At 41.9% G+C, this 288,358-nt stretch overlaps 5 protein-coding genes across 8 annotated transcripts; 2 read left to right on the top strand and 3 right to left on the bottom strand.

Annotated features, from left to right (window-relative positions):
* Nucleotides 1-54,701: 54,701 nt before the first annotated feature.
* miip (migration and invasion inhibitory protein) lies at nt 54,702-70,560 on the bottom strand. Of its 2 annotated transcripts, none has more exons than XM_060852077.1 (10): nt 70,339-70,560; nt 69,445-69,673; nt 68,095-68,826; nt 67,158-67,260; nt 66,879-66,990; nt 66,606-66,673; nt 64,949-65,075; nt 60,012-60,108; nt 56,791-56,916; nt 54,702-56,109 (listed from the first exon to the last, which is right to left on the bottom strand). In XM_060852077.1, the coding sequence occupies exons 2-10, from the start codon at nt 69,646-69,648 to the stop codon at nt 55,987-55,989; spliced, it is 1,692 nt and encodes a 563-aa protein (XP_060708060.1). In that variant the 5' UTR covers nt 69,649-69,673; nt 70,339-70,560; the 3' UTR covers nt 54,702-55,986. The 2 variants fall into 2 exon arrangements, with proteins under 2 accessions (XP_060708060.1, XP_060708061.1); XM_060852078.1 differs by having other exon boundaries at nt 70,416-70,560.
* A 455-nt stretch (nt 70,561-71,015) lies between these two features.
* On the bottom strand, nt 71,016-89,227 carry mfn2 (mitofusin 2). Of its 2 annotated transcripts, none has more exons than XM_060851865.1 (18): nt 89,128-89,227; nt 88,272-88,450; nt 87,595-87,730; nt 86,940-87,102; nt 86,596-86,720; nt 86,304-86,412; nt 86,021-86,128; nt 85,027-85,180; nt 83,746-83,813; nt 79,081-79,202; nt 78,686-78,812; nt 78,414-78,518; nt 77,023-77,125; nt 76,021-76,241; nt 75,483-75,638; nt 74,134-74,330; nt 73,485-73,619; nt 71,016-73,096 (listed from the first exon to the last, which is right to left on the bottom strand). In XM_060851865.1, the coding sequence occupies exons 2-18, from the start codon at nt 88,444-88,446 to the stop codon at nt 73,027-73,029; spliced, it is 2,274 nt and encodes a 757-aa protein (XP_060707848.1). In that variant the 5' UTR covers nt 88,447-88,450; nt 89,128-89,227; the 3' UTR covers nt 71,016-73,026. The 2 variants fall into 2 exon arrangements, with proteins under 2 accessions (XP_060707848.1, XP_060707849.1); XM_060851866.1 differs by having other exon boundaries at nt 89,156-89,217.
* Nucleotides 89,228-92,906: 3,679 nt separating this feature from the next.
* Nucleotides 92,907-124,934, bottom strand: plod1a (procollagen-lysine, 2-oxoglutarate 5-dioxygenase 1a). Of its 2 annotated transcripts, XM_060852430.1 has the most exons (20): nt 124,706-124,934; nt 118,302-118,393; nt 117,180-117,316; nt 116,663-116,826; nt 115,953-116,065; nt 113,620-113,683; nt 112,247-112,344; nt 108,531-108,632; nt 108,095-108,226; nt 107,730-107,851; nt 105,949-106,053; nt 104,110-104,235; nt 102,618-102,759; nt 102,357-102,470; nt 101,802-101,867; nt 100,797-100,901; nt 100,565-100,711; nt 98,447-98,572; nt 98,059-98,184; nt 92,907-95,512 (listed from the first exon to the last, which is right to left on the bottom strand). In XM_060852430.1, the coding sequence occupies exons 1-20, from the start codon at nt 124,827-124,829 to the stop codon at nt 95,357-95,359; spliced, it is 2,361 nt and encodes a 786-aa protein (XP_060708413.1). In that variant the 5' UTR covers nt 124,830-124,934; the 3' UTR covers nt 92,907-95,356. The 2 variants fall into 2 exon arrangements, with proteins under 2 accessions (XP_060708413.1, XP_060708414.1); XM_060852431.1 differs by lacking the exon at nt 98,059-98,184 and having other exon boundaries at nt 124,706-124,933.
* A 1,412-nt stretch (nt 124,935-126,346) lies between these two features.
* kiaa2013 (KIAA2013 ortholog) lies at nt 126,347-137,945 on the top strand. Its single transcript, XM_060852157.1, has 3 exons — nt 126,347-128,058; nt 133,664-134,517; nt 137,381-137,945. The coding sequence occupies exons 1-3, from the start codon at nt 127,089-127,091 to the stop codon at nt 137,399-137,401; spliced, it is 1,845 nt and encodes a 614-aa protein (XP_060708140.1). The 5' UTR covers nt 126,347-127,088; the 3' UTR covers nt 137,402-137,945.
* Nucleotides 137,946-144,644: 6,699 nt separating this feature from the next.
* Nucleotides 144,645-173,237, top strand: LOC132833580 (uncharacterized). Its single transcript, XM_060851948.1, has 8 exons — nt 144,645-144,730; nt 147,959-149,069; nt 156,447-156,581; nt 163,386-163,560; nt 167,447-167,545; nt 167,892-167,983; nt 168,528-168,665; nt 171,905-173,237. Exons 1-8 carry the CDS (start codon nt 144,645-144,647, stop codon nt 172,244-172,246), a joined length of 2,178 nt encoding a protein of 725 aa, XP_060707931.1. The 3' UTR covers nt 172,247-173,237.
* The last annotated feature ends 115,121 nt before the right edge of the window (nt 173,238-288,358 follow it).

The raw sequence follows: 288,358 nt of genomic DNA, 5'->3' as shown, positions 1-288,358 counted from the left end.
TTTTGTATCCAAATGGTAAGCTCTCTCTGAATTCCATGTGACCTAACTTTACTAATCAGGCTACCATGTGGAACTTTGTCAAAAATGTTATTAAAGTTCATGTGGACAATATCTACCACTTGCCCTCATCTATCTTTTTCGTTAATTCCTCAAAACACTTGATCAAATTTGTAATACAGGATTTCCCATGCACAAAGCCATGCTAAATAATCAGTCCTTGCCTCTCCAAATGTGCGTAAATCCTAGCTCTCAGAATCCCCTCCTTCAATTTACCCACCACTGTTATTTCATTCAGTTCCCAAGTTTCTCCTTATAGCCTTATTTAATGAAGACACAACATTATCCACCCTCCAGTCTTCCAGCTGTATTTGATACACACATCTTTGCTAGGCCACCACAATTTCTTCTCTAGCTTTCCACAATGTCCTGGAATATAAATTATCAAGTCCCAAAAATATATCAACCTTCATGTTTTTTTAAGACCTCCAGCACCTCCGTTTCTGTAATTTGGACTGTTTTCAAGTTATTGATATTTATTTCCTTGAGTTCTCTAGCCTCCATATCTTTCTCCACAGTGAAAATTGAAATGAAAGATTCATTTAGTATCTGTCCCATCTCCTGTGGTTCCACACACAGATGGCCTCAATGATCTTTAGTGGCTCTATTCTCTCCCTCGTTGCTCTGTTGCATTTATCGTACTTGTAGAACCTCTTTTGATTAACCTTATCTGCCAAGGCTATCTCATATCCCTTTTTGGACCTCCTGATTTCCTTCTTAAGAATGCCCTACACCTTTTATACTCTTCTAGAGATTCACTTGATCCCAGTTGTCTATACCTAATGTATGCTTCCTTTTTATTCTTGACCAGATTCTCCCTACCTTTATTCATCCAATGTTCCCTACTCCTACCACCCTTACCCTTTACTCTTACTGGAACATACTGCCTGTGAGCTCTTGTTATCTCACTGTTGAAAGCCTCCCATTTGCCAATCATCCCTTTACCTGTGAACAGTCTACTCCAATCAACTTTCGAAAGTCCTTATCTCATACCATCAAAGTTTACCTTACTCTAATTAAAAACTTTGACTTTTATACAAAGTCTATCCTTTTCCATAACTATTTTAAAACTAATAGAATTATGATCATTAGTCCCAGAGTGCTCCCCAATTAACACTTCAGTCACTTGCCCTGCCTTATTTCCCAAGAGAAGGTCAAATTTTGCTCCTTCTTTAGTAGGTACATCTACATATTGATAAAGAAAATTTTCATGAATACATTTCACAAATTCCTTTCCATCCAAGCTCTTAACACCATGGCAGTTCTGTGTTCGCAAAGTTGAAATCTCCTACAATGAAAACTTTAATTCTACATGTTTGCTCCTCAATTTCCTGCTAATTATTTGACAACCCATAGTACAATGCCATCAAGGTGGTCATCCCCTTTGTATTTCTCAGTTCCATCCATATTGTTTCACTGGATGATCCTTCAGGAATATTCTAAGTACAGAAGTAATGTTTTCCCTAATCAACAATGCCACTCCCCCTTCTCTCTTGCCCCTCCTTCTATCCTTCCTATTGCATCTAAACCCCAAAATATTGAGCTACCAAACCTGTCCCTCCCTTAGCCATGTTTTCATTGTAGATATTTCCACTCCCATGTTACCAAATATGCCCTGAGGTGTTTATCTGCCTTACCGATCAGAATCATTGCATTTAAATAAATGTAATTTAATTCTTTAGAGTTACCTTATTCTCTGACCTGCTCTTGCCTGCTTTATCTAATTGACTTGCTCCCTTTAACTTCAAAAGCATCCTCATCTGTCTTTCTATTCTCACTGCTCCTGAGGATCACCCCACCTCCCCTCCCTACCATTTAAAGGCTCCCAACCTCATTGACAAAACTTCTCAGACACTCAGCAAGTGGTCAAAAAAGCATCAGGAGATGGAGAGCAATAGGCAATGATGTAAGAGCAGTAGCTTTAGACTTCATAAAAAGAAAATACTTCATTAAATACTTCACATTGTTTTCTTTCTTTAACAGCTAAACATCATCTCTCCCCTGAGCAGCAGCTTGATCTGAGTTAGAGTTAGGGTCAGCAGGGACAGTTTGAGCTGCTGGATGAGAGGGTTGTTCATCATAGAATCCCCACAGAATGGGCTAATTGACCTGGTGATTTTTAATCCAGCTTTAACAAACAGATAAATAGAATAGCTCCATTTTTGTAAAAGTCACAAAACTAGGCAGGACAGGTAGCCATGAGGAGATGCAGAGATGCTTCAGTGTGTTGAACAAGTCAAATGAGAAGGCTGATAAAATATAATGTTGATAAATGTGAGATTTCCCAGTTTCGTAGCAAACCAGAAGGTGGATTGTTAATGATATTATTTCGATAAATTAGGAAAGGAGGAGATACAAGAGACCTGGGTGTCCTTGTAAAGTAATCGTTGAACATAAGCACGAAGGTGGAGTAGGCAGTGAAGAAGGCAAATGATGTGTTGGCCTTTGTAGAAAGACAATTTGAATACATAAACAGAGATGTATTCCTGCAATTTTACAGCACTTTGTAGAAACTACTTCTGGAAAATTGTGTGTAGTTTTGGTCTCCTTATCTGAGGAAGGGTGTTCTGGTTATGGAGGAAGTGCAAGAAAGATTTCCCAGATTGGTTTGTGGGATGGCAGAACTGAAGCATGAGGAAAGATTGGATTGGTTGGGACTATATCCATTGGAATTTTGAAGAATTTAGGGAGGAAGCTTGTAGAAACCTATAAATGCTAAAAGGATTAGACTGAATAAATGCAAAAAGTGATGACCCAGGATCACAGATGAAGGATACTGGGTAGGCCATTTAGGACTGAGATGAGGCAGTTCTTTCAACTGAACCTGTGACACACTCTACCACAGAAAGCAGTTGAGGCTGAAACAGGGAGTGTTTTCAAGAAGGAGTTAAGTATAGTTCTTAGGGCTAAAGGGACCAAAGGGAATGCATAGAAAGTAGGAACAAGGTAGTAAGTTGGATGATCAACCACGATCTTACTGAATGTCACAACAGGCTCAAAGGGTTGAACAGTCTTCTGCTGCTCCTATTCTGCTGTGCTTCTATGAGCCTAACACCCTCTTTCAGTCCCCACCCTCTGGCCAACACCCAGAACGCCATATGAGGCAGTTCAGTCTCCATCCTTTTCCACCACCTCTACCCACACTTCCTCATTAAGTCCTACTATAGGAGGATTCCTTGCTTCACGTAAATTAGGCACTCTAAAATCAATGACATTTCTACATTAACAGACCCAGATCCAATGTTGTCATTGTGGCTCATAACTTTGTGTCAGCAAATAGTAAATTGGCTTAATTCCCAAAACAGCCACTTTGTGGTTTTAAAATTCACTCCACATTGATTCATGACTGCGTTATTGAGGGAAAACTGCTCTGTTGAAGGGCTAGTGCTGAGAGAATGCTGCAGTGTGGGAAGGCGAGTGCTGAGTGAATGCTGCACTGTCGGAGGGACAGCAGAGTAGGCAAGGGAGCATGGTATATTTACTCTGCCAGGGCACTGAGTAGTGAAGGCTATGGGTGTGAAAACCCCCTCATTTTAACAGGGTGCAGCATCTCCAGGTTTTAATCTTTCCCCTGTGAATTGCTGCCCAGATGCTGCCCACAGTTGCGCAGCTAGCTGGATAGGGAGGAGAACTCAGTCATGCGTGCATTGTTTTCTCATTCTGTGAATCTGAGATGAATGTGAAAAAGAAACCTGAGGTCACTGACTGAACATGTGGCCTGTCCGAGCTGACAATTTTTGGCATGTTATCGGAAACAAGGATCTAGACATAGGGCAGGAATGAAGCAGCACATTGAGTGATCAGATCTGATGCACAATGTCAGGGACTATGCATTCCGAAGACCATGAATGTCACACAATTGTTCTCCTGTTCCCAAACTGAGGGATGGTGCCAAGTGGCTGTTGCATGTTTCCCCAGAAATGTCCAGTTGTGAAGCAGCTATCTGTCAGCCAGCTAAGCTCCTGCTGACAGACAATGAAGTGGACTTGGGGACTTGTTTGATATACTTTAAACAGGCTGTTCGTCTGGTGATGGCAAAACCAGTCTTTTCAAAAATGTATTACTTTCAAATCATCACTGCTGTCCCATGTAGGGATCAATTAACCCTCAATATCCCAGTTCCAGTGTTCTAGACAAATTGGTTAAATAGAGAGCACATCATATAGTTCTGTTCAAGAGGGCAAATCATCAGTCACAGTATCCTCAGCAAAGGGGCAGTTAATGCCAGTAAAACTTCAGAGCTAAGCAATTTTAAAGATTTGGCTTCAGAGTTTCGAGTCTTGAAAGAACTATGTAAATAGGCTGGATTGAACATGCAAATCACTGATATCTTGTTGTATTTGACTATTCATGGTGATGATGACTTGTATAAAGACAATCAGTTTGGTATGGTAATTAAATTTACTTAAGGTTTAAACAAAAAAAACTGCAGGTTGGCCAAATAAAGACAAATTGCTTTGATCATTGGAAAAATCTCAGCAGGTCTGGCAGCATCTATGGAGAGAAAATAGAGTTAACTTCAGATACTACTTTCTTCAGGTGCTGCCTGATCTGCTGAGTCATAGAAATGTACAGCATGGTAACAGACCCTTCAGTCCAACTCGTCCATGCCGACCACATATCCTAACCTAATCTAGTCCCATTTGCCAGCACTTGGCCCATATCCTTCTCAACCCTTCTTATTCATACACCCATTCAGATGCCTTTTCAATATTGTAATTGTGCTAGCCTCCACCACTTCCTCTGGCAGCTCATTCTATACCATCAGCGTTAAAAAGTTGTCTCTTAGGTCCCTTTTATATCTTTCCCCTTTCACCCTAAACCTATGCCCTCTAAGTCTGGACTCCCCCCAACCCAAGGAAAAGACTTTGTCTGTTTATCCCATCTATGCCCCTCATGATTTTATAAACCTCTATGAGGTTATCCCCCAGCCTTTGACGCTCCAGGGAAAAGAAGTTCCAGTATATTTTTCCCAGCAATATCTGTTTTTGTTTCAGCTTTCCAGCATTCTCAGTTCTTTGCTTCATCATGGCTGTCCCGGCTCCTCATCAGGTCACTGGGGCAACACCACGAGGTTACTCAGACAGGGAGAAAGGACCGGACCAGTCTCTGCTCGACAGTAGGTACAGTTTCCCTAGCTGTTTGCGTGCTCTGTAAACCAGCCTGCACCGACCCATCCCTTCAATAGACACCTACATCGTGGTGCCCTTGCCAAGGGGAGACTGTTAACCGGGCCCTTGCTGTGTAATGTCAGTGCACTGGGCCTTCATATAAGCAGGGACTCCTAACTGAAATCGGAGTGGGAGTGGGCTGCTGGACGCAACCGGGAATAGGAGCCGAAAACAAATTGTTTCGAACTTCCCAAGATTTGAGTTCAGAGGATTTAGAGAGTTCAGTTCAGGGGATTGGGATGTGTAACAAATGGGAGAGATGTAAATGGTGTGGCAGAACTGTAGATTCATGGCTTTACAGGTGAAACAAAACAAAAATCAGAAATAGCTGGAGAAACTCAGCAGGTCTGGCAGCAGAGAAAAACGAAACAAATATCGCGATACCAGTTTAAGTCACCAAGGGATAGTGACTTTACCAAAACCCGTTAGGGACACTTGGCGGTCTGAGCCCTAATAACGTTAGTTTTATTTTTAATTCCTCCAGTATCTGATGAGAATGTGCTCATCGAACAGTTGGGGATGTTGAGTCCACTGCCTTTTCCCCGACACACATCTGATTTTCAGAAAAAGTGACTTATGCAAGTTCAGAGAAGTCACTCAGTCTGAAAATCGACCTGGAAGCTTTTTGAGTTGTTTGATCTTTGCATGTAAACCACATGAATCACATCGCTCTACAGTTAATGACTTGGCTGTTCCAGGAACAATGAAACAGCAAAACCAGCAACATCCATGAAACTAAACCAACTTAATGGGAATCAGTGCATATCAGGAAGCACCTTCAAAATATCTCGCCCATCGGATACAGCTCCGAGGGCGGACTCTATCTCGGGATATCTGCGTCTTCCACCTCGCCAGTTTCTGACTTTGTTTTATATTTATATAAAGATGGCAAGGGCAACATTTGCAGCTCATCTCCAGTTGTCCTTGGAATCAGTGGCTTGCTCGGCCGTTCAGAGGGCAGTTAAGAATAAGCTACATATGAGTCTAGAATCACATGCGGCCTCGAGAACTAGATATGGTTTAGTTTTGTGAAGGTCACGATTACTGAGACTAGCTTTCAATTCCTGAAACACTTGAACTGAATTGAAGTTCCACTCATAGTTCCCGGAGCAGTGAGTGAGCCTCAGGATTGCTAGTTCAGTGATATCCCCTCTCTATGTCACAGACCCTTACACCCCCTGTTACTCCCCACCAATAGCCGGGTTTATATTCCTCAATGTGGGGAATATGGGATAGACTCGGAGATGGGTGAAGACTATCCAGAGGCAATAGCAATGTCTCCGTTACCTGTGCCTTTCTTCAGTCAATAACATTTTTTTTCTCCTTGATGTTTTGAAATTTTGTTCTGTGCGCCCTCAGAGTCATTTCTAGTTCAGTTCCTGGGAAACAAATCAACCGCACTTCCCTGAAGATAAGTCTATGGGTTTGTAACAATCCGAAAACTGCCCTAACGAGGCGGGGGGAGGAGGAAACCTTTTCCAAGTCATTCCACCCAAACTCTTCAGGTCATTTTTAAACTCTCTTTGGAACCAATTTTCCAGTACAAAGCGGTACCCATAGCTCAATGTTTTCCCTCATAGATAGTTTCTCATAACTTGTTTGGTCAGTTCACAATGAGATACCACACAGAGATGAGATAGCAGCGCTCTGAAAGCTAGTGCTTCCAAATAAACTTGTTGGACTATAACCTGGTGTTGTGTGATTTTTAACTTTGTACACTCCAGTCCAACACTGGCATCTCCGGATCACAGAGAGAGAGAGAGAGCTCCCTGGATTTCTGGTGGGTACAAGTTGCACCTTCGCTCTAACAGCGTTCAGCCAAACCCGGGCTCCCGCTGGGATCAATGACCAGGGACGAGCAGCGTTTCATCAATGTTGGTTGGCCCCAGCGCAGACGTTCCGAGACCAGGACAGATCACTGAGCGACTGCTCCACGCTGAGGAGGCGGGGCAATGTTGCAGCCTCCCCAGGGATTGTACCCGCGAACCGAGACCCCCACCCCTATCCCCAAACCGCATCTAAACCCTTTGGCAAACTCCACATTCAAATCCTGCCCTAAATCTTGGAGATTAAAGTTAAAGAATTGGCTGCACTGACGCGTCCCCTCAATCATGCTCACATTCATTTGAATTAGTACCTCTCTTGCCGCCACTGCAGTCCATAGGCAGACCCAGAGAAGAGTCGCCGCTCTCCGGGGACGAACCGTTCCTGGTGGGAACATGTCAGTCAGGATGCTGAACAAGCTCAGCTCTGCACACTCAACAGCACAGAGCCAGTTTTAATCCGACTGCAGGACCACGAGCACGTGTTGTGTTGAATTGGGTGGGAGGAGCTAGGCGCAATATCGATATACGTTCGAGCAGAATCATAGAAAAGGTTTGCAGGACAGAAGGAGCAGCCATTCGGCCCATTGTGTCCGTGTTGACTGTCGTGGAGCAATCTAACTGGTGCCACTCTCTTGTTTTTGCCCGCTGCCCCGCAAGTCTTTTCCTCTTCGTTAATTATCCAGTCCCCCTTTGAATGTCTCAGTTAAACCACTATCTCAAGCAATGCACTCCAGATCATAACTACTGGCCACGCCACAGTTTTCCTCATGTTGGCTCTGGTACTTTTGTCAATCATGTCAGGGAGTGACCTCTTGTTCTCCATTCTCCCACCAATGGGAATAATTTCTCTCAATTTACTGTGACCAAACCCCATGATTTTGAACACGTCCATTACATCTCTTAAAGCCTCTTGAAGGGAAACTATGACAAGTTCAGCGATTTTTCCTTGATTCCTGGAGCATGTTGGCACCTCCTTCCTAAAGTTGTGTCCAAAATTTGATACAACATCATATTTGAAGTTGACTCAGTGTTTTATGGAAGTTCAGCGTAATTTTTATGTTTTTCTACTGTCTACATCGATAAAGCTCAGGATCTCATAAGAGGTATTCATTGCTTTCTCAACCAGCTGTTACCATCAACAATTTATTTAAAATATCTCCAGATCGCTGTGCTCCTGCACCCCCTTTAGAATAATATTCTCTATTTTGAGTTGTTTTTCCTCATTCCTTCAGCCAAAATGTATTACTTCACGGGTATCTGCCTATTCCAGTGATCTATCTATCCACTCCTGAAGTCTATCACCATCCTCCTCAGTTCACAACACTTCTGTATTTTGTACCATCTGCAGATTTTGAAATTGTGCCCCACACATACACAATCCTAAAAACAGATTTTTAAAATGGACCCACAGCAGAGTGCCAGTATCAAGATCAATAACCAGAAAGGGCATTTGATATAAAAACAGACAATGCTGGAAGTCATTGGTCAAACAGCATTTACAGAGAGAGAGAGAAACAGATTTAATGTTTAAGTTAATTATGGCTCAAAATGGAAAATTATAAACTACAGTACCATTTCTAACCTGCCCTACCTCTCTAACTTCCTTGAACAAGGTGCTGTCTTCCAAATCCATACTCATCTTTCTCAGAACTTCATGCTGCAATCTTTTCCACCAGGTCTCTGACTCTTCATCAGTACCAATACAGCCCTTGTAAAATTCACAAATTATATGCTATATAATATTAGAAGTAAAGTTGCCCTTCTCAACCTGAGTGCAGCCTTTGACATGTTTAACGTCCTCATTACCATCATCTGCACCAACCAGTTTCATTTTTAATTATTCAAACATAGTCAGGGAATCACCAGCAATGGTTTCCCTCAACATTATCTCTAATATCAAAGGAAGATGGCTCCCTAGCTCCCTAGAATTTGCATCCACTTTCTGCATGTGGCTACATCATCCAAAAATGTTATTTTCTGTGACTATGCTGGTGATATCCAGTGTACCTCATCACCATTTTTTTGACCATCTCTAAACTATTTGTCCAAAACCCTGCACTGGCTGATCAGGTATTCCCTCCAAGGTTAGGAGGTTGAAGCCATTGCCATCAGTCCCCACAAAAAAAACTCCCTGCTCAAGCTATGACACCTTGCTGTCCATGGTATTTGCCCGAGCCAAACCAGCTGTCCATGGTATTTGCCTGAGCCAAACTAGACTATTCACAACTTTATAATATTATTTTTATATCATGTCCAACTGTGCCCTGTCCTTAGCATATCTGCTGCTAGAACTCTTTTCCATTTTTCTTCACCTCTGGCTTGACTTTCCTACCCACTCCTAGCTGGCCTCCCACATTCCTCCTCCCATAAACTGAAAACCATCTAAAACTCAAGTCACCTAAGTCCCAAGTCACACCAAGTCCTGTTTAACTCTCATCTCTATTCTTGTTGACCTGCAAGGTTAAGGAACACTTCAATTTTAAAATTCCCAATCTTGTTTTCAAATCCTTCCATAGCCTCATTCATTTCTACCTCTGTACTATTCCCCAACTCTACAATTTGCCAACATTCTGTACTCCAAATTTTGTCTCTTCTTGAGCATCCCTAATTTTAATCATGTCACTTTTGCCACTGCACCTTCAGCTACTTCGCAATTCACTAGCTAAGTCTGTCTGCCTATCTAACCTCTCTTTAGGTGTTCCTTAAAACTTACATTTTGATCATGCTTTTGGTAACCTTTCCCTATATCTCCTTATGTAGCTTAGTGTACAATTTTGTTTCATAATCTTCCTGCAATGAAACAAAATGCCACAGGATGTTTTGTTACATTAAAGATGCTGTATAAATATAAGTTGTTGTTGTCAGACCTATAACATGTTTCAAGCAAGTGCAGAAGCAGGGAAAGGGAGGAGGTTAAGCAAGAATGAAAGAGATGATCTATTCTAGGATAGGAACCAGGACTAACTGAATGACAAGAAGAATGATGGTGCAAAGCAGAGTGGTTGTGAGACATGTAAAGGAACAATATATGGTTAGGAGGAGCTACAAAAGCAGTAATATTTCCAATTCTACTGAAAGATCATAATGTTCAGTGTTAAAGCTCTCATTGTCAAGAGATGCTACTTGACCAGTTGATTTTTTTTTGTAATTCTGTGTTTCTTTTGGTTTTTTCTATTTGCAGCATCATCAATCATTTTTGCTTTCACAGTATCAGCACTTCTAGTCTGAAAATAAAATATCAGCTATGATTTGATATTGTTAACGTCAATAGAAAAGTAAAATATCCCAACAACTCTCTGCTGACTACAATATCTCCCTGAATGACTAAGTCTAGCACTTAAACATTTTCCCTTGAACTCTTTTATATAGCTGTCCTTAGTCACTGTGTTACAATCCCTGCATGAAACTCATTTGCTGAAACCAGGTTTGATTCTGGTTCCCAAATCCAGATTTACAACAACTAACTGTTCCCTTTGGTTTTATTTTGTGGTCTTTGTGACTACACCAGGTTTACAGCAAAACAGTCAGTCATAAAACCTTCCCCCAGAAATTAAATGCAAATTTGCAAATGTTACTGTTTAGTGGCCCAGAAAAACAACAGAATTTCTTCTGAGTTGCTTCATGTCACAATTTGATCCAGGCTGCCTGTGAGCAATCATCACGGAGAATCAATTAGGTTTACTAAAGCTGAGAGAGCCATTTGACTACTTAATCACTATATAAATAAAAGTTTTACACTGTTGTATTATTGAAGCTAAATATCATTAGATTTTACTGTAATTACATATTAATTACACCCAGCTGATAGGCTTTAATTGGGGATTCACTTGTACCCCTCCCCCATAAATCAACAGATTTACACTCATGGATGGATGGGGAGGTATATGTTTATAATAAGCATTACTATAAATTAATGCTTATAAAATTATGCAAAGATTAATCCCATTCGAACCTTTGCCACATGCCTTTCTGGATAATAACATAACCTAACTTGCAAATTTAAAAATAAAGACATCCCTTTACTTTGTGTACAATCTGTTTTCTCTGTATCGATTTAGTATTATACAGCACAGTAATAGTAACACAGCCTAACCTAATTTCTCTTCACCTGGTTTGAGTTTGATAAGCCCCATTGGTGTACCCATGATTGCTCTGAAGCAGAATTGGATTGTAGTATGACTCCCACTGGCTGGTTTTCAACACTAGCTGCCTGTCACTGCACATACATGGAAGCAGAAGTAGAACATGACTTGGAAGCATGAACAGTGCACCCTTTCAGCTCCCATTACCTTCACCTTACCCTCTGTTCTTTATCCTACTCAATTGTCATGTATGTACATTCTGCGACTTCCCAATGCATTCTCACTGGTAATCCCTCCATAGATTCATTTGGTATCATATCCAGAACTACTCTGGTCCAAAGTCCTCAGGCTGAAGCATACATATTAGGAAGAGATCTGATTTTCTCCTTGGTCTGTGCTAAGTTAGCTCATCTCAGTCACAGTTGTTCAATACTAAGGTCACAAGGTCACAAGGGTTATGGTCAAAGAGAGTCTGCCGAGGTTACTACTCTGATCCTCTTGATCTTTAGGAATGTAGCAGGTGTGTGAATGCATGGTGAAGAGCTATTGAACTCAGTTCTGATGAACACCATGCTAAATAGATTAACACATGCAATGTAGTCAATTTTACGAGTGACTTTCTGAATACCCTGAGGAATGTTTGTGACTCTGATGCAAAGTCACGGCCTTAATAAAAAGATGTGACCTTGATGAAAGGTCACAATCCTGATGAAAGTGGCTTGTGTTGTAACACTTCTGTCAAGACAATCCACATTTCCCTTCAACCAATCAGCTGCTACCTTCTCACTCAAACAGAAAGTCTCATATACCAGAATTAGAGAGAAATGTACAGCACTAAAACAGGCCAAACAGCCAAAAGAATCTATGCTTGTGTTGTTTCATTTTAGGTAAAAGCAAGGACTGCAGATGCTGGAAACCAGAGTCTAGATTCGAGTGGTGCTGGAAAAGCACAGCAGGTCAGGCAGCATTGTATTCCCAATTCCTCTGCCTCTGCCATATCTGCTCCCAGGAGGACCAGTTCCACCACAGAACACACCAGATGGCCTCCTTCTTTAGAGAGCGCAATTTCCCTTCCCATGTGGTTAAAGATGCCCTCCAATGCATCTCGTCCATATCTTGCCCCTCCGCCCTCCACTGTAACAAGAACAGAACCCCCTTAGTGCTCACCTTCCACCCTACCAACCTTCACATCATCCAATGACATTTCTGCCACCTCCAAACGGACCCCACCACCAGGGATATATTTCCCTCCCCACCCATTTCCACTTTCCGCAAAGACCGTTCCCTCCGTAACTACCTGGTCAGGCCCATGTCCCCAACAATCCACCCTCCCATCCTGGCACCATCCCCTGCCATTGCAGGAATTGCAAAACATGCGCCCATACCTCCTCCCTCATCTCCATCCAAGGCCCCAAAGGAGCCTTCCACATCCAAAGTTTTACCTGCACATTCACCAATATCATTTATTGTATCTGTTGCAGTCTCCTCTATATTGGGGAGACTGGACGACTCCTAGCAGAGCCCTTTAGGGAACATCTCTGGAACACCCGCACCAATCAACCCCACCGCCCTGTGGCCCAACATTTCAACTCCCCCTCCCAATCTGCCAAGAACATGCAGGTCTGGGCCTCCTCCACCGCTGCTCCCTCACCACCTGACGCCTGGAGGAAGAACGCCTCATCTTCCGCCTCGGAACACTTCAACCCCAGGGCATCAATGTGGATTTCATCAGTTTCCTCATTTCCCCTTCCCCCATTTCACCCCAGCTCCAACCTTCCAGGTCAGCACCGCCCTCATGACCTGTCCTACTTGCCTATCTTCCTTTCCACCTATTCACTCCACCCTCCTCTCTGACCTATCACCTTCATTCCCACCCCTATTCACCCATTGTACTCTTTGCTACCTTCCCCCCACCTCCTCTCTGACCTATCACCTCCATCCCCACCCCCATTCACCTATTGTACTCTATGCTACTTTCTCCCCACCCCCACCCCCTCTCATTTATCTCTCCACTCTGCAGGCACCCTGCCTCTATTCTTGATGAAGGGCTTTTGCCCGAAACGTCAATTTTCCTGCTCCTCAGATACTGCTTGACCTGCTGTGCTTTTCCAGCACCAATCTAATCTAGACAGTTGTTTCACTTTAGCCTCCTCCCATCCCTCCTAATCCAGTATCATTCTGTCAATATAATCCTCTACTCTCTCTTCCTCATTTGCTTATGTAGTTTCTTCTCAGATGTATCAATACTATTCACCTCAATTACTCCCCCTGGTTATCAGTTTCATATTCTCATCACTGAATGACAAATATTCTTCTAAATTGTCTATTTGATTTCTTGGTGACTATGCTTCTAGTTTTGTTCTTTCCACAATGCAGAAATACATTGTCTGTATTTGCACTGCAAAAATTCTATCAAGAATTAACCACCAGCTTCAAACCTCAATTAGAAACTCACCTAAGTGTTTTACTACAAAACCTCTAACAATTTTCTGAAGTTTGTCATCCTAGCTTTTATTTTCAGATACTTTTATTGAGATGACGAAGCAGAGTTTCAGTTCTGCAGCAGAAGAAAATGGTCCAATAATTAATTGATTTTAGTTAGCAATTCCCAGTAAAACCAAGATTCAAAAAGTTCTATTATTACCTAACAAAAGTTGTTGAGCAGCTGACACCCTCCCCCCGCTGCACCTTCTGAGTCCTTGTTCAAGGGACTCAGTGACTGACCAAGCAGAACTGCACTGAACTCTTTTGGTGCTGTCCTGGATTTGATACTCCCCATATCTCTCTCCACTCTCCAGCTTGCTGTACTCCTAACCATCAACCTTAGCATCTCATGGTATTTGTGGATTGTTTAGTTCCAGGGTGTACAGGTTATAAAGAGGATGCTGAAAAGACTGAATTTTAAAACTTAAAATTCATTGTTCAACGTTTAATATTAAAAAGTTTTTAGTTTAATGAAGTTCTTCATAATCCAGAACGTCCAGAAACACTTTGCAGCCAATTAATTCCTTTTGATGCGAAGTCACTGTTGCAATTTAGAGAAACATGGAACACAACTGGTGGACAGCAAACTCCCAGCCATTCCTTTATAAATGACTAGATAATCTGGTTTATTGCTCTTGTTGAAAAACTTGACCCTGAGCTGAGCTTCTGAACCTAATCTTGTTTCATCACCATAACCATGACCAACTCTAAAAGTGATGCCCAACTTTGTCCTTTCCTCAACTAAGCCTTCCTTATCTCTAGATTTGATTATTATGACATTTTCCAAACTTCACAAATGCGATCTTATCAAAACTTCTTCTGCTCATATCTCAACTTGCATTAAATCCCATTTACCTATCAACATCTGTAGTCAATGTCCCTCCCACTAGCTCTTGGTTTGTAAAAATCGTCATCCACATTTCAAATAGATCCATGGTCACATCCATCTCTATATCTGTAACCTCCTCCAACCCTGCAGTCTTCCCAGGACTATGCTTTCATCCATTTCTGGCTTCTTGAGCTTCACCAACTCTTGTCACTCTGTAATTGGAAGCCATACATTTTGAAGTTCTAAGTTATTGAAGTCTTAAGCCCTGAAATGTACTACGAAAACCTCTTTCTCCTCCTTTAAAACGCCTCTTAATAAGCTTCTTTGAGCAAGCTTTTAGTCACCTGCTCTAATATCTCAAGTAACTTGGGTCAAATGTAATGATTGTTCGACGTTTCGAGCATAAGCCCTTCATCAGGGCTTATGCTCGAAACGTCGAATTCTCTATTCCTGAGATGCTGCCTAACCTGCTGTGCTTTGACCAGCAACACATTTGCAGCTGTGATCTCCAGCATCTGCAGACCTCATTTTTTACTCAAATGTAATGATTATCATTTATGAAACACCTTAAAATGTTTTATTACAATAAGATCAGTACAATTTGTTCATAGAGTTTAGCCAGGACAACTGAGCATCTTCCCCTGCAGTACTATGTCTCCAGGGACGTGTGTGTGTGTGTGTGTGTGTGTGTGTGTGTGTGTGTGTGTGTGTGAGAGAGAGAGAGTCATGTTGTTAATCTGGAGAGAGATGGGAACACAGGAGTCAGGATTGGCATTACTGCTCTTTTTGATATATATTAATGACCTAGATGAGCCATAATTTCAAAGTGTCCAGAAGACACAAAACTAAGATTGAGATTTAATATTAATTTTCAAAAAGAAATTGGATAAATACTTAGGAGGAGGCAGTAATGGGGTTTTGTGCAAATAACAGAGCTGTAAGAATAACTGGATAACACCACCAAGGAACAAGTACAGGCAATCTGGGCTGAATGGCTTTCTTCTCTATCATTTCTACGAACATAAAGGAGAGAGTTTATCTTGGCCCAGTTTAGAAATTTTAATTCAATGATCACAGGTTCATCCAGACATTTAAAAGGTTATTGGATGAGCACTTGAAGTATCATAACATTCAAGGCTGGGCCTTGAGCTGGAAAGTGGAACTAGTATAGAAGTATATTTTTGGCTGTACCGACTCTATGGGCTAAAAGACAGTTTCCGTATTGTATGATTCTGATTTTCACAGTAACAGAACCTATTTGAGATAAAGACATTGACTACTGAATTCGGAGCCAATCCAAGCCAGACAACAAATATTTTGATCAATAAATTCTATTTATCCAAGATCCCAGCGGTGAGATATATAGAAGAGTTTGGTTCTCTGCAAACATATATCCAGAAGCAACAACTTACTCACCAACACTCAACACTCTCCATATCTCTAGCTTCTGAACATGTTTCAATAGTCATCTCCTTCCCACATCCACTCATCTGTAAACTGCAGACAGGAAAGCTGATTGGATGTCAGTTAAAATAATGCAGTGACTTACATGAGTTTAATGATGCAGCACTCTTTCCCAGGCTGGCTCAAGACAACCGCAGTAAATATTAATATAACGAAATACCTAACAAACAAGTGTTTTCTCATTAAACGTGCACAGATTAAGGGTGATACGATGGAAGACAGGATAAATAGAAGCAGTCTATTACCAGTCATGGAACAGTCAGCCAATGGAACCATTAACACAAGGTTAAATGCAAGAAATTTCAAAGAGTGAAGTCTTTACAAACAAAAGCTGAGAGGATGTGGAATGCCAGCTAAGGTGGAAGAGATATCAATACTCAGGATTTGATTGAATAGGTGGATGAAGGTCAAGGGACAGAATGAGGAAAGGTGATTGGAACATGTGCATCTATGGAGGATAAAGGAGCACATGTCTGCTTTCGGCCAAATGGTCTGCTTTCTGTGTTGCAAATTGTGTGTTATACTGTGCATAGTCCACGTGTAACACACAGGAACAACTAAACCGGAGTTTGAATATTTCCGTTGCAGTGATCAGTTCACAGGAGAGAGGGGCCTTCTCACTCATAGTGAGAATAATGAGTGAGTGTTAAATGGAGACATGAATCTCAGAGCCAGTTGCACGAGCTGCAAGCAGGCTAGCAGGCCACTGAAGCACACAAACTCTCCGTCAGCTGATTTATCTCTCAAAAATAGTCAAACGACGTGAAGCTGACTGCTCCCCATGGGCTGAGGCTTCACAGCAAAGGAGGCACATCCTATCCCACATCATCGATGACTGGCAGGCTGTCATAGGAATTTGCTTGTTCAGGTTTGGCAGCGGGAATCCGCAGGGAGCCTGCAGCAGGACGAGGGGGCCGGCGGCTGAATCGGGATGAGGCCATAGTCTCTCCAACCTCCGGAATTGAGCACTCGGTGGTCTGGCAAAATTCACAGTCGACAAGGGCACATGGCTTGACCTGCCAGAATTCTTCCAGGTCCACATTTCTCTTTGCCGTCTCTGAGGACACCACAAAGTAACGGACACGGCCCTGTTTGCCAATGTCACACATACACACCCATGGCTGCCACTGTTCCCACTGGAAAGCTGGGTCACCTAGAAAACAGGAGGCACACACAGTCATGTATAAACCTCAAGGCATCAAAACTCAAGGTCTCCTTCAAAAAACTGGCAGCTAAGTCTCCAACATAGATCTAATCTACAGAGAGTGGTTTAATCTAATTAAAGATAATCCTTATACTTAAGACAATAAAATATCTGGCAAACACTTCAAACAGGATACTTCACCCAGCAAATAAACTTTCTTTTATTCATGATGTGGAGGGGCTGATGTTGGACTGGGGTGGACAAAGTTAAAAATCACACAACACCAGGTTATAATCCAACAGGTTACTTGGAAGAACTAGCTTTCAGAGCTCTGCTCCTTCATCAGGTGGCTCAGGAGCAGGACCATAGACACAGAATTTATAGCAAAACGTTAGTGTCATGCAACTGAAACAATATCTTGAACAAACCTAGATCGCTGTTAAGTCTTAGGTTTCTAGTTTGTTCAATATATCATTTCAGTTGCATGACACTGTAATCTTTTGCTATAAATTCTGTGCCTTATGGTCCTGCTCCACAGCTATCTGATTAAGGAACAGTGCTCCGAAAGCTAGTGCTTCTAAATAAACTTGTTGGACTATAACCTGGTGATGCGTGATTTTTAACTTTTTTTTTGTTTAATCATTCCTAAACTAAGACATTTCTATCTGCAGTCCCCAATTCTACAGTTAGCCATTTGGAAACTATGAGATAAACACATTTTCAGATATTACGGGTAGGAACATCAGAAAAGGTTACAGTTCACAAATGGGCAATGCAGCCTTCAGGTTCTTCTGGCCATGAGATAACTGGTTTAAACTCACAGTCAATTCTAGTCTAGAACTGTTTAACATTCTTCTACTTCAAAAAAATCTACCTTGCTTTCTACTAAGATCATTTATAAATTTAGCTTTCACTTTGATCTCTGACAGAGATTACAACAGAGATATGTCAATTTTGCAGCAATTACTTCAGCACTGAATGACACAGAGGAGAGAGAGAAAAAGAGAAATCATTCAACTTATTGTGCTTCTGTAAGCTATCTTTGAACAAACAAATCAGAAGCAGAAGTAGGCCATTCAGGCTTCAAACCTGCTCTACCACTCGGTAAGATCATGGCTGATCAGTTGCGTTCTGAATTGCATGTTCCCATCTATGTCCAATAATCCTCGATTCCCTTGCTTAAAAATATAGCCAACTCCACCTTAAAAATATACAATGGCCTGCCTCTGCTGCCTTCTGAGGCAGACTGTTCCAAAGTCACTCAACACTTGGACAAAAAAAGACTCCCATCTCTGTCCTAAAACAGCAACAACTAATTTTAAAGCAGTGCCCCTTGGCCTCCCCCATAGAAGGAAACATTTTCTCCACATCCACCTTGTCAAGGCTATTTAGGATGTTCAAAATTCAATAAAATCACCCTCACTCTTCAAAACTCCAGTAAAAACAAGCCAAGCCTGTCCAACCTTTCATCATAAGACAACCTGCCAACTCCAGACATCAATCTAGTAATCCTCCTTTGAACAACCTTCAATACATTGACACCCTTCCCCAAATAAAGAGACCAAAACTGCAGAGAATATTCAAGATGTGGTCTCACCAACGTGCTGTATAACTGAGGTATAACATCCTTACTTTTATGTTCAATTCTCTCTGAATAAAGGATAGCATTCTATTAGTTTCTTAGTCATTTTCCGCATCTCCAACATTTTATGACTCATGCACTGGAACAAAGGGATCCCTCCCCCTACACCTTGGAAAAATAAATTATTTTCTAATCAATCTGTCCAGTGATGTTACTACACATGTCTGAAACAGGTGGGACTTGAATCCAGGTCTCCTGGTACCACAGCAGCGCAAGAATGCTGTTTAAATAATTCTCTGCTTTATATTCATCTTACCAAAATGAACAATTCACATTTTTCCCCACATTACACTCCATTTGCAAGATTTTTGCCCACTCACATTTTTATATTAGTCTGCATCCTTGTTATTTCATCTTCACCTATCTTTGTAACATCTACAACTTCAGACACCATATCTTCGATTCCCTCAACTTAAATAAGATGGTGCCGACACTGTGCGATTCCTTCTGATCTCCCTACAGCAAAACCAACTCTAACATTCCTTATAACCAGTCTACACTTTTAACTTAAATTCTTTTCACCCTATGATCTGTATGTCCTTTCCTACAATGATCTGTCTGTACTGCTCATGAACAAAACATTTCACTGCACTGAGGACCCAGCACAAATCCCTGCAGGAACTTACTTGTCACATCTAGCAAATTTATGCATACTAATTTCCAACAGCTAATCTTCTACCCATGCTAATACATTATTCTCTGTGCCACAGACTCTCACTTTGCACAATGATATGTTGTGTGGAAGCCTGTCACTCTCTGGAAATCCAAGTTCAGTACATCAACAGACCCTCCTTCATACATTGCACATGTTACTACTTCAAAGAATTCCAATAAATTGGTTAAACATGATTTCCCTTTCTGAGAAATATGCTCACTCTTCCTGATTGCCTTGAGTTTTTCCAAGTGCCCAGTTATTATCTTCTAAATTCTTACACCATTCCTATTATAGTTATCAAGCTAACTGCCTCATCCAATTTATCTCAAATCTTTTTCTGTAACCTACTATTTTCCCCTTCAATACTTATCCAATTCCCTTCTGAAAATTATTAGTCAGTTGGGTTCTACCACTTTTTCAGACTGTGGCTTCCAGATCCTAAATGACATTGTAAAAGAAGTTTTCTTCAGTTACTTAGATTAGATTAGATTACTTACAGTGTGGAAACAGGCCCTTCGGCCCAACAAGTCCACACCGACCTGCTGAAGCGCAACCCACCCATACCCCCACACTTACCCCTTACCTAACACTACGGGCAATTTAGCATGGCCAATTCACCTGACCTGCACATCTTTGGACTGTGGGAGGAAACCGGAGCACCCGGAGGAAACCCACGCAGACACGGGGAGAATGTGCAAACTCCACACAGTCAGTCGCCTGAGTGGGGAAATGAACCCGGGTCTCAGGCGCTGTGAGGCAGCAGTGCTAACCACTGTGCCACCGTGCCGCCCAGTTCTGGTTCTTTCCCCAGTTCCGTGAAATTGGTATTCATTGGTTATCAACCCTTCTACTATTGGAAATAGTTTCTCTTTTTGGCCTCTATCAACATCCTTCAAAATTTCATATTCTTCTTAAGCGTTGTAGAGTGACAGAGTCCTTTGAGAATGAGGATGATTATTTCCTTCCACTTCAGTGTTGGTGATCCAGAGTTGAGTAAACAAGCTAATGCCAGATGTGAACATCCTGCTAGATTTGGAACAGGTAGTATTTGAAGAAATACGTGAGATTTTTAATTTTCGCACCCTTCTGCTGTTTACAGGCCTTCACCTGGGCCTATCAGAGATGCTCAGGATGGTTGGTATCTGTGCAGATGCTTCTGCTCCAGTTTGGGCAAGAGAGTCTCATGTGTCAGAGAGATATTGCATTTTTTCAGTGAGACTTTGGAGACACATTTGAAATATTGTCTCTGCCCTCCTGGTAACCACTTGCTATGACGGGCTTCTGAGTAAAGAGTTACTTTTGGAAGTCTTATGCCAAGCGTGAAAATGGTGTGGTCTACCTAAAGCAGATAATTGACAGTAACTAATTCCTAAAGCTAGGGATATTGACCTGAGTGGGAACATTGACATTTGAGCATCTACCCTACCACTGGATTTGCAGGATTTTAGGGAGTCATTGCTGGTAATTTTTCCTAAAGATTTGAGATGTCTGAACATTTTTCAATGTCTGTGCTGCATACAGAGTGGCAGGTAACCTTATTGCACTATAGACCATGAATTGGGAGTTGAGTTTGAAGTCTTTGACATCAAATACTCCGTTCCTTACATGGCCAAAAGCTGCACTGGCAATGATGTTGAATGTCATTGTTGATGTCTGGCCTTGATAGCAAGATAGCAAGAAGCAATATAGGTCAGAATGCAAAGAAGTAGAGTTGAGGGACATCAAAGGAAAAATGACCTTGATGGGAGCTGTGCACAAGCTTCCTAACAGTAGTCAGGATGCAGAGCAGAAAGTAAATCAGGAGATCTAAAAGGCGTGTAAGAAAGGCACTATCACAATAATCATGGGGTCTTCAATATACATTGACAACTGAAAAAAACAGGTTGGCAGCAGATCCCAAGAAAAGGAATGAATGGAATCATCTAAGAGATTTATTTTGGAGCAGCTTGTAGTAGACCCCACTGGGGAACAGACAGTTCTGGATTTGGTGATGTATAATGAGGCAGACTTGATTAGGGAGCTTAAGGTGGAGAAACTCCTTGGAGGCAGCGACCACAAGATGATAGAATTCACTGCAGCTTGAGAAGGGAGAACTGGAATCAAATGTAAAGTATTAAAATTGAATAAAGGTAACAAAAAGATGTAGGGGAAGAACTGGCCAGTGTTGATTGGTAAGGGAGTCTACGAGGGAAGATGGTGGAGAAGCAATGGCAGGGGCTTATGGAGGTAATTTGGGATTCACAGCAGAAATTAATCCCAAGAAAGAAGAAACATACTAAGGGAAGATTTAGGCAATTGTTGCTGATGAAGGAAGTCAAAGACTTCTTAAGCAAAAAGCAAAAGCAAAGACAATGTGATGAAGATTAGTAGAAAGTCAAAGGATTGGGAAGCCTTTAAAAATTAGCAGAGGACAACTTAAAAAAGCAATAAGGGGGAGAAGATGAAATCTGGGGGTAAGCTAGCTAGGAATATAAAAGAAGATTGCAAGAGTTTTTTTAGATATAAAGAAGACAAGAGAGAGACAAGAGTGGACATTGAAGCACGGGAAATGAGACTGAAGAAGTAATAATGGGGAACAAACAAATGCCGGAGGAACTGAATAGGGACTTTGCATCAGTCTTCACACAGTGGAAGATATCAGTAGCATCCTGGAACCTGGAGTGAGTCAGAGGGCACAGGTAAATGTAGTGGCCATTACTGAGGAGAAGGTGTTGGGAAGCTGAAAGGTCTGAAGGTGGATAAATCACCCAGACCAGATGGATTAGATATCAGAGTTCTGAAGGAGATAACTGAGGAGATTATGGAGGTATTGGTGGTGATCTTTCAGGAATCATTGGAATTAGGGACAATTCCTAAGGATTGGAAAATAGGTAATGTATCATTAATATAGGAGAGTGGACAAAGCCATGGCAGATGGAATGCAATGGAGGAAAGTGTGAGGTTATGCACTTTAATGGGAAGAATAGAAGTGTAGACTATTTTCTAAATGGGGAAAGGCTTCAGAAATCAGAAACACAAAGGGAATTAGGAGCCCTAGTTCAGTATTCTCTTAAGGTTAACATTCAGGTTCAGTTGGCAGTTAGGAAGGTAAATGCATGTTAGCATTCATTTTGAAAGGGCTAGAGTACAAGAGCCGGGATTTATTGCTGAGGCTGTATAAGGCTCTGGGGTCCTGGTCGGACCACATTTAGAATATCGTGAGCAGTTTTGAGCCCCATATGGCCTTAGAGTTGACCAGAGGATACTCACAAGAATGATTCCAAGATTGAAGAGCTTGTCATACGAGGTGCAGTTGAGGGCTCTGAGTCTGTACTCATGGAGTTTAGAAGAATGAGGAGGGATCACATTGAAATTTACAGAGTACTGAGAGGCCTGAATGGAGTGGATATGGAGAAAATGTTTCCACTACAAGACCTCAAGGGCACAGCCTGAGAGTGAAGGAATAACCTTTAATGAGGAGGAGGATTTTTGTGAGTCAGAGAGACGTGAATCTGTAGAACTACTCTTTGTCCTTTACATAAATGATTTGGATGCGAGCATAAGAGGTACAGTTAGTAAGTTTGCAGATGACACCAACATTGGAGGTGTGGTGGATAGCGAAGAAGGTTACCTCAGATTACAACAGGATCTTGACCAGATGGACCAATGGGTTGAGAAGTGGCAGATCGAGTTTAATTCAGATAAATGTGAGGTACTGCATTTTGGGAAAGCAAATTTTAGCAATACTTATACACTTAATTAGATTACTTACAGTGTGGAAACAGGCCCTTTGGCCCAATAAGTCCACACTGACCCTCCAAAGAGCAACCCACTCAGACCCATTCCCCACATTTACCCCTTCACCTAACACTACGGGCAATTTAGCATGACCAATTCACCTAACCTGTACATTTTTGTGGGAGGAAACCAGAGTACCCAGAGGAAACCCACGCAGACACAGGGAGAATGTGCAAACTCCACACAGACAGTTGCCTGAGATGGGAATTGAACCCGGGTCTCTGGCGCTGTGAGGCAGCAGTGCTCACCACCATGCCACTGTGCCGCCCATAATGGTAAGGTCTTAGGGAGTGTTGCTGAACAAAGAGAGCTTGAAGTGCATGTTCATAGCTCCTTGAAAGTGGAACTGCAGGTAGATAGGATAGTGAAGAAAGTGTTTGGTATGCTTTCTTTTATCAGTCAGAATATTGAGTACAGGAGTTGGGAGGTCATGTTGCGGCTGTACAGGACATTGGTTAAGCCACTATTGGAATATTGCGTGCAATTCTGATCTCCTTCCTATCGGAAAGTTGTGAAACTTGAAAGGGTTCAGAAAAGATTTACAAGGGTGTTGCCAGGGTTGGAGGATTTGAGCTACAGCGACAGGCTGAACAGGTTGGGGCTGGGGGGTGACCTTATAAAGGTTTACTAGGGATATATTTTCCTCCCCACCCCTTTCTGCCTTCCGCAAAGACCGTTCGCTCCGTGACTACCTGGTCAGGTCCACGCCCCCGTACAACCCATCCTCCCATCCTGGTACCTTCCCCTGCCACCACAGGAACTGCAAAACCTGCGCCCACACCTCCTCCCTCACCTCCATCCAAGGCCATAAAGGAGCCTTCCACATCCATCAAAGTTTTGCCTGCACATCCACTAATATCATTTATTGCATCTGTTGCTCCCGATGCAGTCTCCTCTACATTGGGGAGTCTGGACACCTCCTAGCAGAGCACTTTAGGGAACATCTCTGGGACACCTGCACCAATCAACCACACCGCCCTGTGGCCCAACATTTCAACTCCCCTCCCACTCTGCCGAGGACATGGAGGTCCTGGGCCTCCTTCACCACCGCTCCCTCACTACCTGACGCCTGTAGGAAGAACGCCTCATCTTCCACCTCGGAACACTTCAACCCCAGGGCATCAATGTGGACTTCAACAGTTTCCTCATTTCCCCTTTCCCCACCTCACTCTAGTTCCAAACTTCCAGCTCAGCACTGTCCCCATGACTTGTCCTACCTGCCTATCTTCTTTTCCACCTATCTACTCCACTCTCCTCCCTGACCTATCACCTTCATCCCCTCCCCACTCACCTATTGTACTCCATGCTACTTTCTCCCCACCCCCACCCTCCTCTAGTTTATCTCTCCACGCTTCAGGCTCTCTGCCTTTATTCCTGATGAAGGGTGTTTGCCCGAAACATCGATTTTGCTGATCCTCGGATGCTGCCTGAACTGCCGTGCTCTTCCAGCACCACTAATCCAAAATCTGGTTTCCAGCATTTGCAGTCATTGTTTTTACCTACCCTTTTAAATCTTTCCCCACTCATCTTAAACCTATGACCTCTGGTGTTAGACTCGCCAATCCAGGGAAAAGGACTCGGCTTTTCATCCTACCTATGCTCTTCATGGCTTTAGAAACCTTGCCCCTCAGCCTCCGATGCTCCAGGGAAAATAGCCCCAGTCTATTCAGCCTCCCCTTAGCTCAAACCCTCTAACCTGGCAACATCCTCGTAAATCTTTTCTGAACCTTTTCAAGTTTCACATCATCCTTCCTATAGCAGGGAGACCAGAAATGCATGCAGAATTCCAAATGTGGCCTAACCAATGTCCTGTACATCCACAACTCCTGTACTCAATGCTCTGAAAAATAAAGGAAAGCAAACCAAACACCTTCCTCACTATCCTGTCTACCTGGGAATCCACTTTCTAGGAGCTATGAACTTGCACTCCAAGGTCTCTTTGTTCAGCAGCACTACCCAGGATTTTACCATTAAGTGTATACATCCTGCTCCAGAACAGCTCTAGCAAATTTCTGCACCAGTATATTAGTCTCCACCATATGTTAGTATATATGTCATTCTTAAACAGGTCACTTCTACCCCAAAAGACATTTCAATGATACAAAAACACAGATCTTTCATCCCTGCACCAGCTCCTCAGCCATATATTCCTCTGATCTATCTTTCTATTCCTATCCTCACTAACTTGTGGTACCAGAAGTAATCCAGATATTACTATCCTCAAGGACCTCCTTTTTAAATTCCTGCCTAACTTGCTATATTTACTCCTCAGACTCTCAATCTTTTCTCTTTCTATGTAGTTATTTCCAATGTGTACAATGACTTCCTGCTGGTCCCTCTCTGAGAATATTCTGCACCCTCTCCGAGATATCCTTGATCCTGTCACCAGGGAAGGAACATATTATTCTGATATTTCATTGTCGGTCGCAGAGACATCTGTCTGTGCTTCTGACTAGAGTCCCCTAACACAATCGATTGTTTGAAATCTGATGTACCCCTCATTGCATTAGAACCAGTCTTGGTACCAGAAACCTGGCTGTCAGTGCTACATTCCCCTGAGAGTGCATTGTCCCCTACATTTTCCAAAACAGCATACTTGTTTGAGAAGGGGAGACTCCTGCATGTCCTGTGTTCCTCTCCTACCTTTCCTGGAGTTAACCTATATACCTGTCTATATCTGTAGTTTTTCTCTTTTCCTGAAACTGCCATCCATCACACCCCCAGCTCCTGGAAATTTTTCTTTGCCTGCTCCAACCGATCCATACAATGCAATAGGATTCATAGCCAAACACACTTCTTGCAGACAAAATCATCAATAACATGGAAACTCTCCCTTATCTCCCACATCTGACAATAAGGGCAAATCCCTCTACTAAATGCCATCTTTGCACCTTAATAATCTGCAGACCCAGAAAATAGCCCAGTCTTACTGCTCTAAAAACACTGCTCCAGGCGAACTTGGTACCTATGTTTTATATTTTTAAAGTTTAATCAGGAGACAGATCTCAATAAAAACATATAATCAAAAATGAACCAGTCTACTCACTTTTGTAGATTTGCAAATGAAAAAGTAAATTTACATTTTAAAACTATCCATGTAACTGGTCCCCTGCTGTGACGTCCCCCATCACAGGTTTCTCCAATGTCAGCTGTGAACTTCACTGTTTATTTTTCTTAGACCAACTATAAATTCTGGGTAACCCAAGATGGAGGATGGAAAAAGATTGTGGCTGTAAGAGCTGCTCATTATTTTTGAGGTATTCTCAGTGTTGAAGTTGATTTTCCTGAATTCTAGGAGCAGTAATTACTGTTTTATAAGCTGTTGCATTATTTTGGAACTTTTGGGGAAAAACATGTTCAAAACAACGGCACTTTAAAAGGGAGGAAAACAGACAAAGGTAGTGACGACATGAGAAGTGTTTCAAACGGGGAAAGAAACTTATACTGCTGTCTGACTCAAAAGTGAATCAGAACAGCTACTGTCTCTGCTGTTGATTTTCAAGGATCTCTGGACATCAGAGTTCATCTAACAAAAGTTAACAAACAGTGAAACTCACAGCTAACTTTGGAGAAAGCTGTGTGGGAGATCTCACAGCACGGGAGCAACTAAATGGCTTTTTAAAGTGTAACCTTCCTTTATTGGTCAGTGCATCAAGTATAGGAGTTGGGAGGTCATATTGCAGCTGTACAGGACTTTGGTTAGACCACTTTTGGAATACTGTATGCAATCATGGTCTCCCTGGATGTTGTGAACTTGAAAGGACTCAGAAAAGATTTACAAGGATGCTGCCAGGGTCGGCGGGTTTAAGCTATAGGGAGAGGCTGAATAGGCTCGGGCTATTTTCTCTGGAGCATCAGAGGCTGAGGGGTGACCTTATAGAGGTTTGTAAAATCATGAGGGGTATTCAAAGTTTGGGAGAAGATTTGTAGCTCGGGTGCTCGTTGTTGTGGTTCTGTTCACCGAGCTAGGAGTTTTTGTTGCAAACGTTTCGTCCCCTTTCTAGGTGATATCCACAGTGTTTGGGAGCCTCTTGTGAAGCGCTTCCGTGATGTTTCCTCCGGCATTTATAGTGGCTAGTCTCTGCCGCTTCCGGTTGTCAGTTGCTGTCCGCTGCAGTGGCCGGTATATTGGGTCCAGGTCGATGTGTTTGTTGATTAATCTGTGGATGAGTACCATGCCTCTAGGAATTCCCTGGCTGTTCTCTGTTTGGCTTGCCCTATAATGGTAGTGTTGTCCCAGTCAAATTCATGAGTGTGGCTACTAAGGATAGCTGGTCATGTCGTTTCGTGGCTAGTTGGTGTTCATGGATGCGGGTTGTTAGCTGTCTTCCTGTTTGTCCTATGTAGTGTTTTGTGCAGTCCTTGCATGGGATTTTGTACACTACGTTGGTTTTGCGGGGTATGGATAGGGTAAATAGACAAGATCTTTTCCCTGGGCTGCGGGAACCAAAATTAGGTTTAAGATGAGAGGGGAAAGATTTAAAAGAGACTTAAAGGGCAACTTTTTCATACAGAGGGTGGTGCGTGTATGAAATTAACTGCCAGAGGAAGTGGTGGAGGCTGGTACAATTACAACATTTAAAAGGCAGCTGGATGGGTATATGAATAGGAGGGTTGAGAGGAATATGGGCCAAATGTTGGCAAATGGGACTAGATTAATTTCAGATATTTGATCAACATGGACAAGTTGGACTGAAGGATGTGTTTCCATGCTGTATATCTCTATGATTCTATGACTTGATGTTCATGGATACTTGAAATCAAATAGCAGAGGCAGTCAGCTGTGCAGGTTCACTGCTGGGTCATACAGCTGTATAGGTTTAGTGTTCCTTAGTTTCACTTCTCACAAGATCACTGCTTTCTCTCTCTCTCTTCCTTCTTTTAAAGTGCCATTGTTATATCTTATGATCTTGCTGGAGGGAGACTCCCAAGGTTTGTGGAATGATCCACATTAGCTAGTGGCTCACCACGGATCTTGATCATCAGGAGACTATGTTACACCACAGGATCAGGCTGATAGAGAATCTTTTCCTTCTGGACATTTAGCCTAAGGCACATTATCTCATACTCCTGTGGGAATGTGTACTGATGTTTTGGAGAACAGTCTGTAATGTGCATACGCACACACACAAACGCATCATCTGCAGACTGCAGCACAATAACAGAGGTTGGGTTGGTCTTGCTCATAGAATGGAGACAGCATGGGTTGGATAGCTTTCCATTCATCCTGTAAAGAAGCTGTACTTCACCGGGAAAATTCATGGATATGGGGTCAAGTGATGTAACACAAAACATGGGGAAATGTGTTCCCGTGATGATGCAGCCTTGCTTTAGCCTAGTTGCAGTATACTGGGCCAAGGATGGATCCATTGGTGGTGATCAATTTCTGCGGGCAGTCAAATTTGATAAAGATGCTCCATAATCCCTCACAGTTGACAGAGTTGAAGGCCTTTGTGAAGTTGAAAGCCAGGGACAAAAAGTTGCTGCTGCTCTCTGCAATTTTCTTGGACCTATTTTACTGTGAACATCATGTCTGCTGTGCTATTGTTGAATGGAATCCACACTGTGTCACCAGTAGGAGCTTTTCAGCTACGGGGAGATGATTGACTGATTTTTGCAATGGCCTTCCCTGAGATGGGCAATAGGAAGACCCCTTCTCTCTCTCTTCAATCAACCTTCATACATTTCTAGGTGGTCACAATTCAAGCCAACAGTGTTTTTCCACTATATTTCTGTGGAGATTCTATCTGTGCTGGAGACTTTGTTAGTTCTCAGCTTTTAACCTCATGTCCAGTTGAGGGTTGTGCTGAGGTGGTAGCAGGTAGCATGCTGAAGGAGATGGTCGACAGCACCCATGTTGAGGATTAAGTCACAGTTGAGGAGGTTCATGAAGAGCTAACTGCCTCTCTGTCCTTGACGAATGCCATTCTGTTCTCAGTTCTCTGTTAAAGTAGCTGGGAAGTAGACAGCACCTTCAGGGTAGGATGGGCGATGCAGCCAGAGCCTCAAATGTGACACGGGAGAATATCTGATTGGTCATTTGTGAAGCAGGTGATCTGCTGCCATTCCAAAATGGGTCATGGCCAGTCTCATAGGTTGACTTGGAATGTCCTCTCCAGTCTGATGCTCTCCCAATGCTGTACAACAAGTGTGATAGTGTGAATGTGTATTAGTTAGTTCTGATCTGTGCAGTGGAGCCTGATTGTTTTGGCTATCCCTGCCAGTGGACAAAAATCTTACTCTGCCAGGACCATGCGGCATTCGGCATGCAGTAGCAACCTAACATTTAAAGAATTTACAGAAATTTTCCATCCCATCAAAATGTTTTCAAAATTAAGTTCAGAAACTGGAACATTAGGACCATCTTGGACAGCTCCAGCAGTGATTACCTTGGCCATTACATTACTATCATAGTCTGGGAACTCCAATATTATGACACTGACATCATTGTCCTCAGTGAGGCATAATGAACAAGGTGGCAAAGATACTTTAATTTACAAGGGTAAAACTCTGATTCCACAGATTTAATTTCTGCATAAAAACAAATTGATTGGCCACGTGGGATAAAATAATGCCTTGCAACTCCTCGGCTTACCCCAACCCAAAAGCAACACATCACAGTCAAGAGAAAATGTGCCCCATTGTAAAAGGAACAGATGAGGTCAAAGAAGAATTCTACTGCTGACTTCATTAATTGTTGTCCTGGGTCCCAACAGCAGAGAAGCCGATTCACCTGGTGATTTCAATGCCAGAGTTGGGAGGGACATAAACGTCTTAAAACGTGCCTTTGGCAAATAGAGTCCTCTGCCTGCCAAGAGCATGGTCCCGGTCATAACAAACACTTTACTTCATTAAATGAGACAAATATGAGTCTTCATAACAACATTCTTTCCCCAACATTAGCACCTGTTGGACTGTGTCAGCATCCAAATGAGGGACTGCAAATGTTTGCATCACCTGCACCATGACAGGAGCTGACAGTCACTGCACTGACCATCACCTAATTCAATCTCTCATCTCAATCAGCCCATTTAAAAATGGTAGCAGGGAATCCATAAAATTCAATGCTGATACTAAAGTACTCTGCAAAGAAAGACCTACTCAGCCTGTGCCTCACAGCAATCTGGTGATGCTCAAAGAACAGGATCCACAGAATGGCCACAGAATCTGGTCTGCCCTTAAATAGTAGTTGAGGGAAGATTCTAGGTTTATCTTCTCGGAAATATCCAGCCTGATTTGACAAAAATCCAGAAGGTCCAGAATCTACTAATTCGCAAATGCGAGGATTTGCTTTACCAGAGGCAGCATCGAAATTTGAAGAAACCAATGCTGGCCTACGGCTAAAGACTGAGGTCCAAAAGAAAAAATCTGAGACCAAGAAAGCAGATGAGTGGAAAAAGCATAAGAAATCCAGGAATTCGCTGACAGTCATGACATGAATGGATTCTTCAGCACAACCATGGCCATCTACACCATCTGCTCTATAATTTTGTACATACAATCAAATTTCGTCTCAACCTTCTTCATTCTTAGAACAACCCTAGTTTCTTTAGTCTTTTGTCTTTCCTCGAGTATCTTATCGCTAGTACCATTCTAGTAAATCTTGTTTGCACACTCAGTGAAGCCTTGATATCCTCCTGAAATGTGGTGTTCATAATTGAACAGAATAGGTCAGCTGTGCTGATATCAGTGATTGACAAAGTTTGTTATACTTTTTTGCTTTTGTGTTCTATTTCACAATTAATAAAGCCAAGGATCTCAGATGTTTTGGAAACTTAGAGATGTACAGCATGGAAACAGATCCTTCAGTCCAACTCGTCCATGCCGACCAGATATCCTAACCTAATTTAGTCCCATTTGCCAGCACCGGGCCCATATCCCTTCTAAACCCTTCCTGTTCACATATCCATCCAGATCCCTTTTAATGCTGTAATTATACTAGCCTCCACACTTCCTCTGGCAGTCATTCCATACATGCACCACCCTCTTCGTGAAAAAGTTGCCCCTTAGGTCCCTTTTATATCTTTCCCCCTCACCCTAAACCTATGTCCTCTAGCTCTGGAGTCTCCCATCCCACGGAAAAGACCTTGTCTCTTTATCCTATCCATGCCCCTCATGATTTTATAAACCTCTATAAGGTCAACATTCAGTCTCCGACGCTCCAGAGAAAACAGCCCCTCTCCCTATAGCTCAAATCCTCCAACCCTGGCAACATCCTTGTAAGTGTTTTATTAACGTTCTTGTCTACTCACTCTGACAGTTTCAAGGGTTTTAAAAGTACTTTCACAGGTCTCTCTATTCCTGGACCCATGCTTAAAACTTTCAATTTAAACTCTCTTGTCACTCCTAAACAAGCTGTACAAATCACATCAGCTGTATCTTTGCATATTTCACCTGTCTATGACCTGTTGAGGTCTGTTACTATCTTGATAATTTTAATGATATTTCTGAGTTTTGCATAAGCTGCAAACTTTAAGACTGTGTCTCATGTACCCCGGTTTCAGTTACCCATGGTTTACTGCGGCCTGAACATATTATGGGGAACATTCCAGAACCAGGGACCAGGAGGCTGCTGAGAAGATACATTTCCCATTTAAATGAATGGGTGCACTCCTATCCGCGGTAGATCTTGGAACGTATCCCCAAGGGTCCAGCTGGACTATTATACTTCTCTCCAGTCTGAAAAACAAATTGTTCACACTACCCTCTGCACCTGTCCTTTAGCCAATTTTGCATCCCTGCTATTACCATTACTTCGTAATTTGGGAGATTTATAACATATTGTTTCATAACCATGAGCTTGAATAAAAAGCTTGAATCTCTTGTAGAGATGAACAATTCATACTTTCTCAATTTACTTATTTAAGTCCGTTATAGGGATTAGTTTCATTAATACTGAGGCAAATTTGAGAAGCTTCTGTCCTTGCAACTCTACTCTTGCATTCCTCAGGGGAATCTCAACTCTCTGCCTCCATACCATCTCATGGTCGATTTGGCTGTGGTCTCAACCCTGCTTTCCTGTCTGTCCCACATAGCCTGGACTGCTTATGTAAATTGAACTACCCAGTCTCCAATATTTTCTGGTTAAGTCACCATTGTGCTGCTCTCTCATTAGAGGAAGGGATAACTGGTGATGGCCTAATCTAAGGATCACCATGCCTGAGGTGAGGACAGAGGTTGTAAAGGAGAGTCCTTCATGGTAACCTCAGCCAGTGTACGTTTTGAACCCACACTGTGGCATCACTGCGTCACAAACCAGCTTTCCAGCCAACTGAGTTTGACAGATTCACCACATCACCTGTGAGGACAGATGCACCATCATCAGCACCTTTGAAGCAGCCAATACCACTAGCAACAAAGCAATGATCATCTGAAATCAACTGCACTAGGCCGGCCACACGCTTAGGATACCTGGGTTCCAACTACCAAGCAAATCATCTTCACTCAGCTCAAGGAAGGCACTTGAACAAGAAGAGGACAAAGGAAGCTGTTCAAAACTCCCTGAAGGCTTCCCTCAAGAAATACAGCATACATGTCAACACTTGGGATAACTTTGTTCAGAAGAAACAGAGGTGGAGGAATCTAATGTATGAAGGAGCATAATTCTTTGAGAACACTAAGCAGCAACAGGAATTACAAGAAAGAAACTGGAGAAAGTAATCCTAATGGTCTCAAGGCCAAGAACCAACACCACCATCCAGAAACACCTGACAAATGTGTAGTTGGAAATGGATCAGGTTCATCATCAACAGAAAGACCTGAAGATCCCATGACCATTGACATGAAATTTCCTTGGCGGACAATCATACTCGTTAGTGACTGATTGTCGATGATGATTCAATTCCCGGACTGGCTGAGGTTACCATGAAGGACTCTCCTCCTCAACCTCTCCCCTCACCTGTGGTGTGGTGACTCTCAGGTTAAACATCACCAGTTGTCTCTCTCTGATCACAGAATAGCCCTACCATCCGGTCAGACTATGGCAACTTTACCTTTACAATTTTCTGGGAAAGAGAACTTCAACTGACAATAAGAACTAGGAGCAGGAGTAGGCTGCTTAGTCCCTCACAGCCTGCTCCATTTGATATGACCATGACTAATCTCATCTTCGTCTCAACTCCATTTTCCTACCTGATCTCCATAACATTTCAACCCATTACTAATTAAAAATGTCTATCCTTAAATTTACTCAATGTCCTGACATCAACCACACTCCAGGGTAATGAATTCCACAGATTCACAACCCTTTGAGAGAAGAAATTCCTCATCTCTGGTTTAAATCTAATATGCTTAGGGAGGCTCAGTGGCTCAGAGATTAGCACTGCTGCCTCACAGTGCCAGGGACCAGAGTTTGATTCCAGCCTCAGGCAACTGTCTGTGGAATTTGCACATTCTCCTGGTTCTCCAGTTTCCTCCCATAATTCAAAGACGTGCAATTTAGGTAAATCGGCCACGGTGTTCAGGGATGCTTAGATTAGGTAATTAGTCAGGGGTAAATATAGGGTAGGGGAATGGGTCTGGGTGGGTTACCCTTCAGAGAGTTGGTGTGGACTTGTTGGGCCAAAGGGCCTGTTTCCACACTGTAGGGATTCTAATTCTTATTCTAAACCCATTGCCTCTCATTCTAGATTGCATTACGTCAGGAAATGTTCTTCCTATGTCTACTTTGTCCATCTCCTTTAGTAATTATAAACTTCAATTAGATCTCTTCTCATTCTTCTAAATGCCAGAGTTTATAGGCAAAAACGGCTGAATCTCACTTCATAAGACGAAACTCTCACTTCTGGAATCAATCCAGTGAACCTCTTCTGAACTGTCTCCAGCACAACTCTTCATTTAAGGGGACCAAAATTGTATGTAATATTCCAGGTCTGGTCTCACTAATGCCTTGTACAGTAACAGCCAGACTTCCCTAATTTTATACTTAATTTATTTAACAATTCTATTTGCCTTCTTTATTATCTGCTATACCAGCATACTAGTTTTCTGTGAGAGGACACTTCGGTCCTTCTGCACAGAGCATGCTGAAGTTTCTTTTCCATGTTAAACTGCATTGGCCTGTTCACCTAACCTATATACATATATTTGTAAGTTTCTTGTTTCTTCTTTGCAACTCACTTTCCTACAATCTTAGTGTCTCTGCAGATTTGACTACAGTACTTTGAATCCCCACATCCAATATAGTTTGTAAGAGCTCCCTAGACCGTGTTACGTCTTGGTAGCCAGATAAAGATTGTTTTCCGTTGGCTAGTTAATCCTCTGCCCAATATAATGAATTACCCCATCCCATGTGATTTGATCTTGTAAATTAACTTTTGTGCTGCACTTTATCAAATGCCTTCAAACAGAGAGAAAAAAAATTCCCAACATCCTAGCTTTATTCCTAAACCGTACCTCTTAGTTCCAGTATCCCCCACAAGAGGAAATTCCCTCCCAACTCCACTCTGAAAAGTCCCCTTAGGTTCTTTAGTGATTTCATTGCTCTAAACCCTATTTGCTCCATTTTCACGATCCCAGAATTCACGTAATTACATCAAAATACTGCGATTGCTGGAAATTTGAAACAAATAGACAGAATGCTGAAGAAACTGAGCAGCACGTTCTCCTGAAGAAAAGTCCCTGAACTGGAAACGTTGACTCTGTTCCTCTGCACAGATGCTGCAGAGTTTCTCCAGAACTAAAGCGCCCGCCATTCCCGGCCCCTCACACCCTCAGGCCGCAGCCGCCTCAAGGCAGACTGTTCTCAATACCGCCCTTCCACCTTCCCCCAACCCGGAGCCGGGCTATCGACTGCTCGAGTTGCACCATCACTCGATCCACCTCCTTGGTCGGAACCAGGCCCCGTCTCCTCTTGCCGACCGGTCCCGCCCACCGCCGCCGCCGCCGCCGCCGCCGCCGCCGCCAATAGGAGCAGCCGCAAGCGCGCCGCCATCTTTAAAGCACAGGACGCTGTTACCCCGCAACCAGGGACAGTGCGCATGCGTGTAGCCAACCCAGAGAGCTGTCAATCACCCAGCAGCCGACAGAGCTCAGGCCAATGCCGAGGTTCAGGCCAGTGTGGTGCTGGAAAAGCACAGCAGGTCAGGCAGCATCCGAGGAGCAGCAACATCGACGTTTCCTGATGCAGTTGAAAATCACACAGCACCAGGTTATAGTCCAACAGGTTTAATTGGAAGTAACACTCCGGCGTCAGCTGAACAAGTTGAATCGGCGCCTACAATTATTGGAACAGGAAAGTCGGGACCATACTCGAAAGGAATTTGTACTCTATTCCATCATCATAGCAGCTTGTTTTGTCAACAGTTGGCTCTGGTTGAGAAAGTAGATTCATTCTGACTGCATTTGTAGAGTTGGAGAAGAGTGCTACAAACTGACAGACAGGCCATCTTCTGAAGGCAGCAAGATGGAATATTGGTTTCACTTGTGAAGCAATCTGTACTATCACTGAAATACAAAGATGACTTTCAAACAGTTTGCTGACATTTTCTCAATAGCATTGCGATGTAGGTTTGGGCAAGTCGTACTGCAAGTGTTACAATGTAATGCATTCAAAACCTAATTGATTAGTTTAAAATTAACTAACAACTTCAAGGTGAAAGGAAAGGCTGGTAGGTATAGGGAATGCTGGATGCCGAAAGAAATTGAGGGTTTGCTTAAGAAAAAGAAGGAAGCATATGTAAAGTATAGACAGGATAGATCGAGTCAATCCTTAGAAGAGTAAAAAGGAAGTAGGAGTATGCTTAAGAGGGAAATCAGGAGGGAGTAAAGGGGACATGAGATAGCTTTGGCAAATAGAATTAAGGAGAATCCAAAGTGTTTTTACAAATACATTAAGGACAAAAGGGTAACTAGGGAGAGAATATGGCCCCTCCAAGATCAGCAAGGCGGCCTTTGTGTGGAACTGCAGAAAATGGGGGAGATACTAAATGAGTATTTTGCATCAGTATTTACTGCAGAAAAGGACATGGAAGATATAGAATGTAGGGAAATTGATGGTGACATCTTGCAAAATGTCCAGATTACAAAGGAGGAAGGGCTGGATGTCTTGAAATAGGTAAAGGTGGATAAATCCCCAGGACCTGATCAGGTGTACCCAAGAACTCTGTGGGAAGCTAGAGAAGTGACCACTGGGACTCTTGCTGAGATATTTCTATCATCAATAGTCACAGGTGAGGTGCCAGAAGATTGGAGGCTGGCTAATGTGGTACCACTGTTTAAGAAGGGCAGTAAAGACAAGCCAGGGAACTATAGACCTTCACATCGGTGGTGGGCAAGTTGTTGGAGGGAATCCTGAGGGACAGGATGTACATGTATTTGGAAAGGCCATGTCTGATTAGGGATAGTCAACATGACTTTGTGCATGGGAAATCATGTCTCGTAAACTTGATTGAACTTTCTGAGAAAGTAACAAAGAGGATTGATGAGGGCAGAGCGGTAGATGTGATCCATATGGACTTCAGTAAGGCGTTCGACAAGGTTCCCCATGGGAGACTGATTAGCAAGGTTAGATATCATGGAATACAGGGAGAACTAGCCACTTGGATACAGAACTGTTTCAAAGGTAGAAGACCGAGGGTGGTAATGAAGGGTTGTTTTTTCAGACTGGAGGCCTGTGACCAGTGGAATGCCACAAGGATCGGTGCTGGGTCCTCTACTTTTTGTCATTTACATCAATGATTTAGAGGTGTAAGTTTGCAGATGACACCAAAATTGGAGGTGTAGTGGACAGCGAAGAGGATTACCTCAGATTACAACAGGATCTTGACTAGATGGGCCAATGGGCTAAGAAGTGGCAGATGGAGTTTAATTCAGATAAATGCGAGGTGCTGCATTTTGGGAAAGCAAATCTTAGCAGGACTTATACACTTAATGGTAAGGTCCTAGGGAATGTTGCTCAACAAAGAGACCTTGGAATGCTGGTTCATAGCTCCTTGAAAGTGGAGTCGCAGGTAGATAGGATAGTGAAGAGGGCATTTGGTATGCTTTCTTTTATTGGTCAGAGTATTGAGTACAGGAGTAGCTGTACAGGACATTGGTTAGGCCACTGTTGGAATATTGCATGCAATTCTGGTCTCGTTCCTATCGGAAAGATGTTGTGAAACTTGAAAGGGTTCAGAAAAGATTTACAAGGATGTTGCCAGGGTTGGAGGATTTGAGCTATAGGGAGAGGCTGAACAGGCTGGAGTTGTTTTCCCTGGAATGTCAGAGGCTGAGGAGTGACCTTATAGAGGTTTACAAAATTATGAGGGGCGTGGATAGGGTAAATAAGCAAAGTCTTTTCCTTGGGGTGGGGAGTCCACTACTAGAGGGCATAGGTTTAGGGTGAGAGGGGAAAGATGTAAAAGAGACCTGAGGGGCAACTTTTTCACATAGAGGGTGGTACGAGTATGGAATGAGCTGCCAGAGGAAGTGGTGGAGGTTGGTACAATTGCAACATTTAAGAGGGTATATGAATTGGTATATGAATAGGAAGGGTTTGGAGGGAAGTGGGCTGGGTGCTGGCAGGTGGGACTAGATTGGGTTGGAATATCTGGTCGGCATGGACGGGTTGGACTGAAGGGTCTGTTTCCATGCTGTACATCTCTGTGACTCTGTGACACTAGCGTTCGGAGTGACGCTCTTTCATCAGGTGTTAGTGAAGGGTTCAATCCTAACAAAGAATTTATAGCAAAAATTTACAGTGTGATGTAACTGAAATAATACATTGAAAAATTGTCTGTTAAGCCTTTCATCTGTTAGAATACAGTGATAGTTTCACTTCTTTTATGTGTAAATCACAAAACCCTTTTTTTAAGTTGCATTCTCAGGTTAGCTGTTAACAATGGTGATAGCTAGACAATATGTTGAAGGTGTTGGCCCCCTGTGTTCTCTGTTTATGACATGATGCTTAGATTGATCCTAATCTAAAAAGTGAGAGAACATAAATTCATGCAGTTTTTGAGCTCAGAGTTCTACATGAATGCATGCAGTTTTTGAGCAATGTACATTGTAATCTTGCAAGTACAAATTATATGTGTGCATGTGGGTCTTTGTTTATATGTGTGTGTCTGTGTGGGTTGGGGGTTGTGAGTGTGAGAAAGTGTGTGTGTGTGTGTAGTGAGTGCAGAATGTCTTAAGTCTGTGAGGGGGTGCATGTGTGAGTGTGGGAGTGTGTGTCTGTAAGGGTGTGTGTGGGTATCTGCGCGTCTGTGTGTATGTGTGTATAGGAGTGCCTGTGTGTGTGTATATTGCAATGATGGTCATCTGTAATGTGACATGAACCCAAAGATCTTGTTCATGTCATATTACAGGTGTCCACCATTGCATTATACACACACACAGATACTCCTACACACACACACTCTCACACACACACAGGCACTCCTATACACACATAAACACGGACACACATACACACAGATGCGCACACAGGTACCCACACACACCCTTACAGACACACACTCCCACACTCACACATGCACCCCCTCACAGACTTAGGACACTCTGCACTCACTACACTCACACACTTTCTCACAGTCACAACCCCCAACTCAGACAGACACACACACACACACACACACACAGAGACAAAGACCCACATGCACACATATATTTTGTGGAATGAATTTGTACTTGCAAGGTTACATTGTACTTTTCTTAAAAACTGCATGTATTCATGTAGAACTCGAAGCTCAAAAACTGCATGAATTTATGTAAAACTCAGTTATCCCACTTTTTAGATTAGAATCAATTTAAACATCATGGCATAGACAGAGAACACAGGAGGCCAACACCTTCAACATATTGTCTAGCTATCACCATTGTTAACAGCTAACCTGAGAATACAACTTTTATATAAAAAAGTTTTGTGATTTACACATGAAAGAAGTGAAACTATTATCGTATTCTAACAGATGAAAGGCTTAACAGACAATCAGTTTTTCAATGTATCATTTCAGTTACATCACACTGTAACTTTTTGCTATAAATTCTGTGTTAGGATTGAGCCCTCCCCTATCACCTGATGAAGGAGCGTTGCTCCAAAAGCTAGTGTGCTTCCAATTAAACCTGTTGGACTATAACCTGGTGTTATATGATTTTGAACTTTATACACCCCAGTCCAACACCGGCATCACCAAATCATTTCCTGATGAAGGGCTTTGGCTCGAAACGTCAATTCTCCTGCTCCTCGGATGCTGCCTGACTTGCTGTGCTATCCCAGGACCAATCTGATCTAAACTCTGGTTTCCAGCATCTGCAGTCCTCACTTTTGCCAAGGTTCAGGCGCCCACTGGAGAGGGAAGGTTTGCAAACAAGCAGCTTGCGTCCAGCTACCCCATCAAGCCTGCATCCTAACTGGACATGCAAACTGCAGTCTGTTCAATTCGTGGGAAAAGGATTTAAAGCATCATGCCAGCTGGAGAAGAACAAGGATGACACAAGGCCGAATGCTTGAACGTCCTGGAATATGACAAACGCTTCAATCAATCTTAAAGCTCATGATAGCAAAAAGTCATAAACCTGCTCAGATATTGAAAGCGATTCTGCATTGTCCAACCTACTGAAACACCAATGGATTCACACAGGAGAGAAACCAATAATCAGCTTCATGCATAGGAGGAGATTCACTTTTCAATCTAACTTGAGGGCACACCTTCAAACCTGAGGCCAAATAGAATGCCTCTTCATTGATTACTGAGTTTTCCATATTCTTACATGTCCTTCCATGGGAATTTTAAGTGTCATTCAGTATCTCTTTACAATATCTGGGCAGTACCACATTTGAAGAATATCCAGCTATTCTTTGTGTCCAAGTCTGCAGGAATGTCACCACTGCCTCATCAAAACATAAATTTTAACATCATGATGTTCTGGAACACCTTCAGTATTACCTTCAATGTGGGGTGATTATGTTAACTGCTTAGATCTGTACTTCTTTTATGGGCTTCAATTAAAGAAAAAATACCAAACTTTTTTTTAGTAATATCTATTGCCAAACAATGCTTTGGCTACTGTAACATCTACAGATGATATTACTTTGACCATAAGGCCATAATTCATAGGGGCAGAAATTAGGCCATTCAGTCCATCGAGTCTGCCCTGCCACTCAATTGTGGTTGATACGTTTCTCAACCTCATTCCCCCAATTTCTCCCCATAATCCTTGATCCCCTTGACAATCAGGAACATATTATGCTATCTTAAATTTACTCAATGACCTAGCCTCCACAGCCTTCTGTGGCAGTGAATTCCATGGATTTGTCATTATCTCACTGAAGAAGTTTCTCTTTCTCTCCATTCTAAAAGGGCTTCTCTTTAATCTAAGGATGTGCCTTTGGGTCTTAGTCTCTCCTACCAATGGAAACATCTTCCCAACATCCACTCCACCCAGGCCATTCAGTATACTGTAAGCTTCAATTAGCTCCTTCCTCATCCTTCTAAACACCATTGAGTATAGACCCAGAGTCTTTAAATGTTCTTCATATGTTAAGCTTTTCATTCCTGGGATCATTCTCGTGAACCTCCTCTGAACACACTCCAGGGCCAGTACATTCTTCCTGAGATATCGGGTCTAACACTGCATACAATGCTCTAATTGTGGTTTGACCAGAGCCTATAGAGCCTCAGAAGTACATCCCTACTTTTGTATTCAAATCCTCTCAAAGTAAATCCCAACATTGCAAATGCCTTCCTAACTACTGACTGTTGGGGAGAATCTGCTATCGGGGTACCTACATTGGGGCTAGGGAGGGGAGCACCATTATTAAAGCAGACACTGTCAGATACCAGCTAAAACACAGCCATGTAAAGTAAACCCAGCCACTGCAGGACTGTCTGCCTGGGGCCACATTCCTGGGGGATTAGAACATGTCCATCAGTTTCAGATCATCCTGTTACACTCTCATTGTTAATAAAGGAAACCGGTAACTATCGGATAGTGTAAATCGCACCGATACTACACTTGATTGATAAAGTACTTGCTAATGCCTCCGCTGACGTCAAACTCATTCGGGTCCTGTGTTAAATGATAATATCTGTATATTCAACTATGGAGAACTATTGTGAACGCCCAGACAGCCAGGCGCATAGCAATGAGGAAACCCTTCCAACAATAAACTTTTAATTTACAAGATCGGAAACTGCCGAACCCAGGATGTCTACCCATTGTTCGGCACAGCAGGAGTGGGACAGGTATCTCGGGGCAGCCAATAGAGACACTAATCCCTTCACAGACAGGTGAACCGACCAATGAAAGAGCCGAACAAGGGGAACCTGACCGGGAACTCGAGGAAGCGCGAAGTATAACTGCACCAGACCCGAAGGGAGAGACAGAACGCCTTCTCCAACGAATTTGCTTGCTTTTGAATTCGTTGTATAGTGTGCCAGTTTTGATTCTGTAATAAACGGTGTTTTTGCTCCAAACTCTAGCCGGTTTGATCTCTCCTTCCAACGAACACGTAGAGACGAGACCATTCGGTTTCAGTCTCAACAGATGGTGAGCCTGAACGTGGGAAGGGAAAGAGACGACCGCAAGTTGGCCACGTTGGCGGACCGGAGGGCAGACAAACTTTCGGCCGAACTTTTAAAAGGTGAGGAAGCGCCTGTTAAAGCAAAGACTTCCAGTAGGTAAAATTTTTTAGTTAGTCAGTCTTTGTCTGCTCCCTGATCCTCACCAACACAAACAGTATTTTTAATTCAGTTTGGCAGCAACGTTGCAGAGTCCATACTGGTAAGCTATTTTTCTCACTTCTTTACTAATACCTGCCTGTTTTCGCGGTACTGAAGTGACTAATTGATCCATGGCTAGCCTTAAGTTAATGCGCAGTTTTTGAGTTAAGTTAATGCGTGGATTTCGGATCCTGGACGCAGCTTTTTAAGTTTGAGTTTTACGCGTGGATTTCGGATCCTGGACGCGGTTTTTGAGTTAAGTTAATGCGTGGATTTCGGATCCTGGACGCAGTTTTTTGAGTTGAGTTTTACGCGTGGATTTCGGATCCTGGACGCGGTTTTTGAGTTGAGTTAATGCGTGGATTTCGGATCCTGGACGCGGTTTTTGAGTTTTTTAAAGTGTGTTTTTCCCGGAGGTAACAAGTGATTCCGGCAGCCCAATTTTCAGAGGTGACAAAGTGCTCTGACGGCCAATTTTCGAAGGTAACAAGGTGCCCTGATGGACTGTCTTCAGAGGTAACGAAGGCTCTGACACGCGAGACGTCCAGTACTGCAGTAATTTTCTCCTGAATGGGGAATTTTGTCGGGCCCGACGCGCTAGTGGGAAAAAAAACTCTGGGTCTGAGTTAAGGTACAGCGTGGCTTACGGAGCCTGGAAGCTTTTTGAAATTAATTAATACAGCGCTGACCGCACTTGACTGATTGGATCCTTTCTTTTTTTAATAAGCACTTTAGCTCTGACAACTATCGATAGACACACTCGCTGCTAGCATCCTAAGGGGACAGAGGGCGGATCTCATCTCCTGGATAGGGTTTGCCTGCACAGGCGTTTGCCTTAGACCGGTTGTTAAGAGCAGAAATCTGCCACGCGAAGGTCAGGCTTTTGAAAAACGCACTGGTTTTAAAGCGGTACCCACCAGGTGAGATCCGTCATGGGGGACTTGAACTTTGGTCCACCAAAAATGACCCACTTTCGACCATTACGCCCCGGAGTGCCCTGGTGGCACCTCACGGTTGGCACAGACGTAACTTGGCATGCTCTTTTATTACTGGACAGTGTACCAGTGCACAAGACAGCACTGGATCAAGTGTTTAACCAAGCGCCCGCCCAAAAAAAGACCTGATATTGACCAGACTAAAAGAGACCCTCACAAATACGGCGCTAATGAACAAAATTTTACACGGTCTCCTACTCTCGCCGCAATATTCAGTGCGGCAAACAATAGCCCTAGGAAAACCCCCTACTGATTGGGCACCACTGACCGCTGATAAATCCCTGGGGTGGAAGACGAAACTGTTAGTCACATTCAACCCGCAGTGGCAAGGGGGCCACTGTACCTCCACCACAGCCCCAGTCATTTCGGACGCCCCTGCCAAACATGTCACTAAAACTGGGGACAGGGGACTGCGACAGGCTGAGACGAGAGTACGAACACACCGACAGTATGCGTGGGTTGGCATGTATGTGGATGAAAACCAGTGTGGGGCCGGCCCAGTGAGAGAGGGAGTGAGTGAGTGAGTGCAGTGATTTTAACAGACGCGGCAAACGGAGGTGTCGCAGCAAATGTTTCATCCCAGGTCTCGGTGTACAGTGGACCGGCGCCGACAGCCTGAGTGACGGAGAGGGACCGTGGGAAGCCGCCCAGCAGCCGAAAGCAGTTTTACTGCTGTCGGAGCACGTGAGTGTTGTTCCCTACACTTAGCGTTTTGGGATTGATCACTTAATGGTCTGGGATTTTTCTCCATAGTCTCGTCTTGATTTTTATGATTAAATACCGCTTGTTCCCCCACTATCACTTTTAATTACTCTTATACTTGGGAAGGAATACCGGGATGTAGGGAGGGGGCGCAGGAAGGGATGGTGGAGCTTTTTATTTTAATAACACTACGGATGTGGAATCCTAAGACGGAAAATCCCGGGGTGTCCCGTGCTCACCCTAGTTTTGGCGGGTCACCCTTCTCTGGGCGGGTCACCCTAGTTCTTGGCGGGCTTTCTTGCTTTTGGCGCGAAGGCTCAGGTTGGGCGGGACCAGCTGACTTTTGGCGCGAACGCTCAGTTGGGGCGGTACCCGTTCGCTTTTGGCGCGAATGCTCACTCTTGGCAGGATCGCACAGTCTAGAAGGGGCTGCTCGCCTGCGGACGTTCCGCCACCCCATTACCTCAACTACCGCGCCACCACTACACCGATGGGTCTCTCAAGCGTCATTGCCCTACTCCAGGGGATTGCTCGATGAACAGGTCCTCTTCAGTTACTGGGATGTCGATATGAATCATGCCTCTAACCACATCTTCTCTGACAGGTTGTACCTTTCTAACTCTAACGTCCCGACCAACAACATGCGCACTGCCGTCTCGCCATATTGTGTGTTTTCATTTACAACGTTTTGTATGTCCAGTGGTTGGCCGTCCCACTGCCCAAATATCCCCCAGCCCACTTATTTTGTCTCTCTCTTTTTCCCCCGCTGATCACAGGCCTCAGGCCTCCAACTAGGACGTGCTACTCAGCACACAGCAGGGTGCTTGGCCCATCTCTCTTCCTCGCGGCCGCTCACTCATCTTTTTGTCCGCCGACATGGGTGTTTAGGCCATCCCTTTTCCCCTCGTGTTCACAAAGTGCCAAGAACGAGGGGGGGCCCACCTACTCCTTCTTCTGTCTATGCCCTCCAAGTTTTAATGCCCCTTCTCACGCACCCATTTTTATCTCTTCTCCCGAGTCCACAGATTTTTTCTTTCGCTAAAGCATGATGGACGCTCATTTAACGCAAGTTCCTCCTGCTACTCGTTCCGCCCCACCTCAACTTTGCGGCTAGGGAGGGTTGAGCAACTGCTGCCACAGACGCTGCCATTTCTAGTCCCTAAAGCGGGTATTGGCAACCATGCGGGGTGAAGATGCCAGCCAGTCTACCTGTCTGAGGCTACACTCTCCAATGCTTTGAACATGCAACCTGTAACTGCCAGTCAGTACCAAACCTTCCCATTGAAATCTCGTACAGACTCCTCTTGCCAATTGTACTGCCCTATCCTACAACCCCGCTCCCCATTCCCCACGCCATAGTCACGCCCCTTCATCGTTTTCTCCCAAACCCACACACTTTATGTTCACCGCCGGATCTGAGGTCGTCTTAGTTCTGTCTTTCATTCAGCTTGCATGAATTCAACTGGGTCTTGCTGAATAGAAGATCCGCGGATCCCTACGCTCCATCTCTTTTTAAGGTTTTAAGCTCCCTGAGGTTTTCTACCAGGACACAGTAACTCATCTTCTGGCCTCATCTCTCCATTAGGGCATTTCACTCACTATGCTTCCACTGCCGTGCTCTGCGCCCCATCTTCTTTCCAAAGTCTTATGCTCCCTGAGGTTTGCTACCAGGATTCGTCACATCATCTCCAAATAATAAATGGTGCCACTGCCACTGTAAACTTACAGGTTCCCGACCCCTCTGTTACACTGTGGGCGCTCACACCTGCCTTTCACTTTTCTGTTACACTCCTGGCCAACGCTCTCTTTTGTCCTCCACCGCACCTACAGTATCGGCACCACTTTGCCGTCGCCTTTTGCTTGAAGGCATTATACATACAATCGCCTCCCACAGGGATCAATACTCAGCTCCTGCCCAACTCCTTCAGTCTCTTCAACTGCGAGTAGTCCTCTCCAACTCATCTGTTCGTATCTTTTGCAAGGCGCTGGTTCGCGCTGAGAACAGCAGGATCACCAGGTTCCTTTGTGATTCTTTTCCCGGGGTATCTTTTAAAAGCTGTTACTTCCCTCAAACTGCCCGCAGTACCTGCGCATTCTCTTTTGTCTATGCCACACGGCCCTTCACACACACAGATTCTTGCATACACAAGGATTATACTTACACCTCTTGTTCTGTATCTCGTTTGGGGGGACAAGTCCCCTCAGGCAAACAGTCCAATTTCGTCCCACCGCAAATCTCCTAATTGCCCAGAGTTTTACATTGTCCCCCTCTCCACAATCATCATCATCATTTCTTATACTGAGCTGGCTGGAAACACATAGGCCACCGCACGCACCATTTCTCTCATTGCTCCAGGTCAGCGCAACCTAATATATCACTAAAGTCACTCGATGAGACGGGACCTGACGGGGAGGTGCAGAAAGAGAGGGGATCATGCAACCCCACCTTGGCATGGTTTCTACGTAGAGTTTGGGTTGCTGCCCTTCTACACCGACATGGCTCTGTTTCACTGATATCTTTGGTCTTCTGGTACTTTATTCTGCTGTCTAAACTCTTCATTGGGCCTTCTCTTGGGAGGTCCACCTGGTTTATCATAGACTCCGCTTCGAGCGGGCAAATAGCCGCCAGGATAAGTTTGTGCCCTTCAGCTGGTGACTCAACCCCTTTTTATCTACATTGGTCTTTCTCCATTGTATAGGCGCCTTTCTCGATGTTACCAATACTGTCTGTCTCACAGTCGCGGTTCGCTCCAATATCATACCCAAGTGTCTGGGGGCGAAAATCCCCGCCCTGCCTGCTAGATGGGGTCCCGGCCGCCTTGAGGCTTACGCGGCACGCCCTGAGAGGTTAGGGGGATCTCCTGCACTGTGTCTTCCCTAACCACACGGTGGAAATTTACCTGCTCTATTGTCCTGTTGCCACAGAGTTGATGGGGATCCTCATCATTTCCACATTAATGACCTTTATCCTAAACGGTCTCCATGGGTGACTCATCAAACGATTGTCCTACGACAACCCCATTGGTTGTGCGCCCCGAGCACGGGCAGTTCCCCGGGGTGCAAATCGAGATTCCTTGCGCCCCTTACCGCGCAGTATCAAGGCGTACCGTAGGCCTTCCCCTATGCAGTCTATTGTAGTTCCCTTTCACTGTTACCAATCCCACTTCCCTCTCGAGGGACTTACTCTATTTTTTCGACACAACTCCTGGACGAATGTTTTTACACTTCAAACATTGCGTTTTAAAACATACAGGCGCCTGCGCTCTTGCAGCTGCTAGTATACATTCCTACCGAGTCAGAACTGCCACTCGTACTATCTTGCATTTATATCAGTGTCCCGACTTTCATCTACCCCGTGTAGTGCTGCTGCTCAAATGGACACGGATTATCCTACTAATTGTCTTCCACACTATGCGCACACTTGATTTTAACTTTGTCAGAATATTGCGACTTGACACCGTTTGCGTGACTGCTCCCCGCAATTACCTCACCGACACCGGACCAGTGTCATGATTACGTTTTTTACATTTTTCCTCTGCCTCTTCGTAATTCGACGAACATTAAAACACCTACAGTATAATCTGGCTACCCCTGCCTCGACTGCCTTTTTGTGGCAGCCCGTGCTGGGGAGCCTTTTTTCTCTGATTTGAGATCACGAATCCCTCTGACTACCTTTGTGTAAAGTTGTACCCTTTCCCTTACATGAAACCACTCCTTCTACCTCACACAGAGTTCTCTCTATTTTGATGTGACTCCTTTTTGTGGAATACTGCCACATACAGGTCCGCGACTCATAAGAATAGTTAAGGCTTTCACACTACCGTCATTATTTTCACCATGGTCTTTATATCTGCCCCCCATTCCTCTTACACAAATGGTTGAGTACACTCTTCCTGGTTGCATTTGACAGTCCACATGACCACAGACCTTAAGTTCAGGAGTACTGACTGGAGACTTTGGGGACTGCCTCCCGTCCATTCCGGTCTCCCAGATATGCCACCCCAAAGACCCCTTACAACACAACACTTTATATCCCATAGTAGTCACATAGCTCCTGACTGACCCCGCCATATATCACCCTGGTGATGCGGGGACTCCTTTTTACTGCATTCCCACAGCCCCATCTCACTGATTTAAAGGTGATAAGGTATCATTACTTTTCAACCGGACCCCCATACGTTGAGCTCCACCAGGAGACGCCGCTGCCACCAACTCCGACAACACGACAGCCTGTGTGTCATCTCCTAAAAACGGACAGGGACATATGCAATACATGCTGTAACGTGATTTCCATTCATGAGCCGTGGAACCGGTTTTTCTTGCGGCCGGTTGCGTTAAGGGCGGGCGAGTGGGGACCTGACAATTATTCTCTCCATCGGTGTACTACCGCCTTTGCATTGGCTAGGGGTTCGGGCGTACTAAATGCTATCTCTCTGGTGCATGTCAGCTGTCTCAATGGCTTTCTTTCGACTTCATCTGATCCTGTCCTCCACGGTGCTGCGTGATGTTTCTGCTCTTGATACTACTCATTACTAACTTTGCTTCTTCATGAACACTGAATATGGCCTGGTTGTCCAAAGAGCCCATACTTATTTATTATGCCCGTTTAAATTGGGGATATGTGAATTGATCCTTCCATAACAGCGGGTGGGTGAGATGTACTGGGTGCCTTAGCAATTGAGACACTGCTGTTCTCGCAAGCAGCCTTTGCGGACTGTCCAGTATTCCTGACTGGCCTCAGCCACCCTCGGAGGCCACTGACCATGCTACTGAGCTGCCCACGCCTGTCCTTGGGGTGGTGAAACGGATGTCGGCGTCGATTACTCAATGCAGCACGACTGGTTAGCCAATGACGGGTACGATCCCTCGGGCGAGGGACAACCTAAGACAGGCACAGTCGCGCATTGACATTGGAACGCGTGGCCTCCGTTCGTCTCCATTTGATGCGATTTCTGCCTGCGTGCATCCGTGTCGGACGGTTGGACAATACTGCTGCTCTCTGGAGCATACTGATCTACGGGACCACCGGGGCACAGTACAGTTTCACACTGGGTTTCACATCTCTAGCGGGTACCTAGCTGCTGGTACCAGGCTGTTCCTACTCCCTTTCCAAACTTACAACACCTACTTACATTTGCCGGCTCTTTGGACTACAGACTTCCGTTTACTAAATGGCTTACTCATTCTAACGCACTCGCGTACATTTCGCCAGCTCTGAATGACTTATTGCAATGCTTGTCTAATCCTGTGCTTTTCGTTATTTCTGCAGACACTGCCTCAATTACTTCAACTATTAGTTTAGCTTAGCATGCAGCTGTGACCATCTATTGCTTAATTGTGTAGCGGTGCGGTTTTCAGGGCACCCTTCATCCCCACATGACTGTCTCCTTAGAACCGGTGAGTCTGGTCGATGCAACACCGGACACCGGTCGCCTCGTGGGGTTGCGTTCCTTACGGGATAAGGGGGTGTGGCCTCTTTCGAGGCCAAGGGAGGGAATGTTGGGGAGAATCTGCTATCGGGGTACCTACATTGGGGCTAGGGAGGGGAGCACCATTATTAAAGCAGACACTGTCAGATACCAGCTAAAACACAGCCATGTAAAGTAAACCCAGCCACTGCAGGACTGTCTGCCTGGGGCCACATTCCTGGGGGATTAGAACATGTCCGTCAGTTTCAGATCATCCTGTTACACTCTCATTGTTAATAAAGGAAACCGGTAACTATCGGATAGTGTAAATCGCACCGATACTACACTTGATTGATAAAGTACTTGCTAATGCCTCCGCTGACGTCAAACTCATTCGGGTCCTATGTTAAATGATAATATCTGTATATTCAACTATGGAGAACTATTGTGAACGCCCATACAGCCAGGCGCATAGCAATGAGGAAACCCTTCCAACAATAAACTTTTAATTTACAAGATCGGAAACTGCCGAACCCAGGATGTCTACCCATTGTTCGGCACAGCATGAGTGGGACAGGTATCTCGGGGCAGCCAATAGAGACACTAATCCCTTCACAGACAGGTGAACCGACCAATGAAAGAGCCGAACAAGGGGAACCTGACCGGGAACTCGAGGAAGCGCGAAGTATAACTGCACCAGATCCGAAGGGAGAGACAGAACGCCTTCTCCAACGAATTTGCATGCTTTTGAATTCGTTGTATAGTGTGCCAGTTTTGATTCTGTAATAAACGGTGTTTTTGCTCCAAACTCTAGCCGGTTTGATCTCTCCTTCCAACGAACACGTAGAGACGAGACCATTCGGTTTCCGTCTCAACATGACTCAACCTGCAAATTTACCTTAAGAGAATCCTGGTCTAGAACTCCCAAGTCCCTTTGCACTTCAGACTTCTGAATTTTCTCATTTAGAAAATAGTCCATGCTTCTATTCTTCTTACCATGACCTTAACTTTACCACATTGTACTCCATCTGCCACTTCTTTGCCCACTCTCGTCACCTGTCCAAATCCTTCTGCAGCCTCTCCACCTCCTCAATACTACTCAGCCCTCCATCTGTTTTTGTATTGTCTGCAAACTTCGCCAGAATGCCCTCAGCTCCTTCATCAAGATTGTTAATGTATAAAGTGAAAAGTTGCAGTCGCAACACTGACCTTTGCGGAACAGCACCTGTCATCAGCTGCCATTCTGAGAAAGACACTTTTATTCCCACTCTCTGCTTTCTGCCAGGCAGCCAATCTTCTATCCAAACTAGCACCTTGCCTCTGACACCATGTGCCCTTATCTTACTCAGTAGTCTACTGTGCAGCACCTTGTCAAAGATCTTCTTGAAGTCCAGGTGGATAACATCCATTGGCTCTCCTCGGTCTAATATGCTCATTACTTCCCCAAAGAATTTTAGCAGATTTGTCAGGCATGACCTCCCCTTTTTGAAACTATGTTGACTTTGCCCTATTTTACCACACGCTTCCAAGAATTCAGAAACCTCATCCTTCACAATGGACTCCAAAATTTTACCCATGACTAACCAGGCTAATCGGCCTTAAATTTTCCATCTTTTGCTACTCCCCTTTTAAACCGGGGTATCATGTTAGCGATTTTCCAGTCCTCTGGGACTCTCCCTGACTCTAGCAATTCCTGAAAGACCCTTCACTATCTCTTCAGCTATCTCCTTTGGAACTCTGAGGCTTAGTCCATCTGGTCCAGGTGATTTATCTACCTTCGCACCATTCCAGTTTTCTAGGACCTTCTCCCTGATGATGGCCTTTGTTTGGCCATTGCTCTGGTTACACACATTAGAAAAATACCTGGAACCTGTTCCTGAAGCTGTTGTCTCTATGGCCCTATTTGAACTTCCTTTGATTAAAGGTTAAGCTATCATTTTAACACCTGGCAAATTATTAAGTGGCAAGTCGAATTCGTTTTTGCTGCACACAAATTGGTAGCCATATTTCCTACCCTGCAACAGTAGCTACTTCATGAAAATAGCAATTGGCTTTACAGACTATATACCTATAATGTGAAAGAAATCTCAAGACTACAATTAAATAATTGCAAAAAGCAATTGGAAATTTCTTTGGAATTTCAATTGGAAATCTAGCCTTCCCATAAGGCAAGGTACTAGGTGGCACATAAAGTAAGCAGACATTGTAATTATGTTTATTGAAGTAGCTTCACAGATTCTGATTAAGTCATCTGATTATATGGACATACATGAATCATAGAAGTCTACAGCACAGATAGTGAGGGAGGGGGAGAGAGAGGGAGAGAGGGTGGGCAGGGGAGAGGGTAAAGGGAAGGGAGTGGTGGGTGGAGTGGGTGAAGGGAGGGGAAAGAGGGTGAAGAGAGGGGAGTGGGGAGAGAGGGTGAATGGGAGAGGGTAAAGGGAGGGGAGCGGGAGGGGGAGAGGGTGAAGGGGAGAGGGTAAAGGGAGGGAATGATGAGAGACAAAAGTGATTGAGGCTGACAGAGTGTACCTTCTCCCATTGTGGTAGTCACAAATTAGAATGATCATGGAGTTATTGACAATTCCCAGTGATCAGTCTTTATCACCAAGTCTACAACAGATGTAGATTTAAAGTGAGAACCCCACACTCCCAGTAGATTTTTAACCATTTTACCAAATCAAAATGCAAAATGGTCAGTGAAGAAGTTTACCTCAGATTACAACAGGATCTTGACCAGATGGGCCAATGGGCTGAGAAGTGGCAGATGGAGTTTAATTCAGATAAATGCGAGGTGCTGCATTTTGGGAAATCAAATCTTAGCAGGACTTTTACACTTAATGGTAAGGTCCTAGGGAGTGTTGCTGAACAAAGAGACCTTGGAGTGCAGGTTCATAGCTCCTTGAAAGTGGAGTCACAGATAGAAAGGACAGTGAAGAAAGCGTTTGGTATGCTTTCTTTTATTGGTCAGAGTATTGAGTACAGGAGTTGGGAGATCATGTTGCGGCTGTACAGGACATTGGTTAGGCCACTGTTGGAAAGATGTGGTGAAACCTGACAGGGTTCAGAAAAGATTTACAAGGATGTTGCCAAGGTTGGAGGATTTGAGCTATGGGGAGAGGCTGAACAGGCTGGGGCTGTTTTCCCTGGAGCATCGGAGGTTGAAGGGTGACCTTATAGAGGTTTATAAAATCACAAGGGGACATGGATAGGATGAATAGACAAGGTCTTTTCCCCTTGGGGTGGGGGAGTCCAGAACTGGAGATAATGGGTTTGGGTGAGAGGAGAAGGATGTGGAAGGGATCTAAGGGGCAACGTTTTGGCGCGGGGGTGGTGCGTGTGTGGAGTGAGCTGCCAGACGATGTGGTGGAGGCTGGTGCAATTGGATGGGTATATGAATAGGAAGGATTTGGAGGGATATGGGCCAGGTGCTGGCAGTTGGGGCTAGATCGGGTTGGGATATCTGGTCGGCATGGGCAGGTTGGACGAAGGGTCTGTTTCCATGCTGTACATCTCTATAGACCCTTTAGCTGGTCAGAAGCAACCACCTATTTATTATAATCTCATTTTGCAGCACTTAACCAATAGTCTTGTATGCCTTGGCATTACAAGTGCATATCTAAATATTCATTACATGTAAACAGGTTTTCTGCCTCTGCCCATCCTAAAAGGCAGTGAGCTCCAGATTCCTATCATCCTCAGAGTGAAGGGTTTTCTTCATATCCCCTCTAAACCACCTGATCCTTTCCTTATTGATCCCTCCACCAAGAGGTGAAGTCCTTCCTAACTTCATATATCTTAATCACATTCCCTTTTGGTCTCTTCTGCTCCAAGGAAAATAATCCCAGTCTATCCAATCTCTTCATAACTGGCATCATTCTGGTAAATCTCCTCTGCATTCTATCCAGTGCAATCACATGTAATGTGGATTCCCCCCTATTACATGGATTCCAGAACTGCACACAAGGTCAATTGGAAAGTTGGGTGGAGAAATGGCAGATAGAGTTTAATCCAGCCAAGTGTGAGATAATGCATTTTGGAAAGTCAAATGCAAGAGGTAATATACCATAAATGACAGGAACCTTAGAACACTGACATACTGAGGGATCTTGGGGTGCAAGTCCATAGCTCCCTGAAAGTGGCAGCACAAATGGATAAGGTGGTACAGAACCATGCTATTCTTCATTAATCCCTGCCTCTCCCAGTACAGACTAATTCTACAACCGAGAGAATTGCTTCCAATAGTTTCCGCACCAGTGATTAGTCTGATTGGTCTGTAGTTTCCAGGTTTATCCCTTCTTCAATAATGGTACCACATTAGCTTGCCTCCATTCTCTGTCACCTCTCCTGTGGCCAGAAAAGAACTGTTTTCTCTTGCCTCACTAGACAGCCTGGGATAGATTTAATTTTAGGCTTTTAAACTTGTCAGACCACTCAAAAATTCACCTTATGCTAATTTCTTTAAGTACATCACAATCCTTTTCCCTGATTTTCATACCCACATCATCCCACTCACTAGTGAACATTGACATTCATTTACAGCCCTCCCTGCTTCATATGTTACCAGAACAGTACAGCACAGGATTGACCCCTCTGCTCACTATGACTGTGCTGAGCATGATGCCATTCTAAACTAATTCCAGCTGCCTGAATATGGTCCATATCCCTTGATTCCCTGTTTTTTAATGTTTGTGTTCAAATGCCTGTTAAATTGTTGTTATTGTATCTGGTTCTACAACCTCCCTGGCTGCATATTCCAGGCTCCTATCACCCCTCTGAGCAAAACACTTTCTTCATGCATCTTTTAACTTTCCCCCTCTCACCTTAAACCTATGGATCCTAGTACTGGACATCTTTCACACAAATTACCACTGTGACCCTTAATGGATCCTACTCATTCCCTAGCTCTTTCATTTCATCTTTAATGTATAGTGAAACATTTTCGGATTTTCCTTTATTTTACCTGTGGTTATCACCTTATGCACATTTTCTACTCTGCTTATTTCCTTTTTAATTGCCACCCCTGAACATTCTGTACCCCTGTAGGGTTTCTGCTGTTTTGGCAAAACTTTGTACTGAGCAAAGTTCTCTCTCAAATATACCATTCAGAGCACACAATTCCAACAATTGTTAGGTAGCAATATTCAATTATGGCAGAGCCTTCTGCAAAGTTTCCAATAGATCACTCAGGAAAATAGAGGTTACTAAAAATGAATTTCAAGAATACAGTGAATTGGAGGAGGGTAAATTGGGTACAGCTGCTATTAACTGTGCTGCTCAAGGAAGTTGAACTACTCAGGTTTTGTGCAGTGAGAACTCAGAATTCTACAGAAATTGAGTAGTTTTAATCATTGAGGCAGTTCATGACAGAGCAGCATTCGAGAGGGAGTATCAAGTCCAGCTGAGCCAAAGTGAAAAATTGCAATCCCTTGAGAAATTTGAGAACTCACCATGTCATTAATGGGCAAATAATTACTGCGAAATCTGTGATCATATCAACTATTTGATACATGCTGTGAGATTCTACGTTATATTTACCATGTGTTAATTTTGGATATTAATAATAAGTTGCAAACATATTGTAGATTGTATCATTGTTCTAACTTGTAAAATGTTGTTGTTTGCTCAAGACTGGAATTTTGAGGCTTTCTTCTCTTTGTAAGTGCCCAGGGTCATACCTTTTGTTATTCTTTAAAAATTAAACGTTACACGTCCTGAATGAGATCATAACATAACTTGGTGCTCTCATCCGAGATCATAACAAATATAGAATAATTTATTGAGGGAGTTTCAAAGTGAAAAATTGATTACAGCAAAGGCTTCAAAAGATTAAACGCTGTAAAAGATAACGTCAGCTATCAGTAAGAACATTGCACAGTGATTAATGATTAAAACATGCAGCATTCAGGTTACAATTTCAGACAAAGACAGGAAGCTACAGGCTAAACTAACACATCAGATGAGATACTAGCAATCAAACCTGCTCACAGCCGGTTAATCTTTTTTTTCCACAGCAAGTCACAACTGAGCAAACCCCTAGTTAAGATGATAAGAGTCAGTCCCATCCTCTCAGATGGGAACCTGGGATTAAACAGAAGACACTGACACTCTCCCACTGTTGCTGACAACATGATTGTTGAAATCACTCTAATCAGAAGAGCAACCTCATACTTCAGCAATTTTCCATTTTTTTTGTCATAAGCTGGTAGATTCCTCAATGGTACAGCCCAATCAGGGCATATGCGCAGGGTTTCTTATTGCTCACTTGATGCTGGCACACTGCATTCTCAATCATACTACTCACCAGTAATCACCTTTTTTTGCATTCCATTTCTATTTATTCAACCAGTGATTTCTCATTGTTTTAATGTTTGGTGTCAATATTTTAAAAAATTAAAAATAACTCTTTTCTTCAGCTGAAATTTGTTGCTTGCTTACTGCAAATGGCAGGTGTTTGCAGCACAGAAGGTTTAATATGTCATACTCTGTTAAAGTGGATACACAGACAGAGTGTGCGATTGCACTCTCAAACAAATACAAGCCATGCTCAGTGTACAGACAAACAAGAACACAATCAATTTCACTTCATGAAATTTTCTATTCCAGCTGTCTTCTCTGTTCAAGAAAGCCTTGGCGCAATTAGCAATATGAAGAAATCCTTGGAGTTCATTCAACAAAACACTACCTTTACTGGATACCACAATTAAATATGTAAACAGGGTTTTTATCATTCTGAAATGGCTGACTGAAATGAATACAGCTGACAACAGAACGTGCAATTAACTCTAATTCATGGACAGGCTGAATTTTAACACCTCTCACAATCGACTGGCTTGCTGTGTAGCACAATTGTTCCAATTCCTCTCCAAAATTTGCATTTCTTTTTGCTTTGAAATGGACTGATTTGTACAGCTAGGATCTGATATGCTAGTAACACACTATTCGTCATTCCCCCACCCCTTCTTTCTTGGACTTTCAAAGGTGACTACACACACTCATCCCCAAACCAGACTTTACTGATAAAAACAGATTAGAAATCCTTTGGGGTCCAACAAAGGTCAGGCACTGAATGGAAGTATGTATATGTCCAGGGACATTAGGTGTTAGTAGAATGTTGAGTAAGGACTGTCCAGTCTTAATCTCTGAAACTGGTAGGCTGTCAAACGTGAATGGTTTAGCAGTTCATCAGATCTGGTACCTCCAGCCACTCGAGATGCAGCAGGACTCTGGAACATAAGCATAAAACACAAGTGTTACTGGTTCAACCACTTCTTTTCAGAAAATACAAAACAACAGTATTTGCCAGTACAAGAAATGCTTTGTATTCCTATTTCCCTGTTCACTATGTTTCCTAATTACATTCACTCAATTCCCTTCTAAATTAATTAAAAGACTTAGTTTCAATCAACTTCAGGAATACAATTCTACTCTCTGTGTGACGAATTAAGTAAAAGGTGTTGTTCTGCACTTAAAGATAAATGTATTTGGAGTTTTAAAGATTAAGAAGAGAGTTGAGAAAGTTAATCTGAGCAAATAGTTCATTGAAAGGATTTAAATGTGAAGGCACACAACTTAGAGGGACAGCCAGGAAAAGATTACTCACTTTCACATAAAGGGCATTTGAATTGTGAATCAATGGAAAGTCATTAAAAGAGGCAGATCAAGGAGTTCAAAAAGGTACGGCACAGAGATAGTTATGCAGAATAGAGATCCTTTAAGCAGGAGCAATGCCTGTCGTATCCACCCAGCCGAGTTAAATAGAGGCAAAACCCTGAGGAGATCGTTCTGCACAAAAGCTGAATAATATGTGATGTCTTCCAACATCCTTTGTTTCCTGTCATTATTCAGTCACAGATCACCAGTGCTAAGCACTACCAGGAATAGATGTCAGTTTTACAGGATCTTACCAGGTTGGACAGGTTTGGGCCCAGTGGAGGGGAAATCTTTTTGGCCTCCACTGTGCTGCGTAGGTCCAGGGTGTTTGCAATAGGAGTGGTGGAGGGCAAGGTATTCCTCCAGCCCAAAAGGCAGTGCTATAAAAGTCAAGACAGTCAAAGATTAGATTCTCAACAAAATAATCATCTATATGCTGACAATGTACATGGGGCTACCAGATTGATCCTGCCAGCACAATCACAAAGTGGCTAAGTCTTCTCTTCTGAATTCTGATCAGTGTAGCTCCATACTGCTAATTGTACATATTCTTGATACAAGATACCATTTTTGAGTTAACAGTTCTTTATGCTTATTTCATGGTAAACATCAAATATTTTTATTGAATTAAACTGCTTGCATTCACAAGTTAAACACTAAATAATATATGTTAAAAAAACCCCACACTAATAGTGCGAATAAAGCTGTGTGGAAAACTGGATTTCCAAACAAGACTCACATGGAATCTGCATTCAGCACACTCCAGACTCACAGCCTAAGTAGTCATGATTTAGAGATGCTGGTGTTGGACTGGGGTGTACAAAGTTAAAAATCACACAACACCAGATTATAGTCCAACAGGTTTAATTGGAAGCACGTGCTCCAAAAGTTAATGTGCTTCCAATTAAACCTGTTGGACTATAACCTGGTATTGTGTGATTTTTAACTTTGTACAGCCTAAGTGTGTTTGATATCTCTCCAGGCTAGAACAGTGCTGTTAGGAATGCTAATAATTATAATGTTACTGGAATTGCTGGATTATCTAAGGGAGACATGTGAATAAGTTATGAAAAGCATATGGATGGACAAGTTCTGCGATGTTTATTTTCCTTTATTTCCTCTTCCACCTTTGCTCCAGTTTAGGCATCTTGCACTACCCATTTTGTTCTTTCAAATTTCCACTCCTGTTTCTCTTTCTCTTCCTTCACAAGGTTTTCCCATAATCTCTTTCCTTCTGATCCCTCTCTGCAGTTTTCTTTTCCAGCACTTGTCTTTTATGCCTGCAGGACTAATGCTGTTGAATAGTGACTATGCAAGGCTGGGAACAAATAATCAAGGAATGAAGGCCATTTTTATAATGAAAATACAGTTGCAGCAAACCAATCACTTTGGTGGATTCCTGAGGTGTGGTTTGACAAGGATGTCAACCAGGAGGCAGCTCAGCTCCTGACTTCATTACAGCAAAAAAGTGCAAACATGGACAAAAGCGCTGAATTCCAGAGGTGAGGTGAGAGCGACTACCACCAACATCAAGGCAACAACTGACTGAGTGCGGCATTAAGAAGCCCTGGCAAAAGGGAAGTCAAAGAAAATCTAGGGTAATCTCTCCACTGACAACAGTCATACCTAGCACAAAGAAAGATTATTATGGTTATTGGAAGCCAATCATTTCAGCCTCAGGACATTGCAGTAGAAGTTTCCCAGGGCAATATCCTTGGTCCAACCACCTTTCAACTGCTCCATCAATGACCTTCCTTCCATCATTAGACTGATTGGCACTTCACCCACCACCTCAACATTCACTTCCCTCAACACTGAGGGAGGTACAGTGGTAGCAGTGTGCACCACTTATGAGAGACACTGTGGTAACTCATCAAAGCTTCCAAAAGCACTGTCCAAAAACATAACCTCTACCAACTGGATAAGGGCAGCAAATGCATGGGAAGACCACAACTTGAAAACTCCCCTCCAAGCCACACATCATCCTGATTTGGAACTATACTGGGTCAATACATTCAGACTCAAATGTTGGGTCCACTGCTGTTCTTCATTTTTATAAATGACCTGGATGAGGGCTTAGAAGGGTGGGTTAGTAAATTTGCGGATGACACTAAGGTCAATGGAGTTGTGGATAGTGACGAAGGATGTAGTAGGTTGCAGAGAGACATAGATAGGATGCAGAGCTGGGCTGAGAGGTGGCAAATGGAGTTTAATGTGGACAAGTGTGAGGTGATACACTTTGGCCGGAGTAATCAGAATGCGAAGTACTGGGGCTAATGGTAGGATTCTTGGGAGCGCAGATGAGCAGAGAGATCACGGTGTCCATGTACACAGATCCCTGCAAGTTGCCACCCAGATTGACAGGGTTGTTAAGAAGGCATACAGTGTTTTGGCCTTTATTAATAGAGGGATTGAGTTCCCGAACCAGGAGGTTATGCTGCAGCTGTACAAAACTCTGGTATGGTCATACTTGGAGTACTGTGTACAGTTCTGGTCACTGCATTACAAGAAGGATGTGGAAGCTTTGGAAAGGGTGCAGAGAAGACTTACTAGGATGTTGCCTGGTGTGGAAGGAATGTTTTACGAGGAAAGGCTGAGGGCCTTGAGGCTGTCTTTGTTAGAGAGAAGGTGGTTGAGAGGTGACTTAATAAAGACATACAAGACAATCAGAGGGTTAGATAGGGTGGACAGGGAGGCCTTTTTCCAAGTATGGGAACGGCAAATACAAGGGGACACAACTTTAAAGTGAGGGAAGATAGGTCTAAGACAGATTCAGAGGTAGTTTCTTTACTCAGAGAGTAGTAAGGGCATGGAATGCTTTGCCTGCAGCGGTAGTAGATTCGCCAAGTTTAAGTGCATTTATGTCGTAATTGGACAGGCAAATGGATGTACATGGAATAGTGTAGGTGGAATGGGCTTCAGATTAGTATGACAGGGCGGTGCAACATCGAGGGCCGAAGGGCCTGTACTGCGCTGTAATGTTTTATGTTCTAACAGCACTATGGTTCAAGAAGGCAAATCACCACAACATTCTCAAGGATAAATAAAGATGGTCTATAAATGCTGGCCTAGCCAATGATACCCACATCCCACGAATACATTTTTTAAAACGTGGGGACATTTGCTGATGATTGCACAATGTTCAGAACCATTCACATTTCCTCAGATACTGAAGCAATCCATATTCATACGCAACAAGATCTGGACAAAATTCAGGCTTGGGCTGATAAGTAACAAATGACATTTGCGCCATACAAGTGTCAGGTTATGACCACCTCCAAACAGAGAATCTAAAAATTTCCCCATGACATTAATTGGCATGATAATCACTGATATCCCCATTATCAACATCATAATGGTTATTGGATGGAAACGGAATTAAACCAAAACTATTGGGCTGAGATTTCAGAGGTATCTCTCAAAACAGTACTGATATTTGCTTGAACTTTGTGTGTTGAAACTGTGAAAGACTTACTGAAGGTAATGACAGACTGTCTGTGGGATCAAAGCTCTTCCTACGGTGTGGCTTGTATTTGTGTGGAGGAAGCAAGGTTGATCTAGGAATGCTGACTCTGAAATAAACAAACACAGAAATAAGAACTTACAGATGCTGGTCATAAAATGACACCTGTAAATTCTACTTTGCAGTACAGAGAGCAACTATCAGAGTCACGAATAAAATTTGTAACACATGCCACATGTGCCAAGACATCATAATGACGGGCTTCAGAACATCATCTACTGTTTCCTATTGTCTTCAAGAAGAAACATTAGCCAACAGTGAATTTTTTTCCTGAAAATCAATGTGCAGAAAAAATCATTTCATTATCTGTTTTGCTAAAGAAAGAGAAAGTGTGTGTGGTGTTTTGTAGATATTTAGAGGGATTAGCATTTATACTTTTATATTACTGATTGTGTATGCTAACCAATTATTGCATCAGCAAATACATTTTGCTTTGATAATAATTCAGTAAACGAGTTCACTAAGAAACCTGCTTGATAGATTTTGTTTTACTTACAACTGATAAGGATAAGGTATTTAATCGGTTAACTCCATAAGTTAAAAAAAAAAATTTTTAGTTTCTGTTGTGACCCTTGGAATAGTGGGACTGCAGCAACAGTGTGCTCCTCCAGCCTTAGCCATCACATTAACACAATAATTAGGATATATTAAGTACAAAGTACTCACAGGCTAATATATTATCAGCAAGGTCTGAACTACAATGTATATAGTAGCCCTTAGCCTACTCTTGCTCTTAGGTCTTATGTTCCCGATCCCTTTCTGAATTATTGATGTATCATTTATCAACAACCATGTTTTTAATTTTCATTTTACTCTCGAGAGACTTGGTCATCCAGTCACATGGCTTTGCAAGATTTTCCTTTCCACATCCTGTCAAGTCTGAACTTTGACATGTTCTCAATGAAAGTCTCCTATTGCTCAATTTCCTGTTTTATCTGTCAATCATAATTTCCAATCTATCTGGACCAGATCCCTTTTCAACTCACAGAAATTTATTTCATTAAAGTATCTTCATCTTAAGCATTCCTTGCTCTTTTCTATAACTATACTTAAGACATTAATAAACAGATAATAGATTTACACTAAAACTCCACCATAAAGCAACAGAGAACTCTGCACACTGCAGATCCACCTGCATTATTGTCACAACCTCTTCCCGTTTATTAACATGGCCATTCACTTGTAAACAAAAGAGAAATTAAAACATCATAGAATCCCTACAGTGTGGATCAGGCTATTCAGCCCATCAAGTCCACACCGACTGTCTGAACAGTATCCAACCCAGACCTACCCTCCTACGCTACCCCTGTAACCTTGCATTTCCCAGGACTAATCCATCTCGCCTGCACACCCCTGGACACTATGGGCAATTCAGCATAGCGAATCCACCTAACCTGCACATCTTTGGACTGTGGAAAGAAACTAGAGCACCCAGAGGAAACCCACACAGACACAGGGAGAATGTGGAAACTCCACACAGACAGCTGTCCCAGGGTGGAATCAAACCCAGGTCCCTGGCAATCAGTGCTCATCACTGAGCCATCGTACTGCACTAAAATGCTTTACTCTGTCATAAAACTGCAGCACATCCACACCATCCCACAACATTCTGTAGAAGATTCCTTTGTTGACCTACCAACCATTGATGAACTTAAGTGGACCTTCCAACACATGAAAAGCAACAAAGCTTGTGGACCAGATCATATATCACCTGAGGTCTACTGTGCTGTAGTTCTTGACTGACATCCTGACTCTAACAGTCCATGGGATTTATGGGATGGACGGAACATGTCCAGGGATTTCAAGAATGTGACCATTGTGACTAATCATAAAAAAAGGAGGGATAAATCCAATTGTGGAAACTATGTACACGATAGAAATCCCTCTATTCCCCTGAACCATATTTATCCTTTCAGAGGACTTCTTCCCTGAAGACCCAACGTGGCTCCTGACAACCTTGGTACTGCTGATATGTTTGTTTGCAGTTAGCCATATCCAGTAAAAATGTTGGGAGCAAAATCTACAATTTGCTTTCCAACTCCTCAGTCCAGACAGTGGGAGAATCCATACAAGTCAACCTACACCCCAAAACAAAAACTGCACACCAACCTGCCACCTCTTAGCAGCAAGTAGCACTCAAAGAGTGAATATTCATGGATGTAGGTTTGCTCGCTGAGCTCAAAGCTTCATGTTCAGATGTTTCATCACTATACTAGGTAACATCTTCAGTTAGCCTCCGGACGAAGCATTGCTGATGATTCCTGTTTTCTATTTATATGTTTGGGTTTCTTTGCATTGGTGATGTCATTTCCTGTTCTTTTTCTTGGGTGGTAAATTGGGTCCAAGACAATGTATTTGTTGATAAAGTTCCGGTTGGAATGCCATGCTTCTAGAATTTTCGTGTCCATCTCTGTTTGGCTTGTTCTAGGATGGATGTATTGTCCCAGTTGAAGTAGTGTCCTGCCTCATCTGTATGTAAGGATATTAGTGAGAGAGGGTCAAGTCGTTTTGTGGCTAGTTGATGTTCATGTATTCTGGTGGCTAGTTTTCTGCCTGAATGTTCAATGTAGTGTTTGTTACAGTCCTTGCACGATATTTTGTAAGTGACATTAGTTTTGATTGTTGTCTGTATAGGGTCTTTCAAGTTCATTAGCTGCTGTTTTTGTGTGTTGGTGGCTTTACAGGCTACCATGGTGACAAGGGGACTGAGTAGCCTGGCAGTTATTTCTGAGATGTCTGATGTAGGGGAGAATGGCTAGGGTTTCTGGACGGTGTTCTGTCTGCTTGTTTGGGTTTGTTGCTGAGAAATCTGTGGACTGTGTTCATTGGGTACCCATTCTTTCTGAATACACTGTATAGGTGATTTTCCTCTGCTCTGCATAGTTCTTCTGTGCTGCAGTGTATGGTAGCATGTTGGAATAACGTTCTGATATAGCTTCGTTTGTGGATGTTGAAATGACTGCTTCTGTAGTTCAATATATGGTCTGTATATGTTGCTTTCCTGTAGATGCTGGTTTGAAGTTCCCCATTGGCTGTTCGCTAAACTGCGGAATGGACAGTTTGTTGTTGTTTTCCTCCTCTTTAGTGAATTTTATGCCAGTAAGGGTATTACTGTTGGTCTTGAAGGTTTCCTCTAATTTGTTTTGCTTAGTAACGACAAAGGTGTCATCCACGTAGTGGACCCAAAGTTGGGTTGGATGGTTGAGTTTCTGCATTACTGTCTCTTCTAAGAACCCCAAGAAATGACATCACCCACTGGAAACACACAGGAAATGACATCACCAACTCAAAGGAACCCAAACATATAAAAAATCAGGAATCATCAGCAATGCTTTGACCGGAGGCTCACTGAAGGTGTTACCTAGTATGGTGACGAAACGTTTGAACATGCTCAGCGAGCAAACCTACATCCCGAACCTCAACCTGAGCTACAGATCTTCTCAAAACCCGCTAAGTGAATATTCATGTCAAAAAATTTAATTATACTGAAGCAGCACTTCAAGTTTCTGGTGGTCACTTTTTACAATAGTCTCCTGTTAAGAATTGTGCTGATTTCTATATCTCTTCGTGCTTTTGTAAGCTTGAAACAGAAACATTTCCAAAATTTCATTTTTGGTAAAGTTGTTGTGTTTAATGTGAATAAATAATCATTTTTGTGTCTTCAAACTAAGTTCATGTTGATAAAATTAACAAAGAAAAATGCACTATGTTCCATTCTTTTCTAATTCTGTGGTTTTACTTTTTTATGTATATGCATACAAACAGTAGAACGGTTCTCAGAATATTTGTGAACAATTTTCGAAGTAAAATTGGCAAAGATGTGGAGTAAATTCCCAAATCATACATATTTTGTGGTAATTGGGTACACGAATCCAACTTTTCTCCCTAGAAAGGTACTCGAGGAGTTCAGATGGAGATATAGATCCAACCTGTACTTTATTAATCATGAATTTAAGATATGAAATCGACAGACTGCAATGAAAATATTACTACTGCTAGTGTTGCAACAGTCCTTAACTAACCTACATGTTCAGAGGATGTGTCCACCTCATTATTGCTGAGCATTGGTTCAATACTTACGTCAGGCTTTGAACCACTGACAGAACAGCTGTCAATCTCTGACGTCACTGTCTGAATACGCTCAATATACATCAATACAGTGCATATTAGCCTGTGTGTACTTTGTACTTAATGCATCCTAAATATTTAATTAATATTAAAGTTCTTATATTATACCATTTTGGAGTGCAAAGGCTGCAAATTGTATGGATGTATACAAAATCTTTGCCAAGGCATTGGTGAAGTCTAGTCTGTGCACTGGGCAACTGCAATCAAAAAACACAATCTTGCTTATAATGTGGTTTCAAGATATGGACTGCATTACAGTAGGGGTCTCGATGTAAATCTTTCATCTGCACACAATTCCTATCAACCTTTGCTATTGTAAATTCTTATAGTTACATTTACTGTCTATGGATGTATGTTGCTCTGTAATTACATGGCACACCGATTGGGTGGCCTTTGGTACCATATTCAATTATAACCAGACAAACAAATCATATGAACAGAAAAATAAGAAGAGATATATATGTTTACAATGGGACCCGAATTATATCTATAACATGATCTAATTGTCTCTGGCTTCTAACATCACTTCATCTGAAAAACGCCAGAGCCTAAAAATTACTGAGCAAAAACATAAACCTGGAGTCTCACTAGAATCAGACTCCATTGTCTTCTGAAATTTTCTAAACTGTGCACACCTACATTAGTTTGTGCCTCAGACATTTGTCTGCTGCTTTATAAAAAACTTTATGTTTAAAATTTAAATTCACGCAGTGAAAGTTTAAACAGAAATTTGATGCATGCAGCAATGAAAAGAATATTACCTGATATAAGCTGGTTCCTCCAGAGTGTGCGGCTGCTTAGCCTTAGGAGTTTTACAAACAGGACAAGGTGCTGCTGGTTCCAGTGGGACAGCAAATAGACGTTTATTCACACGGTAAGAGTGAGTGCCTGAAACAATCACAGTCATGCGTTCGAGCATACATTATCTTGAACCAATGCATTATTGATAATTGGCAAATTCATTGCAACAGATCAGTATGCATTATGGACAATGTACAGAGTTGCTGAGCAGTTTTACCAACAGCCTTGTTATAAAGATTTACCTGCAAGTGGGATCAACAGTCACTATCAGACATTACAGCTTCCGTGGCATCACATTCAGTTTCTGAAATTTGTTCATGTGATTTGAGAAACATTGGCAATTTAATGCCTGTCTCCAGACAGCCTGAGAGGTTGAGGAGTCCTACCTCCTCTTCTCTTGAAAGTACTGACTCTTTCTTGGGTTCACTGCCCCTTTTCCTCTGAAGGTGCTGCCTCTCACTTGGGTTCAGTTCCTCTTTGTTCCAAAAGGCACATACTTCCAATGACATTCACTTCCCCTCTAACCAGAAGATGAAGTTAGAAAGCAAAATAAAAATTGCATTTTTATAGCATCTTTCACAGCCATTGGACATCTCAAAGCAGTTTACAGCCAATGAAGTATCACTGAACTGCAGTCACTTTTGGAACAAAAACTAAAATATTCTAATTTAGTATTAGTTCCACAAATACCAGACATTAGCCAACCACCACTACTTACCAAAATAGGCTACCTTCAAGTGCCATGAGTTAATATCAGCAATGTGTCAGCACACAATTTAATAATAGCAGCAAACTTGATACACAGCCTCCACTCCCGGCACCTTCCCCTGCAACCGCAAGAAATGCAAAACACGTGCCCACACCTCCCCCTTCACTTCCCTCCAAGGCCCCAAGGGATCCTCCCATATCCGTCACAAATTCACCTACACCTCCACACACATCATTTACTACATCCGCTGCACCCGATGCGGCCTCCTCTACATTGGGGAGACAGGCCGCCTACTTGCAGAAAGTTTCAGAGAACACCTCTGGGATACCTGCACCAACCAACCCAACCGCCCCGTGGTGGAACACTTTAACTCCCCCTCTCACTCTGCCAAGGACATGCAGGTCCTTGGCCTCCTCCATCGCCAGACCATGGCAACACGACGCTTGGAGGAAGAGCATCTCATCTTCCGCCCAGGAACCGTCCAACCACAAGAGATGAATGCAGATTTCTCCAGCTTCCTCATTTCCCCTACCCCCACCTTATCTCAGTCCCAACCCTCGGACTCAGCACCGCCTTCTTGACCTGGCCAATGTTCTTCCCAACCTCTCCGCCCCCACCCCCTCTCTGGCCTATCACCCTCACCTTAACCTCCTTCCACCTATCGCATTCCAACATCCCTCCCCCAAGTCCTTCCTCCCTACCTTTTATCTTAGCCTGTTTGGCACACCTTCCTCATTCCTGATTATTAGTTGTAGCTCTTATAACACAGGCAATGAACTGTAGGTAAAGAATAACATTCTTGATTCCACAACACATAGCTCATTTATCCACTGAGTTCTCAGTAGACCAAACTGCTACAACCATTACAATATATTTTAAACATAATCTCCATCAGAGTGATAACTTACACTGATGAACATGATGGTCGATATCAAGCTTCTCCTGGCCTGTGGACTGAAAATCAAGATCCTCTGCTCTGAAAAAAGTGAAAGAGTAAGATTAATATCCAATCACTATTGCAAGTGGTTCACCAGATTGTAAGGTTTCTTTGTGCATAATCTCTGGCAAAACAAAAACAGAGTTCTGCTGAATCTCTCCACAGGTGATACTCAGACAGTTTCAGTTTAGACTGACTTCCTCCAGCATACACAATTTCTTCAATAGCACCATCTCACACTTACTCCATGTATTCCTGGTGCACACATTCATCCTTGTTCACCCGTCTGAAGTCCTGCAGGTCCAAAAAGTACTGCTCTGATTTTTCTGACATTGGCGAGTTAATGTCCATCAGACCTGCGAGCATATACCAATCAAATGTCAATGCTCTGGTACACTGGAGGACTGATCAGCATGCCAGGAGAAATGAAAAGTGAAACAGATAGGGCAAAAGAAGATCACTTGAAAAACAAAGGCCTGCTTCTCAGCCCAAGTGGGCAGTTAAGCCAATTACAGCACTTTACCTGCTATCCAATCATAACCCAGAAAGGGCTGCACTGCCTGAACCTGTGCCCTAAGGCTGGACTCCTCTTTCGGAGACAGGAATGTGACATGACCCATATCCACCTAAAAATTAAACAGAAAATTCTAACAGTCTGAAATGTATTTACCAATAGCAAGTAGACATTAAACATCAGAGTCAAAACGTGTGATGCTAGAAAAGCACAGCAGGTCAGGCAGTGTCCGAGGAGCAGGAGAAACTACATTTCGGACATAAGCCCTTCATCAGGAATCAACACCACATTCCTGATGAAGGGCTTATGGCCAAAATGTCAAGTCTCCTGCTCCTTTTATACTGCCTGACCTGTTGTGCTTTTCCAACTCCACACTTTTCCATTCTGATCTGCAGTCCTCACTTCCTTCTAGGCATTAAATATCAGCTCACATCCCCTCTGCCAGCAATCGCTGGTGCAGACATCAGCATACGCCATGTAACTAACATGGGTAGGTTTAGAGAATAGAAAGACAGCAATTTTTGGAAACAAATCAGAATACCAGACAAGACAATACACAGATACTTGTTTAAGAAGCACATCAGCCCTACCCTAGTCCTGTAATGGGTTCTGTACCACATCCACTCTGGCTCTGTCACTGTTCCTGTTTATGAACCACCCTTCTCTGGCTCTGTTACTGTTCCTGCACCTGGACAAGATCACTCCATCTCTCTCACTGCACCCCATCACTCTAGTTCTCGCTGTTCCTGGAACCCTGCCATTCTGGCTCTGTCAATGTTCCTGTACCATGTCACTTTGCCAGAATGCAGTTGATTACCAACAACCCAGTATAACTCCAATTATAGACAAAAGAAACCAACTCAACAGATGTTCTTGGTGTTAAAATGCCAAACATGGAAAACCTCAAGCAACAGAATATCAGTTGTAAATCAGGGAAGCCTCCTACCTTTGCCACCTTATCATGAGATTCTAAAAGGATTGGTTTTGGCTTCTGAATGTCTCTGATAAATCGCTCTCTCTGTCGATCATTACCCTCATCCAACAGTTGTTCTACATAAAGTGGTGGCTCCAGCTTGGACCTTGGCTTTGGGTCTTCACTGAAGTTCTGTAGGAAATGAGAATGATGCCTGGGTCTGCTTCCCTTAAAGTTGGTTTCATCCCTACAAAGCTGTCCTGAAGCAGGATACACAGACTCTCTCATTAACCTTGGTGCAGTGGGGGGCTTGGTAAAAGGAGTTGAGCATTTAAAATCTTTTGACACATAGCAATCAGTCAGCAACTTGCAAGGGGTGCTTCTGGGTCTAGCCTCTGGCTTCAGATTATTCCATTCACAGTCTAGTGTCTCCACTGCATTGAGGTGACCTTTAGGTGACACACCAATTGATAAAGGACAGTTCTGTTCCATGTTAGGAATCACCCGGGCTTCACTCCCAAGTAGCCAGTCTGACTGCTCCATGCCTGCTCCATCTCCAGCACCAATGGTCCAGCCTTGCTTTCTGCCTCTGTGTGCCAATGGAATGGATAGTGCAGCTCGAGATGCTTCCCTTCTCTTTTGGGACTCAGTCAGAACCATCTCATTGGGCTGCTGTGATTCATCTTCACTCATGTCTGGACCTGGCAGTTCTGAATGAGCCTGGTCCTTCAGATTGGGATTCTTCAGGGAATTTCCACGTTCTTGCTGAAAAAGATCAAAATATTGATATTGATCAGAATAGGGGCCATTGAGAACAAAAGGCTAGAACCAACCTTGAACATTGTACTCATAGCTTGCATTCAAATCCGGCTCTCAGGTAGAGTGGCAGAACCACAAATGCAAACTGAAAAACGTAATTCAAATTAAGCAGCTCTACATTCAATTATTTGACAGCCTGGTAAAGAACCTGAAAGGTAGCTAATAAGAAATCAAAGAACATCATAACAATATCCTTTCGGGTTAAAGCATGTTGTTAGGCTAATTCATTTAACATTTGCAGGGAGCCAAATATGTGGAATTCGTTTTCACTGAGGGCTGTAGGGGTTGAATCATTACATATAGTCAAAACTGAGATAGATAAGTTTTTATTCAATAAGGGAATCCTTATTGGAGTTATGTGGAAAATGCAGGAAAGTGGAGATAAGGATTAGTCATGATCTCACTGTGGACTCAATAGGCCAAATAGCCTACTTAATGTACATTTATAAAGTGTCTTTAGCATTGCAAAACATCCCAACGGACTTCAGAGATATTAGTAAACAATATATGATATTGAGTGACACAAGGACAGATGTCTAAGTCCAATCTGCACTGAATATCTACCTCTGTACTTTTGTTATTGCAGTCCCCTTGGTAATCTGTAGAAGCTCTGCTCTGCATTGACTTGATGGCAGTTCGACAGGGTCCATCACAACTCTCAAGGGGCACAAGCACATTCCATGGAATCTTTAACTGCTTTAGCTTCAGCTTCTGCAGCAGATATTTGTTCTGATCTCGAAGAGACTGCAGATAGTCAGAGTGTGACATCTCCCAATAGTTAACTCAACAGTTGCTGCAAATAAGGACAGAAAAACCTTCAATTTATATAGCTACCTTCATGAGGTTTGATAGTGCTTTACAGCCAGCAAAATCTTTGAAGTTATTACTGTTGTAATGTTGAAAACTTGGAAGCCAATTTGTGCACAACATCTGATAGATAGTAATGTGATAACGTCCGAGAAATTTGCTTTTTCGGATGTTGACTGCAGATTAAATATTTTTTTGGGACACCAAGAAATAAGACCCTCACGTTTGAGAGACAATGGTCACTGGATCCAAAATATTCACTTTTTTTCTCCACAGCTGCTACCAGACCCAGCAATTTCTGTTTTGTGAGTCAGAAGTGGAGTTCTGGTTTAAAGTCTCTGCACCCCTGACAGCGTAGCCTTCCCTCAGCACCACACTGGAAGTTTCAGCCTGAACTTTAAGACTTTAGGCTGTTTTTTTCCAAAAGATATTTTCTGATCAACTTATTCAGAGATGTCATTGCACAGCTCTGTAGCAGGTGGGAATTAAAAATTCCTGGTTCAGAAGTGAGGACACTAGGACGGTGCCAGAACACTGCACTGGGATTTCAACTCAGCTTTCTAACTCAGAAAGTAGGTTGCTGTTGGACATAGGATAGGGATAGAACATCAAAGAACAAGTGCATAAAGTCCCAGTGCGAGAGTAAAGTACCGAGTGCTCGGAATAGGGAATGTGGAAAATTGCCCCAGGAACGATAGTGAAAGGACAGCAAAAGATAGAAATGTCACATGGATAAAGAGTAGCCGGTGCTGAGCCCTCAGTGCCTGCCGCAGAGTCGAAGATTCTCTGGTATCATCATTTCAGACCCTCTGGCCGCACTCAGCCCGAAGTCTCCCTCAAAGCATGGGGCGCCGCCATTCTACGAACCGTTTTTTTTCCCGCTGTTGGCCCCTCGCCGAGAGCGGCCGCTGATTGGTCGGATGCCCCGGCGGTTGGGATCCGACGTTCCCGCTGATAGGTCAGCCTATCTGTCTGTCACCGAGCTCCAACTTCCTATTGGTTTGTTCACAAAATGGGGCCGTTCCTATTCATGAGTGACATATAGATAGGAACAGGTTAGGTCCAAGCAGGAGAGGTGTGGTCACCTATGTGTAACATTGGGAATGTGCAATCTGAATGCACGCCCAGACCTAGCCAATGCAGCACAGGCTGGTTACTCTCACAGGCATAATTTCTCCGTAGGGTTTTTAAAAAAAATGAAAACACAGAGTAGGTGTCAGTGTCCAGAATTGTGTGCCCTATCCATATTCCAACCTCTTCCTTTAATGCTCCTCTAACTAAAGTTATAAGAACACTTGTCGTTCATCAAGGTGCAAGTGACACAAAGGAACTTTTTCAAACAAATTTATTTTGCCAATTATTTTAAACAAATCCAGCCCCAGATTATGACAAGAACAGTACACAGTGGAAGCTTGGCAACCATGAGCAGCAGAAACATAAAGTGCATTTTAAATGTTATTAAAACTAAAACCAACTGCATATGAATGATCAAAAGTATTAAGATTTAAACTAATTCTGTTGCTTTGTTGTGTAGTAGCATCAATGTTGAACTCTAATCATCCATGCCTCGTGTTGCCACTCTGTGCAACTACTCAAATTTCAGCTGGAACAAACCTCAGCCTGGATCCCTCACATCATTCTTCAGTGAAGAACATAAATAAACAGCAACTTGACTTGCATCTGAAAGATAAGTAGCTTAATATTTCAAACATTAACTCATCTTCTCTCCAAGATACTAACAAAGTGTAGTTCCAGAATTTTCAGTTCAAAGTAATGGCTGAACACAAAACAGCTAATTCAACAATATTAAATACTTGTGTTTCTGTCCATATAACCAGAAGGCAGATTTACTTTTACAGCCTGGGTACATGGTCAAAATTCAAACTGGTTATTCATGATGTATTTATAAAGCATTTGTTATCAGTGAAAATTGACAGGTTCAGAGTGAACCCAGTTCTTAATGCTCCCAGTATATTGCAAAATTTTAAACACAGAATTTACCAATATTTAGGGTAAAGAGTTTCCTCCATCACTAAAATAGGGGTGCATCAAGATCATGAAAACAACACAGCAGAGATCTAGAGGTTTGAATGTTCATCCTCCCTTTGGGACAGTGTTTCAAGTCAACGTAAGAAATATCGCCATCACATCAACAAAAATACTTCACATTGCATTACACAGACAATCCACACACACAAAATCTGCAGTGTTCAACACTCCTTGTTTTTACATGTACAGGCAAATGTCCCACTTTTCATAAGTGTGACGCATAAAATGCAAACGCTTCCCGTATTTAAATATTGCTTACTCTTCATTCCAATTAGATACTCCAACTTGGATTGGAGATCTGATACAAGAACGAGGAAAAACTATTCTTTTTATACAATGAAACCCCATTATTAGCAGTAAATCAGAATTAATTATACTCTCGTTACTAATATCCAAACAGGCACAATGCAATTCCCCTTTACCACTTGCCAATATTGAGATAATTTAAATTACAGGCAATTATTTTCCCATACAGTGAGAATCTTTTCCCCATTTATGTACAAGCTCAGTACCCAAGTCCATTCAGATTTGAATTTCAGTTGTCCTTTTCTTACTGGCTTGCTTTGCTGCACAGCTGATTTACAGACTGAGAACATTACATCCTGGGTCTACATTCAGCTCAGGCTTACCGCCGACTCTCTATCCAAACATAACTCACTAACAATTTATTTTAGGGTACAAATAAGTTAAACAACCTAGAATAAGAGGTACTCAGAATAAGCTGGAATCTAATCAAGAGAACTCATAATTACAGGCTGGAACCTTACCAAGAAGTTTGTGACAACATAGACTGTGAATTTGGGTAAGGATTGGGGAACGGGATCAGGAGGATTTTTTCATTCCTCAGGAACTCATTTAATCTCCAGTCAAAATACAAATGTTTCATTATCTTTCAGCTATACATAAGCCCAATATTTTACTGTAGTTAAAAAGTGGTCTGTGAATCGTAAGTGGAGTATCACCCTAGATCATGGACCTCAAGACTACAAAAGATAAGGGAGCAAGTTCCGTGTGGCAAGTGAAAGTCAATAAGCCTGAACTGATTCATGAAAAGGGAGGTGGTCTCCTTCTGACTGTTGTGATGCATCATTGTAAAAAGTCAAACACTGATCATTGAGTCAATACTATTAGTTCAGTCCCAGTTTTAAATCAATTCTCAAGTGTGTATAAATTATTCTGGGCAAAACAAATTCCAACATTGTCCCCACCCTCTCTCAGCATAGTAGTTAGTGTTGGATCTGCGTTTCAGATGGAGGAATCATCTCTTAATCTTGCACAAATCAGTTGCTCTCATCTGCTCTGCTCCAGGTACTGGTGAGTGAACATGTTCAGCTCACTGTCCAGCCAACCAGCCTTATTCCTGCAAAGAATAACAGTCGGTTACAACAAGTTGACATCAAGGAATTGGTGTATTGACACCAGGAACACAATACTACGAATATGAGATTTTATTCCTTAAACAAAGTTGAACACCTGACAACTTCCATGTACTCTGCAATTCTACCTTCATTCAGTTATAGCATGCAGAAGGTATGGGTTCTGGAGCTCGTTCTCTCTCCATTTGGAGGAGGTTTCACACATACTGCCTGAGTGAGAGAGCTACCAAATAATACATAATACCTGATCACTTGACTCTAAACTCCAAGAAAGCAGGCCTCATGGAATAGCAAAAAGCTTCAGTAATCATGTTGTGTGCTCAAAGCTAAAAATAGTTGCCAGTGATATTTTCAATACTAGTGGATACTCACCTGAGCAGCTTCGCTTTGCTCTGTAATGAATCCAGCAGTTCAATCTTCTTATTTAGATCTTTAATTTCCTCATCTAGGTTCTGCCGTGTTACATCCACCTGCTGACACAACTGGGCAAATGTTCCCGTCAGCTCCCTGCAGAGGAGAGCAAATAACAGAAGTGCTATGGAAGGAAGGTACAGGCACACAAAAGCTAAGCATTTACTGTATTATTAAAATAACTGAAGAGCCTGGGGAAATTACATGAATTAGTCATGGTCCTGCTGCTGATCAATACCCACTGCTGCCTGTTTAGAGCTACAAGTGGGAATGACAAGTGAAATCAGATCAGGCTTCAATGTAACGTTATTTGTAATGGAATTCCCACCAGAATTTATTAGTTAATGCTATATGAGAAGAACAATTGTCAGTGTGGGGAACTGATGTGCATTAACATTGGGTTAATGGGACAAGAGGTAGGTGGTACTAGGCAAGTGTTGATAGCTTCAGGGCCTGTGGGGGAACTGAATTAGAAAATCAGAGAGGGAGAATTTTTGAGATTGAAAGCAGCAGCCCAGATCTGCAAGTAGAAGAATGTGTTTAGGAAAGCAGTGGAAGATGGGATCTACCTCCATACTGACTCCAACACTTGTCCTATTCCCTCACTTACTGTTGCACCTGATGGCTGCAGTTGGATCCAGTGTAACCAACAATGAGCTGTAGTTTCTCAGCAGCGTAATCCACAAGCTGACGTTTGAAAGCTCTTTCTTTGGCTCTGGTCGTCCACGTCAGACGCTCGTACACGTACAAAAGGCCATACATTCCCACGCTCAATGCAATCAGCCGCCAACCCACTGCTTTCCACACCTGACATACAATCAGACAAGAGGCTCACATTTCTCCAAATCACTTCCATAATGTATCATTTTATAAAAGGCTGGTTTATTTGATTTGCTGCAACATTCCAATCCCAGTTTCTTAAGGGCAGCTGTAAGATTTTCTGTTCATTTATATATTACAAAGGCAATCTGAACAAGCAGCTAAGCAAGTAATGAATGGATGGTAATACAGTAACATCAACGAGAGGCAGGAATGAGAAATCAGACAGCCCTTAGGTGTATACACAGTGCCCACTGTTTCATCAACAAGAGATCATGGACAAACACCAGTCAGTGACTTAAATCCTACTCTCACCTCATAATTATCAACATTTCTCAATTCCAAGCAACTGTCACATTCTCTTTGAAATGGGTCAACTAACTATTTTCATTCCAAGAGATAACTTGAATTTTGGATCCTTATCCTGATGAGTGAAACCAAAATATATCTGTTTATATTTACCTTAAAACTGTTCACATTAAAAACCTATATCAGGTCATCAGGTGACCTCAGTTCTAACCAAGCGCCGGAGAAATGGACAGTGAGGAAGACCTTGCTGGTGACCTTTAAGCCATGAAATATCTCTACCAGCATGGTAATTCACGTGGGTAGTTTCAAGGTATCAACGAAGCCTCATGGTAGAAGTCTCATCTCTCCAGTCAGAAAGCGATGGCCCCAAGCCTTTGGACAGCTACATGTTCCCAACCAACAGACAATGAAGAGCTATTGCCCTGTTTATTTGGGCAGGAAAATTCCATGATATGTTTCTCATTTTATTTAATATGAGCAAAACATATTAAATGGTTTCACTTCAGCTGCTGTCTATTGGATGATGCTGTACTATGTGCATACAGGCTCTGGTGTTTTTAGAGAAATTACTGCACTTCAAAAAGGAATTAATTGACTTTGATGAGATTTGGAATGTCTTTAGGTTCCAAAACCTGTTCCTCTTCGTCCTTTTCACAATGTCAGCAATGCCACTCTGTCCTGCCCGATGTATCAGTATTGGTTATCATAGGTTTAGTGTTCGTCTAACCATATCAGTTATACAGAGAAACTGCCACTGTCCAGCTTAGAACGTCATTACTCCTCCACCCGCTCCTGACTTTGCAATTTGGCAGGGATCATCCCATCACTTACCACACCCCCAACCACGATTATTCCCATAGATGTCCGCGAAGTTAAAGAAGCCAATCCTGTTATCATGGAAACCATGAGTTCTTCTTGAGTCATGGACCCCTGGGGTAAGGGTGGTAAACTGGTGCTGACTGGCGTAATAGGTAGTTGCCGTGGCACCTGGAGACACAAGAATCAGTGGAAATCAAGAAGCCTACAACCAATACAAATCTCTAAAATCACCTCATGCGTTAGGAAAGCAGCAGAGGAACCAATCTCACTATTAGCAATCAACAATGGTTCAGTGATAGTGTTCTTGCCTCTGGTCAGAGATTCGAGGGTTGATGCCCAATTCTAGGCGTACTAAGAGAATGTTGCACTGTTGGAAGTGCCTTCATTTAGATGAGATTAGAAACTGAGAACCCCTATCCCACAGAATCATTTAAAGGAAAAACAAAGTTCACCTCTTTGCCTTGACCAACATTTATCCTGCAACCTTGATTAAAAGCCAACAACCAGAAATATGCTAACAACTAGATAAAAGGCTTTTCCTTTGCTTTACCTGGTCATTGTATCCTGTTAGTGCTCTGCGACTGCTCTTTGGGCCAAGGAAGCGATTGATGAGCATTGTCCACCCAAGTGAGAAGTGGAAATCAATGTCCTCCTGGAAATCAGCACAGAGCCGATCACAGTTTAGGTCATAGCTGAGAGTGAAACGCTGACGAGGTACCAACACATCTACCTGACCTCTCTCTGTAGGTGGCAGTAGTGGCCGCAGACTCTCTGGGTAAGGAAAAGAGAAAAATCTTTACATCATCATCCACTGGAAAGAGGCTTCAGCAGGTCTCCATCACTACCTAACACAAGGCCCCACTAACACAATCCCTACCCCTGCACCCCATCCCTGCCCTCACAGCCCTGCCTTCACACCCTGCATTCAATCCCCGCCCTCACACCCCTGCACCCCATCCCTGCCCTCACACCCCTGCACCCCATCCCTGCCCTCACACCCCTGCACCCCATCCCTGCCCTCATACCCTGCACCCCATCCTTGCCCTCACACCCCTGCACCCTATCCCTGCCCTCACACCCCTGCACCCCATCCCTGCCCTCACACCCCTGCACCCCATCCCTGCCCTCACACCCCTGCACCCCATCCCTGCCCTCACACCCCTGCACCTTATCCCTGCCCTCGCACCCCTTCCCTGTCCTCACACCCCTGCACCCTATCCCTGCCCTCGCACCCCTTCCCTGCCCTCACAGCTCATTCCTACAGACACCAACTTCTCACTTCTTTTTATCATTTAAAAACCCAGTTGGTGTGCTACATGTTCCCTACTGTCTCAATGAATCAGCAACCCTGAGCAGTTAAATGAACATAAACTGCAACTAAAGGACAAAATGTATGGTTAGTATCAAGTACCCTGGAGAAAACTAAAATAAATAATCCCAATACTGCAGACTGTAGCAGGGTTCAATGCTACTCACTCATTGACACATAGCTGAAACTTGTTATATTTCTCACAAATGTTACACTTGAAAAGACCAAACATCCAACACTGACCAATCATTTCCTGTTGTGTTTTTTGCAGACTGGCTGTAATGGTGACAGAGCAACGCTCAGACATGTTGCGCCCAAGTCCTTCCTCAATATGTTTGTGAAGCTCCTGTAAGAAGGGAGAAACAAAGATAAGGTGGCTTAGAATATGGTGGAACATACTGAGAGTAAGATCAGCTTTGACTCCAGGGGCCATAAAACTCAGATCTGTCCCCAGGTTTTTCTTTAAAATTCTTTCATAGCAAGTGAGTGACACTGGCAAAGTCAACATTTATTGCACTTCCCCAACAGCAACTTGAACTGAGTCAGAGGGCACTTGAGTCAACCACATTGCCGTTGATCCAGAGTCCATGCAGGTCAAACCAGGTGAAAGTGGCAGATTTCCCTTTCCTCAAGGACACTCGTGAACTACAAGGGATTTCTTTTTAATGACAACTGACAAATGCTTTTCATGGCTCCCATTAGACTAACTTTTAATTTCAGATTTGTTAAATGAATTCAAATTTCCCTTCCAGAAAGGGACTCAAATCCGTGACCTCACAGCATTAAATCGGATTATCCACGGCCTTGAGATTGCTAGTCTAGTAATAACACCACTACGCCATTACCTCTCCTCAAAGTCCAGTCTTATTTCCTTTGCAGTGCAGTTTTTTTTTCCTCTGTTCTTTGCTATCTGTTTATTGGAGTTGCTTCTCCTAAAGGATCTGGTTCTGACACTGCTTTCTGAATTGATCCTATTAAGATTAGTAATTCCCTGAAAGTTCCTCTAAGATTGCATATCCTATACACAGACTTCTCCTTCCTGCACCCTCATTAACTCGGATCCAAGATTCATTCATTTCCAGCTCAAACTCATTCTTTCCTTGGATCTTGCTCTTACTACCTCCAAGCTTTTACAACTCGACCTTGGCATCAACCAACACAGACTCCCAACGGTCAGTCCCACTTCCTATTTCTTCACCCTCAGCTCTTTAGCAAGTTTCCACAAAAGAAATTCTACTGACTGATTTGTCACATGAATTGTGACTGGAAAGCAGACTGAGGGGCTGGTCTAACAAGCTGACTTAGACACCTACAATACTTTAGAACACCAGCCAAAAAGTACTGTTCTTCCAGCAATCTTAAACCCAATAAACTCATCTTCCACCAATTTCTCAAGTTCGAAGGTGTGTGGGAGGGAGAGTTGAGCATAAGGAGGGACTGTTTACGATGGAACTGGTGCACAGCTATCTTTCAATGAGTTCCAGCCTCTCATGGTACACATTTTTCACATCAACTGACTGTGTGCAGACTAATCAACACTTTTAGTGGAAAGTTCACCCAAGAGACAGGGTGATTCTAATGTGAGAAGATTCAGCCCAGGGATCAATCCACTCACTCTGACACCAAATACTCACACTCTTGTAGACTCTGAGCACCACAACAGAGGGGTGAAATTCCATCTGAAAATCATCCACCAATGTGGCAAGGTGGCGGATTTCTTCTGCCATTGCATTCGAGACCTGAAACGCAGGAAATGGCATTAAACCACAGTCAGGCCAGACCTTGTGGCAAGTCCAAAATCTTGCAGAGGAAATACCCCAGAGAACTTTACATCACACTTACCTGCACACCTCACACCCCAAAAAAAACAAAAGTGCTAAGCTAGCCCTCCATTATTCAATCTCACCTGCCGCTCCACCTCCTCAGTGATCTGTTTGATTTTAGCTTTACAGTCCTGGGTCAATAAATCCAATTGATTGTCTATAAACTCCAGTCGATCCATTCGTTCCTCTCTCTGTTTCAGGCAATGTACCCTGCAATGAGATTAAAGGTCAGTCCCAACTTTAGCTAAACCCAATTCCTCAGCGTAAGGGTCTTAAGGACAGTGGTATTATTCCATTGTACAAGATCATTGCCATTTTATTTTTTGATTCCTTATATTGTTAGTGTCCCCTTATTCTCCGCAATGAATGAAACATCCCAATCAGAAATTGAGTCGGGTGTGTTGTTTTACATAATGGACAACCTGTTGATGCATTAACAAACTTCAAATAACATTGGTCCTCTGTTTTCTGTATGCACCTCTGTTCTGTGGCAGCAACATGCACGGAATCCATGATTCGCCGAAGGGCCTCAGAGATTTGCTTGGCACGAACTGTGTGTTGCTCAAACTTAGTCTTCACTGCTGACTGCGAGATACATTCCTGCAGACATTATTCAGAAAACAGGAAGACAGGTTATGCAGCAATCAGCTTAAACCTTTAAACCCTATAGCAAGAACAACTCAGAGGAAACAAACAAATTCAGGGTAATTTAAGATTTTTTGATGATATTTTAGTTGTTGGAGGTGATTTCCTTGAATTCCAGGAGCAGCAATTACTGTTTTATATGCTGTTGCATTGTTTTGGAACTTTGGAAAAAAATGTCAAAACAACGGCAATTTTAAAAGGGAGAACAAAGGCAGCACAAGGTCAGGTCAGAGAGAGAGAGAGAGAGAGAGAGAGAGAGAGAGAGAGAGAGAGAGAGAGAGAGAGAAACACACACTGCTAACTGGCACAGCAGTGAACCTGTGCAGTTACTGCCTTTGCTGTTGAATTCATGTATCGTTGGGCTTCGGAGTGCATCTAGGAAAATTAACGAACAGTGAAATTCACAACTGATCTTGGAGGAAGCTATCTGGGAGAGCTCACAGCACAAAAACAGATAAGTGAATAGTTTTAAGTGTAAGTCTGCAGTAGTGAGTAGAGTGGGTTCTTTCTTGATTATATGCTTTAATGATGTATGTCTCTTGATTAAACTTAAAAATATAAGCAATAAGTATTAAGTTAGCCTGGATCTGTGTTTTGTAGAGGAATAAGACAGTGCTATTTTCTGGGTCTGTAGATTAGAAGAAGCAAAAATGGCCCTTAGTAGAGTGGCATGCTCATCTTGTCAGATGAGAGTGTTTAGGGAGAGTATGTGAGTTACTGCGGATTATATTTGCATTAAATGCCATTGGTGGCGAACCCTATCAGGTCAAATGGATCAGTTGCAGCGACACTTAGAGGCAATGAGCAATTTACAAGAGCAAGGGGGTGTGATGGATGGCAGTTATAAGAAGGGAAAAATGTCACAGATACAGTCACATAGATCATTTAATGCCAGGAAAGGTAGGAGAGATAGGCAGGTAGTGCTTTTGTGGCTATTTCCATTTCAAACAAATATGCTGTTTTGGAAAATGTAGGAGGTGGAAGGATTCTCAGGGGAATGTAGCATGAACAACCAAGTTTCTGGTATTGAGACTGGCTCAAATGCAATGAGGGGTTCCAAGTGATCGATTGTGTTAGGGGGTCTCTCTCGTCCAAGGCACAGACAGATGTTTCTGTGGCCAGCAGCAAAAAAATCAGAATGGTGTGTTGCCTCCCTGGTGCCAGGATCAAGGATGTCTCAGGGAGGGTGCAGAATGTTCTCAAGGGGGAGAGGGCCCAGCAGGAGGTCATTGTACACATTGGAACCAGAAAGGCAACAGTACGAGATTCCGAAGGGAGAATATAGAGAGTTCGGCAGGAATTTAAAAAGGAGGTTCTTGAGCGTAGTAATATCTGGATTACTCCTGGTGCAACAAGCTACTGTGGGTAGAAATTGGAGGATAGAGCAGATGAATGCATGGCTGAGGAGCTGGTGTATGACAGAAGGATTCACCTTTTTGGATGTTTCGAAACTCTCTGGGGTAGAAGTGACCTGAACAAGAAAGAGGGTTTGCACCTGAATTGGAAGGGGACTAATATACTGGCAGGTAGATTTGCTAGACCTGCTCGGGATGGGGTGTATGTGTGTGTGTGTGTGTGTGTGGAGAGAGAGAGACCCAGGGAGATAGTGAGGAAAGTGATCAATCTGAGACTGGTACAGTTGGGAAAAGAAGTGAGTCAAACAGTCAGAACAGGCAGGGACAAAGCAGAGAACAAGGTAGGACCCATTAATTATTATTTCAATGCAAGAGGCCTAACAGGGATGGCAGATGAACTCACGGCATGGTTAGGAACATGGGACTGGGATATCATAACAATTACAGAAACATGGCTCAGGGATGGATAGGCTGCTTAATGTTCCAGGATACAAATGCTACAGGAAGGACAGAAAGGGAAACAAGAGAGGAGGGGGAGTGGCGTTTTTGATAAGGGATAGCATTACAGCTGTACTGAGGGAGGATATTCCCGGAAATCCACCCAAATAACTTTCCTGGATGTAAGTGAGAAATAAGAAAGGGATGATCACCTTATTGGGATGATATTATAGACCCCCTAATACTCAGCAGAAAATTGAGAAACAAATTTGTAATCAGATCGTAGTTATCTGTAAGAATAATAGGGTGGTTATGGTAGGGGATTTCAACTTTCCAAACATCGACTGGGACTGCCATAATGTTCAGGGTTTAGATGGAGAGGAATTTGTTAAGTGTATAGAAGAAAGTTTTCTGATTCAGTATGTGGATGTACTTGCTAGAGAAGGTGCAAAACATGACCTACTCTTGGGAAATAAGGCAAGGCAGGTGGCTGAGATATCAGTGGGAGAGCACATCAGGGCCAGCAACCATAATTCTATTAGTTTTAAAATATTGATGGAAAACGGATAGACCAAATCTAAAAATTAAAGTTCTAAATTGGAGAAAGGCTAATTTTGACGGTATTAGGCAAGAACTTGCAAAAGCTGACTGGGGGCAGATGCTCACAGGTAAAGGGACAGCTGGAAAATGGGAACACCTCAGAAATAAGATAACAAGAGTCCAGAGAAAGTGTATTCCCGTTAGGGTGAAAAGAAAGGCTGGTAGGTATAGGGAATGCTGAATGACGAAAGAAATTGAGGGTTTGGTTAAGAAAAGAAGGAAGCATATGTCAGGTATAGACAGCACAGATCGAGTGAATCTTTAGAAGTGTACAAAGACAGTAGGAGTACACTTAAGAGGGAAATCAGGAGGGCAAAAAGGGGGCATGAAATAGCTTTGGCAAATATAATTAAGGAGAATCCAAAGGGCTTTTACAAATACATTAGGGACAAAAGGGAAACTTGGGAGAGAATAGGGCCTCTCAAAGATCAGCAAGGCAGCCTTTGTGTGGAGCTGCAGGAGGTGTACCCTAGAGCTCTGTGGGAAGCTAGGGAAGTGATTGCTGGGCCTCTTGCTGAGATATTTCTATCATCAATAGTCACAGGTGAGGGCCGGAAGACTGGAGATTGGCTATCGTGGTGCCACTATTTAAGAAAGTTGGTAAGGGCAAGCCAGGGAACTATAGACCAGTGAGCCTGACGTTGGTGGTGGGCAAGTTGTTGGAGGGAATCTTGAGGAACAGGATGTACATGTATTTGGAAAGGCAAGAACTGCTTAGGGATAGTCAACATGGTTTTGAGCGTTGAAATCATGTCTCACAAACTTGATTGAGGTTTTTGAAGAAGTAACAAAGAAGATTGATGAGGACAGAGCATTATATATGATCTATATGGACTTCAGTAAGGCATTCGACAAGGCTGATTAGCAAGGTTAGATCTCATGGAATACAGGGAGAACTAGCCATTTGGATACAGAACTGGCTCAAAGGTAGAAAACAGAGGGTGGTGGTGGTGGTGGGTTGTTTTTCAGACTGGAGGCCTGTGACCAGTGGAGTGCCACAAGGATCGCTGCTGGGTCCTCTACTTTTTGTCATTTACATAAATTATTTGGATGCGAGCATAAGAGGTACAGTTAGTAAGTTTGCAGAGGACACCAAAATTGGAGGTGTAGTGGACTGCGAAAAGGGTTACCTCAGATTACAATGGGATATTGATCAGATGGGCCAATGGGCTGAGAAGTGGCAGATGGAGATCAATTTAGATGAATGCAAGGTCCTGCACTTTGGGAAAGCAAATCATAGCAGGACTTATACACTTAATGATAAGGTCCTAGGGAGTGTTGCTGAGCAGAGACCTTGGAGTGCAGGTTCATTGCTCCTTGAAAGTAGAGTCGCAGGTAGATAGGATAGTGAAGGCGGCGTTTGGTATGCTTTCCTTTATTGGTCAGAGTATTGAGTACAGGAGTTGGGAGGTCATGTTGCAGCTGTGCAAGACATGGGTTAGGCCAAATTTGGAAGATTACGTGCAAATCTGGTCTCCTTCCTATCGGAAAGGTGTTGTGAAACTTGAAAGGGTTCAGAAAAGATTTACAAGGATGTTGCCAGGGTTGGAGGATTTGAGTTAAAGGGAGAGGTTGACGCTGTTTTCCCAGGAGCATCGGAGGCTGAGGGGTGACCTTACAGAGGTTTATAAAATCATGAGGGGCTTGGATAGGATAAATAGACAAAGATTTTTTCCTGGGTGATGGAGTCCAGAACCGGAGGGCATAGGTTTGGGGTGAGTGGGGAAAGATATAAAAGAGATTTAAGGGGCAACCTTTTCACGCAGAGAGTGGTACGTGTATGGAATGAGCTGTCAGACGAAGTGGTGGAGGCTAGTTCAATTGCAACATTTAAAAGGCATCTGGATGGGTACATGAATAGGAAAAGTTTGGAGGGATATGGGCCAGGTGCTGACAGATGGGACTAGATTGGGTTGGGATATCTGGTCGGCATGGACGGGTTGGATCAAAAGGCCTGTTTCCATGCTGTACATCTCTATGACACTAACACAAAATAAAAGACCTCATTTATTTGACCAAACGAAATAAAGACCAGGTGGATTTATGGAACACAAAGGCTTTCAGTGAAAACACTGAATCAGTCCTATCATTCAGCATAGACTCACCTCAAACCGTCGCTCGAAGTTCTGGAATTCGAACATTCTTGCCTGGAAGCCTTCAGCCAGTGCTCCACCTGTTCAAAACACACAAGCAGCATTAACCACATCACTTCTCGGAGACATGCAGCAACTCAGGCATCACAAATTAAGCCCGCAGATGAGGGCTCAAACATAAGTGCCGCCACAGTGGGCAGCACGTTGACACAGTGGTTAGCACTGCTGCCTTACAGCGCCAGAGACCAGGATTCAATTCCCACCTCAGGCGACTCTCTGTGTGGAGTTTGCACATTCTCCCCGTGTCTGCGTGGGTTTTCTCCGGCTTTCTCCCACAATCCAAAAAATGTGCGGGTTAGGTGAATTGGCCGTGCTAAATTGCCCGTAGTGTTAGGTGAAGGGGTAAATGTAGGGGAATGGGTCTGGGTGGGTTGCGCTTTGGAGGGTCGGTGTGGACTTGTTGGGCCGAAGGGCCTGTTTCCACACTAAGTAATCTAACCTAAATCACAACAATAGAGATGCGGGGTCAAAGTCAAACAGCTGCTTTGAAATAGAATCATTTCAGTCTAATGAACGACATTAGCTCTGCCCAGTCTGGGCCAAGTTAGCAATTGGTCACAGTGTCTCTAGGTTTGGGAAGGAAATGTCCAACTCTTGATTGTTATTCAGTAAATTCTGGTGAAGATTGTGCTTGTGTATTCGGAAAGGAATAAACAACCTGAATTGTTACCCTCTTCAGCGCAATAGCCAGCCAGCATGCTCAATGTTCAGCAGTCCATGAGGCTTTTCTCACAAGACTGCATTCAGATCTCAAAATCATGCACCAGGTATGGTGACCACTGTTCAGTTTTACTCTATTATATAATCTTAAAGGGCAATTCACCTAGATTATGTCAAAGGATACTTCCTGTGGAATAATCAGTCACTTACAAATGTGGGTGAATTTTAAGTAAATCAAGGACGCAAAGCACTGCGCATAATGGAGACCTGAAATTTAAAAAATTAAGTACTGGAGAAACTCAGCTGGTCTGGCAACATCTGTGAAGAGAAACAAACAAAGTTTTTGTCAAGTCTGATATGACTCATTTTCAGAATGGAATAAATGTCAGATAAAGATTTGCCAAGCAATGGGGAAAGAGGAGAGTAAAACTAACTGCATGGATCTTTCCAAGAGACAGACACGATGGACTAAGTGGCCTCCTTATGTGCTGTGGGATTCTATAGGTCAGGAATATTGCTTCTTCAACCAGGGTTAGCATAAACATGTAGCAATCTTGTTTGCTTCCTTCATACCTCCTTCTGGCATCCCCTGTGCTTTCTGGATGCGAGCATTCAAAACCTCTTTGGCTGACACAAAGAATATGCGATCTGTGGCCTGAGCCCGATCCACCACTCCCAACTCGTCCACCAGGAAACTGGTGCAACGATCCATATGCTGGCGGCGCACCTGTTATCGTGGAAAGAAGTGCTGCATGATTAATATTACACTCAAACAATGCCCAGTCACAGAGTGAGAAAAACATATACATGAGTCAGCATTGAATAATGCCCTAATTATCACTATAATCATTAAAGTTTCATTGCAGATTGTGCATATTGTCCAGTGTTAATCACTCACACAGAGTGACAACAGCACAGTCATCCACATTGCTTGAAACATCAGCCTCCTCCATCTTTCTCTTAGCAGACCGTCAGTCATGCCTGCCGATTGCTGTGGGAAGGAGCTCACGGCTCAACACTGTTAGCCAGGGCAATCACTTCAGAGAAGACAGGGTTATTCCCGTTGGAGTAGAAGAGTTTAAGAGTAATTTTGATACAGGTTGAGAATCATGAGGGTTTTGACAAAAAGGAGGAGAAACTGTTTCAGTGGCAGAAGGTTGATAATTATGAAATTGGCAAAAGAACCAGATGCAAAAAACATGGATTTTTTTTAAAAGAAACTAATTTGAGAGATCTTAAATGCACAACTTTGATGGGTGATGTAAGAAAATTCAATAGTAACTTTCAAATCAAAATTGGATAAATACTGAGAAAGGTCAAATTTGAAGAACTATGGGAGGGGAGCAGCAGGAAAATGAGACTAACTTGATAACTTTTCAAACAGGGGCTCGAGATACAATGGTCTGAGTGGAAGATTCTATGATTCAGTAGCCAATTTCACAATGCAGCAGACGAAGACCTGTCTCCAACCTGTCTTCCCTACACCCACCAGTGCCACAGCCTCCTGGTGTGCTCAGAGCCTCACACAGAGTTGCTTGATATAGAGTTTCTGGTCCACACTGCTTACCTCCTCCATGTACTCAGGTTCTGATGCAGATGCATCCCAGCGGTTATTGAGGATAAAAATGTTGGGTTGTGACAATCGTTCATTTACTTTGTGAAAGAACTGCTTCTCCTGAAAAAGAAAACAAGGAGATAAGTTTTATCTTTGAACTTGACCAGTTATTGATGCCTGCCTGCACGTCAGTGCCTTGCTCATTGAGCACCGACAGTAGACAACCGAGTCTTGCAGTGTCACTTATAAAACAAAATCTTCCTTACTCTTGCCTGATGGTGTCTTGTTCACTCACCGTCTGCATTAACGTTGACTCTGAGTTTGCCACCAACACAAAAACATCAGCATCTAGACAAAATTTATCAATCCAGCTGTCCAGCTCTGTGGTTACATCAATCCCAGGACTGGAAGAAATAGAGAGAAAGTGTATCCATTAATATTGAGGGACAGAAAGAGGTGCCAGTACTCACACAGGGATCCCAGTGACTACAGGGAAGGTCTCAGCGACTACAGGTGTCCTAGTGACTACAGGAAGATTAAATTGAGGGACACCCCTCCCCCTCCCCCTCCCCGTACACCTTTCATACCTGTCCATTAGCACCAGGTCATCTCGCAATAAAGCACATTTCATCTTTGGCCACATGACAGACACGAGACTACCCGCAGTGAGTTGTTGATCCTGGTGAAGCGCATGAGCCAGATGATTCACAGTCTATAAAAGACACAACAGACAATTTAACAAAAACTTAAAGAACTAAATTAATTCCATAGACCTGTTGTTCTTCCTATCTCCATAATATTCTGTAGTGCAAGCTCCAACTGACACTATTTTGATGCTCCTTGGCATTTGCTGCTGTTACAGGGACTACTAATGACACACCCATTTCTCTGTCCTGTATGATCATACTATGGGAGTCAACTAATGTCTTACCTTGATGTTTCGTTTCTCCTCAGATCCATCTGTGAGCAGATAGGCCTCATTCCCATCTGAGCCTTCAACACGTAGGAAGCAGTTGGTAGTGTGGCCAATTCCAGAAGGCAAAACTTTGTCCCACAGCATAGCGTTTATCACACTACTTTTCCCATTGCTCGTCCTGTAAACAAAATGCAATTAACTCAGAACAAACTAACAGAGTAGACACCTCACCATAGAATTGCCAGGAGTTTGGAATTTCCAAAACAAATCATTCATGACTTTATTGAACATTGGAGTAGGGTTGATGGGCCAAATTGCCTATTCCTGTTCCTATTTCTTACAATCATAGAGTCATACAACCTGGACGAAAGTGAGGACTGGAGATGCTGGAGATCAGAGTCAAGAGTGAGGTGCTGGAAAAGCACAGTAGGCCAGGCAGCATCCAAACAGCAGGAAAATTGACGTTTTGGGCAAAAGTCCTCCATCATGAATTTTGCTCGAAATGTCAATTTTCCTGCTCCTCGGATGGTGCCTGACCTGCTGTGCTTTTCCAGCACCACAGTTTTGACTCATACAACCTGGAAACAGGCTCATGATTTTAAGTCTAGGACAGCAAAAACAGTGATAATACCTACAATACAATTAGCACAGTGTATTGTTGATGACCTACCTGCCAAAAAATGCTACTTTCATGTGACGCCGTGCCAGTACTTCACTGATGCCTCCAACTTTTGAGAGATAACCCGTCACCTCTAGCACCTGCTCCTCTGTGGTGATGGGATCCAGCTCTCCATTCTGATATGTCTCTGTGGAATTGCAAACAAGAACAAGAGATTTAGCTGTGGCATCTAGTTTCTGGAATTCTGTAAAGCAGCCCAGATTCCACTCAGTGCTCATGTTTGGAAATGGAGGCAGTTGTTGTGACAATCAGAGGAACAAGTGGATGTGCTTGAAAGGATGCACTTGAGGAATGAGGGGGTGTGGCACAGAGAGCTGCACCATCCCCAGTCACTGAGACATTGAAGTGTGATTCAGGATGTTCTGTGTGATTGCACTGCTATCCACCACCATGCAATCCAGACAACCTAGGCATAACATTTATCTAGAGTCATAATTTACAAACTATCCAAAGCAGAAGCTAATGGGAAATCATCATCAGTACAGGCCCTGAGGAGGGAGGTTCTGACTGTGCTGTCTCCCTGAAGTAACAGACAGATACAAGTGAATCAAAGTCCAGAACGTAACTGCCATATTCCCATGTGCAGAGATCACATTGTACTCATATCCTGGACCAGACAGGTATTTATGAGCACACTGCCCTCCCCATTCAGCAAAACCACTACCTACCTTTGAGGAATGCAGCACTCTCCTTGATGTACGCTGTTAGCTGCTCAAAGATTCCATTGATTTTCTTTTTAGCTGTAACAAAGTGCTTGAGTGGAGAAGCATTAACCTCAGCCATCAGACGCTTATCTTTCTTACCAACTGCAACTGGGTGTGAGCGGGAGAACATCAGGGACATGGCACTGAAGTAATGAGAGAGAGAGAGAGGAACATCAAACTCACTCAGAATCCATAGATAGATACATAGGGTTGGGGGGAGCAAGCAGGGAACAGAGTCCAAGAAGGACAGAGACAGAGAAAATGGATTAGTGGTGCTGGAAGAGCACAGCAGTTCAGGCAGCAACCAAAGTGCAGCGAAATCGACGTTTCGGGCAAAAGCCCATTCCTGATGATTTCGCTGAAGTTTGGATGCTGCCTGAACTGCTGTGCTCTTCCAGCATCACTGATCCAGAATCTGGTTTCCAGCATCTGCAGTCAATGTTTTTACCCCAGTGTAGAGAGTTGGGGGAGGGGGGAACAGGCGCTAGGAATGAGGCTGGACTGACCGGGGTTAATATCCTAAGGACAGGACAAGGACGGGGTTGGGTTGGGGTGGGGGTGGTGACACGGACAAGGCGGGCGGTGAGATACGCGACAGGGCGCAGGGAAAGGACTCCTGCACACAGCACTGGGCTCCGGGACTCTCTCCGCTGAGGCCGGGGCCTCGGGAATAAGCCGTACCCGGGGCTGAGTTCCTGCTCCGGGCGGCGGAGGGCAGTGACCTTGCGACACTGATTGCTCCTCCGACTCGATCGCGCACTTTTTTTTCCCCCCCGATGCCGGCCTCCGCCTGAATCGTTTGATCGAAGACCAGGCTTACATTTGAACCGCTGTCGCCGGGTCCTTGCCTGATCCACGGCCGCTGCAATCGGTCTGCAGCCGCCACTGCCGCTGCTCCCCAACCGACCGACAGCCTGCGTCATCGACCTGCGACAGCTCTTCGTCATGAGTCCGCGACAACATCTTTCCGTTACTAGGGCAACAGGATTCTGTTGGGATGTACGAAGTAATCACACAACATCCGGTTATAGTCCAATAGGTTTAATTGAACCACTAGCTTTCGAAGCGCTGCTCCTTCATTAGGTGGGATGGTATTGTGGAAAGTTGTGACCCGCAATGGCAGAAAGGCAAAATACTGGGGAAATTGGAAATTTAAAATAAAAACAGAAATGTTTAGCCCATCTTGTTTAGTAAGAAATCAGTTCTGAGGACCGACCACCAATCTAAAACTTCATCTGTTTCTCTCACCAGACCAGCTGATTATTTCCAAACTTTTTGTTTCCATTGCGTTTCCACACCATTTTTATAGCCACCACGTTCCAAATCATTTCATACTCCAGTGTCCAGTGCTGATCGGAGGTGGCAGAGATTCAACTCCAATGCTGTCTGGAATCGGCTGCCACCACCGTTACAGACTTTATCAGTGTGTGGAGGACTGCATATGGAGGAAGTCAATCCAGGTGATCCCCAACAGGAAGCCCTGGTTGAATCAGGACATACAAAACTTGCTAACAACCAGGCGTGAAGCCTTTAGATCAGGAGACCCACTCAAATATAAGGAATTCAAGTATGACTTTCGCAGAGCCATTAACACAGCCAAGGACCAATACCGATCTAAACTAGAAACCCAGGTAGACACCCAGCATGTATGGCAAGGACCGAATGACATCACAGGTTCTAAAGAGAAACAATGCAAGATAGCAGACGATGACACATCCCTCCCAGATCATCTCAACATCTGCTATGCTTGCTTTGAGCAGAATTTCAGCAGAAAGGTAGCACCTATTCCGACAAGTTCTGACGAACCTACCTCAACAGTCACTGCATCAGAGGTCAGATCAATTTTCCTTCGTGTGAATCCAAGGTAAGCAATGGGACCAGACAGAGTATCAGGCTGTGCACTCAGAGCATGCGCACAACTGGCAGAGGTCTTCTCGGACATCTTCAACCTTTCCCTCCAGCAGGCCACTGTTTCAAGAGGACCACCATCATCCCTGTGTCTAAGAAGGCTCATGCCGCATGTCTCAATGACTATTGCATAGTGGCCCTAAATTCAATGGTCATGAAGTGCTTTGAAAGGCTGGTCGTGGCATTAATCAACTCCAGCCTCCCCACTACTCAACCCATTCCAATTTGCCTATCGGACCAACAGATCCACATCAGATGCCATATCACTTGCCCTTCATTCCTCCCTAGACCACCTTGGCACCAAGAACAGCTACTTAAGAATCCTACTCATTGACTACAGTTCAGCCTTCAACACTATTATCCCCTCAAGACTGATTAGAAAACTTAGTGATCTCAGACTGAGCCCCATTCTGCAACTAGATCCTCAGTTTCCCGACCCTCAGGCCACAATCAGTGAAGAATGGGGACAATATTTCATCCTTACTAACACTCAACACTGGACCCGCCCCCCCCCCGGGTGTGTACTCAGCCTCCTACTGTACTCACCATATACCATCGACTGCCTCACCAAATAGCAGACTAATGCCATTTACAAGTTAGCTGATGACGCCACCATAGTCGGTCGAAGCTGAGATGGCAACAAAACAGACTACAGACCGAAGGTGGAAGACCTGGAAAAATGGTGCCCTGAGAACAACCTAGGTTTCAATGCCAGCAAAACCAAGGAACTCATTATTGACTTTCGGTGGGATGTTACTCATGCTCCCCCTACACATTAACCGCACAAAGGTGGAACGAGTGGAATGTCTAGCTCCTGGGAGTAGTCATTTGCAACAAGCTTTCTTGGACTCTTCAGGTGGATGCACTGGATACAAAAGCCCAACAACATATCTTCTTCCTTAGGCAGCTGAGGAAATTTGGCATGATGGCGAATACCTTTGCCACCTTTTACAGGTGTGCCATCGAGACCATTCTATCTGGATGTAACACTACCTGGTATGGCAACTGTAACTTTCAAGATTGGAGACAGCTACAGAGAGTGGTGAACTCAGCCCAGACAATCACAAAGGCCAACCTCCCATCTATAGAATCCATCTACCAGACCTGCTGTCAAGGAAAGGCTGCCAGCATTCTCAAAGATCCATCCCACCCTGGTCTTTCCCAGCATCGAAGATCCTGAGAGCAGAAGACCACTGATTGGTTAACAGGTTTCATTGACTGGCTTTGCTACCAAGAAAGCGTAGGTGCTACCAGTACTACACCCACTGGTGGAGTAGGATGTCAATGCACACTGAGGTACACTAAGATGGTGGGAAGGGAGAAAGCACCTCGCGGTTTGAGTTTAACCATAAGGGTAGGAGGGGATTGGCTCCCGACAAGCCCCCAACCTTCCCCCTGTTGCATCCCTCCATTATGCACTCCCACCTCCTGCGAAGTCTGTAAAGGATCCTAATAGCATTTGGTTTTTGGGCCTTCGGCATGCTGAGTCTCAGTCCATCATTGGGTACTTACTAGTTTCAGCAGCATGAGGCCTTTAGGTAAGCCATTTAAAAACTTCATTTGGCAGCAGGGCATGAAATCCATTTACATATGCCTTCCCACCATGGATTAATTGGACAAAAACGGAAAGGCAGCTAGGTTCCCACCTACCACTTTTCTGTTGATTAAGTGTTTCCCTCATCCCTGCCCCCAAACCCACCCAATGCCTGGAGCCAATTAGATTGGTGTCTGTGAAGGATGCAAGGTGAATCATCTACTTGGCACTTCTAGCTAAAGTGGGTTGCAGGTGCTTCAGTCTGTCTTTCGTACTCTTGTGCCATGCTCTACAATCAGGAAGAATGGGAATGTTTATGGAGCCACCCAGTCCTGTTAGTTAATTGTCCACCACCATTAATAACTGAGTAGCTGGACAACAGAACTTTGATCTGATCCAGTAGGTGTGGGATAAAATATTAGAAACAGGAGAAGTTGATCATTCAACCTCGAGAGCCTTCATTGGCAGTCGATAAGATTGTGGCTGATCCACATCCTGACTTTCCTACTAACCTCGATTTGATTTCCTACACAAACATTTACTCAGCTCAATTCTGACCGATCAAACCCTTGATATTTTTGCTTATTTCCATCATCCACAGTTTTTTTGGTTAACCCTTTATATATTTAGGTAAACGGTCTCTCAGTATTTACTCTGTCAACCTCACTTATATTCTACTCAGTCTTCCCTCACATACTCTCACATTTCACTCCAGTAACCCATGGACCTAATTGAGTAGAGATGGGGAACCTGGTGGCTTGGTGGTTAGCATTGCTACCTCACAGTACTCCCAATTCCAGAAATGGGTGAATGTCTGTGTGGAATTTTCATGTTCTCCCCACGTGCGTGTGGGTTTCCACTGGATGCTCTGGTTTTCTCCCACAGTCCAAAGGTGAGCAGGTTAAATGGTTTGGTCATACTAAATTGTCCATAGTGTCCAGGGATGTGCAAGCTAGATGGGTTAGCCATGGCAAATGCAAGGATGTGAGAACATGGCTGGGTTGGGTGTGATCTTCTTCAGAGGGTTGGTGGAGACTTGATGGCCAAATGGTCTCTTTCCGTACTGTAGGGATTCTATGATACTCACTGCAATTGAAAGTGACCAGTACCCTATTACAACTTACATGAAGCATTATACCAGCATAAAACACAGAAAATGTTTGAAGATAATTTATTTTATTTTACTTTGAATCAAAGGGTTAGAGATTCCATATGCTCTCAAATCTTACTTTCTACATTTTCCTTCTGTATATCTTCCGGTTAAGACCCTTCTGGTTCTGATTGATCTTTATTGGATCTCTATGAGCTGCTAAGTGTCCAACGTGCAAATTTCAGTATATAGACAGTTTCTGATACTTATTGTGGATACACAGACCAAGCCTCCAGCAGAACTAGTAACAAGATGCAAAGTTTATCAAGTTACCTATGTTTTTCAGCCCTTCTCCAGATCTGGACTGAGAAGCTATGCCCCGTGAAAGCCAAATAAAACACGATAGGACATGAAGAATAATCTTTAAAAGGCAAAAACAAAGCTGCTGAAAATTAGCCACCAGAGTTGGGAGAGCGAGAGAAGTGTCTTAAACATTACTGATCCTTAGAGACTTGACAGTGTCCCTATGAATCCCAAGAGTAAGCCCTTGTCTGTCACCATTGCTCCATTAAATCCAATCTTATAACCCTGAACATGTTAGGATATTATTAAATTGGATGGATTCAGAAAAAAATTACCAGGGTTTTGCTGGGCCTCGAGGCTTTGAGTTAGAAGGACAGGCTGGGATTTGTTTTACTGGAGCATAGTAGGTTGAGAGGTGACCATGTTGAGTTTTATAAAATCATGAGGGGCGTAGATAAGGTGAATAGCAAAGGTATTTTCCTTAGGATGGATTAGCTCAAAACTAGAGGGCATTTTTTAAGGTGAGAAGAGAAAGATTTAAGAGAGACCTGAGGGGCAACTTCATCGCACAGAGGATGGTTCATGTGTTGAATGAACTGCCAGAGGAAAGGTAGATGCAGGTACAGTTATAACTTGTAAAAAAACATTTGGATAGGTACATGAATAGGAACGGTTTACAGGGATATGGAACAAACACAGGCAAGTGGGACTAGTTTAGTTTGGAAAACTGGTCGGCATGGACAAGTTGGAATGAAGGGTGTTTCTGTACTGTATGACTCTGGAGGGAATTTGCAGTATTGCTAATACTATTCAGTCACACTGTGGGTTCAGTGCATGAAATTCAAGCTGTAAGCACAGCAGAGAGATGTGTGTATTTTTTAGGACATGGTGAGTCAACTTTATTCTTGACATATGTTCAAAGACAAAAAAAAATTGGCCTTTATAATGAGAAATGTCAGGGACAAAATACCAAAACAGGAAGTGACACTTTGAGAGTCTCCAATTGCAATAAATGCCACCTAGGCTGGAGATCCACCAGTAAAGTTAAAGTGAAATCTGTAGCCGGATCTATGAATGCTCAATTTAATCTCAACCTTTATTAATACTGAGACACACTCCTCAGGTTTGTTCTCCAAGAGGTGAATACTTAAAGGTTCTAGTGAGACAGTACAACTAGCAGGGGTTAGGACACCTCTTAAAGGTAGCAGCAGCCCTTTCTTCTAGCCCTTCTAAACTTAATTTCTCCAGTAAATTTCTCCTTTTTAAACTCTTTCAGTGGCTCTAAGGGGCTGTGATATACCTGTACTATATTTTCAGACCCTCTGAAGAAATTTCACCTCAATTCTTTGACTACCAACTTAGGTCCACATTTGAAATCCCTACAACCCATCAGTCAGTTTGGGAGTCAGTGTGATTCACAACTAGATCTCCTTTCTATCCCTTCCTATAAAGCTTATTGATTGAACTTTATTGTGTGCTTTTCCATCGTTAACTTGCCTCTTTTGCAAAGGGCACTGATATTTCTGTCCCACATGCGACAGTCTTGGCAGATAATTAAACTAATACAAAATTATCCTGCCCCAAACTACAGAACATGCATGCACATATCCAGTGGGTTTAACCTAATGCAGAGCACAGAAGCACTCAAAGTAACCTCTTTGTCATTCTGGCTGTGAAAGAGGTAGGAGTACTTTGAACTCCAGGATACAAAAAAAACAGAGTCTGATTTACCTGTGAATTACTGTATCCAGCCAATTCAAATTAAAATGGAATTGAATAGCCAAGTACCTCCAGGGTCTTGGTTTCAGAGGGTCTGAATATTATGCAGTGGGGTAACACTGTGTCTCTAGAATCCTTGGCTTACATATAGTCAGCTTATTATGGGAGGGGTAACCTGTGTCTTTAAAATCTGTAGGTTATATATCATCTGGTTATTAAAGGGAGGGAGCTATGCTTCATCTTTAGAACCTACAAGTTAGATATATTTTATTTTGGACTTGACTAAATCTCAGTCTAACCTCACAACTGACACAAGTGCACCTCGTGTGATTATCTCTTCATACTAAGCACTTTGGGAATTCTATAAATGATTATATACAAAATAGGAACACGGGCCATCCTTGCTGCAATATTCTGAGAAAGGTCAAATTGCAATATGTCACAAACAGTCTGTAACAGTTTCCATGGCATGCACTCAGATAGTAAACACTTTAATTAAGGGTCAACAAAAGAGACAGCGATGTATCTTGTGCCACTGGTGGTTGGAAGACCCTCGTGGTAATGGGTTAGTCGCCCTGGGTGCATGAGGGCCCAGCCCTTCCGAGGAGCCTGGATGGAACAATTATATCTGATGAACCTGCAGCCACCTCCCTGTAAGAGACATGACAGTATCAGTAAAACAGCAGTGGTTTGCTGCATCAGTGTAAAGGCTAAACATACAATGACCAAATCACAAAGAGACTCAGAGCCCTTTTGTTCAAAGCACACTTTTATAAACAGGATAATGAAACATTGTAAGGATATCTACTGGTTGTATATAGTCCATGTAGGGCATACACAGTCTGTCCTGTTATACATATAGTCAGTGTTGGGCCACTCAATCCTGTTACACATAAAACCCTGTGTCAACTAGCCATACAAACCCAACTTAAAACTGAACCTTGTGTTTGTCTCTAGCATACTGACTAGATAAAGTTTCAACTATCATAGGAGACTGAGGAAAAGGTATATTTCAGAACCACAAACTATGCAATTTCACAATAAAAGCTTGGAAGATAAACACTTAACATTAATCGTGAACGAAGACCAGACAGTAAAGGTGGTTCTGATATATTATCCACAGAAAAGCTGGACATTGATAACAGCTGGGAATTAGCATTGGTTGTAAGGCATGGGGAGTTGGACTCATGAGCTGGGTGCTGAGGCCTGGCTACAGGACTGAGTTATTTCCAATGATACTGCCTTTAACTAGAGACACTGATTCAATCTAGTGGAGAATTACTGTTCCACCTAAAGGTGTCAGAGAATGGGGGCTAGATCTGTTTGATAGCAACCTCTAACTCCATTTCCTGTGGTGAAGACAAACATTGCAGGAGTTTAAACAGACTCAAAGTGTGGAATTTTTCTATAACTACCCCAAACTCAAGCCCAAAATCATAAACTCAAATCATTCCCTCCTCTTCAGTGAGATATCAGCAAATATTAATAGCATAAATTATTCTCCTTGAGAGGCCACTTCGATTGAGAAAACTCCCAGTGTGAGAAATGATAAAGCATGCCAGTTTCTGGTATTACTTTCCTTCAAAAATTCTTTGTATTTATAGTTCAAATATTGCACCCTTATTGTAAAGTGAAACAATTCTGACAATTTTTTTTGGCCCTCAATCTCAATCTTCAGTTCCTGATTTAGGGCTGATAGAGTAAACAGAAAAACAGGGAGAGACACAGATCGGCAGAGAGAGACACAGACTGGTGACACAGAAATTATCTCTGACAGAGATAGTCTAACAGAGATAACGGACAAAGATGGGCGGAGGTGTTTTGTGATCTTATCTGGAAAGTTAAATTGGATCTTTAACAATCCAGAGTTATAATTAGTTATTATATTGAAATATATGCTTCATTTTTTTACATTCCTCAGAATGCAGCTTGTCTTGTCAACAACTGTGCTATCTTGGCAACTAACTGGCATAAGTCAAGCAGGTCAGGCAGCATCCAAGGAGCAGGAAAATCAATCAGGAATGGTGATGAAGGGGTCCTGCCTGAAATATCGATTTTCCTGCTCCTCGACGCTGCCTGACCTGCTGTGCTTTTCCAGCACCACTCTAAATTTTGACTCTGATCTCCAGCATCTGCAGTGGGCAGCACAGTGGCACAGTGGTTAGCACTGCTGCCTCACAGCGCCTGAGACCCGGGTTCAATTCCCGACTCAGGTGACTGACTGTGTGGAGTTTGCACGTTCTCCCCGTGTCTGCGTGGGTTTCCTCCGGGTGCTCCGGTTTCCTCCCACAGTCCAAAGATGTGCGGGTCTGGTGAATTGGCCATGCTAAATTGCCCGTAGTGTTAGGTAAGGGGTAAATGTAGGGGTATGGGTGGGTTGCGCTTCGGCGGGTCGGTGTGAACTTGTTGGGCTGAAGGGCCTGTTTCCACACTGTAAGTCTAATCTAATCCTTACTTTCACCTAACTAACTGACATAAGTCTGTCTGGACCCTTGCTGTGAATGGTGAATGAGGCAACCACATGAATGGGTGAAAAGTGCAGAGTTGGGTGGATAAGGAGTTTTGTTTTTAGAATGATGGAAATTTTTCAACTAAATCAAATGTTTCAGGTAAACCAGTCACATACATTGGGAACAATAACATTATCTATGGTCAAGACAATTGGAGATCAACTTAACTTGACACTAAAAATCAAAACTGGTTTCAGGAGTTCTGGTTCAGACCGTTAGCAAAGTGAGAATCTCGAATCTTATTGTAAGTAAATATATAAACATCCAGCAAAAACCTATTGTTAACAACACATCATAACTAACAAATTATTGGAAGAAATCTCATGGATGACTCTAGACACATCCTTACCTTCCCCACAAGTTTAAAGACCACCATTAGTTGAACTATCTGACCTCAATTTACACTTGCAGTTAATAATTAGAATGATCATGCATCCAATGAGTTTGAAACATTCCACAGCTCAAACGTATGTTTAGAAACATGCAAGATCAGAATAAAAAGGAAGGATTGATTTACCAAATCCTGAGAACTTTGGGGGAGTCCGCTCAGCAAATGGCGGTTTGTATATCAGAGCCATGTGTTGATTCAGTACAAGTTCCAGTGGAATAGGCCGTGAAACCCACTCTGTACTGGAGTGCTGAGTAAACTTGATAGGCTCGTTCCCAAACACCAGACGTACAACTTACCTGATAGTCAGCTCCAACCTTGTTGAGTGCAATGTTTACAGTAAAAGTAGAAGCATCGTGATGTGGCATTAAAGATGGCTGTTCATCAGGTTTATATCTAACTACAAAGGCCAGGTCAAAGAGAGCCTGTAAGAAAGAAAAGGGGTGTGAAGCAGTATCATGCAGCATCCATTACAGAGCAGACACTGAGGAGAGAGCACCAAATCCCATCTTATGAAGTCCTGTTGTCCCCAGGCATTGATTTCATCTAGGCCTCGAGCTACCTCCATTGTCATGACAACCTAGGTCTGGTACCTTTCCTGCATACAGCAGCAGCAAGGCCTCAGACTTCTCCTTCATTGCAGGCAAATCCTCCTGCTGCATTCCAGCGAGACTGAATCAGTTTTACCTCATAATCAACTCCTGCCCTGTTTAGAGCTACGTTAATAGTGAAGGTTGAGGCATCATGGTGGGGTTCAAGCGAGGGCTGCTCCTCAGGTTTGTATCTCACTACAAAGTTCAGAAACGAGAACGCCTGGGAGGCAGAAATTTAACATGGAAGAAACAAAACCAGCATTAGTAACCATGGCGACAAAAGTAATCAATTATTACAGTCTTTAATCATTTTAGACATTCATTTTAGTCCCTGTTCCTATTGTTTATTTTATCCCTAATTTATTAAAGTAAAAGTTTGTTATTTAATGAAATAATTTGTCAATTAGTTTTTTTTTTCTCTGTTACTTTTATTGTTCCTTTCTAGATAATATTACTGCCTCTTGTGTGGAGTCCCATTGATACTGCTGCCTCTGCTACAACACCAAAGATGTCATACTTCAGCCCGAGAGGATGTTATGAAGTTATTCAGTGATGGTAGCATAAGAGCAAAGTCCAATCTGACCTCAACTGATTCATACACTAACACTTTCTATAGGATGTAACAGAGGAGGGATCAAAAACAGAAGCTTCAATCTCTTGTGGGCATACAGTGTTTTGTGAACATTGGATTTCTGGTTACTGTCTGGGTGACAGGGTATACTAAAGAAAATTTCCTGATCTGCTGTGAGAAAAATCATAGCATTTAAATAAAAGTATTAAAAGATATTGAAAACAGCAAACTGCTGTTTAACTGGTTGGAACCGTTGGACTCTGATGGCCAGTATGATAAAACGTTCAGGAATACATCCAAACAGTGTTGGCAACATTGACTGTGGAAAGGTTTGCTGCAAAGAGTTTTATTTCATGTTTGAACCTCATGTTTCAAACGCCAGGTCTTGATCAGATCTTAATATCCACATTGCCTGATGGGGAAAATGTTAAACTGAAGCATTTCCATCGCTGCTGCTCGATTAGCACAATTTTAAGAAACTATAGAACAGGTTAGAAATTACTTTGAAAGTACTCAACACCAGGTATCTTTGTTTCCAACTCATTTTCTCAGTTACGAGACCTCTAGGCATAATGAACAGGCACTTAAATTCTGGTCTTGCAGGAATAAATTTAACATATTATTTATTCAAAGTTACATACACGATATTTAAAAGGTTCAGCCTCTTCAGTGCACCAGTGAAGACACATCGATGCTCCATCACATCAACTGGAAACTTGCTTTGCAAAATGTAATTTACCTAGCCTTGGTCTGCTCATTGTTCTCAACGTGATGCTGCTCCTTGACAAAAGCATATCAGTTCTCACATGTATACTGATCACACCCATCTTTACTTCACCATCACCCCTTCCAATTCCCACAATACCTCCAATTGTACACATCCTTTGTTGACATACCATACAGGATGAGTAGAAATTATCTGCAACTAAATATTAGACCAAATAAATTTTTAGTTCCTGCCACAAACAACAGTTCCCTAGGAACGTCATCCACTTCTTTTCCTAGTTACTTTGCAAGGGGGAGAGCTGGTCGTTTTGCAACCTTAGCTTTCTGTCTGACTCTGAGCAGAGCTTCTGAATCTACATCCATTTTGTGACCAAAACTGCCTGTTCTATGTATGTAACATCACCCATCTCTGCTTTTATTCCCTCTCGACTTGACTATTTCAATATTCTTCTGACCAGCTTCTCATCTTTCCTCTGTCATAAACTTAAGCACATCTAAAACTCTGCTACCCTCATCAAACCAGGACAAAGTTTAGCTATCACCTCTATTCTCATGACTCTCAAATGACTTAAGTTTAAGAAATATATTTATGTTACAATTCCAATTTTTTTTTAAAGATTCCTCATCCTTCTGTAACACTGTAATCCCCTTGGAGATCTCTGTGCTCCTCCAACTCTGGTCTGTTGGTCATTCCCTATTTTAAAAGGTTGAGCAACCATCAATTCCATCTCAACCTACTGACTGTTATTTCTGCAACATTGCCAGTATCAGGGTATGATTAAAAGTGACCCATTTTCCTGGTATCACTGGGTTTAAGTAGGTATTAATGCTGATGTTATTCCAGTGCAGCAAGAGGAAACCACTAACTAATCACAGAATGGACTGGAGCATGCAGCACCTGACAGCAGGACTGACCTTGGTGTAGTAGCCTGGGTAGACCTCCTCTGTTAAAGGTGCAATGTATTCTCTTAAAAACCTCTGCCATTCTTTCTCATATCCGATCTGATTCATGTGAATATCAATTGTTGGCACATTTTCATATCCACCCTGAATACGTTTATCCTGAGGTAGGAATGGACAAATTGTTCAGAAACTGTGATCAGATACACTGAAATAATACTTGATTTTTGATCTTTGGCATACTTACCTTATTGTCTCCAGTTGACCACTTTCCATAATGTTCCATCTCCTCAACAATATCATCACAGGCTTTTTCAGTGAAAATAGGGAACCAGTATACATCTGGACAAGGCTGCAAAATAACACCAACAAATATCAAATATATGATTTAAACTCTACCATATGGCCCAACTGCCTGTTCAATAGGCAATTATTGTGTATTGGACCATATCAATCAACCAATATTCATGAAACTGGATTACCTCAAATTGATAATGTTATGCCTAATCTACAAACCAATATGAAATTTTATAGCTCTGCAGGACTTCTAGATGTCGTGAGCTCATCTCACAGTGAACCCTATCAGATTTCACTACTGGAAAGTAAGCACCATGTTTATCATCATATATGGTGGCTATACATTACTGTGTTGACATTATTGTCACAGCTGAGCATTGCACATGACAATTACATTCAATTTTAAAAACGGCAAGACCTTCTAGAAACATAAAAAATAGAACCATTTGATAGGTTATTATGATTCAATGTGATCATGGCTGATCTTTTAACTCGGTACCCTGTTCCTCCTTTGTCTGCACACCCTTTGATCCCTTTAGCCCCAATAATTATATTTAACTGATTGATGAAAACATTTCATTTTTTGGCCTCAACTGCTTTCTGTGGCAGAGAAACAACAGGCTCACCAGGTGAAGAAATTTCCCATTTCAGTCCTAAATAGCCTGTCTCGTATCCTTAAACTATGACCCCCAATTCTAGGCTCCTCAGTAATCAAGAACTTCCTGTGTTTGTTCTGTTGATTGTGAATTTCCAACTTGATTTGCTGATCTCAGTGCAGCGAGCAGAAGAAAGCTGGGAATGAAAATGGACCTCAATGCACACATTTTTCCCAAAGACACATTGCATTGTGGCAATGTCAATTGTCAGCTTCTAGCATGGACAGGATCAGGATGAATACGTAAGTTGTCAGATATCCTGCAGTACCCATGCACTCATTCATATAGCAGATCCTTACCTGTAGAAGGATCTTGTTTTCGATTATTGAGCTATAGTTTTCATGAATGTACTTGTCTTCCCAATCCTGTAATGGAACATAATGGAAAATGGATGAAATGCCATTCGTACCTTTGGTGCTATTCTCCTCAGACTTTCACTCTCTTTAGTCAATATGTCACAGTGAGTAACTTGGACTCTCAATACAGCTATTCTCAGTAATGAGTCAGGGATCAATCAAATAAATGGAGGGAATATTACTTTTTGATTAGACTTATTGTTATTTTAAAAGGAAAGTACACAAGCATTTCAGTAATTGTAGACACAAATATTTGAATAACAAATTGGAATATTGCTTCTTTCTTTTGCTCCTTCTCTTCCAGGTGCCTTGAGTCACACCATTCCTGGTTCCACACTCAACATTGAATCAGACTGGAACTCTGGGATCCTAAAACTTTTGGTTCAGTCCCACACTACACGGTGCACCACACAAAACAAATTAGTTCTGTCCCATTACTCTATCTCAGGTTTAAAGGCCTGATTCCCACCTCCTCCACTATTTGCCTTGTTGATGTACCTGTGGGTTTTCAGAGATCTGCCAAAGGTCATTATGTAGGTGATCAGTATGATAATTTGCCACGGAGAGAATGCGTCCAAATTCATGCCTGTTGGTGATGTACATGAAAATTCCCTACAGCAAAAAAAAGCACAGATTAATCTTGATATTCGGGGGGGATCAAAGCTTCTAATTTCTGCCAAGAAGCTCCACTTCCAATGCATAATCTTGGAAGAAGATATTCTGGCAAGCTGCTCACTTCCTGGGAAACAATACACTCACCTGTTCCCTGATATTATGACAGAAAGCCATGTCTGTATCCAGGCTGCCAGCATGGTAGAGATCTTTCTCAGTCAGGACTGATTGAAGCAAAGTGCCGTGGATCAGGTATACACTGGAGATGTATGGAACATTCCAGAGACCACTGCACAGAAATAGAGCACATTAGTATCAGTAAACAATTTAAATATTTGGCAAATTATTCAGATCACTGTCCTTTCTGGGAACTATGAATGTCAATTTCCAATGACAGCAGCTATTGGCTGCCCTTCAGCCTACTTGGAGCCTCTTTCACAGATAATTGTGCTGCAAATTGTATCCACATTGTCCCACTGGGAAACATTTCCATTTCCTCACTGCCAAGTATCAGAGAAACCATCATCTGCAGGTCAGTCCATTTTATAATTCATGATCTGTGGCTTACACTCACAAGGCCAATATTTATTAAGAGAAAGCAATGGCGAACCACGTTCTTAAACTGCTGCACTCATGTGCTGTTAGTATACCCATAGTATTGTGAGGGAAGGAGTTTCAAGGTTTTATCTTGGTGATGAAATCCAATGATTATCTGAAACATGGATTTAAATCCAGTCCAGAATCACAGAAAGAGAATCTTTCACCATCAGCCTAATGACTCAATGAGAAGCAAATTTAAAATGAATCTAAATCCAGCTGGTATAATCCAGTGAGAATGAGCCAGTGGATCCAATCCTGTTATGAAGATCTAAATGGGAGTGAATTTGGATTTCATCTAAATTCAGCTAGCGTGATCCAATGTGGAGTGAATCCTGAGCAGAACCAACCTATCCATAGTGGTCCAAAGGAAAGGGAGTTTGTAATGGTTCCACAAGCAAGTTGCCCACTGATCTAGAAGTAATCAGCAACACACCAACAATTTTGTTCACAACAAGCTCCAAAGAAAACTCATGCTGGAATTCTTCTACACTTGCAGCGAGTTTGCAAAACGCATTTGTTCAGCTTGTCGTGTCAGAGTTTGTGTGGCAACATGTGCAATTGATCATAGCCCTTGCCGTTTTTCAACTCAGTGAGAGTAAAATGCTACTCAAAAATATAATTACTCTAAGCATCTAGTCACTGTTGCAATGATTAGATTAACTACAGTAGGGAAACAGGCCCTTCGATCCAACACGTCCACACTGACCTTCCCCCTACATTTACCCTAAACACAATGGACAATTTAGCATGGCCAATTCACCTGACCTGCACATCTTTGGATTGTGGGAGGAAACCCATGCAGACATGGGGAGAATGTGCAAACAGACAGTCACCTGAGGTGAGAATCGAACCCGGTCCCTGGCACTGTGAGGCAGCAGTGAGCCACCGTGCCACCCTCAGTTGGATGGACAATGACTCATTTAGAGATTTGATACAGAGCTTCTCAATACATTTAGGTATTTTTGCCTATTTGGGAGTTAATTGACAATATCATAACACGAAAATGAAAGTTCAAGAGATTTTTAAAGTTGATACTCACACTCTGCGTTGCTGAACAATATCCACATAATCCTCTGATCGGGCGTAATATCCATCAACATCAAGTGCCCCCCAGAAGTTAGACCACAGCTTCTTGTGGCGACTGACCAGTGGTGCCAGTATTGGTCTACAAAGATCAAGGTAATTGATGACATTTATTATAAGACTAGAGCCATTTCTAAAGTCAAGGAATTACAATCTTCAATGCTCTTATAAGTAAGCTTCCATGTCCAAAGGAATGTGGCTCTGAGTTCCAATTCTACAGTTAAATCAAATTCTTACCTTTTTTATCTGGTTTATCATAGCCTAGGTTTTAGCAATTAACGTCAACCCCTGATGCAATGTGACACAATAGAACACTTACCATTAATATTATTTTTAAAGGTTTCTCATCAGTGCCCTTTCTCTGGAATAATTAAAATTAATCAACAAGGTTGTTCACAAGAGTTTGGGATTTGATAATACTCAAATGAAAATCTTTATGAAATAACAACTGTTCAGTATTAATTAATCCAATTAACAGATAGAGCGCCCATCACATTTTTGTCTAATAGAGTAGCTAACTCCTGAATGTCTGCAAGCTCAAGTGACTTCACATTCATTTCTAAAGAATTAATTACCTCAAGTTTCCTGACTCTCAATTCACTGAGTATTCCTTTGCTGAAAGATTTTAAAACTGCTCTTTCCCCAGTGCAGCTCCTTTCCACTTTTAGTCCTTGGCTGCCCTTTGTAGCCCCTGTCCCCATTTATAGCTTCACTCACCACTCCCCTGCCTCAAGACCTTCACTCTCACCAGCCTCTTTTCCCCTTTCACTTAGTTCAGAGGCTGCAGCCTCACTAGCCTCTCTGACCCAAACTTATGCCAGATAAATGGGGAAGAACATTTAAATATTGCAATAAGGCAAACTCTTCTTCATTCAATTATGGTTGGTCTAGTTGATAAATTTGGTGTTGATATGATCATGTACAAGGGACCAAAGATATCATGAGCTGAGGGTTTATTTTGCTTTATATTTCCTGTTTTGAGTATGATAAATTGGAGTTTTGGTGATTTGCCACAGGCCTTTCTTAGTTCCATTAAATGGTGGAGCATGAACCAGGCTGTTCAATCTGCCCACCTAATGTTCTTGTTTTATGTAATTTAACACATTGTGTGTGTGCTGCCAAGCTCTGAAATTGCTGGCAAAGATAGCTGGCATTACCTGCACTGATGACGTCATACTGTAATGACAATGCTTTCTCTGCGAGGATGCATTTGCAAATAATGATGTCATCTGTGCACATGCAGATAAATAAAACTCTGTTGCTGATTTGCGAATGTGTCATGAAAACTGTGGATGAACAACAGCCTAAGGTTCACTAGTGTGTGGTTCTGAACGCATTTTTTGAAGAAATATGAACACTCTCCTCCCATTTCGTCCTTACTGGAGAATTCCTAACCTCATTCTGCTTTGTCTGATTTCATTTGATTACACTTCTTCCTACTATAATCCTCTACTTACAATAGAACTCTGGGGATTTTCCATCCTGCCATACTGAAATGATTCCACCTAGTTGATATGCTAATGTCAGAAAGCTGACATTTAGGAGTTTAGCGACATTCTACAGTGCATTTAAGTAGCCAACATTATCTTTGTTCCTGGCAGCTGCTTTTCCCTTCCTTTGCAGTGACATAACATTGCAAAGATGTGTTTCTGTGCATGCACCATTGCTGCCTCACCTTATGGGGTGTTGACAGTAAACATAGCCTCAAATCTCCTCTCTCGTCTTTCCTGCCCAACCAGACATCAACAGAAAAGCAACAGATAAAGAGGTGGGTGTGTCAGGTATTTTTTCTGACCTGTTCTGTTCAATGAGGAGTTTCAGGATGTCACGATTCTGCAGCACAACTTCAATGTCAACACTGAAGTAATAGTCACATGTCACATCTTGTCGGCACAGGTCACTGTGGTCAGAAGATCACACTGAATTAAACTGCAAACTTTGGAAACAGCAATCTCATTCATACAGTCAGAACAACATATAGATACACCAGAACATACTCCTGCTCCTAAATCCTATGTCTTATGATCCTATCAATAAAAACAATTTATATTTATACACCACCTTTAATGTATAAAAAATTCCATGATAATTCACAGGAGCATAATCAGATTAAATCTGGCATTGCGCCAAACGAGGAGATATTAGGACAGGTGACAAAAGGCTTATAAAATGAAGAGTTTTAAGGAGCATTTTAAAAAGGAGAGGTAGAAAGATTTCTGGAGATAATTCCATGGTTTAGAACTTAAATACCTGAAAGGATGGACTCAAATTGTGGAGAAAAGGGTGTGAAGAATGCATGAGATATCACAGTTGAGCACATAGGTATAAAAATGTACAGACACATTAACGTATATCTGCAAGGGCACACACATACAACATGAAAGAGTAATACATTTACTTGCATGTGCACAAACCATTAACATATAATGCAAGGAGATTGGTAATAGAGACAATTAAAACTTCAATTAAAGGTTCACATTCTCACTTCCCTATACAGAGTTGAGCAAAATCTTTTTCACAAAGACTTGCACATCTCAGCACTTTTCATTATTTCAAGATAGTACAAAACACTTTTCAATCAATTAAGTGCTTTTAGATACGTAATCATTTTTCTAATGTAGGAAACAGCAGCCAATTTGTACATGGCATGGTCTCAGAAACAGCAATGTAATAACGGTCAACTTATGTGTTTAAGTGACCTTGAGCATAATTTTCCCTGTTCTGAAGATGGTAAAAGAGATTATGTGAAAAGGAAATAATGGGGCAACTTGACCTAGATAGAAACTCAATACCACTCAGCAATTAAGTGTTGGGTAAGACGGTCAAATGAGGACAGCAATTACAATCCTAAGGTCATTGATTAATAGCCTTGACCTGTCATGTCCCTGATTGCCTGCCTCCCTGACAGGCAAAAGAAAGGCTTAATTTCCTGACAGAGACGCTATCGTGACCCATCCAACAGATTGCTGTGGGGGCCTCTAAATGCTTCAATCTGAAGGCGATCAGAGGCATGAATGGTGAGGACAAGAAGTAGCCTTTGAAAGCCATACCCATGCCCTTGCCTCTAACCTCTCTGAACCCACCTGACCCTGTGAACCCCACCACATGACCAGGAATTAAAAGTGACAACTTCCTCACCTTTGAATCTCCTAAGGTCTCGACTGGCAAGGTCTGACAGCTCTCGTGACCCAGGTTGCCATGAGCTGAATGGGTTGAGTTATCGCAATCTTGATGATGGTATGTTAGTTGCTACTCAACACACCAGTCCCAATATGGGAAAATTCTGCCAACTAGGTAAGGGATAAATATTGGCACAGTCTACTGGAGAAGTTCTTTGATCTTCAAAGCAGCATTGTAGGATCTTTTATGTTTCCTTGCGAGGGTTGATAGGAACTCATTGTGTCTTCACAGCATTCCCGGAGTGCACTTGGGAGTGTCAAAATGGATTATGTGGTGAAGTCTCAGAAATGTAGTTTGAATCCCAAACAAAGGAAAAGTGCAATCTACAGCAGTCATGATGCAATATCAGTGGACAACATGAGATTTCATTTCTAATTAATGCCCTTTGTTACTCACATCCCCATGTTGCGAGCATCTGCATTGGCAATCTCCTCATCAGGTCCAACTACTTTCACAGTCTGGTACGTGTCCCCATGTTGCTCTACAAACTGCCACACATGCTGCTCATGATGGGTTTGCTGTTAACATAGAGAAAGAAGGAATCTCTAAGTATAACTTTACCAAATCACTTCCATTTCATCCTCTGTACTGAACTTCCTTTAGCACTGGCACTAATCTGATAACATATCAATCAATATATCAAGAGTTCTTTTTAGGAACCATTGACTAAACAAAGGAATAATTTAGAATTTTCCCAACTGTTCAGCAAGGCAATGGTTCTAACAGCAAAGTAAATAATAGATAGCAGAATTGATACTCACTGTGTTGTGGATGAATATTCGGAGTTGCTTCTTTGGATAATTCAAATTCATGAAACGCTCAAAGAAGTTCTCGACAAATGGTGTTGGCTGCTCAATGAAGATTCCAATGAACACTGTAGGTAATTCACTGTCCTAAATATGAGAGAAACAAAATCACTCCCTAGTTTGCAAAGTGATCAATGAATCACAACTTCAGATTTAAGAATGCAATTCATTCTCGGATATATCTCATAGCTGGGGTATGTGGGGAGATCTCAAGTTTATCAGCTCAAGTCACCAGGTCTAGGAACATTGATACTACAAGTCATATTGCACCTGTAAACATCAGTACTATAAGGCTCAGGCTCAAGTATAACATATGGGAAGAAGGACACACTGCCTGTCCCAGCTTTTTAAACTGGTATCAAACAAAGAAAAAGGGACCAGAGTCACTCACCGTCTTTTCTGCCAAACTTATTGTGTCTTTATCACATTCTGTGCAGCCAGTTTCAAAGGTCCAGACCTTTGGAATGTAGTTCCCCATATAATTAAGCTGCAACTTTAAAGTGAAGAAGTCAAATAGTTAGAATAATTTGATAGAAACAGGAAATGTATCCTCTGGTTGAGAGTCTAGAAACAGGTGGCACAATTTAAAAATAAGGGATATGACACTGAGGCACAAGATGAAGTTTTTCTTTATTGTGAACCTTTGGAATTCTCTATCCTAGAGGGCTGTGGAGGTTCAGTCTTTGTGTATGTTAAAGTTGTAATTTTAAGGTTCGTGATTACAAGTGGCACAAGGAGTTAAGAGTCATAGAGTCATAGAGATGTACAGCATGGAAACAGACCCTTTGGTCCAACCTGTCCATCCCGACCAGATATCCCAACCCAATCCAGTCCCACCTCCCAGCACCCGGCCCTAATCCCTCCAAACTCTTCCTATTAATATACCCATCCAAATGCCTCTTAAATGTTGCAATTGTACCAGCATCCACCACATCCTCTGCCAGCTCATTCCATACATGTACCACCCTCTGTGTGAAAACATTGCCCTTTGGTCTCTTTTATATCTTTCCCCTATCACCCTAAACCTATGCCCTCTAGTTCTGGACTCCCCGACCCCAGGGAAAAGACTTTGTCTATTTATCCTATCCATGCCCCTCATAATTTTGTAAACCTCTATAAGGTCACCCCTCAGCCTCCGACGCTCCAGGGAAAACAGCCCCAGCCTGTTCAGCCTCTCCCTGTAGCTCAGATCCTCCAACCCTGGCAACATCCTTGTAAATCTTCTCTGAACCCTTTCAAGTTTCACAACATCCTTCCGATATGAAGGAGACCAGAATTGCACGCAATACTCCAACAGTGACCTAACAAACGTCCTGTACAGTCACAACATGCTCTCCCAACTCCTGTACTTAATACTCTGACCAATAAAGGAAAATATACCAAACACCTTCTTCACTATCCTATCTACCTGCGATTTCACTTTCAAGGAGCTATGAACCTTCAGCAACACTCCCTATGACCTTACCATTAAGTGTATAAGTCCTGCTAGGATTTTCTTTCCCAAAATGCAGCACCTCGCATTTATCTGAATTAAACTTCTCAGCCCATTGGCCCATCTGGTTCAGATCCTATTGTAATCTGAGGTAACCCTCTTTGCTGTCCACTACACCTCCAATTTTGGTGTCATCTGCAAACTTACTGACTGTACCTCACATCCAAATCATTTATGTAAGAGACAAGAAGTAGAGGGCCCAACATCAATCCTTGTGGCACTCCACTGGTCACAGGCCTCCAGTCTGAAAAACAACCCTCCACCACCACCCTCTGTCTTCTACCTTTGAGCCAGTCCTGTATCCAAATGGCTAGTTCTCCCTGTATTCCATGAGATCTAACCTTGTCAATCAGGGTCCGATGGGGAACCTTGTCAAATGCCTTACTAAAGTCCATATAGATCACATCTACTGCTCTGTCCTCATCAATCTTCTTTGTTACTTCTTCAAAAAACTCAATCAAGTTTGTGGGACATGATTTCCCACTCACAAAGCCACGTTGACTATCCCGAATCAGTCCTTGCCTTTCCAAGTGTACATCCTGTCCCTCAGGATTCCCTCCAACAACTTGCCCACCACCGAGGTCAGGCTCACTGGTCTATAGTTCCCTGGTTTGTCTTTATTTGTGGAAATAGGATAAGTAAAAGGCATTGGAGTGTTCAGCTGTGATTGTTTTGGATGGTGGGGCAGGCTTGATAAGCTGAATGGCATATTCTTTTTCCTACATGTGCCAGTGAGCGGGAGGAAGAAGTAGAGGAAGCATGTTTAAGAGAGAGGGACTAGAATCAGAATCAATGAAAGTGAGACAAGTAGAGACAGATTTTGTGAATGAACAAGAGAATGAAAATGTGACATAGAGCACGTGAGCAAGAAAACAAGGACAGGGAATACATAATTATATTTAAGGATTATGTGGAACTGGAATATGAAACTGTTGGACTCTGGTTTGAAAAGATTTTGAAGAAACATGTAATTTCTGAGTGTTGTGTTCAGCAGTAATTACTGAGTCAAATTTTAGTGTTTGCTATTAGCCACCTGCTGTTTTATTGGAAGTCAAGTGTCGGGAAAGAAGACAAGCAAAGCTTTGAAGAGAGTTAAGGGATCAGTTTAATTTCTGGACAATCTTGGTTTGGAAGGGATAGGGGCAAAGTGCTGAAGGCTGCCTAGTTCATCATTTGAACTAAAGTTACTGCTTTAGTGCAGAGGTTGGAGCGACAGTTGAAATGACAAACCTCCAAAAGGTTGGCAGCAAAAAAAACTCTCCTTCACCTGAAAAAGGGAGAAACCTTACAGCAGGATAACTGCGTAAACCTCTCTCAGTGAAATATCTTATAGGAACCTGATAAATTTCCAGAAACAAATATGCTTAACCTCCTCTTAAACTCTGAAACTGAATTGTCATTTCCCTTAAAAGTCCTAAGTCTAAGACTATTCTCATCAAAGTGAAGTTGAAATTTGTTTATAATAAACAGTTATTTTTCAGTTTATTGAAGAAACCTGTTGACAGTCTTTTTTTTATGCTGGATAACAGTAAGGAAGAGAAAAACATTCATCATTTTGGTGACCGAGTGAAACATTAACACTTCTATTATTTCTAGTGGAGATGTTTTTCTTTCATTCATTCATAGGATATGGGTGACTCTGTGTAGGCCAGCTTTATTGCCCACCCCTATTATCCAGAGGGCAGCTAACCATATTGCTGTGGGTCTGGAGTCACATGGCAGATAGGACTAATTTAGTTTGGGATAATGGGCAGCGTGGACTGGTTGGACGAAAGAGCCTGCTCCTATGCTAATGATTCTATACAGGCAAGACCAAGGAAGGACAGCAGTTTCCTTCCCTCAAGGACATCAGTGAACCAGATGGATTTTCCTGACAATCGACAATGGTTTCATGGTCATCATCAGACTCTTAATTCCAGATTTCTATTGAATTCCAAATCCATCATCTGCCAATGCTGGATTTAAACTCTGGTCCCCAGAACATTACCTGGGTCACTGGATTATTAATCTAGTCATAGTATCACTCGGCTTGATTACCAAAGCACTGAAGGTAAATTGAGGCAGTGACCAAGAAAGAGTGTGGAGAACTGGCATGACAGAAAATTAATGAAAGAGTGAATGACTGGCAGAGGAAATGACAGAAATAATGACAGATAAGTAACTAAGAGTTAGAGAGAAATTGCCACAGCAGGAAAGGGACATTTTGAATGAATATGACAGCAATGATAAACAGGCAAATTAAAGGTAATATCACATACAGAATTATATATACATGCATGCAGGAGGCCATTCGTGCTTCTACTGGGTTTTTGAAAAATGAATCAATTTACTGCCACATCCCTGCTTAACATCTTTATAAGATGTCTAACTAAAACAGAAAATGCTGAAAATGCTCTGAAACATATGTAGAGAGAGAAGTAAAATTAATATTTCACATCAAATACCTTTCATTGAGCCAAAATGTTAACTTTATCCCCATCTTAAATGGCATGAGATATTAGATGTAAGAAACAATCGCATATCACAATGTAGGATGTTAGAATCTCACTAGATGATCTGAATGAGATTCCTGCCCTGTAATAAACTTGGGATCATGACTATAGAGACACACCTACCTTTGTGGGACCATTTCCATGGATGATGACAGGCAATGAATTATACTCCATGTTTCGTGCTCTTACTCGTTTATCTTCAAACTTCAGAACCACTTCATCTGGCAATCAGAGAGAGAGAGACCAGCGAATGACAGATTGTGTTAGCACTATTAAATCTCAATACTGACAGTTATTATAAAAGGAACTTTCACTATTAATTCTATATTCCCTTGAAGTTAGTTTATCAATGTAAGTTTAAGACAAAAATACTAGATTGTACATGCAACATATCTAACATAAAACAAAGTTCTGGAAACATTCAGAAATTTGTGTCTGTGGAGAGAGATTTCCCACTATACATTTCCAATGTTTTCTGCTTTTAGCTCTCTGTACACTGTCAGGAAAGAACATGGAATATTCATTGTTCAGTGATGGTTGCGATCTCAGCATTCAGCATTCAGTTTCCAATTTCCATTGTCTGCTTCAGCTAGAATTCAGTTGGTAGCCAGCACCAGGACAGCTCTGCCTAGGTTCATAACTTCACTGACAACATTTGCCTTTACTCTAGCATCTTGAACAACTACAACTGGTGGGAGGTTATGCCCCAAGTACACACTCCTGATGATCTTTATGAACCAAAGGTCACTGCTATGAAACTGGTTTTGAATTTTAGGTGAATTGACAATTGTATAATTATGTTATTTTCTTCTTTATTCTTTCCTAGGATGTGGACATGTCTGGCAAGACAGTATTTGTTACCCATCTTTAAATGGGCTGTTTGAACTTTAATGGAGTGACTTGCTAGGTGGTTTCAGAGAGTCAACCACATTGCTCTGCAGTCACACATTGGCCAGACCAGGTAAGGATGGCACATTCCCTTTTCTAAAGACACTAGTGAACCTGGTGGATTTTTACAACAATTAATGTTGACAGTCATCATCAACATCACTAAGATTAGCATTAACTTCCAATTTCCACTGTAATAGAATTTAATTGAACTAATTGATCAAAGCTTGTGAGAAGATTTGTAGCTTGGGTGCTCATTGTTATGGTTCTGTTCGCCGAGCTGGGAGTTTTTGTTGCAAACGTTTCGTCCCCTTTCTAGGTGACATCTTCAGTGCTTGGGAGCCTCCTGTGAAGTGCTTCTGTGAACTAATTTAATTTAAATTGTACCAGCTGACAGAGGGGAGATTTTAAATCATGTTCCCAAAGCATTTGCCTGGGCTTCTGGATTACTCATCAGCTGACATTACCACTATTCCACGATTGGCTTCTATTTTCATATCTGCTTTATGCTTGAATTCTTGATTGAATGCTTTGTGACATGACTCCTGACTGTGATTCAGAAAAGTGGGAAACACAGAGACCTATACAGGATCCCAACCCGAACATACCAAGTGCTCCGTTCAAATTCTGGAATATCCGACATTTGTGGTCCAAAGTAATGTTCAAACTTGCCTGGAAAAAAAAATGGAAAGAAGGCAAATGTGAACAGGAAGATAATAAACAGAATAAATAGAACTTTGTTGGTCACAATGAACAGAAGCTTGTGCTGCTCCGAGAAGTGGGGAGTGTGGACCATGGTGGGAGGTGGGAGGTGGGGGGGGGTGGGGTGGAGGGGGGGGGGGGGGGTGCGAAATCTTAATTCTGCAGGATGCCAAAATTCAGAATTTCAATGGACGGGGTATCTTTTGCAATTAAGTTTGCAGAATTTTAGAGGTGGGTTGAGCTTCACAACAGCAAAGGTCTGGAAGCCTTTTTGCATGTATTTGCATCTCATGTACGCCTACTAAAATACTAGCTTGCCAGAGGCTACCTCTGCCAATTAATTTCTCTATCAGCAAGCAATATTTGACTTCCAGATTTCTATTGTATAACAGGTGTGCACTAGTCAAATGCATCATCTCAAGGATATTGGAGTAACTAGCCATGGTTTTGTCCTTTTTGGGGAGTGTTTGTCTACTCCGTGTCTTGACTGAGATTGGGTGATGGTACCCCAGTTTGTACAGGCCGTGGAAGATGACCATGGAGTGTAACAGACAAGGGGTAAGGAGCCTGGCCAAATTGAGGAATTATGTCTGTTGCAATGTAGTAGGGTATTCACCACCAGGGAAGGGTTATAGTGAATGTGAATGGTGCAGCTACAGTTTGGAGTGGTTTCTTAGGCAGGGCTGGTGGTTGACTGAAGGTACTGTGTCTACAGGCTACTATCAGTTGTGTCAATGTTGGGGTCATGGTGATTAAGTTGAAGATATTGGGAAGTGGCTGGGACAGTGTCAGAGATAGGGCGAAGTGGGGCTTTGAGAGTTCCCAGTTCATAGAAAAGAGGCAGATGGTCACATGAGGGAGGTCTTTAAAGGTAAAGCAGTAGGTAGTTCCATGGATGGGCATGGTGAAGATGATGGCTATGCTCTCAGGGAGAGGTTGGGAGGGAGAGGAAGGAGGAAGAGGAAGGAGGGAAGGAGGGAAGATGAAATGAAGGAAAGTGTAGTGGAACTTTGGAAATGAAAGTGATGCAGACCATTTTGCTTTTCTCTAGATCAGGGCAGAGTTTCTCATCAATAATGCATAGTCAAATAGAAAGCAGGGATTTGCAGATGGGAGGAGTTACTGTAGAGTTCCTGGGGTTAACTAAAGGCAAATTCTTGTAGCAATGAGCCAACAGCATGAGAACCAGGCTCAAGTGTACTCTCCTCTCTATGTGAAGTGCCCATAGGGCAACACGTTCACTCCATGACTCAGGAGCCTCATGACATTGAAATGTCAGCAAGGTCAGGAACTACAATAAAATTTGAGATGAAAGGCATTTTGTATGGTCAAAAGCAGGAAAAAAATGAGAACAGCAAAGGAAATAGTGAACAGATTGATCCCTGCCATTTATTCTATCACTTCATGCATAAATGAGGATGGGACATGTGAATCCTGCACTTCTACTAGCTATGGTGCAGTGAGGCATCCCTGAACATGGGATCATGTTCTGTTGTGCCTGTGATATTGCTGGGTAACAGTTTTGGATGATGGGGTGCTACAAAGGCAGAACTGATGTTCCTGGTGGATAGCTGTCCAGGTGCTCTTTAAACAAGGCAGTAGATCCTTCAACTCTGAGGGGTAACTCAGCATCAAAGATTCCTTTCTGCTTTGAAATCATAAATTCCCTACAGTGTGAAAAAGGGTCATTTGGCTCAACAAGCCCACACCGACTCTCCAAAGAGTATCCCATTCCCCTCCCTATTACTCTACATTTCCCTTGACCAATGCACCTAACCTACACATCCATGAACACTATGGGCAATTCAGCATGGCCAATTCACCCAACCTACACATCTTTCATATGTGGGAGGAAACCAGAGCACCTGGAGGAAACTCACACAAATAAGGAGAGAATGTGCAAACTCCCCACAGACAGTCCCCAGGCTGGAATTGAACCCAGATCCCTGGCGCTGTAAGACAGTAGTACTAACCACTGAGCTACCGTGCCACCAAACACTGAGCCACTGTGCTTTATCACAAGATTCACCAAGCTACTTATACATTCATCTGTAATAAACTGAGATTGGTGTAATCACCTGAGAGGTGCTGAAATGCTAACTGGAAATGATGTTCACTTCTCACCTGACACCAAGCTTAGACAACATAACATCCTATGTTGCTGAATAATACCTTACCATAGTGTTCCACTATTGTCCACCAAAGTCTATACTCTTCAATGCTCTCTCCAGTTCCTTACCCTCTTCTTTGGATCCAGGTATGTTTTTGTGTAAAAGAGTTGATCATCATGTTTGTCCTGCAGATCCCAGGGTTCCACAAGTTCATAAATATTTGGAGCAAAGCCAATAAATCCTGAAATTTCCCAAAAGGATTATGAATTTGTATCATATCCAGGCACTGTAATCCTGATCCTTTTTTTTAGCAAATATTACAAGGTATTGGAGTTTACTAGCACAGAACTAAATTAAAGATGTACATAAACAACCACATGAACACCTACTTGAAGACAGATATATATGCATGGAGGCACCCGTACAAATATAAACACAAATTTATTCACACATAGACATGTTCATGTGCACGCTTCCATACAACCACAAGTTATTTACTGGAAACATAGTATTATACACAAGCTGCTTTACATAGAAATAAAAGCAAAGCACTATGAAAGCTGCAGATTTGAAATAAAAACAGAAATTGCTGGAGGAACTCAGCAGATCTGCCAGCATCTGTGGAGAGAAAAAGTGGGTTAATGTTTTAAGTCCAATTTGACTTTTATTTGTAAGAACAGTCACGTGTGACTTAATGTTAACTCTATTTCTGTCTCTTTAAATGTTACTGAGTTTCTCTAATACTTTCTGTTTTACACACAGATATAAATCCAAGCATTCACTGTGCCTGTAATACTCAAAAAGGTGAACTTTGGGCAACGCAAATGTGGAAACTCACCTCCGGAATTGAGGAATCGCTTGCCTTCCCTTACATGAGGGTACTGGACTTCAAGATGGTGATTGGGCCAAATAAAGCCCTCAGCAGCAAAGACCACATTATGCTTTGCCTGATGAAACTTCTTCAGTAATTCGTCAGGCCCTGAAGCAAATATTACATCATAGCTGCAAAACATTACAAGATTAGGTGGTGACAGAAAGGAGGAATTGAATTTAAATAGCACCTCACTATCTCAGGATGTTTCCAATAGGTTTTGAAGCACATGCACTGTTGTAATTTAAGAATGCTGGCAGCCAAGTTGCATGCAACAAGCTCCTTCTAACAGCAAAGTGATATAGAAGAGTTAATGTTGTTGAGGGATAAATATTGTTTAAGTCATTGTGAGAAATTCTTCCATTCTTCTTCAGAATAGTACTCTGTGATCTCCTGCACTCAGCTGAGAAATCAGATAGGTCAAATCTAGGAGAAACTCACAACCCCACCCCATGCAGGGAGGTCTCATACAGCTGGGGTGTACCTGTCCACAAACAGAATGATCAGTTCTTTCTCTGTGGCATATGATTTCAAGGCTTGCTTCAGAATCCGTACTTTCTGCCCGCCTCCTGAGGATTTTGTCACATCTCCACCTGTCCACTCCTCACCCAGACCCAACACCTACAAAATACAAAAAGGGACAGTTTTCACTATTAAACACCCTTGAGATCGAGCAATGCTAAACTGCCCTTGAATACTCAATTGGGAATGATCTATTCTACTTATTAGGAGCAAGCAAACATCAGTTAAAGTGTTCTGACATTGTGTTATAGAGTTATAGAGATGTACAGCATGGAAACAGACCCTTCGGTCCAACCTGTCCATGCTGGCCAACTATCCCAACTTAATCTAGTCCCACCTGCCGGCACCTAGCCCATATCCCTCCAAGCCCTTCCTATTCATATACCCATCCAAATGCCTTTTAAATGTTGCAATTGTACCAGCCTCCACCACTTCCTCTGGCAGCTCGTTCCATACACGTACCACCCTCTGCGTTGGATTTGTTACAAATCATTAGTCAAGGAGGTGGGATGTCTGAGATTTTAATTTATATTCATAACCTCAGTTAAAGAAAGAGGATCCAATGATTGATTTTTGTAATATCATACATTGACATTACCCATAACCAACACACAAGATGACAAATCAGCCAACTATTCCTCTTAGGGTGCCTGTATATTTTCAGTCACCTGACTGATTTAGTTATTAGGTAAAATATGTTCAACAAGTTTCCTGATAATTAAACATTGCACCCAGCAGTTTGCACTGCCCTCAAACTTGCTGAATCTACAATGATGTGGACCATCCCATACACATCCTTTTCCCACCCTCAAATCTCAGAATGATCCAACGGACTGAACCAACTAATCGAAAACTTAAAAACTGAGTAATTAGCTGGGTTGACAGCATCATTTGGTTGTGAGAATGTTAACTGCAATTGGAAACTTTATAAAAACCTTATTGTTTTAGTCCAGTCAATCAGGAGTTAATTTGACAGAAGCATTTTGCATTAGAGAGCAACTTCATTAGTCTCTGATATCAGTTGCTGATCTGTTCTCATTGATATTGTGTTAGTTTATGTATAATTTTCTCCAACTTCTATCACCTTAACCGTGTAATTGAAGAAATTTGCAGATCTCATGAATCGCTTGAAGCCATCTGTTTCTTTTGTGGCGACAGTGAATACCAAGAGATTTTCTGCAAGAAACAACAAAAAGCAGAGTTTGTGGCTGAAGCACATCAATTTACAATTTACAGTCACAGACTCACAGAATATACATACCCTCCTGTAACTCTCAGGCACCAGCTCAATACAATGGGGAAGAGTTTTTTTTGTATTTTTGGTTGTGAGAAAACAATTGTTTTAAAAGTCATGGATTATTGAAGGATTGCTGCATTTTTTAAAAAAATGTACCTGTCACTTATTGTAAGTACTGTTTGCACAGCTGCTTGGAGTCAATGGGGTGCGCATGAAAGTAGCTTTGCCTGGCAACAAGTACCTGATTGGTCTGTGGACTAGTAGCCAATTATCAATGATGAAGGTTTTCTGCTTGCCAACAACTATGTGATCTACTCCCAGATATCTAACCTGTGATTTAACTGATAAATTAAAGACCTGTCTAAAAGGGAACCGGCCACTCTGTGCCTCCTGCAAACAGGTGGGAGTATCTGGAGAAGGATGATAAAGAAGCAGTCCTCTGATCAGGCCAAGAATCATCCCAGCAAACCCTGTGGACAGGGGCCACTGAACTGCTACTCCACTCTTTAATTCCACCTATATTTTGTTTTCCACATGTTATTCAAGTGTGTTTAGAGACAGGGCATTTATAAGGGGAGTTACAGTTTTAACTCTAGCAGAGTTATCAATTGATGGTTCATAATTGTTTGTTTGTCATTAGAATTTATTTATTTGAAATAGTCATTCTTGTTAAGTACAGAAACATAGTCTATGTTTTCTATCAACCTGGGCCCGAAAGAAGATAAATTGAGGAATTCTGTATACTTTTGAAAATCTTTAACTTTGAGGACACCTCTGAGAATAGGAAGGCTTGATTTCCAGCATGCTACATAATTAATATCCTACAGCAACTCTCTTAAAATTATTATTTTGTTAAATGCAATTTCCACAATCACCTTATGAAGGAGCAGCGCTCCGAAAGCTAGTGCTTCCAAATATAACCTGGTGTTTAATGATTTTTAATTAAATGCAATTGTTTCTGAAATGATCTGAACAAGACAGACTCACTAGGTCCATCATCCTGCAATGATCATGCAAACTCTCCTACAGTCACTCTGAGACACGTGTCAACAGCATTACTGAATAATTCTTTCAAGAGATGAAAAACACTTTACACCACTCTGAGCAAGATTGACTTGCCATTCATGCTACAGAAATGGACTTGGCAACAAGCATGGAAATCTCTGAGATATAGAATGTGGGGAAATAGATAGTGACATCTTGAAAAATGTCCATATTACAGAGGAGGAAGTGCTGGATGTCTTAAAATGCATAAAAGTGGATAAATCCCCAGGACCTGATCAGGTGTAGCCTAGAACTCTGTGGGAAGCTAGAGAAGTGACTGTTGGGTCTCTTACTGAGATATTTGTATCATTGATAGTCACAGGTGAGGTGCCAGAATTCTGGAGGTTGGCTTATGTGGTACCATTATTTAAGAAAGGTGGTAAGGACAAGCCAAGGAATATAGACCGGTGAGCCTGACGGTGGTGAACAAGTTATTGGAGGGAATCCTGAGGGACAGGATTTACACGTATTTGGAAAGGCAAGGACTGATTAGGGATAGTCAACATGGCTTTGTGTGTGGCAAATCATGTCTCACAAACTTGAAAAAGTAACAAAGAGGATAGATGAGGGCAGAGTGGTGGATGTGATCTATATGAACTTCAGTAAGGTGTTCGGCAATGTTCCTCGTGGGAGACTTGTTAGCAAGGTTATATATCATAGAATAGAGGGAGAACTTAGCCATTTGGACACAGAACTGCCTCAAGAAGACAAAGAGTGGTGGTGGAGGGTTGTTTTTCAGAATGGAGGCCTGTGACCAGTGGGGTGCCACAAGGATCAGTGCTGGGCCCACTACTTTTTGTCATTTATATAAATATGTATGTTCATATATATATATATGAACATACGAGATATAATTAGTAAGTTTGCAATGACACCATAAATTGGAGGTGTAGTGAACAGTGAAGGAGGTTACCTCAAATTACAACAGGATCTTGATCAGATGGGGCAATGGGCTGAGGAGTGGCAGATGGAAATTAATTTAGATAAATGTGAGGTGCAGCATTTTGGGAAAGCAAATCTTAGCAGGACTTACACACTTAATGGTAAGATCCTAGAGAGTGTTGCTGAACAAAGAGGCCTTGAAAGTAGAATTGCATGTAGATAGAATAGTGAAGAAGGTGTTTGGTACACTTTCCGTTATTGGTCAGAGAATTCAGTATAGGAGTTGGGAGGTCATGTTGCAGCTGTACAGGACATTGGTTAGGTCACTTTTGGAATACTGCATTCAATTCAGGTTTCCCTACTATCAGAAGGATGTTGTGAAACTTGAAAGGGTTCAGAAAAGATTTTCAAGGATGTTGCTAGGGTTAGAGGATTAGAGCTATAGGGAGAAGTTGTATAGGCTGGTTCCGGTTTCACTGGAGTGTTGGAGGCTGAGGAGTGATCTTATAGAGGTTTATAAAATCATGAGGGGCATGGATAGGATAAATAGACAAAGTCTTTTCCCTGGGGTGGGGGAGTCCAGACTAGAGGGCAAAGATATAAAGAGACCTAAGCGTCAACTTTTTCATGCAGAGGTTCATACATGTTTGGAATGAGCTGCTAGAGGAAGTGGTGGAGGCTGGTAAAACTGCAACATTTAAAAGGCATCTGGATGGGTACATGGGTACATGGCTTTAGAGAGAAATGGGCCACGTGCTGGCAAATAGGACTAGATTGAGTTGGGATATCTGGTAGGCACGGACAAGTTGGACCAAATGTTCTGTTTCTGTGCTGTACATATCTATGACTCATTGATTGTGATCCCAATCTTTCATCAAATTAAAAGAAAATAAATTATGTAATAATTAACAGTCACTTATTAATCAGAAGCCATTCCACCCCACCCTCAACAGCCTATTAAAATATTGACCCCCATCTGTCAATTTTTGTTCTCAAGGCACAGAAATACAAGAGCAAGGAGTTACACAAGAATGTATAAAATGCTGGTTTGGCGACAACTAGAGTATTGCATGGAGTATTTCAGGTCAACACGTTATAGGATGGATATAATTGAGGGTGCATAGGAGATTCACCATGAAGCTTCCTGAGCTGTGAGGAAGATAGTCTGAAGTTGATTTCCAAGGAGCAGCAAAGGTTTAGAGGGGACCTGATAGAGGTGTATAAAATGATGAGGGGCAGAAAAAGGATAGGACGGCACATTTTCTACTAAGGGATCAATAACTCAAGGGTGTAGATTTCAGAGGTAGAAGGTCAAAGGGAGAATCGAGATGGTTTTTATTCACTGGGAGGGTGATGAGAGTCTAGAACTACTTGAAAGAGTGGTTGAGTTAGATATTCACAAAAACAAGTAAAAGAACAACGAGGATTGATGATGGCAGAGTGGTAGATGTGATCTATATGGACTTCAGTAAGGCATTTGACAAGATTTCCCATGGGAGATTGGTTAGCAAGGTTAGATCACATGGAATACAAGGAGAACTAACCAGTTGGATACAGAGGTGGCTGTACAGGACATCGGTTAGGCCACTTTTGGAATATTGCACGCAGACCTGGTCTCCCTCCTATCGGAAAGATGTTGTGAAACTTGAAAAGGTTGAGAAAAGATTTACAAAGATGTTGTCAGGGTTGGTCCGTTTGAGCTATAGGAAGAGGTTGAATAGGCTAGAGCTGTTTTCCCTGAAGCGTGGGAGGCTGAGGGGTGACATTACAGAGGTTTATAAAATCATGAGGGGCATAGATAGGATAAATAGACAAGGTGTTTTCCCTGGAGTGGGGGAATTCAGAACTAGAGGGCAGTGGTTTAGGGTGAGAGGGGAAAGATAATAAAAGAGGCCTAAGAGGCAATGTTTTCACGCAGAGGGTGGTGCGAGTGTAGAATGGGCTGCCAGAGGAAGTGGTGGAGGCTGGTACAATTGCAACATTTAAAAGGTATTTGGATGGATATATGAATAGGTAGAGTTTGGAGGGATATGGGCTGGGCGCTGGCAGGTGGAACTAGATTGGGTTGGGATATCTGGTCAGCATGGTCGAGTTGGACTAAAGGGTCTGTTTCCGTGCTGTACTTCTCTATAACTGAAAAACAAATTGCTGGAGAAGCTCAGCAGGTCTGCCAATGTATATGGAGAGAAAGCAGGGTTAACTTTTCGAGTCCAGTTACTCTTCCTCAGAACTGAGTGACCCTGGCGGTTCTGAAGAAGAGTCACAGGACTGGAAACGTTACCTCTGCTTTCTCTCCACAGTTCCTCCCAGACCTGCCGAGCTTCTCCAGCACTTTCTGTTTTGCTTTAAACATTCATTAGGGTTGCCATCACCTAAGGCTATGAGCCACAAGCTGGGATCCTAGCAGCGTTTTTTTTCCCCAGCAAGCAGATCTTTCTGGATCGGTGCAGGGTCGTTTCTCTCTATTGCAAAGAAATATTCTAAAAATGTAGTCTAAACTAAGATGATGTGTGGGGTAGGGGGTAGCAAGCGACCTTCAAGTCTCAGATTAATCAACTGTTGGGGAAAACATGCCAATTATTTTACTAAGTGCAGAGCTCACCAAACCGTGCAATATCAAATCGAAAACTCAATCTATGAGACTGGAGTAAAAATTGGACTAGGAGCGAGAGGAATATTCCAGAAATATCCAGCGGCTGCAGGGATATCGGGGGTTTAAGATCTTGGCAAGTGCATTGGAAATGGGTGGAAGGCAGGCGGAGTATATTCCAGAGCCTGGGCGCAGAGTCAACACAGACAGTGAGCCGCTGACTCTACAACTCAGTCCCTCCCGAACCGCTCTCCCCTCCCCCATCTTTTTCCACGTCAGCACCTCCACCCATCCCCGAAAATAAATGACCCCAAACAGCAAATATAATAAAGATTCAGGAGAGGGTAGACACAGATTTCAGCCCTGATTCCCCCCACCCCACAGAATGTCGCTCGGACGCTACAAACTCCACATTGTTTTCTGAAGAACCGGATCACTTTTGTTTGAACACCCTGTCTCTTTATGCACCCACTCCTCTGACATTTAATCCATGCGGGCCGCTAAGACGCTCCCCAATTCCAACTCATAGGATTCTCCCAATCATTTAGCTTTTAGTAACCGCATCCTTCTCTCCTTCAAACTCGATTTCATAATCACCCTGCCCCCCCCCCCCAATTCTCCCACTGACCCCATTCCCCCACACCCAACCAAGTGGCTTCACTGTATCCCAAAAAGCGACGTGTCTCCCTTCCTTGCATTGGCCTTCCACAGCACCCTTCCCTCCCTATCTCTCTCCATTCCATTTCTCCTATTCCCCCTTCAAAACCCCTCTCTTTATTTCCCCAATCTTTCATTAGCCCTCATCTGCTCTGTTCCCTGTCCCATCTCACCCTCCTCCCTCATAACACTTCGGCCCATATTTTTTCTCCCCATTCCTCTTTCCATATCCTCCCCTACTCCACTTGTCCCACTTCATTCCACTGCCCCTCCCCATTCCATCTCCCCCCCCCAATTCCCACTCCCCATCTCCCATTCCCCCTTCCTGCATTCCACACCTCGCTCCCCATCTCCCCACCCCCTCCACCACCACTCCCAAACCTCTCACCCCACCTCCATCTTCCCCAAACCCCACCGCTCCCAATCCCCCCATCTCCCCTAAGCCTCACGACCCTCATTCCCACCTGACCACCCCATCCCTACCCCGTCCTAACCCCAGCACCCCCATTCCCACCTCCCCAAACCCACATCCCCATCACAATTCCCACCTCCCCAATCCCCACCTCACCCCATTCCCACCCCATCCCCACCCACTGACCCCATTCACACCCTAACCCCAATTCCCACATACCCCACCACCATCTCTTCCATCCCACCCTCTCCATTCCCACCCCACCCCCTCGCCTCCACCTCCCCCATCCCAACATGCCCCACCTCCCCAACCCAACACTCCCAACTCGCCAACCTCCCCCATCCCCACCACCTCCCCAATCCCTACCCCCGTCCCACCCCATCTCCCCAAACCCAACTCCATCTCCTCCCGCCATCCCCACCTCACCTCCCCCTCCCCCACCTCCCCCTCCCCATCCCAACACCCCACCTCTCTCCAACCCCACCTCTCTCCATTCCCACCCCCACCTCTCTCTATTCCCACCCCTCCCACTCATCTTTGTCTCCGTCATCTGCTCTTTGTTACATCCGACCTCTCTCTCCTCTGTCCCTGTACCTCAATCTCCAGAACCTCTTATTTCTCCTCAGAGAATTCCCTCTCCCACTCTTCCCGCAATCTTGGAGATACCTTTCGGAACCGGATTTTCCTGAGTTTCGCTTTTACAAACGAGAAATTGGGAGATTAAAATCAGGACCGGTAGGATCAGAAACACTAAGCAAACTCTTCGAATACGATTCATTGCAGCCTCCATGCTTGTTTTTGTATTCTGTCCTTCAATCCTTTCCTCTCGACTTTCCTTCTCAGAGCTTAAACGGGGCCCAGGGCTACAACATCGCCTTCTATAGAACAGCGCGTCACTTTAAACAGGACAGCCCCTCTTCCCATGCTGCCAGCCCCTCTTCCTAGGCTGTTTCGCTACTGCCCCTGACTCTACACACAGACCGTGCACAGGCTTAATATACTCGAAACGCACACAATAAATGAAGCCATTTATTAGGTCGAATTTTCTGCTCAATCACTGTTGCTGTTCTCCATCACTATCCAAGAATCTTTAAATCAACTTTTCCCGATCACTGATCAGTGATTCCTGGTGTAGAGAGGATGTCAGCTAGCTTCTCATTGCTCTGCAGTGATACATAGGTTAGAGAGGGGAAATCATTCCTGCTTCTGACCATCCAATGATGCCTGGCTTCCCAACTCTCAACACTTGTCAGAAATTCCACAGCCACCTGATGAGAGAGCAGCGCTCTGAAAGCTAGTACTTCCAAATAAACTTGTTGGACTATAACCTGGCGATTTTTAACTTTGTCCACCCCAGTCCAACACCGGCACCTCCACATCATAGTAATTCTTAGGTTAGGGCAACAGTACATAACCTGAGGGCTACTGCACCAGATACGTGGGTTTGAAAACGAAAGAATATCAACCGAGGTACCTGGTCGAGATCACTGCCTTTGATCGCTTTGATCAGAGGGAGGGAAAATCGAACGAGGTTCCTTCCCCTTATCACTGCGTCCCCTCATTTGCAAAATACGGCCCTCTTTAATCAAAATGAGACTCTAACTAAAAGTCATCTACGAATTCTGCCCCGAGCATTGACTCTCTCGGACCAAGACATTGTTGTAGGAAATCAACCTAGGTTCGTGTTCCTGATCATGACCAGTGAGTAGGTAGAAGGAATGTATAGGAATATACACAAGAGTCAGCAAAATTCAGGGAGAACACTGGCGAAAGTAGCAGTGTCAATGTGGCTCTTGTGATTTTCAGCTGTGTCCGACATCATCCACTCCTTTCAGACCTGAGCAGTCCTTGTTCCGGATTGCTAAGGTGCGCGTCCAAATCCGCACGGCTCACAGAAGGTGGATTCGCTGGGACGGAGTCCTGAGAGGGCGTGGTCTGAAATGTGGGCGGGATCAGAGCGCGGAGTCGTGAGGGACGTGATCTGCATTGAGGGCGAGGTCGCGAGGGGGGGCGTGGTCAGCATCGGTGGAGGGTGGAGGGCGGAGCACTGAAGGGGCGTGGCCAGCCCTGGAGAGAAGTCAAGTTGCGAAGGGGTGGAGACAGGCTGCGGCAGTGTTTGTTTGGGGGCGGGGTCAGCACGTTGTAGCGTCATGAGGAGGCGTGGCCTGGATGGGCGTGGCCTGTGCGAGGATGAGGCGCGGCCTCTGCGCTCGGCCGTTCCTGATTTCCTTTTTGCGGCTGCAGGTCCCCCCAAGCTGTCGCAAAATAAACTGGAAATATAACGATGTTTCCTGGTAAATCTCACTGATGGCAGAAAATCCGACAGACGGCAATGTCCTGTGAGGGTGACAGGAACGTCGAGAATCAGAGTAGGATTAGACGTTGGCTGAGAGAGGACTGGATTTCAGACTGAAGCCGTAGCAAGCACCGGGAACCAGAGCCGAGAAAGAAAATTCGGACATTAGAGTAGTGAGAGATGAGAAAGATCGAGAATAGATCAAGGGAGAAATGCTGGAGAAACAGATAAAAAGTGAAACATTGATGCTAATGGAGATGGAAATGAACTGAGTTGGAGATAAAGGGGGGAGTAAGGGAAGGAAGGAAGGACAGAGAGAGAGAGAAAAAAAAGGAGAAGGAGGATGAGAGTGAGAGGGAGACTGCAATGAATTGGGAAAAGAGCGATAGACCAGGACTCAAAATTACTTGGTGTGGCTGTCAGGGAGCTTGTTTTCTCGTACCAGCCCAGAGAAGAGTTAGGTTGATGTAACTGGATTAAAAGAGGATAATAATAAGAAAATCGTACTGAAGCTAAAATTGTAGGGTTGACCTTCTTAGTACAATCAGCATATTGTGGAGAGGTTTTACAATTGAAATTTAAGATAGCAAGACAAAGTTTTTTGTGATTTATTTTTCTACTGTGCTCTTGTCCTCTCCTGAGACCTGATAGAAAGAGGAATTATTAGAAACAGAGAGACTCTGCAGGATAAATCAACACTTCAAATAGAAGCTGGAAGACAAAGGACGAAGGGAAGGTGCTAGTGGCCAAAGGATGTGGTTGCAGCAGCGTTTGAAGGGGTTACCAATGCTGCTTTCAAGCAGCTGGGCCAGACGAATGCTGGGAGGCCTAGGTATCCTGTTGATCTTTTACTGGTACCTTGCATCAGAAGGTGGGTTCAGGTTGTTCTCTGGCTCTGAGGACCCCAGGACAGTGACAGACAATTGTCTTCAGGTAGAGACCCAACAATGGAAGGCAGCTGTAGAGAACAGCAATGGCCTGATGAGTGTTATTGGTGCAGACAATAGAGGACAATTATCTGGCCCAGCTGTGGTTGGCAATGGTCATCTAGTTGTGGATGCTCTTTCCAATCAGCTTTGGGTAGCATCAGCTCCTGCCTCAGGTCTTGCTGCCATTCACCTGACAGATTATGTGCCATTGGTAGTTTTGAAATCACTCAGTGTTCGTTCAGTATCCAGAGCTGCACTCATCCACTTTCAGGAGGGACTGGTTCGATTGTTCCAGTGTATACAGATCGGACTGTCCCACAAATATAGGGAGTGTATCACCCTTCGTGAGGATGTGATTGTGCATCGGAGCAGGCCCCATCTTATACTGCAAAAGATTCACATTTCCAACCCCAGTGATAGGGCTACAGTCTTTGAAGTCAATAACAAGCCATCCATCGTTGGAAACAAATTTTCCTCTAGTGTGGAGAAGCACAACGACCAGGAGTTTCTACTATTATCGGGAAGAGTTCTGACAGAGGAAAGAGAGACCATTCTAGTGGTGGTGGCCACAGAGAAAATGGCCAACAGGCTGCAGTTAGCAGCAAAGTCTGAATTCACTGAACATGTGGTGTCAGTGGTTTATACGCTTCAGTTAGTTGACTTAACAAAATTGGAAGAATCATTCAATAAACTGAGAGATGCAGCAAAAGTGGAAATGTCTGAGCTGCTGAGAATGGGAGCAGAAGAACTGTATCGTGAACATCAGAAGATGTGGGGTGATTTAATAATCTCAGGTAAACTACTGTGTGTAGTCTTGATTGATCTTCACTGTGACCACTGTAATAGTTCAATACTATATTGATATGTACTGTCTAGACTCTCCCAGAGCAGCTGTTGTGTTCCTGGAAAAGAGGGATAATGCTCATGAGAAAAAGGCCATGAGCCCATAAACTGACCTGACTGGAAATACCAGTATCTCACATCAGCTTCCCCTCCTGGAATCTTATTTATTTATGTTTATTTTCTGCAGAAACCTATTTTATTTAGGTATCCAATAGCATGGATCTGAAGCGTTAACACTTTTTTTTGTTTCTACAGATGCTGACTTGCTGAGCATTTTCAGCATTTGTTTTATTAAAGTTTTGCATCTTTTAATTTCTGCAATATTTTGCTTTTGTTTCATTTGGCAATTAATCAGTCTCACTGTCAGTTTTTTAAATTGTTTTATTCTTGCATGGGATGTGGGTTTTGTTGCCAAGGCTGGCGACTGTTACCCATCCCTGGTTCCATTGAAGTAATTAGCTCTGCAGGGCATTTCGGAGCAATTAAAAGTCAGCGATATTACTGAGAGCCTGGAATCTCATGTAGACTAGACCAGGTAAGAAAGGAGATTTTCTTCCTTAAAGGATATCAGCAAACCTGATTGACAATGGTCGCCATTAAACTAGCTTTTAAAGCCAAATTGCATTGAATTCAAATATTACCCTGTATCATAGTGGGAATTTAACCCATCTCCCTAGAACATTAACTTGGGTCTTTGGATTACTGCTCTAGTGATGATGTAGTTCTGATTAAGACAAGTTGGAGTTGGGTTTTACCCCCTTTTAAGTCTATTTAAGGCTAATGTACATAAATTAGTGATTGACAAGTGAACTGAGGCTTATGGGATTCAGATGCAAATGTGGAACTGAGTCTACTGAGACTGGCTAGAGTCCATAGCCAATAGGTGCAGGAGTAGGCCATTCTGCCCTTTGAGTCTGCACCACCATTCAATATGATCATGGCTGATCAGCCTTAATCAGTATCCTGTTCCTGCCTTATCTCCATAACCCTTGATTCCACAATCCTCGAGAGCTCTATCCAACTCTTTCTGAAATGAATCCAGAGACTGGGCCTCCACTGCTCTCTGGAGCAGAGCATTCCAATAGCCACCACTCTCTGGGTGAAGAGGTTTCTCCTCATCTCTATCCTAAATGATCTACCCCTTATTTTTAAGCTGTGTCCTCTGGTTCGGCACTCACCCATCAGCGGAAACATGTTTCCTGCCTCCGGAGTGTCCAAACCTTTAATAATCTTATATGTCTCAATCAGATCCCCTCTCAAGTCTTCTAAACTCAAGGGCATACAAGCCCAGTCGCTCCAGTCTTTCAGTGTAAGGTAATCCCGCCATTCCAGGAATTGGCCTCGTGAACCCAAGCTGCACTCCCTCAATAGCCAGAATGTCTTTCCTCAAATTTGGAGACCAAAACTGCACACCATACTCTAGGTGTGGTCTCACCAGGGCCCTGTACAGCTGCAGAAGAACCTCTTTGCTTCTATACTCAATCCCTCTTGGTAGGAAGGCCAGCATGATATTAGCCTTCTTCACTACCTGCTGTACTTGCATGCTTACCTTCATTGACTGGTGTACAAGAACACCCAGATCTCTCTGTACTGCCCCTTTACCTAAATTGATTCCATTTAGGTAGTAATCTGCCTTCCTGTTCTTGCCACCAAAGTGGATAACCATACATTTATCTGCATTAAACTGCATCTGCCATGCATCTGACCACTTACCTAACTTGTCCAGGTCACCCTGTAATCTCCTAACATCGTCATCACATTTCACCCTGCCACCCAGCTTAGTATCATCAGCAAATTTGCTAATGTTATTACTAATACCATCTTCTATATCACTAACATATATAGTAAAAAGCTACGGTCCCAGTACTGATCCCTGCGGTACCCCACTGGTCACTGCCTGCCATTCCAAAATGGAGCCGTTTATCACAACTCTTTGTTTGCTATCAGTCAGGAGAAAGTGAGGATTGCAGATGCTGGAGATCAGAGCTGGAAATGTGCTGCTTGAAAAACGCAGCAGGTCAGGCAGCATCCAAGGAGCAGGAGAGTCGACTTTTAGGGCATGAGCCCTTCTTCAGGAAAAAGGGCTCATACCTGAAACATCGACTCTCCTGCTCCTTGGATGCTGCCTGACCTGCGCTTTTCCAGCAACACATTTTCAGCTTGCTATCAGCCAACCAACTTTCAATCCAAGTTAGTACTTTGCCCCCAATACCATGCGCCCTAACTTTGCTCATTAACCTCCTATATAGGACTTTATCAAAAGCTTTCTGAAAGTCCAGGTACACTACATTTACTGGATCTCCCTCATCCATCTTCAGAGTTACATCCTCAAAAAATTCCAGAAGATTAGTCAAGCATGATTTCCCCTTCATAAATCCATGCTGACTCTAACCTATCCTGTTACTACTATCCAGATGTGTCATAATTTCATCCTTTATAATAGACTCCAGCATCTTTCCCACCACTGAGGTCAGACTATCTGGTCTATAATTTCCTGCTTTCTCTCTCCCACCTTTCTTAAAAAGTGGTACAACATTAGCCACCCTCCAATCTGCAGGAACTGATCCCGAATCTATCGAACCCTGGAAAATAATCACCAACACATCCACGATTTCTCGAACCACCTCCTTCAGTACCCTGGGATGTAGACCATCAGGCCCCGGGGACTTATCAACCTTCAGACCTAACAGTCTCTCCAATACCAATTCCTGGCAAATATAAATTCCCTTCAGTTCAGGTCCTTCAGCCACTGTTACCTCAGGGAGATTCCTTGTGTCTTCCCCAGTGAACACACAGATCTGAAGTACCAATTCAGTTCTTCTGCCATTTCTTTGTTCCCCGTAATGTATTCCCCTGTTTCTGTCTTCAAGGGCCCAATTTTAGTCTTAACCATTTTTTTGCCTTTCTCATATCAAAAAGACTTTTCCTATCCTCCTTTATATTATTGGCTGGTTTACCTTCGTACCTCATTTTTTCTCTGCATATTTCCTTCTTAGTAATCCTCCGTTGTTCTTTAAAAGCTTTCCAGTCCTCCGTTTTCCCACTTATCTTTGCTATGTTATGCTTTTTCTCTTTTAACTTTATATGTTTCTTAGCTTCCCTCGTCAGCCACGGCCACCCATGCCTCCTCCTAGGATCTTTCTTCCTTTTTGGAATGAACTGATCCTGCAACTTCTGCATTATATACAGAAATATTCGCCATTGTTCCTCCACTGTCATCCCTGCTAAGGTATTGCACCATTGAACTTTGGCCAGCTCCTCGCTCATAGTTCCATAATTCCCTTTATTCAACAGAAATATTGTCACTTCCGATTGTACCCTCTCCCTCTCAAATTGCAGATTGAAGCTTATTGTATGATGGTCACTACTTCCCAATGGCTCCTTCACTTCAAGGTCCCTGACCAATTCTGGTTCGTTGCACAATTCCAGATCCAGAATTGCCTTCTCTCTGGTCGGCTCCAGCACCAGCTGCTCTAAGAATCCATCTCTGAGGCACTCCACAAAGTCTCTTTCTTGAGGTCCAATATCCTTCTGATTCTCCCAGTCTACCTGCATGTTGAAATCCCCCATAACAACTGTAGTAACATATTTGCGACAGGCCAATTTCATCTCCTGTTTTATCTTACATCCGACATCCAGACTACTGTTTGGGGGCCTGTAGGTAACTCCCAAGAGGGTATTTTTACCCTTAGTATTTCTCAGCTCTATCCACACTGACTCTAAATCCCCTGATTCTAGGTCCCCCTGCGCAAGGGACTGAATATCATCCCTTACCAACATGGCCACCCCACCCCCTCTGCCCGTCAGTCTGTCCTTACGATAGTTCGTGTAGCCTTGAATATTCATTTCCCAGGCCCTGTCCACTTGAAGCCACGTCTGTTATCCCCACAATATCGTATCTGCCAATTTCCAAAAGAGCCTCAAGCTTATCCATCTTATTTCTAATGCTTCGTGCATTCATGTATAATATTTTTAATTTGTTACTGCCCTCACCCTTCCCATCAACTCCTATTTCACTCAACCTTACAGCATGATGCCTTTGAGTTTTCTGCCTCATTGATACAGTTTCTTTCTTGACTTCCCTGGTTCAAACTTTCCCTCCAATTTCCTTTTAAACATCCAGTTTGTCCCCCCTCCCGCTACTTAGTTTAAACGTAGCTGTGTTGCAGTAGCAAACCTGCCGGCCAGAATGCTGGTCCCTAACCTATTAAGGTGCAAACCGTCTCTCTTGTAGAATTTATGCTTACCACAAAACATACCCCAGTGATCCAAGAATTTAATTCCTTGCTTCCTGCACCAGTTCCCCAGCCACATGTTCAAGTCCATTATTTCCCTGTTTCTGGCCTCACCAGCCCGAGGAACTGCAAGCAATTTGATTCGATTTGAATGGTGAAGCAAATTGAAATAGCCTACTCCTGCCCACAAGTTCTCTGTTCCTGTGTTCAAGACAGTGTTGTATACATCCTTCAGAAACAAATTAGATTGAACTATTGACACTGATCCAAACAGCCAAGCTCCTAATGGTGTGATCAGCTTTTTACCAAAGCAGGGTGAAACAGTGACATTTTATAGTGAAAAGTGAGGTCTGCAGATGCTGGAGATCAGAGCTGAAAAATGTGTTGCTAGTTAAAGCACAGCAGGTCAGGCAGCATCCAAGGAACAGGAAATTCGACGTTTCGGGTTAGAGCCCTTCATCAGGAATGAGGAGAGTGTGCCAGGCAGGCTAAGATAAAAGGTAGGGAGGAGGGACTTGGGGGAGGGGGCGATGGAGTGAGTCAACACAATGAAGCTTGGGCTGAAAACAATCAAGTCAGCCTTTGGCATGGTTGGTGCAGAGCCTTGGTGCTGGTCAGTGAGTTTGCTTCTGATACTCTGGAAATATGAGTTACTCTCTTTCCCCCGGACCACTTAGACCAGTTCTACATCACCTGCAGCCTGCTCGCTCCCTGAGGTGCTTTTGTTGGTTTCAAGTCATTTGACCTCTTTGACCCATTGCCATTTGTTGGGAAAATTCATCTTTCCTAAGTGAGTTAGTGCCACTTTAGTGCATTCATATTCCAAGCGGTCTTGGAGATTCACTTCTTAGTCTGCATTGACGCAAGTTCTCAGCTATTATTCAGAGTGTATGATAATCCCACTGTCTGTGCATTTCAGTGTCATTGTGACAACTTTGCATAGATTTAACACCTTGTGGGTGGCAGGGAGGGCTGGTGGGACAGGAACTGATGTAAAAGCTGCCTGATGCCATGTCGTGGTTGGAACCATGATTGTGGCTAAGTCTGCACTGTTACATTCCTCTCACCATGCCTCCCTCTCATCCTGCTCACCTCTCACCCTTACTTCCCTCGTCCATCCATCCACTTCTACTGTATTCGTTGCAATCACGTTAGTCTTACCTTCCTCACCTTTTCTCACTACATCCCCTTCACACCTTGGTCTGGGCCATGCTGACTAGAGGTACTAGATTCTCCTGTGGATATCGGTGTGCCCTGAGGCTGAGGGGATGAGAGTGAATCTTGCTAAGTGTTCACAATGATCTGCCTTTTTCTGTTCCAGGCGTGGAAATGAAGAAGATCACTGATTTGCACACCCCTTCCAGTGTGACTGTGAACAGAACCCTCTTCTATGTTCTTTCCATGTCAGCAGCTCCTCTCCTGGATGTGCGGAGTGGGGCTGAAGAACGGGAGAAACTAGAGGCCAACCTGAATTATGCAGATCATTGCTTCAGTGGCCATGCCACAATGCATGCAGAGAACCTGTGGCCCGAGGAGATTTCTAATGTAGTTCGCTTGCTGCAGCTCACTAACCTGTGGAGACTCACACTGCAGAAACGAGGCTGCAGAAGCTTATTGGCAGCTGGCTCACATGGCATGCTTCAAGGGATGGTCATGAGCTTTGGGGGCCTACAGTTTACAGAAAACCATCTGCAGTTCCAGGCTGATCCCTCTGTCCTGCACAACAGCTACCTGCTGCGAGGGATTCATTATAACAAGGACCTTATCAACCTAGCAGTGTTATTGGAAGGGGAGAACAAACCTTTTCTTCATGTCTCTGTCAAACCTCAGGACAAACCAGTCAAACTGTATGGCTGTGAGGCAGGCTGCATGAACGATCCAGTGGAACTGACTTCGGAGATTAAAGGTCATATATTTCCTGTCATGGTAACACGTCCCATCACTCCCTTGCTGTACATCTCGACTGACCTGACCCACCTGCAAGCACTGAGACACACACTCCACCTGAAGGCAATCCTTGCTCATGAGGATCACATGGCTGAACAGTACCCAGGTCTCCCCTTCCTCTTCTGGTTCAGTGTGGCATCACTCATCACCTTGTTCCACCTCTTCCTCTTCAAACTCATCTACAACGAATACTGCGGCCCAGGCGCCAAGCCCATATTCAGGAGTAAGGTATAAATCTTCAGTGGGACTCCCCATCTCTGCTTGCTAGTTGGGAGCCATGCTACATTCCGACTCTAACAATCTTTCTCTGAGATGGGAATGCCTGTGGGTCTGTGGTGCTAAAGGAGATTTGTTTTTCTTTCTGGTGAGACTTTTAATCTTTGTTGCCAGCACAAGACCCTGATTCAAACTTGGAACAATATGCTTCCTGACATAAATCAATTTTTTAGTTTGCACTACAAATTTTAGGTTGAGCAGAATCAAAGCTTGTATATGTGTGTGTGTGTGCCCGCGTGCCTGGCTCAGTTATACCCACTGAAAAATTATCAATGCAAAATACTTGATAAAGTAGCTTTATCAGAGCTCATTGTTTTAAGTGTGGTATCTGGACAGAGTGCAGGTGAAGGGAATCCTTCCTGCTCTCTCAGCATTATGTTTTGGGAGATTTGATGTAAGGGCAGACCAAATGAGACAAATAATTTCGGACTGATTTGAAGCAATGTCCAAATTGAAGAACTGTTTTGTGACACCAGTTACTTTTCATGGCTCTGAAGGTGAACAGTGGGAGCCTGAGTGGGTATTGACTGTGCAGAATGGAATCTGAGCACATGCAGCATGAATTGGTGCCTGACTGTTGTCTTTTGCTTCAGTCCAATCTGACAGGGTCCTGCTTTACAGCTTAGTTAAGACTCAGTCATATTTCACCAAGCCTCCTCTAAATTCAGAACAATTTCAGTCTCTGAAGTGATTTCCTGAACCAGTGTGAAATCTATACAGAATGCAGAGATGGCAAGTGTAAATTTTAATATAAAATTGGAAAGTATACCTGTGGTTAATCAGTGTCAACACAATCCCTGAGACATGTTCTGGTTCATTCTTTCTCATGTGAGCATGCAGAGTTTTGGAGTGGGTGGGAATGTGATGGACCCTGCCAGCAACCATGCTGTTCAAACAGAGCTATTTGAGTCCACAAAGTTTGGTTGTGACTGTTACAGAGAGAGTGAACCTTAATGAGTTTGTCTTTCCTACACCAGGAAACCTAAAACATTTCACTTTGATCTTTTACTGAAAAAGAAACTGTACTGTGAAATAGGACAATGATTGGACTGAGCAGAAAGGACTGGATGTCAATGAGTATCGCAGGTGAGCTTTCAAGACATCCAGCTCAGCAGGCACCAACATTCAGTTTCCAGCGCCTGGGATCACTATGCATGACTGTTAGTGCCTGTAAACAACAGGAGGAAACAGATTACGGGTCTTAATAGGGTGTCTCCACAGTTGAATAGCCAGCTTCACTACTATCTCTCTTGATTCATTAGTCTGGTGTTAATCAGCAAAAAATCAATGGGCACTTATTTGGTACAGCAGATGTTCATGACATGGTATGAAACCACACTCCACCAACAGCATCAAACCCTCCCCTCAACAACGGATTCACCCACATCCCAGACTCACTGTTCCTTAGTATTCCCTTTGGTCAGAATTTGCTGAGAACTCTTGGGTAGAGGTGAATGATTTTACCTCCTGTCGGTAGATGTGAGTTTTTATTGATTTATTTGTAAACTGTGCTTGTGTGGGAATGCTCTGAGGGTTGTATTCATTATTTCAGAGTTTATAAGTGACCTGACTTGGGGCATGAAGTTTGCAAAGGATCAGGCTGGTGACTATAATATTCCCAATCACTCTATTAATTCACAATAAACCATGCTCTGAAGTTGCTGTGTTCTCGGGTGTCACTGGAGCTATACTTTGCCGATGAGACTTTTATAATCTACTCTGTTCTTCCGCCTCTCGGTGGATCATGGGATAAAAGGCAATATTTTGGCTCAAGAGCAAACAAGTAGTTTCTGTACCAGCAAGTACATAGAAAGTACTATTGTGCTAGTGACTGTTATTTCAAGGAGATCCTGAGTTCTGTGACATAGACATACTTACTTGCACTTCAGACTAGTTTAAACAAAACCCTGTTTATTTAGTAGCAGCTGGAGAACAGATAGAAACAAACAAACCATCAAACCAGTTCTGGGATTAATTTACATGAGGGCTGCTGTTTTCCACTTTTATTGTCTCCCGCTATAGTGTGTAAGGATTTTTTAAAACTATCTGACATGATGCAGAATCTTCATTCTGCCCACATTATGTGCTGCTTAGTTTGAAATTGTCCAATCCCAGTGAGTGCCCCCCAACCACCCTGCAGCCACTTGGTCTGCTGTTCAGGTTACAGTCAAAAGCAAATGAAGCATGTCCCCATCTTGGGAAGAATCAGATGAATAGTTTCTCATTCACTTTGCCTGTGGTGCTCTCTTGGGCTGTGTACAAAGCAGCATGCATGGGCTTGAGATCAGTGTGGTTAAACAAACCCAGGTTATGGGATAGTCTGTGTCAAATAACTATCAAACTGGATTGGGGACTGTTAGTACCTTTTAATTTTCATCCCCTGTTTATTAATATCCATGTTACTCCTGATTATTAAGACCTAACATTTAGCCCCTAGGTTATTAACTCTTTGCATTAAAATGGCCCTGAATATTCTTGCTGTACTTCGCAACTGTCCTTAGTTCTGTTCATTATTATTATCCCAATTGTTAGTGTTTTCCATTGTCACTGTCCTATGGTTCATACCATTGAATGTTACTGCTCTAAGTACATCCATTATTGCTGCCTTTAATAATGCTATTCTTTGTTACTGTCCTGCTCTATTGCTACCTTGATCATGTTTACCGAGGGCCACAGTCAGTATTTTTGTGTTCACTTGGCTTTTTGATCTGTTTTCCTGTTGGATTCTGGCTTGGGTGAATTGCTTTTTGCAGTCTGAAAGTTTGACAAGTTTTCAAGTATGTTGGTTACAGTTTTCTCTTTGTCAATTAAACAGGATATCGAAATCATGCCATGAAATGGTTCTTATCCTGTTTCATCATGATCTTGTGTGGCTGTTGACACCTGTAGGCTTAAGGATTAGAAGGTGATGTGGCCATCAGCATCGGGTGAGACTGCAACTACAAACAGATCCCTTTTGTTCTTTCTTTTATTAAAAAAAAATGGCAGTGCATTAATTTATTTGCTAAAAGAATGTGAAATTGCATTAAACACTGGATATTAGATAACCTGCAACAAAGCTGTCATTTGTCACCTAACTGACATTGAACTGGTATTCCAGACAGAGAACCATGAAACTTTGTTATCTCTAGTGAAATCACCTTGTGTTTTCGAGCAGTATATGGGCTAGGGAGTGAGGGAATACTTTTCTGAATCGGTTATGTGGCCTTTGTTTATCAGATTCAAAACTGTCATTTAGGGAGAGAACTGTGGGAAATTGTTTCTGATTGAAATAATGTTGTGGGGTGATATTGCTGTGGGATTTTGTAATGATGCTGTTCACGGTTTGAAGTAAATGCCATCATTGTGACACATGAATTAAACTTTGGATTGATTGAGAACTAGTTACATCCTTTTTCTGGCTATTTTAAGATATTTTATGAACAAAATTGCCACCACTGGTAGATTTAAATATATTTTGTACTTTTCAGTGTAAATTTTGTACTTCAGTAAGTGATAGTGATGAATTATCCAGGTGTCATTTGCTGTTGTTGCATCCTGTGGGAGGCTGTAACTCTCAGTTAAGTGTGTTACAGAACTTCTCATGCACAATGGCCAAAACTACCTGCATTATTTCTGTAGCATCAAATGTTGGTTTAACTCACCAAGACATTAACAGCAGCAATTAAAGTGGAATCAGTCGTACAATTGCTACCATTTATGAACAGTGAAGGATAGTTTCCACTTGCTCAATAATTGAGGCTGTTAATCAGAGATGCTGGTTTCAATCCTCACTCCTTGGTCAAGGCACTTACTCAGAGGTAACTAGATGTGGGTTCTGTATCCTTGATTAGGGAACGGGGAATGAGCCAAGGTTTAGAATCCAGATCTGCACTGAGTAGCACATGTCAGGCAGATTAGACGTATGAATGTTGGGTAAAGTCAGGATCAGATGTGATGCATCCTACAGTTGTAAACATCAACTCTCAACCTAATCTCACTATGAACAATGACAGTTGGGTTAGTATATTCATACCCCAATGATAGTCTGGAATAATGAGGCAGTGTCGTAGGAGCTTTCTGCTTCAAAAGAGTAGAAGAAGCTTTACGCCGTATCTAACGCCGTGCTGACCTTATCCTAGGAGTGTTTGATGAAGACAGTGAAAATGAAAGCTTTACTTTTCATTTGAGAAGAATATTGAAATCTTTACAACAAAAAACAAATTGCTGGAGAAACTGAGCATATCTGGCAACATCTGTTGGAAGAAAGCACAGTTAATGTTTCAGGTCCATCAACTCTTTATCAGAACAGTCAGCAGCTAGGGAAAAGTGGTATTTAGGCTGATGACAAAGTTTGGGGGTGTGGAGATGGTGTGTAGTGAGAGAGCAATAAAAGGAGTAGGTAAATAAGGAGATTTTAGATAGCAGGCCAGGAAAGGAGAAAAGATGAATAAGTGATAATAGAAGCTAAGAGTAGAGAGAATTTTTCATTTCTGTCTCTGTCTCTCTGGACTTCACAGCCTATCAACTTGCTCCTTCTCTTAGCTACCATCCACCCCAACTTAATCTTCAGCACAAATACTATTCTATTTCCTAGCTGCTAACAGTTCTGATGAAGAGTCACTGGACTCTGCTTTCTTCCCACAGCTGCTACCAGATCAGCTGTGTTTTGCCAGCAATTTCTGTTTTTGTTTCAGATATCCAGCAGCTACAGTTCTTTGTTTTAGAGGAAGCTTTGCTTTCAATTTAAAAGAGCTGAGGGCAATTTTCTCCATTTGCCCTGTCCTGACCTGAGAAAGTTTTGGATATTATCGCACTGATTCACTGAATGATGGCTGGTGTGTACGTATCTTCAGTTCTCTGTCTGAAGCTAAATCCTTGGGATTAGTTCCTGAACCATGGCCAAAAGGCTGTGATTTTATGTAGGCACTGGTAGCGTGAGGATACAGTTTCCAAGCTTATTTCAGCCACACTGAACCCTATGCTGCTGGCATTAATGTGATCCTACAAGCTGGTAAAAACAATGACTGTAGATGCTGGAAACCAGATTCTGAATTAGTGGTGATCCTACAAGCTAGCCATCTACCTCAGTAGTCTTCTTTTACATATGTAAATATAAAATCACAACATTTTTCCTATAGTGTGGAACTCAAAACTTCAGTCTTCAGTCAGGGTCTTACTGGGGTATATCTAGTTAATTTGTTGTTCACCTCCGTATTCTTTATTTATGGCCTAATTCATGGCAGTGTACATTTAAGACTGTAAACCTGAATCTCCAAATCCCTATCACCAGCCTTTCCTCAGTAGAGAATGACTTCTTTAATTGTTTTTGAGTATATCACATTTACTGCTGTTGAAATCTATCTGCAACCTTTTTTGCACATCTCAACATTTTTTTGTTGCAGATATGTTTTGAAATCAAGCAGGAGGTGTGATAAGATTAAACTGATTGGCGTTTTTCTGCTAAGACGCGAAAGACCACGAGACTGTCCCATTGGTGATCAGCAGTGGATTAGAAAATACATGTTTACTTTTTACTCTATTACCTATCTTCTTGTCATGAAATAAAGTCTGATTATAATTGTAGGTAACAGAAAAGAGCGGTTAGTATGCAGTGTTGTCACAAACTGGATTCTCTAGTTAGAAAGCTACATTAGAGAGTTAGTGACACAAACGTGCTCCTAGAAACCGACTCAATGTGTGGTTGTCGAAGCAAAGAAGACAGATGAAGAGTGCGTGGGCATGCCAAGACCCCTCTATACTGGCCAAAGCGTTCTTCTCCGTGCATTGTGCTTCACATTAATCGCAGCCTTTACATTTAAAGGGCTGTCAGAAATGAAATAATACTGCAGCTTTTCACCCCGGACTCTAGTCACTGGTAGAAACTCACTCGGGAAGGTACGTTCGTGACAATCCGAGCGACGCTCCCTCCCAGTTACATTGTTGCGGCTGCGATACATCTTCTCCAGTTTTGATAAAATTCACAAATAATTTTGCATGAGCAACGGCCCGTGTCGACCTGAAATCAGGAATTATATAAAAGCGTGAGAAAGATTTTTTTTAGCATGAGGCCTAACCGTCAGTGGCAGAATAATTGCTCATCGCCATCACTGTCAATAAATCATCGTCAGGCAGCCGGGAGGGTGGATCTACTCTGGAATGGACTTGCACAAATGTTATAAATATGACCCTATTCCTGTTACTCGGACCAATCGATTTCGTTCCAATAGAAAGCGACCGCATTAACGAGGAAGCTCCGAGGGTTTCTTTTTGATGAACGCCCACTTAAATCCATCCGTGTTTTTTTACAGCATAAAGAAGCCCTTCACAAAATGGGTGCTGGGGAAAGATAAGCTATGGGGGAAATATTAAAAAGGGGAAAAAAAAGAGGCCCTTCAGCCCATCGCGGCCGTGTCGGTCATCAAATACTCATCTCTTATAGTTCCATTTTCTATCACTCGGCCTTGGACTCAATGGCGTTTCAAGTGTTCGTCAAAATACTTCTTAACTGTCGTTGGTGTTCCCGCATCTACCATCATTTTAGGCGGTGATAGCCACAGTCCTGTGGGTGAAGGGATACCCCTTCAAATTCCCTCTAAACCTGTCCCTTACCTTAAAGCCGTGTCCCATGGTTATTGCCTCCTGTACTACGAGAAAACGTTTCCCCCTCATCAATGCTGAGGAAGAATCACATCACTCATAACGTTAACTCTATTTTTCTCTCCACAGATACTGTTGGATTTCTTCAGCACTTTCTGCTTTTGTTTCAGATTCCCAACATCCGCCGTTCTTTGTTTCATCTCTCCCGAGCCACTCTGCCTGGTCCTCCCCTGCTCCTGCTCATTCAGCGAAGCCTTTAGTATTCCATACTGTCAAGCTCATTCTCATGTCAAGGTGTTTTGGACTCTGCTTTCACAATAGTAATGTCCCTATCTTTGGACAGGAAGGCCCGGCTTCAGGTCATATCTGCTCCGGAGGTCTGCATAGGCTGATCAGAGAGAAAAAAAATAGGTTAAATAGAACAAAAATAGAATCCCACATTGTAGCCACCCTGTGTGCTTTGAAGGTCCCTATTTAACTCTATTCACTATCACCTCTTCCTGCCAATCCTTTAGGGGGTAGAAACAATGTTTATCTGTCTCTGTGGTCATACTCTAACAGGCACCCCTCAGCAAACGTATCGAATTTCTCTTTATGAGTGTGACTCCCTATCCCTGTCAATGTCCCATTGAATCTTCACTGTTCTTGGTCACTATGTTATTCCTTAAATGAAACCCAAAGTGTGCACAGTGCTCTAGCTGGGGTCCAACTGAACACCTACACGTTCCAAGTGGATGTTTGTTTAAGTGCTGGAGGAGCAGCTTAGCTGAGTCATAGAGATGGAAACAGCACGGAAACAGACCCTTCGGTCCAACTCGTCCATGCCGACCAGAAATCCTAACCTAATCTAGTCCCATTTGCCAGCACTTGGCCCATGTCCCTCTTAAACCCTTATTTATATACTCATCCAGATGTCTTTTAGTATTCGGATACTGTGTATGAGAGCAACTGATGGAATCGGGCGAGGATTCTGCCTGTTGGCAGCGACTCCATCAGACTTCCCCTCTGCAGCATCTTGTCTGGCTCTGAATATGAGTAGGTCTCAGGTGGACTCTCTTTGTATCGTCCTCTCCATTTCCGAACATCAAAAGGACCTCTGGTAAAATGCTGCGTCGTCAGAACAAACAAGTTGATCTCCAATTGCACAACAGAATGAATATTCAATTTCGGTCACAAACTCGGAAATTATACAGCGGATGGCTCACTGCATAAAATGGTTGAAGGTGAGTCCACTTTTCAGGTTTAATCATAAAAGCACAAGTTCGGTGGAGGTCGATGTTGTCACATATTGCTCCATGATGCTGATAGGACAAATTACTCTCATAGTTCACGCTTTTACTGTAAATGCCAGTTCCCTTCCAGCACCTATTGAACACTGGGTACAGGTATAGAGCTAGGACTGATGTTTCAGTCTCGATTTAAGTTTGGCCACTACTCCATTCTAACAGTTTATCTTCAGAAACATTTGTGAATTTTCTCCTGGACAGCCCGCGCCTTCATAAACTTGAAGTTCATCGAAAACTGTCGTCTTTATATTTTTGCATTTTATTCTTTACTTTTCGCGGTGTAATATATGACAGGGGACTTTGTAAATGGAAGTAACGTTTTGTAAATTGAAGTATCACTTGTTGTTTATGTTAAGCTAACTACCTCATGATCAGTTAAGATCAATATTTAATACACCTTTTCCTCCGAAATAACGGGTCTAGTTGAAGTGTATTGTATCTTGCCCTTTGCTTACACGGTGAAAAACAGACTTTCCCAATTTTGTGTACCTTTCAAATGTATAATTTAATCCTAGGGTTTAGATTTTTCTAATAAGGTCTTGTGTATTGTCAGTGTCAGCTTTTCCTTACCTGTATTTTTAAGAGGTTAAAACAAAGTTCGCTTAAAGAAAATTACACTATCTATTCGATAACAACAGCCCATGCAGGCGAGTGTGTCATTTTACCTCGTTCATGGGTTTTTGGAGTTTTCTGACTATTCTCCATCTCTAAACCGCTCTTTAGACCGAACTGAGGAGCTGCCTTTCTGAACTGTTGTAGCTCTGGGGTTGGGGGGGGGGGGGGGGGGTTGGGGTGGGCGGGGGGGGGGGGGGTTGGGGTGGGCGGGGGGAGGGTGCCCGTAGCGGTTATGGAAGGAGTTTCAGGATTTTGACTCAGTGACAGTGAATAAACACAGGATGGTATGCAGCTTGGAGGGAAACGTGCAGGTGGTGGTGTTCCCATCTATCAGTTGGTCTTATCTGGGTGAAGCCAAGGACTTGGAAGGCGCTCTGAAATGGGGAGAATAATTCCCACGGCTGGAAGTAGACAGGAATGGCTGCCGAATCCTTACCAGATACATAGGGCTAGAGTGGAATTCTTCCTATTTACCGGGTGGATTTTTTTTTCACAGACTTTATTCCAAAAAGTCGGCTACGAATCATTAAATGATGTTTGTATGAAGTGCTATGCTTTGTCGGTGGAATGTTATTTTGCAGCCCCTTAAACTTCAGAAAGTTTCCCGGATGGGATGCATCTGGCATAGGATTTTGTCAGGTGGACGGAGTCTGGATGGTCAGGTCAGATGGTCTTTATTATCTGGTTAAACATTTTAAAAAAGTTGCAAAGTATATCTTAACTGCTTGAGATGAGTGTAACTGAACGCATGTAATTTATTACTCGAGAGAGCTAATTGTGGTACTGAGGGAGAGATTGGCAACGATTTATTTGCACAAGAAGTATTAGAGCGTGCAGGTTGGGAATGAATCTTAGATAGCCGCAGTTTTCTCCCTGACACCTGCAGCGGAAACTCACTTCAGTTGCCGCCTGAGAACAAGCCGCGCAATTAGACCAACGGGAAACGACTGAACGGATATCGCTCGTTTCGCTCCGAATCCAATCCTTCGAAAACCACGAATTCGCTTCTCTTCCTAAACTGCAGCTAAGGCAAAACGCAGAGGCAGATCCGCAAAGAGTGGAGGGGTAGACGAAAGGCCAGGATAATCCTGGGTAAGAGGTAAATGGTTTCTGAAGGAATAGCCAGAGGTGACCTTCCCACGTCTCATGGCAGGCGAGTGTCTGGTTTCCATACTCCGGGACTGTCTGGAGCTGGGGTTTGGGATGGAGTGGGGGGTGGTGGGATGGGGTGGTGGTTTGACTGAGGGCTGGAAGCTGGCGGGAGATTCTTCCATCTCTCTCTCTCTCTGGTGGTGACTTCATTGGCTCCATTTGGCCACATGGGATTCTCTCCCTCTCATTCGCTCTCACATCGAGTGGAGGACCCTGTTTCGGTTAACCCTCCGCCAGCTGCAGGTTCTCCGGTGGCGGTTTCAAGTCCCGTGATGCCAGGGCCCGTCCTCACCCGGCTCTAGGTGGTACTGAGAGATTCCGGCGGGTGTCAGGGTATCGTGTTGGCTCACATCTCACTGTACTTTGCTCATGTCTGCAGCCAGCTGGAGAATTGAGGCTGGTCTCTCCCTGAGGGTTCAGCCTCCCTCCTCCGCTAACGGGAAAGCCATGGCGATCCAGAGTCGGCAAGTGAAACAGCCCCAGGATCAGGGATGTCAGGACACGGCTTCAGACTCGCTCTGTGACATTTACAGGTAAACAGACTCCGTTTAACAGACTGGGACACGGGGCGCCTGTGGTCAGGGTGTAGATCAGATGAATTTTAACGAAAAAAAATTGGAAATTCTCAGCAAATCAGTCAGTTCAGAAAGATTAACCTTTTGAAAATCCGGCTGACTGCAGTTCTGAGGGAGGCTCTCTGAACCCGAAACGTTAACTCTGATTTCTCTCCAGTGATGTTGCCAGACCTGCTGAGTTTTTACAGCAATTTCTGTTTTTTTTGTTTCTGATTTCCGCAGTTCTCTATTTTGTTTTCGATGTTGAGCTTTGTCGAGTTCTCTCAGATTTCCAGCAGATTTTCAGTTTCGTTCCATTGTTACCTAACTAACCTCCATCAGTCCGGTCCGTTTTCTAACCGGCAGGAATTAAATCTTACATTTACTGCCGTCTACTCAGTTCTCCGGTGACACAAGTCGAAATGAGTTTTACATTAATTTGGGAATGAGAGGCGGAGCGGAATCATGGTGGCGGGCTCCGGTAGCCTTGTCACCTCGGTACAGAGCCCAGAAACAGGCATCGAAAGACCGGGCTGAGGCAGAGGAAGCCTCGGGGGGCATCTGATGGAGACAAAGTGACGATTGCTTTTACCGAACATCATCCGCCTGCGCAAATTCCGTTGATTAACGGAATAATCGGTGCTGGGCCTGGGCCGTGTTAAACAGAAACCTGGCAATAATTTTGTGATGGTGAAATAACACACTGGCCTCTCGCCCGGCCATCAAATGTAAAGAAAATATCGAAATCTCCAAAGGCAAACATGCACATAAATTGCTGGAAAGGTTCTGCAGGTCTGGCAGCATCCGTGGAGAGCAATTAGAGCTAACATTTAGGATCGAGTGACCATTCCTCTGGAAAATGGAAAACTCGAGATTGAAGGTATGGGCGGAAAGCCATGAGGTGGAGGTACCGGTGTTGGACGGGGTCAGAAGTCACACGACACCAGGTTAAAGCCCAACAGTTTACTTGAAGTCAGAAGCTTTCGGAGCTGCTCTGAAAACTTGTGATTTCAAATAAACCTGTTGGACCAGATTCTGGATCAGTGGTGCTGGAAGAGCACAGCAGTTCAGGCAGCGTCCAACGAGCAGCGAAATCGACGTTTCGGGCAAAAGCCCTTCATCAGGAATAAAGGCAGTGAGCCGGAAACCCCCCTGTTGGACCATAACCTGGTCAAAAAGTGTGGCGCTGGAAAAACACAACCGCTCAGGCAGCATCCGAGGAACAGGAGAGCCGACGTTTTGAGCATAAGCTGTACATCAGGAGTGCATTTCCCAGCACCGTCCTTCTTGACTCCGATCTCCAGCACCTGCAGTCCTCACTTTCTCCCTGTGTACTATAATCTGGTGTCCTGGCACTTCTGAAGTTGGCTGAAATAATCGGGAAACGACCGGGAAGATGTGAGGCATTGACCCTTTGTTGAAGGTTTTGGAGGGATGAGCATGTCCTGGGGATTTCAGTCTCTCAGAATGATCGCTGTTCTGATGAAAAAAAACACTATTCGTCAACTCAGTAAAATGTTGGTTATGTGTAATTTTAGGCAGCAGTTTTTAGGCACTCCTTTACCATTTCCTGCCCTGGGACGATCACGATAATGGCAATCTGAGCCTAGGTCTGAACATAATTTTGCATTTGACAGAGGAATTTGATTTACTCGCTTTTAAAACGAACGCACGCTGAACTCTTACAACCGTTTAACCCGGAGCAGAAACTACACCACGATATGTAACTTGGCAATGAATATACCCACATTTACTTAAAAATATCTCGGTTCTGTGTATTTAGAAACAAACACAAAGAGACAGGTAGATTTTGTCTTTATCCAATGGTGCAACAGGGGTGAGTGGGTAGGTACCCAAACCCATTCTATTCTTATCGCAGGAAAGACATAAAGTGGGCTTCGGACCGACGATCACAAGCACTAAGTCACAATCTACCCCTGACAATGAGAGCGGGACGCAGATGCACAATAATTCAGAGAAACAGAGAGAGCGAAACAGAATGATACCTCATGTGACAGAGACAGAGGGAACAAGGGGCCATTTCACGTCCTCAATTCGTTCCAAAAATCAACGGAATGGTGGCTGATGGTAACATTTGAATGCAACCAAAATCGAGAATTAAGAGTCTAATGGTGACCACGGTCAGGAGAAAAAAACCCACCTGGTTCACTAATGTCTATAAGGGAGGGTAACTGTCGTCTTTACCGAGATTAGAGTGGTGCTGGAAAAGCACAGCAGGTCAGACTGCACCGAGGAGCAGGAATATCGACGTTTCGGGCAAAAGCCCTTCATCAGGAATGAAGGCAGTGAGCCTCCAGGGTGGAGAGATAGATAGGAGGGGGTGGGGTGGGGTGGGGCTGAGGAGAAGCTAGCCAAGAATAACAGCTTCAGGGCAGAGGAGATGACCTGGGGGTTGCAGTGAGAGAGAGAGACTCACTGAGGTTCTTGTAGAGAGAGAGGAGGAGAACTTCTTCAAGGTAGGTATTTTTACCTGGTCTGGTCTGCATGTGACTCCAGACCCGCTGCAATGGAATTGACTCTTTACGGCCCTCTGGGCAATAAATGCTGGCCTGGTCAGACATCCACATCCCAGGAGGGAATAGAAAGAAAATCTGCAAATCCCTCCGAGGCTAACACCGCCTCCCTGAGGTCTGTAGTAGTCTGAATTGCTGGCAATACTCTGAATGTGGTCTCAACAGCAGATTGCTCCCGCGCCTCCTGTTCCTCGAATTATATAGGCCAGCAGTCCAGAACCTTTCTGGTTTACTTTCTGTACTGGTGGGTGACATTTTAACGATTTATATACAGGGATCCTCGCCCTCAAGTCTCTTTAGAGCTTTGACCCATTCTGCATTTTCACTATTTAGAAAGGACTTTGTTCTTTTCTTTCTGTACAAGTGGGTAGCAACATTGTGTCAAACTGGCCAAAAAAACCGGGGTGGAACATGTTTGCAGTCAGGGCGACAGAGAAACGCGGGGACACCCACAGACACTCCAGAGTTCAAAATCACACAACACCAGGTTACAGTCCATCAGGTTGATTTGGAAGCACTAGCGCTGGGAGCGCTGCTTCATCACCTGATCACCCGCTGGCAGTGAGTGGGGGGGCTGACTGCTGGTTCATTGCAGCCTTGAGACTCTCTGGTAAGAGCGGCGGCTGGTCAGCCTCAAAGGCAGCCTTTCCTGACCTTGTTCCATGTCTTCCAGGTGTGTGGCCCCTCCTGAAGGGGGAGGAAACCGCACTGTCCGCCGGATCGGAGCCGCTTGCCTTCTGTCCTTGGCCGCCTTGCTGGGCTCCATCTGTCTTGACCTGAACAGCAGCCTGAGGACGTGGAGAGAGGCAAAGAGTGCGCTCCAGGCTGTGGCTTCCTGCAGAAACCTTCTCCTCCTTCACCTGATCAACCGGCTGCAGGAAGAACGTGCCTCTGTCTGGTGGCATCCAAACAGCACCTCGGTCAGCCACAGCAGCGACTGGATCCAGGTCACCTGCAAAGAGCTAGCCCTCGCCATCCGCAAGAGGCACCCGGGCTGCTTAAAGGCAGAATTCCCTTGTCCCCAGTTTGTGAATGGAAGCACAGAGATTGCAAGCTGGCCGCTCGATGAGGATGAGGGGGACAATCTCATCTCGTCCATTATCTCCAACCTGCTGAGGGCCCTCGAGGGCCCAGAAAGAGACCTGAGCCTAGCCAGGTCTAACCAGCACTGGGCAGATGTGCTGGCCCTCAGGATGGTACTTAGATCCAAGGAAGAGATGTTCATGTGGTACAGGTCACAGCTCGCAGCCTCCTCACAGCGTGCTGGACCACGGGATCCTCCACCAACATGGCGCCAAATCTCCACCAGGCTGAACCAGGCTCTGTTCATGTCAGAAAACATGCAGGGCTGCTGCAGGAAGAACAGGAATCTCTCACTCCACTTCACTGACTGTGAAGGAGTCTGTCAGTTCATACCTTCCACTGACCTGGGGTCTCAAACGTCCCAGAGGGATGTGCTACTTCACCACATCCGCTGGATCCAGGATTGTCTACTTCACAGCAGCACAGACTCGATGCGAGAGAAAGCCAGAGACATTCTGTCTGCCGTGAGCTTCCGGGTCACCTTGTTGGGCACCGCCTGCCTCATTTACCCGATCGTGTTGCTCTCCTTCAAACAGATGACCGAATGGATCCAGAACTATGCCCGGGGCCTGAAGGAGCGCACCGAGGAGCTGAAGCGGCAGAGGCGCCTGGCCGAGGACCTCCTGCATCAGATGTTACCCAAGTCGGTGGCGAAACAGCTGCGGAGGCGCGAACACGTCGAAGCGGAGAGTTATGAACAGGTAGCTTTCTTGAGGTCCCACTCCAGAGAGAGAATTTCTCCAGTACTTTCCGCTTTTATTTAAACCTTACTCAGTGGCTCGGTGTCATCGCTCTGAATAGTTAGTCCAGCAATCTCCAGATATGTTCCAAGGAGTTGAAAATGTGTTGCTGGAAAAGCGCAGCAGGTCAGGCAGCATCCAAGGAACAGGAAATTCGACATTTCGGGCATAAGCCGAAGGGCCCGAAATGTCGAATTTCCTGTTCCTTGGATGGTGCCTGACTTGCTGCGCTTTTCCAGCAACACATTTTCAGCTCTGATACTCCAGCATCTGCAGACCTCACTTTCTCCTCGAATATGTTCCAAGGAACCTGTTTTTACAAACGTCTGGCGCAAGGGGGCTGGAAGAACACAGCAAGCCAGGCAGCATCAGGAGGGGCTTCTTCAAAATGTGTGCATCCTTTGAATAGACTTTGTCTTGCTACAAACTTGGTTAGAGACAAAAAAAAACTGCAGATGCAGATCCTGAAGAAGGGTTACACCTGAAACGTCCACTTCGCCACCTCCTGATGCTGCCTAGCTTGCTGTGTTCTTCCAGCCTCCTGACTGGTCTATCAATGAGATCATGGCTGACCAAAAATTCTCAACTCCACTTCCCTTTTCTAGCCCCCAACAATGGATTCCTTTACTGACCAAAATCTGTCTATCCCAGCCTCGAATATACTTAATTGCCCAGCCTCCCCAGTTTTCCGCTATAAAGAATTCCACAGATTCACTAAAAACAATCCTCATCTGTTTTAAATGGGCAACCTATTACAGTACTCAGAAATGATGCCCTCTGGTCCTGAACTCTTCCACAAGGGGTAACAGCCTCTCCATATCTACCTTATCAAGTCCCATCAGAATCTCCTCTCAGTCTTTTAAATTCCAACAAGTCCAACAACTCAACCTCTTCTCAGAAAATAACTCACCCAGATTCAGAATCTATCAAGTAAACATTACTTGGACTGCTTCCAGTGCCACTACATATTTTCTTAGATAACGGGACCAAAACTGTTCACAATATTTCAGGTGAGGTTTGACTACACTGGCACCACCCCCCACCTTTTCCTCTGCTACATCAACGCTTATATTGGCGCTACCTCGTGCTCCCACGAGGAGGTTGAACAGTTCATCGACTTTACTAATACCTTCCACCCTGACCTCAAATTTACCTGCACCGTCTCAGACTCCTCCCTCCCCTTCCTAGACCTCTCCATTTCTATCTCAGGCGACTGACTCAACACAGACATTTACTACAAACTGACCGACTCCCATAGCTACCTAGATTATGCCTCCTTCCACCCTGGCCCCCGTAAAAATGCCATCTTCCCAATTCCTTCGCCTCCGCCGCATCTGCTCCCAGGAGGACCAGTTCCAATACCGAACAACCTAAATGGCTTCCTTCTTCAAAGACTGCACTTACCCCTCTGACGTGGTTGATGATGCTCTCCACTTCCCGCACCTCCGCCCTTGAACCCCGCCTATCCAATCGCCACCAGGACAGAACCCCACTGGTCCTCACCTTCTGCCCCACCAACCTCCAGATACATCGTATCATCCTCCGTCATTTCCATCTCTTCCAAACAGACCCCACCACCAGGGATATATTTTCCCCCCCACCCCATCAGCATTCCGGTGAGACCACTCCCTCCGCGACTCCCTCGTCAGGTCCACACTCCCCACCAACCCAACCTCCACTCCCGGCACCTTCCCCTGCAACCGCAAGAAGTGCAAAACTTGCGCCCACACCTCTCCCCTCACCTCGCTCCAAGGCCCCAATGGATCCTTCCATATCCAGCGCAAATTCACCTGCACCTCCACACACATCATTTACTATATCCACTGCACCCAGTGTGGTCTCCTCTACATTGGGGAGACAGGCCGCCTACTTGCAGAACATTTCGGGGAACACCTCTGGGATACCTGCACCAACCAACCCAAACCCCTCTCCCACTCTGCCAAGGACATGCACATGACACCTGGAGGAAGAGCACATCCACCTAGGAACCCTCCAACCACACGGGATGAATGCAGATTTCTCCAGCTTCTTCATTTCCCCTCACCCCACCTTATGTCAGTCCCAACCCCCGGATTCAGGATCGCCCTCTTGACCTGCAATCTTCTTCTCGATCTCTCCGCCCCCACCCCCTCTCCGGCCTATCACCATCACCCTCACCTCCTTCCACCTATCGTATTCCCAGCTCCCCTCCCCCAAATTCCCTCCCCCCTACCTTTTATCTCAGCCCGCTTGGCACACCGGCTTCATTCCTGAAGAAGGGCTTATGCCCGAAACGTCGATTCTCCTGCTCCTCGGATGCTGCCTGGCCTGCTGTGTTTTTCCAGCACCACATTTTTCAACTCTGGTCTCCAGCATCTGCAGTCCTCACTTTCTCCGAGGTTTGATGAGTATTTTGTATAGTTTTAGCAAGGCATTCCCATTTTTGTACTACATTCCTTCTTAATTTGGATGCTAACTTTTTATGATTCATGCACAAAGACCTCCAAATTCCTCTGTGTTGCAACATTTTGAAGATTTTCTTCATTTAAATAATATTCAACTCTTCCATTCTTCCTGCCAAAGTACATAACCTCACATTTTCCCACATTATATTCCAACTGCCAAGTTTTTGCCTACTCATTTAACTTATCTATAATCATCTTAGCTTTCTTATGCCATTCTCACTTCTTGCTTTCCCACTTATTCCTTTCTGTAGCCCAATTGCAATTCAGGATGACTCTTCCCTGTTGCCTGCTGAAGCTGGGGATTATGTTTAGGGTTGAGACATCAGCCATAGTGTCTCTGCCTAATCCCCCTGAGCTCAGACACAAACACTCACTGTGTTACTGCTCCAGTGATTAAGGAGCCCAGGAATGTTTGACAATTAAACAGCATAAACGTCATATTGTGTATTCTCACCTTTCTGAAAATCCCAAAATAGAGGGCACACTGGCAGCCAAAACCTCAGTTAAAGTGTTGGGATCGAGAATGTTTTTAATTGTTGGACGTATAAAAGGGATTGGGAAGCAGCCTCCTGAGCTGAAATTGACTGAGGTCATACTGCTTTTTGTATAAAAGTTATTTACACATCTTAATGAGATTCCCCCTGTTCAAATTTGCCAATTTAGCAGTAAAATAAGCTCCATCTCCTTGATGTCGAAGATGTTGAAAAATTGGCCATGGTGATCTCTGCCATTGTTGACTGCAACCCTGCCTTCACTGGTCAATATACATGTTAGTATTCATACAGCTCCACAAGCAATATAATTAGCCTTACTCAGAAAATTTGTACATATAGTCCAAGTTGGTTGTTCACCTTTCCAGCTCAATTCTGAAATAAAACACATCAAAGACATCCTACAGGACAATAGCTACTCTGATCAGATCATATCTTGTTATGTATTGTATAATGTCAAAGATGGAGCTGAGGTTTTTATGTTTGGTCCTGAAGGGTGCCCTGTTTACCTCTGATTACCCTGGAATGGTAAGGTCTCTCAAATGTCTGAGCAACAAGTGATGCTAGCTGTTTCACACTGTTTCTAAGCAGTAGTTGCATGAGTGATGTTCACCATTAACTGAATGCTGGCATCAAGCCAAAGAGATGTTCACATATTATACAAATGAGTAATATAGTATATACATTTCAGTGCTGGTGCAATGCTTGGTATGTAAGCCGTCAATCCCAAAGATGCTGGATCATATCAAACAGCACATCCCTTTGGTTGTTCACAACAAGCAAAGTTCTAATTGCACACAACCAGCCCATGCTTGCAAAACTCACAAAACAGTGTTCAACATTAGATGTGATTCCACGACTAGGCAAACCCTAATGTGTGAAGAATTACACCAACAACAAATATATGACATTGTCAGCCTGGCTTGCAGTGTGGTGCACTTGCATGTAGTGGAAGCTACAAATATTAATAATTTCACCTTCTTATCAGGTGAAAATAACACGCCTGTTTCAACTCAACAAATTAGAGGGAGGCAGTGACATTGTAATAATATCACTTCACTAGTAATTCAGTGATCCAGGTTAATATTCTGGGAAAGGTCTAATGAAATAGGGCGGCATGGTGGCACAGTGGTTAGCACTGCTGCCTCACAGCGCCAGGGACCTGGGTTCAATTCCTGCCTCAGGCGACTGACTGTGTGGAGTTTGCACGTTCTCCCCATGTCTGCGTGGGTTTCCTCCGGGTGCTCCGGTTTCCTCCCGCAGTCACAAAGATGTGTGGGTCAGGTGAATTGGCTATGCTAAATTGCCCGTAGTGTTAAGTAAGGGGTAAATGTAGGGGTATGGGTGGGTGGCGCTTCGGCGGGTCGGTGTGGACTTGTTGGGCCGAAGGGCCTGTTTCCACACTGTAAGTAATCTAAAAAAAAAGGGTCATTCTACTGGTAGTGCTACCTCTGTTTTGTCTCTCCATCAGACTGGCTGAATTTCTTCAGCACTTCCTATTTTTATTTAATATTCTGGGGATATGGATTCAAATTCCAGCACGGCAACTGTGAAATTTGAATTTTAATGAAATCTGAAATTTAAAGGTAGTTGCATCTGCGGAATCATTGTCATAAAATACCAATGGGAAGCAAATCTGCTTTGTCTGGTCTTCATGTGACTGTGAATCCACAGTGTGGTTGACTTGTAACAGTCCTCTGAAACGGCCCAGTTAGCAGTTCAAGGGCAATTAAGGATGGGCAGAAAATGCCAACAATGCCTGCTTTCCATTAAATAACATATAAAGGAAAGTGACAGCCATTCTCTGGTTCATTTAATCAGAATCAATCTGCCTGGTTTAATTTTTTTTAAAGCAGTTATCTATCAGTCATTATTAACTAATGCATTCCTCATTTAGAGTCCACTTGTCAACCATTAAGCACTGTCTTCTCTGACACAACAAATGTTATTTTCCCTTTCCTTCGGCATTTTTTGCAGATTATTCTGATGAGTGAAGATGACTTCAACAAAATTAGCATTTTTACAGCAATTGTAAATCAAGAACGTCATGACGAACCTGTATAAGACACTGGTTTGGCCTCCACAAGGCAATGTACTCAGTTTGGGCCTTTACATCTTAGGAAGGATGTGACGACATTAGTCATTGAATTACACTGCAGTATAACTGCTCTTATATCATTTTAAACTTTTTGGCAATTGGCTAAACCAACAGTAGGAGAATTATGTAGAACTTGAATTTGATCCGACTGTCTGAACCCTTTGTAGGGGACATTTCAGGAACTTTGACGCATGCTGTGGTTGTGTTTCAAGTCGAGTTCTGCTTTCATTTCCGTATCCTTCTGAAGAGGTTTCCAGTGAGTGCAGCATCTTAAACATCATTTAATTCAGTGTTGATAATATCGAGGCGATACCCCCACACGCAGTTCCATCTAAAAACCTTGTGCATTTGCAACAAAGTACGCCTAAACATTTCTGACTTATTTAGATTAGATTAGACTTACAGTGTGGAAACAGGCCCTTCGGCCCAACAAGTCCACACCGACCCGCCGAAGCGCAATCCACCCATCCCCCTACATTTACCCCTACCTAACACTACGGGCAATTTAACATGGCCAATTCACCTGACCCTAGTGCATGATTTTCTAAAATATTTTGTATTTTTTAAAAATAATTTAGTCGGCATTAGAAAATTCCTACCGGACATAGCAGCATAAAACATGATTCGTTGGGACAAATACCAGTTCTCGAACACAGTCTGTAACAAAACTCAGTTTTAAAGAGAGCAGGAATTATGCAGAGCGAGCTTCAAAAGATGTTTTGAGATGCAGGCCCAAACCAGTTTTTCAAGGCAGCAAAATGACTGTCAGGTTTGACCAGCCGGGCGGGTTTATTTGCATCTGAAAGCTGCCCAAGAGCATCATTGTTTGCAAATAATTACACATAATTAGTCAATTACCTATCTTGGTTCTTAAGGAAATGTAGAGAATGGGGGATGATAAATAAGCAGCTATCCGGATGCAGTCCAAAAGCAAATTGATTGCCCAGTTTCCTACGTTGGGAATACACTATATCTGCGGTGGTTGGAAGGAGTTCTGAGAAACTCAACAGGCTTGCGCTTTCTGTTTACACGCAGCTGCCAGCAATATCTGCACCTCATTGTATTTCAGGTACAGCACGAAAAATATCCCTCTTCCACCCCCACCCAATTCCGTTACAATGTGAAAGGCGCTGTGTTCTAGCTCAACGGGTGATATCTAAGTGCAAATCCTTGAAGCCTCAATTTCTATCCTTTTGTACTTCGTGGTGTCAGATCCTAAACTGCATCCCGGACGAGGTAACACTGGGAGTCCAGTCGGAAATCAATGCAACCCTGAGACGTTCCACTTGGGCCTCATTGCACTGCAATAATGAAGCCGTTCTTTTCAGCTTATTGCAAGTGATGTCAGGTTCAGTGATGGAAATTTGGATCCTTAGATTAACACTCATAGGAAGAACACAAGTTCTGAAGAGACAGATTGGTCTCGAAACGTTACCTCTTTCTCTCTCCACAGATGCTGCCAGTCCTGCCGAGTTCCTGCAGCATTCCCAGTGTTGCAGTATTTCGCGTTTATTTTAGTGCTATATGGTAAAACTTTCTAAATCTCGTGTTAAGCGAAAGTCAGAGTGTTGTGTGCAATTCTAAGTACGTAACTTCCAGAAAGGGTATGAAAACCTTGAGAGGGGCTGGGGAATGCTGAGATTTACTGGGGTGGTACCGCGGATGAAGGGCTCTCAGACAGAGGGAAATTGGAACAGTAAGCACGGTTTTCCTTAGAACAGAGGCTGTTGGGGAATTTGAAAGAGATGTTCAAAAGTATGAAGGATATCGAGAATATCCAGAGCTACTCATACACATGGAAGGTGCATGGACGAGAAGTGATTAAGCGAACTGGCGAAAAAGTTAATAGAGTTTGAACATTGTGAATAGTTAAGGTCTGAAATGGCTCTGTCAAAGAGCCAATACAGGCGCAATGAACCGAATGACCACCATCTTTACATAGATTCTATGATATTGACCTTGAAAGGAACTGTTGGGTTACTGATCTGGGAAAGTTTATGCATACGGTTTAAAATCTCTGGATTATACGTCAGAATGCTTATTATCATCAAGTTACTGAATCAAAAGATCAAATCAAAAGAAACCCAGCTGGAGGGTACATTGATACACCGTCCAATGGTAGCTGCTATTGTAGCTCTGCAGAAAACTGCAGCCTCCTACTTTTCTCTGTGAATGTGGAGACCGACGTGTTATCAATGTTCAGGCCAAATTCAGGACCATTGCTTCGCGGAGTGTAACTTTGAACTGGAGGAACAATACAAGCTTCTTAATTTAGCGTCTGTACACGTTTACATTTTGTTGGCAGGTGACAATTTATTTCTCGGACATTGTAGGATTCACCACCATCGCTGCCTCGTGTACGCCTCTGCAGGTGGTGGAGATGTTGAACAATTTGTACATGTGTTTTGATACCAGGATTGATTCCTACGACGTATACAAGGTACGAATTCAATATGTGCCATTAACGAATAACAGAATCACTAACGTTAAAACAGTTCAAACAATGATTTCTGGTCAGACCAGAGATTGCTTGGTGTAGTACAACATCTCTCATAGGCGTCCATGAGGCACAAGCTCAGTGCATGGGGCTGACCAACTAACCTGCGCCTAATGTTAACTGAAGTCCTGCATCTTCACATAATAGGGATAGGGCCTAGTCTGATATTAGATACATTATATCCAGTTTTTCTTTCTAACCCCAACTCTCAATGTCCGATAGATATGATGAAGAATTTTAAGGGAATGAAAATATATCTGAATGCAAGCTTTGTAACAACTAATTCAGGTTATTATATTTTTAAAATGACATACTGAGTTCACCTTTCTGTGTAGGTGAGGATCTATCAGATAAGCAGCTCTTTTCATTATCTGAATATCCTGGGAGGGTGAAACCTCACAACCCTTGGATAAGTATTTGACTGTCGTACATTCAAGGTTAGGGGCCCAGCACATGAAACTTGAAAGGGTGTAGGAAGTAATGGTTAGCAGTGCTGCTCACGGTGCCTGGACATGGGTTTGATTCCAGCCTTGCACAAGTTTGCATGTTCTCCCCGTGTCTGTGTGGGTTTCCTCCGGGTGCTCTGGTTTCTTCCCACAGTCCAAAGATGTGCAGGTTAGGTGAATTGGCCATACAAAAAAACTCTCCACATTTTCCTGGGTTGTGCAAGATAGATGCATCAGCCAGAGAAAAAATGGGAAGACTAAGATAGAGTGTGGGTTTGGGTGGGGATATGTTTTGGAGGGTTGGTGCAAACATAATGGGCGAAATGGTCTCTTTTGAACTGTATGATTCCATGTGATACTTGGGTGGTTGTATGACAATCTTTGTTGTAATTCATCATGTTAGTCACATGACCATAGACTACAATGGTCAAATATATTTTTGGGTCAGTACAGATTAGGCCTTTAGTTAAGGCCAGCAGCATCACTGAAATTTACAGTACAGGAGAAGTCCATTTAGCTCACTGTGTCTGTGCTGGTCCTTTGAAGGAGCAATTCACATGGTTCTACACCTTCATTACTATTCAAATTCTTCATTTTCAAACTACAATTCAACTCAATTCTCACTTGAAACCTGCCTCCACTATATTCTTAGCAGTGCATTCACTACCTAACCATAGGCTGGATGAAAATTTCCTCAGGTCACTTACTGCCTCTTTTGACAATTATAGAGTCGTAGAGATATACAGTACAGAAACAGACCCTTCGGTCCAACTTGTCCATGCTGACCAGTTATCCCAACCTAATCTAGTCCCATTTGCCAGAACTTGGTCTCTAAACCCTTCCTATTTATATACCCATTCAGATGCCTTTTAAATATTGAAATTCCACCAGTCTCCACCACTTCCTCTGGCAGTTCATTCCATGCAGGTACCACCCTCTGCGAGAAAACTTTGCCCCTTCGATCACTTTTATATCTTTCACCTCTCACCCTCAACCTATGCCCTCTAGTTCTGGACTCCCTGACCCCAGGGAAAAAACTTTGCCTATTTATCCTATCCATGTCCCTCATGATTTCATAAACCTCTATAAGGTCACTCTTCAGCCTCCAGCACTCCAGGGAAAACAGCCCCAACCTATTTAGCCTCTCTCTATATTCTCCAACGCTGGCAACATTCTTGTAAATCTTTTCTGAACTCTTTCAAGTTTCACAACATCCTTCCAATAGGAAGGAGACCAGAATTGTATGCAATATTCCAACAGAGGCCTAACCAATGTCCTGTACAACTGCAACATGACCTCCCAACTCTGGTACTCAATGCTCTGACCAATAAAGGAAAGCATACCAACTGCCTTCTTTACTAGCCTATGTACCTGCCACTCTACTTTCGAGGAACTATGAATCTGCACTCCAAGGTCTTTTTGTTCAGCAACACTCCCTAAGACCCTACAATTAAGTGTATAAGTCCTGCTAAGATTTGCTTTTCCAAAATGCAGCACCTCACATTTATCTGAATTAAACTCCATCTGCCACTCCTCAGCCCATTGGCCCATCTGATCAAGATCCTGTTTTAATCTGAAGTATCCTTCTTCGCAGCCCACCAGACTTCCAATTTTAATGTCACCTGCAAACCTACTAACTATGCCTCCTACACTCACATCCAAATCATTTACATAAATGATGAAAAGTAGTGGACCCAGCACCAATCCTTGTGACACACTACTGGTTACAGGCCTCTAGTTTGAAAAGCAGCTCTCCACCATCACCCTCTGTCACCTTTGAGCCAATTCTGAATCCAAATGGCTAGTTTTCCCTCTATTCCATGAGATCTAACCTGCTAACCTGTCTCCCGTGGGGAACCTAGTCAAATGCCTTACTGAAGTCCATATCGATCACATCTACTGCTCTGCCCTCATCAATCCTCTTTGTTACTTCTTCAAAAAACTCAATCAAGTTTGTGAGACATAATTTTCTCTGCATAAAGCCATGCTGACTATCCCTAATCAGTCCTTGCCTTTCCAAATACATGTACATGCTGTCTGTCAGGATTCCCTCCAACAACTTGTCCACTACCGATGTCAGGCTCACTGGTCTATAGTTTCCTGACTTTTCCTTACCACTTCTCTTAAATAATGGCACCACGTTAACCAACTTTCAGTCTTCCAGCACCTTACCTGTGACTATCAATGATACAAGTATCTCAGCTAGGGGCCCAGCAATCACTTCTGTAGCTTCCCATAGAGTTCTAGGGTACACCTGATCCTGGTGATTTATCCACTTTCAAGCTTTTCAAGACATCCAACACCGCCTCCTCAAATATAGACATTTTCTTAAATCTGATCCTTTCACCAGTGGGACAATTTTTTCCCTCTCTACCCTATCCAGATGTTTCTCCTCCTCTACTGGAAATTTTTTTTTAGTATTGGCATTATTTCATTACTTTCCTAGCCAACAAACTACCTTTCATTTTCTGTACATTACAGTTCCAAAACTAATATGCATTTCTTGACTTGCAATGTCCTTTTCATCCACTATTCTGTGAATGCTAACCTACATTGGTTTCCAGACCAGCTCTGCTCAAATTTAAAAATTCTCTCTCTCGTGTTCAAATCCTTCCATGCCTTTGTTCCTCCCAATCTCTGTGACCTACTGCAGCCCCATAACCCAGCACCTTCAGCTCCCTTAGGCAAAATGTTCTGACATTTTCTTCCTAAGCCTTGTTGCATCTTTCACTTCTTAAACCCTCCCTACAATTGACCTCTTTGGGAAAGCTATTAGTCACATGTCCAAATATCTGCTTAATGTCAACAGTGTCAAAATTACTTCTTGTGGCATTATTCCTCTGAAATGTCAAGTGAGCTTTAGTAATTTAAATTCTTCGAGTAAAAAGTGAGGTCTGCAGATGCTGGAGATCAGAGCTGAAACTGTGTTGCTGGTTAAAGCACAGCAGGTTAGGCAGCATCCAAGGAATAGGAAATTCGATGTTTAGGCGGCTCTGGCCCGAAACATCGAATTTCCTGTTCCTTGGATGCTGCCTAACCTGCTGTGCTTTAACCAGCAACACATTTTCAGCGCTAATTTAAATTCTTTTGGGCGAATCTTAAAATCAACAATAGACCATTTGAAAAATTCACAAGTGGCCTTTAAACAAAAAAAACAATTTCAATAGATTCACTTCCTTTAAACATGAACTGCTGTTTATAATATTCTGTTGACAAAATCTGCCTTTGCTCCCTTCTCATTGCTGTGTAATCAAGGAACAGTCTGAGGTCAGATTGGTGGATTGTCTTTTTCCAGTTACAATCACTCCACCTTTGGTAGCCTTGTCTTCAATTGCCTAGGCTTTAGTATTCACTTCCTATGTCTCACTAACTCTCTGCTTTCATCATTTTAGACACTCGTTAAACAAATTTCTCTGATCAAGATTTTGATCATCTAACTGAATCTTACATGGTTCAGTGTCATGGTTTGTTTTATACTGCTATTGTGAAAAGCCCTGGAATCTTTCTTTGTTAAAGATGCTATGTAAATATAAATTGATGTTCAAAATGAATTTGAGTTGCATTCACAAAACCATTCCTTTTTGGTTCCAACCTCTGTCTATTAATCATAAACCTCAAAGTCCTTATGAAATAACATTAAGGTCATTTTTTTTAGATTAGATTAGACTTACAGTGTGGAAACAGGCCCTTCGGCCCAACAAGTCCACACCGACCCGCCGAAGCGAAACCCACCCATACCCCTACATTACCCCTTACCTAACACTACGGGCAATTTAGCATGGCCAATTCACCTGACCCGCACATCTTTGGACTGTGGGAGGAAACCGGAGCACCCGGAGGAAACCCACGCACACACGGGGAGAACGTGCAAACTCCACACAGTCAGTCGCCTGAGTCGGGAATTGAACCCGGGTCTCAGGCGCTGTGAGGCAGCAGTGCTAACCACTGTGCCACCGTGCCGCCCGTCATCTTCTTTCTGTATCAATATCCACAATCTTCTCTAAATGCAGAAGCATATTGATGCTCTCTAATAAAGCCCGTCATCAATGTATACCACGTATCATCTTATTCTATTTTCTTATTACTTGTTTAAGTGCTACATCTTTAATCTATTTCCATGGAAGTATTTTATATCTTTGCCAAAGTCACTTTTGGACTTGATATTTTCAATGGCCTCATGGTTATCCGCCTATCCTCTGTAAACATCTTCTAATCTAGAACTTTTCTGTCATGTCCTATTCTACATAATGCCTGCTTTCACAATGTAAAATAGCGATGGTCCTCCAATTTACAAATTTGCATCCTTTCTAGTCCACAAATTCTATGGCCTTGTCCCTCCTGATCTGTATAGATATTTTTAATCGATCTGTTCAGATATGTTACAACACCCCACTGGGTCAGGTGGAACTTGAACCTAGGCTTTTTATGACATTCAAAGATGTGTTACAACAGCACCTCTCCTGATCTCTACAACCACCTGTCTTACAGTACTGCTCCCAAACATCTCTTCCTCTGAAGCTGGCTTCATATTCATAAATCATCCCGTCTCCTCATCATTAGGTAACCGCACTTCAAGCTATCTGAAAGATAAACCTTCAATTTCACTCCCAAACTTTTATGCTGCTCCATTTCTATCTTTACAAAATATCAATTAAAATCCAATTATTTCACCAAGCCTTTGATCACCTTTCCTAATATTGCCTCTTTTGGCTATGTGTCCATTTTTTGATTAAACCTCAGTGCAGTGGCTCAAGTTACTTCCTGTGTTTAAAAGAAGGAAAATAAAAAGACTCTTAATTGAGTCATTCCAAATTATCTAAGGTGATCTATAACAGCGAATGGAGTACCTTGTGAAGTCTAGTGTGATTCCAATAATACTGATGAAGTCCGATTCAGAACGATACCTCGTTTGACAGAAAGGTTTTGTTGCTGTTGGTTATCATGGTGGTCAGCCACTGAGGCTCCAAATCTTCTTTAACAACAAAACATAAAACAGAAGAGGATGAAAACATCCGAACAAACAATCCTGACCTTCTCGGTCAAAATCTCGGTGCTCCCTTCTAAATACCACCGCAGGACCAAAACATTTCAAGAAAGCAGCTCATCACCATCTTCAGGGAAATTAGGAATAGCAACAAACGCTGATCCGGCCAACAATGTCCACATCCCATAAATGAGTTGGAAAAATATTAATAGAAACACCAAAACAACCTGTTCCCCAATGGCTACTCAATCCAAAGAAATGTCTCTCCTACCTCAACCCTTAAGTTTTTGCTTCACTGACTCCTCTTAGTTTATTCTGCTTGGATTGCAGAGACCGTTTTCTGACTTTTCTGTGTCTGCTGTCATGAACCTTTCACAATCCTATTCAGTTCCAAGAACTTGAAGATATCTAGCCTCAGCTAGGTTGACCAGTTCCCCAAACTAAAAACTCGATTGTTCTGCTAGAAGAAACTGTTATCCCTTCTGAACTGAACTCAAAGCTAATCCTGATGGCTTTCTGATCTGTTGTAAACTCAGCAGTATGAATATTCCAACAATTAACAGTAAAGAGGACTGCCAAGCACTTGACTGCAGTTACACACTTTTATTGGAATTAATACACTTAGGTCACTGTTTAAAAACATTTCTGATCTGCTAAAATATACTTTTGCAAAACTGACTCGCATCCATCTGCCTCTTTTTAAATTCCAAATTATATTTGATAGATTGTAACTTTAATAGCTTCAGTTTATTGCAATATGGCTTCTGGAGGGTAACATTCTATAGCAATTATATACTATTCACCCTTCATCACATTAATCACCATTCTAAAGTTAACTTACATGTAGCAAACATGTACAAAAGAGTTGTGTTTTAGTGGTGTTGGTTGAAGTCACAGAGGAACCTATTGTTGCTCTTCTTTGAAATCTTGCTATGGGATTATTAGCATATATTTGAGATGCTACCAATGGCCACGATTTAAAGTCTCCCATGAAAAATTGCTGCTTTGACAATTCAAAACGGTCTAATTACAACATGAGATCTGTCAGTCTGCTCCATGTGTCATGTCTTTGGTGTGGGACTTATCATCATCACCTTGTGTCTCAGATAAGATTGTTACCATCAAGAAATGTCTGACATCTTTAATGTAAGGTTATGTAAAATCAAGTTGTTGTGGTATCTGATTGTATGTATTTCCTAAACTGCCCTGGTATTCTCCTATTAGTATTGCCACAAATACTGTTTTCCAGTGTCATGCTAAAAAGTCAATTTATTTTACAGTTTAACCTGTTTTTACTTTGTTTTCTTCCTGATCAAGGTGGAGACCATTGGAGATGCATATATGGTGGTGAGTGGCCTCCCTGAACGGAAAGGAACTAATCATGCTGATGAAATTGCAAAGATGTCCCTGGATTTAGTAGCAGCTGTAAGACAAGTGCCAATTCCTCACATGCCAACAGAAAGACTGCAACTGCGGGTTGGCATTCATACAGGTTGGAAAATCTGACAAGTAATCCCAGAAGATGTCTTTTTTCAGACAATTCCCCTCCTAATACCTTAAAAGTCACGTCTTTGGCTCTATCTTGTTGTTTCCTTCAGATTGTGTCTTTGGGTCTATTCCTATTATTCTTTGTAGATTGTGGCTTTATTTAATAATTTTGATGGATTGTAATTTTTCAGTTCATTATGGTATGGGTTCTGGAGGGTATCATTTGATAGCAAATATTACCTTTCAGTTTGAGTATAACTGCCATCAACCATGGTAAACGTACCTCAAAGCCTTAGATCAAATTTAATATATTATAAATACAACAATTTTTCTGTAAGGAGAGTTACTTATCTCTCCAAATATGTTGCCTAAATCAGTTGTTTTATTTTTTTCAAAGAAAATTAGTGCATGTTCCATGCCACTGAGATTGCAGGAGCCAATTTGATTTTTACGTGTGACTGTTGTCTTGTGATAGTTGCAGGAGGCTGGTTGAATATAGAGTTTTACCTGGCAGCTGGGGGATGGGGTACAACCAGGACTTTTTATTAAATATATAACTCTCCTTGTTGCTCTTTCTGTTGCTCATTGGCCTGTTTATGGTCCATTTTTTTCTTTCTTCTCCATTCTTCTGACTAGAGATTTATATGGGGAGAAATAATGGCACCAATTCATCCCAATTCTCCAAGACTGACAAGGAATCTTCAGAAATTTGTAGATTAATCTCCAAAACAGTGCCATGAGCAAACCATGAGAAAAGTCGTCCCATTAATTTTTTCTCATTTTTTTTTCTTTCTGAACTTGTAATTATTACTTTAAAAATGTTGCTAGTGCGAGAAGAAAAGGGTGTTTAACGAACAAAAAAAATCTCCAATTGGGTAATTATGTCTTTTCACTTTCCATTGGTTGGAAATTGGTTGGTGAGAGTTAGAGACAGGAGGGGTCTTGTGATGTAAGCTCCAATAATAAGTTTGACCAGAATTAGAAATTCTAGGTGAGAAACTGGCTACATTTGAAAGAAAGTGAAGATTTCAGCTCCAGATAGGCTGAGGTGGAGCAGAGGTGGATGATGCATTGAAGATAAGTGGTGTTTCTAATCGTGAGGACATGAAATAACAACCTACACAGCCCCAAATGAAATTTTTTAACTATGCATTTCAACCTGAAACAATGGCTTGAAAAGGGATGGGTGGGGTGTGTTTTGGGAAAAAATTATGGAGGGAGCTATTTCTCAGGAGGTTTTGCTGAGGGCAGAAACATTGTTTTGGGTCATTGCAATACTTGTTTGGAGGAAATTGCAGATCATTTGGGATAAGATGTCAGGATGCTGGCTGATAATAGAAGCAGTGAGGTTTTGGTAGTTGTGGAGGTCATTTTGATTGTCATTGATGTACATGTAAAGGTTAACCCCATCCAAACAGGACATATTGCTCACTGGCAGACTATGGCTGAGGAAGAGGAGAAGTGATTAAATAGGTGGGAGGTCACAGTGGGAAGATGGGGGAGTTGCCATTGTTGGAGATGGTTCGGCTCCTGATAAACATGGAACTAAGTGAAGGTTGTCCAATTGAGTTGGAAAATGTGACAACAAGAAGACAGTAGCAGTCAAGGATTGAGTAATCTACACAGGATTTTTAATATAATGAAGATTAACTATGACCATCAGAATGCAAGTTATTGGTTAGGTTGAGTTACATATCTACTTCTGCAATCTGGACTCTATCAGATTAAGCTCCAGAGTGAGTGCAGCCTCACTGATAGAATCCTTGCTAATTTTTCATTATTTTTATTTTATTATTTTACCAATTTTGGTTTGGAGCTTTGAACTGAGAACAGTAAGCTAAAGATAACTTTTGAACTGTGAGAATCAACTTGTGTTTAAAATTTTTAAAAAAGGGACAAATAAATTATGATCTAATTTTGAGACCAGGTGCCTTGAAGTTAACTGAAGGTTGGTTCTTGACCAAAAGATTCTACAGCAGGGAAACCATGTTTAAACAGATAGCAAATGTTGGCCATTAACAAGGTCAGTGTATAGGAATCGGTTGTAGAAAGTCTGGGAGAGACCTTATGCTCAAGCAGGTGGTAGATGTTGAATGGTAACTGGGTCCATGTGGGAGAGGGTCAGTCTAATGGGACAGGCCAGAGTTTTGAACTGGGTTTTGGACTGTGTTTTTATGAGGAGTTTGGTTGTTGATACTACAACATGAAGACTTGAAAGCTCCCTGCCTAGCCTCCTGTAATCAGCTATTGAAAATTCAGAGAATAAACTAAGTTATAAGTGCTACTGACTTCCTCTGAGGGAACTGAAAATGTGGCCTTGATTGACATGTTCAGAAAATAAACCAAGAAACAAATATATGCCTGTGGAAGAATGCATCATGGTTTAACCACTTAAGTAATCTGGCCAGTTGTGTTATTTTATTTATCTCTTAACTGTGTCTGTCTGTCTTTTGAGTAAATGGGGCTAAAAACAAAGGTTATTAGGTTTAAACATAGGCATAAATTAGACGACTGAGGAGTCACAGATGGAATTTAATTCAGATAAATGTGAGCTGCTGCATTTTGGAACGGTAAATCAGGGCATGACTGATACACTTGATGGTAAGATCCTGGGGAATGTAGCTGAACAAAGAGACCTTGGAGTGCAGGTTCATAGTTTCTTGAAAGCGGAATTGTAGGTAGATAGGATAGTGAAGAAAGCATTTGGTATGTTTGCCTTTATTGGTCTACTGAGTAGAGGAGTTGGGAGGTCATGTTTGGGATGTACAGGGCATTGGTTAGGCCACTATTGGAATACAGCATGCAATACTGGTCACCCTGCTGTAGGAAGGATGGTGTGAAACTTGAAAGGGTTCAGAAAAGATTTACAAGGATGTTGCCACGATTGGAATGTTTGAGCTATTGGGGGAGGCTGAATAAGTGGGGGTTATTTTCCCTGGTGCATTGGAGGCAGATGTATGGCCTTATAGAGGTTTATAAAATCATGAGGGGTGCCTGAGAGTGAATAGACAAGGTCTTTTCCCGGGATAGGGAAGTCCAAAACTAGAGGACATAGTTTAAAGTTAGAGGGGAAAGATTTAAAAGAGACCTAAGGGGCAACCTTTTCACGCAGAGAGTGATGCATGTATGAATGAGCTGCCAGAGGAAGTGGTGGAGACTGGTACAATTACAATATTTAAAAAGCATCTGGATGGGTATATGAATAGGAAGAATTTATAGGAATATGAGCCAAATGCTGGCAAATGGGACTAAATTAATTTAGAATATCTGGTTGCCATGGATGATTTGGACTGAAGGGTCTGTTTCCTTGCTGTCTACTTCTGTGACTCCATGACCTTGTCTAATTTTGCTCTGCTAAAGTTACTGTGTTGTTAATAAATTGCTACGTCTTTTATTTAAGCTATAAATTGGTGTAAGTAATTTATTATTCACAGAGTCTGGGATTGGTTATTCAAAAACATCTGGTAGGAACCATTGGGTCAATTTTGAAGGCTTTGAAAGTTTTAATTTTACAGTGTTGCAAATACCAATTTGGTTCAGCTGTCTGTCTTTATGTTGTAAAATCACTATGAACAACTCTGCGTACAACTGAATATTACAAAAGAAGTATTCTTTTACCTTTAGAACATAAATTCTTTTGAAGTACGTTTAGATATTTCCATTATGTTTTTGGTATAATGGTCTGCAAAACTTTCACTAACAATATAATCATTTGATGAAAGCTTTTTTCTTAAACAGTGTCATTGCAGTTTCAGTAGTTCAGACAGGCTTTAATATTTCAAGGCAGATATATGAAATGGAAAGAATTGCTTCTTTAGAGAATCTGCTTGCTCCTAGGGTTGCTGAATGAGTAGTAATGATGTTGAGATGTGAGTATCTCTGTATTATAGGTCCTTGCGTGGCTGGAGTTGTGGGATATAAGATGCCTCGTTATTGTCTATTTGGAGATACAGTCAATACTGCATCTCGTATGGAGTCCACCAGTCTGCGTAAGTCATCACTATTGTAATAATCTTGTATTACACTGCTCATGGGCTACATTAATCGTAGTATTATCCAAACCAGTCTTTTGGCTCCAACCCTGTCCGGTTTCCAGGAACAAATAGCTTTACATCTTTTAGTTAGACTGCTTCTTCCATTGATGTGGAGAATAGATGCAAGGAAACCTTCCACAATTCCACTGACCTCCACCCTCTACTACATTTCTCCAAACGCAAGTAAAGCTCTCATTGAGACTAATCTTCATCAGTCTGTTTTTGTCCTATGAACTATTATGGGTAGTTGACATGAGTTTGATATTTTATCTGATGTAATGTGATGTTTCCTCTACCTCAGCTCAGAAAATTCACATTAGTTCAGCTACATTTGCTGCCTTGGTGCATGATGAGGCTTATGAAATTGAACTGCGAGGCGAAACTGAAGTTAAGGTAAAACCTCCTACTTCCTTTAAGTGAAAAGATCTGCACATTTGTTATTATGCTAATTCCCATTGTTTCTTTATTGGTCATTTAACTATGCTGAAACAACAACACATTTCACACACCGACTCTCAAAGGACTGAGGAAAAATAACTTAGAATAGCACAGTGTGATTTCATGGTCAGTGTATTTCACACAGGACCCACTGTACACTGAGCACACCAACTCATTATGTACTGACCTGAGTAATCAGTGTGTGAAAGTAAAAAAGATGACAGATTGCACTAGTGAGAGACATCTCATAGCTTTAGTTGGTTTTCATCTGATAATCAGAGAATATATCACACTATGCGTAAGAGGAAGATAAAGTCCTTTCCTCACCTTTATTTTACCTTGGAGCCCAGGGTTGTCCCCCAGTGTTCCCAAAATCAAGGATTCTCCCAGATAAAGCTAAACTCCATTCACTTAGTCCGTTTTAGCAGCAGTGACCTTGGTCAAGATTGGTTGTTTTTTGCACTTTCCTTCAATAAATTAGAATCTGCTTCTGTGACAGGGAAAGGGGAAAATGAAAACCTATTGGTTGATTGGGAACAAGAACTATAGTGTTCAGAATGACAGCCTGGTCTGTCATTGGAAGCCACGTATCAAGAAGAAAAATGAGAATGGGGACAGTATGTCTTCAGCACAACAGGTAAGAGTAGATAATGGTAAATCCAATTGTGACTGAACTAGTAGAAAAATGGATAATTATATGGAAACATTTCAACATTGAATTTAACACCTGTGAAAAATATGCAAAAAGCATTTTCATTTGATTGTTGACATAATTACAATGCAAGCAAACATTAACAGCATTTTTTTTTAGAAAAGCTGGAAATACTTATCAGGTCAGTAAGCAATTGTGCTGACAAGTAAATGTCTCACGTGTGGAATCTCCCAATCAATCTTTTGAAATGTCAAATTGTCTCTTCTCTCAATAGATGTGAACTGACATGCTCAATGGGTCCAACAACTTCTAAGAACTTAGCAGTAGGAACGAGAGTACGCCATATGTCCCATTAAGGCAGCTTCAGCATTCATTAAGATCATAACTGAACTTCAACATTACTCTTAATCTTCTGCCCTAATCCCATATTTGATTCTTTTAGTTACGATAAACAACAGTCTCAGTGTCAAATACACCCATCAATGGAGTGAGGGGTTTGGGGTTGGGGAGGTGCTGGTTAGCTTGGATAGTTGGTTTGTGTTGCAGAGTCACACCGACAGCATTTGTTCAATTCTCACAAGGGCAAAAGTGAGGACTGCGGATGCTGGAAACCAGGGTTTAGATCAGAGTGGTGCTAGAAAAGCGCAGCAGGTCGGGCAGCATCTGAGGAGCAGGAAAATCAATGTTTCGGGCAAAAGCCCTTTATCAGGAATAGAGGGGCTATTCCTGATGAAGGGCTTTTGCCCGAAATGTCGATTTTCCTGCTCCTCGGACACTGTCAGACCTGCTGTGCTTTTCCAGCACCACTCTGATCTAAACTCAATTCTCACATAAGTTGAGGTTACCATGAAGAATTGTCCATCTCATATCTCCCCTCACCTGAGGTGTGGTGACCCTCAAGTTAAACCACTGCCAATCACCTTTCTCTCATGAAATGGTCTGGCAAGACTATAGCACTTTATCTTTACTCATTAACTGAATCTCCACCTATTTGGGGTTGAGAATTCCAAAAATTCACATTACACTGAATGAAGAAATTTCTCCTCATTTCAATATTTTGTGATAAACTCCAATCCCATGAAACACTAGTTCCACTAGTTCAGCCAGAGAAAACAACCTCACAGCACTTATTCTGTCACGTTTACTAACCATTTTTTACATTTCAATAAGATCACTTGTCACTCCAGAGACCTTAGGCTATTTGGTTGATTCAGATTTCTGACATTTGCAGATTTTTGCTGTAGTTGAAAATGTGTTGCTGGAAAAGCGCAGCAGGTGAAGCAGCATCCAAGGAGCAGGAGGATCGACGTTTCGGGCATGAGCCCTTCAGGATTCCTGAAGAAAGCCTCATGCCCGAAATGTCGATTCTTCTGCTCCTTGGATGCTGCCTGACCTGCTGCGCTTTTCCAGCATCACATTTTCAGCTCTGATCTCCAGCATCTACAGTCCTCACTTTCTCATAGAAGATTTTTGCTGTAACCAATTAAGGGTTTGGCCAGAGCATGGTTACGCCAGGAATCCTCCCAAAAGTAAGGCAGACATAAAGGACTGCTGACACAAAAGATTCAATTCCTGTCCTCAGCAAGGAGTAGTATTTTCCCAATGAACTGTTACAGATACTGCCTGCAGATGGCAGTGTTAGTCCAGAAAAGAGCTTCTGACAAGGTGTCAGGCACCAGAACCAGACTTAGATTTCCTGCTATCAGAATTGAGAACTCCCAACCATCTTGAACTTGGCTCAGTTCCACTCCAGGGTCACTATCATACTTGAGCTAAAGCCCTCTGTGTCAGTGATGCAGTCCTCCAAGCAGTCCTTGCTAGTTAATTGCAGTAGCAGAATGTTTATGCACATTTTGTATCCTCCCTTCAGTCTGTGAGTATTGTGGGCTCCAGCAGACTCAAATGTCCCATTCTTCCCTTGTATTTATCAAACACTTTTCACAGCCTAAGTGTATTCCAATGTGTTTAATAGTTAATCAAGTGTTGTCACTGTTGTAGCAAATTGTTATACTGCAAACTCCCACAGATTGCATTTTTATAACAACCAGTTTTGTGTTATTTCTTTAAAGGGACGTAGGTGTCACTGGCAAGGTCAACATTTGTCTCCCTTTGTAATTACCCCTGTGAACCAGGTGTTGAGCTGCCTTATAGACCAAAGCATACTATAATGTGTAGGTATACTCAGAATGCTATTAGGGAGGGAGTTACATGGTTTTGACTCCCCTACAGTGGAGGATCAGCAACATGGTTCCAAGTCAGTACAGTGAGTGAACTGGAGGAGAACTTGCAGATAGTGGTGTTCCCAACATCTGCTGCTCTTGTCCTTTTGAGGGGGTAGAGATCGTAGGTTTAGAAGGTGCTGCAAAGGAGCCAAATTGAATTGCTACAGTGCATCTTGTAGATGGTATACACTGTTGCCACTGTGCATTGGTGGTGGAGGGGATGAATGTTGAAGGTGATGGATGAGGTGTGACTATCTCATTTTGGATAGGACACCAGGGATAGCTGATAACTTCTCTGTTTCTCTTCAAAATAGTCCCATGCCAACTTCCACATCTATCTGAGAGGGCAGGCTGGGCTTAGGTTTACCATTGCATCTGAAATTTGTTGCCTCCAATAATACAGCACTCACTCAATACTGCATTACAGCATCAATCATGATTTACACATTTAAGTCCTGGACTATGATTTGAACACAAAACCTTCTGACTCAGAGACAGTAGTACTACCATATAAGCCACAGCTGATAGTACAAGATATGAAGAGTCCAAGGTAACAGATAGACAGAGGGTTTGGGGGACCTGAGGGAGGTTGTTTAAAAACCTGATTACATGTGAAGACGTGACCCAAGGATTCAAGTCTTTCTGTCGTATGTTGAATACATATTTCTTCAGTGTCTACCACATTCATTAAACAAATGGATAATAATACATTGTGTTAGAAAATACCATCAGATTACTGCTAAGAATATCATGAATGTCCTGTTTAGATCTTCTCAACGTATCAATCAGGAAAGAGGTTTTAAGATATCTCTGACAGATCTACAGATATCTTACTTCAGTGTCTAAAATTCCCTAGCTCCAAATCTGAACCAAGATAAAAAACAAGGTTAAACTCAGCCAAAAGAAAGTACAGAAAGGCAATGGGTATCTGAAAGGAAACAAGAAACTATAGGGCTAATATTTCTACAAGTTTTGGTGCTTTAATTGTGTTTTTGTTTACAGTCAAGAGTAAGTTCCTTAGTGCATACGCCAAGCAACAGAAACACACCACTTTTCAATGGATGCACAGGAGCTAACAGCGACTGTCTGCAGAAAGCTGATAGCCAGTTAGCTTTGTCATCACTACAATCCAATGAACATTCACAACCTCACAGTCTGAATTCTGAGAATGGACTTGCACTACACGGCAGATACCCAGAACAGGAAAAAGAACCCTACCTCAAAGGCACGCCATTGATTGAATCAGAACTTTCTACCAATGCATATGAAATGACACAGAGTCAATTTGAAAGCAGGCACCTGGAAAATTCGGAATTTCTCCCTGGGTTTGTGAATTTCAGTTAACCAAGGTAAACAGCCAAAATTAGAAAATCTGTTAAAGTTTATTGTTTTTTTTTAGACATTTCAAAATAAATTGTACTTGGAATGTACACAGCGTGGTATTTAATGACCACTTGTGATTCCTAAGGGAATTAATATTCACTTTGTGGAGATTGCGGTAGATATTTGTAATCAGCCTTTTAGATGTATGATGATGCACCTCTGGATCAGATGGGATTTGAACCCAGGTTTATCTGGCTCAGGAGGGCAGGAAGGACACCACCAGGTACCACAAGAGCTCTGTGGGGTTTGTGATACATTTGATTGTGGATATTAAAATAGATAATAGCAAATTAGTTATTTTTATACACCACTTCAAAGGAGATTTAAAACTGGAGAATATATTTATTTTAATTAGCCTGTTTAGACATGGTGTGACACACATCTGGGACAGGTAGAACTTGAAACCTGGCCTCCTGTCTCAGAGGTAGGGACATTAACATTGAATCACAAGACACTAAAAACAGAAGAATGTAGTTACTCTTAATTAACCTGCTCAGAGATGTTAAGACACATATCTGGATCAGGTGGAACTTGAAGCCAGGCCTTCTGGTTTAGAGGCTAAGACACTACCACCACACTATAAGACTCCTAAAACTGAAGAATATAGAACATGCACTTGAATCCCCTGTTTCACACTATCTCCCAAAGCCAAAGTAACTGCAGTAAAATAGGACTGGTGTTAGATGTAGTCCAGGCTGAGTGGAGGTTGCAGGTTCCATTCCCTGAGGGATATCAATGAACCAGTTGTGTTTTTTTAAATAATGATCTGGCAGCTTCTTAGGTCACTTCCCTGGGTAATTGAATTCAATTTCACAACGTACATGGTGGCATTTCAGCTCATGTCTAGGTTGATAGTCTAGTTCCAGAACTACTAGATTACCATGAATTAACATACTATTGACTATGACAAAGTGAGGACTGCAGATGCTGGAGATCAGAGTCAAAAAGTGTGGTGCTGAAAAAGCACAGCCAGTCAGGCAGCATCAGAAGAGCAGGATTGCTCAGAATATTGACTCTCCTGCTCCTCAGATGCTGCCTGACCGACTGTGGTTTTCCAGCAACACACCTTTTCTACTATTGACTATGTCAACACATACCCTCTGCCAACAATACAATTTGTTGATACTTGTATTCTATTTAATTGTGAGTTGTATCCATCTCAACTGAACTATGTTATAAAAATGTTGGTGATTTGCTATGTAGCTGAAAGTTTCATACTCTGTTCTTGCTGAAGACTAATAGCTCGCCCAGAGTATGAAACTTTAGATTGCTGCACTTAGATTGCTTTCTTCCAACTTCTTTTGACTAATAGCGGAGTAAGGAAGATAAGAGTTTCAAATCTAGAAGCTTAAGCTTTAAAGTTCTAGCCACTGCAACTTGAAACTTGTTTAATTCTAACACTGGCAAAATTTGCATTAGAATTCTTTATAGTTAATTTGTGAAAACAGATATTTTTATAAAATCAGTTGTCTTTGAGTAAATATTTGCTTTACAGTTCTTCGATATTAAACCACACATTTCATAATGCTGATTAAATTCTGTTTTATGACCTTTCTGTGTTCCGTAAGTGCCTCTTGTGTTTGTACTTGCTATTGTTACTTGGAGATAGTTGATTCTCAGCACGTACCACAAATAAATTGTTCTGATTTAATCTATTTCGTTTTCAAAACTGATTTTTTAAAATCCTGTTCTATATGTCACCTTTAGTTTATCAATGTGGTATTTCATGAAGCAAATATGAAAGTCTCATTCTGTGCAGCTTTTTTTATAATTACTGACAATTATGTAGTTATGTCAACTTTGTTTGTTGTGCAATAACTTTCTTTAAACATATTTAATTTGCTTATGAAGTTGCTTCCTTTAATTTTGTGTAAACAGAATTCTGGTTACTGTTGAACTGACAGTGACTTTCAGTATACCTCTGAACAAAGTGGCACTGAACAGCATGGTCTATATGTACAAGTCATGCACTGAATGATAAATAAATACAGCTCACAGACTGAGTGAACAGTGAGTGCATTCAGCTGTTTCAATGAATGCTGTGTATGTACTGCCTTTAAAAAGCCATTCCTCCAAACAGTTTTTGGATGTTTTGTACAAGCAGAGACTGATCTTAATTGATCAGATATTTATGGACAGTAAATGACTGAAGGATTAAAAACCTATGTTTAACTGTCAATAAGCAAGTGTTGGTCATCTGTATGTCTGTGCTACATTACTGCTGGAATTTTATCACAGCTTTACTCTGAAATCATCCACAATTGGCCAGTCATGCCATACACTCCCAGAATAGACTCAATGGGAAGAGAGTGTGTACTCTGTATAGAGACAGGATGAACCTATAGGTCGAGAGCTTGTATCCATTCTGGGTGCAGCACTATAGTGGTATGAGCTTGTTTCACATGAAATTGAGTTAATCACGGGTTTCTAATCCATCAGACATTTACTGTCCATGAATATTTGAAAGATTAAGGTTAGTTGCTGCTTGAATAAGATATCCAGTGGCAGAGTGGGCAGTTATTGTGGTTTTCAGTTACATGAATTGTTAATAATAAATAGTTTCTGTTTAGAAAAACCCAGCTAATGGCTTGCTCTGATTTAACCTGAGCTGGATTTATTCTCTAGGCAGTAATTGCTGTAATCATGAGATAGGACAATTTCATATAATTTTCCAAATTAAAATTTATTTTGATGCACCATGTTTTCTGAAGAGGCATACATCAGAACAGAATGAATTATCCATGCAAATGACATGTTTTCTAATCTTGCTATTGAAGCAGCTTGCTCATTTTCATAACAATATGAGCCTATTAAAGGGACAAAACCACTATTCTCAATTCACTCCTCAAACCAGCATTTCATTTTCACATCCTTCAAGTAGATTTCAATAAAAAGCAAGCAGGGAATTTTTTTAAAAAGTGCCTTTTATTTGCACCTGAGGCATGATGCCTAATTTTTGTCCATTTTTGGATCTAAAATATTGAGAGAAATTGGAAGATGCTGCAGCTAATGATGCTTGACATTAAAAAAAATTAGTTTCAGATATTATCATTTATGTAGTAATGTCACGTACGAGGATTGAGATTATCCTTCTACATTAAATAAATATCAGGGCCAGTGTATCAGAGAAGCAGCTCCCTTCGTATTGAATCTGTCATTTGGTGAAACTATATTATTTGATGCCTGTAATTGTAAGAGGAGTATAGTTACACTGGTGATTGCATCGCAATCAATTTTAGTTCTAATTCAAACTGCTTTGTAATGAGGGCATAAATTTGTTTTAATCTAATTTCTTCTGAAAACAAATTAATTCTTTGATCTCGTTACATTTATGCATAGGAAATCCACTGAAAATGAAATTGGTGCAATTTCATATCACACAGATAAACTGAGCTAATATTAAAGACAAATTATTTAGGTGCACCCGTCCATTTGTATCTTGAGCAAGAAAGGATAAAATTATCATTTTATTTATGTAGAACCAATACCTGGCACATCCTGACCTAACATCAAATAAACTGTTGAAAGAACAAAGGGAAAACATCATTTTTTCTGACCATCTTCATTGCATCTATTCTGACCATACAGGTGCTTCCAATATGGCTTCCTTCTTCCTCAACCAAAGATTCCTCCCCCCCCCCCCCCCCCAATGACTGACCCTACAGTGTATGTCAGAGCCCTCAGCTAAGGCCATGTCTGACCCATTTCCCACATGGCTGCTCTCACCTGTTCTCCTTTCTTCCAGAACAACAATATGGTTCTGCTTGTCCTCCCTTTCTAACCCACTAATCTCTGCATTCAAAGCATCATTTCTTCTTTTTCTGCCAATCCCAGGAAGATGCTACAACCAAATACATCTTCCTCTCCTCCCATATCAGTTTTTGACAATGACTATTTCTTCCATGACTTCTAATCAATTCCAACACTACCCTCCCCATCCATGCCAACATGTCGCCTTCCCATGCAATTGAATAAGGTGTAACATTTTGCCTTTCCCTCATGTCTATTCACCATCCAAGGCCCCAAATATTCTTTCCAGATGAAGTAACAATTTATGTATACTTTTAATTAGTTTATTGTATTCGCTGCTGACAAGGTGGTTCTCTCTACATTGGCAGGATCAAATGCAGATTGGATGACTGTTTTGTAGGACACATCTGTTTAGCAAATGAAAATGAACACAACCTTCCAGATACTTGTCATTTCAATACCATCTAGCTCTCATGCTAACGTTCCTGTCTGAGGCCTGCTACAGTGCTCCAGTGAAGCTCAACACAAACTTAAGGAACAGCAGCTCCTTTGCCTTTTAGATACTGTACAGCCTTCAGGACTCAATAATGAGTTTAATAACTTCAGTTTGATCAGAGCCCCTTCTTGCCCCTCCCCCATTTCTTGTTTTCATGGTTTGCTGTTAGTGCAGGTGATCTATTTGCTATAATTAACACCTATTCAGTATCTGTATCTATCTATCTATCCTCTGATAGATATAGGACAGATGTCAGAGGTAGTTACTTTACTCAGAGAATAGTAGGGATGTGGAATACCCTGCCTGCAACGGTAGTAGACTCGCCAACTTTAAGGGCATTTAAATGGTCATTGGATAAACATATGGATGAAAATGGAATAGTGTAGGTTAAATGGGCTTCAAATTGGTTCCAAAGGTCAGCACAATATCGAGGTCTGATGGGCCTGTACTGCGCTGTAATGTTCTTTGTTCTATCTGTCCTCTATTTCTGTTGGCACTCCCATTGTCTTTTTCTCTGGGCATTGTTATCAGCTGGTCCACTTGCTCCTCCTCCACCTCTGTTAGCAGCATGTTGAAAATAACTTTGCAGCCCTCTTCAGTTCCAAAGAAGTCTTTTTAGACTCAAAGCATTAACTTTGTTTGTCTCTCCACCGATTCTGCCAACCTGCTGAGTTTCTAGAGCACTTTCTGCTTTTGATTAGATTCCCTACAGTGTGGAAACAGGCCCTTCGGCCCAACAAGTCCACACCGACCCGCCGAAGCGCAACCCACCCATACCCCTACATATACCCCTTGCCTAACACTACGGGCAATTTAGCATGGCCAATTCACCTGACCCACACATCTTTGGACTGTGGGAGGAAACCGGAGCACCCGGAGGAAACCCACGCAGACACAGGGAGAACGTGCAAACTCCACACAGTCAGTCGCCTGAGGCGGGAATTGAACCCAGGTCCCTGGCGCTGTGAGGCAGCAGTGCTAACCACCGTGCCACCGTGCCGCCCATTTCAGATCTTCAGCATCTGCAGTACTTTATTTTTATTACTATCTCTAAACTGATAATTGAGTTAAGGGCCATTGCAAACATTGAAATCATGCCTTGCATATCCAAGTCCAGGTTATTGATATGCTGAAAATGTGTTGCTGGTTAAAGCACAGCAGGTTAGGCAGCATCCAAGGAATAGGAAATTCTACGTTTCGGGCATAAGCCCTTCATCAGGAATGCATCAATGGAGAAACCACTGTATATTGCATCTAGACTGAAAAACAATAATTCACTGATATTCTATGCATTCTGACCACTGGACAATTACAATAAATGCATCTACTGCAACTTTAATTCTGTGCAAATCAATTTTGATTACAAGGGTATTACGTGGCACAATATCAAATGACCTTTTAAAGTCCATATCACAATATCAATCCCACCGCTATCATCAATACTGTCAAAACTTCATCAAAGAACTTAGTCTCACATTTTGTTTTCCTTTTACAAATCCACTTTGGCTTTTGTATTTTAACCCATTGTTTTTCTAGGCACCAATGTCACCCTTACATTGACTGGCCTGTAATTTTTTAAAAAATCACAGTATGCGGCATCACTAGCCATTATTTTCCATCTTGATTTACCTTTGAAAAGATGGTGGTGGACCACTGCAGGCTATGTAGTCAAGCCATTTCCAGTGCTGTTCAACAGAGAATTTCAGGATTTTGACCCAGAGACAATAGGTAATGTAGCTATATTTCCAAGAAAGTATCTGTATTACTTTGAAGGAAACTTGCTGGTAGTGGTGTTCCCCTTGAGGCATTAGGGATCATGGATTTGGAAGGTACTGTTGAAGATGTTTTGGAAAGTTGCTACAGTACATTGCAGCCATATCATCTGATGGTGAGTTTTTACAGTGATATTTTGGGGTGACGATCAAGTGACTGCTTTGTCCTGCATAGTGTTAATTTCTTTAGTGTTGATGGAGTTGGACTCATAGGCAAGACAATAATATTCCATTACACCCCTGACTTGTTGGTGGAAAGGCATTAAGAAGATTAATTGGTGAGTCAAGCACCACAGAACACCCACACTAACCTTTCCTTGTGGTTACATTATTCATATGGATGGTCTGTAAAGTCTCTGATCAGTTGTGACCCCCAGAATAATATAATTGAAAATCTCATACTTATCCATACAGCATACTGAATGTTCAGTGGATATATAGAGCTGGATTTTCCCATTATTAATAACATGATCTTTTTCAATGAGATATATGGTGGATGGTTAACCATGGCCCGTGTTGACTTTCCTCTTGCAAATGACACTTTTCAGCTTATTAATTATGCAATCTGCCTACTTAGTGCACATTGCATGGAATTGCATGGCAGGAGAGACAGCAGTGCTTGTCACTGTTGGCACTTTGTAATGTTCACATCACTGATGCCACGCTTAACCCCAGCTCCACTGCCCTTCAGGCACTGCAAGCAGATGTCGGCTCTTCAAGCTGTGTCTTGTGCTGCTGCCCCAAAGAAAATAGTGCTGACAGGCAAGTTGGCTTGTTGCTTCATGCGTAGGGACCTGAGGCGATTGTGGATGGAGCAATGGAAGGGAGACTTGACCAGGGACCAAGATTATGGCCAGAGTCAGTACAGTGTCCTTGGGTGAAACTCCATGCATAGAAGTGCAGAAAGCAAATTAATGATCACCTGCATTCTGCAAGGGTAAGTGCACTATCTTCTCTTTGTTACTTCAAGCTGATTTGACCACAGATTACTCCAGTTTTGCTACTGCACACTCATCTCACTAAGTCTCCTGGATTATAATTCTCATTGCGCTCATTGTCTCCACTCAATGGTTTTCACCCACTTCATCCTCTTAAACTGCTAACCCTGACTGACTTCTGTGCCTTTTATTCATTCATTGAGAATGCCTTGTCTCCTCCTTTGTTTATGTTACTACAAACTACTTTTCCATCCATATCCAACACACTAAATCCTCCGTCTCATTGCAGGAGAAATTAGCCCACCCCCTGAACTGATGTCTCCACAGCATTCCAAATGATTTATTTATAATCCACAGACTGATTTCAATTCACTTTCAGAACTGCCCATAGGAAACCTGTTAGACTGAATGCTTCCCTGACTGTGATGTTACACCCTGACTGATTGTAGTCCCTTTTCATCACAATAAGGAATTATTCCCTTTGACTTTCAGAAATGGCTATTGGTTTGAAGCACATATAATATGCCTATCTGATGTAGCATGGTGTGTTACAGTAACATGTTCACAGCTGTTCAGTGCATCGAGCCATGACAACCTGCCTGCCCCTTCCTCTGCATTAAAATTCAATGCTTGTCAAAGAGGCTTGCAGCTTCCAAGTAAGTGCAGAGTGACTGAAAGCTAAGAAATTAAGCTAACAGTGATAAGATGCATCCTGTGTAGATACATGAGATGCACGTGACCTGTGGGCAAGTCAGGAGTGTCCTTCTGCTCCACCAGAAGTCCTGAGGGGCTGAAGTGGTGTGTGGGTTGATCTGAAAGCAGCCATGATGATGTGATGGGGATGATGATTTTTTTAGATTAGATTACTTACAGTGTGGAAACAGGCCCTTCGGCCCAACAAGTCCACACCGACCCGCCGAAGCGCAACCCACCCAGACCCATTCCCCTACATTTACCACTAACACTACAGTGTAATTTAGCATGGCCAATTCACCTGACCTGCACATTTTTGGATTGTGGGAGGAAACCGGAGCACCCGGAGGAAACCCACGCAGACACGAGAAGAACGTGCAAACTCCACACAGGCAGTCACCTGAGGTGGGAATTGAACCCGCATCTCTGGTGCTGTGAGGCAACAGTGCTAACCACTGTGACACCGTGCCGCCCAAATGTGATGATGTCCACTTGTGTCGACAATGTCAATAGAGCATGCAGGGAAATGGTTATGAAGGTGGAAGTGGATTGTCTGAAGGAGCGGAGAAGGAAGTGGCAAGCTTCTGCAACCAAGTAGCTGTTCTGACTTGCACTCCAGGAATTGGCCCTTTCTCATTTCCCAGGGAAGAGAGAGAGAACTGGGAGATGCATAGAAATGAGGCGAGTTTAGCCAATAATGAGTTGCAAAAGCATGACAGATACACCACCTCTGGTACTGCCACTGGAAGAGTCCATACTGGTTCCAAATTTTCTGGACACACTTACAGTTATAGCTGACAATATTAGACTTTGGAAGCAGGAAAATCTGGTCCTGGCAAAACTGAAACAGCTGGTGGTGATGGGGGAAATCAAAAGGCCATCACAACCAGAAATGAAACCAAAAATGAGCAGAGGGCTGACGTGAAAGTGACTCACTGGTTTAAAACTAACCTCATGAATAGGAGTGGACAAAGGGCGGCTGGGTAAGTGAAGTTATACAATTGAGTGGTTGCATTACCCAAAACACTACTTAGGTAGTGTCTCCCACCCATCCTCCTCCTCTAACCAAAACAAAGGTTCTGTGCACCGGATTGGTAAGGTAACTAGTTTTCTTTTATTCTTTTATTTTTCTAAAGTCTCTTTGGGAATTTAGAATAGTGGGAATGGGGGTTAAATGTTCCTCCTGCAGAATGTGGGAGATAAGGTTAACCACTCGTGTCCCTGTTGACTGCATCTGCAGGAAGCGCACCCAACTCTCCAGCTCCATGCTAGGGAAAACCGTGTTAGGGAACTAGAGCTGGAGCTGGATAAACTTCAGATCTTTTGGGAGGCGAAGGGGGTTATTGAGAGGACTTACAGGGAGGTAGTCACTCCTCAGGTGCAAGATAGAGGCAGATCGGTTACAATCAGGGGATGGAAAGTGAACCAGCAGGCAGTGCAGGGAACCCCTGTGGCCGTTCCCCTCTATAACATGTATATCGCTTTGGATACTGTTGGGGAGAACAACTTATCAGGGGTAAGCCATGGGATACAGTTCTCTGGCACAGAGTCTGTTGCTCAGAAGGGAAGAGGGGGAGATGAGCAGAGCATTAGTGATTGAGGACTCCATAGTTAGGGGGACAGATAGGTTCTGTGGGAACGAGACAGACTCACTGTCGGTGTATTGCCTCCCAGGTTCCAGGGTTCATGATGTCTCAGATTTTGTCTTTGGGATCCTTGATGGGGAGGGGGAGCAGCCCCAAGTTGTGGTCCACATAGGTGCTAATGACATAGATAATAAAAGAGATGGGGATTTAAGACAGAAATTCAGGGAGCCAGGGTGGAAGGTTAGTATCAGAAAAAACAGAGGTGTTATCTCTGGTTTGTTGCCCGTGCCATGTGCTAGCGAGGTGAGGAATAGGGAGAGAGAGGAGTTGAACACGTAGCTACAGGGATGATGCAGAAGGGAGAGTTTTGGATACCTGGATAATTAGGGTTCATTCTGGGGTAGATGGGATGTCTACAAACAGGATAGTCTACACCTGAACCAGAAGGGTACCAATATCCTGGGGAGGAAGTTTGCTAATGCTCTTCAGGAGGGTTTAAACTAATTCAGCAGGGAGATGGGAATCTAAGTTATGTTCCAGAGTCCAGGAGGCTGACAGTAGTGAGGTCAAAAATGAGGTTTCAAGGTCGCAAGAGTTACTGCAAGCAGGAAGGTGGTTTGAAGTGTGTCTATTTCAATGGCAGGAGCATCTGGAATAAGATGGGTGAGCTTGCAGCATGGATTAGTAACTGGGACTTCGATGTTGTGGCCATTTTGGAGTCATGGATAGAGCAGGAACAGGAATGGATGTCGCAGGTTCTGGGATTTAGATGTTTCAATAAGAACAGGGAGGATGGTAAAAGAGGGGGAAGTGTGGCATTGTTAGTCGAGGACAGTATTATGGTGGCAGAAAGAAAGTTTGAGGACTCTTCTATTGAGGTAGTATGGGCTGAGGTTAGAAACAGGAAAGGAGAGGTAACCCTATTGGGAGTTTTCTATATGCCTCTGAATAGTATCAGTGATGCAGAGGAAAGGATAGCAAAGATGATTCTGGATAGGGGCGAGAGTAACAGGGTAGTTGTTATGGGGGTCTTTAACTTTCCAAATGGTGATTGGAAATACAATAGTTTGAGTATTTTAGATGGGTCAGTTTTTGTCCAATGTGTGCAAGATGGTTTCCTGACACAGTATATAGACAGGGAAACAAAGGGTGAGGCCACATTAGATTGGTACTGGGTAATGAATCTGGCCAGGTGTTAGATTTGGAGGTAAATGAGCACTTTGGTGATAGTGACCACAATTCAGCTAGGTTTACTTTAGCAATGGAAAGGGATAGGTATACAACACAGGGTAAGAGTTATAGCTGGGGGAAAGGCAATTATGATACGATTGGGTAAGATTTAGAATGCATAGGATGAGGAAGGAAACTGCAGGGGATGGGCACAATTGAAATGTGGAGCTTGTCCAAGGAACAGCTACTGTGCGTCCTTGATAAGGGAGGGAGGAAGTGGTCGAGTCAGGGAACCGTAATTTACTAAAGAAGTTGAATCGCTTGTCAGGAGGAAGAAGAAGGCTTATGTTAGGATGAGATGTGGAGGCTCAGATAGGGCACTTGTGAGTTACAAATTAACCTGGAAGGACCTAAACAGAGAGCTAAGAAGAGTCAGGAGAGGACATGAGAAGTCATTGGCAGATAAGATCAAGAAAAGCCCTAAAGCTTTCTAAGGTATATCAGGAATGACTACAGAAAGATTAGGGCCAATCAAGGATCATAGTGGGACATTGTGTGTTGAGTCCGGGGAAATAGGGAAGCGCTAAATGAATATTTTTCATCAGTATTCACATTGGAAAAAGACCATGTTCTTGAGGAGAATACTGATATACAGGCTACTAGACTAGATAGGATTGAGGTTCACAAGGAGGAGGTTTTGGCAATTCTGGAAAGAGTGAAAATAGATAAGTTCACTGGGCCGGATGGGATTTATCCTCGGTTTCTCTGGAAAGCCAGGGAGGAGATTGCCTTTGGCTTTGATCTTTATGTCATCATTGTCTACAGGAATAGTGCCAGAAGACTGGAGGATAGCAAATGGTGTCCCCTTGTTCAAGAAGGGGAGTAGAGACAACCCTGGTAATTATAGACCAGTGAGCCTTACTTCGGTTGTGGGTAAAATGTTGGAAAACGTTATAAGAGGATTTATAACCATGTACAGAGTAATAAGTTGATAGTCAACAAGGTTTTATGAAAGGTAGGCCGTGCCTCATAAACCTTATTGAGTTCTTTGAAATGGAGACCAAACAGGTGGGTGAGGGTAAAGTGGTTGGTGTGGTGTATGGATTTCAGTGAGGCATTTGATAAGGTTCCCCACTGTAGGCTTTTGCAGAAAATATGGAGGCATGGGATTGAGGGCAAGTTAATGGTTTGAATCAGGAATTGGCTGAAAGAAGACAGAGTAGTAGTTGATAGGAAATGTTCAACCTAGAGTTCAGTGACTAGTGGCATGGTGGTACAGTGGTTAGCACTGCTGCCTCACAGCGCCAGAGACCCAGGTTCAATTCCTGCCTCAGGCAATTGTCTGTGTGGAGTTTGCATGTTCTCCCCGTGTCTGCATGGGTTTCCTCCGGGTGCTCTGGTTTCCTCCCACAGTCCAAAGATGTGCAGGCTAGGTGAATTGTCCATGCTAAATTGTCCGTAGTGTTAGGTGAAGGGGTAAATGTAGAGGCGGGGGGAGGGTTGCTCTTAGGAAGGTCGGTGTGGACTTGTTGGGCCGAAGGGCTGTTTCCACACTGTAAGTAATATAATCTAATCTAGTGCTGTACCGCAAGGATCTGTTTTGGGGCCACTACTGTTTGTCATTTTTACAAATGACCCAGATGAGGGCGCAGCAGAATGGGTTAGTAAATTTGTGGATGACACTAAGGTCAATGGAGTTGTGGATAATGCTGCAGGATGCCTCGGTGTCCATGTACATAGATCCTTGAAAGTTGCCACTCAGGTTTATAGGGTTGTGCAGAACACATATGGTGTGTTAGTTTTTATTAGTACCAGGATTGAGTTTCAGAGCCATGGGGCCATGTTGCAGCTGTACAAAGCTCTGGTGTGGCCACATTTGGATTATTGCGTACAGTTTTGGTCACTGCATTATAGGAAGGATGTGGAAGCTTTGTAAAGAGTTCAGAGGAGATTTACTAAGATGATGCCTGGTATGGAGGGAAGGTCTTATGAGGAAAGGCTAAGGGTCTTGAGGCTGTTTTCATTAGAGAGAAGGTTGAGAGGTGACCTAATTGAGAGGTATAAGATAATCAGAGAGTTAGATAGGGTGGAGAGTGAGAGCCTTTTTGCTCGGATGGTGATGGTTAGCACAAGGGGACATAGCTTTAAATTGAGGGATGATAGATTTGGGAAAGATGTCAGAGGTAGTTTCTTTACCCAGATCAAAGGTTGTTTTTGTGACTGAAGTGTAAATGTAGTGGCATACTGCATGTTTTAGTACTGGGTCTCTTGTTTTTCATACTGTATATTAATGATCTGGACATGAGTGTAAGAATCTTGATCAACAAGTTCACATTTAACATGAGGAGAAAAGTCTTACACTGCAGGATGATGTAGATGATCTGGTCAGATGGACAGAAAAGTGGAAAATGGAATTTAATCCTGAAAGGTGTGAGGTGATGCATCTTGGGAGCACTAACAAGACAAGGGAGCATGCAATGAATGATAGGCCCCTAGGAAATACAGAAGATGAAAGGAACCTTAGTGTGTGTGGCTATGGATTCTTGAAAGCAACAGGACAGGTAGAAGGCAGCATCTGGGATACGTGGCTTTATTATTTGAGGCATTCAATACAAGAGCATTGAGGATATGATGGAGCTGTATAGAACATTAGTTAGGTCACAGCTGGAGTATGCGTATAGTTCTGGTTGATGTATCATAAGAATGATGTGATTGCACTAGAAAGAGTGCAATCGAGATTCCAGAAAGTTGCATGAGTTGGAGCAATTTAGTTATGAAGAGAGACCAGATATACCGGGAATGTCTTCTTTAGAACAAAGAAGGCTGAAAGGGTACCTGTTTAAGGTGTACAAAGGTATGAGGGGCATAGATGTGGTGGATAGGAGAAAGATTTTCCCTTTAATAGAGAGGTCAATGGCTCGTGAGTACAGAGTTAAAGTAAAATTATTTAAGGCAAGTATACTTAGAGGGAATTTATGGTAAAAAAAATGTTTTCAATCACTGTGGGGGAGCTATCTGAACTCATTGCTTGAAATATTGAAGAAGTATTTAGATGGACACTTGAAATGCCAAATAATCCGAGGGTCCAAGTGTGGGAAAATGGGACGAGAGTAGATTGGAACTTGATGAATGACATGAAGAAAATCAGCTGAAGGTTTCCTTTCCATGCGGTAAAATTCTATGACTGTGAGAGTTTGTAAAGAAGTTTTCAAGCAGTCAGAACTGAGAACAGGCTTAGACCAGCAGTCCAAGAGAGAGCAAAGTTCTGTGGATACTGAAGATCTGAAATACAAACATAAAATATTGGAGAAAATCAGCAGGTCTGGAGGTTTCTGTGGACAGAGAAACAAAATTAAATTTTAGAGTCCAAAAAAGTACTTTGTTTCTTTCTCCACAAGTGCTGCCAGATCTGCAGAATTCTTCAGCTCTTTCTGTTTTCGTCCAGGGAGAGGACTGGAAATGAGTCATGAAACCGTCTCAGCAGTTTCAGAAGGAAAATGGACAGAATCAATTCAGTAGGAAACCGAAAAAGTTGAGATAAGAGTAATTTATCTAGGATTTGAGTATCTGTAACAGATATTGCTGGAAAACAGACAGAAACTTTGCTTTGCTGTTCATATTAAGATCTTACTAACTGACTTATCCATACATTTTTGTGTAATAGATTAGTGTTCATTCTTTACAGAACAATTTGCAGTCTCACATGATTATGTTTCAGTGATGAACTACCATGGGAACTAATGACAAAAACGAAACTATTAAATAAGATTTCACTTTGGCTGTATTTTGTCCTGTGTTACCATCAGCTGGAATCATAACACTTTGCACACAACACTGTGACAGTTCAAAGTTTGTGAGAAGATTTGTAGCTCGGGTGCTCGTTGTTGATAGAATCTGTGGATTCTATCAACAAACACTTTGACCTGGACCCAATATACCGGCCACTGCAGCGGACAGCTGGAACTGACAACCGGAAGCGGCAGAGACAAACCACTATAAATGCCGGAGGAAACATCACAGAAGCGCTTCACAGGAAGCTCCCAAGCACTGAGGATGTCACCTAGACAGGGGATGAAACGTCTGCAACACAAATTCCCAGCTCGGCGAACAGAACCACAACACTGTGACAGTTATTAAAACATTGCTACATAAATCTATATAATGGAGGAATGATCAAGCTATTAAGTACAGAAAACACTGGTTGGAAAAATGCCATCAATAGAGTTGAAAACAAGATACATATTTGAAAATGCTGGGTTTCCAACTTTGGGGCCTAGATTTTGCAATGGCTGGTTGAGAATTAAGCTTCTTCCCACCAAAGTCTTGGATGTGGATAGCTCCTATGGATCTATTCTTCAGAGGCATTTGCCATATTTTATTACTCCCATGTCGGCATGTGTTTCTGCCAGGTGCTCCGGTTTGCTCCCAAAGTCCAAAGATTGGCCGTGCTAAATTGTCCTCTAATGCCCCGCAATGTGCAGATTAGGTGGGTTACACTTGTAAATGTGGGTTATGGGGATAGGTTTGGGGGCTGGGTCTGGGTGGGATGCTCTTTGGACAGTCAATACAGACTTGATGGGCTGAATGGCCTCTTCCACCCTGTGGGGATTCTATGGTTCTATGAGTACATAGCGCATCTTCCCACACTGACAGAAGCTGAATTAAGTTGATAAAATGAACTCTTGAAAACCTCACCATTTTATGGTAAAATGGTGCACACCCATACAATGAGGTTTGTTGCAGAGACTATGGAGTGGAACTAGATTCTGAAATTTGAGTTAAACTCCCACCATTATAGATGTTCATGACCTCTATTTATACAATGACCCCACCCACAATTCCTGAAGATTCCAAATCACTTTAAATTGTTTACTAATGGTTCACTCACAAAAGGACCAATCCTCTGGGGCAAGGCAGGACCCAACATGCATCTCTAGTGCTGTGGGTCCCCCTCACCTCCCCCCCGCCCCCCCACCATATTCCTTACCCTGATGTACTCTGGCAGGATTAGGGCTGAACACCATGTACAGGTATAATTCTCACACAAGTCCTCGAATCGGTACCTGTTCATGCTCCTTCACAATCAGCTTTACTGCCTGCCAGAAAAAAATATTCAAGCTAAAACACTTTGAGGAATAAATACAGTTTAATTTATTGAGAAAGGTTTTTTATTTTTTACAAAATTATAAAATTACGAAAAAAATCTGAGCGTAACACCAATAACGTAACTACTACTCTACAAAACAAATTTAAAAAGACTACCCATACTCCAGTTCAATAAATAATTAAACAAATTAAATTAAAATTACACCGCTCAGCGCAACCCCACCAAAGCTCCCCATCATCAGGAGCATCAGTTGGCAAACTTGTATTTATTCAGGATTCTTCCCCTCAGGGCATCTGGCCCACCAGACCCAGGTCTCGTGGCCAAACAAAGACCCTAGTTATATAGCCCACAAGTCTGCTTCTTTATAGTTCAGGAAGGGCCACCACATCTTATAAAACAGTTCTGTTTTCTGGTAATGTTACTGAGAAGGAAATCTAAGGGGGTATGTTTCACAACTAACCTACACTATCCTGATAGGCTGGGAGGACTATCCAAGATCCAGCTCATCAGAATGTTCTTTCTCGCGCAATAAGTAATAATATTATACAGCTTCTTCCCATGCTCATCTAAAGAAGGCAGACTCAGCAGGCCCTGGAGAAGAGACACTGGATCTACCTTGACCTCGGTCCTCAGGACCCCCTCCAAGACACTTGCTATAGTGCCCCAATACTTGCAAAGTTTGTGGCACAACCACAAACAATTGGTAAGAGTGCCAATACCTATTTTGCATTTGGGGCACATTGGAAATGCTCCCTTTTCAAATTTCGCAAGCCAGTCTGGGGCAAAATAGACTCTATGAAGAACCTTCAGCTGCATAGCCTGTGTTCTATTACAAAATGAGATCTTTCTCACGTTCTCCCAAATGTCCTCCCATACCTCTGAAGTTGTTTCCACTCCCAAATCTTGTGCCCGGACCCTGCAGAGCCATTCAATATCTTTCAAGGCGCCATCTTCCAGTAAATGGTAAAGGGTGCTAATCGAGAGAGTACCTGTAGTCTGAAGCACTCTCCTCTCAACATTAGACCTATGAGGATCAACCAACAATGTGGTCTTTTTCTGAATAAAGTCCCTGATCTGAAAATAATGAAAGAGGACTCTGCTGGGCAATTCATATTTGCGACTCAACTGATCAAACGACATCATGACCTCCCCATCAAATAAATTTCCCCTGGACACCCATGATCTAAAATTCATCAGAATTCATGAACTCTGGCTGAAATCTTGGCATTCCAACTATGGGGGTGAAAAAGGAGGTTTTATATAAACTGCCCTCGCTTTGTCGCATCATTCTCTTAACCGTATTGATAACAATTGGATTTCGATAATACTCCATGACTGTCCTCATTTATCCATAAATAACAAATTAATAAGGGGGCATTTTGCCTGGGAAGCCTCAATATCCAGCTATATTGACCTCAGATACTGACAACCCCGATCATTCACAAAGGATAATGGGGAGCTTATTTGATACATCTTAAAATCTGGAAAGTCAACCCCCCACCCTCATTCCCTGGTGAAGCTGCAAATTCGCAGGTTTAATGAGAAGCCATCTGCGATGCCAAATAAATGAACCGAGCCAACCGTCAAGTCCCTGCAATGTTTGCCTAGGCAACAATAGAGGGAGCATTCACATGGGATATAAAAGCGAGGAAGAATACTCATTTTAATAAGAGCTATTTGACCCAACGATAAAGGTCCTGCCTTATCTTCTCAAGCAAGTGCAGAAAATTAGCCTTGTATAATTGGTCAAAGACAGGAGTAATGAAAATGTTTAGGTACAAAAAATCTCCCTGTGATCACCTGAAAGGGAAACAGATTTCACCTTCGAGATCGTGTACTCCCCCAAGACCCCCTCTGACTTCATAGTGTTAATCTTATACCCCAAGAAAAAGCCAAATAAATTAATACATTGTATTAAACGGAGCACAGACATTGTCGGGTTTGATAGGAAAAGGAGAACATCATCTGCATAAAGGGTAATCTTATGCCTAATCCCACCTCCGGGGCGACTATATTGGGGTGTTTCTGCCAGCGGCTCAATCACCAATGAGAGGGGCAACCTCATTGGCTGCCTCTACCAATATTGAACTGATCAGACCGTATGACGTTAGTAAGGACCGCTGCCATAGGATCTCTAGACAGCACTTCCACCTCATCAAAGACCAAACTGCTCCAGAACATAAAAAAGGTATAGCCATTCCACCCAGTCAAACACCTCCCCCACATCGAGGGAGATCACCAAGCCTGGGATCTATTCTGCTGGCAAACCTGGACCATGTTCAGTTCCCTTTTAATGTTATTATAGGACTTAAAGCCCTTGTTAAAACCTATCTGATTCTCCTTTACAATAGAGGGCAACATTTTCTCCAACTTTAGCGATAGTGTTTAGACAGAATTTTAACATCTGAGTTTAGCAGCGAGATGGGCCTGTATGAAGCACAGTCTTCCACGGCATTCTCCCTCTTGAGAATGAGAGAAATATTAGCTTCTCTCAAAGAGGACAGGAGGCAGTCCTGACTGTATGAATAATTGAGTTGAAAAATGTCACGCAGGAAAAACATAGCAGGCCAGGAGCATCCAAGGAGCAGGAGAATCGACGTTTCGGGCATAAGCCCTTCTTCAGGAATGGGAGAAAGTGAGGTCTGCAGATGCTGGAGTACCAGAGTTGAAAAATGTGGTGCTGGAAAAACACAGCAGGCCAGGCAGCATCCGAGGAGCAGGAGAATCGACGTTTCGGGCATAAGCCCTTCTTCAGGAATCCCGAAACGTCGATTCTCCTGCTCCTCGGACACTGCCTGGCCTGCTGTTTTTTTCCAGCACCACATTTTTCAACTCTGGTACTCCAGCATCTGCAGTCCTCACTTTCTCCTGTATGAATAATTGTACATGTCCAAGAAATAAATACAGTTTCACTTGTTGCAAAGTCAAAAGTGAGTGTTTAGAAGTAAGATGTTCTTTGGAGAACCCAAGTACAGAGCCTTTAGAGATCTTTTCTAATTACAGTTCAAATATGAATGGTCTCCAGTGTTGTTTGAGCTGATCCTGACGGATTTCCCAACCTGCTTGCATTGCAATGCTGACACAGAGGCAAATCCACAATATGAAATAACTTTTCATAGTGTGCGGACTGGGCTGGTGATAGACATTCTTTCTTCCCATTGCAAGGAGCAGTGGATTTAAAATTCTAAAAAAAAATACAAGTAGAATACGTCTGAGATTAAATATGCAAATGTTTCTGATCTCTCAAAGTAAGGTTCAATTTTATTTCTGCTAGATAGTACAGACCACAAAGCACAGTAAAGGAAGATGTTAGAAGCTTCCTGGATCTTCTGGTGCACAAAATCCTGAAACATCAGGAATAGGAGACAGAGATTGGGGCTGTTTCTCTGTCTTGAAACTGACAGAGACTCACTCGGATTTTCACGGGAACGGCCAATTACTGTCCAGAACTTAGACTCACCATCTAATTACGGACCAAATGCTGATTCTCGAAGCTGGAAGGTCAATCAGGGAGAGAGAGTTTACAGCTTGCAAAAAGCAGCGGGCTGTAGTAGAGGATGAACACGGGAGAGGGCGCTACAAGATTGAGTTTGCTTAATTGTCAACACTGGGAGATTAAAAAATAGAAACAAACAGAAGACTGAAGTCAATCAAAGCCTGTGAAATCAACTAAACTTTCCACGAAAAATGAACCGGGAGAGGCAAACTTTGGTTAAGTTCAGACGCGAAAGCGGGAGGATAGTTATAATGCAAAAGGGTGTGCGCGTTCATTATTTTCTGTTAGTTTGTGGCACTCACATGTAGCGATTGTAATTGTAATTAGTTTCCTTTGGTTATTTTTAATGAAATGAAATCACTCGATGGTTCCTACTTGTCTTCAGCATTTGGTTCATATCTCTGGAGGTAGGACGATTGAGGTGCACATTCAGACAACTTGTAAATTAAGAACAGAAACAAAACCAGAAATTGCAGGATGAGCTCAGTAAATCTGGCAACATCTGTGCTGAGAAAGCAAATTTAACGTTTCGGGTCTAGTGACCCTTCCTCAGAACTAGATGGAATTGTAATCTAATTGTAAATTAATTGAAGATTTCTGCTTGCACTCCCCTCCAAGCACGGAGTTCCAAACTCCAGCCACCCCCTGGGTGAAAACATAGTTTCTTGATCTCTCCTCTGACCTTTCACTGTTTGGAGGTCTGTCCACTCTCAATAGTGGGACTCACCTGTTCTTTTCTTGAGTTCATTCAATGTAGTCTCATTTAATGACCCTTTTGATATATAATCTCTCTTTCACAGCTGTAATTGTTTGTCTATAATTGCCACCTATGCTCTTTTTATTCTCCTTTCCATCTCATCCAAAAAGCCAGTAACCAAGGATGTTGAGCTGCTATTCATACGAAACTCTTTAAGCTCCAAGGTTTGGTCTAATGCAAAGTTTAGGGAACTTAGATCGGTTTACAGCTGTACACCATTTCTAGACATTGAAAGAGCAATCACCCCAACACTGAGTTTTGTCACTAATGGCATAAGCCCTGTTAAAAGAGTTTAAAGCATGACCATCCTTTGTTTCCTCTGGTTTAATCAATTCTTCAAATACTGTAGAAATCTGACTCTATTTATGTTATTGTACTGTAATACTCAATGTTGTACAGCATCAAAAACCTGGCAAAACAAAATATATCGTATCATCTCACAAACTTGATAAAGTCTTTTGAAGAAGTAACAAAGAGGATTGATGAGGGCAGAGTGGTAGATGTGATCTTATGGACTTTAGTAAGGTGTTTGACAAGGTGCCCCATGGGAGACTGATTAGCAAGGTTAGATCTCATGGAATACAGGGAGAACCAGCCATTTGGATACAGAACTGGCTCAAAGGTAGAAGACAGAGGGTGGTGGTGGAGGATTGTTTTTTAGACTGAAGGTCTGTGACCAGTGGAGTGCCACAAGGATTGGTGCTGGGCCCTCTACTTTTTCATAAATGATTTGGATGCGAGCATAAGAGGTACAGTTAGTAAGTTTGCAGATGACACCAAAATTGGAGGTGAAGTGGACAGCGAAGAGGGTTATCTCAGATTAAAGCAGGATCTTGACCAGATGGGCCAATGGGCTGAGAAGTGGCAAATGGAGTTTAATTCAGATAAATGTGAGGTGCTGCATTTTGGGAAAGCAAATCTTAGCAGGACTTATACACTTAATGGTAAGGTCCTAGGGCGTGTTGCTGAACAAAGAGACCTTGGAGTGCAGGTTCATAATTCCTTGAAAGTGGAGTCGCAGGTAATAGGATCGTGAAGAAGGCGTTTGGGATGCTTTCCTTTATTGTCAGAGTACTGAGTGCAGGTGTTGAGAGGTCATGTTGCGACTGTACAGGACATTGGTTAGGTCACTGTTGGAATATTGCATGCAATTCTGGTCTCCTTCCTATCGGAAAGATGTTGTGAAACTTGAAAGGGTTCAGAAAAGATTTACAAGGATGTTGCAAGGGTTGGAGGATCTGAGCTACAGGGAGAGGCTGAACAGGCTGGGGCTGTTTTCTCTGGAGTGTCGGAGGCTGAGGGGTGACCTTATAGAGGTTTACAAAATTATGAGGGACATGGATAGGGTAAATAGGCAAAGTCTTTTCCCTGAGGTCGGGGAGTCCAGAACTAGAGGGCATAGGTTTAGGGTGAGAGGGGAAAGATATAAAAGAGACCTACAGGGCAACGTTTTCACACAGAGGGTGGTACATGTATGGAATGAGCTGCCAGAGGAAGTGGTGGAGGCTGGTACAATTGCAACATTTAAGAGCCATTTGGATGGGTACATGAATAGGAAGGGTTTGCAGGGATATGGGCCGGGTGCTGGCACCTGGGACTAGATTGGGTTAGGATATCCGGTCGGCATGGATGGGTTGGACCGAAGGGTCTGTTTCCATGCTGTATATCCCTATGACTGGCTTGTGATTGTCAACAAGTTCCACCATTTCTTCCAGTAAATTTATTGAGCAAAATCAATTGCCATGCTGATTCCCTTTCTCATTCCATGCCTACCAGACCGTTTCTTTAGGCCCTGTTTTGAGACAATCCTAATACTTTATTGAAAACAGATGCTCCTTACATTGCCCTTTTGCCCTTTTAAAAACTGATATTTATGTTACCTCTTTTCTAATCTCTGGATATCACTCAAATTTATAATAAGCCTCTAATGTTCATGACAAAAAATGCAACTAATTTGCCTAATCATGCATTCAAGTCAAAATAAAGTCCATCTGGAGCTGATGTCTTCTCTTCCTTTAACTTCCTCAGTTTTATAGCCTTATCTGAAATTCATATTTATTTCAGTAACTTCTGTTTTGTCCCCAAAAATTCACTTTTTGTGATGGGGGAGTCACCAGAGTTACAAATCTAACCTCCCAATTAGCAGGTCTTTATTTTCTCTATACCAGAGCAAGCCAATTAATAACTCATCTTCAAAGTTTCTAATCAAATGAGAACAGTGGGTGGGATAACATGGCTGTTTTCTTGGATAAAGGATTTCTGTTGAAAAGGACCATGAAATGTTTCACAAAGGCTCAGAAGCATGTGCACTTTATAGACTGCAAGACCCACAGGAAAGGAGAGAAGATCTATGAATGCTCCTTCTCACTGCTCTGCCACTCCCCTCTGGTCTCTCACATGGAGGTCCAAATGAGAGATTGTAATTAGGGCAGAATTCCCAAGATTAGGGAAAGTAGGACAGCTTCTCAAAAGAAGGCACAAATGGAATGCATTCCCTCAAATCTCCAGACCCTACACTAAGAGAATCCAGGACCTCAGCAAAACAGGACAGGGAAGTGGCTTAACATTTTAAATGCCAATCTCCACACTCTGATTTATCCAATGATCTTTTGCACATCTTGCCTCAGTCTAACACATCTCACTGCTCCACTCATTCCTCTCTGCAGAGCATCACATGTTCCAATAGAACAGATAGGACTCACACTTGTCCTCAGCCTATTGCCCTTTCACATTCATGCATCATACTGATCCTCCACAAATGATTTTCTTCATTCTCTGTATCAAGGCAATTTACCAGCACTCATACCTCCCTGAACTTTCTCCTTGCAGGAGAAGTGAGCAACTTGTCAAGATGCAGCAGTGCAGGGCGAGGGGAATTGGGATGGTTGGGACTCCACCTACAGCTACTGGTAATGTGAGCCCTGCTTTTTCACAGGGAACAAGAGATTATTCTATTAAAATGTAGATGTCAGCAGAGACCAGCTATAAAAATGAGTTTCCTCAGGCACTGGGGTTCAGACATGTTAAAGGAGCTGCTTCTCTATTAGTAGATCCTAAGTTAGCACAGTTGGATCTTGATAGCTGTTTCATATTTCCTGTGAATTGACTTTTGACTAAGTAAAACTCAGGTGGTGATGCGCTGGGTGGAGAAATTTGTGCGATTGAAGCCCTGACCCTTGATCTTAGGTGGTGGTGGACAGTGGAGCTGCATAAGCTGCTCCTGAGCCTTGTAGGAAAATGCAGTGGCAAGTAGGTAAATACTGTACTGTTGAAGTGGCTTTGTGCAGTTGCCAGTCACCTGTTAAGCAGGGATAAGAATGTATGACAGAAGGAGGGTTTTGAACAAAAGTTGAGTGAATGGGCAAATGCATGGCAGATGAAATATAATATGAGATTATCTGCTTTGATAACAAAGGAAAGTGGGTTATTATTTGGATGGTAAAAGATTGGGAAAGGAATCAGTACAACAAAATCTGGGTGTCCTTGTATAACAAGCAGGCAGGGAAGGTAAATGATATGCTGGCCTTTATAGTGGGAGGATTTGAGTACCGGAGCAGGGCTGCTTTGCTGCAATTGCACAAATCCTTGGTGAAGTCACACCTAGAATATTGTGTACACTTTAGGTGTCGTTATCTGAGGAAGGATGTTCTGGCTATGGAGGGAGTGCAACTAAGATTTACCAGGCTGATTCCAGGGATGGCAAGACTGATGTATGAAGAGAGATTGGGTAATTCAGGACTATATTCACAGTGTTTTAGAAGAAAAAAGCCTATAAACTTCTAACAGGACTAGACAGGGTAAATGCAGGAAGAATGTTCCTTATGACTGGGGAGTTCAGAACCAGGAGTCACTGTCTCAGGATCTGGGGTAGGCCATTTAGGATTGAAATGAGAAGAAATTTCTTCACCCAGGGAGTGATGAGCCTATGAAGTTCTCTGCAACAGACAGTGGTTAACTCAAAATATTGCATGTTTTCAAGAAGTTGTTAGATATAATTCTTATGTCTAAAGTGATCAAAGGGATATAGGACAAAGGGGTGCAAATGAATGAAGATCCTATTTATTATAATGCTATGAATAGTAGTGTCCTACCTGGCCATGACTGGAACTCTTCAGTGTGAGGGCAAATTCTTCACATTTCATTCAATCATAGAATTAAGACATTGCTGGCTAGACCAACATTTATCGCCCATCCCTAATTGCCCAGAGAGCAGTGGTTCTGGAGTTACATGAAGGCCAGACAACTAAGGGTGGCAGAGGGCGAAAGTGAGGACTGCAGATGCTGGAGATCAGAATCTAGATTAGAGTGGTGCTGGAAAAGCACAGCAGGTCAGGCAGCATCTGAGGAGCAGGAAAATTGCCATTCCTGATGAAGGGCTTTTGTCCGAAATGTTGATTTTCCTGATGCTACCTGACCTGCTGTGTTTTACCAGCACTACTCTAATCTAAACTAAGAATGGTAGTTTCCTTCCCTAAAGAATATTAGTCCAAAATCATGTTGAACCTGGAAAGAGTAGATGGAAATTGTTTCTGTTGGCAGAAGGGCTGAAAAACAGAGGACACCAATATAAGATTATGCTAAGAGAGGCAACAGTGGCTTGAGGAGAATATTTTTAGTGCAGTAAATAGTTAGAACCTGGTATAATTAGGGTCTAGAATCGTAAAGAGTGGAAGAGACAGATACAATCAGGGCTTTCAAAGTAGAGTTACATAAATACTTGAAGAAAAATAATTGCAGGGTTATGGAGAAGGAACAGGGAACTGGGACCAACTGAGTAGCTGTTGTAGGGAGTTAGCATGGACACAATGGCTGAATGGCCTCCTTCTGCTCCATAACCATTTTACAATTCTAGATACTTGCCCTCAAGATCAGTCACAAGTTCATCATTTCAGAATTGACAAGTTAAGTCCTTTTCCAGGTGACAGAAGTCTGCAGAACTGTTCACAATATGAACAGAAACCAAAACATATTGAATGGTAAGTGCTCGGGCTCACATTGACCTATGGCTCAACACGTGAACTTTATGATGACTAAGATGTTTCAAATAACTTATCACATGAGGATATGGATTAGCTACGTTGACATCAATTGATGGCTATTATTGCGTCAGGAATAACAGGAAGGTGAAAGCACATATTTATCATTCATGAGGTAATCCTGAAGTTTGACACTACAGGTTATAAATGGGGTTACTTAGAAAATGTGTGGAAAATCATATCCAGCATTTACGTACAATACCTGGGTATGAGAAATATATACAAATCCAATGTTGCTTTTAAGAGTGATGCATCAAAGTGACTTATTTTTAAGGCAACTTAATAGGTTTATAGGTGTCATATTCTCCTATAATTCACAATAACATGAAGGTTCATGTTATAAACTGGATTGAAATATTGAGTGTTTCTTAAACGACTTGACAGGTGATTCAGCATTCTCATTGTACTAATTAGTTGATCAGGTCTCTATTATTTATGACACAGTGATCTTTAAGACTGTGTAATGTGCTGGGCTCTGCTTCCTATTACAGTGCTTATGAAAAGGAGGAAAATGTAACTCTCGTTTAATTCAGAAACAATGTACAAAGTTAAAAAAATCGGACCTGTCTTTATCAGATCACGTATTTCAGGTGGCCACTAGCAAATTTTAATTCCACTTAGATCCTCCAAGGCCTACAAACAATTTGCATGCACAACAGCCTCGCCAGAACATTTCCTTTATTGCTTGGCTGTGTTGTTAAGCCTTTTCTCTGAATCACAAAGTTAGATGTTCACACATGTAATTGGGACTGGCACTTTACTGAACTGCTGTGTGAATATTGCATTGTTGCAAATGTTAAACTGAGGCCCATCTGCCTGCTCATATGGATATGAAAGAATGTGTGACAATATTCAAAGCAGAGCAAGGAGTTCTCGTGTTCTAGCCAAATACCTTAAACTTCCATACCTTTGCTCTAAATGGGATTTTGCTGTCTTTCTTTTCCATTTGTTTTCAAGATGTGAATACTTCTGGAAAGATCACATTTACTGCCCATCCTCAATTATTCAGCTACTCTGTTTTCTTCCCACAGATGCTGTGAAACCTGCTGAGTTTCTCCAGCAATTTCTGTTTTTGTTTCAGATCTCTGGCATCCACAGCTCTTTGTTTTCTTTTATTATTACAACTTAAGTACAGGGTCCTTGCTATTTGTAGGTGATACATAGAGTCATATAACATGGAAACAGATCCTTCAGTCCAACTCATGAACACCAACCAAACATCCCAATCTAACCTAGTTCCATTTGCCAGCATTGACCCTCATCCCTCTCAACTCTTCCTATTCACATATCCATCCAGGTGCCTTTTAAATGTTGTAATTGTACCAGCCTCCACTACTTCCTCTGTCAGCTTGTTCCATACACGCACCACCCTCTGCGTGAAAAAGTTGCTCCTCAGGTCCTTTTAAACTCTGTCCCCTCTCAGTCTAAACCCATGCCCTCCAATTTTAGACTCCCCCCCCCCTCGGAAAAATATCTCAGCTATTCACTCTATCCATACTCCTCATGATTTTATAAACCTACTCAAGGTCACCCCTCAGTCTTCAATGCTCCAGAGAAAATAGCCCCAGTCTAGTCAGCCTCTCCCCATAGCTCAAACCCTCCAGTCCCAGCAACATCTTTGTAAATCTTTTCTGCACCCTCTCAAGTTTAACAATATCCTTTCTATGGAAGGATGACCAGAACAGTATGCAATATTCTATAAGTGGCCTCACCAATGTCCTGTACAGCCACAACATGCCATCCTAACTCCTATACTCAATTATATGGCCAATGAAGGAAAGGGTGCAAAACACCTTCTTCACCACCCTGTCTACCTGTGACTCTACTTTCAAGGATCTATGCATCTACACCCCTAGACTTCTTTATTTGACAACACTCCCCAGGGGCCTTACCATTAACTGTATACGTCCTGCCCGGTTGGCCTTACCAAAATACAGCACCTATATTTATCTAATTTAAACTCCATCTGCCAATCTTCGGCCCATTGGCTCATCTGATCAGGGCCCCATTGTGCTATGAGATACTCTTTTTCAATGTCCACTATACCAGCTATCTTGGGGTCATCTGTCAACTTATTAGCCATACCTCCTCCATTCACATGCAGATCATTTATATAAATGCCAAAATGCAGTGGACCCAACTCTGATCCTTGTGGCACACTACTGGTCACAGCCTCTAGTCCAAACAACAACCCTCCACCCTACCATCTGTCTCCTACCTTCAAGCCAATTTTGTATCCAATTGGCTAGGTCCCTCTGGACTAAGTAGTCTACCATGCTGGACCTTGTTGAATGCTTTGAAGTCCATATAGACAACATCTACCACTTTGCCTTCACCATCTTCTTTGTCACCTCTTCAAAATGCTTAATCAAGTTAGTGAGACACGATTTTCCCTGACAAAGCAATGCTGACTATCCCTAATCAGTCCTTGCCTTTCCAAATGCACGTAAATCATGTCTGTCAGAATCCCCTCCAACAACTTACCCACTACTGATGTAAGGCTCACCAATCTATAGTTCCCTGGCTTTTCCTTACATCCTTTCTTAAATAATGCCACCACACTAATCAACCTCCAGTTTTCTGGCAACTCATCCACGGCGACCAATGATACAAATATCTAAGCAAGAGGCCATGCAATCACTTCCCTAGCTTCCCACAAAGCTCTGAGAAATACCTGATCAGGTCCAGGAATTTATGTACCTTTATGTGTTTTAAGACCTACAGTACCTCCTCTTTGATAATATGAACGCTTTTCAAGATATCAATATTTATTTCCCTAGGTTCTGTATCTTCCAAGTCTTTCTCCACAGTAAATACTGGTGCAAATGTTTGTTTAGTATCTCATTCATCTCCTGTCTTTCCACACATAGATAGCCACGCTGATCTTTAAGGGGCCCTACACTCTCCCTAGTTACACTTTTACTCTTAATGTATTTATAAAATCTCTTTGCATTGTTCTTAACTCTATCTGTCAAAGCTATCTCATGTCCCCTTTTTGCCCTCCTGATTTCCCTCTTAAGGAGATAGGTAGTTCTTCTATAACACAATTGTTGCATTCTTGAGTAAACCCGGCATTGTAGAAAAATTGCACTTTAGAAATATCGCTTAAAGTGGTGGCAATGTAATCGTGTTATAGCCAACACATTTTAAAAGTTCGCACTTTAGAAACAGTGTCCCCAATTTGTCAATCGCGTTACAAAGAATTTACGTTAACGAAATGCGTGTTACTGCAGAACAACCTGTAACCATACTGCCCTTATACGCTTCTAGGGATTCATTCGATCCCAGCTGTCTATATCTGATATATACCTTTTTCTTTCTCTTAATCAGAGCCTCAATTTCCAGCATTCCCTACGCTTATTAGCCTTGTCCTTCACAATAACAGGACCCCATATTGTCTCTGAACTCTGATTATCTCATTCTTAAAGACTTCCCATTTCCCAGCCATCCCTTTATCTGCGAATAGCCTCCCCCAATCAACTTTTGAAAGTTCATAATATCATCAAAATTGGCCTTGCTCCAATTTAGAGCTTTAACTTTTTGATCAGTTCTATCCTTTTCCATATTGATTTTAAAGCTAATCGAATTATAATTACTTGCCCCAAAGTGCTCCCCACTGATACCTCAGTCACTTGCCTTGCCTTAGTTCCAATGGAATGTCATGTATTGCTCCTTTTCTATTAGTTATATCCAAATATTCAATAAGAACATTTTCCTGTCACATTTAAATTCCTCCCTATTTGCACCCTTAACACTATCACAGTCCCAGTATTTGTTTGGAAAACTAAAATCCACTACCATTACCACCCTATTATTCTTACAGATATCTGAGATATTCTTACATATTTGCTTCTCAATTTCCCACTGACTATTGGTGTCTATAAAACAATCCAATAAGGTGATCATCCCTTTCTAATTTTAAGTTCCACTCATATAACTTCACTGGACAATCTCCCAGAAATATCTTCCCTAGGTGCAGCCTTAATGTTCTTCCTAACCAAAAACCTCACTCCCCCTCCTCTATTTGCCCCTTTACTATCCTTCCTTTAGCATCTATAACTCAGAACATTCAGTTGTCAGTCCCGTCATTCCCAGAGCCACATTTCTGTAATAGCCGTGGTATCACAGCCCATGTTCCCAACCATGCCCTTAGTTCATCAGCCTTACCTGTCCGACCACTTACATTGAAGTAAATGTAGCTTAATTTATCATTCTTACCTCGTCCTCTGCCAAGCTCTTGCCTGTACTGACAGGATGGGATTTTCACTAGGCATTGGTGAGCTGATGGTGATTAAAGCTTGTTGAATGCCCTGTTGTCAGCTCAAGTCATCTCATTAACATTCAGCTTTCTACCTCAACTAACTCACAAAACAAGAGAGATGTCAAGGAAACCCCACATTTCTGATGAAGGGCGTATGCCTGAAATGTCAATTCGCCTGCTCCTCGGATGCTTCCTGACTTGCTGTGCTTTTCCAGTGCCAGACTTATTGACTCTGATCTTCAGCACCTGCAGTCCTCACTTTCTCCAGTGCTGAAGGTCATTCACCTTCTTTCTTCTTCCAGTCCTGTGCAGTCCTCCAGATGACAACCTCGAACCAGGCTGGCATGATCTTATGTTGTGGCTCCATTGCTGGTTCTGGGGAATGAGGAAATCTGGCCTATGTCCACCCTGTCCAGTGGGACCTCAGGGTCCCTGCCTTTAGAGCAGGGTGACAACTTCCCCTGTCTTCCATGTTTAGGGCAGATATCAGAAACTATCATTTCATGAATGACAGAATCTATCCAGTGCAGGCATAAGAGATGCTGCTGAATTCAAGAATATCCAGGGAATGGTGAGTTGTTCAGATGTGAGGGACACCATGGATCTGAAGTAGGTAGATAATGAGGCAAATTTGGTAAGATAAGCGAGAAACTCAATTGGACTTGATGCAACTTAGATACAGCCTAAAAAATGTAAAATACAGCCCAACATGTTTTAAAGATATCTTTAATTCACTCCTGAATCTTTTCTCAGAAGAAAAAAGAGCCACCTGTCAAATCTTTCATGATGTATTACGATTTCTGGTAACATCCTTGTAGATGTTTTCTGCACTGTCTCAAGTACTGCTATGTCTTTATTATAATACAGTGACCAGAACTGCACACAGTGTTCTAAATGTAATCTAAACAAACTTTGATGCAGCTTTGAAACAACATTTCAATTGTAGTCTTCTGTTTTTGCATTTTTATATGGTTTTACTGATCTGTGATATAACTTCTAATGTTTGGTATATTTGTATTTTGCGATCTCTCTACCTTTCTTTCCTAGACAAGCACTTTTCAGATAATAAGTGACCTCCATATGTTTCTTACCCAAATGTCCACCCTCATCTGTGTTGAATCCTATTAGTGACACTTACAGCCACCAAAATGAAACGCTGCTGAAAAGGAGGACATTGAATCCAGTGCCTCAGAATAACAATGGCAGCATTTCAAAATTAATCTATTAGGTTTATAGTGATTGTGACACACTGAGGGGGTTGTTAAGTGTGGTATTGATGGAATTTTCTTTCTTTGGAATGTAAGAAAAGTACTTTGGAGAGAAAATCATGTGAAATAAAAGAGATTTCAGAAAAAACATATAAAAATATTATATTCCATAATATATATTATAATATTCTAGATATATTTATAAATCAGGCATATGTTATAAGGAAGGGTTTACAACAGAAATCAGTGTATTTCTGAAAAACAATTTTTACACAATGTGAAATCTTTCAAAATGACAAATATAACATTTTAAAAACTGTGAATGTTTGCAATAATATTTGCTGCAATTTTTGGTTGTGTAGATGAGTGAGCACAACTTCACGGACATCAAAATGAGTCATTTACAGTATTAGTAAAGAGATCTCCATGATCCTAGCTTGAATGGTATAATGTAGGCTGACTTTTAGTAGGAATGTGCCTTTAGTAGCATTTTCCTCAGAATACTAATAATAGAAAACATAGCAATGAGGTTCACAGTGTTATTTTTTTTGAGTGTCTTTCAGTCATCATTGCTGTTAAGTGTCTTTCACTCTCTTTTCTCTCCCACACCATTATCACTGACTGAATCATTAATGGAAATTACATTTATAACATTCTGTTAGATAATAAAACTGCCTCTAATCCTATCTGATTAGTGTCTATAATGTTTATTTCTCACCCAGTTTTAAATTCTTGATTGTCTTGCTGTGTTAACGTTAGTCTGCTTTTGATTTGTGCTAATCTTTCTGACCCACTCTTTCTCAAATAAGATGAGCTCACCAGTGGACACGGTGTCCTTTCTATTTCATTGAAAAACACAACTTGAATTTTTAAAACATATCAAAAAACACGTGCTGATACTTGGAGCTAAAGTGATTGAAGTAATAAAGGATTGATTGGAGCAAATAGAATTAGGCTATTACCAGTAGTTGAAGATCTAGAATAAATGGCCATAGATATAAAACTAAATACAAGGGATTTAGGATAGGGAGCAAGTGAAATTGCTCAAATCAGAAAGTCGTGCGGCTTTGGAATTCACTCCGAGGTTAGTGGCTGAGGTTGAAATTGTGCCAATACTCAGGACGAGATTGAAGAGGTGGAGGAAAAGCAGGAAATTAGAGAAAAATATAGGAATAGGCCAACAATTGTTATTACGATTATGTGCTTGCATGGCCTGTTAACACCGACACAATCCAAATAGGGTCAAAAAGCGCGGTGCTGGAAAATGCATCAGCCCTTCACATTCCTGATGAAGGGTTAATGCCCAAGACTTTGACTCTCCTGTTCCTCAGATGCTGCCTGACCTGCTGTACTTTGTCCAGCGCCATGCTTTTCAACTCTGACTCTCCAGCGTCTGCAGTCCTCACTTTCTCCTACAATGTAATTAGGCCAATCCATTTAAAATTACATACCTCATCTTTTAGGATCAGACCTATCTAGAAATATTTTTGGTGCATTGTTGATCAAGGTTGAGACTCGTGTTGGGGGCTCATTTGAGTCACATAGCTATATTGGTGCCAACATTTTTTCTACAAAAGCTATATGGGTCAAAACGTAGGGCTGCCAAACTAAATGTGGGTGTGCAACAAAGGAAGGTTGAATAATTGCTAGAGCAATGCAGGACTCACACATTTGCTCTTAATAACTGACATTACGAAGGTGTTGCCATTAGAGCTGTATGACAGAAACCCTTCCTGTGAGATGATATCCTCCCCTGGGATGGCATCCTCTCCCATGAGAAAGCCAATACCTGACAAAGTGCACACCCGCCCCCCCACCCTGAGATTGGATGTGGAGAAAGTGGCACAGCAGGACAAAACTGCTGAGACTCACTTGGGTAGCTTGCTGAAATCAAGTCCCACTACTCCCAGAGTTGCCAGCAAAGTTAGAGATCTTATTAAAGTATGCAAAATTCCCCAACTGACCTGTCTTTTAAACTTAGGTTAACGGGGAGCTCACTGTACATATTAAAAATCGTTATCTATTACAAATAAGTAAGACTCTAACTACAGATAGATAATTATCAACCATCAACTTATACATTTACTCATAAAAACTCTAACTCCTTATAAAACTTCCTCTATACACATGTATCTACAGACTGAGATGAGTACAAAAAAGTTGGTTTGATGGATGCAGGGAAAGATTGGGAAGGCAGTTCAATGGTCCTTGACTACAGGGTTTATTAAATGAGCCTTTTGGCTTGTCAGGACTTATTGTTCATTGATCTTTCTTCTCCACGTACCTTCACTTGCCTCTAGATGCCACAGAATGACTGGTTCACATTTATAAGGTCTCTCACTGTTTGGTGAAGAGCAACAGCTTACAGCAGCTGAGGGAGAGGGGAAGCAAACTGCCTTTTTACAGGCTTGAAATTTTTTTACTGCAGAGAAAACAACAGATTCTTTGGAGGTTTGATGGCTTCTGACCAAACATTCACATGCATAAACTGTTCATTTACCTGGAAGCCAATCATAATTGTTGGCAGGTTAAAGTCCTTTGTTTATGACAACTGGTACCCATTCCACAGACCAATCAGCTACATGTTGTCAGCTGAATCTTCCTTCATAGACTCCACCTAGTTCCAGCTCATCTGTAGTAACCTCCCCTCGCTGCTTGAAGCAGCAGCAATATATCAGTACTTACAATGCGTGTCAGTAATACAATTTGAAAAGATGCAATAATCCTTTCCAGAATCTTTGATTTTTAAAACTGTCCTTCTACCATTTCAGTCCGCAACCAAAAATACAGAAATATAACAAGATATATTCTTTACAAAACTACCAAAGTGAAAATATCCAATTGTACCATTTATCAGGTAAGTCAGTTTGTTATGCATAAAATATTGCCAGGCAGCTTGAGGCTAATTTACTGCTGCTCTCTGGAAAGTGCTCATGTATTCTGCAGCTCTATCATTATAGGCTACACTTGTCCAATTGTAATTGACAGATTAGTGCATTGATGCAAATTTAAAATGTTTTACAAAGTTTAAGGAGCTGTAGCACAACCTAACTGAGTCATAGTCACTGATCTTCAGGATAGATAACAGGTTAGGTTTGTGTCTATCACTGTTTATATGCTGCTCTAGTTTAGTAATACTATGCTTGAGAGAAGAGGTAACATATAATAAATGGAAATGTATCGAACTCAAAAATTCTAAGTTTACATTTATCTGAAGGGGGGGGGGGGTCCTCTGACCTGTTTCAGAGTCCATGAGGATTTTCATTTAAATGGATAATGGGAAGCATTTGTTGGCCTTTGATGATTAAATTAGATTAGATTCCCTACAGGGTGGAAACAGGCCCTTTGGCCCAACCAGTCCACACCGACCCTCCGAAGAGTAACCCACCCAGACCCACTTCCCTCTGACTAATGCACCTGTCACTATGGGCAATTTAACATGGCCAATTCACCTGAACCTCACTTCTTTGTGACTGTGGGAGGAAACCAGAGCACCCAGAGGAAACCCACACAGACACAGGGAGAATGTGCAAATTCCACTCAGACAGTTGCCTGAGGCTAGAATTGAACCTGCAACCCTGGTGCTGTGAGTAGTGACCAGTCTGATATTCTTCATTACTGAACGTAGGTTTGCTATAATAATACTCTCACAAATAAATATTTACTGTATTACAACCACATTTTAAGATAGAAAAAAACAAATATCTACTTTCACATTTCCCATGTTTCAACTGAAACATGGTAAGAGGTCAATAAATCTTAGTAAAATAACCTCAAGTATTTAAGATATAGGTGACACCTTTTCTATGCACCACACACTGTCAGTCATGTCTTCAATTCATCGTCTTCTGCCGCTTCTTCAATACTTTTCTTTTATTTTGCCAAAGAGGATTACCTTCTCTTGCTATGCATCCAATCTTTTTTCCTGGATAACAAATCAAAAACCGAATAAACACCATTGAATAATAAAAAAAATTCCTTCAGAGAAAATTGAAAAGAGCTCAAAGAGTGTTATGGTCTCTGAACATGTCAGCTTTAATTAACCAAAGGTTTAACATTCTGAGGATGTTCTTCCAAAAAATTATTAATGACGTCATCTTGGTTTTTCCACCAGGCTACCTTTATTTCTTGAATGGATATCCTGATAATCCTACTTGTGGATTAATTACTGTGGGTAATTAAACCCATCACTGCTTTATAAAATGAAATAGCTAAAACACCAATTAATAAATGGTGGCTCAGTTTAAAATAAGCATGCCAGCATTTTAGTGGAGTGCTTTTGCATTATATTGATAATGCAAATTAGGATGTATTATTTTCCCTCTGCAATCAGATGATATTAATATATTTGCATTTGAGGAAATCACCAACTTCAGGCTTAAGTACTCTCTCCATACTGTCTCATCAAATGTTCCCATGAAGATACTATATTGGCTAGATACAGAGCAAATTTCCCTTTACATTGCCCCATCAAACACTCCTAACGTAACATGGGTTAGATATATAAATCTTCCTCTGCACTGCTCCATCAAACATTTCTCTTGCTCATATATACCAATTACCACTATACCTGTGACATGGTAAATTCTGTTGTCAAATCTCCCACTATTGTCTTGTTCAAAGAAGGACCATTCTACATAGAAATTTTGAATTCATTCTGCAGCAAAGCACTTCAAAACTCACAAATGTTAAGTCACTAACATCAAACTCATTAAAAATCTATTTCTTCAAAAGAAACAGTGACTAAAGAAATGCTCAACATGCTTCCTGCTGGTGGAACCAGATTGGATGTCCATCTATGCCAGGGATCTGAGAACTTTGCTCTCCATGTCTCAAGTATATTGATGTGGTTTCAGATCTCAAGCTGGGAGCTCCTTAGTTATACCAGCAGAAAAACTTGTTAAAGGAAAGTACTTTTACTAGAAAATAACATAGCTAATATGATAACAATTGTCTTTTTTTTAGTTTTCGGTCACTCACTGAGGAAGAAAGGTTCCCTGCTATCAAACTATTCTAACACTTCAATTCTTCACATCAGTTTAATGAGAGAAGATGTGAAAATAAATCACCAGAGGCAATTTTTAATGGTGCGAAAATGACTAATGATTGTACTGGTTATATCTAATTGAAATTCATACTTCATCTGTAACTTGAATATTAACTATTTAGGTCCTTGACAGATTAGAAATTACTTTAAATTCCTGACAATCCACTTATTGAGACATAGAAACCAGACTTTTTAATATCTTAAACTGACATCTCACTTCACCTGCAACAAGATTCATTTCATTACCATACTCACAGAGTGGTTTAGATTATATTGCTGCATTTATTATGAAACTTTAATATTCAGCACATAATACTGTTATTTAATAAATAATGGGCCAAAACTAATCATGCTTGACCAATGTCAGGGTGAAAGCAAGAGGACAGTAGATGAGATAAATCAGGAGCTAACTATTCAATGATGACAAGCTTAGGTTTTAAAAGGTTGCATGCTTTTGCAAGTAGAGCAAACTAAGGATGGGGGGTGTGAGAAATCAGATTGGAATATTGGATGACAAGTTTTGATTCCACTGTTATGAGGAGGTAGGGAAGAGGCTGAGTGTGGGCTGGAGTATTCAGATGTTAGTTGAAACATATTATGTAGTCCATGCAGTAATAATGTTTCACTTTCAAATTATAGGATAGTTTATTTTCTTTGATCATAAAAAACAGAAAACTCAATATTTCATAATTAGTATTTCCTAAACTGTGGGACATAAGAAAAAAGATGATTCACTCAACCTCTTAAACCTGTTCTACTTTTCAATAGATCATGGCTGCTCTGCCTGTACATTGCATTTATCCACCTTTGCTTCAGTCCCCTTGGTAACCATACCCAACAACAAATCTCATCATAGCCTTGAAACCTCCAGCTGACTCCAAGAATCAACAACCTATTGGGGGAAGAGAATCCCACATCTTCACTACCATTTCTGTTGTTCAACTCTTCCTGACATAGCTTCTAAGTGGTCTGGCTCCAGTAATAAGATTGGTCCTTGTACTCTGGGTCAGGTAAAGATAAAGTTGCCATAGTCTGGCCACAGGGGCACTCCTTCATTAGAGAGTGATGACTCTTGATGGTTTAATTTGAGAGTCACCACACTTCAGGTGAGAGGAGAGACTGACAGGAAGGTTTTTCATGGTAATCCAAGCCAGTGTGAGAATTGAAGCCATACTGTTGGTAACACTCTGCATCGCTCTGAGTACCATCTTCAGAGTAAACAACTTCTCTGTATCTACTCTAGAAAGTCACTTGTAACTTTCAAACTGTAATTAGATTGCCCTTTAGCTTCCTAAATTCAAGGGATACAGTCAAAGTTAATGCAATCTATTCTCAAAGCTTAACCTAATATAATTCTGGTGAATCTTCACTGTACTCTTTCCAAGACAAATATATATATATATCATTTCTAAGATGTAGTATCTAAATTTGAACATAGTACTCCACATGGAGGCTGAACATAGCTCTCAACAATTGGAGCATTACTTCTATTGTATTCCACCTCTTTCGATAAAGTCCAACATGCAAGTTAGATTATCTTCAAATCTGTGTATATTATTATTAATTTTGCAAATAATATCTAGCTGAATCTTATATGATGCATTCTGGAAACCTGCATTGTGAACATGCAGAGATACCTTCCTATACAAATCACCAGTGACTTGTCAAAAAAATCGACTACATTAGTCAGATATGACTTGGCCTTCACAATCCTTGGCCAGCGCACATGGTTCTGCACAATTCTTGAGACAGTAATGTTGTCAGCAGTGGAAAAGAGGAAGGCAATCATATACACCTGCAATAATTATCCTTTAATTCTCCTCAAACAACTAATGAGCTACTTAAGTGATGTAAATGCTAAGAAAAAGATTCTTCATTTAGTTGTGAAGTGCTCCATTTTGTTAAAAATAGTTCAATAGTAATTGTGAGACTTATGATTTACCAAAGAAGTATCTTGGGCAACACAACACATTTTGATAAAAGGGGAGATCATGATCCGCTGGAGGTGAAGCTAAGGATCTCGATGTGGGAACGTATGAAATGCACAAGTTGCAGTTGGCCATTAATTTAGAAGACCATGTCCTCTCCTGGATATCTATATCCTGCAGGTTCAATGCACATTCACATCCTTTTCAATATATTTGCAAAATATGCCACAACAGTAAATAAACGGGAAATTAATGAATGACCCACTATGAAGCTCTCTTAACATTTTAACTTGTCATGCTTCATGACAGATTTGCAAAAGTTAGGGCCGGGAGTCTCAATTCATGAAATAAGCAAATACGTTTGTTTTAAACTTCCATTTTGCTAATGTTATTCAATGTACTGACAATTACAAGTCCCTGGAGGGGTGTTAGACAATGACAATGTCCCTTCTATAAGCATATCTCCAGTTTTATGCACATTTTTCCTCACAACAATTAGCTAGGAGGAATATTAGTTCCTAAATTATCCCTTGTCTTTGAAATGCATTTTGCTTTGTTGCATTTCAGAAACTTTGGGGTAAATATCAATCATTAATGAGGAAGAATTGACAAACGAGTTTGTTTTTTGTACACTGTAGAAACTATTTCATTTATTCCACCTATCATGATGATGGCGAGGGCATCATAACATTTTGTGTAACTTACTCCCAGTTCCCTGTTATTAAAGTACATTTCTTTGGGAAACAAAGAATCTAGATTGTGGAGAAAAATAAACAAGGAATAACAAAGAAAGAAAATGACCACCAACACAATGTTTGAGTATTAATTTTGACAGGGTTTCAAATCACGGTTACTTTTACTTTGAATAGTTTTGTCAAAAGTATTTCCATAAGTCACAGGAAAGACTATATTTGAAGATGAAAATAATATTTCAAACTGTGGCAAACAAACACATTGACAGATAGCTTCCTCAGAAATCACAGCTGCATGCTGTATGACCACACATTTATCACAGGGCTTTATGTTATAGTTACAGCAATCATTACTGCAGAATAAACCTCATCAAACAATGATCTTTGTGAACTCATCTATTTCCTACTGCCTCAGATGAAATATTACCAGTTGATTTGACTAGAGTGATTTATGTATAAAACCATTAAAGAGACATCACATTTCAAAGAAATTATGATGCCTGTGATAAAGCGGGGAAATATGGCTAATTGGAAAATTATTTCAGAGAAGCAACTTATTGAATGGCCTCCTTGTTTCCACTGGTTGGGGAGCCTAGAACCAGGGGACACAAATTAAAAATAAGTGGGATGCTACTTAGATTAGATTAGATTACTTACAGTGTGGAAACAGGCCCTTCAGCCCACCAAGTCCACACCGACCCGCCGAAGCGCAACCCACCCATACCCCTACATTTACCTCATACCTAACACTATGGGCAATTTAGCATGGCCAATTCACCTGACCCGCACATCTTTGGACTGTGGGAGGAAACCGGAGCACCCGGAGGAAACCCACGCAGACACGGGGAGAACGTGTAAACTCCACACAATCAGTCGCCTGAGTCGGGAATTGAACCCAGGTCTCAGGCGCTGTGAGGCAGCAGTGCTAACCACTGTGCCACTGTGCCGCCCATAGGTTCAAGATGAGTTTTGTTTTTCACAGAGCTGTGAATCTTTGGATTTCTCTAACCCAAAGGGCTGTGGAATTCAGTATTTAGTATGTATAAGTTGAAATTGATTCATTTCTGATTGCCAGTGGTGCACTGGGTTATAGGGTTGGAGTAAGTAAAAGGCATTGAAGTGTTTGATCAGCCATGATTTTACTAAATGGCATGCTTTTGTTCCAGTGTTCCTAGTGTGCTGTACAATGTTATGACATCAATGTCTTCCCAGTTGGTAAGATTATGAGAGAGTGGCACTCTCACCCATGGTCAAATGTCACACCCCAATTTTGATCTTTGACCTGAGATCCCGTAGAATCATTTCGTAGAATCATACAGTCATAGAGACCTACAGCACAGAGACAGGCCCTTTGGCCCAAACTGGTCCATGCTAACCAAAATATCCATCCACGCCAACTCCATTTCCCTGCACTCGGCCCATATTCTTCTCAACCTTTCCTATCTATGTATTTGTCCAAATGTTTTTTAAATGTTGTTAATGTACCCTCCTTAACTACTTCCACTGGCAACTCATTCCATATGCATACAATCCTCTGTGTAAAAATGTTGCCCCTCAGGTTCCCTTTTATCCTTTCCCCTCTGACCTTAAACTCATGACCTCTAGTCCTCAATTTCCCAACCCTGGGAAAAAGACTGAGTGCATTCACCCTATCCATGCCTCCCCTCAGTCATACAGCACAAAAACAGACCCTCTTTCCCCTCTCACCCTAAATCTATGTCCTCTAGTCTGGACTCCCCCACCTGAAGGAAAAGACCTTGTCTATTTACACCTTGTCTATTTACCCCTCAGCCTCTGATGCTCCAACCCTGGCAATATCCTTGTAAATCTTTTCTGAACCCTTTCAAGCTTCACAAAGTCCTTCCAATAGGAAGGAGACCAGAATTGCATGCAATATTCCAACAGTGGCCTAACCAATGTCCTGTACAGCTACAACATCTGTACTCAATACTCTGACCAGTAAAGGAAAGCATACCAATAACCTTCTTCACTATCCTATCTACCTGCGACTCCACTTTCAAGGAGCTATGAACCTGCACTCCAAGGTCTCTTTGTTCAGCAACACTCCCTAGGACCTTACCATTAAGTGTATAAGTCCTGCTAAGATTTGCTTTCCAAAGATGCAGCACCTTTCATTTATCTAAATTAATCTCTATCTGCCACTCCTCAGCCCATAGGCCCATCTGATCAAGATCCCGTTGTAATCTGAGGTAACCTTGTTTGCTGTCCACTACACCTCCAATTTTGGTGTCATCTGCAAACTTCCTAACTATACCTACGATGTTCATATCCAAATCATTTATATAAATGTCAAAATATAGTGGACTCAGCACTGATCCTTGTGGCACTCCACTGGTCACAGGCCTCCAGTCTGAAAAGCAACCCTCCACCACCACCATCCGTCTTCTCCCTTCAAGCCAGTTCTGTATCCAAATGGCTAGTTCTCCCTGTATTCCATGAGATCTAACCTTGCTAACCAGTCTCCCGTGGGGAACCTTGTCGAATGCCTTACTGGAGTCTATATAGATCACGTCACTCTGCCCTCATCAATCTTCTTTGTTACTTTTTCAAAATTCCTATGTTGTTGGTTCCAATGTGTACAATGACCTCCTGTTGCTCCATCTCCCTCTTGAGAACATTCTGCACCCTTTCTGAGACATCCTGATCCTGGCACCAGGGGGGCAACGCACTATTCTGATTTTATACTGCTAACCACAGAAATGTCTGTCTGTGCCTCTGACTAGAGAGTCCTCTAACACAATTGATTGCTTGGAACCTGACATACCCCTCATTACACTAGAGCCTGTCTTGATACCAGAAATGTAGCTTTTCTTGCTACATTCCCCTGAGAATCCATCACCCCATACATTTTCCAAAACAGCATGCTTGTTTGAAATGGAGATAGCCACAGAAGACTCCTGCACTACCTGTCTACCTCTCCTATCTTTCCTGGAGGTAACCCATCTATCTGACAGTATCTGTGGCCTTTCTCCCTTCCTATAACTGCCATCCATCACACTCCCTTGCTCTTATAAATTCCTCATTGCCTCTAACTATCGCTTCTACTGATCCATTTGATTTGATAGGATTCACAATCAAAGACATTTATTGCAGATATAATCCTCAGTAACACGTAAACTCTCTTGAAATTCCCACATCTGACAAGAAGAGCATATTACTTTCCTCAAGGCCATTTTTCCTCTACAAATACAGAAAATAGTACCATCTTATTGCTCTAAAAAACACTGCTCTAGGCTAACTTAATACTTATGGTTTATACTTTAAAAATTTAATCAAGAAACAGATCCAAATGAAACGTATAATCAAGAAAAAAACCACTCTACTCACTATTGAAGATTTACAGCAAGGCTACACTTAACATAATGCAATTATCTGTTTCTGTGCTGTGACCTCTCCCAAACAGGTTTCTCCAAGATCAGTTGTGAATTTGGCTGTTTGTTAAGTTTACCTAGGTGCACTCCAATGTCCAGAGATTGTCTTCTACGTTCTAAAGAAAAAGTCTTAGCTTGTCCATCTTCTTCCTACAGCTCAGACTATTGAGGCCTGGCAACATTCTTGTAAATTTCTCCTGCACTCTTTCCAGTTTAATAACTTCCTTCTGATAGCAAGGTGACCAAAACCGAACATAATATTCCAAGTGTGGCTTCACCAACATCCTAGTGAATGAATCCTAAATCTCCCAACACAACCACCTTAGTTCTGGTCCCATGTTGCTTTAGTAAAGGCTACAGAAAAAATTTCAACCCATTGCAGGATTCACATCAACTTTCTCACAACCTGTAACTTAAGGTTGCAGTAATCAGGAACACAGCCAGAAAATCCCCCTGTTTCCACATTCCAGAAACTGTGGGAATAGAATCTCAGGCCTAGGCTCTGCTCCGTAACTTTTAACATTATTTTGTTTTTATGCTATATTATAATTACTGCAATGTTTAATTTATAACTTTATTCTTTCTTTCTGCCTTGTTCTTAAGACTCTGTTCCAAGGCACTTGTACCCAAGATGACGCCTCGTGTGGTGACACATATTTTTCACTGTACTCCTGTACTTTTGTACTTGGGTACATGTGACAATGGAATCAAAATCAAAATTTCCTAACATTCAGCAGGATTTCCCCTTTGCCTCAAATAGCATTTTGGGATCCAGGTCTATGATTTTAAGGGCTAGATAGAAAATGAACATTTACATCAAACTTTGATATCAGAACAACTTCAAGGCTATGAAGAGAACTGAAAAAATGTCTGACAAATTACTTAATTTAATGTGAAAAATTCAATATAAATGTAATACAATCTACACTAGGAATGATGGAAGAGAATATAATGCAAATGACAAAACAGTTGTTGGAAGAGTTAACAGAGAAAGTCATAGAAAAAATTGCTGATTAGTTGATTAGATATTTATCTGCATTTCTAGACAGCAAATAACAATGAAAGGTAAGATCTGTCAAGAAGGAATGATGTTGCCAAGCCACTTTTCCTATTTGTAAAAAAAAATCTCAATTAATAACAGTATGTTAACTCACGTTCACAAATTAAACAGTTCAAAATATCAGCAGTTGTGAGATTCTAAAAAGGAACAATGAGCATTTGAATATTTTCCAATGTGTTCCCATCCATCTTAATTCAGAATGATTTGGAGATGCTCAGTACACAGCAGGCTTTTGACAATCTCCTGGTACTAGCAGTGCACTGAGAAACAGTAATGAGCTTCAGTGTTGTAGGATACAGAAATATAGAAATGAAAGCTGTTTGTACAGATCACCAATTTTTTTTTTGGAGAATCAAGCATTTGACTGCTTCTATGAAACTGGTCTTGTCAATATATATAGCATGATATAGCATAGAAAGAGGCTATTCAGACTGTCGTGTCCATGCCAGCTCATGAGTAGAGGTATTTAATTAATTAGGCTATTCCTTCCTTATTACCTCCTAAAAATGTATTAACTGCCTTTTAGATACACCCTGCATGCCATGCAAAGATTTGTTTATGTATACCCCTCAGTCAATCTTTTTCTATATCCTTTTTAAAAGTTATAACATTTATTTTATTCATCATTCTTTTGAACACAACATATTCACTTTAAATTTCTCTGCATACAACTACCGGTGTCAGCCATTTCACCAGCCTGTCTACATCCTTCTGAGGTCTGCTACCATCCTCTTGCCCGTGAATTTAACATTCAATCATGATGGGGGTGTAAAACAAATGCAAAAAAAATTATTCCAATGGAAAGGTCAATCGGACAAATGTAGAAAGGCAACTGATCCACTTCCATCCATTTTGTGTTACTGGGAAGAAAAGTTTTCTCCTGTTCTTTTTAGTGATTGAAATCCCAAAGCAGAACCACAAAGCTATTCCATTGCAACAATCCTATTAATATAAATCATTGCAAAGATGAATAGAGATTGCCAATAAAATTACTCAAATTAATCAGACACACTGAACACATATCTGATTCTACAAATAGAACAGGTCAAACTGATTGGGTGAGAAAAGGAAACTGTCCCTCAAACAATTGTCAGTAGGTTAAAAATCTAGGATGTCATCTTCACACATCTTTATCAGACATGGAATTTCTGATATGTGTTTAAACCACATTCCAAGGAAGGTGTTGATTCAAGTGGCCCTGAATCAGGAAGTTCAGTGTCTGATACAAAGGGAATGCCAGATACAGATGGTACAAGTATTAGGTATTATGTCACTGAACAAAACTGGCTTTCCATCTAGTCAGAAACTTGTGATGAGCAGTCATGGGAAAGGGTGTTTGGCAATTTACAGGAAATTATTTGAACTGGTCCAAGCCAGCCTTGTAATGCAATCTGAGAAAGGAATTCATTAGATGTCATCTACACATCACTGACACTTTAAGCTTAATAAGGCAGCAAAGTAGAGGGGTAGGACACCAAAAATATCCAGCAACATCTCAACACAACCCAACCATATTAAACAGCGACTTCTGAAATCTGTTTTTTGCCTCGAGGTGGAATGCAGAATACTGAGGATAAAGACAATTTCTAACATTTAGTAAGGTGACACAAACAAAGAGATCTTCAGCTCAACAACTTCCTAGAAAAGCAATTTAAAATTTGTAGTGCCATGGGAAGGAGGAAATGAGTAGGACCAGTTGGGTGGAAGACATGATGGATTCTATGATGTAAAGGTATATAAATCAGTGAAAAGCAGATGATTCAAGTATTCTGTGGTAATACAAGTGAATTTGTTTTTAATTATCATACACATCTGCATTTCATGATTCATTAATCCAGAAATGATTCATTTTTCCTATGGTTTCCCAGCTCATTTTAATTCTTTACACATTTTGTTTTTGACCTTTTGAAATATAAGTACAAACATGTAGAAAACAATAGAAGTATATCAACAAAATGCCAACAATGGATTACATAATAGGAATAAATAACATATTGACATTTAAGAAATAGGAAGAGTAGGCCATATGGCTGCTCAAGTCTGTTCTGCCATTCAATGAGTTCATGGTAGAGCTTCATCATCAACTGATCTTCCCACCCTAGCCCCACTTCTCTTTAGTATCCAAAATATAGAATCAGCATAGACTCATAAAATTAACCTAGTACAGGAAGGAGGCAATTCAGCTTACCATGCTAGTAGCAGTTCTTTATAATAGCAGTTGAGATACTCCTGTACAACAGACTGTTTTCCCATATTGCCTCTTCAGATAATTATATTCTACCCTTTTGAATGGTTAGATCGTTTCTGCATTCATCACTCTCTCAGGCAGTGCATTCCAAATCCTAACTACTCATTGTGTAAAAAAGATTTTCCTTTGTTTCCTTTTTGCCTTCCACTTTAAGTTCATGTGCTCTGGTATTCACCCTTTCTGCCTATCAGAATAGATTTTCCCTCACTGTAGCCATGTTGCTTAGAGTCCTCATAATTTGGAACACTTCCATTAGATCGCCTCTTCTCCAAAGAGCCCAGCTTCAGCTTCTCTAAGCTATTCTTCTCACAAACATCCCTCTCCCTTGGAATCATTCTCCTAACTTGGAGTTGCACAGTTACCAAAACTATCATGTCCTTCCTAAAGTGGTATGTAAGAATCTTGGAAATCCCCACAGTGGGTTTTCTTGCCAATTAACACTAACAGTATACTTTTTCAATTTAATTGTTATTCTGAATCCTATTTTGTAATCCAGTCTGTAACATACCTTGGGTAAAGTAGCTAAGTGGTGGCATGATGGGAAATTGACTTCTGAGGTTTCACTGACGAAATGTATTACTGACCAAAAAAATAAATTGGTAAAAGAGTAAACTCCAGCAGTATCCATTAAAGTGTGAAAATAGTCAGCTTGCTATGAGTGAGCAGAGGTCCAGATGAAGGTCAGCCATGACAAAATAACTTAGATGCCACAGCCATTATTTGGTCAGAATTTAGCACATGGATGTTTATCAGCTGACAGGTGTCACAGCAATGGAGGCCTATCTTGGAAGATCGGGTTTGGTCAAGTTCAGATGATTAAATTACATTTTTGCATTGGATCATAAGAATATAGTGTAATAATAATTGGGTTAAATTAGTGTCTGTAGATCTTGCAGTAAAAACAAAGTATTAAAAAAAGGATTCCCAAGAGCAGCCAGAGAGAGAAATTTAGCTTAGGTGGTTTGGGGGCATCCTGCATAGAGTCAGAGAGTCATAGGGATGTACAGCATCATTCTTAAGTTGAAAATGGGCTTGAGGATGGAACACACACACACGTGTGCATTGATTGGAGTGACCAGAGAATGGAGTTCATGCTTCTACTCAGAATATAATATGAATGCTATTGTTCTTTAACACTGTTCATTTGATATCAAAGTATTGTTCTTTAATACTGTTCATTTGACATCAAAGTATCACAGTCACCAATAAGCATTATCACTTTGCCTTTAGGGACAGGTGCCCAGCTTATGGACTGGGTCAGGCTGCATCTCAGGGCTACTTGTTTGATCTCTTAACACTCGCTCACTTAGCACACACCTGCATGCTCACAGCATTCATGCCTTGCTCTGCCATATCGAGTCAGTTAGCATATTGGTTCTTCAGTCAGAGCCTAAACACTGCCAGAACTGCTGTACTGACGTGCTGTTTTGCATAGACAGGCTGTTTGTCCTGCTTGTCAGTCAGCATCTGTTCATGAATGGGGGAACCATGTTGCTGTAATACATACTGAGATGTCAATCAAACACCAACAGCATGTGCCATCTGTCTGCATGGGAAACACATACCACATTTTTTCACCAAATGGCCAAGTTGGAAGGGACTAGGAGTTAATCCTCAGTACAGTTAAGGGCAGACCGCAGTTGGCCAGGGTGTCCAGGTACCATCAGTCACAGGTAGTCTGCACACAGTCCCATTGCTTGGTCATGATTAGTTGTCTGCTTGGGGCAGTCAAGATAAGAAGATATGTCTGACTACAGTCCAGAGAGTGCACCATGGTTAGTTCTGCTGGACATTCACAAGCAGTAAGGGGAATTGCGTATTACCAGTTGAAGAGCTGCAAGACAGTGATCTGAAGTCTAGTCAGTCATGACTCAGGCTATTTTTCAAAGTAGGTCAAAGGTCTGGGATGAAGACAGTCCTGAAGGTTTGTGCATTGATGGTCAAGGATAGTGCAAGTGGAGGCTAGAGGGGCAAAGGATCATTGTCAAGAGTAGATGGGGTAATCAAGTCTGGTTGGGTAAAACAGATGCGTGTCATAGAGTCATAGGGATGTACAGCATGAAAATAGACCCTTCGGTTCAACTCATTCATGCCGACCAGATATCCTAACCTAATCTAGTCCCATTTGCCAGCACTTGGTCGATATCCCTTCAAACCCTTCCTATTCATATACCCATCCAGATGGCTTTTAAATGCTACAATTGTACCAGCCTCTACCACTTCCTCTGAAGCTCATTCCATACATGCACCACCTTCTGCGTGAAAAAATTACCCCTTAGGTTCCTTTTATATCTTTCCCCTCTCACCCTAAATAAGCCCTCTAGTTCTGGACTCCTCCACCCCAGGGAAGAGACTTTGTCTATTTATCCTATCCATGCCCCTCATGATGTGTTGAGGAGGGAACAAGGACGGTGATGGGGAAAATGTAACGTATAAGGGGAATAGGTGGAATGGCATCGAGGGTATGGTAGGCTACAGTGGAGAGAGGGTGTGGGTGTTTGGTGTGGCTATTGGTAATGACAATGGTGGCCTCCACAGGGGGAGCTCAGGGGGAGCTCAGAGGAGCAGGATGGGCATCAATAAGGTGCAACGTCAGATCACAGGGGGCAAGAAAGACAGTTGGAAGCAAAATTCAGTGTGATGGGTGTTTACATGACAGGATGGATAGAAATGGGCAGCCAGTATAATGTGAGCTAATAAGAGACATGGAAATTCCAGGAGGCTACCCATTGACTAGGTGGAATCTGGTGCCGATCGTGTCCATCAGCAGTCCACCATAGAGCTGTAATGTTCTATGTTCTATCATTTGTCATTTTCTAGATGCTAACTGCAACTAGAACATAGATAGGACAACCCCCAGGTTGGGTGGAGTCCATGTGAGTCTCCATGTTTGGTTAGATCTGCTGGACATTCACAAGCAGTAAGGGGAATTGCGTATTACCAGTTGAAGAGCTCACAGTGATCTGAAGTCTAGTCAGTCATGACTCAGGCTATTCTTCAAAGTAGGTCAAAGGTCTGGGATGAAGACAGTCCTGAAGGATCCATGTTTGCATTTGTAAATTCCATGTAACTGTAATTTTCAAGAACTTGTCAGCTTATTTGCAATTCATGCAGAGTGAAGGTGTTTAGGCTTCAGTTGCTTGTCTGCCATTGGTGCTTGCAAAATAACATGGATATCGCAATGATGTAGAAGTTTCAAAACAATGAATAGTGGCACATAACTTATGAAACTTGTCACTGTGGGACAGAGAATATTGTTTTATTATCTGTCATGTAAGTACTTCAATGGATTCTACTGAATGCAACGGATGATGAAAGATTAATGTGGGTCTTGGATGAGAAAGGGTCTGAGTGTAGCAGAGGGTACCACATATCTTGGCATTCTGTGCTCTGCACAACTGGAACTGGCAATGAGGCAATGTGATAGATGTTGAGGAACTGGGAAAATGGGAGCAGTATTCTAAGGATGAGGACAAGGACACTGAGGAGGAGGAAGCCCCCTTTGTGCATAACAGAGCTCAGCTGCACTGGCACAAGTCACATTGGGCCATCACAAACTATTAAATAGTTGTTGTTCAATATGCTAGCATTTGTTCTGCACTGTAGGAGTGAGAACAGCAGCCTCTATTCATTTTGTTTATGTTTCCTTTTGTACAATGCTGTAAGTACAAGCTCATCTTTGGAATTGTCCAATTACTGCCTGTTTCCCTGCTGCACAATGTCAAGGTGTGACCTAGAGTGGGCATTGTGGACAGAGTCTCTGTGGCCTGGAGAGATTGTTTAAATGGATGTTCGTAAGAACAGGCAAATGATTGTGTGAAGGAGGTGGAGCACCTTCAAATAGCACAAAGGTGTGCTGTGTTGCATTGGCAAACGTGGGTTCCTCTCTCATTAGCAACAAAGTGGATGACTGCAGTCTCATCTGTCAGAGATCCAGACATCTATACATTGGAACTTGCAACCAATGCACCACAGATAAACTTCAATGACACTGAAGTTAATGGTAAGATGTAGAGAAAGAGATAGGCCCTGGGAATCCAAATCATTCGCTACTCATCCACACCTTATGGGAGATTCTACATTAGAACATAGAACATTACAGCGCAGTACAGGCTCTTCGGCCCTCGATGTTGCACCGACCTGTGAAACCAGTCATTAGCCCATCTATCCTTCACTATTCCATTTTCATCCAATTGTCTATCCAATGATCATTTAAATGCCCTTAAAGTTGGTGAGTCTACTACAGTTGCAGGCAGGGCATTACTCTCTGAGTGAAGAAACTATCTTTGACATCTGTCCTATATCTATCAACCCTCAATTTAAAGCTATGTCCTCTCGTGCTAGCCATCACCATCCAAGGAAAAAGGCTCTCACTGTCCAGCCTATCTAACTCTCTGATTATCTTGTATGTCTCAATTAAGTCGCCTCTCAACCTTCTTCTCTCTAACGAAAACAGCCTCAAGTCCCTCAGCCAATCCTCATAAGACCTTCCCTCCATACCAGGCAACATCCTAGTTATTCTCCTCTCCAAAGCTTCCACATCCTTCCTATAATGTGGTGACCAAAACTGTATGTAATACTTCCAGTGCGGCCACACCAGCATTTTGTAACATGACCTCGTGGTTTCGAAACTCAATCCCTCTACCAATAAAAGCTAACACACCATATGCCTTCTCAACAGCCCTATCAACTGGGTGGCAGCTTTCAGGGCTGTATGTACATGGACACCAAGATCTCTTTGCTCATCTACACGACCAAGAATCTTACCTTTAGACCAGTACTCTGTATTCCTGTTGCTCCTTCCAAAGTGAATCACCTCACACTTTTCCCCATTAAACTCCATTTGCCACCTCTCAGCCCTTATATTGCTTCTGTACGTTTTAGTGGGAAGTGTTCTTCCTAAATGTGGGCTTCTCAGGGGAATGCTGTAACATATAAGAATGTGAGATGGCTAATGGATAACCTAAATGTTCACATTCCCTCATTGTGCAACATTCCGGAGACGCAGGCACACAAATAAAAACAGCAGTTTCTGGAAAATCTCAGCAAGTCTTGCCGCATCCATGGAGAGAAATCAGAGTTAACGTCATGGGTCCAAGGTTAGTTCTGATTTCTCTGCATGGATGCTGGAAGACATGCTGAGTTTTTCCAGCAATTTCTATTTTTGTTTCTGATTTCCAGCTTCCTTAGTTTTTTCAGCTTTTATACAGGTTTACAGATTACAGTCCTTTGCAGTTGAAACGTTGTCAGAGATTAACCTCAGGCATAGCAAGGGAACAGTACAATCTCATAACACTCTGAAGCGTGTGCATGCACATACACACACTCTCTTTCTGTCTCCCTGCCTCTCCCACAGACACACTCACACACATGCTTTCCCTCTTGCTCACACACAGATGCGCACACTCATATAAGTCTACGAGGTGAATTCGCATTTGCAGATACATTCTATTTTATTCAATAAACACACAATCTGTAGACAGTCAGTCAATGTGACATTTTATCAATTCCTACTTTGGAAATAGAACCAATCTGACTCAAAGTTGGGATACAGACAGACTCTAACTCTGTACTTTTAATGCATTATCAGAGCCGAAATGTCACCTTTTGTTTATACTGATAAAACTTAAGTTATCACGGGGCTGTGACTTGAAATAATTCTGGGATTTACATATTAGTCAATTGAAACCTGCATCCCCATTCAAAATGATTAAAGACTTAATACCAATCTCGGTTTGTTCTATGTATTGCATCAGTTGTATGACACTTTTATCTTTTGCTTTAAATTCTGTGTCCTATGATCCTGTAGGAGAAAGTGAGGACTGCAGATGCTGGAGATCAGAGCTGAAAATGTGTTGCTGGAAAGGTGCAGCAGGTCAGGCAGCATGCAAGGAGCAGGAGAATCAACGTTTCGGGCATGAGCCTGAAAGAAGGGCTCATGCCCGAAACGTCGATTCTCCTGCTCCTTGGATGCTGCCTGACCTGCGTTTTTCCAGCAACACATTTTCAGGCCTATGATCCTGGCCCACTAGCTACCTGGTGAAGGAGCAGTGCTCTGAAATCTCGTGTTTTCAAATAAACCTGTTGGACTATAACCTGGTGTTGTGTGATTTTTAATATTGATGGTACACTGATAGAGAATTGGAGTATTATCAGGATGCGTGAAACCTGCGTAGTCCTCTTATAGCAGTGTATTCACTGATGTGACTCATACAGCTTTGGCGCAAGAACTATATAAGCACAAACATCCAGCAATACTACGTAATGCTCACTGTATCACAATTGCTTTGTTGCCAATATTGTTTAGGGCAAGGTTTATGCAGGCCACGTTTGAAAGAACTGAATATTTTATTTAATAGAGTCATGAGTCATGAGCAAGAACAGCAAGTCAACCTGCTAGAAATGTGAAATAAGACAAACACAAGGCTGTCTGCCAACTGACCAAATTGTATTACAACTTATAAGTAGAAAGTCTCCAGATCAGTAATCATTGAAATGGGTGGATTAAGGTTAACTCTGGCTTCTCGGGTTCTTCACTCCATTGCCCAGTAAGCAGACAGGGACAACCATAAAACCACATTGCAATTCATGAGTAGAATGCGACTATTTGGCCCATTGAATCTGCTTCACCATTCAATCATAGCTGATATATTTCTCAATTCCATTCTCCTGCCATCACCTCGTAACCCTTGATCCCTTACCAATTAAGAACCGATCTATCTCTATCTTAAATGCACTCAATGACTTGGCCTCGACAGCCCTCTAAAGCAAAGAGTCCCACAGATTAACTACCCTCTGGCTGAAGAAATTCCGACTCATCTCAGTTCTAAAGGGTTATCTCTTCACTTTGAGGCTGTGCCCTTGAGTCCTAGTCTAGCCAAGTATTGGAAACATCTTCTCCACATCCACTCTATCTGTCCTCTCAGTATTCTGTAACTTCCAATCAGAAACCCTCTCATCTTTCTAAACTGTATTGATAACAGACCCGAGTCCTCAACTGCTCCTCGTGTGGCAAGACCTTCATTCCGGGAATCATCCTTGCAAACTTCCTCTGAATCCCCTCCAAAGCAACACACCCTTCCTTAGATATTGGGCCCAAAACTGATCACAATATTCAAAATGTGGTCTGATCAGAGCCTTATATAACCTTAGCAATGCATCTCTGTTCTTGCATTCTAGCCCTGAAATGAATGCTAACATTGCATTTGTCTTCCTGCCAACTCAAGCAGTTAACCTTAAGAGAATGCTGAACTAGGACTCCTGAGTCCGTATGTGCTGCAGATTTCTGAAGCCTTTCCCCATTTAGAAAATCGTCTACACCTCTATTCTTCCTCACAAAGTGATAAACCTCACACTTTCCCACATTATATTCCATCTGCCATTTCTTTGTCCACTGTCTTAGCTGTCCAAATCCTTCTGCAGCATCTGAGCTCCCTCAACACTACCTACCCCTTTGTCTATCTTTGTGTCATCTGTAAATGTAGCAACAATTCCCTCAGTTCTTTCTTTCAGATTGTTACTGTATAACATGAATAACACAGACTCCACTGGCTATCATCCTGAAAAAAGATCCTTTTATCCCTACTCGCTGCCTTCTTCTAGTCAACCAATCCTCTATCCATGCCAGTACCTTGTCTCTAACATCATGGACTCTTATTTAGCAGATTCCTACATATCATCTTGCCAAAGGCTTTCTGAAAATCCAAATAGATCATGCCCACTGGCTCACCTTTGTCTAACTTGCTCATTACCTCCTCAAAGAATTCTAATAGATTTTTCAGGCAAGACGTTCACTTGATGAAGCCATGCTGACTCAGCACTATTTTACCATGCACTTCCAAGTAGTCCACAATCTCATCCTGAATAATGGATGTTATAATCTCACCAATAACCAAGGTCAGGCGGGCTGGCCTATAATTTGGCAGAAAGAATAAAAACATATTATCCAAATGGTGAGAGATTGCAGAACTCTGAAATGTGGGTGTCCTACTCCATAAACCACAGAGAATTAGAATGCAGGTACAACAAGAAATCAGGAAAGCTAATTGAATGTTATTGTTTAATGCAAGGGAAATTAAATGCAACATTAGGGAGGTTATGTTTCAGTTGTACAGGGTGTTGGTGAGACCGTATCTGGACTACTGTGTACAGTACGGGTCACCATTCTGACAGGATATGCATTGGAAGCAAGTTAGAGAAGGGTTGCTGGATGTTTATGCAGAAGGAATGGATTGTGTTCTGAGGAAACACTGGATAGACTGGGCCCGCATCCTCTGGAGTATAGATGAGTTAGAGATGACTTAATTGAAACATATAAGCTCCTGAGTGGTTTTGACCAGGTAGATGTTGAAAGGATGTTTTCTCCTGTGGGAGAATCTAGAACTAAAAGTCATAGTTTGAAGATAAGGGTCCACCTATTTAAAATAGAGATAAGGAAAAAATGTTCTCTTTCAGAGGGTTGTGAATCTTCAGAGTTCTGTTCATCAAAAGATAATGGATGCAGACTCTTTAAATATTTTTTAAGGCAGAGGTAGATTATTGATTGCCAAAGGATGAAAGATTATCAGGAAATGTAGGAATTTAGAGTTGTGGTTAAAATCAGATCAGCTATGGTTTTATTGAATAGCAGGCTTGAAGGGCTGAATGGCCTTCTCTTGTTCCTTAATCATATGCCTTCTTCTCTTTGGTGCTTCTCTAGACTCTCATTCTCCTCCCTCCCCTGGTCACCTTAGGCATTTCAGATTGTAATGGGCATAGCATACCATTATAGTGTGAGGCACCTACCTGTTAGAGCTGTAGCCAAGCTCCAAAACCTCCCACTCAGGGGGCTTATTGTTTGTTCCACAACGGCCTTGGTGTAGGTAGCATTGTACCTTTTCCTTTGCGCAGTCTGAGGATTTCTTAGAAGTGTCATGAGCCAAGTTTGGAGGGGACATTCTTTAGCCCCCAAAAACCATCCTCGTATGAGCCAGCAGCCTAGGAAAGAGATTGGCTCCTGTGAGCGCTTAGATATAGCCAAGTCAAGTCAGACCCTTGGATATCGAGTACAGACCTGCAAAATCTGGCTATAATGGTCACAAATGATTGAACATTAAGAGAGTGGAATCCTTTTCTGTTCATGAGTACTGTTGATTTCTGATTTGACGTTCTCAAAGTTATGTGGGTGCAATTGATAACTCACTGCATTGATACCCAGTAATGGCCAAGAATCCCAATGATCTGGCTAATCTACTAGCCATGTTGAGAGGGAAGGATATGAACAGGTGGACTCCAGTCGAACATTGTGTCAGTGATATGGATGCACTAATATGTGGAGGATTGTGTGTGATTAACCACCGAGGTCTGCTCCCCAAAGAACACACTTGCATAAAATTAAGGGCAGCTGTATCCTTGAGGGATGGGATTGTCACCAAGTCCTTGTGAATGCAAGTCTTCATCCAGCAAGTGGCATAAATGTGATGTTTTGAAAGTACTGAGTCTTCTTCCATGCTGGGCCTCAGTCATTTGTAGAGAGCAACAGCAAAGTCTGTAGATATAATTCTGTCGCAAAATTCTCCACTTCCTCGATAGATCATGTTCTGCTGTTTCTCCCTTTGGATGTATGGCAGCTTCTGTTTCTGCTGGGACTGCAGAACACGGTCTCTCTGCTGCCATGTGCAGCATCACAACAACAACTGGATGGACCTCTTTCCCAAGTTGAAGAACACCTGTAAGAAAACTAAAATTACTAGTATTTTTAAAGGCATACCTGAACCCTGACACATTTTACAATTAAGCTGAATGTTATGCCCTCATAAAGGGCAATATGTAATAGTGCAAGGAACCAAATGTAATGCACTGATAGAGCTTAGATTGTTGCATTCTTGTCTCTTGTATGATAGCCCAGCAAAGTGTCTAAGTTCCCTAGGCATTAGGAATCTGCTTCTTTCAACACAGGCCCTAAATCTGGTCTAGTGTCAAGGACACTGAATTAACCACATGGACAAACACAGAGTGGAAAACCATGGGTCCATAAACGTGATGAAAGTTTTGTGAAGTTATCACAATAACTCCTCCCAATTGACCTGTCCCTCAATTTACTGCCCCCAAGCTGTACTTAGTACGAAAGCTTCTGACACTGTGTATTTTCAGTAAAACAGGAATAACTATGTATTAACAAGTTTTTTTTTAACAAAATTCTTGGAATGGCAATAAGACTAACTCTTAAAACCACGAACTAACTACCTGGACTATTGCCCCAGGATGCTCCTTTTCCCCCAAGCCGGATTCTAAACCTGACACACAGGACAAAATGTTAGTAGTGGAGGTTAGATATTAGGTAAAATAAATAAAGTTGAAAACCACATGTCTGGACTCAGAATATTTGAATCTTAAACTAGCAGTGCCAAGCTCCAAAAATGCTAATCTCTCTGAACAGCTCGACAACAGTTTGGTGAAGGAAGAGCTGAACCTTTTGATAGAGTTACTGAGGTGGTTTGGTACCTTCTTCTGGGCAGTCTCTTTGTGGTATCCTATCAATTGGACACTCATGATATGGCTCCTCACTGAACAAAAGTCTTCCAGTCAACCTTTACTGCTCCAGTCGCAGTTCTCTGTTCTTAGCTTCGAGCAGTGTCCCCATGGTTCCTTATCAAATGAGCACTCATAGGGTGTCTCCTGTCTGGGAACAATCCTTTCCCAGACTTTACTGCTCAAGCTCTAGCTGTCAACTCCACACACAGGGCGGCAGGGTCTGGCTTTACAAGTTTGGCCCCTCATTTTTTTCTCTCCAGATTGTAACTGTTCTTACCGGTCACTTTTGCAATTGCAGTGAGATCATAGGGTTAAACTGGCGTTTAGCTTGGGTGGCTTTCTGCAGCCTGGGAGTGACCAATCAGCAGACAATCCCAATCCATGCTGATTCCTGTCTCCAGGTTGATTCCCATGCAGGGGTGAGTGGGGGATGGTGACTGAATCATGAACCTGATCATTTTTTAAAATTAATGCTAGAAGTTAGTTATAGAAGGAAAAGTTAGAAAGAACTGCTAGGGTTATAACACTAGTCATGTCCTAGCAAGTTTATTTGTGTATGAGGACATAGCTTCAGTCATATGTTGTCCTTGTGGTGTGTGCCTTGGTCAATTGGAAGGGTAAAGCTGTGATTGAAAGTGCCTTATCCTATTGAGGTTTGTTGATCTCACAGATCACAACTTGGAAATTACTTGGGAAAATGTACTTTTAATGATTACATTGTAACAGCATTTCAGAATTGGATGCTCTGACAAATTTTGACTGTGTAACTAACTGTGAATTGAAGGTAAATAAAAAGATTTATTGTTCACTCAGTCATTTTTTTTTATTCATTCATGAGTGAGGATGTCACTGGTTAAGCCAGTGGTTTGTTGCCCATCCCTAATTGCCCAGAGGCCAGTTAAAAGTTAACCACATTGCTGTGGGTCTGGAGTCACATGTGGGCTAGATGAGGTAAGGATGGCAGTTTCCTTCCCTGAAAACTGCATTTACTTCCATGATGACTGCAGGATGATGGTGTCACTGGCTGGGATAGTATTTATTGCCCTGGTTATTCTTGAGAATGTGATGGTGGGCTGCAGTCCATTTGCTGTCGGTAGACCCAGAATGCTGGGAGGGAGGGAGTTGCAGATTTTGACCCAGCATTGCCATATTTAGGCTAAAGTGACCATGGCTTCCCATAAACCTCATTTTGAAGCCAAGTAGCCCCTTCCACTACATAACCATGTGCCAGTCTACTATTTATAATTTCCCCTATAACTGTGTCCTGTATTCACAGTGATGAATACAATAATGCCAATCCCCAGGCTCTAGCTGCCCACAGTCTCAATGGTACCACACAACTGAAAAGCCCTGGATTATATATAGAGCTGAGAGCGTAGTGCTGGAAAAGCACAGCTGGATAGGCAGCATCCGAGGAGCAGGAAAATTGATATTTCGAGCATAAGATCTTCACCACGCTTTGGATGCTACCTGACCGGCTGTGCTTTTCCAGCACCACACTCTAGACTCTGATCTCCAGTGTCTGCAGTCCTCACCTTCTTCCTGGATTATATGCAACCTACCATCCTGATTGACCATGACACATCCATTTGTACTGAGTTTCCAATAACAACCCTGCATGGCCCAGACTTTATTTGATTGCCAGGATTGACAGTGGCCAATCTCTGGGCAGCCTTAATAAAAACAGTAAAAGTGCTGGACAAACTCAGCAGGTCTGGCAGCATTTGTGGAGAGAGAAACAGGATTAACATTTTGAGTCCAATCATGAATCTAATTCAGAACTGACTGTCTGGACCTTGCTTTTCCCCCCCGTATTAAAGTTCTGTCTCTCAGCCAGAGGTAGCTGACTAGACCTTTTGTGTTAAAGCATTATCTCAGAGCCTGAGGCTCCTGATTTCCTATGTCCTTAAAAGAGTTGTCTCCTACCAAACAATTGCTGCCTGAGTGTACCTGCAAAAGCTTGCTGTGAGAGAACAAGTATTTCCTGAGTTTGACTGATAACAAGCAACTTCAGATTCTGAGGCTAATGTGCTGCAGTTGCTCATTTGCGTGAATAGAGTATCCATGGAGACAGGAAGTCCACTGACAAAGGAGACGCCATCTTAAGTGAAGAAAAGGACAATGACAGGTAGAACCATAAATTCATTTACACCTGTCAGAGAGGGCCCAACTTAATGGGTATCCACTTGATTTTAATTGCTGAAGCATCAAGTTTCTTGATTAGGGAGAAGTTAACTGGAAGGGGAAGTTAATATGACAAATTGTGGAATTAATGATATGCACAACAGTGGCAATCTGGTCTTTAAACTCACCCCTCATTATGTTATCATGCTCGTCAATAATCTTGCCACCTCAGGAAGGGGAAAACCAAGCCCACTTTTTTTTGTTTCATGGTCTTAAGAGCCAAAAAGGACTCTGCCATTGGAAGCATCCATGAAGCTTTTACAAATGGCTGCACCCAAACAATGTGCCTTAGCACATGGCCCCACTGGTCAAAAATGCTGATTCTATAACTGAGCATAAAGAACTCGCCTTACTCAGTTACTATGGGTTTCCCAAGAGTATTTTGTTAATGTGCTATACTCTGGTAGGTATCTCATTATACTTTTAATTCTACACATTTGCATGGAAATTGTTCCCTTGGAGGTTTTGATTTTTTGGGTTGACATTTTTGTCATTGCTTGCCCATGAACAGATGGATTACTGATTTGAAGGCTCTGTGTGTCTTAAAAACATGCTAAGCTTTTAGTAAAATATTTTGCTAATTGGAAATCTTTCTTTTTGCTGTACTTGCCACTGTTTAAGGCTCATTCTTCCCTATTGTGACTAATTTTTCTGATTATTGTCAAATTCATTCTATTTCATTTGCAGCAGCTTAATAATTCATCTGAGGAAATGCTTTAGGAGATTTCAACTATGATTGGGTTGAATAATAAAATTGAGTTGATGAGGAGACACAAAAACATTTGCAGGTAAGGCATTCTGCAACCACCCGAACCTCCTGAGCAGCCATATTTCAGACATTGGTGCAGTCACCTAGGTATGTGAACATATGCCTGGCATTACCACTTATGCTTCAGCAGGGAGGCAGTCACAATCCAACAGAAACAAATAAAGCTGCCCCGTCTACAAAAGCATTCAATTTCTACAAAACTGAAACCTTCCAAATCATCATCAAAGACACCCCCTTGAACCGGGACTCTCCAACAACAGGTAAAGCACCACGTGCAATCTTGCCATCCAGGAGAACATTATGACGCTTGGGAAAAGCAAGTTCAGAAAGTGAGGAGGAAGAGAATGGATGTAGAGGATTTGTAAACTGGAAGAGCCGTCAGTAATTCATGTACTGATTAAAACACTACCACAGAAAGTAATGTCCTATTGTGTACAATACCATCACAGAATGAGCACCATGACTCCCTCTCAACAACTGAAAAAGGTATTAAAAACTCTATGAATAGAGGTAGGTAAATGTGATTGGACTAATTTAACATTAGGACCATTTGGACCTAAAGGTTTGTTTCTCTGTGCAATGTTTATGTATTATGTAATAATACTCAAATAAACTCTAAGTTCAAATCAAACTGAAACCATTGCCTTATTTATTACAATGTTCATTCTTATGTGCAATGAATATTTAGCATCCAGATGTTCCTTTGGTGACAGGGGACAAAATTTTACAGTAAACTGCCAGTGGTTTGCAGTTGGAGCCTGTAACATTCTCCAAGGGGCCTTTTCCAGCAGTCTCACGAATGAATTTGACCTGTCTATAATTTTACAAAGGACCAGCTGAGGTCTAGGGTAGCCCACCCACTGTCTCCTCGGTTGAGGCCCTCATGTGACCAACTATTAGGGAAACTCAGTAAATCACCCTGCTCAGAGCTCGGGCAAGAAAGGGAGGGGGCTGCATCCTTCACTGGCCCCCTTTCTGGATTGGATATCCTGCAAAGTGATCATTCTTCTCTTGGTCTTGCCAATATGGCCACAATTCCTTTCTTTCCTCTGGTCCTCATTTTCTATCTTTGCTCTGCCAGAATACCACATATCTAGCTGCTCCCTGTACGCTCTAGCACTTAGATGAATGGGATTTCTTCCTACTGGGGTGATGTGCTGGTCAACCAGATACTTGCAGCTGTCCATGGTTGAACATCCTTCCAAGTGAGGAGTGGAAGTCTTGCCTTCAACCAACAACCACTCTACAGAGCATTCAATTGCTGGTGGGGGTGTGGGGATCTGTGAGGTGAAAAGCATTCCTGCCAACTCTTCAGGTGCTGGCAGGATTTCCCATCATCCAAAAAGTCTTACCGAGTAAACTAGCTTGAATACTGGCAATGAATACGGTGCTCATTTTAAATGCTACCCCAGTAGTAGGAGAAAGTATGTTGGCAAGAGATTGATTGTCAAGGAGGCTTCATGAGATAAACACACCTCATAGTGTGGGGTTCTGAAGTAACTTATAAATGCAGGCAATGTGTTTGGAATTGTATTTTTGCTTGCTTTTTCTAGCTACTGCCACTTCTCCAAGTTCTAGAAGTAATTATTGGTCAGATGGATTTAACAACATCTTAAAATGCTCACATTCCCAAATTTTAGTCTTTCTGAGCTTTTAATGAATGTATTCTTAAATGAAGTAGGCTGTGATATATTCGCAGTAAATGTTCGTTATTCAGGTCAACAAAAGTAAATTGGCAGGAAGTACAAAAAAGGAATAATTTCAAACAATTAATAAAGGAAGAAATCTTTGATGAATTTAATGACCTCTTGAGATGTTCTTTTAGACATTATATGGTCCAATAATCCCAGTTTGGAAACCTTCATTCAGGTACCAGGTGACAAAGCATGCCTGGATGAATTAGTAAATTGGGAATTGAGAAGGTGATGGAAACCAGTCCAAGTGGCTCTCAAAAAGAATATGCAGAGCTACAACTCATTTAAGGCAATGTCAACACAATGCAAGATACTAAATATACTTGTAGGCAGAGACTGGTGAGAGCAAACATCTTGTTTGTATTATACTTTTGGCTGATATGTAAATGTCATTGTCCTACAACCTTCAGTCTAAAAATACACTTCAATATTTGTTTTGTTAACATGATGACAAAAATAGTCCTTTGCAGTTGGCTGTACGTGTAAAATGTGGAATGCGTGTATCACTGTACATCTGTGTACGTGTTTGTTTGTGTAGGTGTACATCTATGTTTGCATGTGTGTATGTATCTGTGTGTCAGTGTATATCTATATTGGTGTAACTCTGATAATCCCTGATAAACTGTTATTCCACAAAGGGAGACAGTAATTTGTATTAATGTCATTGGACTTATAAATTAGAGGCCCAGACTAATGCCATAGGAATCTCACTATGGCAACTAATGAATTTACATTCAATTAATAAATCTGGAATATACAGCTAGTCTCAGGGATATTTAATTACAACTATTAATGGTTGTTGTAAAAATCCATCTACTTCACTAATATCTTTTAGGGAGGGAAATCTACCATCCTTAACTGGTCTAGCCTTCATATGATTTCAGACCTATAACAATATGATTGATTCTTGAAATCCTCTGAAATCACAACACAGACGAAGGGCAATTAGACTTGGGCAGCAAATGGTGTACATTGCATGAAAGAATAAAGACAGATAGACAAAAGATACACAGCAAGGGGTTATTACATGTATTGGTATGATATGGGAAAAAGCTACTGAGCGATGCAGTTTTGGCTGAAACGGAATATTGCAATGCCAAAGATAAGGTTCTTCTAAGGCAATGTCAAGCTATTGATAAGTCAAATATTAAGCATCTTCCTTGTATTGTATTTTTGGCTGATATATAAATATCATTGTCTAACATTTAATCTTCAGTCTAAAAATACACTTCAGTATTTGTTTTCTTAATGCTGTGACAAAAATAGTCCTCTGCAGAATGGCTGAATGTGTGGCATGTGGGAGAATGTATTTGTAGCTGTACTTGTACATTTTTCTGAGTATGTGTATGCATGAATTCTATAATTGTCTCAATATATGTAGGTATATATCTGTGTTTGTAAATGTATATACATGTAAGCTTTTTCCAATATCATACCAATATTTGTAATAACCCCTTGCTGTATATCCTTTGTCTATTTTTCTTTATTCTTTCATGCAATGTAGGTAGAAATCTATGTTTGTGTGAGTACATGTACATCTGTGCTTTGTAACTATGCTTATCTGTATTTGTGTGGGTGTGTTACGTAGGTGTGCTTCGATTGTATTTGGGTGTGCGTCAGTGCACATCTATGTGGAGGTGTTTTGATAAAAGCATGTATTTATATGGGTGAATGTTGTGTAAATGAACATTGTGTGGTTGTGTATCATTGCGTAACTAAGTAACCCCTGGTAGATTATCAGACAACAAGAATATAGACTGAAGAGAGGTTATAAGAATGTATATAATTTACTCATTAAAGGAACAACCAAGGAGTGTGCACTTTAGATGAAAGGGAATATCACAATTCCACTTTACAAAAGATTGGCCAGTGTACTGTATGCATCAGCTGTCATTCCTGGTTCCATACTGGCCCTTGTGGCTGTTGAAGCAAGTTTTTGATCACCTGTCCTAATATCACTTATTAGCTGACTGTTAACTTTTGCCTGACCACATTTCTGTGAGGTTCCTTATACATTAAAGGCAATATATAAAAGTAAGTTGTTGTTGAGAAGAAACACGTACACCTCAACCAATTTTCATGTCACTAGGAAGAGCCAATACCAAATGACCAAAGGAAAGTTGGTGAGTCACTTCTTGACCTGGTGAAGTCAACATGGACTGTTCTGTGAGGAAGCAAGTCCTGAATTCTAACTCAACAGTAGGAACAGTGACATATTGCTAAATCAGGATTGTTTGTGACTTATAGATGGTGATGCTCCCATGTGTCTGCTGATTTTGTCTTTCTAGATAAAAGTTATGGGTTTGTGGGATGTTGCTAAAGAAGCCTTGCCAAGTTGATGCAATGCATCTTATGATCTCACGGGTAATACATTCTCTAGTGGTGCTAGCATTAAATTTGAGTTATAGATTGGATGCAAATCAGAGTCTATATCTTCCAAGATGGTGCCCAATTTCTTTAACATTGTGGAAGCTGCACTCATTTGGGGAATTGGAGGGTATTTTGTCACACTTCTGCTTTGTGTGCTGCAGATGGTTTAAAGTATTGGGAAGATGGGAGGTGAGTTATTCACTACAGAATTCCTAATCTCTAACCTGCTCTTTTTTAGGTAGCCACACTATTTGTGACTTGTTCAATTATGTTTCTTGTCAATGATGTTAGCGAGGAAATTGACTGTGGAAGATTCAGTTTTGGTAATACCATTGAAAGTTGAAGGGAGATAGTTATGTTTTCTCTTGTTGGAGTTGTTTAATTACCTTGTATTGAGACCATCAATTTTTTTTTCTCATTTTGGTTTGGAACTGTGAGTTGAAGTTAAGAATCAACTTTGAATAGCAGCTTGCTTTACAAAACCGAGATCAAACAGCCTGATGCTTACTATTTCAGAAGCAGGATCTGTTAGACTCAAGGTTGGCAGTTGGATGAATATTGCATTGGTTAATCATGGGAGGCCAGCCAACCACAGCGAAGGTTGTAAAAGAAAGAGAAACCACAGACTGAACTGGCTGTTGAAATAACTCCTCAGAAGGTATGCCGTCACCAAGACATCCTTTGTTTACATGTGCATAGTCCTTGACACTGGTCTGGCTTCCTCAGAGCCAGCTCTTGGAGTGAACTTAATTTCTGACATTTCTATTCATATCTTTCAGCCAGATCTCCCTGCCTGTACCAGGTTAACAGCTGCAATCAGGGAAGCCATATTCTATGACAAGCATCTGGCTGACCTCATTACAATTACAACAGCTTTGACTGTTTCTTTTGGGTTGAAAGCTATGTGCTTCAAAGCTGCTAGACTGGGAAGTTACATTTGGGTTTTACTCTCTCATTTTGTTTTCAATTAAAGAATTGTTGAATGTTCTGATAAAGTAATCCAAGTTTATAAGAAATAAGTGAATATTCTTCAGGATCTGCTGGAAGCTGATTGCACTGACCTGTGATGTCAGAATTCAAACAAGATACAATATTATTTGCTTGTAGTACATTACGGTGTTCAAGAATTCCATAAATTCCCGGTACTTATTGTTGAAGCAGTTATCAAATTGGCAAATTATGACTTTCATTTTTAGAAATCTATCCCTTCACAGTGTCTCTCTATGTGAGCGGGAGTTCCGATAAAAGAAAATTTAAATCATAGACATTATTTCAATTAACTTTGTTGGTTAGCTTTGCTCTATTAGAGTTACAAATAATGATAAATAGTTAGTTTCTGTTTATGTTATAAACGTGGTGTCTGACATAGAGTCATAGAGGTCTACAGCACCAAATAGGCCCTTGGGACACTCAAGTCTGGGCCAGCCACAAACAACCAAACAACTATTCTCGTCCCCTTTTCCAGGAGTTGTGGCCCATAGCCTTGTATGACTTGGCAGCATAGGTGTACATCTAAATACTTCTTAAATGCCAAAATTGGAGGTATAGTGGACAGCGAAGAAGGTTACCTCAGATTACAACAGGATCCTTGATCAGATGGGCCAACTGGCTGAGAAGTGGCAGATGGAGTTTAATTCAGATAAATGCGAGATGCTGCATTTTGGTAAAGAAAATCTTAGCAGGACTTATAAACTTAATGGTAAAGTCCTAGGGAGTGTTGCTGAACAAAGAGACCTTGGAGTGCAGGTGAATAGCTCCTTGAAAGTGGAACCGCAGGTAGATAGGACAGTGAAGAAGGCATTTGGTATGCTTTCTTTTATTGGTCAGAGTATTAAGTACAGGAGTTGGGAGGTCATGTTGCGGCTGTACAGAACATTGGTTAGGCCACTATAGAAATATTGCATGCAATTCTGGTCTCCTTCCTATTGGAAAGATGTTGTGAAACTTGAAAGGGTTCAGAAAAGATTTACAAGGATGTTGCCAGGATTGGAGGATTTGTGCTATAGAGAGAGACTGAACCGGCTGGGGCTGTTTTCCCTGCAGCGTCGGAGGCTGAGGGGTGACCATCCTTGTTTCCATGCTGTACATCTCTATGACTCTTTGACTCTATGAAATGCTATGAGGGTTTCTGCCTTGACCACGCTTATAGGCAGTGAGTTCTAGATTCCTACCACCCTCTGGGTGAAAAACAGTTTTCTTCACATCCCCTACCTTAATTTAAATCAATGCTGCTTGGTTATTGATCCCTCTACCAAACAGAAAAGTCCCTTGGTCAGAGCAAATTATTGCAGATGCTGGAATCTGTACTGAAAACAAAAATGCTGGAAATCACAGTGTGTCAGGCAGCATCCATGCAGAGAGAGCAAGCTAATATTTCAAGTCTAGATGACTCTTCATCAGAGCTGCTAGAAAGTTTTTTCTTGTCTACCCTAACTATGCCCCTCATAATTTTTTGATCTCAATTACGTTGCCCCTTAGTTTCCTTTCTCCAAAAAAAATGATCTCTATCTAGCTCTTCATCACTAAAACTTTCCAGCCCAGGCAACATCTGGCAAATCTTCTTTGCATCCTCTCCAAAGCAAACACACCCCTCATAGACTGTGGATTCCAGAACTACACACGATGTTGATCTGTGCTAACATTTTAAACAGTTCCAGCATCACCTCCCTCCTCTTAAACTCTATGCCTTGCCAAATAAAGGCAAGTATCCTACAATACTTCATAACCACTTGATCTACCTGTCCTGCTATCTTAAAGGACTAGTGGACATGCACACTAAGGACCCTCTGATTCTTGGTGCTTCCCAGGTCCTACCATTTATCCTGTATTCCCTTGCCTTGTTTGTGCTGCCAAAGTGGATGACCTCATAGCCACATCACTGCCTTTGCCTCTAACCTGCTCCTCATGACCCCCAACCTGCAAAATGCAAAAGAAAATTATTGACCTTCTTGGTGTTGGATCCCCTGAACTGCAGGCCTTGAATTACAGTATTTAGAACACAGATGCTGCTGGCCTCTGACTGACCACTTCTGGTGAGGTGGGACACACTGCCAAGATCTGCAAGGGGGTAAGAAGCTTGTTGAAACTTGCTGGTCACCTCTTGATTGGCAATTGGTGCGCCACCCGAGGAACTTTCTTGACAGTGGGGGTAGTAAGTTGTTGACATCTACACACCCTTTCCATACTTGTTATTCAGTTTCAGGGTCTTGGAACACTGGCAAAGTGATCTTGGGTTTCTGACTTAGAGGAATTTGGAAGTGGGAAGAATTCAGAGCAGTAATTTCCAGGGTCCAACAACCTAGTAGGTGGAAGCAGGGAGGTTACTTGATGGCATTCATTGGCATGACAAGAGGGAAAAGCTGGAAGCACCGTGGGAGTGTGGGAAAAGTAGTTTTAAAGTTGACCAGGGTTATTCAGAGAACATGTAGCTCGCTTACAGATCCTTTGGGAAATATGGTCATGTCACCCCATTCCGATCCGAGTTGCAGTGGCAAATCATTTTGCATATTGCACTATGGCTTGAATGATTCTCTCTCCATCAGTCAGCCCCCTTCATCCCATATTGAAGAAATTAATACAATTAATTCTTACTAAAATTCAAGAGAATAGCTATAACATATTTATCAGGAATACATATATGAAAACTTACATTTTGGTGCACTGCTAGTATCTGGGTTTTGATAAAAACTGTTTCTTCAGAAATATTAATTGCGACTATTATCATGATCCCACCTGATGTTAATGCTGGTAAGTCAAATTCCAAAAGCATGTTTTAGTTTTGCATTTTACGTATAGTGGTGGACAGTTACTGAATATATTCACATGTGGTTGCCAATGTTCCTTAAATAAAAGAAAACAATGTATTGCTCAAAATATTTTTAAAAGGTGTGTGTGTGTGTGTGTATATATATATATATATATATATATATATATAATACACATATATATATATATAAATTTTGAAAGATCTTACCATAAACAGCAAAAAGACTGACTCAACCCTTTTCCCATCAATACCCTTTACAATTCTTCAATTCCAGCAAAATATCACTCCTCTCTCAACTTTTAAAAATTCTTACCCAACTGATTCATTCCAGTTCATGTAGTCTGAAGACCATTTTTTCTAGCCTGGATTTATTTTCAGTTCTGACAACCTGGAGATTTCTACAGACTCTCACAACTTGATGATTTCTACAAACTATAAAATTGCCCTCCTGCTTGGATGACTTCTCTTCTTTTGAGCTTAACCTACTCCAGTCCATGTGTTTCTGTGTAGGTCGGACTATTTGGTGTTGTAAACATACAGCAATTAACTCCCCAGGCAGCCAATCAAGTAATTTAATTTAAGTCACCCGCTTTCTTGGACAATTGGTCTCTTGGTTCCCTATAGAAAATTAGTTTCACATTGTTGTAAAAATATCAAGTCACCACCACAGAACTGAAAATTAAAATCCATATTATATCCAATTTCAAATTCATGTTTCCTGATAATAACAATATATATATACTACAAACCGACATTGTAATTTATAAAACACTATAGATAGTCATAGAGTCATAGAGATGTACAACACAGAAACAGACCCTTCAGTCCAACCCGTCCATGCCTACCAGACATCCCAACCCAATCTAGTCCCACCTGCCAGCACCTGGCCCATATCTCTCCAAACCCTTCATATTTATTTAAATGTTGCAATTGTACTAGCCTCCACCACTTCCTCTAGCAGCTCATTCCACACACGTACCACCCTCTGCATGAAAAAGTTGTCCCTCAGGTATCTTTTATATCTTTCCCCTCTCACCCTAAACCTATGCCGTCTAGTTCTGGACTCCCCGACCCCAGGGAAAAGACTTTGTCTATTTATCATATCCAAGCCCCTCATGATTTTTTAAACCTCTATAAGGTCATCTGTCAGCCTCCAACGCTCCAGGGAAAACAGCCCCAGCCTGTTTAGCCTCTCCCTATAGCTCAAATCCTCCAACCCTGGCAACATCCTTGTAGATATTTTCTGAACCCTTTCAAGTTTCACAACATCTTTCCGATATGAAGGAGACCAGAATTGCACGCAATATTCCAACAGTGGCCTAACCAATGTCCGTACAACCACAACATGACCTCCCAACTCCTGTAATATTCTCAATAATCGGACTCAATATTCTCAATATTCAATCCTGACCAATAAAAGAAAGCATACCAGACATCTTCTTCACTATCCTATCTACTTGTGACTCCACTTTCAAGGAGCTATTAACCTGCACTCCAAGGTCTCTTAGTTCAGCAACACTCTCTGGGACCTTACCATTAAGTGTATAAGTCCTCCTAAGATTTGCTTTCCCAAAATGCAGCACCTCGCATTTATCTAATTAAACTCCATCTGCCACTTCTCAGCCCATTGGCCCATCTGATCAAGATCCTATTGTAATCTGAAGTAAGCCTCTTCGCTGTCCACTGCACCTCCAATTTTGGTGCCAACTGCAAGCTTACTAAATATACCTCTTATGCCAGCATCCAAATCATTTATATAAATGAAAAAATGTAGAGGACCCAGCACCGATCCTTGTGGCACTCCACTGGTCACAGGCCTCCAGTCTGAAAAACAACCTTCCACCACCATCGTCTGTCTTCTACCTTTGCACCAGGTCTGTATCCAAATGGCGAGTTCTCCCTGTATTCCATGAGAACTAACCTTGCTAACCAGTCTCCCATGGGGAACCTTGTCGAACACCTTACTGAAGTCCATATACATTACATCTACCACTCTGCCCTTATCAATCCTCTTTGTTACTTCTTCGAAAAACTCAATCAAGTATGTGAGGCATGATTTCCTATGGACAAAGCCATGTTGATTGCCCATAATCAGTCCTTGCCTTTCCAAATACGTGTATATCCTGTCCCTCAGGATTCCCTCCAACAACTTGCCCACCACCGTCAGGCTCACTGGTCTATAGTTCCCTGGCTTGTTCTTACCACCCATCTTAAACGGTGGCACCACATTAGCGAACCTCCAGTCTTCTAGCACCTCACCTATGACTATCGATGATACAAATATCTCAGGAAAAGGCCCGGCAATCACTTCCCTAGCTTCCAACAGAGTTCTACGGTACACCTGATCAGGTCCTGGGGATTTGTCCACCTTTATGCGTTTCAAGACATTCAGCATTTCTTCCTCTGTAATATGGACATTTTTCAAGATGTCACCATCTATTTCTCTACATTCTATATCTTCCATGTCCTTTCTCACAGTAAATACTGATGCAAAATACTCATTTAGTACCTCCCCCATTTTCTGCAGCTACACACAAAGGCTTCCTTGCTGATCTTTGAGGGGCCCTATTCTCTCCCTAGCTACCCTTTTGTCCTTAATGTATTTGTAAAAAGCCTTTGGATTCTCCTTAACTCTATTTGCCAAAGCTATCTCATGTCCCCTTTTTGCCCTCCTGATTTCCCTCTTAAGTATACTCCTACTGCCTTTATACTTTTCCAAGGATTCACTCAATCTATCCTGTCTATACCTTACATATGCTTCCTTCTTTTTCTTAACCAAACCCTCAATTTTATTAGTCATCCAGCATTCCCTATACCTACCAGCCTTTCCTTTCACCCTGACAGGAATATACTTTCTCTGGATTCTTGTTATTTCATTTCTGAAGGCTTCTCATTTTCCAGCCATCCCTTTACCTGTGAACATCTGCCCCCCGTCAGCTTTTGAAAGTTCTTGCCTCATACCGTCAAAATTAGCCTTTCTTCATTTTAAAACTTCAACTTTTAGATCTGGTCGATCCTTTTCCATCACTGTTTTAAATCTAATAGAATTATGTTTATTGTTTATGGGCCAGCAAACTAAACATTTTTTTCAAATGTTTAAATTCCAAGATTGTTTCCGAAACAAGATATTTCAAATACATATGTGAATCCACTAAAAAGCCAAATAATGAAAACAGTTAAAGTGGATAAACAAAAACTTTATCACAGAAATCTCAGCCTATGATAGTAATTACAATTTTTTTAAGGTAAGTAGCATGGGTATTGTAAGTAAGAGAGGTTAGTTACTTTGGACAGCAATTAATTAAAGAGGATATATCTATGTAACTGATATCTCAAGATCTCTGGAGAATGATTAAGAAACCTTTCCTCACAAGAGTAGGAATATGTGGAACATACGTTTTATCATAGTATTAACAGACTAGTTCCACCAGTAAACTTTGGCTTGTATTATTCTGTTCAGGCTATGGTGTTCAGCATATTATCTAGGTGATTGCTGTTTCATTGTGATTAGATATCAAGTGGTAAGTTTGCTCGCTAAGCTGGTAGATTTGTTCACAGACGTTTCATCACCATGCTGGGTAACATCATCTGTTAAACTCCTGTGAAGCACTGGTGTTCTGTCCCGCTGGCTATTTATCTGTCTTGGCCTGTTGTGGTGGGTGATGTTTTTGAGAGGTTGGTAAAGGGGTCCAAATCAATATGATTGTTAATGCAGTTCTGGTTTGATAGCTGGGCCTTTAGGAATTCCCATGCATGTCATTGTTTAGCCTGTCCCAGGATGGACGTATTGTCCCAGCTGAACTGGTGTCCCTTTTCATCTGTGTGTATGGATACTAGTGATTGTTGGTCATGTCTTTTGGTTGCTAGTTGGTGTTCATCTATCCTAGTTTCCTGCCTGTCTGTCCAAATGTTTGTTGCAGTCCTTGCAGGATATTTTGTATATGACGTTCGTTCTGCTGGTCGTTAGTATGGGGCCCTTTAAATTCATCAGGAGCTGTTTCAGTTTGGAGGTCACTTTGTGGGCTACCATGATGCCTAGGGGCCAGAGCAGTCTGGTCATCATCTCCGAGATGTCTTTAATGTATGGCAGGTTGGCTAGAGTCTCTGGGCCTGTTGTGTCTTCTTGTTTAGGTCTGTTGTATAGGAATCAATGGACTGTGCTTATCAGGTTCCCTGTGTGCCTGAATGCATTGTCTCGGTGTTTTTCTTCAGCTTCTCCTAGTTCCTGGGTGCTGCAGGGTATTGTGGCTCATTTAAATAATGGTCTGATGCAGTTCTATTTCTGAGTGTTGGGATGATTGCTCCTGTAGTTGAGTATCTGGTCGGTTTGTGCGTGTCTTTCCTGCAAACACTGGTCTGCAGCTCTCCATTGGCTTTTTGTTCTACTGTGATGTGTAGGAAGGAGAGTCTGTTGTTATTTTCTTCCTCTTTGGTGAACTTTATCCCAGTAAGGATGTATCAGGAGCTGCATCATTTAAATGAGCCACAACACATTGCAACACCCAGGAACAATGAAAAAAACTTTCTTGGTGCTACTTGAGAAGGAAAGGTCAAGGAATAGTATTTCCTGTGGGAGGAACTTCTTCATGTTTGATTTTTCCCTCTTAGCACAATTATAAAGTAATATTTTGCATTTCCCTTGTAGTTTATTTAACTCGCGAATATATGAGAAAGAGGGAACATTTTAATTCTCCTCCAGTGGTTAGATTGAGATAGGCTCCAAGGCAAGTTGGAAAACTGGATCCAAAACAGGCTTGCAAATAGGAATCAAAGGGTAAGGGTGGAGGGTCAATTTTGTGATTAGAAGCTAGTTACCAGCAGTGTACCACAGGGATTGGTGCTGGAAACTTTGCTGTTCGTCATATACATTAAATGACTTGGATATGAATGTAGAAGGTATAATTAGTAAGTTTGCAGATGACACAAAAATTGGTGGTATTGATCATAGTAAGGAGGATGGTCTCCAACTACAGTCTGATAATGACCAGCAAGTAAATTAGGTTGAGCAGTGGGAGATGGAATTTAGTTCTGATAAATATGAGACGATGCATTTTGGGAAGTCTAATAAGGGAATGATTTACACATTGAATGGTAGGTCCTTACAGAGTAGAGTAACAAGGTACCTTGGTGTACAACTCCATAGTTCCCTGAAAATATCAGCACAGGCAGATAAGTTGGTGAAGATGGCACACGGGAGGCTCGTCTTCATTAGTTGGGGTACAGAATATAAGAACAGGGAAGTCCTGTTTCAACAATGCAGAGCATTGGTTAGACCAAGGATGGAATACTGTGTGCATTTCTGGTCACATGAGAGCACTGGAGAGGGTTCAGAGAAGGTTCACCAATATTTTACCCGAGATGGGATGTCCCACTTAGGAGGAGAGACCGTGCAGACTGGATTTGTTTTCTCTAGAGTAGAGGAATCTGAGAGGAATCTGATTGAAGTATACAAAATTACAAGAGACATGGGGTAGGTTGTGAGAATTTCTTTCCCTGTGGGCAGAGATGTTTAAGACCAGACCAGCATAAAGTTAAGGTGAGGAGTAAGCGGTTCAGAAGGGATCTGAGGAAAACATTTTTCACTCAGCAGGGAGTAGAAATATGGAATGTGCTGCCTGCAAGAGTGGTGGACTAAGTACCCTTGCAACATTTAAGAAGCATTAACATTTGGGGCAAAGTAGGCTATGGACTAAGTGCAGTTAAATGGGTTTAGGATAGTTTGGTTTGGTGTTTTATTGTTGGCATCAGAATGGGCTAAAGTGGGCTGAAGGGCATATTTCTATGCTGTATGACTATGAGACTCTATTTTACCTGGGACCTTGGATAGCTCCCACATTCTGCGTGAACAGCATGCAGTCTGTAACATTAGAAAGATTGTCACTATGCAAGTCTGCCTCACACTGAAGCTATTATTTCATTGTTTTAAATCTTTGTAAAACACCAGGACACTTGCTTCAGAATTGAAGACATTGTTTTTGTGAAATGTTTTCCATAAACATTCAATTTCTGAACAGCTATATACATGCATATAAATATAAGAATTAGCAAAGGAATAAGAAAAGCAGCAACACAATTCATAAGCGCATTAAAACCTTTGTTTTTATCTCAATACACATATTTTCTTTCGCTGTAGGCCTTAACAATTTAGCCAGAAATCTATTTCAGGTCAAAGATCAAAAGACAACTTGCAAGCAACATAATTATCTTAGTTTTCAAATGTGATTTTAAAGTCTGCAACATTGTATAATTTTCGTGACTGCAGTGGAGATAAGAAATAGTTTGATTTATTTAGTGCAAAAGCACCCAATGTATTATATAAATCATTGTTTAAAAAGAGCCTACATATTTCAAGAAGTAATTCATTATATGAAAGTCAATGAATGTTTCAAAATGATAAGGTAAGCAATTTATTCCACATGATTAACATAAAATTAGTTTGGGATGTGGAGTCAGTTTTGGCATTTTTGTAATTTTCATTAACGGTACTAAAACAATTGGAGTTAATTTCGAACACAGTGCCCTATGTGTTGATTTTGCCTCCATGTCCAACACTCCATATTAAAATGTATTCACCTCTTCTCCCATTGTTCTGAGCACTCCGGCGAATTCATTAATAGAAGAATAAAATCACAAACTACAACATATTCTTGACTTTGTCATTTTTATATGTAAGACTAAACATTAGACATTTACAATTCCATTTGGTGTCCATTGTTATTGCACACGGTAACAGAGAGGACAGTCAATTTTAACGCTTGGGTAGCTGATCAGCAAAATAGTCTCACCACCAACCCAATCTAGGAGATGAGGGGTGGGAACTACTTTCTGACCTAGCTTCATTTGAAATTGAACTTTCAATCTCCTGTTTAAAACAAACTCTGATACACCTCATTTCATTCGGGCCAGCATAACACCAATGGCTCCAATGAAGGGAAGTAGCACCAGATATCCCTGACTTATGTTGTCCATTGGGTGGTTCACATCCCAAGCAGATTTTAGAGGAAGAAAATTCAATTTTAAAAAGCTCCATCTTTGTGAGAAATGTACTATCTGAATCTTTTTGATCTTCTGCATGGTGCAAAATAGCACTGCAACATTGGAATTGATCATTTTACTGTTAGATTATTAATTGCTTCTCCAATGTTGTTCATTTTCAACTTCTTTTAGGCTTATACTTCCTAAATATTGTGCTCTAGTTGATTATCACATGGAATGAACTTTCAGTTTTCAAGGCTGAGTGGTTGGGGGTAAGTGGGTTTATAAGTGTAGAAATTAACAGTGCATCAGGAGACCAGCTCCAACCTGTTGACCTCTCAATTTGCCTGCAACCAATTAGACTGCATGGAAGCAACTCTTTGTGAAAGGCACCTACATTAATAGGCAATTAAGAGTTTTTGAACAGAGGTTTTCAAATTTTACTATGGTCACTGGGATTCAAGTATCACCTGCACCAGAATGTGTCATAACATATTCAAACAGGTTAATTAAAAATGATTGCAAGACGTTTTTGGGCTTTCTGGAACTCATCAGCAAAAGTATGGTGAGATTGAGTGCAGCAGCAATTGAAGGGGCTGAAGAAGTAACATATATACAATGTCCTCACCCTGCTTCATTTCCAAATTGTATGAAAGGTATATAAATGTATTCTGAGTATTTGAATAGTTTCAATACTTTACAGGTAATGCCTACCACTTTTGACGTGATTTTCACTGCTTAGGAAGTGTTGGTGTTGTGATGAAGTTATATGAACCATACCATAATTGTTATCATTTGGGAAATTGGATTTCAAGAGAGGCCAATAGGTTTTGACTTCAGTTCTGTGATGGGTTTTTTTAAGAGGCCAGAAAGTGATCTTGAAATGTGACCTAAATGTGTTGTTTCCAAGAAGGCATGTGATTTAATAACTGCCCGGCCAAATAAGTGATATTAATTTATGGAATATTTACACTGCTGGGTTTACATCATTTGAAGAACAAATGATTAGGGACCACTGGAGGATTGTTTACATTGATTCTAGGAGAAGAATTAGATTTTACAGTTCAGAAGAGCATTTTCCATCCTAGCAACAGGATAGTTTGTCAGGTTTGTAGAATTTCCAGATTGTGTGAGTTTATAGAACTTGTTTGGTTGTCAGAACTGAAAATGAATCCATACCATCTGAACTGGAAAGTATTTCAGAAAACTTGAATCAGTAATTAAGAAATTAAATACTTAAGATAGGAATGACATTTCTCTGGGGTTGAGTATCTACAAAGGATTTTGCTGGGAAGGACATTTTTTAAAAATTCATTTGAGATGTGGGCATCTCTGGCTGGGCTAGGATACATTTTACATTCTTAATTACATTTGGGAAGGTGATGGTGAACTCCCTCCTGAACCACTGCATTTTATTTGGTTTAGGTGTACCCACAATGCTGTTAGGGTAGGAGTTCCAGAGCTTTGACCTAGTGACACTGAAGTAATGGCAACAAACTTCTAAGTCAGGATGGTTAGTGGTTTGGAAGGGAATCTGCAGGCCGTGGTGTTTCCCATATATCTGCGATCTCATAATTCTGCTCATGGGTTTAAAATGTGTTCTCTAAGCAGGTTTGGAGAATTTCAGCAATGCATCTGAAGGGTCAGTTAGACTCGAAACGTCAGCTCTTTTCTCTTCTTACAGATGCTGCCAGACCTGCTGAGATTTTCCAGCATTTTCTCTTTTGGTTTCAGATTCCAGCATCCGCAGTAATTTGCTTTTATATAAATGGTACACACTGCTGCTAATCTACAGCAGTAATAGAGGGAGTGAAATTTGTGGTTATGGTGCTAATTAAGTGAGCTACTTATCCTGGATGGTGTCAAACTTCTTGAGTGCGTTGGAGCTGAACTCATAATAGGCAAGTGAGCACTATTTCATCACGCTGATTTATGCCTTGAAAATTGCTAAACATGGTGGTGAACCCTTCTGTTAATTAAAATAAAAACCCAGAAAAGCTCACAAAGCTCACCTCACCTCATAATTGTTAACATGAGTGATAGAGAACTTCCAAATTCCACTATTTAAAGAAAGTAATATCATTTTATTCTCTAACTCTAAAAGTGAACATTAAATAACAACTATTCACAACTTTAAGCCCCCCTTTTTCCTAACTGGTTATTACCTGCCTTCAACTCTATAACAATATGTTGTTCCAGTAAGACATTTATTAAAATTACATCAACTTAATTTCAAAACCACACAGCCATTGTCATCTTCTGTTACTTTCTTCTTCTGGCTGAAGATTTCCCTAGGTCGTCTTCTTTCTTTTTACTACGAGTATGGTTCATATGAAAAGGTACCTTTGATAGACAGTATGTTCCAATTTCTTGGATCTGTGTTGATGATAGTTGCTCTGTCCACTTTTCAAAATGTCTGTATTTTTATATTCCAAACATCAGATCATCTCATTCGTTCGATGTTGGCAAAACAATAAATGCAAAATTGATTGGGTTTTAGTATCCTGGGGCCCAAATTTAAACTGGTTAAATTTGAATTGTTATCAAAACAGTAACCAACTCAGGTATCCATTTCATAGCCAAATGTTACATATTTTCAATTTTCCCATCCACTATGGGACTGCCATCTAGTCATATCACACAAGTGCTTGTAAGCTCTCAGTTCAGAACAGCATTCATTCTATTAAAGGTACAGTACATGCCTTCAACTTCAGTACAAAATGATGAATTGGCTTAGGTGACTCAGGAGGTGAGTTCCTTGCTATATTTATATCTAAGGAGTTTGTAGTCAAGAGTAACCCTAGTGGCAGCAATACCATTGAATGACAAGGGACAACAATGACATTCTCTCCTACTGGAGATGTTCATTGTTTGACATTTGTGTGGCAGAAATGTTACTTACAACTTATCAAGCTCCCTGCCTCTATTTCTGATGAAGGGCTTTTGCCCGAAACATCGACTTTCCTGTTCCTTGGATGCTGCCTGACCAGCACCACTCTAATTCAGACTCGGGTTTCAGGATCTGCAGTCCTCATTTTTACCTTACAATTTATCACCCTAATCTGGATATTCCCAAAGTTTTGCTGCATTTGGACATGTAACTACTCGTATACTTAGAGATTGCGTGCAATTCTGGTCACCTTCCTGTAGGAAAGATGTTGTGAAACTTGAAAGATTTACAAGGATGTTGCCAGGGTTGGAGGATTTGAGCTATAGGGAGAAGCTGAACAGGCTGGGGCTGTTTTCCTGGAGCGTCGGAGGCTGAGGGGTGACTTTATAGAGGTTTACAAAATTATGAGGGGCATGGATAGGATAAATAGACAAAGTCATTTCCCTGGGGTGGGGGAGTCCAGAACTAGAGGGCATAGGTTTGGGATGAGAGGGGAAAGATATAAAAGAGACCTAAGGGACTTTTTCACGCAGAGGGTGGTACTTGTATGGAATGAGCTACTAGAGGAAGTGGTGGAGGCTGGTACAATTGCAACATTTAAAAGGCATCTAGATGGGTATATGAATAGGAAGCTTTGGAGGGATATGGGCTGGGTGCCGGCAGGTTCAACTAGATTGGGTTGGGAAATCTGGTCGGTATGGACAAGTTGGACCGAAGGGTCTGTTTCTGTGCTGTACATCCCTATGACTCTATGCTGATGAACATTGTGCAGCCATCAGCAAACATCCCCATTTCAGACCTTATGATGGAGGAATGTCATTGATGAAGCTGCTGTATACAGTAAATGACAGGACTGATAAGCACATTGATACACAGAGGGATCTTGGCATGCAAGTCTATGGCTCCCTGGAAGCAGCAACACAAATGGATAAGGTGGTAAAGACAGCAAATAGCATGCTTGCCTTCATCCGGCAGGGCAACGAGTTGGCAAGATATGTTTCACTAATCAAAACTTTAGTTAGATCATATTTGAAGTATTGCGTGCAGTTCGGGCCATACACGATAGGAAGGGTGTGCAGTTTTTGGAGAGTATGCAAAAGACATTTATCAGGATGTTGCCTGGATTGGAGTATATTAGCTAATAAAGAAGAGGTTGCACAAACTTGATATGTTTTTGCTAGAGTGTTGGAGGCTCAGCGGTGACCTGATAGAAGTATATAAAATTATGAGAGACGTGGGTAGATGGACAGTTGGAATCTTTGTCACAGGATGGAAATGTCAAATAGTTTGGGCCATAGCTTCAAGGTGAGAGGGATAAAAATTAAATAAGATATGCAAGGCAAGTTTTTTACACAGTGGTAGGTGCCTCGAATGCTCTGGTAGAAGATAACATTTAAGAGGCATTTAGACAGACGCATGAGCAGGAATGGTTGATGCAGACATGGGCTGGAGGAACTGTTCTTCTTTTCTGTTCTTTTTTCAGTGAGCTACCATAAAGTATCTGTTCTGATCCAGTCTAGCTCCCCTGAACTCCTCACATCTTGAAACAGACTTATTAATTGGTTGCATGGAAACAAGAGCTACCTACTTAAAACAGGAACATAGGAACATAAGAATAAAGAAGTAGGAATAGGCAGTTCAGCCCTTTGAGCTCATTCTGCCATTTAACATGATCTTATCCTGGTCTCATTCTCCACTTTCCTGCCTGCTCCTCATACCCCTTTATCTCACTTTTCATCAGAAACATATCTATTTCTCTTTTGAAATTGTTGTTTGATTCTGCCTTCACTGAACATCAAGTTCCACAGATTCACAACCATCAGAGAAGTTTTGAGCCTATTTCCACCATTCTATATCTATGACCTCTTGTTTGAGACAGTCTGATAAGAGGGAACATCTATTCAACATCCACCTCATTAATCCCCTTTAGCATTTTATGTCCCTCACTCAGATCCCCTCTCATTCTTCTGAACTTCAGCAAGTACAAGTCCAAGCTATTCAACTGCTCCTTATACAACTGCCTTTTCGTCTCTGGAATCAACCTGGTTAATCTTGTCTCTACTGCTTCCAGTGCCAACACATCCTTCCTCAAGGAGACCAAAACTAGGCACACGACTGATGACATCTAAGTGGATTCCATCCAATAAGTGCTATGTGAGAAAGATTTTATTGAACAAACAATCACATATTGAAAATGCACTCCAGATGCTTCAACAGGCCTATGGATATCCTTTAATCGATAACTGCCAGGATTTCCAGCATGATCACATTGTTCAGTTCTCTGCATGACACAGGACAGTAGCAAGACTTCAATCTTCAGGTGGACTGATAATATAGAGAGCAGTGCTTCTTCAGAGGAGAATGAGGAGGCATTTGATTAGTAGCCATGGTATAAGCGGTGGCGCATAATAATATGCATCCCCACATTCATTTAGTAGCCACAAGCTAAACCCACTTGGCCCCAGTACTTTCCTTTCTGTGAATGAAGACATTACCACAAAGCTCTGTGATATCAAGTTATTCAAGTTTGAGATACCATTGTCCACATTTTTTCCCCTGATCATTAAATGCTCCAGCAGTAAATTTATAAGCATTCAAATTCATACTGTACCTTTAAGAGAGTGAATGTTCTTCTGAACTGAGAGATTACAAGGACCTTTTAATAAGACACTTATTAAAATTACATCAACTTAGTTTCAAAACCACACAAAAATTAAGTTGATGTAACTTTAATAAGGTCTTATTGTACCAGCATATTGTTATAGAGTTGGAGGCAGATAATAAGCAGTTAAGAGCAAAGGGGGCTTAGAGTTGTGAATAGTTGTTGTTTAATGTTCACTTTTAGAGTTAAGAAAAAAATGATTTTTCTTCAAATAGTGGAATTTGGGGGGTATCTGTCACTCACATGTTAACAAAATGCAAGGCGGGTAAGCTTTTCTGGATGTTTGGTTTAATTAATAGAAAGGTTCATCGCTGTGTCGTAACAGCTGTACAGCACTGGCATTGCCATAATGGGCTGAATAGCTTTCTTTTGTCATTCAATTATTTTATGATTTTATGAAATTAAACTGCTTTGATTACTTGAAGCATGTAAATAATATTTCATAGGGATTTAAGATGATTCTGGGTATATTTTATATTGTTAATTCATTTTATTGAATGCTTTATCCAGCTTAATCTAATCTGCAATCTTTTCATGAGCACATGACTTTTATTTCAGATGATTATTTATAACAGACTTACATGATTGGAGACAGGTGCAAGTAAGTAGATCATATTATACAATGTCAGACAAATAGGGGAACAGTAATCACATTGCAGGTGTACATGATTCCTACTTCAGTCCATAATCAAGCCACCTAATCAGTGCACGAGTGAGGGAGTGCTACATTACCAGAAGCTTCACATTTTTGATTAAACTTAAAACCAACTCTGCTTTCTTAGGTGGATATACAATATCCCATGACAATATTTCAAAAAAATGCAGAGGACAGCTCCTTAATGTCCCGGCGAACAGTTGTCCTTTAATTAGCATTCAAAAACAGACTTTAGCCATCTGTTTTACTGCTGTTTGAGTTTACTGTGCACAAGTTGATGACCACATTTCCTAGGTTACAACTTTCACTACATTCCAAAGATACTCCAATGGTTGTAAAGCACTTTGGTGTGTCCGGAGGTTGAGAAAGGAACATTATAAATGTGTATTTTCTCTTCTTTGGCATTATAATGCAGGAACATAAGTGAGAGCTTCTGGATGTTACAGGCTACGTTCATGAGCAACAACACTGTAGAAGATAGAAACCTTATGGATGGAAGCCAGTTTTTTAATAAAAAGTAGTAATTGTAATCTAGTTCTGCTGACTTTGGCCACATGAAGATACAATAGTTCCCTACCATCGCCAGCAGTGGGATCCAGATGTAGCTCCACTGACACAGATGCTCAGTGATTATATAAATGGACAGACGCTTGAAATTCTGGCCAGATCCAATTTTCTTTGCATCAAAGTAGCATATGAAGAATCTTACTCCACCATTTCATAGTAGATAATTGAGATAGAAGGTTTCTTTCCCCCACCCTAATACACAACCTATTCATATTTTTTTTTATTAACCAGGTCTGAGAATAATTATACTTTGAGTGTATACATATACAGAATACTCAGTCAAGTCAGCAGTGACTTACCTACCATTATATTAGAATAGTAAACTATTTCTAATTAGGAAATTGAGATTTTACATAGAGATCATTAAAATGGTAAGTTACATTGTTCTAACAATAAAATTGCAAGTAGTAGCAAAATAGTTTGTATTTTACAACAATGCCAATTCAGAATCAGCATTAATTTGAATAAGTAGCCAGCAAGGAATACTGAATCCAGCAGTAAAGCTGCTTTGTAACAGACAGCTTGTGCTCAATTTGGATTCTGACCAAAACATTGCCATAGATCTCCAGCTATTATTGTGACCATTTTAAGTGGCAATGTAAACAGTTTACTCATCAGCCACCGTGTCATGACATTTTCGCTTCAGGAAATTAAATTCTGAGCTCTAAAAGGATTACATCCCAGATTGTTTCCTCTGCAGTTGTGGAACCGGGATGTATTTGGGGGTGGGGGACACAGCTTTGAAAAACTACGTCCATTTCATTCCAATTAAGGAAACAATTCCTGGAGGATGAGAGGAGGTGAAACGTCGGTGAGGAATTTTAAAAAGTGTAATTAATGACACTTCTTGCAGCCGTAGGCAGAATGTTCACAAGGATGTTAGTGAATTAAGTGGGTTTTTACAACAATTATAGTGTCGTGGTCATCATTAGAAAGATGAACATTCAGTGTCAGATCTTTAAGTGAATTGATATTCTATCAGCTGCCATTGAATTCAGGTGCCCAGGCAGTAACCTGAGCCTCCTGTTTACTGGTCCAACATTACCACAAAATAACTGTATCCCTATTATTGGAACTTACTGTGCAAGCTACCATTCATTCTCTGGGACTGTAGGTGACACTGCAAATGCAATCTTGCACTCATTACTATAGCTAGCTATTCTGTAAAGGATGTGGTGGATATTCTTCTTGAGATATGGAGTCCTTAGAATGACAATGCTCTCTCGCTGCTTTTCTCGAAGGAATTCCAGGATATTTAACCACTAATGAAAAAGGAATGTCAAATATATCTACCGGGATTCTGTATGACAGTACAGAGGAACCTTGAGGTAATGATGTGTTTAGTTTTACACTTAATATCTTGCATATTCTTTTCAAATCTCACGAACAAAATGGATGCACGATCCACTTTGTTGCCTGTTCTTAAATGGATTTATGATACCCTTACACTTTTAAAATGAACTCCAGTAGTTAGGTGTGTGCTGAGGATTATAGTCAGCAACATCTGTCAATACAGATACCAATGTGCTTAGAGTTGGATCAGAGCACAGTACAACAATGTTGCAGTATTATTGAAGTAGCTAGGGTATTGCCGAGAAAGGACATTTCTATAACACACGGAACATCCTTTTGAATTACAGTTGCATCAAAAGATTTGAAATGTAACAAAACATCTATTTTTGGAGTAAACAACATTGTTGAGGCTTATGTCAAAGTTCCCAAAGTATTTTAATGCACATGATACTGACATTCCTATGGCAGGATGTGTTACCGAAATGCTGACAAGTCTGCTTATCTCCAGCTTGCTTGTGAACTCTATCACTGCTGTAGCCTATTGGTCAACTGTTATATCTATCCCCTGTCCGTAAACCCAATGCTGTCAGACAGTGATAGCAAATCTGGTCCTTGGAACTCATGTGATTTCTCAATTGCACAACATTGCTATCCATCCATCCATCCATCCAATGTCTTAGAGTAAAGTGAATATCCTTTAGAATGGGGAAAAAGGGAGAAGCTTCTTTAGCCAGAGTGCTGAATCTGTAGAATTCATTGCCAAAGGCAGTTGTGGAGGCCAGGTGATCGTTTTAAACATACTCAGGAGAGATAAGTTCTTAGTTGCCAAGGGAATCAAAGGTTATGGGGGAAAAGCAGGAAAATGGAGTTGAAAAACCTAGTACCCATGATGAAATGGCAGAGCAGACTCAATGGGTCGAATGGCCTAACTTCTGCTCCTATAATCTCATGGCCTTAAATTCTAAGAAGTCATTGAGTGAAAACAGACTATACAGGGCATGTACAGTGGCATTTTCTTTCAACTCTGTTGGCTGCAATATGAGGATTACATTCAAGTCAGTAATACTTTACAACATACAGTCTCAGGGACCTTTAGAAAAGTGATACAAAAGTTTAAAAACAAATTTTGATTTGGAAATCACAGCTTTCATAAGTGGCTGAGCAACCAATGGAACTATCTTCGTGGCTTGAAACAGTGTGAAGCTGTGATTTCAAATGCCATTCTGTCCTAACAATGTGCTTTTTATGCCCTCTTGTTCTCAATGTGGTTTGAAGAGAATTTGATAATCAGACATCTTTTCTTTTCTGGCATGCCTGTCATGTGGGTGAAAGCTACCACAAGAAAAATAGTATTCCAAGTGTTACTTCTATAATCAGACCTTTCATCTTTTTAAAAATAGAGCAAGTAATTTTGGATGAATTACATTATAAATGGTGCAGGACATTTTTTTCTTGGAAATGTTAATAGTAGCTAATGTAGTTCTGTGCTAACTTCTCTTACCAGTTTTAAAGTATAGTACCATGTTCAAAAATCATGAAAGATTTCTCAATCCACTCAATATGTGAAGCTCTCAATTGCCTTTGGAGTTTCATAAACTCCCATTTGAATGACTGAAAGTGTTTGACTTATTACCCTAATAAGTGGAGTCAGCTTATCTCAGTAATTAGCTAAGTGATGCAGTACAGGGGTCAAACATTGCCTCAGGCAAAAAACAGCCAATATGACACCAATTCCATACTTGTGGAAACAAAACGTCTTAAAATCAACCTGAATGGATGTATTTGAACACATCATGAGAGATGGAACTTGAACATAGACCTTCTGGATCAGAGGTAGGGGCACTACCACTGCACCACAAAAGCTTCTTCCTTTCACATCAATATGGGCCAACCTGATACTAATCAATAAAATAACTGCACAGAGGCCAACATCCCATTACCAAGTCACCCTTTATTTACTTGGGCACAGTACGCTGTGGTCAGCCAGCTCAGTCTGAAGTGAGGAGATTTTAAATTTCTTGTTAATATTGGTTGGCCAGGGCTTTCAGATTGGGATTAACTTCGGCCAATCAAGGACCTTGTAGTCAACAAGGTCCACTTGGTTCCAATTGACATCCCTTTCCCCCCCTCTTCAGGTGATGTAGGCCTCTTTCCTGTAGCTTTCTCTGCAATGTTTTGCCCCAGACCTGCTTCCTCTGATTCAGACAGACACAGGTAGTGTGTATCAGACCAGAGGCAGTGTCTTGTCTCTGGAGTGTCTTGGGAGTGCTGCTGCCTCCTCTTCCAGCAGCAATGGTACAGAGGCCGCATTCTTCTCAGACTCTGACGTTTCCTCAACTGTAGAGGAGAGCTTAGGGTTTCTGAGGCTTTCTGGCTGTTCAAAGGGGCTGGGTATGTTTTGCTCCTGCCCTGTTTGAGGTAACATGTTTGTTCATAACAGTCTCACCTAGTCTGGCGGCACGGTGGCACAGTGGTTAGCACTGCTGCCTCACAGCGCCAGGGACCTGGGTTCAATTCCCACCTCAGGCGACTGACTGTGTGGAGTTTGCACGTTCTCCCTGTGTCTGCGTGGGTTTCCTCCGGGTGCTCCGGTTTCCTCCCACAGTCCAAAGATGTGCGGATCAGGTGAATTGGCCATGCTAAATTGCCCGTAGTGTTAGGTAAGGGGTATATGTAGGGGTATGGGTGGGTTGCGCTTCAGCGGGTCGGTGTGGACTTGTTGGGCCGAAGGGCCTGTTTCCACAATGTAAGTAATCTAATCTAATCTAGTCAAACTTTAAGTCACAGGACTTGACTTCACACCCACCTCACACCCATACAGGGCCATTTCCATTGTTCCAGCAAACTCTCTAATTGAATAGCTCTCACTTGGAGGTGGTGGTGGCAGCATGTGGTTGGCATTGGCATTCTTGCTGTTGTTTCACCCTCCCTCCAAGATCTGGGAATATCAGGTTTGACCTAGTACAGAGTCTTCCCCCCCCCCCATCCTACTATTGCTGATGTGGAATGTGTGGTGCTTCTATAAATCAAACAGAAACTAGGACAGTCTGGTAGGCTGCTTCTTTAAGCCTGCCTTTGACAATTAGACACTTCTTTCTGCAGACCGTTGGATGATGGGTGGTATGGAGATGTTCTTAAGTGCTGAATGCTATTTGACTTCAGGAAATACTCAATGTCCCATTGTTCATGCCAATACTTCCAGGAGTCCATGTATCACAAATGGTTCTCGCAGCTTTTCAATTGTCATATTGGAATTTGCCAAACAGACTTTGCCTGACCAGACAGTTTCTTGCTAACATTCTCATCTTGGAAACCCATGGATAATGCTGGAGCTCGGCCGGTATATGGCAGCGACTTTTACTTGGGGAAAAAAAAAATCACTCGGTCCCTGAAATACAGTGATCTGGTCTCGCAGATCCAGAAAGATTTCAGTCCTAGTTGCGATGATTCCTTCACTCTCCAACCTTTGATTTCTGCCCCAAACTCTGCCTGCAAAGCAAATGGCACCAGGCGGGCCTTGTAAAATCATGGAATTGCTTCTTGGTCAACTTGTAAAGTGGCTTTGCCTCTCTGATAATCCCAAGTACTTCCTGAAACTCCTGGGTATTTCACTATAACTTCAGTGGCAGCCATTTTATAATCAAATGTTGGGCCAATTTGGGGCTCAACTGATTCCACTTCAGTTGGCTTGGGCCAGAGCCTCTTACTACCGTCAGTGATAACCGCACAAACTGCTTCTCCCAAGAGATTGGAACAGAATTCGTATCCTTAATTCAATGGTTCTCCACTGTACATTCAGTCTGGCTCAAGGGTTGGAGACCTGAGTGAACCTTGTTACAGGAAGGTTCTGCAACCACAAATACAACTGCACCAGTATTAACCTCCATGGGATCTGGGTGACCATTTAACCAAACATTTTAATTGGTTCTAATTTGAATGTCACCAAGCAATTTAATTGTTCCAAACCACATGTAGAGAGACTTTCAGGGTGTGCACTCTCCTGGGTACTGACCTACAAGTTTCCTTATTCAAGTCAGGCCTCCTTTTGCTGTTTCATGTCCAGCAGCAACTGCATTGGCTTGCTGGCCAGATCGTGAAGAACTCTTTAGCCACTTGGCTGAGGCTTGGCTTTGTTCTAGGGTTCTGCTGTAGGCTGTCTTAGGGTCCCTCTGCTCAGGATATGACCTGTGTGAGGCTCTGCGATTACCTAAATTCAAGTGGTGTTCCCCAAGCTCAGTCAGACAGGTGGGCGGTGTCCACCTCCACTGGGGTTTCCTATAACCCGCTCCACTTGCCACATGTTAGAATGACAGAGGCAGTTGTTGAGTCTATTTGAAGTCCAGTTGGGCTTCAGCTAGTATATGCTTCTGCATGGTTACACCATTAATTCCACATAGTCTCAGCATGCCAAATCACATGCCCATGACAGCCATCTTAACCTCTAAAATCCCAATACAATTCCACTGGATCCCCAGCAGCCAAATAAAAACAGTAGTGTCTCAGGATTAGATGTTTGGGGTCATAATATTCCTTAACTAACTCTGGAAGATTTTAGTGTCTAGTACCTCTGGGAAAGCAAGCCCATTAGAACTGAAAATGCTGCAGGTCTGCAAGCAGTCACAGGGATTACTTGTTGGGGCAGATGAAAGTCAATGTCATTATCCAGGAAAAAAAAACACCACATTCTTTCCACATACTGGGTCCAGTCTTTGATGGCAGGATCAAACAAGTCAAGGTTCCAATAAAGGCATAATGCCAGAAATGCTTAACCCAACTCCAAGGAGACTGTTGCGAGCAAATGTTCTTCAGTCACATGCTGTTTTCTCCCATCCCCCCTGAAATAACTGCACAGAGGTCAATATCCCTTCAGATTACCCCTTATTTATTTGTATTCAGTATATTGGCTGTTGCCAGCCAGCTCAGTCAGTTCCCCTGACCAGAGGGGATTCTAAATCTCCTGTTAAAAGTTTTTTTATTAACTAGTGCAAATTACAAACAAACAGTTAACATGAACAACAATTTACAGGGGAAAGGGGAAAACTATCAAACATCTCCATACAACCAGTTCAGGGGGAAAGAAAAATAAAAAGAGGACAAACCTCAAATCCCAACTTATTTCAAAAGGAGGAAACAGTAAATGCAATCACGTACAAATAGTCCAATAAACCAAACAATAAAATGTGCATATATCACAGACACCCCTGGCAACCCAGCAAACTACCCAGCCCTTCTGATGAAGGGCTTATGCCCGAAACGTCGAATTTCCTGTTCCTTGGATGCTGCCTGACCTGCTGCGCTTTTCCAGCAACACATTTTCAGCTCAGTACCCATCCCTTCTACCTTCCAGCCACTAAGGTACCGCCCCATGCCCCTTTCGGCTATCAGTCCACCCTGACACCTTCCAGCTACCTCTAGGACAGCCCATCCTGTTTCTCCCCCCCCCCCTCCCCCAGGATGACAGCAATCAGGATGGCTCGCCCACCTTTCAGCTTTCCTAACTGCCCTTTCACACTTCCCAGAAACCAACCTGCCCCGGTATCTGCCCAGGGTGACAGCACAGAGGCCGGCCTTCTGGCTCTCGGTCTGCCCCTATGTATCATATGGGTTTCTCCCAAACTAATGCGCCATTTGGCCTGTGGACTGCCCTGATATACCTTCCAGCTGCCTCTAGGGCAGCCCAGCCTGTTCCCTGGGACAATAGCACACCGGACAGCCCACAGGCCTTCTGGAGCTCAGCCTACCCCTATGCACTTCTGGCTTTCGGTCGCTCCGACACACCTTCTGGCCACTTCTCGGACAGCCTGTCCTGATTACCACAGGATGAGTGTGCTCAGAATGACTTAACCACCTTCCAGCTCTCAGGGCAACATGCATCAGAGCAGCCTAACCACCCTCCAGTTAACAGAACAGCTTACTCACCCTTGGCTCTAGGGGTGACAACTTTCAGGATGACCTATGAGCCTCCCAGCTCAGTGAGGCCTGCCAGACTCAGGGGGACACAAGTCAGTGCAGGTGATAAACCCAACAAGCAACAAGACAGAGTCAGAGTCAGAGTCAATTACCAGAGTCCCTTCTGGTACACTGTATTTTACAATAAACAATTCTCTTTAAAAATGAGGAATCCATTCCTAGGTACACAGAGTCCACTCCTAAAGGCACTAAATGCACACCCTACATACACACAGATGTTTGGTCTCCATAGAGGTCTGGTCCATCCACAGAACCAGGCCCACTCAAGATTATAGAAAGGTGCAGTTGACTCACAGGGGATAGTCCACATCAACAGGCAGGATCCACTCCAGGATGCAGCAAGTGGTCACTTCCCAGTACACAGTGTTCAGTCTTTACAGAGGCCTAGTCTACCAACAAAGGAACATTTCATCTGGAAAGGTGCATTATCTCACAGGGCCCCAGTCCAAACACCAAAAAGTAAAAACATGCAATATAGTGTGAAAGGGCTAAGCCCTGCCACAAAAATCAGCATAGTCCTTTTCTCAAAGAGAAAGAGAAAAAAGTAACAGGCTGTAACCAGCCAGCAAAAATAGCTCCCTAATAAAACTGAAATCCACCTGTAACACTGACTGTGCAGATCATCCAGTTTAGAAATCAGTCCTCTATCAAAAGGAATACCAGTTCACAAACTGGCTTTATAATTCAGCCAGTTCAGGAATCAAGCTTTCTCCCCACCCAAAAAACAAAAGCAGCCCACAAGCTTTCCAGATTTCTGCCTACCATTATGCACCTTCTGACCACCTCTAGCACAGCCTGTCCCAGTTACCCCTTCTCAGGGCAACCAGCATAGAGATGGCCTATCCACCCTCCACCTTTCAGGGCAGCCTACCCACCTTCAGGTTCACAGGACAGCCTACCAACTGTCTAGTTCTCAGGGTGACAGCTTTCAGGACAACCTATGAGCCTTCCAGATCACAAAGGTCTGCCAGACCCAGGGACATAAGAGACATTGCAGGTGATAAACCCAACAAGCAACAAGACAGTCAATTATTAACAGACAGGCAGAGTCCCTTCTGGTACAGAGTTCATGACAATAAACAGTTCTCTTCAAAATGTAGAGAACATTCACAAGAACAGAGTCCACTCCAGTATACAAAGTACATTGTCAGAAATGGAGTCCACTCCAAACTGCAGAGAACTTGCTAAAACAAAAGACCACAACCAAGGGCAGAGTCTACTCCTGAAGGCAGGAAATGCACACCCCACAGCACATAGGTGTTCAGTCTCCATCACGTCCTGGCCTATCCATAGGGAACCAGGCCCACTCACAGGAACACAGTACTTTGTAAAGGTGCAGTTAACTCACAGGAGTTTGGTCCACTCCCAAACTCCAGGATGCAGCAAGTGCTCACCTCCCAATATACACACACACACACACACACACACACACACACACGTTCAGTCTTTACAGATGTCCACAGGAACAACTCATCTGGAAAGATGTATTTTCTCACAATGGCTTAGTTCAAACACCAAAAAAGTGAAGACACACAAAAAACACAAAAACTGGAGTGCCAGGGCTAAGCCCTGCCACAAAAAAAACCTAACATTGTCCTTTTCTCAAAGTAAAGGAGAAAAGAGTAACCAGCCAGTGAAACGCCAATTGCCTAATAAGAACTGAATTACACCTGAAACACATCGACTGTTTAAAAATCAATCCTCAATAAAGGGGGAATACCAGTTAACAAACTTGCTTGCACTATTTTTTATGTAACTGGATTGGCTTTTTATGTACAAATGTCATTTTTGCTGTCTTGTCATACATGGAACTGGGGTTTGAGGTTTGTCCTCATCTCCCTGTAAACTGTTGAATGTGTTAGGGTTTGGAGCCTGGCTTTGCTGCTCCTCTCCCTTGCAAAATTGCTGTTGTATACAGCTGTAAATGTTAACTGTTTTGTAATTGTTTAATAAAATAGAAAAAACAAACTTGCTCTATAATCCAGCCAAGTTCAGGAATCTGATTTCCTCCAAAAAAAAAGCAGAAACCAACAGCACAGTAGCACACTAACTGTGACCCAGCCAGAGTCAATCCCTTGAATTGAGGAGATTCTATATCCTCTACTAATATTAGCTGGCCAGGGATTCCTGATTGTTCCAGGTTAACAATCCCAATCATGGACCTGTAGTCAACAAGGTTCACTTGGTTCTAGTTACTATGATCAGGTTCTTGTTTGTCGTTAAAGTTTAATAGGCACTCTTAGTTAGGAGTGTATTAGAATTATAGTTGGTAACATCCGATCATACAGATAAGAAAGTGCTTAGTGTTGGATCAGTGTATAGTACAATAATATTGCGATATTAATGCTGGAGTAGCCAAAGTATTGCCCAGAAAGGACGATTCTATGACACATAGAGCATCCTTTTGAATTACAGCAGCATCAAAAGTTTTTGAAATATAACAAAACATCTAGTTTTGGAGTAAACAACATTGGGAACTTTGACATAATCCTCAACAAAGTCTTTTAATGCACATGATGCTGACATTCCAATGGAAGGATATATTACAGAAATGATGATTAGGTTTCTTGTCTCCAGCTGGCTTGCAAACTCAACACAGAGGAACCTCAATTATCTGAATGACACGGGCAAGATGTATTTTGTTTGGATAATCGAATGTTTGGATAACAGAGTTTAGCCAAGCATCGGGACCTTGCGAACTTGTTCAGATAATTTGAAATTTGGATAATTGATGTTTGGATAACTGAGGTTTCTCTGTCTTCAGTAACCCATCGGTCAATTGTTATATCTTCCCTCTCTCCCAAAAACCGAATGCTGACAACGATGAGAGCAAAATCTGGTGATTCCTCAGTTGCACAACCATATTGTTTACCATCTGTCCAGTGCGTTGGATCTAAATATTAAAAAATTCAGTTCAATTTCTGACTAAAGATACTCAACTGAATTTTACCTCCTTTATGTTTATGTAATTTACTTCGTAAGTTCATCCATTGCTCAGAGTTAGTGAAAAGAAAAGTTTTCAGTTTTATAAAACTCCAATCATTATAATGGCATGTCTCTCATTTTATTGTGACACAACTTTAATGGTGGGTCATTCAATAGAATGTTAGCTTTGAGCAGATTGAAGTACACGAATAAGTAAGTCTTACTATTGTTGTATAGTGTTTTGGTGAGAACACAGTGGAAAATTCTGGACAGTTTTGGTCCCCATATCTAAGGAAAAATAAAATTACAATAGAGGCAGGTCAACAAAGTTTCACTAGATTGGCTCCTGTCCTGTGTGTCCTGTGAGGTGAAACTGAATAATTTTAGCCTATACTATTTGATTTTCACAAATGAGATGATCCCATTGAAACATAAAGGATTTTGAAGGAGACAGGCAAGGTAGATACTGAAAGCCTGGAGAATCTAGAACACAGGGGCACAATTTCAGGAAAAGGGGTTGATGATTTTACTAAAAAAAAAGGAGAAACCATGTTTAACAAAAGCCATTGACCCATTAGCCTGAAATTCAGAAGGTTGTGAATCTTTGGAATTGTCTACCTCAGAGAGTTGTTGATTTTACATTTTTGAGTTTATTCAATTCTTGGGAAAGACAGATTTTTGGTCTCTCAGGAAACCATTGGATATTGGGAGCAGGCAGGAACATGGAGTTGAAGCAAATGAGTTACGATCCTATTGAATGGTGAAGGAAGCTCAACAGGCCATATGTCTGTCCCTGCTCCTATTTCTTAAGTTCTTCATGCATGAACTTAATGGAATACTATAAGTATCTGAGTGGAACAACAGATTAGGGTTTGATGTAAATTGTGAGATTACAGGTATAATTTTTCATGTTATTTGGTGAGAATTTAAGTTTGCTTTTTGTTAGTAACAAGTGAACTTTTCTAAGTTTCTGAAGTTAATAATTACCTTGTAGATATTTCCATAACAGGAGTGATTTATGTTAAAATTGAAGCCTGGGTGTAGAGCGAATGACATTTGGACTACTGTTTACTTTAGAGTGTTTGCAACTCAGCACAGAAAATAATGAGTTGAGAGTGTGGTGCTGGAAAAGCACAGCAGGTCAGGCAGCATCCAAGGAGCAGGAGAATCAGGATTCCTGATGAAGAGCTTTTGCCCGAAACGTCAATTCTCCTGCTCCTCGGATGCTGCCTGACCTGCTGTGCTTTTCCAGCACCACACTCTCAACTCTAATCTCCAGCACCTGCAGTCCTCACTTCTGCCACAGATTATAATGAGGTTGCAAAGGTTTACTCAAGAACTATGGCATCTGGGTTTATTTAAACTTGAGAGAAATTCGCATAACTGAGAGATTTTTAGTTTCCCTTTTAATCCTGGGTTGTGTCATACCTGTAAACAGGATGGATGGGATAGGATGAATGTGTAGAGTAGTGCTGTTGAGAAGGTAATGTTAGATTTAATTAAGTAAATTATTTTGAAGTGAAAAATTAAGAGTAAAGTTAGACTAGAGTGTTGGTATAATAATATAATGGTTATTGAATCTAGGTACAGTGCAGTTAAGGTGTGTGGTAGCACCAGGAATAGACTATCCCAATTCCAGTCTAAAAGTTGAAGTTTCAAATGACAAACTTACTGAAGAATTAGTCACAGGAACTATGGTGTGAGTATTACACATATGCTGGTTGGAGCACATGCAAGGAGCTGTTCTGGGTACTGTACCAAAGTTGTTTTGTTTCACTTCGACTTGTAAAGGAGTGTTTTGCAATTAAATGGGATTATACTTTTACTATGTGTTTAAAGCCTTTACAGTTGTATTATATGTTGATCGTTTTTATCTTTATTCCTTTAGTAATTAACTTCAGTGGTGCTGTTAAATAAAAATCTGCAGCATTGTATGCTTAAGTTGTAGAGAGAGATAATTTCATTGCAACTAACACAAAATAACATATGATCTATCAAGCCATGTTCCTGGCTGGAATTTAAATAATCCAGTAATGACATCTGCTGGGGTTGTAACAAGGAAACTGTACGATGGACAGCAAGAACAGAGCTCCAAACTCATCCTCAGCTAGCATTCATACTCAGCTAGCATTCATACTCAGGATTTAGTTGGTAAAACTAGCCAAATAAGGGACAGAGAGTTGACTAGAGCAATCATTTCATCACTCTATACTAGTCATAAACTGATGAAAGAGGGGTGCTTCCAGCCAATCCAGAATACACAGGCTGAGAGGGGTGGTGGCTGTGGTTGCGGGTAAGCGCGCGGTGGGGTTGGGGGGGGGGGGGGTGTTGCTGGATGTGGGGGAGTGGAGGAAAAGAAATACAAAGTTAAAAAATTAAATAAAGTTCATCAAAAAATGAGTTCTTATTAATAAATACTCTGGTAACTGGGGAAGCAATATATTCTGATGTGCAAAGATGCTGCAATTCTTGCCATTCACTAACAGTTTTGAACTCCTCCATTACCTTGCATCATTGAGTCAATATTCAGTGAGGTCTGAAGTCATAGACCAGGAGAGGAAGTGGTTAAGGAAAATAGTATGTATGGTTATAGTATAAAAATGATACTGGATGTGGGAGAAGATTACTGGCACTAATCCTGTCTCAGCTTTCAGATGAGTAAGAAATTGCTCACGGTTTGTTCTCACTGCTTATGACAATATCTAAACCCCCTCAGTTGGATGTTTGCCTGACAATCCACTCCCACCCACCCAGTATTTTTCATGAGAGTGCAATATCATATTATAGAGATGGAATTATAAAATAGCCCTTAGACCGTTTTCTCTCACTGGTTAACTGCCTACAGAGAGGAATCTTTGGTTTGCATGTACTGCTCCAACTAAAAGACATTGTGTGGAGGTCGGACAATTTTGGGATTAGAATCGTCTCACACAAAGAAAGTAAATGAAAATTCAAAGCATCACCTCTCAGAAGGAAAATAAATTGCAGTCCTTTAATATCCTGTAAAATCTTCAGTTAACCCCAAAACTAAAATGCAGTCTTTCTGCCTGATCTGTATAATCTCAAATTAAACGAAATCAAACACCAATTCTAACAGCGACAACACAAGCCGTTATGAGATCTTCATTAAACTGATAATTCCTGCTGAAGTCTACATTGTTTACTCTACATTGCACTATTTTATTGACAGTTGCAATTCTGAAAAGCTTGCCTCTTACTTCATTAAGGGTTTGCATTGCATAAGATGGCTGTTAAATATGTCAATGTAGCCTGCCCATAGTTGGTTATATACACAGAACTTACTGCTTCCATTTCATTACTCCTTCACTGTATCACAGCTGTCAGTATATTACAGAATAGTCAGTATATTACATTATTTTGTTTTAAATACAAACATATGAATTAGGAGCAGAAGTAAGCTATTCAATCCTTCAAGCCTGCTCTACCATTTAATGAGATCATGGCTAACCTATTTGTGTTTTGAATTCCACACAGCCATCTACTCCCAAAAACATTGGATTCACATTCCAAGCAAAAATCTATCTACTGCTGCCTTAAAAATACTCAATGACATCACCTTCTGAAGAAGAGTTCCAAAATTGCACAATCTTCTTAGAGAAAATATTTCACCTCATCTTTGTCCTAAAAGGGTAATACTCTAATTTTAAAACTGTGTCCCTGGGTCTTGCCTCACCCATGCGGAAAAATCACTTCAATTTCAACTTTGTCAAGATCATTCAGGATCTTATATACTTCAACCAAGTCACTCCTCTCTCTTCTAAACTCCAGTGAAAAAGCCTAGTTTTTCAAACATTTCTCATAGGTGAAACCATTCATGCTTCATATCAATTTAATAAACCTTCTCTGAATCACTGCCAACGCATATATATCATTCCTTAAACAGGAAAATTAAAACTGTCCCCAGTATTCAATATGTGGCCTCACCAAAGCCATGTATAAATGAAGCATAACATCCTCACTTTTAGGTTCAATTCGTCTAGTAATAAAAGGACAACATTCTATTTGTCTTTCTAATTAATTACTGTGCCTGCATGCTAAATTATTGTGACTTATGCACTAAAATACCTTGATCCCTTGGAATAACACACGATTAACAACAATGACAACAGCAGAAATTACAGGAAAACTCAGCAGGTTTGAGATCATCAGTGGTCAGAAAGCAGAGTTAACATTTTGTGTCTAGCAACACTTATTCAGAACACTGGTCCCAAAACGTTAACCTTCTTTTTCTCCGCAGATGCTGTCAGACTTGCTGAGTTTTTCTAGCAAATTCTATTTATGTTTCTAATATCCAGCATCTGCAGTTATTTGGCGTTTTTGAACACATGATTAATAGATTTCAATATTTGGTATATTGCAGTGCAGTCAGTATATTACAGTGTGTTAAATATAATCAGTAATTAATAAGTACTAAAAACTGGAAAAATGAATGCTGAAGTTTCGAACTAAAAATTGATTTTCTGGCAATGCCCAACAAGTTGTTCAGCATCTGAAACATTAAAGCCAGTAATTGCAGCAAAGTACATTTGTAATTTAGCAAATTCTAACAAGTCATTTCGTGAAAACAGGCTGAATATATACAGGGCAAGTACAGTGCCATTTTCTTTCAATTCTCCATCGAGTGCAACATGAGGATTACATCCTGGTTAGCAATATTTTGCAACATACTGTCCAAGGACTTTGTTTAGGGAAGTGATTTCAAATGCCATTCCGTCCTAACAGAGAGTTTTTTTATGCCCTCTTGTTTTCCAATGTGCTTTGAAGAGAATTTGATAATCAGACACCTTTTCTTTTTGGCATACCTGTCATGTGGGTGAAAGCTGCCACAAGAAAATTAGTAATCCAAGTGTTATATCTATAATCAGACCTTTCATTTTTAAAAAATGTTACAAGTAATTTTGGATGAGTTTCACTATAAATGGTGCAAGGCAATTTTTCTTGGACATGTTAATAGTAGCTAATGCAGTTCTGTGACAACTTCTGTCAACAATTTTAAAGTATAGTACCATGTTCGAACACTGTAGCAAGACTCCTCGATCTACTTAACATTTGAAGCTCTCAATTTCCTTTGAGTTTCCAAAATTCCAATTTGAATGACTAAAAGTGTTTGGCTTATTATTCTGATGATTCAAGTCAGCTTATGTCAGTGAATAGCTGAGTGATGCAGTACAGAAAAGTGCAGGGATCAAACATTGCCTCAGGCAGTGATGTAAAACAGGAGGTAGCCAATTGTTGATTGTCATAGACTGTGCTTGTTACTTTATTCCACTCTTCTCAAAAAATACATTTTTAATCAACCTGTGTCAACACCTCTGTGGTAGCTGGAACCTGAAACTGAACTTTCTGGCCCAGAAGTAGAGACACTACCCACTCCTCATGAAAGGCTCTTCCATCCACTTCAATGCGGACCAATCTGATACTACCAGTTTCACATTCCAATACCATAATCTTCAACTATGGATATTTTATATCAACCTGTTCAGGCGTACCATGATGCATGTCTGGAGCAGATGGAACTTGAACATGGATCCTCTAACTCATAGGATAACCATATTACAAGATCCCTTAAATTGCAACAGATTTCATAACATATGATTTATACTTATATCCCCATAGGATTGACTGGGTGTATGAAATACTATTCCAATGCCATTACCACTACGCCTCCATCTCCCTCTAAATTATTTTTAATCAGCTTGCTGTGACATGTGACTGCATATCTAAGATAAAGAGACAAAATTGGAAATGATCCTCCTGTTAATCACTATCACCTCTCCTAGCTGACGGTATTCATTGGGGAATGAATACCCACTGACTCCTAACACCAAAGCAAAATATTTCTGATGTTGGAAATCTTCAATAAGAACAAAAAATACTGAACATAATGAGGAGGCCAACTGATTGGATATAAGCTATTTAGTGCTGCCACATCCATTCGCAAGTGCGTAGACAATTGAACTACTCATTGGAGGAGGAGACTCCATAAATATCCCTGTCATAAATGATGGAAGAACCCAGCGCATCAGTGCAAAAGACAAGGCTGAACCATTCACAGCAATCTTCAGCCAGAAGTGGATGATCCATCTTGGCTACCTCTAGTGTTCCCCAGCATTACAGATGCCAGTCTTCAGCCAATCAGATTTCACTCCACGTGATATCAAGAAAATCTTAGAGGCACTGGATACTGTAAAGGTATCAGCCTGACAACATTCCCTCAACAGTATTGAAGACTTCTGCTCAAGAACTTGCTGCTTGCCTAGCCAAGCTGTTCCACATTGTTACAACATTGACATCTACCCAATGTGGAAAATTGCCCAGGTATGTTCTATATACAAAAGGCTGGACAAATCCAACCCAGCAAATTAAGCCACAACAGTTTACTCTCGATCATCAGTAAAGTGATGTGTCATCAACAGTGCTATCAAGCAGCACCTGCTCAGCAGAAACCTGGTCAGTGATGCCCAGTTTAAGTTCTGCCAGGGCCACTCAGTTCCTGACCTCATTACAGCTTTGGTTCAAACGTGGACAAAAGCACTAAATTCCAGAGCTGAAGTGAGAAAGACATCCTTGACATCAAGGCCTCATCAATTCTAGTTATGTCAAGTAGTCCTTGCAAAACTGGAATCAATTGGAACTGGGGACGAACTCTCCGCTGGTTGGATCAAACTTAACATATAAGCCATAAGTATTAATTTAACCTGGAGTAGTGCTTTGGAGAGGAATAAGATGGTGCTATTTTCTGAGTCTGTAGAGTGTGAAGGAGCAAAAATGGCCTTTAGTAGAGCGATATGCTCTTCTTGTCAGATGTGGGAGTTTAGGGAGCATTTACTGATGATTATATCTGCAATAAATGCCCTTGGTTGGAATCAAATGGATCTGTAAGACAGACAGTTAGAGGCAATGTGAAATTTACAAGAGCAAGGGAATGTGATAAATGGCAGTTATAGGAAGGGGGAAAAGTCACAGATTCAGTCACATAGGTGGGTTAACTCCAGGAAAGGTAAGAGAGGTAGGCATTTAGTGCAGAAGTCTTCTGTGGCTATCCCCATTTCAAGCAAGTATGCGATTTTAGAAAATGTAGGGGGTAATGGATTCTCAAGGGAATGTAACATGACCAGCCAAGTTTCTGGCATTGAGACTGGCTCTAATACAATGAGGGTCATGTTGGGTTCCAAGAGATCAGTTGTGTTTGGGGACTCTCTAGTCCGAGATACAGACAGATATTTCTGTGGCCAGCAGTGAAAAGTCAGAATGGTGTGTTGCTTCAAGGATGTTTCAGAGAGGATGCAGAATGTTCTCAAGGGGGAGAGGGGCCAGCAGGAGGTCATTGGTTCCAATGTGTGCAATAGCATAGCAAGGGAAAAGATTGAGTTTCTGAAGGGAGATTACAGAGAGTCAGGCAGGAATTTAAAAAGGAGGTCCTCGAGAGTAGTAATATCTGGATTACTCCTGGTGCTGCAAGCTGGTGAGGGCAGGAATAGGAGGACAGAGCAGATCAATGCATGGCTGAGGAGCTAGTATATAGGAGAAGGATTCACATGTTTGGATCATTGGAATCTCTTTAAGGGTAGAGGTGACCTGTACAAGAAGGACAGATTGCACCTAAATTGGAAGGGGACTAATATATTGGCAGGGAGATTTGCTAGAGCTGGGAGGATTAAACTAATAAGGTGGTGGGTGGGACCCAGGGAGATAGTGAGGAAAAAGATCAATTTGCAACTGGTACAGTTGTAAACAGAAGCGAGTCGAACAGTCAGGGCAGGCAGGGACAAAGCAGAGAACAAGGTAGGACTGATAACTTAAACTGCATTCATTTCAATGCAAGAGGTCTAACAGGGAAGGCAGATGAACTCAGGGCGTGGTTAGGAACATGGGACTGGGATATCATAGCAATTACAGAAACATGGCTCAGGGATGGACAGGACTGGCAGAATACAAATGCGACAGAAAAGGTGCAAAGGGAGACAAAAGAGGAGGGGGAGTGGCATTTTTGATAAGGGATAGCATTACAGCTGTGCTGAGAGAGGATATTCCCCAGAAAACATCCAGGGAAGTTATTTGGGTGGAATTGAGAAATAAGAAAGGGATAATCACCTTATTGGTATTGTATTATGGACCCCCTAATGTTCAGAGGGAAATTGAGAAACAAATTTATAAGGAGATCTCAGTTATCTATAAGAATAATAGGGTGGTTGTGGTAGGGGATTTTAACTTTCCAAACATAGACTGGGATTGCCATTGTGTTAAGGGTTTAAATGGAGAGGAATTTGTCAAGTGTGTACAAGGACGTTTTCTGATTCAGTATGTGGATGTACCTACTAGAGAAGGTGCAAAACTTGACCTACTCTTGGGAAATAAGGCAGGGCAGATGACTGAGGTGTCAGTGGGGGAGCACTTTGGGGCCAGCGACCATAATTCTATTAGATGTAAAACAGTGATGGAAAAGGATAGACCAGATCTAAAAGTTGAAGAAAGGCCAATTTTGATGGAATTAGGCAAGAAACATTTAAAAGCTGATTGGGGGCAGATGTTCGCAGGTAAAGAAATGGCTGAAAAATAAGAGGCCTTCAGAAATGAGATAACGAGAATCCAGAGAAACTATATTCCTGTTAGGGTGAAAGGAAAGGTTGGCAGTTATAGGGAATATTGGATGACTAATGAAATTGAGGGTTTGGTTAAGAAAAAGAAGGAAGCATATGTCAGGTATAGACAGGATTCATCGAGTGAATCCCTAGAAGAGTATAAAGGCAGTAGGAGTATACTTAAGAGAGAAATCACGAAGGCAAAAAGGGGACATGAGATAGCTTTGGCAAATAGAGTTAAGGAGAATACAAAAGGTTTTTACAAAATCATTAAGGACAAAAGGGTAACTAGGGAGAGAATAGGGCCCCTCAAAGATCAGCAAGGTGCCCTTTGTGTGGATCTGCAGAAAATGCTAGAGATACTAAATGAATATTTTGCATAGTATTTACTTTGGAAAAGGACATGGAAGATACAGAATGTAGAGAAATAGATGATGACATCTTGAAAAATGTCCATATTACAGAGGAGGAAGTGCTGGATGTCTTGAAATGCATAAAAGTGGATAAATCCCCAGGACTCGATGAGGTGTACCCTAGAACTCTGTGGAAAGTGATCACTGGGCTTCTTATTGATATATTCGTATCATCGATAGTCAAAGATGAGGTGCTGGAACACTGAAGGTTGGCTAATGTGGTGCCACTGCTTAAGAAAGGTGGTAAGAAAAAGCCAGGGAACTACAGACCAGTAAGCCTGATGTCAGTGGTAGGCAAGTTGTTGGAGGGAATCCTGAGGGACAGGATATACATGTATTTGGAAAGGCAAGGACTGATAAGGGATAGTCAACATGGCTTTGTTCATGGGAAATCATGTCTCACAAACTTGAGTGAGTTTTTAAAAGAAGTAACAAAGAGGATCAAAATCCTGGAATTTCTACCCTAAGGGTATTGCTGGATCAATGTAGAGAACATGGTCTGCAATGGTTTGCGAAGGCAACTCACCACCACCTTCTCAAGGGCAACCTGGGATGGGCACTAAATGTTGGCTAGCCAGTGATGCCCATGTCTCAAGAGTGAACATAAAAATAAACAGATGATGTTTATTTTCAAAAGTGTTCCAGGGCTTTTATGTGGTAATGAGGAGTGGAGCTGGAAAATACAGAAAAAGTTCAATTGCACCGTTTTGTTCTCTTATTATTCACCTACTTGCCTTTAATAATGCAGTAACATTCTAAATATCTTTTCAGATATTTAGTATTTTTGTTTAAAATAAGAAACGAGATCTGATTAAATGCAGAGAGACGAGGATGACTTTATAGAGGAATGTCGTTTATGTTAGATAATTCACACACACATCTGTGAACAAATTCTGTTTCGTCCGTTTCCAATTCCACTGAAACACAGGAGTGACTACCTAAAGCAGACCGAACATAAAACATTCGCCTACTGGTCCTTTAAAAACACGTACATTTTAAATGCAAAATAAGTGCACATAAGGCATTTCGGAAAAGTCTAAAGCACATTTGGCGCATGGAATCAGTTTTTTAAAAAAAAGAAAAATCACAAAATAATGACCATATTGTATAAAAGTTGGTTTTCTAGAGTGTCTATAGCCATTCTCCTGCAGCTGTATGATCGTCAGTAAAGGCAACTACAACTAACGGTTGTTACTGTGAGGCTGGTCCAAAGCTGCTGTCGTCATTGGGCACGGTACCTGAACAACCTCTGATCCGACTTTGTCCCTTCCCCGAAATAATGATCGCTAGTCTGATGCTCATACAGGACTCCTGACCTGACAGCCACTCATCCATAGCCAAGCGAAATCATATCGCCACCTTCTGACGTCACGATGGAGCCAATATATGCAACAATATTAAGGCTTTCAGTTTTAATTGGAGTAATCAGGAATAAGTGTCACAGACGATTGCCTGTCAACCCAGTAATATGAAAAACAACACATACAAGAAGCGGCGGTAGTTCTGATATTAAATTTAACTTTACGACATTATTAGTGTTTGCATGTCTAAAATGAAAAATTTTAACCTTTTCAAGTGCTCTCCTACATCTACTTATAGACCGGGAGGTAACAAAACCCAAACTGCCTCCAGGCTGATTTATGATGTTAGTACAGTCTCCAGTATGCAGGTGAAGCGCTTGTCCGAGACAGGAATTCGACAGGGATAAGCAGACATGTTCACCACCAAACGGCTGACTGCACAATATCTGCAAAAGCACCCCTCCCCCGTTGAGGAGGCTCCCAGGACAAGGAAAACTTAACACGTATAAAATAGTAAAATGATATCCACTATTTTGTGTATTTTTTTCAAGAAACGCCTGTACAAATAGCCTTTCGGTAGTTCTATGGATAACACAGTTGAATAAAATAATAAAACAAAGAACTGGAATGCTGTAGTACTGAAACTAAAACAATGTGTTGGAGAAACTCAGCAGGTCCGGGAGCATCTGTGGGGTGCGGTGGGGGTTAACGTGACCTTTCGTCAGAAATGAAGGCAGCCCGTTGGTGACGTTGGTGTTTGTGCCAAAGAGGATGGGGTTGGGGAGAAAGGTCTAAGACGTTAGAAAGGTGGAAGAAAAGTTGAAGATATTTAGCATAGTGTTAAGGTGGGAGGACAAAGTAAAAAGTGTAAGTATTGAATAGCTTAATATTTAGGTCAAGATGGAGGCTCAGAGACTCTGGGAGATTGGCACCAATTGTGTGGAAAAGTTTGTGAGAAGATTTGTAGCTCGGGTGCTCATTGTTGTGGTTCTGTTTGCCGAGCTGGGAGTTTTTGTTGCAAACGTTTCGTCCCCTGTCTAGGTGACATCTTCAGTGCTTGGGAGCCTCCTGTGAAGCGCTTCTGTGCTGATTCCTCCAGCATTTATACTGGTTTGAATCTGCCGCTTCCGGTTGTCAGTTGCTGTCCGCTGCAGTGGTCGGTATATAGGGTCTAGTTCGATGTGTCTGTTGATAGAATTTGTGGATGAGTGCCATGCCTCTAGGAATTCCCTGGCTGTTCTCTGTTTGGCCTGCCCTATAATAGTGGTGTTGTCCCAATCGACAATTGTGTGGAAGTTGGGATCTGTACAACTAGCAGATGTTATGCTATCTAATGAGAGCCAATACTGATATCCTCCTGGGTAGCTGCTTCCTAGTCATGCTAGTAAATATCTCTGGAAAAGGTGGGACTTGAACCTGGGCCTCCTGTCTCAGGGATAGAGACATTACCATTGTGCCACAAGAGCCTCTATCGTCCTGGAAAGGCTGGCTAGTGATATTGGGGAGGGGAAGAACAAGCTGAGCAGGCAAAGAGAAAACTGAAGATATATTCAGAAAGGGAGAAAAAGCAGAACTGGAAATGAAAGCAGAAAATTAGCAACAGGGTTTGGAAGCAGAACAAACAAGTGTTGGAAAGTGAAGAGAATGGAATTAGCTGGTTATACAATTTAAATGCTGTTAGTTGTATTAAGATTACAACATAAAAGTGGAGATGATTTATGAAAGTTACCTCAACCACATATAGAGATTTCTCGAGGATATTGCATGTGGCAGTTCTGTGTAAACAAAAGCATTTCAGATAGTCCCGAAGCTCCCAGTATGTGGCCTTGAAAGATTATATTATGTATAGTTGTTGTGGTTCTGTTTGCCGAGCTGGGAGTTTTTGTTGCAAGCGTTTCCTCCCCTGTCTAGGTGACATCCTCAGTGCTTGGGAGCCTCCTGTGAAGCGCTTCTGTGCTGATTCCTCCGGCATTTATAGTGGTTTGAATCTGCCGCTTCCGGTTGTCAGTTGCTGTCCACTGCAGTGGTCGGTATATAGGGTCTAGGTCGATGTGTCTGCAGCGGACAGCAACTGACAACCGGAAGCGGCAGATTCAAACCACTATAAATGCCGGAGGAATCAGCATGGAAGCGCTTCACAGGAGGCTCCCAAGCATTGAGGATGTCACCTAGAAAGGGGACAAAACATTTGCAACAAAAACTCCCAGCTCGGCGAACAGAACCACAACAATGAGCACCCGAGCTACAAATCTTCTCACAAACTTTGAATTATGTATAGTCATAGAATTGTTACAGTATGGAAACAGACCTTTCAGTCCAACTGAGCCATGCTGACCAGATATACTAAATGAATCTAGTCCCATTTTGCAGCATTTGACCCATATCCCTCTAAAACCTTCCTCTTCACATACCCATCCAGATGCCTTTTAAATGTTGTAATTGTACCAGCCTCCACCACTTCCTCTGGCAGCTCATTGCATTCGGGCTCCCTTCTATGTGAAAAACGTTGCCTCTTAGGTCCCTTTTATATCTTTCCCTCTAACCTTAAACCTATTTATAGCCTATACCCTCTAGTTCTGGACTCCCCTACCTTGGGAAAAAGACCTTGGCTATTCACCCTATCCATGCCCCTCATGATTTTATAAACCTGAGGTCACCCCTCAGCCTCCAACACTCCAGGGAAAATAGCCTCAGCCTATTCAGCCTCCCCATATAACTCAAACTCTCTAATCTCAGCAACATTCTTGTAAATTTTTTCGGAATCTTGTTAAGTTTAAAAACATCTTTCCTATAAGAGGGAGACCAGAACTGAACACATTATTCTAAAGGTGGCCGAACCATGCATGATGATTAGATTAGATTAGATTTCCTACAGTATGGAAACAGGCCCTTTGGCCCAAAGAGTCCATACTGACCCTCTGAACAGTAACCTATCCAGACCCATTCCCCTACCATCTATTTACCCCTGACTAATGCACCGAACACTATGGGCAATTTAGCATTCGCCAATCCACCTAGCCTGCACATCTTTGGACAGTGGGAGGAAACTGGAGAACCCAGAGGGGACCCATGCGGACACAGGGAGGATGTGGAAACTCCATGCAGACAGCTGCCCAAGGCTGGAATTGAACCTGGGTCTCTGGTGCTGTGACGCAGCAGTGCTAACCACTGAGCCACCATGCCACCCACTCCCTTTCTTTTTAAACAATGCATTCAAGGTAATTTTAAAAAACCAAGCTGTAGCAAAGTAGAGGGGCACAACAGGCCTATGATAAGGTTTGGAGGGGTTGCTCCTTAAATTTCATTTGTACTTTTGATCCATGCACTCTCTTAGGTTACCCATATGGAGGAGTTATACAAACTGGAGGGTCTCTTTCTAGGGTTGCTCCTGGGCTTGACCCGGTGTGCTTGATAACTTTTGGAAACACTGGATATCACAGGAGATGGAGAGCATCCTCACCTCTCCCCCCACCCCCCCCCCCCCCCCCCCCCCCCCCACCCCAGGAATGCTTAAGTATCTCGGTTTCTTTTGAATTCTTTTTACAGTGTGGGCAGGTGCCGCTAAACTAATTGATATCCTACAATGTTACAGTGACTAGCATGCTAATGTTTCTGAAAATTGGCTGAAGGTTTCCTTTATTGTACGGTGATATTCTCTATACCTGCTGGTGCTGTCATTCATAATTCTTAAAGTTACATTCAGAAGAAGAGTTTTACTCACAATGTTGCCAGATATTAGATAATTTATTCTCCCTGAACTATCTTCATGAACTGGGCAAACAGAATGATTCACTCACTGGTGGAAATGGATCTTATTTGTCTGATGAGGAGTCATCTAGACTCTCTCCATGAATGCTATCTGACCCACTGTGATCTCCAGCATTTGTTCATTTCATTACAGATTCTGGCATCCACAGTCCTTTATTCCTGGATGTTATTTGCATTTGATATTAGGGTCACACTTTATTTGAATGACACAAGCGAGCTACAGAAATTTGCCAGCTGCCTCATACAGTTCGCCAGCAAATGGGCTTCAAGAGAAAGGGGCAGTGGGAGTTGGGTGAGGATTCAGATAGATAGACAGAGGTTAGAGCGAGGGCGACTATTGAGTGCCTTGCACCATGTACAAATGATCTAAAAAAATTTGCTTTTTTTGTCAGATCGGAGGGATTGTTAAGTGTTGGTTTATTGTTCTGCACTTGGCGGAGGAACAGATTTCATATGGATGTCACAGAGTTTCAATCATTCAGTGATGAATTTCACATGGAATCCACATGCAAAAATCCAAACAATACAAAGGAGTCAGGAGCGTGGGTGTCGTCTGAGAAGCAGCATCTCTTTACGTTGGGTATCCTGCTGCTTTATCTTGTAGCTTTATGACTGAATGCCAATTGTAATGAACGTTAAACATAACTTTCCTTTCGGCTGAAAGGTACTGCTGACACCCTGGGTGGACGATTGCTAATTAATCACTAGCACCTACTGCATTGGTATCTTTATTGAATGAAGAAAAATGAATTTTAAAGATTGCGTGGAAGTTGCAGCTAATATTCCTGAGCACCATGCAATTTACAAGAGCAGCAGCACTCTCCAGGTACAGATGACTAAACAACAGCATTTTCCATCTTCATTCAAGGGAAACTGTAGGATTGTGGGAATCTTACTGGACTGGCCATTCAGGTTACACATTGATCAGTCATGGACCCTAATTATGTGTGTCTTCTTGTGGAGTATGTGGAATATTCCTTTTTCTGATCCTACTGGGGCTCCACCCACAACCCTTTATCTACTATATAAATGACTATATTAATGTTCGCAACTGATAGACTTAATCAATTCTGCTTCTAATTTCCATCTATCTCTCACATATACATTCATCTCTGACTCTACCTCTGTCTATCTAGACTTTTGTTTTCATTTCGGGGATAGACTGTTTACTAACATTAATTACAAACCCACCAACTCTCACAGCTACCTTGACCGCTCTTCCTCAAAACTGCCTGCTGGAAAGTCACTATTCCATTCTCCCAATTTCTTGATTGCATCTATTTCAAAGATGTTTCCTTCCAGAACAGCAATTTAAGCATCTTATTTTTCCTCAACTAAAGAGTTCCCATCCATCCCCACAGTGACGGTGACCTTGACTGTGCCCAAACTATTTCTCACATTTTTGCCTTTACCACCAACATCCATATTTAAAGGATCATCCACCACTATTTCTGCCATCTCCAGCATTATGCCAGCATCAAACATTCCATGTTCCCTTCCACCCCTGTCAGCGTTTGGATGGGACTATTTCCTTTTTAACATCCTGGTCCCTTCCTCCATCATTCTTAACATGTCAGCCCCTCCATGATACCTTTCCATGGAATTGAATCACAGAATCCTTACAGTGCACAAAGAGGCCATTTGACCCATCAAGTCTGCATTTATCCTAAAGGGCATCCCACTCCGTTCAAGCCTCCAACCCTATGCCATAACGGTGTTGTTATGGACTAGGCCAGACCACTCAAAACATTCTTGAGCAGGCAACACAGACCATAATTTTGCAATTTATTTTGGTAAATGTACAGTGAAACTTCCCCAGATCGGCTAGCTAAGTTGACTACTAGGGTTTAAAAACACAGAAATTTATTCACAAAGTTGCACAATGAAATACAAAGAACAGAATAAAGAACCCCTACAGAACTCAGTCTATCTGAACTAGACTTAATTATGCTGTTCCAATTATACACAATAGTCCCAATAAGCAAACCCCCTTAAAAACCAGAATAAATAGAACAGATGCTTACAGGTTGAAGTTAGAAGGGCAGAAGGAGAGAGAGAGAGAGAAAGAGAGAGAGTTTCCACACAGCTCACTGTTGAACTCCGAACTAGTTCTGGACTGAACTGGTCAGCTAGAGAGCTGACCACTCCCCTTTCATTATACAGGTCACTTCTAAAACATGACCACTCTGGCCTAAACTCTCATTTGTTTACATATAAACAAAAAGGCCTCTCAATACCCTTTAAAACTGTACCAAACCAGCCTAATCGGCACCAGCAGATGATTACAACCCCTCTGAAAAAAACCCAAAGACACAGTATCCTTGAGAAAAGGAACAACTTTTAGAAAAAAAGGGACAAGCTTTGTGACAGTATTTACCATGGCCAACCCACCTAGCCTGCACATCTTTGGACAGTGTGAGGAAATCACCTGGCACGGACACAGGGAGAAAGTGCAAACTCCATACAATCCCCCAGAGTTGGTTTTGAACTTGATCACTTGTAATTTGTGCCACTATGCCATCCCACTCAAGGTAGGAAGTATATTGTAGAAAGAGTAACACTTCCTTTTTAGCTCTTCCCCCCTCCAAGATCCCAAACATCCTTCCACAGGAAGCAGTGTTTTACTTGTACTTATTTTAATCTAGTATATTGTAGGTGCAACTCACAATTCACTCTTCTTCAATGGGGAAATTAGACACTGACCAAGTGTAACTTATTTTCATGTTCTTGCTTTCAATTAGAGCTGACCTTTATTCCACTATTACCATCTACTCTGCCACTCTCTTTCCCTTTTGTTCTACAATTCCTATTAAACCTGTCATCCTCTATCTTTTCCAAGATCTTCCCTTCTATTGAACTTGGTACTCTCCATTTAAAACAACATATAACCCATTGCATTTCTACCTCTCTTCTGTTCCAAAGAAGATTCATATTGGACCCAACACATTTACACCATTTCTCTCTTGACAGATGCTGTCAGACCTGCTGGATTTCTCCAACATTTTCTTTTTTTATATATAGTAATCCAGAAGCTTGGTTTAATGTTCTGAAGTCAGAGGTACAAATTCTACTACAGCAGATGATGGAATTTGCAATAAGTAAATCTAGTATGAAAGTAGCCTCAGTAGTGGTTAGCATAAAACTCGAAAATTTTTGTAAACATTCATCTGGGTTTACCAATACCCTTTAGAAATGGAAATCCATTGCTTTTACCAGATCTGGCCTGGTAATGAATAATGTCTGTCTGAAATAAAACCTTATATTTGTGTCATAGCATTTACAATCATTCATGTACTGCAAACATATAATGGAATCAGTGTAATGTTTATTTTTCTGTAGAACACTTCACATCCATTTGATATTTTCTCTCATCCTAAATTGAAACATAAAGTGCACAAAGCAGTTTACCAGCCTGATAGTCTAATTCTACTTCAGAAGCTCACCTCTTTACATTAGAATTATTCAAAAGGAATAAACCATAAGTTTACAGAACCATTGCTGATAACTTCAGATAAAGTGAATTTCTTTTCAATCCCCACCCCAATTCAAAATCCTTGGATGGAGTTAGAATTCTGTCGATTCACATTGGTGGAGCACTTTAGAGACATAAAGTAGAAATGGACTGTTGTTTGAATGAGAGTCCTGTAATGGCATGCATAATTAATCAGAGGATAGCTGACATAGTTCAATGACAGATTGTGCAGCTTTGTGAACAGAAGAGCCTGTAACTGTTGCTCCAATTCCTGTTATGTGCTCAGTACAAAGACTAAATTATCATAATGCAGTGCAGTGAACTGTGTCCAGACCTGAACACTCTGCAGTGAAAAAACAATCAAGACTTAGAGAATGTTAATGTTCTCTCCTCATATATTTCATGTATATCCCATCCTTGAAACTGTGAAAGTTTAGTATGATGCAGTGAGTGCAGAAAGGATCAGTGTCAGTAATACATGGCACTGCTTTGAACAGGGTTCTTATTCTGTTTATAAAAGGGAGAGGGCAAAATCATAGAGAGCTCAGAGGCTACTCATTAATTAGCCAATAATGGAAGTTTCATTTCTGCAAATGTATTCAAATTACCGTGCAATTTATTCACAGGGACAATGTCATCTGAATATGAAAGATTAAAGGGTGATCTAATTGAGGTGTTCAGATGATTAAATAGGTTGATTGGATGGACAGAGTGATCTTACTTCCTCTGAATATGAGGACAGAATCTTAAAAAAAATCTTGACAGTTCAAGGGTAATTTAAGACTGCACTTTATCACAGGAGTAATGAAAATTTGAGTACTCCCCCTAAAAACCTATTGAGGTTGGCCTCCAATTCAAAACTAAATTTGATAGACCATTAAAACCAAAGCAGGTAAGCAGAGTTTGGGTAAAGATCAGCCATGATCTAACTGAAAAGTGGAACAGACTCTAAGAATGAATGGCCCACCCTATGTCCCTATTTTCAAAACTGAAATTTAGAATGTTCTTTGATTGAAGGATTCCAACTGAAAGTGACACATCAAGGACTCTTTTACTTTAACAGTACCTTTACCCAAATCTCCAAATCTATCCTTTAGAGCTAATTCAAAAAGTATAAACATTAACAGTTACAAATTCCAGGTGTGTGAATGCCTGCAGTTTCTGTTTGGGCAGCAAGGTGGCACAGTGGTTAGCACAGCTGCCTCACAGGGCCAGAGACCCGGGTTCAATTCCTGCCTCGGGCAACTGTCTGTGTGGAGTTTGCACATTCTCCCCTTGTCTGCGTGGGTTTCCTCCCACAGTCAAAGATGTGCTGGTTAGGTGAATTGGCCATGCTAAATTGCCTGTAGTGTTAGGTGAAGGGGTAAATGTAGCAGAATGGGTCTGGGTGGGTTGCTCTTCGGAGAGCTGGTGTGGACTTGTTGGGCTAAAGGGCCTGTTTCTAAACTGTAAGTAATCTAATCTATAGTAAAATACATGATCTAATAAACTTTTGTGACTTGAGTTCTGATCAGTGATCACCAGTGCATGAATTGCACACATGAACCAACTTAACTCTGACCCCTCTGCAAATCCTGGTGTCAGAAACATTAAATTAACAGTTACAAACTCCAGATGTGTGAATGCCTGTAGTTTCTGTTTGGAATAGACATGCATATTTATGACTACATGAAAAATCTGGAAGATTCAGAAAGATTGTTTTACCATTAGTTTCCTGGATATTAAGTCAATAGTTTGTGTTGTGGTCTATCCATTTTTTTTAGATTTAGATTTAGACTTACAGTGTGGAAACAGGCCCTTCGGCCCAACAAGTCCACACCGACCCGCCGAAGCGCAACCCACCCATACCCCTACATTTACCCCTTACCTAACACACTACGGGCAATTTAGCTTGGCCAATTCACCTGACCCGCACATCTTTGGACTGTGGGAGGAAACCGGAGCACCCGGAGGAAACCCACGCAGACACGGGGAGAACGTGCAAACTCCACACAGTCAGTCGCCTGAGTCGGGAATTGAACCCGGGTCTACAGGCGCTGTGAGGCAGCAGTGCTAACCACTGTGCCACCGTGCCGCCCATTGTTTGCTTAAAGACAATAACTTTGGAGGAAAGGCAAACATAGTTTTCAGGGAGTTAAGATGTGGAGTTAATGGCCCTATATTATTGGCGAAAAAAAGCTGGCTTTTAAAAGACCATGGGGCTTCTAAGCTAATAGTTGCCTAGAAACCCTTTCTGTACTTCCTTTTCTGTTTTCAACAAGCTGAGTAATCAGTGAGAAAGGTAACCTCAGGAGCTGTAAGTCTCTCCCTCCTTATTGAGGGACCTGGGAAAAAAACACTTTCCAAATATCAGTTTTTCTAACAACTCTATAAAACCTGAAAAGCTGAACTGTGGCCACTTTCCAATGACTTGGATCCAGTTTGGTAACAAACTGAAGATCTTCCAGCAGACTATAGCTGCCAGCAATTGATTTTGTCAGCAAGAAACTTTGTAAATCATGAGAAGTCATCAAATTCTTTTATTCCTTTCTGGGCCCAACAGAGGTATTTTTCTCTGATTTTGGAAGCCAAACTATGATTTATGGGCCAACTCAATTATCAGTCATTTCAGCTGCTAATCTTGCCATTTTAACTCTCTGCTCTTCCACATGAACTTTTGAACACCTCCAAAATAATTGTCTCTCTAAAAGCATCATAGATTTGCTCTATTTTTAATGACCTTATCCAACTATGAAAAATACTTGTTTGATCCTTTCAAACTCAAGGTAGGTTTGACCAAATCCCTCCTTAGATTCCTGAAACATCGTCTGTAGGCTTCTGGTACAAGCTCATGTGCACTTACAAAGACTTTCCTCATATACTCCAGATACCTCCTCTGATAGTGATGTGAGTACCTCACCAGCTCTTCCACAATTCTTGTTTGGACCAACAAACCTACATGGTGACTGGTCACCGCATTTGTTTAGCCACTTTTTCAAATGAGATGAAAAAGGCTTCCACATCTTTCTCTTCAAATTTAGGCAATGCTTGAATATATTTAAACAGATCCCCACCAGGCCTTTGGTTACCATGGGGTTGCTCATCCTCACTCTCTTCCTCACTAAGCTTTCCTTCAGCCTTCATCTTTTAAGCTGACTTTCCTGTCTAAGTGCCGATTTCTGAAGTTCAAACTCCCTCTTTCCTTTTTTCTCTCTCCCTTTTTCTGTTCTTCTAAAGTGATTTGTTCTTTTTTTTAGATTAGATTAGAATAGTTACAGTGTGGAAACAGGCCCTTCGGCCGAACAAGTCCACACCGACCCACCGAAGCACAACCCACCCATACCCCTACATTTACCTCTTACCTAACACTACGGGCAATTTAGCATGGCCAATACACCTGACCCGCACATCTTTGGACTGTGGGAGGAAACCGGAGCACCCGGAGGAAACCCACACAGACACGGGGAGAATGTGCAAACTCCACACAGTCAGTCGCCTGAGTCGGGAATTGAACCCGGGTCTCAGGCGCTGTGAGACAACAGTGCTAACCACCGTGCCACCCTGCTTTTAATTGTAATTAAAATTATTTCATTTCTGTTGCCCTTTCCTTGTCTTTTACCTCTAACTCAAGCTGCTTAATTTTCAATTGAACTTTAGCTCTCTAAAGATTCTGATGATGTTTCAAGCAAATATTAATGCTGAGCTATTACTGCAATTATCTCTCCTTTCATCACAGAAGGAGGCAACGCCAACCTCAGCTAGTCTGCTACTTCCAGCAGCTTGGCCTTAATCACCTTGTAGTAAAACCCCCAAATTCACTTCTTCCACCCCCAGAAAACTCTTGATGACTGAAAGAGCCATTGTTATCCCAAGCACTGTTTAAACCAACCATATTGAGTACCCAGAATAAAAGACATTAACACCTACCACTTGCTGCCTTCGAATTCAGCAACCCTAATCCTAAATCAGAACTATAGAACAAATCCCACAAAGAGCCCCCAGTCTGTTATGGACCAGACCAGACCAGACCTCCTCACACATTTGAAGAAAGTAGCCCAGACCCTCACTGTGCTCATTGTTTTTAGCAGGTAGTAAACCCTTCTACTAATTAAACCAAAGCCCCAGAAAAGCTCGCCTCGCCTTGTAATCTGTTAAAGTACGAATGACAGAGAATTCCCAAATTCCACTATTTAAACTATTCTTTAACTCTACAAGTGAACATTAAGCAAGAACCATTTACAACTCTAAACTCCCTTTCTCTTAACTGCTTATTATCTGCCTCCAGCTCTACACCAATATACTGTTCTGATAAAAATCTGTATTAAAATTGCATTAACTTAATTTTAAAACCACACTGTGGTTGTCATCGTCATCGGTGTCTGTTTTCTTCTGTCTTCCTCTGTAGATGTTCCTGGGTCACCTTGCCACAAAGAATGTTTCATATGAAAAAGGTTCCTTTGATAGAGAGTGTGTGTTGCTGTCAGTTACTCTGGCCACGGTAGTTGGTCTTTCTCTCTCTGGCTAACTTTCAAAATGCCTGCTTCTTTATATCCCAAACATCAGATCATCTCATTAGTTCAAAGTTGGCAAAAGAGTAAATTCAAAATCAATTGGGTTTCAGTATCCTGGGGCATAATTTAAACTGCTTGGTTAAATTTGAATGGTTGTCAACATAGCAACTAAAACTCAGGTATTTGTTTCACTGCCAAATGTTACCTACTTTCAATTTTCCAGTACACTCAGACTGCAGGATGGACATAGGATAGGTCCCTGCAAGCTCTGTGCAAAACAGCATTCACTCTCTCAAAGGTATGGTGCACGTCTTCAACTTCAGAATAGGTGTCAGGCAGAAATTCTAGGAGTGATGCAGCTGGTCAAACCACTTAGTTTTAAACAAAACAGAATTTATTTACAAGATTACCAAATGAAACAAACAAAAAAAAACTGAATAACAAACTATCCGAAAGTCCAACAGACTATTCAAACTTAAATGATGCTGTTGCAAATACTTGAAACAATCACTATTTATGCTCCTTGGCACAAAAAGTAAAATCAAACACAGGGTCTTATAGAACAGAAGTCACACAGAGAGGTTCAGCATGATTCTCTTTCTTTGAGTCCAGCAGCTGCATAACTCTACTGCTTGACTACTTTTAGTGAATAGCCAGACCAAACCAAACCAGAAAAGATCTGAGCTGGGAGAACTGGCCACTCCCCTTTCATTATACGAGTTCTTTTTAAATTTGAAAGCCTTTTGTCTGAGGCAGTTTCTGTTAGCTATAATCAAATTAGCCCTAAAACCTTTCAAACCTAGACTTTTTGGGAGTCTTGATTTCTTTCAGAGAGGTCGTAAAAGACACAAGGACAACATAACCTTGTTAGAAGGAGCAACATCACCAACCTTTCCCCCCCTTAAAAAAAAGAACCATCAATATCAAAGATGGCTCCATTTTAAAATCCCTTAATTTTAAACTGTTAGTACCCGATGACACACATTACAGTGACTATAAACATGCACAACTACACTCTGCTGGTCTGGACCAAAAGCATGTTTTGCATAAAACTGATGCATCTGTCAAGGTACTGATAAAGAAAATGCAGCAGGAGGAGAGTGGCACTGTTTGGAGCATCATCCACATAAATGGGCTGCACAGAGTGTTGTTAAGTGGTGAGTTCACTTTGGTGTAGTTGATTTATGCAAACAATATCTTTGACAAATTAGAAAAAATGCTGTGTAAGAATCAATCAATGATGATATGGCCACGTGCAGGTGCTTATACATAGGTCACTGACAAGCATAAACTATTGAAATATTGGTTGAATCATTTCAATTGATCCTCAATAGAATTTGAGAAATAGTTAATGCCTCGAATTGCCAGCATTCATTAGCTAATTCTAAATTCTCAGAACATGACTGCTAGCTTGATTCAGGCAATTGCAGAAAAACGACAGAAGGTTTAACTTCCTACCAGCAAATCAACGACGCGGGTGGAACACTGGTTTTATTTCTTAGCTTTACACTCCACTGAGTCAGTACCCATTCCTATCAATTTCCCAATTGGGAAATCAAGGGAAAATTGTTCCATTGTATTTGTCCTCTTATGTGATCATGTTGATCTATAATAATTATGCAATATAGAAAGCCTACAAATAAATGAATCATGAGTTTTAACTCAGTATTCAATAAAGAGGTGGAGCATAAGGACAAGAATTATAACACGTTATCATTAACTCAACAATATTCTTACGTGGGGCGAGCAGCATGAACATACATAGAGTTATCAGTTCTTAATTCTGAAGTCACACTGCTGTGACAATACTATGGCTTAAGAGATGTATTTTGACTTGGGTTTTTTTTTAAGAAAGATCCTGATCCATAAGTACCAAGCTAATAAACAGCTTGAGGAGCCTTTTTCTTAGAAGTTGGAATAATAGGAGCAGCATGAATTAGGGGAGTCAGTCTCCTACAGTTTAGCCTTCAGCAGCTGCTGCCATCTTGAAGATGAATGTGAAAGCTGTAATTCCTCTCTCTGTTACAGTGAAACGCTAGAGCGGCCTCTTCTGCCTGAATTGCATGTGAGACAATCTATTTTACTGAATTTGCCTTTGCCAAGGGTGTGTTTATGGGATGTTATTATATTGGAGCAGTTGCTATTTAATAGTCAAAAAAGCTATTTTTCTCATAGGTTTTCCAATAGAGTTAAAGTTATATCAATTCTGCTTTCTTTTGTTTGTATTTTAACTGTCGGGTAAGAATAATGTATGATTTGCTTCAAGCCGAATAGCGTACCCAAACAAATTACACATGGAACACAGCACATTAAACTTGCCTTTAAATAAGATAAAAGCTGGGGTTTAGGCTATTCCCTTGATATATTAGGAGGAGGTTTGGTCTGGTCCATAATATATACTCAAAACATTAGCTGTTTCTCTCTGTACAGATACTGCCAGATGTGCTGAGTTTCTCCAGTGTTCTGTGTTTGTTTTTGATCTAAATAGACCAGTGGTCATACAGAATAATAATTATATACAGAAAGCTTGGTCTACCAGGTTGATTGGTGTAGTTGTATTGAAACCTGCTTTAGGTTTCCTATTATTCATTCTATCCATAATGGATATGGAGGATTTTTTTTGTAATATCAGAATATTTAATAACCTGCTATTAATATTATTGACAAGGCAATAAGCACAAGTAATTGTTTTGAATAAGGTCAAGACAGAAGTATGTAGAATTTACTTTATTTGGCCCAACTGGCTTTTTTTGGGTGTTAATGCGCTAGATGAGCCTCCTGACCCTCCATCTACTTCTCTCAGTATTTCTTTCATTGCTAAAACGTTTTGGCCAATATTTCTCTTTGAATCACTTCATTGATTGACAAGTGCAACATTAGAGTGAAAATTATGAAATACAGATATTTGGAAAAAGGACCTTCAAAGAAGATCTGCAGCAGAAGATTTGAATTGTTAATCATCCTGAGTTAAAATAGTCCTAAAAATTTATTAAAAGTTTAATTCAAAATTCAGTCAAACAATAGTAGCCAATGTTGTTCAAAATAAGATGGAAGTTTTTGTTTTAAATTCTCTGGACAGGTTAGGTATAAATCAGGAACATAATGGACTCTACATCACATCAAATCGATGACACACCTACACACTAATACCAAGCTGAATTTTGTACATTTATCGAAAGCAAATGTAATTGAAATGTGTCATTTCAAAAATAGATAATAGGCTATTTGAAAAAGCCTTTAAAGACTGAATAAAATTATCCATTAAGTTGATTATTAGTAAGCTGCACCTTTTTTCTGACATTTGAACAAATTCAGTAGAGCTGCAGTTACATTTTGCGAGAATGCTGACAATTTGATCTGGGTTTTATGATATTTGTGTTTACTCTGACCTTTGAAATAAAATAGGCACTACACATTTCTAGTGTTTCTGAGCAAATGTACTGCAATTATATCATGAACAGAACAATTGAGTAGCAATGTGCATTCAATGCCTAACCCCTGAATATTCCACTTAGTGAAATCCTAAGGACACAAATAACAGCAACCTACACCCTTATCAAAATTCAGCTCTCCTGAAATGTATCAGGGGAATCTTCACTTCTTGCAAAAGGTGCTATTATTTACATGTATATCAACATCTGTTTTCATTTTAATGGATGCTTTTGCACTTTTACAGATCTGCAAAATAAAAGCCGCATTGTAAGACCAAAGGGCTTTTTAGAATAGGCACAATAATGGAACAAGTAATGGGAACCCTTTCAATACTAAATACTTACTCCAGCCTAGTAATTAAATTGATACTGTCATTTCACATTCTGCACAAAAAAAATCAATTACCAATACAAAGTTTGTAAAACTCAGGGCATGTATGGGAACATGGGACTGGACATCATAGTTATTACAGAAACATGGCTGACTGAGGCATAGGACTGGCTGCTCAATGTTAGGGGTTTGGATGTTATAGAAAGGACAGAAAAGGAGGCAAGAGAGGAGGGAGAGTGGCAATTTTGATTAAATAAAACATTACTGCTGCATTTGGGATATTTTTGGTGGATCGTCCAGTGAAGCTGTATGGAAGGATCTCTGAAATAAGAAGGTGAGCACCTTGATGGAAAGTACTAATAGTCAGAGGGAAATTGAGGAGCAAATATGTCAAG

The sequence above is a fragment of the Hemiscyllium ocellatum genome, chromosome 37 (assembly GCF_020745735.1).
Source record: "Hemiscyllium ocellatum isolate sHemOce1 chromosome 37, sHemOce1.pat.X.cur, whole genome shotgun sequence".
Classification (NCBI taxonomy): Eukaryota; Metazoa; Chordata; class Chondrichthyes; order Orectolobiformes; family Hemiscylliidae; genus Hemiscyllium; species Hemiscyllium ocellatum.
This window is presented reverse-complemented; position numbering and strand designations above follow the sequence as displayed.

Coding starts and splice junctions, on each gene's coding strand:
- miip (XM_060852077.1), bottom strand. CDS start 69,648: ATGTCACACTCTGACTATCTGCAGTCTCTTCGAGATCAGAACAAATAT. Junction 68,827..69,444: donor GCAATAACAAAAGTACAGAG/GTAGATATTCAG, acceptor GATCTTTTTCAG/CAAGAACGTGGAAATTCCCT. Junction 65,076..66,605: donor CGACCATCATGTTCATCAGT/GTAAGTTATCAC, acceptor TGATTGTTTCAG/GCACTCACTCTTACCGTGTG.
- mfn2 (XM_060851865.1), bottom strand. CDS start 88,446: ATGTCCCTGATGTTCTCCCGCTCACACCCAGTTGCAGTTGGTAAGAAA. Junction 86,129..86,303: donor AGTCAACGTTAATGCAGACG/GTGAGTGAACAA, acceptor TTTCTTTTTCAG/GAGAAGCAGTTCTTTCACAA. Junction 75,639..76,020: donor TAACAGGATACAATGACCAG/GTAAAGCAAAGG, acceptor TTGTGTCTCCAG/GTGCCACGGCAACTACCTAT.
- plod1a (XM_060852430.1), bottom strand. CDS start 124,829: ATGGAGGCTGCAATGAATCGTATTCGAAGAGTTTGCTTAGTGTTTCTG. Junction 102,760..104,109: donor ATTGTTCAGCAACGCAGAGT/GTGAGTATCAAC, acceptor ATTTCTGTGCAG/TGGTCTCTGGAATGTTCCAT. Junction 100,712..100,796: donor GGTCAACTGGAGACAATAAG/GTAAGTATGCCA, acceptor TTCCTACCTCAG/GATAAACGTATTCAGGGTGG.
- kiaa2013 (XM_060852157.1), top strand. CDS start 127,089: ATGTGGTTGCAGCAGCGTTTGAAGGGGTTACCAATGCTGCTTTCAAGC. Junction 128,059..133,663: donor GGGTGATTTAATAATCTCAG/GTAAACTACTGT, acceptor TTTCTGTTCCAG/GCGTGGAAATGAAGAAGATC. Junction 134,518..137,380: donor AGCCCATATTCAGGAGTAAG/GTATAAATCTTC, acceptor TCAATTAAACAG/GATATCGAAATCATGCCATG.
- LOC132833580 (XM_060851948.1), top strand. CDS start 144,645: ATGGCGATCCAGAGTCGGCAAGTGAAACAGCCCCAGGATCAGGGATGT. Junction 144,731..147,958: donor TCGCTCTGTGACATTTACAG/GTAAACAGACTC, acceptor CATGTCTTCCAG/GTGTGTGGCCCCTCCTGAAG. Junction 167,984..168,527: donor GAGGCGAAACTGAAGTTAAG/GTAAAACCTCCT, acceptor CTTCTGTGACAG/GGAAAGGGGAAAATGAAAAC.